Raw genomic sequence first — 288358 nt, forward strand, 5'->3', positions numbered from 1 at the left:
GTATACAGCTCTAATGCATAATCTAAGCTATAATATATACACATGTGTACCTTGATACTAACGAGTTTTAATTAGAGCTCCAAACTACAGTATATTATTTGTTTGAGCATTCCGATAGCTTCTTTTATTTACCGGTATTTCGCGTTCAGCTAACCTATCGATTCACTGCGTGCTTGTGCCTTTCATGCAGTTAGTAATTCCCCCGGTCGCCCACTCACCTCGTTGCCATTTCAGACTCTAGTTCCGATTTTTATGTCGACCCAACCAGCTTAGATGCCGGTTCGCCTTTCACCAATCCTCTCGGCGATTAGTACTCATAGAGAACGGGAGAACTGGGGTTCGTCGGGTGCCCACGGCTGATTTGGGCTTTCGTCGTTCATTTGGGAAGCTCGTCGTTTCACCGGTGCTAACGATTCTGAAGAGAGGATTCTGCTGAGGCCGTTGTAAGGCTCGGCTGGCGCTGTGAAGTCGAGCGTCGGGTGCCTCGTTGCATTTCGTGCGGGCGTGTCTGCGAGGTGCTCGTGCATTACCCTCCTCCCCGACCGGGCGCGTACCACGTGCTACGAGATCGTGCAGCACTCCTAATGCAGTGTCCGCGCTTGTCCGCAAACTCCTTACTGTCTACGGATTACCGTGTTATCGGAGCCGTAATTGCAGTAGCGTGAGGCCTGACATCATCGTTAAGGCACCCATAGATAAAAATATAATGTTTTTTCAAGGTGGAGCGATTATTTCATCCCTCATGCCATCCCCTTCATTCTCACACCCTTCCGTCACGGGCAATGCCTGACTGGCTTTGTACGGTCACGTGGAATTCCACACGTCGCCGCACTGATCACTAGCGCCCCCTAAATGTTCCAATGTGTTTCAGGCAGCGTGGTTTGCGCCAACATACCCATGGACAAGGATTTACGGTGCAGAATACAGTTTGAAAAAGAGCATCGATAGTTAATGTAGCGCAAGAAAAATGAGAAGCTTCTAGTTTTTGCGCGAAAGTTGAGGGGAGAGTCTTGAAACATATTGAGGGCGCTTGAGGGGCTCCATGCAGGAACATCATTAGGAGAGGAACGGAGGGGGCAAATGCGAAACAACGCTACCTGGACGCTTATATAGGGACCTCGCAGTAGCGAAGCTCATGGCGACACCTCGTGGACTTGCGGTGGCGGTGTCTTCTGCATTTTATTTTATAGAGTGAATTTCCTGTTTACCAAGGCTACTCTCACCTAATTGCTTCTTTGACATTGCGTTAGCTCCATTTGCTAATTCATGTTAGCGTAGCGTTCCCATTATAGGTACTTTCAAACAGTCTTCGAATCGTTATCATAGAAATGGCATAGGCAATTCAAAGGAAGTAGACGAGATAGATCAAAGGAATGACTGCCGTTACGATTCGTGATGGCAATATTCTGTTACACCGAGGTAGTCACGGATGCAGGCAGCCGGCGGCAATGATCGGTGCATTTTCGACTTCCTTAGAGAGCACCTTCGAGGAATCAAAGCTTTCTTGCACGAGAGATCACGCAGCCACTAATTAGGTCCCCTGGGACCCGCTTTGGTGGACTGGGTGTCTTACAGACCCGACAGTGAAACATTTCAACCTCAGCGCTATCTTCTGTAATAAAAGTTGCGTAAGCGCCCACGCAATAGCGTTGTCTTATCGTTACATCTATAGTTTGTTTACAAGTGATCTCTCGCTTACGTATTCGAACATTTAACCTTGTGTTCATTATACGGTTTCGACTCTCAAGTATTAGTTCTGCAAATTAAAGAAAATTTAGGCGCAATAACGTGCTCCGCTGAATTCCTTTCAGTTCATTTATTCCAAATTAAAGGGGAGTAGGAATTATACATGAGGTTTAAATATACTTCACTGAAAAAAAAAAGAGAAAGACGAGGATAGGCTGGATGCAATAGCACGCCTCTGGTATGCCACTCGTCACAGGGGAAAGGGGAGATACAGAGAAAGGGTGGTGGGCGAGGGCACCTGACAATGCAATAGAACAACGAACTATATAAATAGTTTCCACGTGACGTCACGCAACTTGTTACTTCCTGGTACGTGGTACATATTTTCACGTGTATATCGTCTGAATTTTAGATGGCGATACTTCTTTCACCGGATTATCCCTCTTATCGATTTGTAGCTCGGCTAGATGCGCGCGCCTATCATGCCGTCACATTTCTTGTTTACGCAGCTTCCGGACGTGCCAGTACCCCAAGATGGCCGCCACGATGACGTCAGCATGAACTACCTATAGCACCCACGGTGAATGAAATGTAGTAATACGCGTCGTGGTTTTACTTTTTTGTCGATGACTGCTTTACCAAACTGCCGCTGTCATCGGTTCATTGATTTCGCGAATGAAGACTTTTCTAGATCCGAATCTATACGTCAGGTCAGTCAGGTCAGGTCAGTTTATTTCCTTAAAGGCCCCTTTATCAGGGGTGTTACATAAGGGGTGGGGTACATCTTGCAACAACAATTCAACGTGAGAACAAACGAAACTTTTGAAAAGTGTTAGATACTCTGTATAAACAAATACACACTGGTCATAAATTGTCAATTAGAAGAAAAAATAAGTTATTTTGGCCGAAGAGAAGAAACAGCGGCAATGGACAATTCAGTTCAGTAACTACTGGAACATTTGAAAACAGGTAGATACATAGCATACAATCTAAAACGCATGGTAGACGATGAATTTGTACAAAAAAAGGTAATTAATTTGGCAAAATTGAAGCAACCTCAGCAATAAACACATGGTGATTATTTGTATATACAACATGGTGGGGAAGGGCATTCCAATCAGTTGCTGTTCGCGAAAAAAGAGAAGCAGAGAAGGTAGTTGTGTGTGAGCGTGGTTCTAACACTTGGAGCGGATGACGAACGCGTTGTGATATTCTTGCGGGTGGAATAATGTATGGCACACGATTAAGGGAACTGTAGAAAAACTTCTGAAAAAGACCAACGCTGGCTATCTTACGGCGCTGCGAGAGCGACTGTAATTCAGATTTCTCTTTTAAGGATGACATGCTTACGTCATATGAGCAGGATGAATGAATGTATCGTACTGCACAATTTTGGAATCACTCAACGTTATCATGAATTCGATAGTGAGAATGCTCGTTTAATCACATCGAACGTGTGACGGGAATGTCGTTGTACATTTCCCCTTTTTTTTTTTTGTGAGCACTTGAAGTTGCTTTGGGATGCAGCGTGAACGTGTATAATTTCAGGACCAACTTGGTTCCGGAGATTCGGCTAACGAATGAGCGCGCCGCTATGATTAGAGTACTGATTATATTCATGAAGACAAGTTCGTCCAATAAAGTGTTAGATTCTTAACTTTCACTTTTGGTGGTGCTTCTGTTTTTTTTTTTTATTATTTCTACAACGTGGCAACAGAGTTTGAATGCGAAGGCATTCTATGTCCCACGAGGAAGAAAATCCGGTGGGATCAAGCGATGGTACCAAAAATGGCCGACGGCGCAAAGAATAAAAATCCGTCAAGAAATGCTAATAATGACGTTACATTTCTCAGGGAGGTTCCTGTAAACAAAGTGAATTAGAGCCTTTGAAAAAATTACTTGGTAAATTTCGGTCTCCGCGGGAATCGAACCCAGGCCTCAAGGGGGCGAGAAGGGCATGCCTCCCCGACGTAAGCGTGGCTCCCTGGTTCTGGATGACCTGAGTTGTACCTAGCGCGCGCGTGATTGTGCACATCACGTCGCAGCCATCTGACTGACTAAACGTGTAGCTTAGTGCGTGCGTCGTTGGGCACGTGACGGCGCATCCAGTGGGGAAGAGGTGACGACACCAGCGTCTTGTACGACCTCAGCAGTAACATGGAAAATAGTAAACGGTATAAAAAGATTAACTACTGATAATTATGGTTAATTACTCTGAAATAAAGTGAATTAAAAGAAATTGCAGTGAATTGAAGCGAATTGCAGTGAAGTAAAGTGAATTAAAGTTAGAATACGTTAGAGTAAGGTGACTTATGGGGGACTAAAGTAAATGAAGGTGTAATAAAGTGGAATAAGGTGGAGTAGAGTGAATTAGGGTGAGGTAAAGTAAATGGAGGTGAAATAAAGTGAATTAAGGTGGATTTACATAAAGATACTTAAGTAGCTGCCCATTTTTATTTCCCGCGATAAGTTAAACGTTGACCTTATTACTTAGGGCTTTTTCTTTGTTTTGATTCTGATGTTTTATGTGCTGTATAAGAATATACGATACGTCTCCTTTTCGATGTGAGTCAGATTTTGCTCTACGTGCTATTGCAAAAATAGAAAGCACGGCAGCTTCTCCAGAAGCTCAGCGATCGTTAAATCCCGGTGGAAAATTTTAAATCGAGCATATACATGTGCAAAATAACAAGTTCCGTTGGCAACAGGGAAGCTGTCAAATACATGAAGCGAGATATACGCCACTAATGCAGCCACTCAAGCGAACACATGCCAGGGGCCAATCGTCTAATTTCGTAAATCAAAGAACTTTAGTTGCTTTTCACATCTGAAGTGATCTTGTCGTAGATGATCGTAACTTACTGATAAGTTTTTTTTTTCTCGTGGACAACGTGCTCATGCGCCTGTATCACATCGTTTGGATCACTCAGATCGTTATCGTTCACCATCCGCGTCGAGGAAACGCGGCTTCTTTATCTCTGCACAACTTTATGCAGCAAATATCTTTCTTACATAACTTCATAATCATCATCATCATCTTCAGCCTGGTTACGCCCAGAGCAGGGCAAAGGCCTCTCCCATACTTCTCCAACTGCCCCGGTCATGTACTAATTGTGGCCATGTTGACCCTCCAAACTTCCTAATCTCATCTACCCACCTAACTTTCTGTCGCCCCCTGCTACGCTTCCCTTCCCTCGGAATCCAGTCCGTAACCCTTAATGACCATCGGTTATCTTCCCTACTCAATACATGTCCTGCCCATGCCCATTTCTTTTTCTTGATTTCAACTAAGATGTCATTAACGCGCGTTTGTTCCCTCACCCAATCTGCTCTTTTCTTATCCCTTAATGTTACACCTATCATTCTTCTTTCCATAGCTCGTTGCGTCGGCCTCAATTTAAGTAGAACCCCTTTCGTAAGCCTCCAGGTTTCTGCCCCGTACGTGAGTACTGGTAAGACACAGCTGTTATAAACTTTTCTCTTGAGGGATAATGGCAACCTGCTGTTGATGATCTCAGAATGCCTGCCAAACGCACCCCAGCCCATTCTTATTCTTCTGATTATTTCACTCTCATGATCCGGATCAGCAGTCACTACCTGTCCTAAGTAGATGTATTCCCTTACCACTTCCAGTGCCTCGCTACCTATCGTAAACTGCTGTTCCCTTCCGAGACTGTTAAACATTACTCTAGTTTTCTGCAGATTAATTTTTAGACCCACCCTTCGGCTTTGCCTCTCCAGGTCAGTGAGCATGCATTGCGGTTGGTCCCCTGAGTTACTAAGCAAGGCAATATCATCAGCGAATCGCAAGTTACTAAGGTATTCTCCATTTACTCTTATCCCCAATTCTTCCCAATCCAGGTCTCTGAATACCTCCTGTAAACATGCTGTGAATAGCATTGGAGAGATCGTATCTCCCTGCCTGACGCCTTTCTTTATAGGGATTTTGTTGCTTTCTTTATAGAGGACTACAGTGGCTGTGGAGCCGCTATAGATATCTTTCAGTATTTTTACGTACGGCTCGTCTACACCCTGATTCCGCAATGCCTCCATGACTGCTGAGGTTTCGACTGAATCAAACGCTTTCTCATAATCAATGAAAGCTACATATAATGGTTGGTTATATTCCGCACATTTTTCTATCACCTGATTGATAGTGTGAATATGATCTATTGTTGAGTAGCCTTTACGGAATCCTGCCTGGTCCTTTGGTTGACGGAAGTCTAAGGTGTTCCTGATTCTATTTGCAATTACCTTAGTAAATACTTTGTAGGCAACGGACAGTAGGCTGATCGGTCTATAATTTTTCAAGTCTTTGGCGTCCCCTTTCTTATGGATTAGGATTATGTTAGCGTTCTTCCAAGATTCCGGTACGCTCGAGGTCATGAGGCATTGTGTATACAGGGTGGCCAGTTTTTCTAGAACAATCTGCCCATCGTCCTTCAACAAATCTGCTGTTACCTGATCCTCCCCAGCTGCCTTCCCCCTTTGCATAGCTCCCAAGGCTTTCCTTACTTCTTCCGGCGTTACTTGTGGGATTTCGAATTCCTCTAGACTATTCTCTCTTCCATTATCATCGTGGGTTCCACTCGTACTGTATAAATCTCTATAGAACTCCTCAGCCACTTGAACTATCTCATCCATATTAGTAATGATATTGCCGGCTTTGTCTCTTAACGCAGACATCTGATTCTTGCCAATTCCTAGTTTCTTCTTCCCTGTTTTTAGGCTTCCTCCGTTCCTGAGAGCTTGTTCAATTCTATCCATATTATACTTCCTTATGTCAGCTGTCTTACGCTTGTTGATTAACTTGGAAAGTTCTGCCAGTTCTATTCTAGCTGTAGGGTGAGAGGCTTTCATACATTGGCGTTTCTTGATCAGATCTTTCGTCTCCTGTGATAGCTTACTGGTATCCTGTCTAACAGAGTTACCGCCGACTTCTATTGCACACTCCTTAATGATGCCCACAAGATTGTCGTTCATTGCTTCAACACTAAGGTCCTCTTCCTGAGTTAAAGCCGAATACCTGTTCTGTAGCTTGATCTGGAATTCCTCTATTTTCCCTCTTACCGCTAACTCATTGATCGGCTTTTTATGTACCAGTTTCTTCCGTTCCCTCCTCAGGTCTAGGCTAATTCGAGTTCTTACCGTCCTGTGGTCACTGCAGCGCACCTTACCGAGCACGTCCACATCTTGTATGATGCCAGGGTTAGCGCAGAGTATGAGGTCTATTTCATTTCTAGTCTCGCCGTTCGGGCTTCTCCACGTCCACTTTCGGCTATCCCGCTTGCGGAAGAAGGTATTCATTATCCGCATATTATTCTGTTCTGCAAACTCTACTAATAACTCTCCCCTGCTATTCCTAGTGCCTATGCCGTATTCCCCCACTGCCTTGTCTCCAGCCTGCTTCTTGCCTACCTTGGCACTGAAATCGCCCATCAGTATAGTGTATTTTGTTTTCACTCGACCCATCGCCGATTCCACGTCTTCATAGAAGCTTTCGACTTCCTGGTCATGATGACTGGATGTAGGGGCGTAGACCTGTACAACCTTCATTTTGTACCTCTTATTAGGTTTCAGAACAAGACATGCCACCCTCTCGTTAATGCTATAGAGTTCCTGTATGTTACCAGCTATATTCTTATTAATCAGGAATCCGACTCCTAGTTCTCGTCTCTCCGCTAAGCCCCGGTAGCACAGGACGTGCCCGCTTCTGAGCGCTGTATATGCTTCTTTTGGCCTCCTGACTTCACTGAGCCCTATTATATCCCATTTACTGCCCTCTAATTCTTCCAATAGCACTGCTAGACTCGCCTCACTAGATAACGTTCTAGCGTTAAGCGTTGCCAGGTTCATATTCCAATGGCGGCCTGTCCGGAGCCAGGGATTCTTAGCACCCTCTGCAGCGTCGCAGGTCTGACCGCCGCTGTGGTCAGTTGCTTCGCAGCTGCTGGGGACTGAGGGGCCGGGGTTTGATTGTTGTGTTCATATAGGAGGTTGTGGCCAAGTACTGCACCAGGGTGGCCAATCCTGCTCTGGTGAGGGAGTGCGTTGCCGGTTCTGGTCACCGGGATCAGGCCACACTCCAGGCCTGTTTAAGCAATCTTATCAACACGCGGATTTTTTTTTTTAGTGCGGTGGAAAATTGCGCGGCACCGGGATTCGAACCACGGACCTCTTGCACGCGAGGCGGATGTTCTACCTCTACGCCACCGCTGCACATAACTTACCAGGCAACATTGCCGGTTGATAAGCGTCAGCAATAGGTTAAGCATTATCGATCATTACCGCGTGGTCAAGTCTCGTTCGCATGCGCCCAAGTGCACGATAGCACGGACGTCATATTGCTTTAATTTCTTGCTTTTAGCGTAGAAAAATGCTCCAACAAAGCACAAGACAAAGCTTGTGATACCAAAGTCAGTACTCATAAACGCTCAGGCGCATTGTTCGAGGTCAATGAAAAATAATATGATCCTCATAAATCGCGGGACATAAATCTCCCTGCACGCTCCCATTGCGGCGGAGCAATGTCACGTGATCTCTCTTTCGACGCATGAACGATTGAGCCGACCCACCGTGGTTGCTTAGTGGTTATGGTGTTGGGCTGCTAAGCACGAGGTCGCGGGATTGAATCGCGGCCATGGCAGCCGCATCCCGATGGGGGCGAAATGCGCAAACACCCGTGTAGTTAAATTTAGGTGCACGTGAAAGAACCCCGGCTGGTCTAAATTTCCGGAGTCCCCCACCACGGCTTGCCTCATAATCAGAAAGTTGTTTTGGCACGTCAAACCCCATGATCTAACGACTGCAGCGCCGGCGCTTCCAGTGGTGGCCGTCGCGACCAATAGGGAGCCAGCACTGAAATTTCAAGCGGCAGCAGCAGCAACACCGTATTACGCCGCCTGGCGAGTGGTGGAAGCAGTTTTTAGTAGGTCACTCTTTCATTTCGCGCCAGCAAGTTCGCCGCTCATGATGCGGCACACATGCCCAGCGTGTGGTCACCTGAGTGGACATCGGCATGCTAGAACGGGTGAGCGCATGCGCTTCTTCAGAAGTCAAATTGCTACGGAAAAAAAACTTGGCCAGATGGGCCGAGCGTTATCAAATGTTGATATAGGCGCGCGCCTAATGTTCACGAAATCATAGCATTTCCTTCGTGTCCCTATAGGACGGCCTCATCATTATTCAGCAGGACAATAAAACTGCCGTAGCGCCTCCTGGCGAGCGCTCGTTTCCTATTACTATGCGTCCACTTAGTACTACCCACTATGCTATTAAGCCTTCAACTACAACTGAAATAAGCGAAGGTTTTTCTTCGACTTTTCCAACGGTACCGTAGAGACGGCTGTATTAGGTTTGGTTCATGCCACGTACGTGTTAACAACTGCGATCAAGTTGATTATATATAATATTGCTGTTACTACATGTAATTATACGCAGAAAGTGTGATTGGCAGAATTTCGTCCAGTTGTAGGCATCTGACGAACAATGTAACATGACATGACAAGAACTTCATTTGAGTCCTAAGGGACTGAGATCTTGGGAAGCCAAAGCCGAAGGCTCCCGAAGATGAAGTCGGTGGCTCCGCCCCGATGGTAACGGGAGATGAAGGCCCGCCGCAATGCCGTGGGCCCTCTGGACAGCCTGGAGTTGACTGTGGAGATTGCTGCTCTTGAGATATTCCTGCCATTGTTCTTTCGTGATGGGTGGAGAGGCGTTAAGGGCTGGGTACAGCTACAGCATGTGTTCAAAAAAGCATCAGTCATGACCACATTTGGGGCACGACTGTGAGTGGTCAGGATCTATCATTTTAAGAGACCAAGGAGTGGGATACGAACGGGGTTGCAGAAGTCTGAGTGGGCTAGAGGTTTGTTCAATTTGGAGAGAAGGGGTGGAAATGTCCTCCTGCCCAGTTGATAATGGGAAACAATTTCGGGAAAAGTACATAATGGATCTTTGTGGATTTTGACCTCGTTCCAAGCCTGTCTACATGCGACAGCGCGGTACGTGAAATCGCGCTCTCTCCGGTGGGCCTGCTCGTTAGGATTACATCCAAGCGGGCGAATTGAGCTATCTAGATGGGCTGGGAACCACGAGATGTGGTATCCTCCTTCTCTGCTCTCCCTATTCCTTTGAAGTGCTTTAATCACAATACTGTTGACCTGTTCAGACACAAGGGCGGACGAGAAGGATCTAACCGTCGTGCGCGACTCCGAGAAGACGATAGCGGCAACTCTTGAGCTGTGGAAAGCCAGAGCGGTCGCCGCTTCCTCCACCACATGGTCAAACTTCGTAAAAGTGGAGGCTGCATTTACCAGGTTGCCGCCCGTGTCTCACCGAGACAGCGAACTTATCTCCACTGTCATATCTGGCAGCATCGACAAAGCTGGCATCTAGCTTTTGCTGATTAATCTTTTTAAGGATGTACTTGGCTCTCATGTCCAATGTAAGGAAATTAAAATTAAATGTAGCCGTAGCGGAGCTACTGGGCAAAGCATGTCTTTTGGCGTTCGGTCGGAGTTCGCCCAGGGCGCTTCATAGCGTCACGTCGGCACTGACCACAGCGCTAACAAGATTGAACGCATCTTTCCATCAGATGAGAGCATGAGACCAGTTCCATGGCCGAGCGTAACACACCACCGTCTTGTTCCGCATTATCGTATGCAATGTTGCCGCTTCTGTCGAATAAACGTGTATTCTGAGTGGGCGGAAGCTTTGAGACTGATGAATACCACTCTACCGGTATCCACACGGCCTTCCTGGCGATTGGATCATGAAAGTTACATTGTCTCCTGTTGTCTCCGTTCATGCGTTGATCTTCGATGCGGTAACGCAATTTATTTCAACGTTCTAGCCCAAAAAAGATTGAATGTTCAAGAATAGGAGGCTTGCTGCCTTTCTCTGTCGCTAAAAAAAATAAAGCACCAATCTAATGTGTATTGACGAAAAAAGTTGTTGAGCTTGTTCATATCAGAGATGCCAGAACTGTCGTCCTGTCGTACGTATTATTACAGATGGCAGTGACAAACTGCGCTTAACGAACCAAGGGCCTTGTGGCTTCTTCCGCTGCTGTCTCTTAAATAAATGCGCAAAAAAAAATCAAGGGCAATCATTTTTTTCTTTCCTTTCTCTATTTTTCCTTTTTCTTTCTTAGGGCGACTTCGAAGAATACTGCGGGCGAACTAGCTATAATATTGTTACAACGGTCTAGTTACAGTTTCATATGGCCCCGTAAAAACCAAAAGTATCTTACTGTTAACTTTAAGCACTCAATGAGCGTTTTTTATTGTTACTCGTTCCCAGCCAATACCGAATATGGGTTGTTTCTTTTACTTCACATTTAGTACCTTTAAAATTTATTATAATTTTTAGTTGTTAGTGATAATAGTGCGTCGCGAGTGAAAGTGGCCTAGATAAATCATTTAATCTCAGCTATGTTAACCGGACGGTTACATCATCAAAAACACTACGCAATCCCCACCTATTACTGCCTGCTGTTAAGAATGGCCATACGGGGTGGCAACGTGCCAGCTTTCAGCCCGCTGCACGCGTTCCAAGCCCACCAGTCGAAGCGCCCTTCCGAGAGCTGCGGTCGGCAGGCCGCCACGTGGCGCACGATCAACTCCGGAAATTGGTACATGGCCGCACCACCCGAGACGGAGCACGGTTCTACAAAGCCCTCGGTCGTCGACTCCGGAGCCTTTGTGTGTATGAGTTCGCACCTGTGTGTTTGCGTGTGTGTGGGCGTAAACGACACTGCGGAACGACTCCCCTAGGTCGTTGACTCCGAAGCCCTAGTGCGGGGCGGCGGCAAGTTTACCATGCTTGGACGAACCTTCCCGACCATTCCTGCTCCGTCCTCGTCCGAAAGAGGACGTCGAACTATGACGTCAAGCGGAGAGCTTATAAGCAGCGTTTGCCGGCTGCTAGGCGTGCTCGTGTCGTGATCGTTGTCGGGAGCTGAGTGCTCTGTCGTGCTCGAAATGAACTAGTGAGCTGTGTGCTCGTAAACTGTTTGCTGTATGTTAGTTTTGCGGGCTCCATATGGGAAGCGCGCCAGGCAGCCAATGTATGTCCTGTTTCTAAATGCTAAATACTGCCATTAAATCCTGCTCGCCTAGCCCTGTCGTCCCAAGTTCATCTCTATAGCTGCGTCTGCCAAATCTTACATCTGGTTGGCAGCGGAGGGATCGGCCTGCGGCTCGTAAATCGGCCTACGACTCGGAGACAGCAACGGCAGCTGACGGACGTTGGCACATGGTGACCGACCGGCACCCTGATCAAGTTGGAGGCGACTTGAGATAGACCACCTCTTGCAACTGACTGGATACGGCGGGGAAGGACTGGTGATATGGTGCTGCTTCAGTGGGTAAGCGTTTGGTTTTGGCTGTAAGATTTACCAGGCTTCAATTTCACTGTGTTTTTGGATTTGATTCGCTGGGATCTGTTACTTGTATTTTGATTTGCGTGGGTATCGCAACAAGTATTGTGTGACAGCAGAGCCAAAGCTTAAAGTAGCGACCATGGTCCTAATGTGTTTGACGAGAGCTGACCTGTTGTGGTTGTGTGAGGAGATAGAGGTAAACGTAGAGGAGGACTTGACGGAATCAGAAATTCGTAAGACAATTCTCGAAAGTGAGAATGATTTGAAATTCATAGAGCAAATGGGCAAACGAATTCTAAGTAAGAAACGAGAACAGGAAGCAATTAGGCAAGAACAGAAAGAATTTGAGCAAGAACAGGAAAAAGCTAGGCAGGAACTGAAAAGCATTACACAGGAAGAAGGCCTAACAGAAGTAACGAGGCGGTACATTGATGCATTGAACAAAGAGATTCAAGGTCTTGAGCAGTCAATCGAGCGAAGTCAACAGCGGCTTGAGAAATCTGTAAGCTGGACGCAGCGAAAGTGGCAGGAAGTAAATAGCAGATTTTGTTCAAAAGCCGAGGAAAGTAGTAGTACTTGTAAGAGTAGCAGCACGTTCACAAGTGAACTCGAAGTGCTAGCAGCTAACGAAGCCTTAGTGGCAGCAGAGGCCGTTAAAGGCCAGAGTGAGAGCGACGAGGAGCTGTGCCAACAGAGGACTGTAGAGACAGCTAGGCCAGCTGCGAACAAATTGGCACAGTTACCGCGCGTGTGCGTCGCATCTCATGGTAGCGAGGTCGTTAGCGAGGTACAGAATACTACGGACTTGACAGACGCGAGCACCCATGTCAGGTCAGATCTGCGTGCAGAAGTGAAGTGCGAGCTGGACGATGCAGTTGAGAGTAGTTCTCGGGGTGGCGAGCTCCGTAGCTCACGAGAGAACGACTGCATTGTTCAGGGATCGGTGCGGCTCTCCGCCAGTCTAGATAGCCTAGATAGGGATGATTCAGTTGTTAATCATTCGGACTGTGCGCGTGAGACAGCGATCGATACCGACGGGCTGTGTGCAGATGCACAGCGTGAGCTGGGCAATGTAGTAGAGGGCAGTTCGCAAGAGTGCGAGTTGTCTAACTCGAGTACAGCCTGCTGCATTGTTCCAGAGTCGGTTGAGCTGTCCGCCAGTCGAGGCGAAGTGAGAGTAGATTTTAATGTAAATCACTCAGACTGTGCGGGTAAGAGACCGATCCGGGCCGACGAAATGTGTACCGGCCAGCACGAGGCACGAGAAGGCGACATGAAAGCGAGTGCAAAGAGAAAGCGCCGTAAAAAGAAGCGCGGTAAAGACCGAAAGACGGTAACATATGTAGCGCCACCAAAGATGGCGAGAAACCCAAAAGGGCAGGGCGCGAGGAAAAAGGTGCGGTCGTCACTGACGATGTTGACGCATCGAAAACGTTCGAGCCACCGGTCAAAGGGGGACCGAGAAGCTTGTTCTGCACGGACGCGGACAAAGGGCACGGGGCAGTCAAATTCCTCGTCGTTCCGTCGTTCTCTTCGAAGCTCAGCGTGCAGTACAAAGAAGCGCAAGGTGGCAAGACGAGACCAGGTGGGGAGTAGCGACGCGGTCAGTCGAGGTCATGTTGAAAGCGGGGCGCGAGGACGTAAATTGGCAGGAGACCGTAACGTCTTGGGGGAGCTGATAGTGAGTCAGCCCTTTTGTTGTTCCTCCGTAGCCAGAGTAGCTTTTAAACCGCGGCCACCTCGGGTCCGACTCAAAGTATGAGTCAGACGAAAGCGTTTGGCAAGGGAGGCCAAGAGCCCTTCCCTAGAAACGTGTTGTTTTGTTTTATTTTTGAACATTTGCAAATTTTCGCGATTTGAGACTAGGATTTCTTTCAATATGTAAGGTATGAGCTCTGTTTATGTTTTGTTTGGGAAGCTCGAGATTTGAAAGACGCGTTTAAAGTAAACCTGTAGTCTCGCGAGGTGTTCATTAATAAGTATATAGGCTTTCTTTTTTTTTGTGTGTGTAAGTAACCTGTGTGTCAAGGTTATCTGTGAGAGGCCTATCGTAACGCGCGTGTGTGTTATTTAACCTTCTTTCTTTTTAAGTGTTTTTTGAATTTTCTAAGGTTAAGCGCGTGAATTTTCAGTAAGTGCGTGATTTGCACTGAGAAGAGCTCTTAGGTCCATTAGCGCGTGCCCTGTGTGGACGGAAGGAAGCAGAACGTTTATGACTGGGTTGCTCGTGTGTGTCGAAGGCAGCCGTATTCTGACTTCTCTAGTACGCGTGCGAAGAGCTAGTTATTAGAAGACACATTTGTTTAAAGGTTCCTCTGTGTTGCGTAAGTTACGCAAGTTTGGTTGTTTATTTAAGGAACGTGTCCTGTGTGGACTAAAGGAACAAATGTTAGTCAGCGTGATGAAAACTTTGTATGATGCAAGCACGTGTTCGGAATAGGGACCTCAAACTTAGCGCGTCTGTGATGACGTACCTGTGGAGTTGGCCAGACTGTTCAGTGGCAACAGTACGTGAGATAAGTACGCCACTGCGATAGGGTAAGAACAGGCTGTTCGCGAAGTTATGCTGCTGAGGTTATGTTTGAGTATTGGTGTTTGAAAGCCTTCGGTTTAATTCTGCGTAAACCTTTACTCTTGTGCAGCGCGACGGTCGGGTTTGGTCGAACTCAGGAGGAACGTGAACGCTCGCTTTGGCGGCACGAAATTTTGGGGCAAAATTTGGGATTCCCAGTTGAGTGACTTGCATGGAAATTGTGATAGGAGGCCTGGTTGGTTAGCAGCTAATTCCGGGCGTTTGAACGCTGAGCGGTATTGTGTTGCCGGGTCGACTCTTCTGTGCCAGTTGTTGTAAGATGGTTGAAGGCATTCCAAGTACGCAGGGGTTGCAGAGAGCAAAGCCATCGTCTTGCTCGCCAGCCATTCTCTTCCTGCCCAGCGGTTGCCTGCACTGGGCAGGCGAGATTTTCCGGGCCATGGAGGAGCTGTTAAGAATGGCCATACGGGGTGGCAACGTGCCAGCTTTCAGCCCGCTGCACGCGTTCCAAGCCCACCAGTCGAAGCGCCCTTCCGAGAGCTGCGGTCGGCAGGCCGCCACGTGGCGCACGATCAACTCCGGAAATTGGTACTTGGCCGCACCACCCGAGACGGAGCACGGTTCTACGAAGCCCTCGGTCGTCGACTCCGGAGCCTTTGTGTGTATGAGTTCGCACCTGTGTGTTTGCGTGTGTGTGGGCGTAAACGACACTGCGGAACGACTCCCCTAGGTCGTTGACTCCGAAGCCCTAGTGCGGGGCGGCGGCAAGTTTACCATGCTTGGACGAACCTTCCCGACCATTCCTGCTCCGTCCTCGTCCGAAAGAGGACGTCGAACTATGACGTCAAGCGGAGAGCTTATAAGCAGCGTTTGCCGGCTGCTAGGCGTGCTCGTGTCGTGATCGTTGTCGGGAGCTGAGTGCTCTGTCGTGCTCGAAATGAACTAGTGAGCTGTGTGCTCGTAAACTGTTTGCTGTATGTTAGTTTTGCGGGCTCCATATGGGAAGCGCGCCAGGCAGCCAATGTATGTCCTGTTTCTAAATGCTAAATACTGCCATTAAATCCTGCTCGCCTAGCCCTGTCGTCCCAAGTTCATCTCTATAGCTACGTCTGCCAAATCTTACACTGCTAACTTGAGAGTTTCTCAATATCCCTACAAATGGCAAATCGTGGCAGGCCAAACCGCTTTGAGATTAATGTTCAAGGGAACTAGTACATGTCTTCTTGCAGCGCTCGCGCTTGCTAATGTGCAGTGGGCTCCATTAAACCTCTTTGGCGGCGGTGTTGTTTCATCGCGCGGCCAGAACAGTACTCCTCGATTGAATACAAGGAAGCAATTCGGAAGGAAGATAATTTCATGTCTTTATTTATTATTTTTTCTGCACTTCTGTTGTTTACGGTGCATTGTTATAAAGAAATCCGTGCTTCTTCGAAGACTCAGTGGACTTACCGATTCGACCATTACAAAAAATAGTTTCCGCAGCATCACACCCTTGGTTTGTTGAAGGCGATCTACTATCGGTTCAATGGCTTCTGTGATGTCCCGTTTAGGCTGCTAGAGGATGAGCTCTTTTCTCGGGCTTTACCATGATTCGATAAGTGTTTAGCAAAAGTGTATCACGTTGCGAGGAATGTTTTCAAAGAAATGCGAGGATTTATCAGTGTGCAAGCCAGTCGTTGGCATTTCTTCGATACAGCGCTGATTAGTGAGTTCTCTGTAATTATGCAATAAAGCTTTGGAGGACGCTCAAGCTTCGCCTATAACGGCGGAACGCGATAGCTTTCAAAGATCCCTGACTGCTGCCTCTCACGCTTCCCGACAACTTCAGCTTATGCGGCCGCATTGTTTACCGCGAAACGCTGGCGGCGAACGCTATGCACGAAGGCGAGCTTTCTGGTAGAACCGTGTCCTCTTGCATGGGCCGCGATGCGGCGGAGGCAAGATTCATCTGGAGGTGTTGCAAGCAACTGGTAGGACGGCTTTATGGCGGTTGAGATATGCGTGCCTCGGAGGTCATGGCCACTCTATGAATAATAGAAACGCTTCTTTTGTTTTTTTTAGTTCCGCTTAACAGAATTGTGTTTTATCGTATATTCAAATTATATTCGACGCTATCATGTCTGTAGGTTGTGTGTGAGTCGTGCTTTGCGATATTTTTTACCTATTTTACCTTGAGAAATACAATTTCTTCAGTGATTTCGTTGCGCTACAAGGACGGCTGCGTATTTGGCTGCACGTGGTCCGTAATCTTTTTCCGAAACGACGTCCGACGCTGGACGCCGACGCCGGATTTTATGCGACACGGGGTCCTTAACGCTCTCGCGTTAATAGCAGTCGACGTTCTCATTGAATACTAGTAGTATACGGTACAGCTAGGATCCACCCTGCCTACACAATTCCTGAATGGCTGTGCTCAGTCGCATCAGCAAACGACACAATGCTACTGGCTGTCTATTTGACGTTGCGTTGGCATAGGCGGCTCGCGAGTTCCTTGACTGAGTTGACCCCCAACATAACCTTGATTAAACGATGAGGTCCAAAAAGTATGCTCTGAGCGTCGTGTAACTGCCTTTGCCTCATTATGGGTCTATGAGCAGAAAAGCCAGCTCTACAGTGAAAAACAAGGGTGCGTGTTTTCTGGACCCGTGGTACCAACTGTTTCCAATACCATCTTGGCCTCCTCCTTAAGAGGAAGCTTTATCTCGAATGCTCCTATCTAAATGCATCTAGAAGGGGAATTAGATATTCTCGGCAACCACTGCACAAAATTTGATGAGGTTTTTTGCATTTAAAAGAAAAACTTGCATTCTATTGTCTTCTGGTTTCGAATTTTTCATTTAGGTTGTAAGTTTTTTATTAAAAATTTGCACAAATCTCAAATTTTCAGAAAACGAAACTATCACGTTTAAAACTCTGTAATTCAACAATTAAAAAGAAGATCCCAATTCTGTGAATCGCATATAATAGTGCATCTACAGCGGACAAAATTGATATGTTACAAATGAATCTCAAGCAATTTAGCATTATCAAAATACGGCTTTTGCAGAACCCTTGTACACCACGCAACTAATTCACGTAAAATACAAATTGAGATACCGAATTTCACCGCTTTGACTCTTATAATAGCTGCCGTTTGAAGAACCGCGATATCTATTTTTGATGAAGAGCTTTTAGTTTGTAAACGTCGTGCTTCTATTTTCTTCGCACTTTCCAATTTTTCAAGATATTTTGAACAAAATTCAGGCCCTAAATCGAACTTCTGCTTCCAACAGATAGTAGAAGTTAACTTTCTCAAATTCAACAAATTCCATTAAAAGTGATCCGGGGGTTATCTCAGAAAAGCGTTTCTGCGTTTTACATTCATTTGAATAGGCCGCGTCGGAGTTGGGCCCGAGCAAAAGCTTTCTCTTAAACAATTTGTCGAGAGATCAAATACATAAATAACTGCATTGCCATTGCCAAAGATGCTGCAAACGAATTCTTGAACGCTGCGCTCTGTCAAAACAAGTAATATCTGTATTTTTTAATAAAAAGATATACTAGTATGTGCCAGAAATCGTACATAACTGATATCAATTCTTCGATGTTTTTGTCTATTTAACAAGTAAAGAAAATATCACACAATCCTTAGAACTGTATCAGTTCAAAACCAGCAAAGCAGTGCATGCCACTGATATGAAAAATGTAAAGGCCATGAAATGAAAAGTTGAGGACAAATATGTTAATGAAACTTTGTCATTCAATAACCTTGTTTACATTTTTGTACATATGCAACGGTCAGTGAAAAATCCCAACGACGCTGTCATTTATTCCAATGTATTACGCAGGAGCAGCTTCTCACCGGTCGTGTATCGTGAGTAATTGCACCGAAATTATTGTCCCAACAGAGAGCACCTATATAAAGCCGTTCTGCAAAATATACGAGGCCGAGTCAAATGAAAGTGAGCGAATGCCAATATATGACAAACGGGGTACTTAATTTAAAAGTAGTCTGCATGAGCAATTAGACATTTATCCCATTGACTAACGAGTCGGGTGATTCCCGTCTCATGAAACTCCTTAGGTTGCTGCTTCAACAAATCTGCAGCTGACTTTTTCCCGTCATCGTTCGAGACGAATCTGTTTCCCTTAAGCTGTCTTTTTTTTTTCATTTGCCCCAAAATGTGGAAGTCGCAAGTCGACAGGTCTTGGCTGTATGGCGGATGTTGCAGCGTTTCCCACTTGAACTTTGCCAGTTTTGTATTAACCACATCGGCGACGTGGGGACGATCACTATGGAAAAATTAAAAATTGAATTATGAGGTTTACGTGTCAAAACCACTTTCTCATTATGAGGCATGCCGCAGTGGAGGACTCCGGAAATTTCGGCCACCTGGGGTTCTCTAACATGCACCTAAATCTAAGTACACGGGTGTTTTCGCATTTCGCCCCCATCGAAATGCGACCGCCGTGGCCGGGATTCGATCCCTCGACTTCGTGCTACACAGCCCAACACCATAACCCCGTCGTGGAACAATATGACCCAATTCGTTAATTTTCCACGTCGCTTGTTCTTGATTCCTACACGCAGCCGATCCGGCGTTTCACAATATCCGAAACGATTGATAGTCTCTCCGGCTTTAAAAAATTCTATCAGTAATGGCCCCTGACGATCGAAAAAAAAATAGTAAGCAACACCTTTCCTGCGGGAATGACGGTCTTTGCTTTCATTGGGGGCGGTGAATTCAAATGTTTCCACTGTAAGCTTTGCCGTCGTGTTTCAGGCTCGTAGTAGTGGCACCATGGTTCGTCCCCGATCACAATTGCAGACAAGAAGTCGTCACCCTCATTGTGATACCGGATCAGATGAGTCAAGACAGCGCAGAACCTTCTTCTGGTGGTTGTTGAAAATCTTAGGCAGCCATTGCGCACACAAGAGCCGATGACCGAGATGTTCATGAATTATGGTGTGAACCGAACCGCGACTGATGTTCACACGCTCTGCCAGCCCATCGATGTTTATCCTCCATTCTTGTCTCATCAGCTCATCAACGTTTGCACTTGTGTTGGGGTTATTGCACGATGGCTTTGGCCCGGTCTTGGATCGTCTTTGCAACTTTCACGTCCTTTTTCAACCGTTTGCTCCAACGCTTCACAGTGGCCAATGAAATGCAATGTTCAACGTACACGGCAGCCATACGACGAATAATTTCCTTTTGTGAAACACCTTCAGCTGTCACAACATTCACTGCACCCCGCTGCTCAAGTTCTGAAGTGTTCATTACGTCAAGCAACGATGTTCAATCCAGTGTATGAGAGCATCAAAGAACATTTACTCTCACGTCGGCGTGTCACTTTTGTAAATGAAAGATGCCTGTGTGCTACGCGCATGTCTCGCAGATAATGAACCGAACCATTATTGCGCGGGGTGGGTAGGCTCACTTTCTTTTAACTCGCCCTCGTTCATTAGAAATGCGAAGATACAATGGAATATACAAATGTTTGATAACGGGCAAAAAAGTGTCACTGGAAACAAAGTTCACTGCACGTATACACAAAAGCTCGCAACAAGATGTTTAAATAAACGTATAAGTCTCCAATAAATCTACGTATCTAAGACAAAGTCACTGTATATAATGCGTCAAACAAGGCAAATAAACATGTAGCGCAATCGCAGATTCACAGAATCATAGATCTCGCCCCCATTCCATCCACTCCATCCGATGTATCGCGTGCGATGGAAGGCGGCACGCTTGCTCCCCGCTTTCGTGCTTTGCGCACGCAAGACTGAGCCACCATCGTCGGCTCACCCATTCCACCCCCCCCCCTACTCTTTCACTCACACATACAGCATGCGGCACGCGGTCACGACGTTATTGCCCTGAGACTTCATGCGAAACATGAGGGTGACGGCGATAGCAGGAATGCGCCTGGAGTCTTCATATAACTGTTATCACAATAATATAATAATTGCATCCGGCAACCGAAGCGTGCCGTGGCCGATTACTTTATGCAAAAGAAGCAACAAACTGTCACCATGCGACAATTCGCTGCGCCGCAACAATTCTTTTTTTTTGTTTTTGTGGGGCGTGGGCACCGAAATTAAAAAAGCCCAAGGGAAATATGTTGGCCATAATTGAATGCCTACTTTGCGTACCTATTGTGGCTACCGAATGAATATCGAAGAAAGCGTGAGACGCTTGGTCCACCGAGAACCATACGCATAGTGCTCGGTATTTTACATCGGCGAAACAAGGCTTTCCGGAGAGGTTGCGCTCACGCGAACACGGTGTAATCCGTCAAGTCTTCACAGTGATGGCGGCGAGCGACCATTGTTACTTTTTCTAGTCTGCTAGCCAGAAGGCGTTCAAAACTCTGCCAGGTGAAAATTCACTCGGCCAGAGAAAACCACACGCGCACCGAAGTACACCGCGCGGTGGTTTCGGGGCAATACAAGAAAAACGCATGCGCTCTGGCTGGCTCTGGCAGCCCGCAGGTAGCGTAGCGACAATTTAAAAAATTAAGAGGCTCAATGTGTCCCCACGAATAAAAGCCAAAGTAGAAAAAATAAATAAGAACGTAGTTACCCTGGCTGGCTTTAGTGTCTTGACATGGATGCGTTGGCGTAGGTGAAAAAAAATGTTGATATTTTGTATGTGACATGACGGCACAAATGAACCACCACAACGCTTCGTCTCGTCGTATCTCGCTTCGTGTTTTGTCAACCTGTCTGATATTGTGCTAATTTGGCTTGTCTTGTCGTATGTTCCGATCTAAAACTTTAGAAAAATCAATGCACCTTTGGCGTCAAATGTTTATAACAACATTAAGCCCACAAAGTTCCGGAATTAAAAATCTAGAGCACGGCTTTAGAAATATCAATGCAACTTTCGCATCAAAAGTTTCTTAGAACTTTATAGCCATAAAGTGTCAGAATTGAAATCCAAGCGCTCCCGATTCCGCGGCCTCAGCGAGATGCCATGAAGAGCCCGCTCGCCATTAAAACGCCTTGGAAGCTTTATGCTTAGATAGGCCTCCTTGCTTTATGTGACTCCCGGTGCATGGGCGTTGCCGTGAAATCCAACCCGATTTCGCAATGTTCGTGCTAAAATGTTTTTTCGAGCGTGAAAAGGACATTCCAGACAAAATTGAGCATGATTTCCGGCGCCGGGGGTTGTCTTGGCCGGCGGCGCATGGACAGCACGAAAAAATTTGAAGGGGGGGGGCTGAAGCGCCATAAGACCCCCCCCCCCCTGGCTACGCCCCTGGCTGTAGGGCTGGGTGCGGCGCTCGGTGACAATGCCCGTCCCAGCGCCTCTTGTTGCTCTGACGCCACGCGTGAAACAGGTAGGCGATGCAGGCCGTCATGAATATGAGGAGCACGCACTTGCCGATGTCTCGGATGCAGTCGCGGCTGCATAGAACCGAGAAATCTGTGACAACCGAGACAAGTTGTAAGAGCCGGAATACCGACCGGGTTCTTCTTTCCTTGCGTCTAACTACTCGTAAGAACAACAGGATTGCTTGTTGCGCCTTCTTTATGCTGCAGTTAAGTGCAGCTTCCTGATTTAACCTACTGTAGCTGGTCGTCGCGATTGGGCCACGCACTGCTTTTGAGCTCGTGTATAGCAACGACACGTGTAAAGTTCAAAGGTCAACTGTAACAAAACGTGTGTCCGCGTAAGAAGGCTATGTTGATAAAACGTGCACGCAGAGACAAAATATTACGGGTTTTGAGAGCGCGTGCAAACTTTATTCAGGCGCCCTTTAACGAAGCATGCGGCTTCTCTACAGACGGTACTGCGCGTGTTTCAAACAACCTTTAATGGTTGTTTGAAACTTCTTGCCAACGGCCACTTCTTGCCAGCGCGCTGTGCGGAATCTCGAAGATGGCAGAAAATTACGCTAGAAGAGCGGTGGTCTGTTTCGACCGCTGGGACGTGCGACAACGCACCGCACACCCCGCCGGCCTAAAAGGACAGCGCTGTCCCAGCTGTTAAGCTCAGACTCGATGGACCAGCTCAACCTGGTCAACCGAGTGAGAAGGGCAGCTAAGGCCGCTGGACTCCTGGACTGAGGAGACCATCCGCTGCAGAGCGGTCAAGCTACCTACGCTCGTGTGCTCGTTTCTATACAGTTTTCTCTCTCTCTCTCTCTCTCTCTCTTGTTATCGTCGTCATGATGGGCCTTCTTTTGTAAATGTCCACTTCCACTGGCAGGACGAAGACCTCTCCCAGGGGTCTCCAATAACCCCTGTCCTGCGCTAACTGATTCCAACTTGCGCCGGCAAATTTTCTCATTTCGTCACCCCCCCCCCCCCCTAATTTTGTGCCGTCCTAGACTGCGCTTCCCTACCGTTGGCGCCCATTCTGTAACTCTAGTGTTCCACCGCTTATCTACCGTACGCATTACATGGCCTTCCCAGCTCCCTTTCTTTTCCCTAATGTCCACTAGAACACCGGCTATCTCTGTTTGCTGTCTGACCCACACTGCCCTCTTTCCGTCTCCCATCGTTACGCGGAATGTTTTTCGTTCCGTCGCTCTTGGCGTGGTTCGCGACTTGTTCTGGAGGTTGTTTTTCAGGCTGCCAAATTCTACTCCATATGTTAGCACCGTTAGAATGCAACAATTACACACTTTTCTTTTCAGCTGGCCTGATCCTAGCGTAACCGCCTGCAATCATCGCGATTCCTAAAGCACACTGACAATAAATGGGCGTATGAGCCCTAAAGGTGCGCATGCGCAGTGTCATGTCTTCATAGAAGGCGTATGCTTCGTTAAAAGCTTTGGCTTGGTTTAAAAGGTTCAAGGGTTTGGCACGCCGCTCGTAAACACCCTGTTATTTTGTCTCCGTCTGTGCGTACAGAGTAGGCACTGCGTGAAATCTTACTTTATTGAGGCTGACGCCACTTTTTAAAAAGTGGCGTCAGCCTCAATAAATACTCCCCTAAATAGAATTTTCTGGTATGGTAATATATATATATATATATATATAGGATGCATAACGCATAGCCATATAAGGACGCATAACCCATAATGCTGAAAACAACGCGGTTTCTCGGGATGACATTCGAGGTTAGGCTGCACCCGCGTCTACCCACGGGGCACAGAAACATCTTCGAAGGCAAATTGCTCTTTACGTCTTATTCGGAAAACTCCAGACGTACGCCTCGTCTGCATATTTGCTATTTAAAGGTTCATACAAAGAATAATAGATCATTACGAGTCCTGTAACCATGCCGCGGTTCTTTGAGCAGCCTATCCTACACCCTCATAACAAATGTCGCAGTAGTAACAATTTAATTGCAGACGACGGTTAAGTTAAACGAAGTGGCAATCTGACTTCATATTGTGGTGCACAATAATAACATGTAGGTGTGTCAAAATGTCTTATTGAAAAAAGAAAGGACACTGCCCACAAATTTTCAAACGAGGCCGCGCACTCAAGAAACTTGCGTGTCTCAATCTGTTGAAATGATGAAATTTGTCATGTCTGCGAAACCAACTTTTTTTGCTTGCGAGTAGTAGTAAGCTGTTGAGTGGTTCGCCTTCCATGTTGAACGACGTGCTACAGTGAAGACATCTGCGTATATCAGGATTTTACTTCGCGCAGGCGCCCATTTTCGTAAACCGTCTTCGAACTTCTGCACAGGGCACGTAAGTGGCGTATAACTAATTTTGCGTGTTTGAATGTAGCATTGAAGTGCTCTTGAGGTGTCTCGCTTACTACAATAAATAAATAAATAAATAAATAAATAAATAAAAATTGAAGTTACATTTACAACGCCGTTCTTAAGAGTTTAGAATTATTACCTAGCCTGTGCTTGTTGCGTTCAGTGCAATCTAAATTAAGGCGTTGGAAGTATTTTTAACCATACCATGACTTCATGGTAGCGCTTATTATTGGTGTATTACAATCATGGCTCGGTGGCGTATAAAAGCCTATGGATTGTATCATTAACATGGATGAACTGCTTATCTTATGCGGAACTGCATTTGCAAGACTTCCTGCAATTCCGCAAACGTGAAGGCGTAATACAACGTCTATACACCGTACAGAGCAACGCGGGGGATCTTCATCATAAGTGCAGTTGTTTGCGAACAAACAGTTACCGCGTCAAAGGGTGCAGAAAGAAGCAAGGAATGCTCCGCCACAGTTAAGACCACAAAACAACCACCTAAGTATGCTTCCAGCGTGATGCCAAACGTAGACGGACACAAGAAACACGGGAGGGCACGGGCAGCGTTCTTACTTTCAATTGATTTTATTCGCAGAAAGAACATCTGTATAAGGACTTCGCAATGAAAGCAACAAACTAATAACAATAATAATAATAATAATAATAATAATAATAATATAATAAAGAAATGCAAATGCACAGAAGCAAGATCGTCACCTAATCACACTGCACTGAATAACATATTTGTACGTCATATCATGTGGTGTGATTCGGTGACCAACGCTGCTTCTGTATTTTTACTTTTCAGTTTGGTGCTTTCACTTGACGAGTCATATGAGACCGTTCTTTCTACAGATGTAACCAGTTGCAAGTAACGGCGCGATCTGGTTGCTCTATTGTCTCTGCCTACGTTTAGTATTGCTTAGCACGTTTATGATGAATGACGAAACTAGCCCGAACGTTTAAATTGCAAACGACAGCCTGTTGGGCGCTCACCGAGCTATGTAGGCCTCAAACTCTGTGGTGCTCATGTAGACACCCTCTTCCTCCTCCTCTCCTTCCCCTTCCTTACCCTCGCCGCCTTCCCCCTTGCCATCCTCATCCCCCTTGTTCTTCATCGGCTTCTCTTCCTCGCTACTGTTCTCGTCTTCATCGCTAGACTTTTTCGTCTTCTTCAGCTGCTTCTTCTTGGAAGCCTCTTCCTCGCTGCCGGACTCATGAGAGCCCGAGTCGGAGCCCGGTGCTTTTTTTGAAGCCGCCTTGGGAGCCGCCTTGGGAGCTGACTTCGAAGCCGCCTTCGAATCTGGCTTGGCCTTCGGGGCGGCCTTGGCGCCTGCCTTGGAGGCTTTCCCTTTGGCTACCTCGTCGGAACCGCCTTTCTTCCCTTTTCCTGTCGAGTGAGAGGCGCAAAAGATTCACCACCGGCACATTTGATTAATTCATCGCTTCACTGGTTGGATCAATCATATCACCGAATCAACATTAGGACCTTAGGTACTATTGCAAAACAAACTTGTCACGTATTTTTTAATAGATAGCTCTCCACCCTGTAATTTCGATATGGAGGTTAATTTTTTTTATGTGCAAGAAATCATAACATTACTCTTTGATATAACTAGTTAAGATGATGATTTAGCTTCAGGGCTCGTATCTAACTTTGTGGTATTGGAGAAATCGTTTGTCTCGACTAGCACTGTTTCGATTTTGACGAGATTTTTTGCACATACCAGAAAAACGTAGAGCCTAGTGACTGTAGAAATCACATTTGTACTTTTACTGTCACCTTTTAAATAGGTTTGGTGAACATGGCAAAACTACAAATATATAAAAAGAAGTAAACTCAAATATAAAATTTAGAACTTTAACTGGGCACTAACAGTTATATCACAGTTCTGGAAATTGCTGCACTTTATATGTACAAATAAGTGCAAATTCGGGTAATATACACCCGTCTGAAATGTAAAACTAATCCGCGACGAAGACGTTCCGAAACGCTCATAAATCGAACAGTTTTATTTGAAGTTGAAATTCGTGGAGAAAATTTGTACGCTTTAGATTGTCTAACCGATGCGTTTTAAAGAACTGCGACAGCTGATTTTAGTGTAGAGTTAAGCTTTTGTTGACTTCGTGCTTTAGTATTTTTGTAAAAATTTGCCAATTTTGTCAGTTTCTGTGAAAAAAAAAAAGCGAGGGCGCATATTAAATGCTTGTAGGAGTCCCCAGAAAGTAATCTTCTCTGTCAAATTGAACAAATATTATTCACATCACTTGAGTGGTTGTCTCGTAAGATCATTTCTACGTATTACGCGTATCCGAATAGGCGGCATCGGAGTTGGTTCCAACCTAAAGCTTCCTCTTAAAAACTCGCACCATGTGCAGGCCGACTTCGGACGTGACGTTTGACAACCGCTCACGTCACCGAAACCTGTTGTTGCGTTCTCGTCGTATCAGAAACCGCTGACGCGTACACGCTACATACTCTGACCATGCTTCCTCAAGGCCAAGCCCCTTCAAGGCATCGACGTGACGCTGAAGGGAGAGCGGTTTGTTCTCTGCTTAGAAGAGAAACTCACGTGCAGGAGTGCCACGTTGGCAGTTTTCGGCAACGGTGTCATTTTACGGCCTTCAGCTTGTGCCACCTGCCTTGCCTTCTTTCTAGTGATGCGAAACTACCGACGGTTGTGCCATTAACGAACTATTCATTGTAGAAACGCAAAAAACCTATCGCTTGTACTATAGCCCACTGTAGATATCGATAGTACTGTAGAGCCCACTATCAGTATTGTTGTCGATAATGTACCGTCAACTAGCTAAGACCCCGGGACGTGCCACACTTGAAAGTTGCAATTTAACGACGCTGCTGTTTCCTGGCCTGTTTCTAGCCGAGTGCTAGGCACACGGCGGACCGTCATGCCTTGGGTTCAGGCAGTTCTCGGCAGCAATACTATTGATAATACTATGAATGCGAATTTTAACAACTTTTTTAGGACGCGCCGATAGCTTCATAGCGAATTGCTCCGTAATACCATGGACAGCTCTATCATTTCATTTCATTTCATTTATTGATACTGTCAGCCCAACTTTGGGCTATTGCAGGAGTGATAGGTCACAACACAAGCAAAATATAATTACACGATAAAGAAAATAAAGTATATTTTCGGGAATGCACTGACAGTAGCACCATGGCAAATACAGCATGTATTACAATACCCAGGTGTACAGTATAACCATTAGGCCGAGTTATGGTATGCGTACACATGCGCTTTGACATTTACAAGAAAATCGCGTGAACATGACGTCCTTACTATTGAGTCTGATAATAGATGCCATTGTTTTATTGCTCTCGGAAAGAAGCTGTATTTAAAACAATCATTGCGAGTAATTGGAGGAGGGATATACATACTGTGGCGATGACGAAAATAGTTACTAGGAGAGAAGTGAAAATAGTCATCTTTATCAATTTTAACATGGTCATGAATAATAAGGAAAAGAAACTTCAAACGGTCATACTCAGTCCTATACTCTAGAGAAGGAAGTCCAGCAAGTTCACATAACTGGGTATGAGAGTGGGAACGACGATATTTGTTAAAAATAAACCGTGCAGCAAGCCGCTGAATTTTATCCAGCTTAGACTGATTAGATAAAGTGTATGGGTCCCACACAATTTTCGCATACTCCATAACCGGTCGAATCAAAGTTTTATATGGCAGGCATTTTACTTCAGGGTTAGCATTATACAGATTTCTTCTAAGCGATTACAAGGCTTTCTGGGCCTTGGTAGATACGTAATCAACGTGTTCATTCCAACTCAAATCCGAGGTAAGCTTTAAACCCAAGTATTTAAATGTTTAATTATAGTATAATCAATATTAGTATTGTTAGTAGTCTTTTTTTTACACTACTTCTGGTATTAAGAAACAAGAAGTACTATCGGCGGTCAATTTACCTACAATTTTCATCACTAGTTCCTTCACGTGGGAGCACTTGTGTATATCGGAAGAGATTTTTAGAGAGCACTTCGTTGCTTCGAGATATATTGAAGCGTCAGATTGTCCTAATGTGTGGGGGCGAATATAAAGGAGTTCGTTAAAGTCGAATGTTACCTAAAGCCGGATTTCCTTAAATCGAGGATTCACCGCAATTCCTTACCAAATATAAACAACGTATAGCGCTTTCGAAAAAAAAATTCCTATCTACACTAAATTCCTGTTTCTTCCTCAGTGCCATGGTACATGAAAGCCAATTATCGCATAACGGGACTTATATCCTCGCTTTGAAAGTACAAACCTGTTGACTTGGAACTGGACGACTTGGAGTACGAGGACTTGCTGGCGAAGAACTACTTGGGCGTCTGCTTGGCTCCCTTCTCATGACAACCTGCTCTGGAGGGCGCAACCGAGCTCGCTCTTGAGCCCATCTTGGAGGGGGCCTTGGAGAGCCTACCCGATGACTTGCGACCCATGTCTCCTTTCATTAGGCTCCTGGACGGTGAGAAGGATTACTTGGCGTCCCCGAAATTGCTTAGCGTATCCAAACAGTTGCACATTTGCGTTCCAGTATATTGGATGACAACGTCATATGTGCACAGAAAAACTCACATTGCTGGAGAAGGCATTAAATTAGCTCGCTCGCTCGCTCACTCACTCACTCACTCACTCACTCACTCTTTATTTATCTGTCAAATGATCACAAAATTGATCAAATAAACGCACAATCAAATAATCAATCGAATAATCAATCACTCAAATAATCAGTAAATCCCTTTCTCTCTACGATGCAATACAGACAGAGGGGTCTTTGAATATACGCTGACTGGGCAGCTTGTCAAGTTCCCAGCCATTTAAGTACTTCGGCATAGTGGATACAAAAAATGTTTGAAATATACACTCATCATATAGGTGTACATATTATATATGCTAACTGCGTTACCTGGCCGGTGGAGGGGAGAGACCGACAATTCAAGAAATCCTGACTCACGGTATGTTTGAAAGACGGAAGCAGTGACCGGTGAGGTCTGTGAAATGCTTGCGCAATGCTAATATTGTTCTTCCGCTTCTGGCTATGCTTTCGCTTAACGCTCGCTTTTTTTTTTTTTGTTGCACATTATTCATAAGTATCGCATCGGTCGACGCCTTAGGAAAGGAATAACAAGGATTGAAATACTTTATGAAATTGCCTGCACGATACAACTATACAAACTATACAATCTATAATTACGTCAGTGTAACTGGGCGCCCCGAAAGTCTGTACTTTATTTTGGCATATTTTTACATAATTCCTTCTGCTGGGCTGCATACGGCAACACAATTTACGACCGTATAAAAGATTATTTTCTCGTTAGTGTAGATAAATAGCAGCCTCAATGGAAAACTTCACGTTTGAAGCGCGCGTAGATGCCAAACAAAAAGATAAAAATAGATGCTTATTATATTAAAATTAAAGAAAGAAAACGGTAGTGATATAGTTGCAAATACGATAGAAATGCCTCGGTATTACGCCCCATACACAGGATGTTTCAGCTAAATTTAACCAGAGTTAAAAGATATGCCGATGCACTCTATGACGAGGTGCCCAAATGCATGTTGCTCACTTTTGTATGTGGTGCGTCATGCTACTTTTGTATTTTGTTTACTTAGATAATTAGTCAAGATTAATTAACCAACTTCTGAAGCAACGAAGCTAGAAACGAAATTCCGATTAGAAAGTTGCAGAGTGGTTTGCGAAACGTCCGATTAAGCAGTTTCTAACTTTCTGTCTATTAGGCATTAGTGTTTTCCAGCTTATTGCCCATTCCCGAAAATACAAATAATGCACCACGTGACATTCGCGCTTGCGCATCGTGATTGCACTGCTCCCAAGCGTTCTGCACACAAACAAACATAGCATTTAGCCTGGTGGGCTGCCGCTGCGTCTGCTTATCGCTATCATGGACCTCCGCGAGGGAAGCAGATTGGTGGCGTAAATCGCACGGTCAACGCCTTCGTCAGTGCCCTGTCGCCTTTTAAGCGGAAACACGCCCTGCTAGACGCTATGTTCGTTTGTACGAGAAATGTTTGGGAGCGCAGCAATCACGGGGCGCAAGCGGGTATGTCACATGGTATTTCTTTTTATTTCGCTGGCATCCGCAGTAAACTGAAAAACACTAATATTTAATAGATGGAAAGTTGGAAACTGCCTAATCGGACGTTTTGCAAAGCGCTGTACAACTTTATAATTAAAATTTTTTGCCTCACTTCCTTGCTTTAGAAGTTGATCAATCAATCATTTCTAATTATCTAATTGGGCAAATTAGAAAACGTAGTTTGACATACTACATACAAAAGTCAGCAATCGGCATATTTTTTTATAACTCTGGGTAATGTTAGCTGAAACACACTATTTGTGTGTGTGTGTATATATATATATATATATATATACATATATATCGCTAAGAAAATCACGCTGGCCCCGGTAGTAAAATGAAGAAAAAGAGTACGACATACGTTCAATAAGCACAGTATATATGACTGACGTTTCGGCTAGTCCACCAGCCGCAACGCCAGTCAAACATACCGTGCTTATTCAAGGCATGTGGTACTGTTTTTCTTCATTATATATATATATATATATATATATATATATATATATATATATATATATATATATATTCATATCATGAGAAACCAACAAACACTGACACCAAGGACAACATAGTGGAAGTGCTTAATAAATGGAATGAAAAAACGATAAATTCATGGAAATTAAAGTGGATGGGGAAACAGCGCCGCGGTAGCTCATTGGTAGAGAATCGCACGCGAAATGCGAAGGTTGTGGCTTCGGTTCCCACCTGCGGCAAGTTGTTTTTTCATCCACTTTAATTTCCATGAATTTATTGTTTCTTCATTCCATTTATTAAGCACAAGTTATTTCCACTATGTTGTCCATGGTATCAGTTTTTGTTAGCTTCTCATGATACGACTAATAAAAATCGGGCCCCTCGGTTAACCCCCTTTCTTCTCGTTTATATATATATATATATATATATATATATATATATATATATATATATATATATATATATATATATATTATTCCTAAGCTCTCCCATTCCCTCTCTACCATGTGACCGGCTTCCCAGACTTAACACACACATTTTTTTTCACTGTGACACTCCTTATGCAATCGCATTAAATACGCCCGCCATGCCAGCATATAGCGGAATTGAAGCATGACCTAGGATAATGAAAACAAGTGGGACTACAATGCTTGACTTCCGAGATTTTGGGGTCACCTGCGGTGCGCTGAAGATCTCCGAGGTCATGTGCTCCATGTAATTTCTGTTTCACCCGCTGCCCACCACGCGCAAGCGCCGTCTGCTAAGGGGCTAATTAACGGTCATTAATGCGAAAATTGAGCAACGGCCACTCGATCATATTTTCAAGATTGCTCCCACCTATAAAGTACTCGCCTATAGTAACTTTCACCAGAGGGATCTTTGTGAAGGCTTGTCTTTATGCGCTTATAGCCTTGAGTGGAAAGTGTAGTGCCAGTCGCGTTTCATAACGCTTCGATAAGTTGTGTAAATTGAAAGTGAAGAAAAGGAGAAGATAAGGCAAGTAATTGGCCTCCGGCAAAAAAGCACGAGAAAGTTAGCAGCTTGCTTTTGTGTTTCGCATTTGTCTATCATTTGATTCTAGTTCAACTGTTTCAATTGATTCTCAATCACGCAAGGTCGACTTAATTGCGTAAATAACCAACAGCGTGGCGACATTCAAGACGACGGTGACGGTCAACGCGCGCCATTTTCTCACCGAAGATGGAGAAAGTTTGCTTGTTCGTAATAGTATTAGCCTTCGCGGAATACCCGTTAACAGGAGAGGTTTGCACTAATAGCCGCGTTAGTGGCACCAACCTGTGGCGCATTCTTTAAAGCGAAAGGATTCAAAGCTAGTATTTTACAAGTATTTCACTTATTTTCCGTGTATTTCATTTATTGTTGTTTGCCATTTTGCAAACCCCAACAACTGTAACTCCACTGTGCTAAAACCCCAACTCGGGGTTGCAGTATATATAAATAAAATAAATAAATAAATAAATTATTGCAGTGACGCTTAACGCTGTTGCACAATTCCGGCGGTACACAGTCGTTGGAACGGCGTCTACTCTTTAAATTTTATTTAACGTTTGCATTACGTTGTAACTTCGACGAAGCATCGAAAGATGCCGCTACCTGCATTACCACCATCATCTACGTTTATGGACAAGCAATGCCCAGGATATTTTAGTGCGTCCGGCAACTCCTAAGCTTAAACGAATCGCCAGGTTATGGAAACCTTGGACGGAAGTAGCAAAACAGGTAGTGAACCGTTGCGATGCTTTTCCCAATTACAATAAGTTCGAAACATTTTTGTTTTGCATCAGTGTTTTCGTTGAAGATAAGTCATAAAACGATTTCATAATAAAGATCACATCGCTTAATAACCGCTTGCAACCAGTGGTTATGTAGAAAATTGTAGGTGACTGCAGTATTAGCGTTGTGTCGTATCTGGTTAAACGCGTGTCACGAGATGTCAGTACCGGCGTTGCTACTGCCGTGAACCTCTCCGACGAGGAAGTATTTAGCAAACTGTAGTGCGTTTAAAGACAAACCAAAACTACTTAATTTATAATGCCAAAAAGAAAAAAGAGCGAGAACGCACCTTTGCTTCAACTTGTGTTGCATCTTGCTTTGAGCCTTGCCGGGTGCCTTGCTGGGCGTCTTGCTGCCCGCCTTGCTGCCCGCCTTGCTAGTCGATTTGCTAGGGGTCTTGCTAGGTGTCTTGCTCGCAGCCTTGCTAGGAGTCTTGCTCAAAGCCTTAGCGGAGGCCTTGCTCGAAGCCTTGCTCGGAGCCTTAGCGAAGGCCTTGCTAGGGGCCTTGCTCGGAGCCTTGCTGGGCGATTTATTGGCAGCCTTGCCGGACACCTTGCTGGGCGCCTTGCTGGGGGCCTTGTCGGCAACCTTGCTGGGTGCCTTGCTGGGCGCATTACTGGTAGCTTTCCCAGATACCTTGCGGGGCGCTTTGCTGGGCGCCTTGTCGGAAACCTTGCTAGTTGTCTTGCTGGTAGTCTTGCTCTCTGGCGAGTTGGAAGCCGTGCTGTCGGCTTTGCTGGCGCCCTTGTTGGAAGCCTTGCTGGTCGCCTTACACTCTGTTGCGCTCGAAGGCGTGCTCCCGTCATTGCTGGACTTCTTGCTCTGCGACTTGTCCTTGCCCTTCGCCATGATTCAGGAGACTATTTGCACAGCGTATCGAATCACCAGCCTGTACTGTCGTCTTCTTCTGCCTCGAAGACAGGAGCTGGCTTGTGCCCACGTGCTGGTGAAGATGGCTGTGGAAGAGCACCCGGAACGGAGCAACAAAGAGCCTGCCGGCGTCTATAGAGAAAGCGAAAGCTGAGGCTGGATCGGGGCACAAGGTTGCGCAAACATGTGGGGCTTCGGCTCTTTATTCGCCTCCATGTTAGCGATAAATGGACGTCTCAACTTCATGTCGGGAGCACCAGTATTTTTCGTTAGATTTGTTGGCGACGCAAAGCGCGGTACCGCCCCTCCAGATACATGCCTTCACGTTGGGGGCATGGCGAACTCGGACCAGTTGCGGAAGGGTGGCGCAGTCAAAGGTGGTGTCACGTGAACTCTACCGCTATTGACGGGCCTGCTGCAATAACCGGTGCTCAACGCTCCCCTGGTCACTTCGACTACCTCTTGGCGAAAGGAGCTGAACGGTTCACTTTGCACGGCATCACGTTTGTGGCCGCGGATGGAGAGACCTTCGACAAGGAAGTAAAATTACGGGCTTTACGAGCCAAAGCCGCGACCTGATTAAGATGCACGCCGTAGTGAGGAACGCCGGCATAACTTGTACCACGTGGGGTTCTTAACGTGCGCCTAAATGAAAGTAAACGGGTGTTTTCGCATTTGGCCCCATCGAAGTGCGGTCGCCGTGGTCGGGATTCGATGACGCGACCTTGTGCTTAGTAGCCCGACGCCATAGCCACTAAGCAACCACGGCGGGTTCGACCAGGATGTGGTAACGGCGCTTGACTACAACGAGAAGATTCTGTAGCCATAGCGCAAGCCCTGTTCTGGATGCAAGAGCATCAACAGGCCGCAATCACGCATGCTCAAGCAGCTGGAAGCGCGCCGAGTAACGTCATCCTTCAAGGTTCCGCAGGCGCTCCGCGTCAGGGGGAGGAGCCGAATCATAGCTCTGACGTCATACCGAAGCTCTGTATAACAATATTCGATGGTAATCTGAGTGGATGGCATTCCTTCTGGGATACACAAGAACGCGGTCCAGCCACACAGAAAATTTTACTTGCTTACGTACTTACCCGGCAGCGCCAAAAGGGCTTTCGAGGGTATCCGGCAGGCAGAGCACAACTACTACATCGCAATCAAGACGCGCACTGATCACTTCTTCCGCCGAAGTCGTTTTGTTAATGACACCATGGATTATCTGTTAGCGCTGACACCCATGAGCAGCTCATCAGATGTTCCGAAGCTCCGCCTACTTCACGACAGCGTTTCGTGTCAGTGCCTTGGAAGGCTCAGGAGTGTCCCCGAAACGGAACACCATGCTAGTTAATCACGTTTCGATGTGATCCTCACCCAAACATTTGGTCAATACGTGCCGACATAAGGCTGAGGAAGGTGAGTGCACATGCAGCAGCGCTGATACTGCTGATGCAGCACTGAAACTGCGCTATGCAGGAGGTAATCCGGGAGGAGGGCACGCTCACAGAGCCGTAGTTTATTATCAGATGTTGAAGACATGAGCCTCATGTCAGAAAACCACGCGTATGGCGCATAACACATCCCTTCGACTTGAGCCCTAACATGATCGACCTTTCATATTGAGACCAGTTTGCCCACTGTACAGCAGGGAGAGTCGCAACATTGCAGTCTACAATGCTAACTTATCGTAGATGAAAAAGATGACAAGGCTGCAGAAGGCCAACTGCTCTTACGCTGTGGGACGCGTCACCACGTCGCCAGATTGTGTAAGAAGTCCCGCAATCTCACGTGTGGCAAACGCCAGCAACGTTACCTGTTTACTCTGTCTGTGATATATCTCCAAGCTAGCCAGTCGTGTATGCCTGCTCAATCCTTCTTTTGCATTGGTTCAGTGGTGGATCACCCCGTGCAAAAACTGCACGGCCTCAGAGAGTCAGATCGACTTTGATCCCCCTTGGAGTATGTAGAAAGCTAGTATGAAACAGTCATATTTGCGTACCCTGGAAAGTACCTAGGCACAGATGCTGAAAACATGTCTCGGTGTCCCACGTTGCACCTCAACCTACGAGACAATTGAGGAGGCTCGCGGCACCCCTTTACCTGTCTATCGACGATGCGACTGTATTCCTGCGACTGCTGTGCCGTCATGGACGCCACCCCTTATCGACACTTTCCGACATACGGCCGGGCTCCACTTTTTCAAGAGCCATTAAATGCCAAGAATCTGCCATACCAGCATACTTTGCCCCGGCTGGCCTTCGACGTATGCCCCCATGGATATTGTCCAAAATACGGGTACGTCTATCTATTTCCGGAATTTCTAAAAAATTGCGAATGCCTACCGTCGGCCACAGACTTTTAACACTTGAATATATCTCGAAAGAATATTACCTCTCGGTGAGTGTGTATATAGACGGATCAGTCTCCTCGTATGCGTCTGGTGCGGCTTTAGTCGTGCCTGCGCATCAAGTCATTCAACGGTTTCGTCTGTATAACAAGACGACTGCAACATCTACGGAACTATAGTCGGATACAACTTTAGAAAAAAGGGGAGGCCCCGCCCAGATGACCGAAGCGCGACAGCCGATTTCCTCCGTGACTGAAATAGTCCCGCTCGAAAAATCATGCTCCTAAAACGCGTAATTCTCGGTATAAATAAAGACTTTTGTATTTTGATGACTGGTTTAGTAGAGCTATCATGTGCTACAGCACATGCCGGATAGCGACAGAAAAGTAACCCCGTGCCTTCTACAACACTGCCCGTCGTCTATTCTTTAGCTTCATTGCAAGTGACAAAAGTAGAAAGAGCCGCTCTCCATGGCTTTGGTGCTTGTTTATATGTACACGGCCTATCTACTACTCGTTTTCCAAGCTTAAAATGAATCGGTTGCTATTGAAACAGTACTTATATAAAACAATGCATTTATCGCAACCATTACAAACCTGGGGCGAGAATACGGTCGAGGCAGGAAGGTACAAAAATGCTTCATTCATCGTTTTAAATAAGTACTCTTGCTTTTAAATAGCATAATATTTATATTTTTTAGCTTTGTGTTTTCACAATTTCACAGCACGCATTCTACAGCTTGCGCGTGCAGCGAGCACTAGGGGACAGCAATCAATCGACGGTGCTACACAACGCTCGAACACCGTCGCTAGACGCTCGGCTATCTCACTGCTGACAAAGATCGTTCACGCTAAGTTGACGGCGACAAATCTTTGCGTTGAAGGCTTCTTTTGCAAATATTTTCTGCTGAGACACTCGTAGGTTTGTTTCATGCGCGCACACTTTTCTGATTTCTCCTGAGAATGGTTTTGCTCCATCACTTCACCCCGTCCGACGAAAAACGCAGCGACACAGTACACGAACACACCCGCCGCTGACAGTAGGCACCAGTCTTTGGAAAACTTTTCTCGTCGTAACGTCACTCGGGAGCGAAATAAAGCAACATGGAACAAACACACAGGATGTGTGTTCGTAGCGGTCACCGCTGGATCCTGTTTTCAGGCAAAGCGTAGCGCAGCGCCAGCGATGCTCGCTGCAATGTTCCTTCGCCGGATCACGGCTTAGAACAAACGCACGCGGCACAAATGCCGCATCGTAAGCTCCCAGTAATATTTCCGGCATGATAGACCATCACAAACAATTCTGAAATTCACTCTGACGAGGGGCTGAAGCACACAGCTGACGCGACCTCGCCCAGTTCGAAGCGCGGGCGGCCATCTTCTCCGTCGGCGGGCTCACCGGCCGTCCGGCTGATGACGTTAGTCCAGAGTGCGCGCCCATTGGTGGGTGCTCGTGTGCCTCCGCCTCGCAGGAGTAAATGCCCCCTTTTTTCTAAAGTTGTATCCGACTATAGTGGCAAGCAAAGAGGTGGTGGTGGTGGTGACAACTTTATTAACAATCCGGCAAATTCGTGGCCTGGGCCTAGGCCGCCCCCGAGGAGGTCCGGAGATCCTGTCTCCTCGCCGCCTCACGGGCTTGCTGGATGGCCCATAGTTGATTTTCGAGGTTTGAGCTGCGCAACGCGGCCGTCCATCGCGCCGCAGCTTCATCTGGGGAAACTGCATTTTCTTTGCATATAATTTCACATTCCCAGAGAATGTGTCTAAGAGATGCGTGAGCCCTGCTGCATAATTTGCACTTATCATCTGAGGAGATGTCCGGATATATCCTTCTGAGATGGACGGGGTTGGGGAAGGTCTTTGTTTGTAGCTGCCTCCAGTCTACCGCTTGGGCCCTGTCTAGTTTAGGTTTAGGGGGCGGATAAACCCGCCTTGAGTTTTGATAAAATTTTGTAATATCACAGTATCTGGTCATTCTGTCCCTCTCTGTCCATGCCTCCGTTGGATTTCGAGCCGTTCAATATATTTCGCGACAGCCTCCTCAAGTATGGACAGTCTTCAGTGACGCAAAATCGGCTCTGCGACTACTTAGAGTGGTGTTGAAAGAAAGCGCTTACAGAGTGTTGGCTCTTCAAACTGCCGAGCTCTACACTTTAGCGCAAGAAAACGGTGATAACATCACATTTCAGTGGATTACCAGTCACTGTGGTATACACGGTAACGAACTGGCCGATGCCGAAGCGAAGAAAGCACTCGAAGAACCAGAGACACTGCTTTCAATTCCTTTTTCAAGAGCGGACGCCAACTGCCTCCTCTCCAGTGTCATCCGAAAATTGACAGCAAAGCACTGCGACAATCCGTATAATCGTCACGGACGACTCCAGAGATTGGACCCTACCATGAATTTAGGCTACCACCGAAAATTCAACGCAGCTGTGCCAGTCTTCTGCACAGACTAAGGCTGGGGGTAGCGTTTACGCGCGGATATGTGCACCTAATGCGACGCACCGAGTCTCCAGACTGTGAGGTGTGCAATGTGACTGAGACTATAGGTCATGTGCTTTGTGACTGCCCTAAGTACGTGGAAGAGCGTGAAAGGTTGGACAACGACCTTACGCGTCTCGACAGCCCATCGTTGTCGGAGGACGTTATTTTAGGCCCTTGGCCAGACGCTCAATCGAGTTTCAAGGCCATCCAGGTGTTACTGAACTTTTTAAAAAGTACGGGCCTGGATTGTAGGCTTTGAGCATGCCAAATTTCTTGCCATATGTTCTACATCTTCCTTCTCTCGCCATCATCACCCATCATACACCTCGTTCTTCCCTCTTTCTTTCCCTCTTCCCCTTCCCCCAACGCCGAGTAGCTGGCTAGAGGAATATACCTGAGGCCGACCTATCTGCATTTCGCATCATTAAATTTCCCTCTCTCTCTAGCCAAAACAGAACATACCTGCATTGAGGCTGGATCTGGCCATGAGTATACGAACGCGTGCAGGGCTTGGCCTCTTGACCTCCACACTGGCAATAAACGAACGTCCGTATTTCACGTACAGTGCACCAGTCATTTTGCTAGAATGGCGGCTTTCTAGGCGATGGCACGTACTCACAACGGGGTATCAGCGGCGACGGTGCGTATGGAATAGAATAGAAATGTATAAATTAAACTCAATAGGAAATGTAAGGAAGCGAAATGCAAGAAGAATCATGTAGAATTTGGGGATGATGAAAGAAGCTAAATTCGGAAGCTGCTTGAGAACTTCTGAGCAATTAAAATCTGGCAGAATCCATCTGGCAATGAATGTCAACGTCAGTGCGATTGGCACTGACGTCACGTAGCGACGCACAATATATTGCTAACGGCGAAACGGGACGCGCATGAGGCGCTTATGCAGCCGGGCTCCTCCTCTCTCGAGCTTCCCTTTGGACACGCTGCGCTCTCTAGCGGTGCCTTCACCAATTCAGCGCGTGGCACGTGGATTGATACAATTTTTTATGTATTCATATTATCAATACAACTCAGGACCATTAGAAGAGTGATAAGATGCATGGCAAGATGCTCACAATCGACGTGACAACAAAGCAAGTCGCAACAAACACAGAAACAATAACTCCTTATAAGGCGCCTACGAGTGGAATAAATAATACTCAATCAGACAATTACAATATATACGTACAAAATATAAATAAATTTACTCACAATAGACAAACAACAAATCTATGGATAACGAATATGTAAATGATGCCTACTTTCTTAGGTACTACGAAATACGATGCCTGCGAGATGGCTTGGATACATATGTCGCAACTTCGGTTTCACCCATCACCTGGAAAAACTTAAGTGGTTCTCCGGTTCATTGATGAACATCTCATGCCCTGTGACACATGGCCAGTGTGCCGAAGTTGGCCTGAAGCACGTTTTCTTCTAATATATTGCTTCATTTAGGATTCTCGTATGGTATTTGTGTTTTCATATTAATGGTCTATTCTTTATGTATCAATTACCTCTAACATCCGTATTTCGTGAATGCAAGGTGGGCGGACCGCCGACTTGCGTGTTGATGAGTGTGCGCTCGCGCACGGCACACGCCTATGTGTCCGCACGTGTGTCCGCGTCCTTTGCCACGATAACATTCACCGAGCACTCCAAGCTACACGTACGCTTTGCCGCCAAGCCGAAATGCGCGAAATGTCCTCGGGAGTCATCGATGGCGATTTTCGAGTTGTCAATTAATTTTTATCGTGTTCGATGAAATCTCTGCATGGAACTGACCAAAGCCACTGTTCTACAGCTGTCGTGGATACTATGAAATGCGGCGCATGCGGAAACGAAACTGATCGTTATTTTAGGGCGCGTTTGATCCTTCAGCAATCCACCGGTTAGAGATGTATCTTCAGCAGACAGGTACACTCATTACACCGAATAAAACAGCTGTTTGTTTGCGGATTTTGAAAGTTTACGATAAATGGACAATCTGTGAAAGGCCTATCTATTCCTGTTGTGAAAGCACGTGGTAATAATAAACATCTCATAAATGCCACAAGTCACTATGAAATCTCAGTTGTGACTTAACCACGATTGCTATTAAAGAATGCGCTCATCAACAAAATTATTGATAACTATTATTGTCCCTCCCCCCTACTGTAAGTGCCATCCCATGCTTACGAAATGCAGGAAAAATTTATTGGTTGAAGTGAGACGCCCAACAAAGGTATGGTTGCAACAGAAACTACGAAGCGTGAACAAAGAGTAAGCCTAGACAAAAAATTCACGCTGGCGTGCACGCAGGACGACGTTGAAAAGGTGAGAAAATTCTGGAAAAACTGAGGGATTTAAAAGCTTAGAGCAAACTAGACTCGCCGCGCTATCGCAGTCTTTGTTGAACTCGGTATCTCTAAACTACCGCGAACGTTTCTCTTGACACAAGGCAGTTTCTCGGAATGCAAAATAGAATAGACAAGGCAAAATAAGAAGATCAAGTACACCCGACAAGCTTTTCCTGGAAAGACGACGCGTGGGTAACTAATGTGGCGCCCCCTATGGAGATTGTTCTGAAACATAGTTCCGAAGGCGAAGTGTGGCATGCACGCTAGTTCGAGACGTCAGCTCCGTTTTCACGCTGCATTGATACGCGGATTAGGGTCTAGGCACGAGGCATAACTTGGTCCACAGTAACTTAGGTTCTGAGTCGAGCTGCACTTTCAATCCTCAACTGCTGGCGTTCTGCTTTTTTAATGACTTGTCGCTTATCGACGTTTATTTATTTTTTAATGTTTAAAGACAGGTGCAGCGATAGCCTTCTACTTCACGTAAAAGAACACCCAAATTCCGTTTCAGAGCATAGCAGATAGTAGGTGGTCATGGATATTCATAGCGTGCTATAGTACTGCTGCTGTCAGGAATTCCCTCGCAAACTAGAGGGGAAAACTCAGCTATCGTTGACGAATCAAGCAAATGCCGCGAGGAAAAGGGAAGGAGATGAAAAAATAAATATCAATAAAAAAATATGTGCGGCTCTGCTATCTCAAACACCAGAGACCAGAAGAACTGGGGAAGGCCAATAAAGTAGTGCCAAACCGCACGCAAGACAGATGAGCGCCAGCAACGCGTGTCTACGGTGTCCGCCAAAGGCGTCTACTACGGCGTCCGCGATTCCCGTGGCCAACGACGTAATAGACGCCGTGGTTGTCTCCACTCTGTACGGAACGGCAGGTGAGGAGGCCGTCGAGGCACCCTAGCAGCCGCCGGAGAAGAACGCCCCTCCTCCTTCGCGTGACTCCTCCTGCCTCGCGCGCCGCAGGAGAGGTTTGGCATCCGGGCCGCGTTCCTTGCTTGCGTGCGCGCCGCTCCTTATCCCCCGCTGGGCTCCACCCACCCTCGCCACGTCGCTATGCGACGCGACGCTATTTCTATACTATGCCTTTACTCTCCCTCAGCTCTCTCTCTCTCCCAGCTCGGTGAAGCGGTAGACGCAGTTCAAACAGCGAGGCTCAAACAGCTCCACTATAACAGAAGAAAATATATCACGCGCACTGAGTCCGTACATCATTCTGGCAACAAAATTTGCTGTCAAGTCGACGGCTCCAACGCGCGCCAGTCCTTTTGCTCAGAAAAATGTTTGTAGAATGTCGGGTGCGCATGTCTCGGGAGAAGTGCGATGTCCAACAGAGACGCCTGTGGACTGTCGTATCCTATATCCTACAGCGAAACCCCGAAAGATCTAGTGTGTGGGCTACCTGGTTAGCCGGTTGTGACACTGTATTGAAGAATAAGGCCTGGATTTAATGAAGCAGAAGAGAATACGTGCTACACCCATTTGATTTTGACACCGCAGTGCTCAGTAGAAAGTTTTTACACCTGTAAAGCGCGTTTCACTGCATAAAGAGGTTTTGTGCAGCAGAGCGATAATTACGAGTTCCGGCAAGTGTTTTACTCAGACAGACTCGGTAATCTTCCTGGACGATATCATTCTTCTCAGCTCCTCAAAGAAGGACACTTTTACGTAGGGAGTATTAACAGTTCAGAAAATCTTCTCAATGCAAAACACAGCGTTGTCTTATTATTTGTTTTGAATACATATTGACCCGTGTACTTGTCTTTATCGCGCAACCACCTTTCGCCGCCTAACAAATGTAATCGCACAGCGCGGGACACGCCTGCATGTATCCGAAGTTTCTGGAAAGTCATCGATGCTTCTACCCGGCTGTCTGTTGTCGCCGAACCTTGTGTTATCTGATTTCATCGTGTGACGCGAATGGTGTAGAACTTTGTGGAAGGCACGTGGGTCCGAACGATTAGTCTGGAACATTCGACGACTGCTGCATAAAAGCCGACGCGCTTGACCCGCTGATCAGATTTTTGACGATCGCCGACCGTGTTCGCCGCTATCGTTGTGCTATAAGTGTAGCCTGTCTTGTGGGCACAGGTTCGCCCAATAAAAGTTACTTTGTCGTTCACAGTATTGCTACTGTGTTCTTCTACGTCACCACCACGTAACATCACATATATACAATTAACAGGAAAGGGAAAGCGAGGAGCACGCTGGCAACTGCCACCGGAAGGGGCACAACCCCTGCCTACTCTTCAGAAGGGACGTGACAGCAACACAGAAATGGAAGATAGCCAGGAGGGCACGAAAGAAGAAAGGAAGAGCAACAGGGCAAATCTAAAGAATAAAGTAGAACACAGTTCAGGTCACACACAGTAGGGCCGGTCACTGAAGGTCACGCTACTACAGAATGTTGAATAGAATAGTTTCGACGCTACAAACGTGAACCTAAGCTAGCTAACTCTACAGAAGTGACTAGAGTGTGATGATCCGGATCATGCTTAAGACGCACAACCGCTGGGGTACAAACATTCGTCGAGTGTCGTACACCGCAGGCCAAGGAGATGATAGTCTCACTAGGGACGTGCGCTGCGCATTACAAAGAAGTGTGGAAATACGCAAGAGACACCTCCTACAAGACAAACAAACACTGTTAAACTTCCTGCAGCAGGTACCTCTGTCGCGGACCCTGCAGTGATATAATCAATCCTATGGCACGCTGTCGCAAGCATAAGCCGCGCTATGACGGCCTCAAACGCACATTACTTTCTTTCTCACCCATAAACACTTTCAGTAAATTTTTCTGTCCATCTATATTCACTACAACGGGAGAAAGACACCGAATGTAATCGTTTGCACCACTGCAAGTGCAGTTGGCTTCAAAAGTTTAAGGACTGCCTGGTCTGAGAAGCTGAATAATTCCGCAGCCTGGCCACGTCGGCTAATGTTCGCCATTCCCCGCCGGTGCTACCACAGGCTAACGACATAAGGCTGTACTGTTTCACAGGTTCTGGTTGAAACTTGCCAGACGTTGTCTCAAAATGCGTAGTCAACAAACGTTTGAGGTGAACTGTACCTTTCCCAACAGCGAATATTGGCCTCGAGCTCCACCACTGGAAAAGCTGGCGCCACCGTCGGCATGACGTGCTATTAGGGATCACGTGGACATAGCGGCCGCGTCGGCTACTTCGGGAGCGCCGAAGCGAGCTGAAAACGTGAGTTTAAATTCCCTCGTACGCTGCGCTCCTCATTTAGTGGCGAGATTTTCCCGCTTCGAGTGTCTACTTTACAACGCTTGAAAGTATTACAATAGGTAGTGGCTGCCTTTGAAGGCGCGGAACATGGTAGGCTACTGCTCGGTGCCGCAGTGCCGGACGTACGCAACGGAGCCTGGTGTCAGCCTTATTCACACGTAGCCGCAGTACAAGAAGCTGCGTGAAGCTTGGCTCGCGAAACATAAAACCGGCAAACAGCCATCGGCTACAACTCGGGTATGCAGCAAGCACAGACGCGAGGAAGATTTCTGCTACGGCGCCGGGTCTGCGATGTTCGGAAAACGCGCACTAAGACGCTCGCCCGAGTCCGCTACCCGATTAATGTCATGACGGTTTGGTCTATGAACTTGTCGATGCTATAGATACTGGCAAGTTCACTGGAGTGGAAAGGGAGCGGTAAGAAGCACATTAAAAAAAAAGCATGGCATTTGGTCATGTTTGTGTTATGAATTAATGCAATAGATTACAAGAAAGAAGCACCGGGGAATCGCACGCTGAGGACACCAATAAACACACAGTGCGACGCAACTCGAGAAATAATATTGAAGCGTCCAAGAATTTAGAAGAAAAAAAAGATTGAATCGTCGCGAAGGCACATCACAGTCCCCGTAGGCGTCGAAGTCTGTACGATGAAATTATTTTTGAACAGCTCTGATAGCGCCCACGCAACAATGATTGCTTGTCTACTGTCAAATGCTCATATTCTGAGGCCTAAAGCTCATGGCACTGTGCGAAAACGCGCACGCAGCGAAAGCAAAACATTGTGCGCGGACAAGCTTGCAAACGCGCAGTCGGTCGCTGCGAATCTGTGCGATCGCTGCATTGAGGCTTCATTCTATTACGCTCCATTTAGTTATACAAACACCACAAGAACATATTTCACATAGTTTGCTCTCAGCGTTTACTTACCTTTCACGCAGGAAGCCGGTTCGGGAGACTCTATCGCGGCGACCGCGCGCAGCGGCGTTCACTGTACGTATTCGGTAAAGAAATAGCGTCTGTAAACGATTCTGTGCTTTCACTTTGCCCAAGATTATCATTTAGACAGTAAAAAACTTCTCTCTTTTCGAAAGTACTTACAAAAATGTCCGGGAGAGCTCGCGTTGTGTTTTCAGTGATCGCTGACAGCAAAACCTATGAGGAGCGCACCGCGGGATCCCTCATAATACGCCAGCGAGGCGCTTCCGATAGATGGCGAGTCCGTAACTCCTCGCCGCCAATATCACACAGGAAGGTAAGGTCTTGGGCTACCCTTTATATATATATATAGCTTTAATAATTTGTATAACAGAAACGAGCTCGTGGCATCCGAATGCGAGACCGGCTACTTCTTGTCTCAGAAAAGGCAGTGTCGTACACATTTGCTCCTAAACAATAGAATCTCGGTAAACGGACAGTCTTCAAATTGGGTGTTTCTTTATTTGGACAATGTATTAATTTTTTCCAAGTGCCAAGGAAACCAAGAGGCAAGCCCTGAAGTATTATTTTTGGGTATTTTCTTCCGAAACAAGGAGATATTTTTTTGCGACACTTGTCTTCTACGCCAAAATCCATCCTTAAGTTGTGGTGGCCAAGACTCAATCACGCAAAAATTGGTAAATATTTATTACATAGCATATGTGCATACGCCCACCATGTCGGCACTGCCACTCGCCCCATAAACTATCGAAAAAATAACGACAGCAATTCCAGACGCCTTACCGAGTGCCGTTCGATAAGGTGGACTACAGCAACATGACCTTATGCTAATTCAGCCACCGAGTCAAGCAGCAACAGTGATTTTTTGGCTTTCATAAGTGGCCGGTGCCTCCTCATAAGCAAAACTAGCGAAGCCTAGTCAATACGCAAATCTCCGACCATGCTAGAACCATGGGACCAACCAGAGGATACATACACGTCCTCATGCTCAAGATTGCTAACACTGCTAACACGGTGTATTGCATACGGTGCTGCACATCGGCATTTATTTCGCATTAAACGGAACTCTTGCAAATCGGAACATATGCGTCCGGTCTATTGAGGTTCCGCTGAACCGAATTCTACCTACATACGTTTTTATATGGAACTTTTATACTCTTATGCATGTAACATATAAATAATGATATTACCTGCGTATTCTACGTGTTACGGACCTTCAGAGCAGTGATCTTAACAGATGACGCAATAAAGAAAGAGAAAGAGCACTAATTGAAGCTATGAGCTGAGGCTACTGTGTGAAATGTAGTGTCGTTTTATGGTTATTTGATTTTGCCCTACAACATATAGTTATCAAGAAGAGGAACCGATCGAGGGACTCGATTTTTGTCAGTCAATATCACATCAAGGCCGCGGATAGGTCAAGGCACCTTACACTTATACTACAGCTATTCACATATGCATATAACACGTACGTACGTATGGCACGTGCTTTGTTACTTAGGAGACTATGTAAACAACGCAAACGCTGCAACGAAACTATCGAATCATAGGTGCGAACAAACAAAAACAAAGATATCGCTTCTCATACAAGGTGGTGTTAAACAATAATCGATTTTTTTCCGTAGATCAACTCTGCTTGCAGTGCTGATTCGTCACAAACAACACACAAGTACACTTTCTGTTCGAACTTCGCATTTGCAAGGAAGCCCCATGCTGTGAACTTCAATGCAAAACGCAAGAAAACTAACACGGTAGTGGAGACTCATCAGCTATCAAAGAATTATAATTTCCCGAGAATTACGGCTATTTAGGTAAATACCTAAATAAGACTGGTGGCTATGAAAAGCACGGGTATGGAAAGAAACAGCCAACGAATTGCCTGTTCGGTCGAGGGACTACATTTATGCAGTGAAACTCTTTAAAATTGCCGAAGCACCGTAGGGGCTCGTTAAAGAACACTCGGGCAAATTGCTTATCGATTCTCTTCGCATGAAGACCAGAAAAAGAAAGATAAAAAACAACAAAGCCACGGGTCCCACTCCTACTGATGTCTGCTCACAGGAACCGTGTTTATGTAACAGCGTTATTTCTTAGTTGTGAATAAAATGAACGTTATAACAGAAGAGTACGTATGCAACGATGACGGTAAAGAGTTTAGTTTGAGACCGCTTCGTTTACGCAAAAGTAAAATTTTAAAAATAATCTTATAAAAAACGGAAACGCGAGCATGGCACTTCCCGATCAAACAGTTACAAGAGGTAAACGTACAGTATTTTAGCACAAGCAGACAGGATCGATAGGGACAATATTGACCCCACGGTGCTCTGAAATCGACATTTTAATATCTGATTTCACACACTCATATCAGCCTGCGCTATGACAGTTTCCACGTGGCAAGAGTAATTTCTTTCTCGGCAGTTTTAAGTCGTTAGTGTTCTCGGAAAAAAACACCTCGTCAAGATTGCAACAACGACGACGACAACAACAACAGCAGCAACAACGACAACAACAACAAAAGTCCTAAAGAGAAACCGTTTCGGATTTCACCGAGTAGCTGGGACTTGGATTCTACTGCAGCAACACTTCGCGATAGCAAAGTCCCTTCCATTCACTAATCAAAGTAGTAGGCGCTCGGCCTCGGCTCATATAACATTAAGAGTGCAGATTGTTGGGCACACGTTGCGGTTGTGCTCGCGACAGCGGTGGCGAAGAGGAGACAATAGACAATTTCTTGTTGTCTTGCAGGCGTTTTTCTATCGCACGATAACGACTACTCGAAATCCCGCTTCGCTCTATTGGTGTGAATTGATCATTGCCTGTGATGCTATCTTTCGGAGCCTCCATTATGGGGTTCAGTCACAGAAATGGTTGCTTGGCAATACAAAACTACCTCATTGAAACCTATCGATTTCCACGTTAGACTGAGCGTTCTCCCTCCCCACCATAGCTTTTTTTCTTTTATTTCTTGTCATTATTACCTTTTTATTATTTTTTCTACTCTTTTTTACACCCGGTCTTCTTCTCATTATATTTCTTTCTCCAAACACAAATTGTTTACTTTTAAACTCCAATGTTCAAATTGTTAACGCCTTTGTTATTATTTTTATGCACCTAATTTAACCACTCGATTTATGGCCAATCATCCACTGTGGGTAGGTGCCACGGCCACTCAGGACAACAACAACATCAAAATAATTTGTTCTTGGTTACATACATCTCTGGACATATTCCGCACATTTCTCTATCCCCTGAATGATAGTGTCAAAATGGTCTAATGTTGCGTAACCTTTTCGAAATCCAACCAAAGGATCAGGCAGGATTTTGTAAAGGCTACTCAAAAATAGGTCATATTCACACTATCATTCAGGTTCTTCTGGAATCTTTTAATCCCATTCCCCATCCCTATACAGAGTAGCATGCCAGCGGTTATATACGCGCCGGCAAAATTCTGTTTTTCTAATAAAGAGCCCTCTCTCTCTCTCTCTCTCTATCAATAAGGTGTTAGAGAAATGTGCGGAATATAACCAACCTTTATATATAGCTTTCATTGATTACGAGAAGGCGTTTGATTCAGTCGAAATTTCAGCAGTCATGGAGGCATTACGGAATCAGGGTGTAGACGAGCCGTATGTAAAAATACTTAAAGGTATCTATAGCGGCTCCACAGCCACCGTAGTCTTCCATAAAGAAAGCAAGAAAATCCCAATAAAGAAAGGCGTCAGGCAGGGAGGTACGATCTCGGCAATGCTATTCACAGGTATTCAGAGACGCGGATCGGGAAGAATTGGGGATAAGAGTTAATGGAGAATACCTTGGTAACTTGCTATTCGCTGATGATATTGCCTTGCTTAGAAATTCAGGGGACCAATTGCAATCCATGCTCACTGACCTGGACCGGCAAAGCAGAAGGCTGGGTCTAAAAGTTAATCTGAAGGAGAACTAATGTTTAACAGTCTCGGAAGAGAACAGCAGTTTACGATAGGTAGCGAGGCACTGGAAGTGGTAAGGGAATACATGTACTTAGGGCAGGTAGTGACCGTGGATCCGGATCATGAGACTGAAATAATGAGAAGAATAAGAATGGGCTGGGGTGCGTTTGGCAGGCATTCTCAGATCATGAACAGCAGGTTCCCATTATTCCTCAAGATAAAAGCGTATAACAGCCGTGTCTTACCTGTACTCACCTACGGGGCAGAAAACCGGAGGCTTACGAAAAGGGCTCTACTTAAATTGAGGACGACGTGCAAAGAGGTATGGAAAGAAGAAGTATGGGTGTAATGTTAAGGGGGGGGGGGGCATAAGAAGAGAGCAGATTAGGTGAGGTAACAAACGTGAGTGAATTGCATGGGCAGGGCATGTAATGAGGAGGAAAGATAACCGATTGTCATTAGGGGTTACCGACTGGATCCGAAGAGAAGGGAAGCGTCGCATGGGGCGGCAGAAAGTTAGGTGGGAGGATGAGATTAACAAGTTTGCAGGGACAACATGGCCACAATTAGCACAAGACCGGGGTAATTGGAGAAGTATGGGAGGGGCCTGTGGCCTGCACTGGGCGTAGCCAGGCTGATGATGATGATGATATACATCCATTCTATTTTTGATGTTTATTATTCGCCCAATTCTTATCTTATTCGTATTGTATTTCGCGATCAATTACGATGATGCCCATCGGGTGTCTTTTGGCCGTCCTGCGACGTACGAGAAGTTCATTGTATTCTTCGGAATTCTCGGCACACCACGCAACGGTGTTGGGCGACTCTCTTCCGGTATGGCTTCCAAAACAAGGTAAATGCCAATAAGACACTACTCGACGTCCAGCGGCTCCTTGCGGGCGAGATACGAATCACGCATTTGGGGCAAGACGGGTCTTGCGAGCTTCGCCAAACCCGTCCCGCCCACGTTCTGAGCGTGGCCGGCGCAGTCGGCACACTTGTAACCCTTTTTTTTTTATTTATTTATTATACAGTCCCACATTCGCTCAGACAGCATTACAGTGGGGGGGGGGGGGGAAGTAATACATATGTTAAACAGTTGTAATTATAGTTACATAAAAAAAAACATGGTGACGAATAATGCAGTGCAGGCAGCATAACTATCCCAAAACAAAAAGGAAAAATAAGAAGGAATGGACTATATGTACATATATACACACATACATGGGCATACATGAACATATGAACACATATACACTGAGAAATACATATAGTAGGCAAGCAAAGGCGAAAAATAAAAAGAAAAAAAAAGAGAGGAAAAAACATCGAAACACGCGAAATGATCACATGTCAAGCAGTTCATTGAAAAAGGCTAAATTTGATGTTTTAGAAACGGTATCCTGAGGCAGAGCATTCCGTTCATTGATGGTTTTGGGAAAAAAGCATACTTTAACAAGTTCGTTCTTGACTTCATTGGCCTTACTTTTAATAGGTGTTCACGGTGATGGGATATGTAATGCGAGTTAAGCATGTATTTTGATTTATTAATGCCAGTATTGTTGTAAAAGATCTTATCAAAAAATTTGAGGCGCAAGCAGCGCCGGCGTTCGGCTAACGTCGTAAGCGCTAGGCGCATTTTCATTTGTGTGACGCTACTAGATCTGCCATAGCTCCCAGTGATAAAGCGTGCCACTCGGTTTTGCACGCGCTCTAAGATGTACTTAAGGTTGTCCTGATAAGGGTCCCATATCGTGCACGCGTATTCAAGAATAAACCTTACGTATGTCGTGTATAATAACTTTTTGGTTGCCAGAGGACAGGGATGAAAATTTCGAGCCAAGAACATTAATGTGTTATTCCGTTTCGCGGCAATCTCTGCAATGTGATCCTGCCAAGCAAGATCGCTTGAGAAGTGAACGCCGAGGTACTTGGCCCCTGTTACGTTCGAAATGGTCGAATTATTTAGCCTGTAAGAATGGGAAACGTCAGTTTTTTTTCTAGAAAAGCACACGTAGTTGCGTTTTGATTCATTTAGTGTCTTGCACCAAGTGGTACACCAGTTCGAAATTTTATTAAGGTCCTCTTAAAGGATTTTGCTGTCATTTAGATTGTTTATCGAGCGGTAAACAACGCAGTCATCTGCGTATACAATCGTAGGTTCGACTGGATGTTCTTAGCTATATCGTTAATAAAAATAAGAAATAATAACGGCCCCAGAACAGACCCCTGCGGTACTCCGGACGTGACTGGAACAGCTGATGAGCAACATTCATTTACCCCTGTTATCTGTCTGCGATTTACGAAGTAGTTAATTAACCAGTTCATTAGGTCAGCGGGAATTTTTAAATGCTGAAGCTTGTGAATTATACAATCATGCCGTACCCGATCGAATGCTTTTTTGAAGTCTAAAAACAAACAGTCAACGCTAGTACCTTGATCTAATGCAGTTGTTATGTCGAAAGAAAATTCCGTTAACTGTGTGTCACAAGAAAATCCGACGCGAAAGCCATGTTGTTCTGTGTAAAACAAGTTTTGCGAATTGAAGTGCCTTATTAGGTTGCTGTATACGATGTGTTCCATAATTTTCGAAGCGCCGCATAGGAGAGAAATTGGGCGATATTGTTCTAAATTATTTTTCGGTCCTTTCTTATGGACAGGAACCACATGAGCAAACTTCCATTCGTCCGGCACAATTCCTTCGGATAATGACGTCATATACATTGTATGAAGAAGATTGCTAACAGAACTAGCACATTCTTTCAGCACACGATTGGGTATGCCATCAGGACGTGTCGCTTTATTTGTGTCTAGGCTGGTAAGGATTTGAAAAATACCATGAATTGATAAAGTGATATCGGGCATTTCCTGAAAAACTGAGGCGCAAGACGTTAAAAGGATATTGATCATCGCTGAATTAGCGGAAAAGGTGGACCTGAAATAATCGCTGAAAGCAGTGGCTTTTAATTCATTTGTTATCGTGCCATTGTCAGACGTGATACATTGTATACCAATTTTCTTTTTCCGGGGTTTTTTGGCAAGCTTCCATATAATGTCATTGTTTCGAATCTTTGCGTCTAAAGTACTGAAAAAATGACGCTTCGCTTCACTAATTTTCGATTTACAAATTTGCAGTACAGAAAATAATTTTTCAGAAGTAACTGCCATTTTGCTTGTTCTGAGGTTCTGAAAAAGACGGCGTGTTCTTCTAAGGAGTTGACAGATTTCGGGGGTGATCCATGGTTTATCTTTCCGACGTTTGGCAGTTAGAAATTTTGATGGTATGTGCTCCGAAATTAGTGCAACTATTTTATCTTTCAGTACGCTCCAAGCAATGTTAACATCTTTTTCTGAGCAAACCTGTGAAAAAGCTGGAAGAAAATCAGTTAATTCACTGCTCATTGCCTGGTAGTTTTCCTGATCATAACAATATGTTATGCTGCCGTGCCCACACGCTTTGCTTGAGTGGTTCTGTGATCTGTCGAATTCCTTGCGGTCCCTTTTGTTGCTGGCAGGGGACGTCGAGACTAATCCTGGGCCCGGGGATATTACGATTGAAGAGCAGCTCAAAATGATTGCAAAAGGCATCCAAGAGATGAAGAATGAAAAACTGGTGACCAATCAGAAACTTGGAGCGATAGATAAAAAGCTGGAAAAAATAGGCAAAATGGAAAAGCAGATCTTGGAATGCGTGGAGAGAGTTGACAAACTCGATCACCTGGTACTGTCCTTGACTAAGAAAGTCGACGAATTAGATAACAGAGGCCGCAGGTCTAATCTTGTCGTATACGGTGTTAAGGAAATCGAAAATGAGAGCCACCAAGATCTGCTCAATGCTGTTGATACGATAAGATACAATAGGAATAAAAACGGCTGGCATCGAAAGAATCCACCGTCTTGGGCGAAAACAAACGATTGATAATCCCAAGCACAGACCTGTCATTTTGAAGTTATTTGACTACCGGGATAAAGCTAACATACTTAGCAATTGCAGAAAGCTAAAAGGAACTGAATATTCAATTAGTGAGGATTATTCGCCTGCAGTAAGACAAATTAGAAAGAAGCTATGGGAAAGAACGAAAGTACATCGAGACCAGAAAGAGAAAGTTTTTTTGTCCTACGATAAAGTCAAAAAAAATAATCGCCTGTACACCTGGGATGATCAAGCGAAAGACATAGTGGAAGTTGCAAAAAGCGAAAGCATGTACAATGGACCAGCCACGCGAACTCGAAACCGCCGTCGACCCTAGTTGTTCTCAACGTTAATGCGCGCAGCCTTTTGAATAAAATCGAACAGCTAGAGGAGATTCTGATCGCTCTTCAACCTGACATTATCTGTGTGACTGTGACATGGCTGCACGCTGACATCGCAAACCATGAAGTAGCCCCTCCGGGCTACTCCATTGTCCGAAAAGACCGAACAACTAGAGGTGGTGGTGTTGCTTTGCTCATAGGCCAAGGCATAAATTACTCAGCGATGCCAGATGTCCCTGGTGTGGAGGCGGTCTGGTGTAGAATTCAGCTGGGCCAGACCCACGTCTATGCTGGTGCCGTCTACAGACCACCCCAAGCCGAAGTCTCGTATCTCGAGCAGCTTCTAGAGTACATGTATCAACACATGCTGGGGAATGCCATAATAATGGGAGGAGATTTTAATCTTCCAGAGATTAACTGGGACTCACTGAGCCCATGCAATGTAACAAATAATACCTTACTGAGCTTTCTGCTTACCTTCAACCTGACCCAAATAGTATCCAAGCCCACCCGTGTCCAGGGCACTTCAAGCTCCATTTTAGACCTTATTTTCATCAGCGATTTCTTTTCCAAAGAAGATAACAAAGTCGAAATTCTTGAAGGACTATCGGATCATCACATGGTTTTTTGCACGTTCACCATTCCAAACCGAATCCGCCAACGTAACACTAGAAAGCGCGTGTACGCATTTAACAAAGCAGACGATGACGCCATTATGACCTACCTTGCACACGAGTACTACGACTTTAACGAGCTAATCTCAAAGGGCTCGGCCAACATCGACGAAATTTGGTTGCTGTTCAAAGCACATGTTATGCACTGCTTAAGGCAATTTGTCCCGCAAATACAAAAAAACACCAACAAGCAAAACCCATGGATTACACGTGACGTAATTCATTTAAAACGTAGAATAAAAAGGTTGCGGAAATCTAACAAATTATGCCCAGTTCCAGACTTCTGCCAAAAAAATAAACTCGTTAAACAGACTACTAAAGGAAGCAACAAAGGTGGGAAAACAGCATTTCTGCAGTACAACGCTTAGCAATTTTATCAAAGACTCACCCCAGAAATTCTGGCGTTATGTCAGGCAAAACGACAACCGTACAAAACCGTTATCGCCGACAGAAGAAAAGAAACAAGCGGAAGCGTTTAACACATTCTTCCATTCTGTATTTACCCCCGACAATGGCATTACGCATGCTTACAGGCCAGAAAATATAAAGCACAACGAAACACTGAGCGCTCCAGTCGTAACTGAAGCAGGCGTGTTTGCACTGTTATTAAATTTAGACGATAAAAAGTGCAACGGTCCTGACGGAATCCCGAACTGTTTCCTGAAACGTTATGCCGAGCCTGTAAGCAAATACTTATGCCTTATTTACAATAAATTAATCTCCGAGCAATGTATCCCAGCAGAATTGAAAATTGCTAAAATAGTGCCCGTCTATAAATCGGGCAATATTTCTTGTCAGTCAAACTATAGGCCTATTTCTCTCACATGTACATGCTGTAAAATCTTGGAACATATCTTAAAATCCGTTACACAGTTCATTGAGGCAAACAATGTCCTCCATCCATGCCAACATGGCTTCAGGACTGGTCTGTCTACCGTTACCCAACTCGTTGAGATATTACACGATTTCGCCAAAGCAATTAACGACCAGAAACAAATAGATGTTATTTACCTAGACTTTTCAAAGGCCTTTGATCGTGTCTGCCATGCTACATTACTCCTAAAGCTTAAACATATACTAGGAGATGGGCCAATTTTTCGTTGGATTAGCAATTACTTATCTGACCGCCGCCAGTTTGTTCAGTTAGGCTCCCACGCTTCTGAAACTGTACCAGTACTTTCTGGTGTACCCCAGGGTTCCGTTTTGGCCCCTATCCTGTTTGTTCTGTTCATAAATGACATAACTAATCAGATTGAATCCAAAATTAGGTTATTTGCAGATGATTGCGTCCTGTATAGAGAAGTACTAAACCGGCAAGACCAACTTCGTCTTAACAAGGATTTTTCTTTGATAGTCCAATGGTGTGAAGACTGGCAAATGGCCATCAACTTCGATAAAACAGTTTCAATGTGAGTAACAAAAAAAGAAATCCAAGCTTACTTTTTCATACGGCTGTGATAATAATATACTTAACACTGTCACTCAGTACAAGTACTTGGGCGTTATCATATCATCAGACTTAGGATGGTCGGCTCATGTAGAGCACGTAGCAAGCAAAGCGATGCGAAAGCTTATGTTCTTAAAACGGGCCCTGCGATACTCTACCAAGGAGGCCAAGCTCTTGGCCTATGTTACAATCATACGTCCTACCTTAGAATATGCGAACGTGGCGTGATTTCCCTTTGCCCAAAATCAAATCACCACTCTTGAGGCTGTCCAGCGAAAAGCCGCGCGGTTTATCTGTAACCGATTTCGGCGCACCGACTCGCCTACTCAGATGCTATCCGAAATCGGCCTTCACACACTAAGCAGTCGTGCGATGCTGTACCGACTCCAATTTTCGTATCTCATCCTGCATAATAAGGTACATGTGGATTCTAACACCTATATTTCCTATAACACATCCAGAGAAACCCGTCACAAGCATCACCTAACACTCCAAGAATATTCTTGCACTAACAATACATTCGGCTTTTCGTTCTTCCCGCGAGCAGTTCGCGATTGGAATGCTTTAGCCCAGACGGTAGGCGCTCAGCCCACTGTTGACAAATTTGTTGAAATCGTTGGCGCAACAGTACTGTCAACCACTACTAAATGACGTTATCAACATTGTCTTTATCATTGTATTAATTACCAAATGTTTTTGGAAATGTGTGATGTGAAATGATGTATGCTGCTATCAATTGTATAACCATATGCTTATCCTTCTTCCTTTTTGTCTCTTTGCAAAACATTATATGTAATTGAAATAAACTCTTTGTGCGTTATGTTTTTGCCATACTTATTGCTGTTAACATAGCTCCATGAAACTCTACTCTTGCCAAGTGCCCTTTTGTATTCTTATGTAAATGCCTGTACTACTATGTCTACAGACCTTTCTAACCCACTTCTGTAAAAATCCGTGATGGGATTGACAGTATCACAAAATAAATAAATAAATATATATATAAGTTTAGGAGTAAGCCGAGCTCTATTTTGGTGTGGATAAGAAACGCTGGTTAAAACGACAGCGTGGTCGCTGATACCGGGAACACAGATAGGTGGAGACACCAGATCAGTTTGATTTGTGAAGAGGAGCCCGAGGGTGTTGGATGACAGAGCAGTAACTCTGGTTGGGGACTCGACGCAGTGAGCCAGGTTGAAGTTTCTTGTGAGGTCAAGCAATGCAGAATGCAACGATGCGTTTGATAAATTGGTCGGAGACCGCCGCCCCAGGACACGTCTGGTAGGTTGAGGTCACCCCCCAGTTGAACAACGTCACAAGAAACTGACGCCAGTGCTTCAGACAGGCTAGATATAGCTCTACTGTCATTTCCAGGTGGCCTGTAGAACGAAGCTATTGTAATTGTCCTACCAGTTTGTGAAGCAACTTTGCACAGGACAAGCTCACAGTCTATGTTGCAAAGATCGATCGGCCAGCCTTGCAAGTTATCTGAAACAAGTATAAATACGCCCCCTCCGTGTCTGTTCCTGTCCGAGCGATAAACCGTGTAGCCTGTTGGGAACACTTCAGCATTTCAAACTGTGTCATCCAGCCAAGATTCAGTGCCAATGATAATGTCCGGACAACGAAGTGAAATTAAGAGCACGAACTCGTCAGCTTTATTTTTTATGCTGCGACAGTTAATAATTATAAGCTGCAAACATTGTTTGTCATGCACAGAACGGTCAACTTCGTGGGTTTGCTATGTGTTGCACTGTACTACCTCTTTTGCCTCGTTATCAAAGATGTAGGTGCTGTTTCGAATATTCAAACGGTTAAACCGAAGCTTAAAGGGGTGACTTTGCTTTTTGGCGAATGAAATTAGATGCCTTTTTTCTAAGCGAACCTGCGCGGAGTAGTCCTCACTCATAGCGTAGGTTGTTTCTTTAAGCTTCCGACCTTGAAGCAAGACCTTCTGTTTAGTTTTGTAGGACGAAAAAGCAACTAAAGTTGGTCGTGGCTTTTGCGTGCTGTATCGCCCTATCCTGTGAGCGCGTTCAATATCACTGTGACTGATGCTCACACCAAGCAGATCCTTACACAAACAGATAACATTTTTTTCTGCCTCATCCCACGTTTCTCTTTCGGTATCCGTAATGCTATAGAAAACAAGGTTGCATCGCCTAGATCGGTTTTCTAAGTCGTCGTTTTTTCCTGACAAAGTTTTAACTTGTTTTGTCAGAGATTCTACAGCCGACTGAAGGTTTGTGACAGCTTTCTGTGTGCCTCTGAAGGACTCAATCTCTTCTTCTACTTTGGATAGCTTTGTTGCCAAACAATCTAGTTTCTCCGTGAATTCGCATTGATTTGACTGGATAACTGAGACCTCCTTCAAAAGTTTTTCCTGGTTTTCTTGAATTACAGGAATGACATCAACAGCTTTCATGAGCTTTGCAACCTGAGCCTCTGTCAGAGGTCCAGGATTCAGCTCAACGTCTCCGGACAAAAGTACAAGCAGATGCATCACAAAGCTCGTAATGCAAAACCACGTGAAAGGCACACTTCCAATAAAGCGAATAGCAAGGAACAAGGGCCACGGTGTCAACAGAAAACGGCGCTTCTTAGGTTTAGGAGTAGCATAATATGCGACACCAACCTGCACAAAGACGGCACGTAAGCGCATGGTAGTGCTCTCGTCGACACCGGGCTCCGTTGTGATGCCGTGAGGCTGCCGCTTTAGTACTTGATGGTCTGTTGGCGACGCCCACTGTCCGCTGACGTTTTCTGTGACGGTTGACATAGTCGAAAGATCCAGCGATGATCCCGCCATTTCCACCGGGAATCGGTAGGCGTGGCCAGGCAGCGGTGATAGCGCCGACATCAGTAGCCCAGCTGCCACGATCTGCACAAAGACGGCACGTAAGCGCATGGTAGTGCTCTCGTCGACACCGGGCCCCGTTGTCATGCCGTGAGGCTGCCGCTTTAGTACTTGATGGTCTGTTGGCGACGCCCACTGTCCGCTGACGTTTTCTGTGACGGTTGACATGGTCGAAAGATCCAGTGATGATCCCGCCATTTCCACCGGGAATCGGTAGGCGTGACCAGGTGGCGGTGATAGCGCCGACATCAGTAGCCCAGCTGCCACGATCTGCACAAAGACAGCACGTAAGCGCATGGTAGTGCTCTCGTCGACACCGGGACCCTTGTCGGCAGTCTCACTCGTGTAGCCACGGCGCGCTTGCATTTTCTTTCGTCGACGGCAGCAGCTGTCTCTTGACGTGGTGGCACGTTGCCGTTACGGATCCCCAGAAGCAACTTGCAAGACGAGGGTAGCGACATGGGCTTGTTGGTCGGTCATCATTGAAATGTTGCCGATAGCTAGCGCTTGTCTTCGTCTTCGTTTCTTCTTGTGCCCTGGTTTTGTTACGCTATACAGATACCTTGCAACTTACATGGCTGCATTAGAAAGGCTCCCCCCCCCCCTTCCATAGATATTGGGTGCCCTAACGATTAGCGTCTCTCAATAGCGCATGCACCGAACCAAAACTGTATCTTTGGGTTTGCATTTTCGCATGCCCCTTACTCCTTATTTCAGAAAAAAAAATAGCGCGGAGTTTTGCAAACGTCATAAACCTGATTGACGCCGTCTCCACATCGCCACAAACATCTCGCCAAACGCGTCAACGCCTCCTCATTGAAAATAATAAACTCTGAAATATATCTTTCAACCTTAAAAAAAGTTTACGGATTCCATTATTTCCTGTTTATTTTTTTTTCTCTGGCATTATGTATTCATTTCCTTTCCGCGTGCAGGAAGGGCGCTACAATCACGTGGTGCTAACGAAAGCTAGGGACACTATTCTAAAGTACCTTCTCCGCGGGGCAGACAGCGAACGCAATGTTGTCGCTTGTTGCGGGGAACCCGAGGCTCTGGACCCTTATTTTAAGCCTCCATATAGCCTGGCGCTCTCAGCATACCAGGCAGTGACCGGCGAAGTCGGATACATCACGCGGGCGATACCAGAATTACCGAAGGATTTGTCCCTCGGTATCCCGCTGCGCGATGAACGCGGACCGCAGTGGTGCAGCGATCACTTGTTGCTCTAGCGCATGCGTGGATGTCGGCGGCAATCGAGCGCTTTCTTTAGAGCGCTCCCGATTCCTCCAAGTAAAAATCGGAGAACGCCGGGTTCCGTAAATCTGAGTATGTCACTACCGGCGGCTGCTGCGCACGCCACGTGGGCACCCGTATCTTGAAAGCGTTCCGCGATGGGGACAAACTGCGCGGTCGAGCGGACCCCATCTTCAAAGTGATCAGCGATGTGTACAGAGTTAGCCGAGTGCTGAGGTAGCTTCGCATGCGCTGTGCTTCGTCGTGTCACGCGTGCGTCTCAACGTGCGCGTCTGCCTTTCTGGTGGAGAAGCGGTAGACGCTCCGTCCCTGCGTCTGTTATCACCCGTCTGTCAGGTTATCACGCGTCTATCAAGTCTTCTTTCGACTTTAGTTGTGAGTCGGCATCGAGATAGTATTCTCCGCCACGACTGTAAAGCCGGCGCGAACACTAGCAGACTGGGGAGAGCAGGAAAGAACGGCAGGAGAGAGCGATGAACGGTTGGATGGGCCGCATGTGGCTGGCATTGAAAAAAAAAACCGGAGGCGATGCCCCAGTAATGAGTAGTAGGCTAGAGACGCACTCTCGAAGCTGACCTCTCGTCATTTCTCTTCGTTAAAATATCATCCTCCTCCTCCCTCATTTCATTATTGCAAAAGTTAATTCAGCATCGGTTAAGCAACATATTTCTGTAAGGAGGGGGGGGGGGGGGCAAGGTAGACGCACGAAAAATTGTGCGGAAGTGGTTTAAGCTGCTTAGTTTGCGCCAGCTTTCGTCAAAGCCTACTTTAATTTCATCTAAACCGTCGTCACAAACAACGGGAAGCAACACGCCGCTCGAGATTTAAAGTACAACACACGAAAATCGAGCAACTAAATGAAATATGCCAACCTGCCACGCTGCGTGAGAAATCTGTGTTCAGACCAATAAAGCCGGCGTTTAACCGTAAAACATTCGTTGTCCACATACGCAGCTTTACTTATCGCCATGGCGCGTTAAACAAGCAAATGAGGTTTTTCACTTTCGCATAGTATGATAGTCAGTAAGCCGAATCGACATACAAATCCATTACGTCCCTGACGCGTCTCCGAGTCTCGCGTGGTTGGTTGCACTATGGTTTCGCGAACAACGTGTGCTGCAGCGTTTGAAGAGTAAGCCGACCTGATATTACGCTTAGCCGCTTCGACGCAAGGCATATCGGACGAAATGCTGAAAGCATCCACCAAGCGCTCGCGCGAAAGCAATATCACATGCAGCAGAGCACCAATATGACAAAGTGCGTCACAAACATTCCTTTACACCACAACTCGAGGTCCACGCAGCAAGGAAGATGCAATGTCACCCGCTCGGCAAAATAGCTCGCTGCTGTTTCAGCGATGCGCTTAGCATGCAGTTAACATTCGTCTGTACGTGTCTGACACAAAGGAACAATGTGTGGTTACATAGATAGAAGGAGATCTTGTTGCAAATAAACAGACATTTCTGCTAGGAAGCCCCTTATTTCTAAGTGGCTGCCGTACGTGACAGATACTGGTATAGGGAGAACACTCCTGCATGCCTCTGGCATATTGAAAAAGCGAATACTCGATGTTTATTTCAAAGTCGTTTCAAAGGCCTCCTGTTCAAGTACGTATCCTTTGAAAGATATGTTGCTTTGAAACCTTTGAATCGAACACCATGGAGACGGTGTATTTTTGGACGGGAGGCTACAACTGTGGTGTGCGATTGATTTTAAGCAAAATGTGTTCAAAGAAAGATGACGCGCTGGGTTGACAAGGACTACAAAAGAGAGAGAGAGAGAGAGATCAGTCCTTTTTGCCAGTATGCACTTCTTCCTTGTTGTTCTTGTTTCTACTGACCTGCATTGCCATTCAGTATATTTTGCCTGAGAGAACTGTTTAGTTCTGGAGCTCCTACTCTTAATATACGAAAACGGACGTTCTTTTTTTTTTTCATTGTAGTACATTGCATCGATTTCAATGAAACTTGTTGCATTTAAAGGAAGTTGTCACCTAGTAACCTTAACAAGCGATTTTAAATTTACGCAAAAGAAAAGGCCGAAGAAAGCAGATGCACTTCACGTCGGCTCCGTCTTCGTTCAATGATTTAGCAGGGAAGTCACGGAAAATCACCGAGTTTTGCAACCATCTCACGCAGCAAGTTACCGAGATTCTGCCGATACCAACTTCAAGGTGGGAATCCCATTTTTCGAACTTCTACGGCAAATTTTCGTCTGTGCCACACCGGCAGCTGCGGTGGTGGCTGCCGCGAGCCTAGCCCTATAGGCGCACCTGCGAAAAAAGAGTACACGTGGCGCGCGCCCACGCTGGCTCGCAGACGGAAGAAATGGAGGTTCTCGTGCAAGGGGAGAACATTTCTCCAGAAGAATTCGAGGCCGACACAGGCTGGAGAACCGTCGGCTCGAAAAAGCAAGCCGTGGAGAGATTCAATACGAGCAGTTTCGGTGCCTACCTCAGCACCGGCGGAAGGAAAGAGAAGCGCGAGCAGAAGCTGAATCAGTAGTTAATCAAGGCCAGCCGCAGGCCATATCTACCGAAGAGTGATTTCAAGATTATCATCCGCCCAAAGGGAGGCCTCAAGATTGGCGAATTAGGAGCGGCCCGAGTAGCCTCATGCGTCTTCCAAGCTGCTGGCATACCCGGGGAGCACAGGGAAGACGACACCGTGTGCCTCAACGTACAACAGAACATTATCGTAGTGAGTACCCCCAGTGAAGCCAACGCAGACCGATACCAAACAGTCGAGCGCCTCGTGGTCAACGGCCAGGCCTATGAGACCAACGCATACGAATCGGCACCCGACTTAACTTCCAAAGGAGTCATGAGGGGTATACCTCTCGAAGATTCACCCCGGGACATCACCGCCCAGGTCGTTACTCCCAAGAATCCTACGGCAATCGTTGCGAAACGACTCAGCAATACCACCACGGTTATTGTGCTGTTTTCTGGACTGAAAGTTCACTCCTTCGTCTGCTACGGAGGCGCACTCATCAGGTGCACGTTGTGCAGAAAACAACTCGACCTGTGCTTACAATGCGGCAGACTGGGCCACCGCATGGACGTGTGCCCCAGTCCGCAGGACCGCATCTGTAGAGGCTGCGGCACGGCCAACCCAGGTCTCGACCACCAGTGCAACCCCCTTTGCCAACTTTGCGGGGGTGAGCACTTAACGGCCGATAAGAATTGCAAGCCTCGCTTCAAGACGCCATATATAGTCGATAGATGACGTTGGGAAAGACAACGACAACAGGAAGAATTCCTAGCATCGGAGGCTACGAGGGAAACAGTTGGACACCCTTCCCGAGAGACCAGGCCCCGTTCACGCTCGAGGGCCCGCTCGAGAACCAGAAAGTCCAGATCACGGAGCCGCACACCCGGACCGGCCCGGACCAGATCCAGGAGCCGTACGCGTTCCCGTTCTCGCCGCAGCGGAGGCGGCCCGGCGGTAGGAGAGGCCACCATTAAGGTGAGCTGGGCAGACGCGGTCAAACGCTCGTCGCGCCGCGATGGAACTGAGGAGACTGCAGCTTCTAAGGAAATAGCAGAAATGAGACGGTAAAATGCGCAGTTGAGAGAATTAATCTCAAACCTCATGACAAAAATGCAGGATCTTAAGACTAGTCGAAGGGTGGAGATATCTCCCTGTCTGAGTACTTCTAGTGCAGGTGCAGCTGCGGTAACCCCTAATAATAGCATGGAGGAGGATGACAACCCTCCGCCAGCTAAGAGAAAGGCTCCAGCCGTTAGCAGCCAAACCGGATTACAACTGGCAGACCTAGGGCAGAAATTAACGGAAATGCAAAATGTACTCAAAGAACAAGCGGAAGCCATCGGCAACCTCACGCTGGCGGTCTCGACCATAATGTCGAGACTTGACAAATTCGAAAGCAACGAGGCCAACCTAAGTCTTAGGGTAGCCAAACTGCAGCCAGTTACCACCGCAGGGGCCCCCATAACTGGGATGGCATCTAAGGAATTTCACGACACCCCTGTAAACACCGCAGCAGCATCTGGGGTCGTTCAGACCTCCACCCCACGACCAGACCAAAATAGACAAGCAAGGTAGAAGAGGCGCGCTGATGATATGGCACTGGAATAGCAGGAGTTACACCGCAATAAAGCGGTCCTGCAACAACACCTTAAAAGCAAATCGAAACCATATGTAATAATGCTACAAGAGAGACACGAATTAGCAAAACTACCCGGTTACCGAGTCATCGGTCCCCCATCCGGGGAGAACCAAGTGCTAACTCCTTTGGTCAGGAAAGGCTTAGTGGTCGTTCGTCACGACATTAAGGTAGCGCAGATTGAACAAGTATTCGTAGAAATTATACCAAAAAGCAAGAGCCAATGCAGCACGTTTATCCTCAATCTATACAGCAACCCTGCGCACATACGACAGCGCTTCCTAACCCCTTTTTAGGAGGGCCACCGAAATTGCGGGTTACCATCCCCTACTAGTCGGGGGAGATTTTAACGCCACGCACGGAGCGTGGGGCTATGCCTATACAAGAGCCAAAGGCAAGGCTTTATGGCAGGATATACAGGAGACAGGCCTGACCCTCATCACCGACCGCAGCTCCCCCACCACAATGGGAACAGGGCCGACAAGAGACGCCACACCCGATCTCACATTAGTGAAGAACGCGAGAGGAGCGAGTTGGAATAACACGTTCGAAGACCTTGGTAGTGACCACAGTATTCACGAAACGAAATTATTGGAGAATTTAATGACCGAACCCAACAAAACCTTCAAAGGAACGGACTAGGACCAGTTCCGCAAGAATTGAGCCGGAATGACGCACGCGCCCATCACAGACATTCAACAATGGGCCGAAAAAGTGATGGCTGACGTCAATAAAGTGACAAAGACCGTGACACCAGATCTTCCTGTCGAGAAGCTCGACAGCCGCCTGGTGCACATGTGGGAGGCCAAGCGATCGCTTCAAGCCAGGTGGCAGAAACAAAGACACAATAGGAATTGAGGAAACACATAGCGTTACTCAACAAACAAATAGAAGGCACTGCAAAACTCTTCGTAAACAACAATGGGATGAGATCTGCAACGAGATGGACGGACGGATTGGCACCGGTCACACATGGTGCCTGCTCCGACACATGCTGGACCAAGGCAACGCATAGGGAAATCATGCGCAAGCTAATACACACACACGCCAAGGACGAGGAAGAAATCCTTTCCGAACTCTGCGACAGATACGCCCCGCATAGCCCGACTATTCAACACGGGGAATACACGGGAAAACACAATTTCTCTCTGGACAGAGACTGACGAGGTGGAAATCCGGGCCGCTTTGCAAAAGCTCAACAGCAAGTCGGCCCCGGGACAGGACGGCGTAACTAATAAGACCCTTCGTAACTTGGACAACGAGACCATCTCCGAACTGACCAAGTACATTAACGATTGCTGGACCCGAGGATGCATCCCAGACCAGTGGAAAAGAGCAAAAATGGTGCTCATCCCCAAATCAGGGAAACCCCCACATCTGGCCAACCTTCGACCAATATCCCTTACGTCGTGCGCCGGCAAGTTGATGGAGCCCGCCTTCGTCACCCAGATTAACGCACACTTCAACGCACACGCACACGTCCGACGACGTGGAAGCGTATCCGGACACCATACTCGGGTTTCCAGCTCATCTCTCCACGCAAGATGCAATGTGGCAAATCAAGCACCAGATACTCGACAACAAGACAAGAGGTACCAGGGCCATTCTAGGATTAGACCTCAAGAAAGCCTTCGATAACGCAGCTCACGCAGCCATACTACGCAGTGTTGCCGCACTCAATCTAGGAAACCGAGCGTACAGCTATTTTCAGGATTTCCTCACAAACAGGAAAGTCTCCTTAACGCTGGGCAAGCTCGCATCCTAAGACAGTAACATAGGCAGTGTCGGCACCCCGCAAGGCTCGGTCATCTCGCCGATGCTCTTTAATCTGATTATGATCAGCCTCCCCGAGCGCCTCAACGCCATCGAGTGCATCACAAAAAATACGCGGACGACATTACGATCTGGGTTTCCGAGGGAAGCGACGGAGAAATCAAACAGCGATTACAGACCGCGGTCGAGGTGGTGGAAGAGTACCTCGTCGGAACCGGTCTCGTCTGCTCGCCAGAAAAATCTGAACTCCTCCTCTACCGCCCGACGCTTAGGAGAAGACCCCCCAAGGCTTACATCCACCATACTGCATACGAATAAATGTGCATACGCACCAAAGACGGACAAGAAATACCCAGGGTGAAGCAGATTAAGGTGCTCGGACTCATTATAGAATCGAACGGCAACAACAGAGAAACGGTCAGGCATTTGGAGACTAAGATCACGAACACGATGAGGCTCATCAGAAGAATCACCAACAGGCATCAGGGTATGAGGGAGGCCTACGTCGTCAGACTCATGCACTGCTTCGTTATTAACCACATTACTTATGTGGCCGCCTACCACAACTGGTACGCGGCCGAATATGCCAAACTGAACACCCTCATTAGAAGAAAACACAAGATTGCACTGGGCCTTCCAGGCAGCACCAGCACGGAACTTCTGCTACAGCTGGGCGTCCACAACACGCTCAAAGAGGTTATTGAGGCACACCAAATCTCGCAACTCGAGAGACTAGCGAAGACACGAACGGGCAGGAGGAGCATCCTGGACAAACTTGGGATAACTTGCCACAATCAGCACGGCGACAAGACATCCCTTCCAATCGCGATCAGGAAAAAGCTGCAGGTGGCCAAGATACCCAAGAACATGAGCCCCGAATTCAATCAGGGTCGAAGAGAGAATAGAGCCAAGGCTTTACTCCAAGCCTTCATTACGGACAAGGAAGCGCTGCACGTAGACACTGCAGGATACGAGGATCGAGGTGCTTTCGCAGTGGCCGTCCTCAATACCGACAAACAATTGGTCAGTTCTTGTAGTATACGGGGCAAAAACCCCGAGGTAGCGGAAGAGGTGGCGATAGCCCTAGCCATCGTTAACCCCAGTTGTAGATACGTACTCAGTGACTCGCAGACGGCGGTCAGAAACTATGCACAAGGCAGAATTTCGCCGAAGGCTGAGGCTATACTCAAAGCCAACACGAGCTATGACACCTCCGAGGAGACGGATGAACGACACATTATATGGTTCCCGGCTCACAGGTCTCCCGACACCCCCGTACCCAACCTTAACGAGCAGGTCCACCGCATAGCTCGAGGTCTCACATTCCGCGCCCGCGTAGAAGGATCCTCTCTTGGGGTTCGAAATTCAACGGAGGCATGGACAGAGAGAGACAGAATGACCAGGTACTGTGATATAATAAAATTTTATCAAAACTATAGGCATGTTTATCCGTCCCCCAACCCGAAACTCGACAGGGCCCAAGCGGTAGAATGGAGGCAGCTACAAACAAAGACCTTCCCCAACGCCGTCAATCTCAGGAGGATATATCCCGACGTCTACTCAGACGATAACTGCAAACTATGCGGCAGGGCTCACGCATCTCTTAGACACATTCTCTGGGAATGTGAAGTTATATGCAGAAAAAATGCAGTTTCCCCTGATGAAGCTGCGGCGCGATGAACGGCTGCGTTCCACAGCTCAAACCACGAAAATCAAGTATGGGCCATCCAGCAAGCCCGTGAGGCGGCGAGGAGACAGGATCTCCGGACCTCCTCGAGGGCGGCCTAGGCCCAGGCCACGAATTTGCCGGATTGTCAATAAAGTTGTTACCACCACCACTACCACCACCATTTCTTCAGGAAAATTCTTGAACAGTGGAAGTATCAAGAAACAAGTATCAAGTTTAAAACTTCGTAGCTTACAAACAAAAAACGGCACTAGAATTTTGGGAACTTCACTTATTAGGACAGCCAAATTGAATATTATTGATGAATTGTACGCTGCTATTAAATATACCGTTAATTTATGAGCAGGACTTCCGCAGAGCCCTGACAACCATTGTAACAATTTGACGTAGGCTGTTAGTTCTTAAATAATAAGTTTTTCATATAGATGGTCCAGCACATGCAGTTTTCAAAACTCTGGTGAAGAGTTGTGCATTTGTACAATTAATTCTAATATTTTTGAAGCTTTCCAATTTTCGGCAATTTCTGCATAAATGTCAAGATATAAATAAGAATTTTAATCTGGTGGAGTAGCCATAAGTTAACGCCGCAAAGTCTAACGTATGACTTTTGAAATGCTGAATTTCATGACTAAACACTCTGAGTTAAGCGTTGAAAACCTAATGACGAGCCCATTCTAACATTCTTGATATTCTGGAAGGAGGTTGCAATTGTGGATATTTCAGCAACCCAATTACCAATTACCGGCCGTGATTTCTCAGTGGCTATGGTGTTGGGCTGCTAAGCACGAGGTCGCGGTATAGAATCCCGGCCACGGCGGCTGCATTTCGATGGGGGCGAAATGCAAAACCACCCGTGTACTTAGATTTAGCTGCATGTTAAAAACCTCAGGTGGTCCAAATTCCCGGACCCCCTTCCCCCCCCCCCCCCCCACTACGGCGTACCTCATGATCAGATCGTAGTTTTGCACGTAAAACCCCGTAATTTATTTTAAATTTAATTACCAATTAACTGATTGCACTAGAACTTATTCTTAACGAATTATTATTTCATGGTTTCCTTCGTAACAATAGACTCTCCATTGCGAGAACCAAATATCAACATCTTTTAATTTTCTCTAGTGTGAAATTGCATTCGGGCTGTGTGGCAGTAAACTTTCTCAAAGTGACCATATTTCATTCAAATCGGTCTTGTGGTTGTCTCATAAAAGTATTTCTCCGTTTTGTGTTTATTTGAATGGGCAAATTGGAGTCAGCCCAGAGCTAAAGCTGCCTGCTAATGTCAAGCGTACACAATTGCTCACAGGATGACTAAACTAGCCCAGGAAAAAGAGGCTTTATTCAACATAAGCTATACTTCCGAGACACCTGTGCGGTCAACTTCTAGGAGCATGATACTACATTACCTTAGATCGGATGTGCGTGTTCACACGCAGCGCAAGCCGCAGTAAAAGTGTCGGTGCTTGACTGCTGCGGTAAAGTGTTTCTAAATTCCTTCTCCATCCGGTAATACGAGCGAACTTGAATTGCTTGCAGTAGCACTTTTTCAGTATACCTTACTTCTTTTTAATTTGTTTGTCATGTTATAGAACATGTCGGTATGAATAATGTCTCTTGAAACGTCTGTGCTTCTAGTACACGTTTCTTTGTGTTGTTATTATTTTGCCGAATTTTCTCCGCCTGTTCGGAATATTCTGCATTATTTCGCACAAATGGCTTTCAAAGATTAAATTTTTTTTTTAAATATGCCACCCCTTGTTATATGTCACTCCAGAACTTGCAGGTCTTTTGCTATGTAGGTAAATAAATGAAATTAAAGATATATGAAGAAATAAGTAAGCGAACAGAGATATATAGATATATAGAGGGACAGACTCACAGGCAAACTCTTAGCTTTGGTGCTTCAATCGCTTACAAGTATTTTGATTTTCTACCGAAGGCGCCCTAATTACTGCTTCCTTTCAATGTGAGGAAGTTTGTAATGCACACCCAGCGTACTTACTCTACGTGTAAATTTGATGTCTAAACAAAGGACAAGCACTTGAAACCTTAAAAAGCTAAAGCTCCTCATCTGTAAGGAAGCTCCAGGTATGAGCTGTTTGTTCTCGCGATCATTTTTCAGGGGTGTTCTGGCAGGTTTCGCTTATTTATAAGAAAGTAAAACAAGGCAGCATATCCAAAAATAAGAACAATTTATTATACCGACCATGGCAACGTAGCGTGACAGGCCAGCGTGAGAAAAAGAAAGCAGTTCATACATGAGGATAAAACTTTTTCCAGCCAATCGCCCGAGCACCTGAGCTGCGCTTTGTCGGCGTGAATGGAGTAGGTTCACCATATGACACTCTCACCTGAAAAAAAGAAAGAGCTAAGAAAAAAAGGCAAAAAAGAAGAAACGGAATCGAAGGCGTATTCAGAAGCGTGGAGCGAGGATACTGCGGCCAAAGATAAAAAGGCTTTATCCACGATGATGAATGCGAAGGAAGCGTCAGCTCTGACGAAAAAGGCGTTCAATCTCGTTAGGGGCTGCCTCCTCAACAAAAGAGCAAAAGCCGAATTCACAAAACCTTTTCTTTCGTGTGGGCGCTTTGCCATTGTGTGACTGCCTTCGCTAATAATACGTCCAGCATCTGTATTGGCTGAAGCTTTCTGTTAAGAACAATTTTGAGAATTTGGGCCCAGGAGCTGAGTAACCTCACGAGACAAAAAAATGACAGGTTGGTTTGTAACTGAGTTAGCTGGCTGACAGCTGAAGCAAATTTCATCCATTCATTCATTCATTCATCATTCATTCATTATCTTCGTTCATTCAATCATACCTCAAGTGTACCGGCGAGACGTTACATGAGGGATCGGTATTCAACTGAGCTATCGGGCTCACAGCCGAAGCAAGCTCATTCATTCATTCATTCATTCATTCATTCATTCATTCATTCATTCATTCATTCATTCATTCATTCATTCATTTCATTTCATTCGTTCGTTCGTTCGTTCGTTCGTTCGTTCGTTCGTTCGTTCAATCATACATACACAGTACTGGAGGGACGTGACATAAGGATTATGAACATATTAGATGGTAACTCCTGGTGGCCGTTTTAACTTGGTACCATATGTAAGTACGGTACCAACAGGGGAGGGAAGGTCGTTACAGTCTTGCGCCATATGTAGGGAATAAGTAATTCAGGAAGGTCTTGGTATGGGTTCCTTCTGGATATAATGCATTAGGATGGCCATGGCGAGACGCCAAAGGTAGGTAAAAAAAAAACTGCAAAAGAAAGAAATACTTTAGCCTCTTCTGAGCGTCATCCGTGATGTGTGTTTGATTTTGACTTAGTTTTGTGGTTACAGGCATGAAACCATGAAGGGGCTTCCGAAGTGTGATGGTTTCCGGAATAATTTTGAAAACTGCCGAACGAAAAGAACGACAGGCGAAACGTTAGGCGACAGTATGACAGTGGTGTGAATTAAAGAGCAAATGAGCAGCCAACACACCAGTTGCAAACGACCCTGCGGTGTCCAGTGTATCGTGTACCTACACTTCTTTGATACCTCGGAGTGTAGACATTTAATACGGCAAACTTTGCCACGTTGCCTATAGTAACGTTTCGATACTCTGGAGTAAATTTTCTGTAGTGAATTGCTTGGCAAACAAGTTACTAAATAATAAATTAGTGTCCTGATTACCTTACAACTCAACCAGGACTTGTTTTTTTCTGTGCAAATGTGTTGTCCATGGCCAGAAATAAAGTTGAAACTTTTCTTGGCGTGAAAAGGTGTTTGGTCATTGCAGAGTTAAGACGGGAGAAAAAGAAAGGAGTTGGGCAGATGTACCTAACGCATACGATAATGCATCTCGGGTTAGAATTCAATAGGGTTAAGCTAAAGCTGTGCAGTTGCTATTACCATCGGAGTCTCGTCGATGGGCTTCATGAAAACACACGTTTGCGCGAGTTTGTCTGACGCTGGAAACACGATGGCTTAAGCGAGCTTTCATTTGTCTTCATTTCTGTGACTGCGTCACCTAAGGGTTGTTTGCCGTTTCCCGGATGGGATTAGGCTACAGAAATGAAATCTGTGTCATGCTTTCTTTGCTATTTTGCGATAATATTGTCGGGTTGGCTTCCTTTTGTTATCGCAGAAAATATTGGCGCTCCAGATATCTTTTTTTCTTATCGAGCTTCTTCAACTAAGAATCTGCATTTTATTCTGACTTCTTCAGTTTCTATATACCCTGTATATTCATTTCACGGCATTTATTCCCTTGTATGATCGACTACTTGCTTGCCTGTTGCTTCTTTGGTGTTATCGCATCTTTCCTTCTATAATTTGATTTATATTTTCTACTCCCCGTTACCGCTGGGTTCTGAGCACCTAACTACCGCTTTGGTTTGGGCCAGATTGTCCAGCACCAGCTGCCTCCCGTTTTTACTGGGCGTAAATCATGCATCCTTATATCGTGTTTATAACGGGAGTGGGTTAGGCCCAGAGTTACGCTTTTCTTCTTTTTGGCGACGTGGCTGCATGATAAATCCAGTGCCGAGACCGGCTGTCGTTTACTGCTTCCTTGCCACGTAGCAGCTGAGGTCCGTATCACCTTCTAAAGCAAGTACAAAAGCGAGCAGCCCAGGTGTGTGGCCATTCCTCTTCCGTAGCGGCCAGACTTGGTAGGGGCCCTTTCGAGAAGGGCAAAGAAATAGCTCACGCAATGAGAAAAAAAAACGAAGTGCGGTGATCCAGGGTGCGTGGCACGGGATGCTCCTCGTCTTCTTTCGAGAATAAAGGGCGGCGCGAGACGTGATCCCAAGGACTCTCCAAGCCTGTTGCCTTTCACCTTGCTCGAGGCCTGGTCCTTTAAATAACGACGTCCTTCAGGTTTGAAATGAAATGCGCTCTTCAAAAAGTGCACGCGTTTCTTTATAAGGCGTTGCTGTGTAATCAGCGTACAGAGCCCCGGAGCTCTATTCGTGATCAAGGCAATAAAAAACGATATAGTTATCACTGGAGCAGGGTCTGAGACATAGAAAGAAGCTGCTTAAAGCTATACTGCAGGCAATATTTTCTACCTGCTAAGGAACTAACACATCCTACGAGAACACAGAGCGGCGTGTCGGCGACCAGTACTGATAAATCGGGTCGATATCGATAAATTGAGAAACCGAAAGCGGTATGTTTAATTCCGAAACGTTCCAATCTAGGGAAGCCCGATGCCATGCTCCTTCCTCATGCTTCGAACTTCCATGACTCTCCCATGCCTCGAAGCAAGAGTTCCCTTTTGTAGCTTTGACTTACCTCATGTACTTTCGTTTATAATTCCCTCATGATATCCAATCTCGTGGGGAGACTAGCGAACGTTATGAAGCTCATATTTTGTCTTACTCTCTTCGGCCCCCGAGCGGATATGTACAGTCTTCGTGACGTCTTCCCGGGCTAAGTAGGGCGTTAACCAATACATACTGCCTAACAATTTTTAGCTTTCATAAGGTTCCGTCATGCTTTGCTCGTTTTCGTTTGAACGAAATCACAAGAAAGAAAATATGTTGATGTTGATTACAAAATTGACTTCCGCATTCGAACAGAGAAGTTTCAGGGAGCGTTATATTTTATCCGAAACATGAACTGAAACATAAGATTTGTTGACCCGTGAATTAGGGAACGTAATTTCGAGCGAACGAACGTATTACGAAAGTAAACATTCGTAATACTCCCCAGGGCTCGAGGCAATGTGTGCTTCTGTTGCCGCGACTGCCCTAACGAAAGCGCTTCACGCGACTCGACTCTGTACTTAAGCAAAAATCCAGTGGTACTGGAGCCGAAGCAATGACTAAATTCCTTCGATACGAGGCCTTCTTTGTTGCAGGCTTCTAGCGATAAGTCGAAGCCCATATGCGGCACGTAACAGGATTCCTTGTTACTACCAAGTTAAACAAGTTTGCGACAAACAAGTGAGCCATATGTTTGTGGTTCGAACACCCCGAAAACACTCGTTAGAGAAGACTTCGCTGCAGGCTACGCCTGCGCCGTATCACTGACCTCCAAAGCGCCTAGTGTCACGTACGCAAATTATATTTGGGCTTGAAATACGCCACCTTAGTTCCCAAGAGAGCTAATTGCTGTGCAATATCACGCCGAGACACGCCCGCAATTCATAATGCTAGCCAATGAGGATCTCGCGAGGAATCGCGCGTGTTGGAGGAAATACTCACTGCTTCGACAGCGCTGGAAACTTTTGGCAGAGACAGGTTCATTCTATCTGCTGGCTGTGAGCGTATAGTGCCAAGAGTTTTAAAGTGGATGCACTCTAGTGCTAGGCGATGTTGTACCTTCGGGCAAGTCGATAAGGACGGCAAAGAAGAGTCATTGCCGGGAACTGAAGGCATTATAGAAGGAACATTGACCACTCGAACGTCCCGAGCCACGCTGACGGTTATGAAATCAAAATTCCTGCGATGACGAATGCAGTGACGCGGAGGACAATCACATGTTATCAATTTCTGTGCTGCGCCGCGTTATGGAGAAAAAAAGAAGACGAAAAAAGAAAGTGTGTCCCTTTATAACCGACCAATAGACCCACACTTATCTTCTCAGCGGCATTAATTGCTCTCCCTTTGTGAAAAATCCGCAACCGTGACGACAACCGTGACGACATACACTCTACCATGGACATTAGCAGGCCAAATTTCCTAATCTAGCTTCCTACCTTCGATTTCTCGGCCTTAAGTGAGGATAGCCATTCGATCGGAAGAAATTCTTCATTTATAAACGTGCTTTTACGAAGTGCTTAAAGCACAGTGTTCGTTTTGTAAAACGCCCCAAGCATTACATTCTACGCACTAAATTCTTCTGTAATCTCTGATTGCTGCGCAAAATTTATTTCAATTTCTCGTATTTTCCTTTTTCTTCAAACTTCAGGAAAATTTTGGAACAGGATTCTGCCCCGAAAAGCAGTGCGGATCACCTTGCACGCGAGGTCAGGCGTGTAGAAATTACTCAACATTGCAAATTACCACTGTATAGAAATGTTTCAATATGGTAATATACTACACACGGTGTAAGAAAAGCTTGGGAGCATGTTCCAACTTCTCGTTGCAATGATTATGATCACATAATCATCATTGTCATCATAAATTTCGCCATCGTCGTCATTATCGTGATTGTCATCAAGCTTGTTGTTATGTTTCCACGACGTCTGCGTGTCTGCGTGTTTCCACGCAGACATTCACAACTAGGAGTACACAACACATCGAGCGGAAATCCGATCGGCAGCTGTAGCCACGGACTCTTTCTAAAAAAGTCCTTAACCCCACCGACATTTTTATTGCGATAGAAATTATATGAATACTCCAGGCGCATTTCTGCCGACGGCGTTGGCGTCACTGTCGGCGTCGCCGTGAGTTTCCGTATAAAAATCAAGGGCAATAAAATCGGCGTCGGCCGTCGTATGCCGTATGTGCGATTGAAAGCTTGCGAGGGTGAGCCGGCGAACGCGGTTCACTGTCGCGTACGCCAGCGAGTAACGCGAGCCTGAAGCCTGCCCTCTCCTGTCGCGCACGAGGCAGGGGCGCCAGGCGAGAGAGGAGGGCCGTTCTTCTCCGGCGGCTGCTAGGGTGCCTCGACATCCTCCTCGCCCACCGCTCCGTACAGAGAGGAGACAACCGCGGCGTCTACTGCGGCGTTGGACACGCGATTGGCGGATGCTGTAGTAGGCGCCTTTGGCGGACACCGTAGAAACGCCTTGCCGGCGCTCGTGGCCAAAGTGCACGTCCGCGGGAGCCTCATTGTCAAAGCGATCTGCGATGTTTTGCGTAGTGCCGGTAGCTTCGTATGCGCTGTGATTTCGACGTTTTGTTCGCGTTGAAGCGAGAGATGTGCGGTGGTCGATTCGCTTGGTGCTGCCACGATTCCTCACTCCAGCATTTTGACAGTTTCCGCGTTCGTCGAGCGAGATGTGTTCGTGTTTACCTGTGCGCGCGTGACGCTGTGCTTTTCCATTTAGTTAAAACACGTTGGTGGGCTAGTTGGTTTGAATGTGTGATAGAATGTGAAAGCGCGACTGAACAAGGACGCAGAAAGAAGCAGACACACAAAGAGAGCGCTGTCTCTGTGTCTGTGTTTCTTCATACGTCCTCGTTCAGTCACGCTTACACATTCTATCATTGTTAATTTAGTTAGTAAGCGAATGTTTACAATTGTATACGGCCTCTAAACCTACCATTTCGCACAGCCGTCCACTAATTTGCTATCGCAATCAGTACTGCGACTTTTTTTTCACGAAACAATCTGTTTTCAAACGTAGCTGAGTGAGCGATAAGCGCGAACGAACACACACATAGAAGCGAGGACAGACAGGCTTTTTGTTCTCATTTTCATATTTATCCTTCTTGGCGCCGGTCCTCTACGTAGTCTCGCAACAATTTTCCCGCACGAAACAGCAGAACACAACTTTCCTGTTGAGCCTGCATAGCGTCAAATAACGTTCCCTTATATTACTTCCGGAATGTCAATCTGAGCTTTCGTAAGGATTTGCCGAGGGTGGCCGCTCTCTTCGCCCCAACCACCGAGCCCTCCGTCTCCTCGCACCACACCCACGGAAACGCACAAAACTCCTTCGAGACGGCCAGCGAGTGCCTCGGCACTTGATTCGCCATCTCGCTCTTGCGGAAATCACGTGATTTGCCCATTTCCCGAGACCTGCCCATCGCGAGCTCGAGCATCGGCCTCAAGAACCGTCTTTCGCGTGCCTTCTTACACCGGGAAAAAGCGAAAGACGAGGCTCTTCGTGCCACCAACCATCGCCACGTTCAGCCGGGGGAAACAACCCTCTCTCCACGCTCGATTTGCGCTCACATTGAGAGAACGAGACAGCGAACGGTGTTCGCGCGCGGTCTGGGAATGTTTTTGCGCCGGCGGAACGTAGCCGCCGGCTGAGCACCGGCTGGTTGATTGCGCAAAGGCTGCAATCCGAGTTGCGTGGTCTGTGTGTGTTTGTGTAGCTGTATCTGCATTGGTGTATGCATTTGCCTGAGTCTAAAGGCCATGCGTCTCACCGATTTCTACGAGAAGCGGGGTATAACGACGTTTCCTGATTTATTTATTTTTTTTTGTCACTGCCACAGTTGCGGCTGCTTTTGTGCTGTTTCAGTTCCGTAGAAGGCTCCTAATTCCAAGCAGTGTTTCTTCACTATACTTCCTTTCCTTTTCCAACATTGCCCGTTTATGATTGCTGCCATCCTGATGTTCGACAGGAGGAGAAAGAGGAGGAGCAGATTTTAATGAAGAGAAAGGAGGAGAGGTCGGCCTGGTGAGCGTGTTTCTAGCCTGCTACTCCTCACTGGGGAAAGGGGAAGTAGGAATATAGGGAAAGGTAGGTGGCAGGTGATTATGTTACAGTACAATGAGATACTATATACAATGGTGATGTTCGACAACTTGTTAATACACCATGCACCTGCACAACGCGAGCTCATTTTCTACACACCACTGCATTTCAAAGCCGTTGCGTCCCACTCTTGAAGGGTATATTCCACAGAACGCAAGCAACGGCTTCTAGCAAACTAAAAACATTTTGTGAGTATTGATTCGGGTTAAATGAGTCAACAAGCGCACTTTATCAGAACTATATATCTGCCATCGGAGCGCATGTATGCCATCAGAAACTTCGTGGTGAACTTTTTTTTTACTCTTTCACATTGAATCTGTTAAGGAGAGTTGTGCATTACTTTTTCATACAGTGGGGTGGAACCGCGTGGGCGTCACTAAATGTAAATGTGACGCATCTTGTGTCATAGCCCCGAATTTTCTATGTAACGTAATGACCAATGACTGTTACACAAACAATTTTCTTGCGCACGTCTCACTCAAACACGAGGGACGTTCCGAAAGTAAGCTTCATCATTTATTATCACACTTAAACTTTATTGCCAAAAAAATACACCATGGCATCAGAAACTATACACCTTGCACTACTTCTACACATAGTTGCCACTGACAATGAGACATTTGTCGCAGTGGCAATCAGTTTAAAGAAACCCCCCTGGTAGAATTCGCTGCCCCCCTGCGATGAAAGGAATTGTCGCACAGCCTGCTCCACCTCAGCATTGTTTTGCAAATGAGTTCCCGAAAGTGCGCCTTCAAATGCCGTGAACAGGTGCCCATTCATGGCGGATAACAGCACGCACTTCCATTGGCGACCACGTGGTCAGCACACGTCTGTCTGCCATCGCGATTTATACTCGAATAACCTCGAGCACGCCGGTCTGCTGCTACTCTCTCTCCTTCGGCTCTCTGTGCATGCGTCATTCCTCCTCTGCTCACGCTCCTTCCGCCGTCGAACCAGCAACGGGCGTGTAATCTTATGACGATTGTTTGTTTTACCTGGTGTGCCATCTTCTGTTCAAAAAAAAAAAAAAAAGACATGACAAAACTTACTGTCGGAACGTCCCTCGTAGAAAACAACATACATGCCCGTCTATTTCATTTATATATATTTTCTTTATTTTGTTATAAATTCATAATTTTTGTTTTATCACGCAGCGCACTACCGGCTCCGTGTTCGAGGTCAGCTAGAGGTGTGTACAGCCTCGGCGTTGACAGCTGACGTCATGGTGATACGACGAAGTCTGCGCAGGAACCGTCGCCGATTATGATCGTGCTCGAACACTGCGGCAGTTGCTGGGCGCTGCGTTCGAGCGAGGCCGTGACGCGTCGAACATACCCCTGGTATCGTATTTTCCGGATTATAAGTCACACCTTTGTATAAGTTTCGCAACACCCTCCCCCGACCCCCCTCAACTACACAGCCAGTTTTCGCACGTTTCAAAAAAAAGGATGTGTATAAGTCGCACTGGTGTATCAGACCTACCTTTTTTAACTATTTGTGGCTATAAAAAAATGTTTGTCTGTGATGAGCCGCAATAATTGAATTAAACTTCGAGTTATTACAAGTCAAAACCGTGATCGGAGTGTGAAGCCTGCAGCGGCAGGGAAATCCGAATTAATTATGACCACTTGGTGCTCTTTACGTTTCACCCCATAAATGTTACACTAGCGTGTTTTTTTTTTCTTTTTTTTTTTCTTTTTTTTACAGTCCGCCTACTTCGGAATGCGGCCCCCTCGCCGAAGATCAAACTCGCCACATCCACAGAGCTGTGGCGGTGGGTGTTTCACCATATTTTATTGTTTTGTCTTTTAAGTGAGAGATATCTTCAAGTTCAGTTTCGCTACGTTATTTCAAGGAACACTCATCATAAAGTACCTATGGCGTCTCCAAGATATTTCACCCCCTCATGTATCTTGTCGTGCCCTTCATCCCAGTGACCACTTCGTTGTTCCTGAAGGTCTAAATAAATTTCACAAACGTCTCAAAAAAATTTGATACAGTCGCGGGAAAGCTCAACGTGTGTTGCTTAAATCTTTCTTTGGGTAATTTCCCAATTGTGCTCTTCTAAGCGCTTTTTTTTCCTTTCTGTGTAAGACATATGTGTGCATGAATATGAAAATAAGCGAGCGCGTAGGCACAGTGACAAGCTCACATACTAGCGTCATCGCGTGCGAATCGATGTTGAATTTAGCAGGTGAGATATGACACTTCATATAATGTGCACATAGACGAACTGCCGAAGAACAACTAGAAATTAAACCACGAAATTAGAAAAAAAAAATTCCGGATGTAGGCAAGCATTGAGACACCCGGCGCAATGGTGACCAAAATGGGTAAAGAAGTAAAAGCGATGCACACTGGAAAAAGCATGTAAAAAAGGGGGGAACTATATATAAAATCAATAGGTAAGTGAAAATGAGAACATAAAACTGCAAAACCAATAATAAAGAGGAGTCATTGAGTTATTATAAATTAGCATACTGTACTGTCCGTTAAGAAACGAATTAAAGCTTTCCGCGCTTCGTTTCCCCTTGTGCGTTATTACGACGTTCTTAGTCTTTGTACCCCAGTGGTTGTGCGTCTCCACGCGATCCGGCTCATCGCGCTCTCCTTACTTTTCTAGAAGTCACTCACTTAGGTTCACGTTTGTAGCATATTTCCGTTTTTCGAGTGGCATGACCTCGGACACTATTTCTTCTATTTTAACATTCTTTAGTAGCTCCACCTGCAGTGACCGGCCCTGTTCTGTGCGTGTCCTGTACTGTGTTCTTTGTTCTTTCAGATTTGTCATCTTCCTCTTTTCTTTCCTCTTTCCTCCCTTTCTTCCTATCTTACATTTCTACTTTTCTGTTTCCTCCTTAGCCTGCTCCTCACTTTATATTTTTTGTCAAGTGTGTATATGCTTTCAAATCAATAATAATAATAATAATAATAATAATGAACTTCAGCATATTGGCTAGCCGGGCTTCCTAAAGAATAATAATGGACATGGGAAAGAAGAATGAATATTCTAATTTCTTCTACAATCACCTGCACTGCGGACTTCTTTTAATAGCACACAAAGAAGATGAAATTCTCATGACCAGTATTCGCTTACTAATCATTCCACAGCCATTATGTGGCCGAAGTACATTTTTCTCAAACATTGTGGCGCGAGGAAATGACGTGGTCCTAGGTGGGAGCTCGCGCTCCCATGCTGGAGCTTCCTCTCAAACCCATCGTGATGCCTCTGCGGGATTTCCTGTGAACTAAGTTTCAAAGCTGTGGGAGCATAACAGCCGCACATCCATTATGCTACAACATTCACGGCTCAGCGGGACGCACCCGCGGAGTGGAGGAGAGATGCCGCAATGGCTTTGAAATTTGCATGAGAAAGTCGTTATCCGAGCGCGGAGGAAGAACTCGTCGCAGCAGTTATTTGCGCGGTGCGTTAAGCGAAACTCCTTCATTGACTGAGCAACTCGGCGCAGTCTGTCTGCATACTTTCTAACTCTTCTCTGAGCCTTACCTGTCGTAACTGCTTGATTGCGTCGGTGGCGAATGCCCGAGCAATGAACGCTCAGGTCATCTTAATAACGTCGTCGTGTCGTAGGGTTTAGTTGACTCTTCATGTTTTCTACACATGACCACCGCTAATAATTACTCTCTGAGAAGAGGCATTATCTCATACAGAAATAATCAGTATTCTGCGAGGGAAACCGTTTTCTTAGAACGAAAAAAGAGGCTGTTCTTCGGAAAACAAGATTGTACTTCAAACTCGAAGCGACTGCCACGTTCTGCAAATACACGAACGACGAACTACTAGAGTGCATTGCCTCTGAGTACGAAGCGTGTCGGGTAAGGCGGTTTAATTAAGATGCCTAATTAAAGCCTGCTAAACAAGCAAACCGGACTGGTCCCTCCTAAGCCTCGCAACGTGTCTCTCGAAGCGTGCGACACAGGCAACCGGTGAAAAATGTCGGCCCCGGTAGCAGTGTCTCGGGACATCGGCTTTACCTCTGAATAATTACGCCGGATTCCCTCTGGGAAAATTGTTCCCAAGAGGTTTAGAGTGCAAGGTTCCTTAAAGCTTGTTCGTCGCCCTCGCAAAAGTTAGCTAGAAGCGCACATTGTGCAGTTTGTTAACAGGCGTTTCAGCGTTCGCCTTTCGTAACCCGATGAACCAGCAAGGGTGGGGAGCATAACTATGCTTTTGTGGCTATGGCGAATGCGCGGTCCAAGTGTACAAGCACTGAGCAATGGCTGCGAATGTTCCTATCTATTTGTTTACAGGCTACTTTTAGTGCATTAGTGGCTTACCTTTTTCAGAGCGAAGCTTTCCATTCGAATTAGCGGCGGGGTTTGCGTAGCGCATGAAATAAGGAAAGAGACGAGTAAAAAGCGCTAACTTGCAACTTGTCTTTATTTCCTACTTTCGTGTGCTACTCCAACACCGCCGTTATCAACCATGACCAACTCTCCCAAGCCTTTATCCTAATTTCTATTGGAACCCTGCCGGATATTGTTGACCATGGATGCGTCTGCAGTCTTGCCAAATATATCACCCGCGTAGGAGAACGGCTCATATGTGTAGAAACACCTGCGCTACCCTTACATATGTGCAGGGGTCCGGCTCTCTTCTCTACGAAACTACGCAATAAAACCGCAAACGGTGCCTAGCTGTCTCTATATAGTGCGACAAATACGAGCCTACATGCGCATAATTCCGTTATTGAAGGAAAGCTTGCTATGCTCGCATTCTCTGAGTTTGGCACGTAAGGTTGGCCGGGTTCTCGCCGAAGAAGGGTGGGCCGGTCCAGGAGATAGTGCGATAGTGGACGGGGCTTACCGCGAAGATATCACGTGACGAAAAATGGACCGTAGAGGACGTGGACCAGGTAGACGTCTTCTTGATCTTCCGGACAGGCGCGCAATAGCTAAGCTGCAAGGCGCGTTTGTGATGGTGTTAACACTTTCATAGCATTTAATTATCCGCTTCACGAATGAATTGTTTCATATAGGTTGCAAAATTTACGTAGGAACTGCGTATTTTTATTTTTTCATCTGGCACCTGCTTGTGATTGTCGGTGTCTAGCAGTGGATAGTCCCGAAGTTCGTCATCTTGGCAATAATAATTTCTTCTGCCATATCTTTTGCCATGTCACGTTGTCACACTTATGCATATCAAGTGCAGTACAATTCACGTATCCAATATTCTGCATAATATTATCGGGCTATAAACGAATGCGCGTCAATACGACATTGTTGGGTCTATTGTTGTATATAGCCACAGATGAAGCTCTATGTCGTTTTTCTTGTGCGCGTAAATATGAACAGCTACCATTAGCCAAACCTGACAGCCAAATTAGCCAAACAAACGCGAAAAATATCATTTTCGGGAAAGTAGGCTTATAAATGTATATAAATTATCTACCAGGAGCAGTACCTAGAAGTACCGCCCGAAAAAAATTCGCCTTTGCTTCCAGAGTAGCATGACTAGAATAATATTGTCGCTGTGGTTGCTAGGATAAATAAGAGACCGAAAATGTTGGGCGCTGGCGCCGCACCGGAGCTGCCTGCCTACGTAGGTGACATTTGAAATCTAACAGATGAAAGGCGGGATAATGGGTTAAAAAACTGACCGCTTAGGGTACAGCACACAGATAGAAAGACCTTAAAAAGAGGGGTAGTTACAATGTTAGCAGTATATCTTATCAGTGAGAAAGGCACGAGGACCCCAGAGAAGCCTCAAAGCGTTTCTTTTTAATCCTTTTTGAAGCAAGTCAGCTGTGACGTAAGCCAATAAGGTGCACAACGTCGCAAAAGCTGCTCAAGAGTCTCAACGTCAGCAACGCAAGTTCCTTCCGACAAGGGGGCGTCTAGCAAACTCTCAATAATGAGAAAGAAATGCGCGTTAAAGTTAGCTTAGCGATATTTTTAATGCAACAGCGCTGGAAGAATTTCCTGTTTTTTAAAAAAAAAATGATGGTGAGAATGACTCACCCTATTACGTTTTCCAGAGTGGAACACCGACATGGACTGGAGGACAGAGGCCACCCTAACGCTATTGCGCAATAACTTTTTTTTACAACTTTACATTATTAGTTCCAGACATTGTTCAATTTACTGAGAGCTATCAGCTTGAGCTTCCCGCATACGACGCTTCATGCTTGAGCTGCTTCATCTTGAGTGCTATGCTTAGCTGGCGAGGGGCTGAAAAGTCTTTCTTTTAACTTCTGGTCTCCTCCCCCACGCTCTTCTTTTATTCCGATACGCTGGAAAGCCAATAACAAAGGCTTGTCGTCTGGAGTGCGCCAATCGGCCGGATTGCGATACCGCGTTGGGGCATTCAGGCTGCGGGTGCGTATGACAGTGCTGGACGGAGTGTCGTCAGGTCGATTAGCTGAGCAGACGTTGGTGAAGCCAATGTTGGCCAATTCCTGGCGCACGACGGACTGTATCAGATAGACGGTCGCCTGGCAATTGTCGGGGCCATGGGTTGGGGTTGTGACAGGAGATGCGACTTCTATTTCACGTCGGATGACATGTAGGCCGTCATCAGAGCGATCGGGCGTGGGCGGACTGCGGCGGGCGAACCTACAATCTAAACAGCGACGTACAGAGTGCTCCAAAGCAAATTACCATAGCAACTAAGCAGCCGAAGCGTTTTACTATTACGATAGCAATTTATACGGAAACTGGAGGCGCACTCACGCCGTGGATATTTTTTTTGGCGCCGTCGTGATGCCCTACAATCAAGGTGCGCATACGCAGCCCGTGCACGGGGCAGGGTTACCAGACTTCGAGCGACGCGCAGTGCGGTTTGGCCGCCAAAAGAAATGGCTGGGGTTGAACGTGGCTTTAACCTAGTTATACGAGCGAAAACAGTGTTAAGCATGGTGGGACACGGTTCTTCAGTGCGTCTTCCCGGCGAGCTGTATAGGTAGGGTGCTCAGACTCAGCCTGGGGCCTGCGGCGAAAAGATGACGCGCTCGCACGGGCGCGTCCTTCATCCATGGCGAGCCTGAGCGCGACCAAGCGCCGGCGAAGCAGCTGTTAAACCCTGGCCTAGTCACGTGGTACAGAGCGGCGAGGTTCGAGCGAGCGCAGCTGCGACGCCTCTGCGCAGCGGGTCACGTGACGTGACGTCCCACCATCACACTTTCACGTATGCTCCCAAATTTGTGTGTGAGTATTATTTTTTTTAAACACTTGCACAGTATGACTGCGTCGGGTCGAACGTAACTGCAGGATGCCGCCAATTTAAAGATAAGCATATATAATTAGCTTCCTGTCCACAGTAGCTTCAGCTGCCGCACACGTTGACCTTCGTGGAAGAGGATTATAATATAACAATACGCAGTCGTAGTGATCTGGAATGCACGCATTTGCACCGATCTTTAGAAGTAAATGGTGAATATTTAGGAGTAAATAGTCAACTCGATACATCTTTAATATTGCACCGCGTGTCGTGCATTGGTAGCGCGTTAAAAATTCCTTGGTGATAAAAATTATTCCGAAGTCCACCAATACGGCATGCCTCATAACGAAATCAAGGATTTGGCACGTAAAACCCCAGAATTTATTCATTCATTATTTATACAGCCTTAGGAGAAAAGAACAAGGCGGCACGTATGAGGTCTGGTGCGCTCTGCTGTAAATAGGAGGTTAATTTACAAGCAAATATTGACGCGAAATAAGTTTGCACGTGATGACACATGACCCTTAAGGCGAGAACGACGAAGTTCGTGGTTGCGCACGCGCTCTCCGAGGACCAGCCATCGCTAAAGGCAGACGTTTTTTTGCCAATCTGTCGGTGGTAAACTGTTTTAGTTGTAATAGCTGGGTGACATTTCTGGTGGAGGCGTGGGGTACGGTGGATGTTAAGATCTCTGGAGCATACCCCAGACCTAAGCCCGGCGAGTAGTTCAGCCGAGCTTACCCCTGTGCACGTACGTGCCAGCCGGCGTCTCCAGCGACTCCAGCCACAGCACGGCCTGCTAGCCGAACGAACTAGAATGACAAACCAACTACCTCCTGCCACTCCTGCAGCATCGCACGTTGTCGTCAATCACATCCGGACGCCGAATCTGTTCCACAGAAGTGCTTCAGAGGACGCCGACGACTGGCTTGACCATTTTGACCGGATTGCCAACCTCAACGACTGGAACCACGAGCGTAAGCTACGCTACGTGTACTTCGCTCTTGAGGATTCCGCGAAAACATGGTTTGAGAACCACGCGGTGACACTGACGTCATGGGAAGAATTTCGTAGGCAGTTCCTCAATGCCTTCGCCAGGGCGGACAGGAAGGAGAGGGCGGAGTTAGCGTTGGAGGCAAGAATTCAAGGCCCGAATCAGCGAGTGACGGCGTACGTAGAAGACATGAATCGGCTTTTCAGACGTGCGGACCCTTCTATGACTGAAGCAAAGATGGTGCGCCATCTCATGCGCGGAAGAGGAAGTCTTTGCTGGCCTCATTCGAAATCCGCCGACGACACTTGCAGAGTTCCATGACGAAGCCACAACTATGGAAAAGGCCCTTCAACAGCGGGCCAGGCAAAACAACCGCGACGCCATGATGTCAAGGGAGCTCCCTAGGTAACACAAAAGAGATACGTAACGTTTTCGTAGCGTTTATCCAAGACGATAAAAACGGGTGAAAGGAGACACGAATAAGAGAACTTCGTTGGGAAAACGTCGTATATGTCTGCTAATGTCCGGCTTAATTACTTTCTTGAGACGATCTAGAACAGGTCTGCAAAACGTATTCGAAAAGCTGGTCTAGAAATAGGATTGGGGAAGACACAAATAATCCCTTTGCCAAAACTATTCGTAACCAATTTCTAAACGTTTTTAGGACGTTATCAAAAAGCTGGTCTAGAAGTGGTCTTGAAAGGTTTACGATAATCTGAAGTGAATTTTCACGGGTGCCAGGGGCGCGATCGGACATCGTTGTTCAAAACGCGCGTTCAGTTTCGCCTCACGCGACTGGCCTATGCCGCGCCAACGTCGTCAGCCGCACCTGTCGGCACGGCCTAGGCCAATCGCGTGAGGCGAAACTGAATGGGCGTTTCCAACAACGATCTCCAATCGCGCCCCGGATGAGTAGAAGCGTCGGTGATGACTGTAAGAGCCATGGCGCAGTGCCAAGCACTGTTGCCCGCATGGCCGGCGCATCCTCTACCAAGTCACATGAAAATGACCCTGTTAGGAATAATGAATCCTTAATACCGCTTTTAGTAAGCTACGATGCTTACAACCAAAATGGGAATGACATCCTGCGAAGAACAAATGGTCACGTCTTGGCAGATGTCCTGACCAAGGCATTCATGCCAAGAGTGCATGAAATGAGAACGTTGTGACTAAGCAAAAACACTTTATTAAAATGTATTGCTTATGCAAGGTTCAAGCAAAATGTGTGAGAAATGCAAATGGAAATAAAAGTACATCAACGATAACAAAAATCGCAGAAAGGATTTGTAATGAACTCGAAAGTGAGCATTCACCACTCCATAAACAAAATTCCAAGTACACATACAAAAATGAACAGAAAAACATGGAGTGTACTAATGTTTCTCATTTATCATAGTAAAGAGCACGCGCTATTAGATGGACTAGAGTTATCCTGAAGTAGACTGAAAAATGCAAGAGCTTGAATCGGATGGTAACTGCCTCCAAGCAATGTTACCAATCAGCTAGAAGCTTGAAATGAGCACAATAAGAAATACCACCGCATACCTTCATAAAACAATCCTGTGACAGAAATCAAACAATGGGAACAATGCAAAATTGGAAATATTGGCTTTAGGATATATCAAAGAAGGTAATGGCTAGAAAAAGAACTATACAACAAAAAAGCAATGAAGTGAAACTAGTACAGAATACTTAAATGGAGGAGTCAGGTCACAAGTAAGCACTACTGTAGTACGGTGAACGATGAGGCTGAGTAATGCTGCATCTTGCCACTCCAGAACGTGAGAAATGAATATGCAAGCCTCATATTAGAAACTTACATAAACATGGAAATAAACTGGAATGCACTGGAAGCTGCATTTGTGTAACAAAGGAAGCAATGGTCATAATAAATAGTAATTTGTTTATCTAAAAAGCCCCGTACAAGTTGCAAAGAATAATTTGCAAACCAGTAAATACATTAATTAGCCCACTGACATGTCACACATTGCGCCCATCTCCAGTCTCCTAAAGTAAAAAAAGCACTCTGAATGAGAAAAAGGTTTAATACATGTAGTCCAGAGCCAATTCTTAGCGAGTTCGCCCACACTTTCACATCCAAAAATATTTGCTACAGAGCCTAGGCACAGTTCCACTGATGTTTACCAGTTCACCCCCACTTTCACGTCCAAAAATATTTGGCACACAGTCCAGGCAGAGCTTCATCAATGAACAGCTTGAGAGCACACTACTGAATATTCTGCAGTCCCGCTGGAAATAGAACAGCCGCGCATGCTGGTAGTGGTTTCAATGTAGCCACACTTGCTGCCTTGGACAGGTAAGCCCAGATATCTGCACTGGTGCTCCATTTTGTCGAAGTAGACACATTGATGCACTACGCTGGTAGCTGGAATGCTTTGAATGCACAAGCATTGGCTTCACCAGAAAGACTTGCCCACATACCACCGCTGGCATATATATGCACTTGCTCTTCATTCAGTAGCATTGAACTTAAAGTGTTCCCTATGTGTGTAATACCGGTGTCACACAACCACTCTTGATCGCGATCAAGCCCGATCCGGATCGAAATTATCGATGCGATTCCCTCACCCGCGCAGCTTGCGCAAAGGAGCCAATCACGACCGAGAAATTCGATTTGTAACGGACTAAATCGCGGTCAAAAGGGCCCCGTGTGAAACCGGTATCAAATAATGCACAGACGTACGCTAGGAAAATGTGTTGCACAAGGACAAAGAACTGCGGCATGCCCTGTGGTGCGAAGCGCACGAACAGAACACAAATAGAAAAAAAAAACGCGAGCTCTTCGCAAACTCCATGCGCACACATGGCACCCGCACGAACTCTGCAGGCGGCCGACTAAGTAACGCGTGAAGGGCGCACAGCATACAGTCCGACACGTCCCAAACTGCAAACAGTCGTACAACCTGGAGCATACGAGTTATTTTACACCAAGGGCATACCCGACTCACGCACGCAGTATCCACAAGCGAGTTATGCAGCGTACATGCTGTATCCATTCGCCAAGTAGAAAAATTGATAACAAGTACAAAGCTACAAGGGGCTCAATATATTACTGCCATATGAGGCGTCAAATAAAATTGAATTTGGCCGTTTCATATATTGGACACAGGTTCTCCGTGAGACCATGAAATACCCATCACGTGGGTAAAGGGAGCGAAAACACAATCGAGAAACTGAAGCGCAAACGATAGAAGCACGGTATATATGGCGCACGCAAAATTCTGTCAGTGCGCTGAAGCGCGAGGGAATAGGGCGGGCACTTGACCTTACCTCTTGGGATACCGTAGTAGTACTGAATGATTAAAAAAAGCCCGTTTGTGCAAGTTCTCTTGTCTGCAACACTCTTGCTAAACGGGAGACTAAAATACCACGATGACGGCTCTATTGCCGAGATCGGCAAGGTGCGCAGAGACAGAAATCTTGCCGCCTTTCTTCGCATTCTGCAAAATGCGACTTTCTTGTTAGGATCACGCATAGCGGCCGATCCCGACGCTAGGGACACACAAGCACGATTTCGTCCCTCTAACTTTCGTCCTTATACTGCCCTTAACTCCTTAATTACAGCGTTATTAAAAAGGCGCCTCACATAACATGACAATGAACTTGAAGAGCTGATTAGTGCCCTCCAGTCGGCGCCCTCCAATTGAAAACACTACTGATTTCCAAATGAAAACCACACAAACAGATCCCACAACCCAAACTAATTACAGAATGTCGTTTTCTTGATGGCAAAACACTGCAACACTTACATGACAAAGGGCAGTGGCAGCACATTCAGAACTGCCGCAAACAGACCACAGCGCCATGCGAGTGCGATAACGCAGCTATGCCTGGCTTCACGAATAACGTGGCCGCCTTGGTCCCATGCCAAATGAAAACACTACCGATTTCCAAATTAAAACCACACAAACAGATCGCACAACCAAACTAATCACAGAATGTCGTTTACTTGACAGCAAAACACTGAAACACTGACATGACAAAGGGCAGCGGCAGCACATTCAGAACAGCCGCAAACACACCAAAGCGAAATGCTAGTGCGGTGACGCAACTATGCCCGGCTCGCCCGGCCGCCCGCGGCATGCCATGGCATGCTGCTCGGCCTCCGTGCTGCCCGGCTACCCGCCTTGGTCACATGATGTGACGACGGTATCGCCACCTTGCGCAAGGTTGGATGGCGTTGATGGGTTGTTGTACAAGCCGCTAAAGAGGCTGACGCGCCGTGGTTGTTTCTTTATTCTATGGCGTGGCGCCTTGGTGTGCGCGTCTTGCGTGTCGTGCGCATTGCGCTTTTGTAGTTCTCGACCCGTGAATCATGTTGCGGAGAGCCAGACGCCGCGCGCTCTTCCATTGTTCTTTAGCCACTCCATCTGCAGCAAGAGTGGCGAGCTGGAAGTTGCCACTGGGCGTTCCGCAAGGCCTTTCAGTTTCTTCTCTCATTTCGGACGCTTTCCGCTTTCAGTGCCGCGTCATTGTGGTTACAGCATGTTAAAAAACAATCGCCGCTTCTATATAGGTGCGATCACACCACCCTCTGCGCCCAAGCGTGGCGAGCCTATAACGACGAGTTTCAGAAATATTAAAGCGAATAGCTTTCTGTCTCCTCTCTGTCGGATGTTTTCGTAGTTCAGTCGTCGGTGGTCGGTCGTCGGACTGTTGATCTGCAAGGAAAACGCTCGCGCGTTCGTTCGTTCGCTCTCACGCTAACTATATTTTGCTCTCTCTTTCGCTCGCTTTCTCTAGCGTTCTTTTGTTCGCTCGCTCGTTGGGACTAATCGCTTGCATTAACAATCATCGACGATGGTTTCTGCAAATTTTTTGATGTACATCGTGCTCACAGTATAGAATTCGTTGCCACACTTCCTACGAAGCACCGTTACCAGAAACGACTGTACCGATGTGACCCTCCGTTGGCACTAAACGTGATGTTCGCTTATTAACTCGATACTTTTATTTATGCTGCATGTGACTTGCATGATTTAGCGCTCTGGAGCCAAGCTCCAAGTTGTTCATGGGTCTCACGGGGAAGCGCGTTGTTTGATGAATAATGTACGCTTACTGTATTGCATATGCCTAAGATATCACCTAAAATTTCCGATGGTGTTAAAACACACGCATTATATATATATATATATATATATATATATACATCCGAGTGCTCGGACTGTTTACATTAAAACCGCAGTTTTTATTATTCAGACGACTGGGCACAAAATGTTACCTTCATACACACGAAAACTGTACTGCACTCGTGCCTCAGCAGTAAAAAACCTTGAGCCGTTCAGCGGTAAGGTATTCACATCACTGCACTGTGAATAAGAGTAAACACGGCAAAGCTGCCTTGTCCAGCGGGAATTTTGAAGCATTTGCATGCGACGCTGCTCATTTTCCAGGAGCTCGTTGTCACATTTAGTGATGACACCTTTGATATGCCAAACACACTGGAAGGAACCGGGTAGTCATACAGATCTTTCTTCCTGTTGAAGGCTCGGCCGACTACCATTGCCGTAAGGGGGGATTGAATGTTTCTGTACTCGCGCTCCACTTCCTCGTGGCGCAAAACACTTCCCCTTGGGATGCCACGTTCATTTGCAATCCTTCGTCTCTTCTGACGTGAGGTTAACACCACAAAAGAATTTCTTTTTCTTGCCGCACTCATTCTGATGTAGTTTGAATAGAGGAGCAATTGACACGACTAGTGCTGTTTGACAAGCGAGGAATTCTCCCGCCAAAAACGGCGCTGTCGAAAACGTACCCGGCATGCTTGATAACTAAACAGATAGAGCGAGGTATGTGAGGTCGTTTTCAAAACGTATTCACCCCTCGTTTTTAAGCTATTTGGCTTTCAACGTTTTCAAAACGTATTCACCCCTTGTTTTCAAGCTGTCTTGTTTGGAACGTCTTTGATTCGTCGATTTTGGTCAAAAATCCCTTTCAGACGTTGAATCCCTTAATACGACGTTTTCAAGACTGTGTGCTACCTGGGTCTCTGCCGTTACCCTCGGTAACGACGTTGGCACCTTGCGAGAACTCATCAGGGCTGTCGTCAAGGAGGAACTGCAGAAGATGCAGACGACCACTGCCCCTGAGGGACAACTTTCCATTGCGGACATGGTGCGCGCCGAGGTCCGACAGGCCGTCCATATTCCTGGACAGTACGAGGCACCACAGCAGGGACCGCACGCCGAAATGAGTTACGCTGAAGCAGTACGCCGTCCGCCACCCTCAAGTGCGTGCAGCATGTACACCCCACTCAACAAATGGACGTAAGCTTCAGGCCGCCTCGCACGCACATCGTCGAAGCAAGGACTAGGAAGAGCGACGTCTGGCGCACCACAGACTACAAGCCCCTTTGTTTTCATTGTGGAGAAGCCGGACACATCTACAGAATGTGTCCTTATCGCCATGTGGGGCTCCGTGGATTCTCGCCGAATGCACCTCCTCCACGACCTGGTGAGCGGCCGCCGGAAATAGAGAGTTCCGTCGCGAATCGTCGCAATGTTGATCAGCGATGGCAGGAGCCCCGTTCGTCGTCTCCTGCTCGTTACAGGTCACCATCACCAAGCCAAGCCTTTACTCGCGGCGCTCTGAGACGCCGCTCGCCTATCCCGGCGGGTCGGGAAAACTGAGTTCAGCGACCTCCGGAGGTGAGGCCGCTGACGACGACCGCACGCAAGATCCTCCACTACGACGACGACGACGAAAACAGAACGACGCAGACGTACAGACGGAGTCAAACACCTTACGAGGGGTAGTAACGTCGAACATTCCCGTCACCATAGACGACGAAGAAATAACGGCGTTAATCTACACTGGAGCAGACACCTCAGCTATGAGCATGGAACTTGCCTGCAAACGGAAGAACGTTTCTACGGAGTGGACTGGGTCGCAGATTCGCACTGCAGGAGGCCATCTGCTATTCCCGGTAGGAAGATGCACAGCGCGAGTGAGCATTCGTGGGTTTACGTACCTCGGAGATTTCGTTATCCTCCCAAGCTGTTCGAGGGACCTAAATTCTGGGAATGGACTTTCTGCAGGCTAATGGAGCTGTGATTAACTTACAAAAGTTGCGGGTAACGTTTTCGACGGCGCAGGCCTTAGCAGGGAGCAGCACTGACGACACGTATGTCAACGCCTTGAGGATTGTTGACGAGAACATCACGGTGCCGCCAAGGAGCAGCGTATTGACCCTCGTCACCTGCGACGCATTCGACGGCCATGAGGGTATTGCCGAGTCAAATATCCGTCTGCTGCTCGAAAGACACATCTACATCGCCCGGGGCCTAGTTTGAGTACAGCATAAGTGCTCGCAAGTTTTGTTGACAAACTTCAGCCATGAGTATCAGCACGTCCCTCAAGGTACAGCTATGGCATTCCGGAACCACATTGCTGACTTCACAGACATCGGCACATTACAAGTGACTTCACCGGATGAAACAACTCACGCCAACCTGAATACCCACGTCCACATTAACGCTGACTTAGCAGATGTACAGAAGGATCAGCTGCTGGGCCTACTGACAGAATTCTCCAGCTGTTTTTCCACGGAATCCAAAGTCCAGCGCACTTCCGTTACGCAACACCGGATCGTTACAGATGAGTCGGAGCGGCCTGTTCGTCAGCATCCGCATCGCGTGTCACCTATGGAAGGGGAGGCGATTAAGCGTCTTCAAGAAATGCTAAATGATGACGTCATCCAGCCGTCGACAAGTCCGTGGGCATCGCCTGTCGTACTAGTAAAAAAGAAAGACAACACACTCCGCTTCTGCGTTGACTGCGGACGGCTTAACCGAGTCACCAAACGCGACGTTCATCCCCTGCCACGGATCGATGACGCTTTGGACCGTCTGCGTCATGCTCAGTTCTTTACTTCGTTAGACCTAAAGTCAGGCTACTGGCAAATCGAAGTGGACGAGCGTGACCGTGAAAAAACCGCCTTCGTGACTCCCGATGGGCTGTACGAATTCAAAGTGCTGCCTTTCGGTCTCTGTTCCGCTCCTGTTACGTTTCAACAAATGATGGACACTGTACTCGTTGGTCTAAAATGGCAGACGTGTCTAGTGTACCTAGACGACGTTGTTGTGTTTTCCAGCACGTTCGATGAACATCTCGCCCGGCTACGAAGTGTCCTTACCGAAGTGTCCTTACCCAACCTCACCATCAAGCCTGAAAAATGTTACTTTGGCTTCCAAGAACTCAGGTTTCTAGGCCACGTGGTCAGCTCCCAAGGAGTACGACCAGACCCAGAAAAACTCGCTGCCGTTGCCGAGTTTCCTCGTCCTAAAGAAAAAAGGCTGTTCAGCGGTTCCTGGGCCTCTGCCCTTACTACCGTCGTTTCGATAAAGGCTTCGCAAGGATTGCTGAACCAATCACGAGACTGACGCGACAAGATGTGGCCTTTGCGTGGACTGAAGACCAAGAGCAGGCCTTCACCGAATTGCGTAAACGTCTTCAATCCGTTCCAGGCCTGGCACATTTTGATGACACCGCGGCGACTGAAATACACACCGACGCCCGCAACGTAGGACTCGGGGCCATTCTGGTTCAATGACAAGATGGCGCAGAACGTGTAATTGAGTATGCGAGTCGTAGTCTGACAAAAGCAGAAGCCAATTATTCAACGACCGAAAAAGAATGCTTAGCAGTCGTGTGGGCCATCAGCAAGTTCCGACCCTACTTATACGGCCGGCCATTTCGAGCGATCAGTGATCACCACTCGCTCTGCTGGCTTGCCAACCTACGAGACCGGTCAGGTCGCCTCGCTCGTTGGAGCCTCCGCCTCCAGAAATACGACATAACTGTTGTCTGCAGATCCGGCCATAAGCATAGCGACGCCGACTGCTTGTCACGTTCTCCTATTCCCTTGACATCCTCCGACTTGGAGCTAGATTTGCCGTTTCTTGGTGTCGTCGACGTGGTGCGCATGGCTGACTATCAACGTGCAGACTCTGAACTGCTTCCAGTCATACGATACCTCGACGGAGCTGACGTTGTTGTCCCACGCCCACTTTCACGAGGATTGACGTCGCACTGCCTGCGAAACGATGTCCTGTACAAGAAAAATTTCGAGAACAGCCAGGAAACGTTCCTTCTCGTCGTCCCGACGGCACTGCGCGAGGAAGTTTCACAGGCGTGTCACGACGATCCCTGTGCCGGCCACTTAGGCTTCGCGACGACATTAGCGCGCATACGGCAAAAATACTATTGGCCAAACCTATTTTCATCGGTTCAGCGCTATGTGCGAACGTGCCGTGACTGTCAGAGGCGTAAAGTTCCACCCGTCAAGCCTGCCGGCCTCCTTCAACCTTTGGATCCGCCTCCGGCGCCGTTCCAGCAAATGGGAATGGACCTTCTTGGGCCGTTCCCCACGTCATCCTTGCAAAATAAGTGGATAATTGTGGCAACTGACTATTTAACTGGCTATGCAGAGACGAAAGCTGTGCCGCGGGGAACTGCTGCTGAAGTCGCCAGCTTCTTCGTCCACAACATCGTGCTTCGCCACGGTGCACCCGCTGTACTCATTACTGACCGCGGTGCGGCGTTTACAGCGGAGTTATTGCAACAAGTCGTCACACTGACGCACACCGACCACCGAAAGACCACAGCCTATCATCCTCAAGCTAACGGCTTAACAGAGCGCCTAAACAGAACATTAGCCTACATGCTCTCCATGTACATTGATGTGGAACACAAAACATGGGATGAAATTTTGCCATACGTCACGTTTGCTTACAACACCGCTGTGCAGGAGACCACCGAGTTTACACCATTCGAGCTTGTTTACGGACGCCGCGTTAGAACCCCCTTAGACGCCATGCTCCCGGTAGACCACGGAACCACAAGGAATGACACCACTGAAGATTTCGGCGAGAAAGCCGAGGAAGCTCGCCAGCTTGCTCGGAATCGCATCCGCACCTAGCAGAATACCAACGCCTACCATTACAATCGGACCCGACGGAATGTCCAGTACTTACCAGGCGACCGCGTGTGGGTGTGGACACCTATCCGACACCGTGGGCTCTCAGAGAAATTGTTGCGCCGCTATTTCGGCCCCTATGAAGTTGTACGCCACCTCAGTGATGTGAACTACGAGGTGGTGCCTCAAAACTCTGACCCTGGTTCGAACCGACGCCGTCCTCGTGCTGAAGTCGTCCGCGTAGTACGGATGAAGCCGTACTACGCACGCGAGGGATAAACAACCCTCACAAACCGCTTCAGCATTGTGTACATTCCTGTATGTTTTTTTTTTTTTTGTCTTTTCATGTTGGCACTCTTGCCCATAGTGCGCGCCTGTTGCCCTTGAAGCGACCGGGCCGGTCGCTTTTAAAAGGGGAGGGAGCAATGACGCGAAATACGTTTGCACGTGATGACACGGGACCGTTAAGGCGAGAACGACGAAGTTCGTGGTTGCGCGCGCGCTCTCCGAGGACCAGCCATCGCTAAAGGCAGCCGTTTTTTTTTTTTTTTTTGCCAATCTGTCGGTGGTAAACTGTTTTAGTTGTAATAGCTGGGTGACAATATTTCGAATTTATTAACATGTTAGTGTATAATTATTCACGAAGTGACTGCCTTAAATGTGCGAAAAACTGCAGACTGTAGGGGGCAAAATAACATTATTTTTAGTTAATTTCAAACAGAGTTCGCGTCAGCCGACAGAGCAGCTTCGCACCTCTGTTGGTGTGTATTTGAACTTACCAGGAAATTGTGAGCAAGTAACGCCTCAGCAGTGAGCAAATGTTTCAATACACAATTCGACACGCTGAAAAGTTTGTTTAGGCCATGCTGTGGGTCTTCTTGTTCGCCGACTGATGGTATTGGACTACATTGCAAAAAAAAATTGAATTTACGCGTTTATTTACCTGAAAGCCTTCTTCAAGCAAAAGGGTCGACCGACGGCGTTGCCAGTTGAGGCATGAAAGTGCTTCCGAAACGTCACGTCAGTGGTGATTATTTCTGGACGATATGGTGCCTAGTAAGGGTACCACTGGTTTTTTTAACGTTCGCTATCCGTGGTACACGCTGTGGCACAGATTACACCTCGCGTGAGCGACATGTTTCTTCAAGGAACGCACCAGCAAGTACCTTGCGTACGTGCGTACGTACGTACGCTCAACCGCCGTGGTGCCTTAGCGGCTATGGTGTTGCGCCGCTAAGCACGATGTCGCGGGATCGAATCCCAGCCGCGTCGGCCACATTTCGATGGGGGTGACAGGCATAAACGCCTGTGCATAGGGGGCACGTTAAAGATCTCCTGGTGGTCAAAAATGATCCAGAATTCTGCACTACGGCGTGCTTCATAATTAGATCTTGGTTTTGGCACGTAAAACCCTCCTACCAACTTTCATACATGCATACATGCATACATGCATACATACATACACAAATGCACACACTCATACATTCTACAATGTATTTTGTGCCTCAAAACCTTGGTTTAGGCATGGAAATAATCTGAATGCATGGCCTGCAGCAGCGTTTGTGATACGCCAGAGCAAATTTTCATTAGTAGATAATTCAGCAAGACAAATAATCTAATTGCAATACTACTTAGGCAATCACTCAAATAACATTTTATTCCAGTTTTCGTAAAAAATGTATTCTCCATGGGCAGATATAAAAGTGAGCAAGTTGTTTTTATTTTTCTTGGTGCGCAACTCAAAGAGGAACCACATCTTTTGAGACTAACCCTCGTATTCTGAACTGCGCATGAATTTGAAGCTCGTGCTTGACTTGCTCTAAGTGAAGCCAGACGTGAACGTGCGGAAGGAAACACAATGGAAGTCTCGGGCACGTTCACTCCAGGCTTCATGAGATGAAGTCAAGCGTTGCCTTCAAGTTAAGGCGCATTCTTTACTATGAGGTACTATGAGGGTAAGCCGAAGCACGGGGGCAGCTTTCACCTATAGTAATATGAACTCGTCTCTGCAAAGAAAAAAAGAAAACGCGTAGACGCCTTGGGTGGGTCTCTGTCTAACGCATCATGTCATTAATAATTCTTAAGTTTGGAGGGGGGCAACTCTTTCTGGATGGCCTCTTCGCCTACTGGGGCATTCGTTAGTGGACGTTTAGCTCCATGAAGTGCGCATTTCCTGCACACACGTGTACCGAAAAAATGAAGCAAGTGCGGATAAGAGAGATGAGGACTTCGCAAGGCTTGGGTATGGAGCTGAGCATAGATCTCGTGTTTTTGATTCTAATTTCAATTGTACTCTGAGTTTATCTGTTTCCCAGTCGAACAGCGGTATACCTATCCTGAGAGATAAGCAGAAAGACCTAAGATAAGGAAATAAAGGAGCGTTTAGACGATAGCTCCCACAGGCAATCGCATGCTCACGAAAAGGTTAGAAGAAATGACGGCAAAGTAAAATGAGAGAGAGAAGAAAAAGAAAAGAAGCAGCTATACAGACTATTGTGGCCGTCTATCATCGTGACAAAGTATGTCAAAGCGTCGCATACTCCCGAAGAGTATAGGATTCGTATACAGATAAACAGCGTCACATGAGGCCCATGTCACGCAGTCGCATTCTGTAGCAGAATCCGGCTTCCTTGAAGCAACGCAGCAGTCCCTGAGCTGCGCGTACTTAAACGCAGTTATTTAAAGATACCTCATCTGAAAAATACGGTTGTTTTGGTGCTAGCAACCTTCATGTAGTAGGGACCACGAACCTCGGTCACCGTTATTGCAATACACTAGAGTGATTTAAATTGTCCGTAAAACGCCTTACCCTTCACGTTTTACGGGAGACAAGAAATTGAACAACCGCATTGTTTGCGCAATGTTGTGGCATAGAATTTAACCAGAGCGGATATAGAAGTACTACTACTCTGACCAATCATATTACACGTAGCTGCTGGTATGAAGATTCTGTAGCCACGTGGTCACTAAAACATTGTTTCTTCTCTTTTCTTCGACGAGAAAGCCCACGCTGCTAAAAAACTTCTCACGCGTTAAGGTTTGACAACGCATCACAATGTGTCGCTACCAGCGTTGCCAGTGCCGTCTACGGCTCCGTTAACATTATATTCCGTAAGCTTTCATACCTTTACGGGCGATCCAAAACTCTCCAATGCGAGTAGGCGTCCGCGAAGCTCCCTTCCTTATCTACTTCGCGCATCACCAAACGGCATTCCGCATCAGGAAATCTCCGTAGCTCTTCCTTGTGATATCAGTAGCTACCGCTCTAACTTCAGTATACTTCATACAGCACGTGAGCTCTGAGCTGTCAGCAGCTATCCGTCGTGGCGACGTAGGCCTTGTGGTCCCCAATGTGCACAGAGTCAACGTCTTCAAGCCCATTCAAACTGGTGTCGCTCTTGAAACTCCTGTCCGGTGGCTTCCGTCGCTTCCTCATCTGCTTCCTGCGGGCGTGCGTGCAGTAGATGCCGATCCCTGCCATCAGAGTGACAGCCAGGCTGCACGCCAACACGACGACGCTCAGGGCAAGTGTCCAGCGCCCGTCATGAGTGTTCCGCTTGATATCTGCGGGAGGGTTAAATTAGGCATTCAAAATTCGGTAGAAACGTTATTAATTTGAGTTGCTTAGATATCCCTGGTAAATCCGAGATATGATAGTGTAAAGTCAGGTTAATGTCAGGATACTGGCTCTGAGGGAGTCGTTCCGAAGATTTCGTGATCACCATAATTCAGCCTCATATCTTAAGATTGTATAGGAGCTTGGGTTAATGTGCCTGTGCCACCTTGGGTTGACCACCAACTTGCATTGTGATAGCTGTGGTGCGTTAGAAACCACGAGGAAAGGTTGTGGGAGTGTTTAGATTTAAAAAAAAAAACAGACAACTTGGTATTTCAGTACAATGAGTTATGTTCTCTAAGAACCACTACTTTTTGAAAGAATGTTAGGTCCTGTGCTTTTAAAGCAACCTTAAAATTTCTTTTGATATTCTTTCAAGACATCGTCTTCATTCGCAAGCTATAGCTTGTTTACTTCAACACCATCACCCTTGTCTTACCTTTACATAACCTGATCATATATTTTCTTATTTTGAAGGCAGGGTCTCAGCTCACTCACATGGGTTAGCATGTCTGGGTTCTGGATATCTTGTAACATTTTCACGCCTCTAAAACGCCGTCGCGTGTCGCAAGAGGTACAGAGACGAAGGTCAGGTCTTAACGAGACACAAAGTGACAAATACTCGCAGAGGACGTGAACTTATGAGTAAAGGCGCAATTAGCACCAATATATAAAAAATTAACCACAATGCACTTTACCCTTGTAAGGAGTACACCGCCGCAGTCGGCGACTTGATGCGGCAAAGCCCCCATATGACATACTTTTGGGTGAATGGAGCGAGCTCGAGTGGACTAAGCAGTGCTTGCACAAGGCAATAATTCCTAAAAGTGGCTTCAGCGGTTCTCACAAGAAGCAAGAATTAGTCATAGTGTAGGTAAAATTAACGGTACGACTGTAATTAGCGTCAGTATTGCCGTGAATTTACCAGGTGTACCAGGGTAATTTACCAATTTACCAGGCATTTATCCCTGGTAAGGGCACACCGCTGCAGTTAGAGGCATGTTGGGGCAAAGCCACCATACGGCACACTTGTTTGTATTTTTCTTTTCTTTTTCTTTTTGACACTGCTAGACCTATAGGGACGGCGCATACTGTCGCCACTCAATCTCGCCGGTGATGGACGCAAAAAAGTGTGTCGACTTCCATGTAACAGATGGCCCCGCATGATTGTGCCGCTTAGATTGACGCTAACTGCTGTGACGCCATCTGTTGACGGAAACCGACACACTCTAGGCCTAGCAGCGCCTAACAAACAACCGATCTCAGTAATAACGACAACATAGTGCTTATACTTTGTCCTCGTCGCGAGATTAGACTAAGCGATGGCTGACTTTGCCATTTATTTCTTGCTGCCACGAATGAGACCAAGTTTCACGGTTGAATAAGGATCGAAGCAGACAGTCTGGATGCTGCCATGTTGTTGAGAAAACAAGGTATATGGCCTAGCATTCCAGTAAACTTATACCAGAACGCCCTAAGCTCTGCATATGCGCAGTCTTGTCAACTGGTATACGGTAACCCTCTTGACGTGCGGCAACACTCCGCAAAAATTTACCAATATAGTCGAAAATTAAGCACATTGCACTACACCCTTATAAAGGGTGCACCGCCACAGTAATAGGCATGTTGAGGCAAAGCCGCCACACGGCACACTTCTTGTGAAACTGAAAGGGTGCGCTTGGACTAAGCAGGGTAAGCGCGAGGCAATGGTGGCGGCTTTGGCAGTGACCATAAGAAGCGAGAAGTAGCCGCACAGTTGCTAGAATGAACAGTAAGTAGCTAATAGCGATAATAAATTCCAAAATAAACCATATTTTAGCATAAACTTCCCCGTCTCCAGGAACGGCCCAACCGGGTTCTTAGTAAAAAAAAAAGGGTCGACCAAGTGACGACATAATTCCGCGTGAAATACGATACGAATAACATATGAAATGAGTGAAAAATGAATATGAAAAAAAAAGACTGAGAAAGACAGAATAGAGAGCTTTAACCAACATTTAATGATTGAATTATATGAACCGATACGTGCGTCAGCCATGTCCGCCTCAGCGTCAACCCTTGGTTGAACTTTTCTTTCTTTTGCTTTCGCCCTCCTCCTCCAAGGGTCTTTCTCTTCCCGATCTCCTCCCTTATGCAAAGTAACATGTAGGCACCTAGAGATACGAGGGCAGAATTCTCCGAATTTCAATAAAGAGCTTACTCTTTCGTTTTCCCTTTTATATTATGTGGCCCAGAAACTAGCAATGCGGAATGTAACGCAAATAATCACGTTTTAACACAGCTACCTTCACACGAAAACGCTACTTTCCGCGGCTACTCAAAAAAATAAAAATCACGGAGCCAGGAGAAAATCAGAGGCGTAAACTCTCGCCGAAGCAACTTGGAACGCTTTCGACAGACAAACAAGATTGATTTGGTGGCGTAGTCGCAGGCCGGAGATTTACGTTTTATGCGAAAGACAAGTAAAATTCTTTGCGAACTATCTTAGGACAAGTTAACCCATGCAAAAGAATACAAGCGCTCAATCACACAGTCCTGTGAGGTTCGAAGCGGAGCCGACGATGTACTTCAGTGTATTCTTTTACACGTTGTACAAAGCCTGCAGGACAAAAAAAATGAGCGTAAATTAAAGCGTCACGTGTTAGTGCAGTCTCACCTCCTTGACTAATGAGGGTCTGAGCTGGGCCCAGAGTGCGAACCCAGGTCCGGAAAGTCGCATCCGGAGGCATTCGAACCACGACCAAGTATTCGGTGGAAGAGTGGAGTCGGTTGACGAGTATCGGGCCTAGATCCGTGCTCCAGAAGCTCTGTTCAGACCGGTTGCCCCTCCTAGTGTCAAGCACTTGTACTTGGAGCCGCCGCTGCTGTCTCAGTCTCGTTGACGTCGTCGTAGTCGTGCCATTGGCAAGAGGTGTGAAACAGGTCAGCGAGAACGAACTGTCCGTGTAATTGCCGACTGTGCAATTCAGGTTGGGCGAGTCCTCTCCTGCGCACACGAGAGAGGGACGTTGTTTCTAGGTATCACTACAAATTTCATTGCTTATCAATGATATAAGTTTGATTAGTGATATTGATCAAAGACTTCGTCAAACAGCTGGAACTCTAATGTTTACCGAGGTGGAGTTAGCGAGTTCCTTTTGGGCATGTGGACGCACACCCAAAGGAGGAAGTCTCATTATCCGGGACCTCTATACAATAAAAGTTTTGTTCACTCATTTATAATTCTTTTTAACATTCGCCGTCCACGACCGGCCAGTCCTGTTAACAACGCCGATGGAGCGCCGCTCAGACCACTGACGAAAGGCGAGAAGGAAGCGATTCAGAATAGGACCATGAAATTTTTGTGGCTAGTAACAATACATTTGCTATACAAAGTGTATACATCAGCGCTATTCGTCATATTTGGTTCATTGTCCAAATTTTCCAAAACATATGGAATGATTCAAGGCTCATATCTTACTACAAAAAGATCATGGGAAAGCCGTTTCAATCTGCAGCAGTTCGAAAAATAAAGAGGGCTGGTAAAAACTAGTGGCGATTTAGCGGTAAATGCGAGAGAAATGCATTAGCATTACGTCGCCCCTATTTGACCTTCCGAGTCCATGATTCAATGAGCCAAGTACAAGTGACTGGTCCGGAGCGGAGCATCGTCAGTTGACGCACGCGGGCACACACGCGGGCACACATACACACACGCGCGCGCGCTTTTCTAAGCTTACCCATCCCTTCTGCACCTTTAGCATGTGACCACCTTCCCACATTCCACATAGCAGTTCGAGCGCTTCTTCACTACCTGAAGGCAACAGACTTGAGTGCCGGACTATAATCCTACACCTGAGTTAGTGCATGTGAAAGTGCGGTGTAGACTCATGTTTTTTCTCTCTCTCTCTTTGCCCATTCCCCTCCCCACATGTAGGGTAGCAAACTGGACTCAGTCTGGCCAACCTTCCTGCCTTTTCTTCTTCTCTTCTCTCTCTCTCTCCCCCACACTCCACTGACATACACTTCTTGCCACTTTAACACTCCTAATTCAAGCCCATTGAAATCATTTCAATCTCGGGAAAAGGGTCTCGAACGACTAATTACGTACGTACCCTTGTATACGAACTTGAATCGGCAGCGCTTCCTCTGGGTTCCCACGGCGTTCTCTGCCCAGCATGCGAGAGCCGCATCGAAGAGCGAAGCGTTGGCGATGATCTCCAGGCGCTTCGACGCCGTCACGAGCGGCCAATCCGCTTGCGTGGGTCGAACGGGATGGCTTGTCCTCACGGTTTCCGTGGCTTCCACGGCGCTTTCCGCGAGCCAGAAATAGCGTAGGCCTGCGCTAGGATCGGCTCGCACGTCGCAGGTCACGTTTACGGCAGCGCCTTTCTCAACACGCACGATGCTATCTTCCTCGGAATCACACCTGGGAGGGTCTGCATGAAAGTGACAACGCCAGGTGGCTAGAGCAGAACATCACATTCTCTCCACATGATATTTTTTTTTCACGTTAGTGGCCTGCGCTTCGAATATGGGAAATCATGTCCATCGTATCAAGTAAAATAGCCGAATACTTTTGACGTATAATTATTGGTTAAAGGTGGCTAGAGGTGGTTAAAGGTGGTTAAAGCTGATAACTAAACTTTGTTTAGTTAGCAGTTTGGTTTCTAATATTATGGGCACCTCAAAAACGAGAAAACGTTTCAATCCTATCGTTATATGACCAAGTAGCCTCATATAGTCTTCTTAATGAAACAAGAACATTGTCAGCGAAGCATTAGTCTTGCATAAATCTTTGAAAAGAAAACCCGTACATGTGCGTATCACAGAAAGAATGCTTCCAAGTTGAAGAAAAATTCATCCCGCGCGGGGGGGATTGAACCCGGGACCAGTGTTTCTCTGGAGCGATCGCTACACTGTCTCAGCTAAGCAGGAAGGGATCTCATGGCAGTGCGAGATTGAAGTAATTTACTACTTAAGCGCCTAAAAATTGGGTACGAAAATCAATTTTGTGGATACAGGAGCAAGGTGGCGGTAGGGAACTTGAACAGGATGCGCATGTGCGTTTATAGCTATCGGACCATATTCCATAGAGTAGTTATGGCCGGACCGATAGGTTCATAAAACACCACGTCCGTGAAAGGCGACGCGCATTCGTGCACTCAGCAGAGTTGTTTTATTTGCGCTTGTCCGGCCTTCTTCGATGAAAGAGCGGTCCTGCGAAACCTTCTCGGCTAACGTATAAGCTGACAAGTGAAGCAGTTTGATTAAAACTTCTTTCTGGGCGAGTTGGTGCATACTTGACATGAAAACTGTTTACAGCGCAAACACATGCAACCACAAAGTATAAGGGACAGGACACAAGCGCTTGTGTCCTGTCCCTTATACTTTGTGGTTACATGTGTTTGCGCTGTAAACAGTTTTCATGTCAAGAAGCAGTTTGAGTTTAGATCTACACAATGATGAAATCCGGTTCGCAAATAAAGCCAGTGCGCTGCTGCAGCAAAAGATGATGTTTGATTGATTGATTGATTGATTGATTGATTGATTGATTGATTGATTGATTGATTGATTGATTGATTGATTGATTGATTGATTGATTGATTGATTGATTGATTGATTGCGTTTATCGCGCCAGAGTAACACTGGTTCCGTGAAACACACCCTGGTGGAGGGTTCCGGATTAAGTTTGGAAATATGGGATTCAGCAACAAGAACATAAATCTAAGCGCATCAGCATTTGTGCACTTCCCTCTCATCAGAATGCGGCCACCGGGGCCGACGCTCAAACCCGCCACCTCATGCTCAGCAGCCGAACGCCATAGTCAATGAAGCACCGCAGTGGGCAACCGGCTGCTTACATCTGACGCGGATGAGAAGCGGCGTGCTCTCGACCGTGTCGCCGTGGGTGCTAGTCACTCGGCACGTGTAGCTTCCGGCGTGGCCGGGAGTCACCCCTCGGATCACCAAGTAGCGAGAAGTCATCACAATGCCCTCGGCCAGGTCCGCGTCGAGCTCTTGGCCGTCGCGACTCCATTTAACGTCGGTGATTCTTGAAGTGCCGACGACGGAGCACTCCATGTACACGTCCACTCCCTCAGTGATGCGGCTGGCGTTGAGACCCGTACCCAGCTTGATGCTCACTTCTGGCTTGCCTACGCAAAGGAAAGAAAAATAAAGGTTTTATCCGAAGTCAGGAAGGCGTCTGACCGATGAAAACATACTGCGGGATAAAAAAGGGATGAACGGTGGTAAGCCGCCTATGAGAAAGTGGTCAGCGTTCCGATAGGTAGACCTACATAGGTCCATCTACCGAAGTGTTGGCTAGCCTGTCAGTGGCACGTTACCTCTGCTCCTCCAGCTTATATTAGTGTCGTGTGGCGCAGTTAGGCCTCATTCCCTCAGCCGTTATGCACCCCGTCCCGTTACCAACGCTACACCGCGTTGCGCCATGGGTGAGTGCTTCCTCGCCACTTTCTCCTAAACAATTGGTACGCCGGCGACCTTAGAGCATTTTTGAAGAGAAAGCAACGAAAAAAAGAACGCTCTCTCTCGTAACGTGACAGTGACGGGATAGGGTGGACAATGGCCGCGTGAATCAGTTTTTACATTGAAGCAATAGTCATGAGATTCCTTCAGCGCTCGCTTGTCTCTAATGTATTCAACACGAATGTGCAACATCAATCGACACTGATTGAGCATTCGAGCGACTTTTCTGTGATCACGTGTTTAGAGGTCCGGTACCACTCTTTCCTTGCTTCTTTCGTCCGACATTACAAAGCCATGCGATAAAGCTCGCTACGGCAGCTGAACGTGTTCGCACAGTGCGGTGCTTGAAAGAAACATGTTACATTTACATTTAACGTTATTAGTTGAGGGTCGACCAAATTTGTAAATAGCAGCTTATTGTAACTAGTCAGTAACTTGCTGACAATTTAAAATAGACAGCGAGTTACTTACCGGTAACCCCATACAGATAACCGATTCTGGATACTGACTGGTGCGTCTCTGTCTAATGAATTTTAATTCGCCTTTAACTGCATTTACTGTTATCCGGGTAAGCGCTTTAGCTCGAAACTTATAAACACTCACAATATACCTATAGACACAGTCTGCCTTCTCTCCTTCCTTTTCTACATGCCGCCCCCCTTCCAAGAAAAAAAGGTGTAAAGGCAGTCTTTAAACAGGTTTTAAAAGCGTTTTCTTCGTGACGTATGGTTGTGTAGTATTACAAACGTGTCGCGAATAACAAATGCGCGATGTCACCCTTAAAACGCTGCCACATATCTTTTCACTTACTTGACCCATTCAGAGCCAAATAGCGACTGAGCACTCCTCGATGTTCCCGCAAATTGTCGTTGCTGGCCCGGCACTCAAGGAGCTTTCCCGCGTAAACCTGAGATGGCAGGAGAAGCACGCTTGCCGTTACGTTGCCTCCGGTACGAGTGTGACTCGAGCGCACATCCAACGGCATTCCGTCCAGGAACCATGAGATGTTTGCTGGCGGACGGCTTCCGGTTGACTCGCACTCGAAGCTGCGCGGAGTGTAGAAATCAGCAGCCGAATCCGCATCTACATTTGGTGGCCGAGATGCTCCTTGGGAGAGGTGCGAAATACCCGCCTTAGGCTCAAGAACGGATGTCGAAGCCCTAGCCGAAGATGTAGTTCCAGTTGCCGAGGGGGCGACCATGACCCATCTGGAGGCATCGACATCGTCATGATGCCAGCTCCAGAGGGAGACTTCGGCAGGCGGCACTAAGAAAAGTATTTATGGAAGTACTATATTAATGCAAAAAACATTCATTGTATGTCAGACCAGTTTTATGTCCGGCTATCTACCTATGCCATAAAAATTATGGGCCTATCTCGGAGATTGTGCAGTCTAAAAATGTGAGCCGCTCCCACATGTAGTACATGGTATGGGTCAGCAAAAGCAACGAGGACAGAGAAAGCGAGACGACAAACGCAGCACCGAATTAGTAACTGAAAGTTTATTCTGGAAACGGGAAATCTATTTATACACTGAGTGCATCAACGTTAATCACAATGTAAAGTAAACGGCAAGAATGGACAAAAATTGGGCAAATTGAACGAATAAGTGATTTAGAAAGGAACGAATCAAGGAAGGAAGGAAGAAAGCAAAGCGCGAGCCTCAGTAATTTGGCCAATCATTATTTGACGCATAAAAACACAGGAGCAATGTGAGAAGTTTCACTATAGTTGACGGGTTTACGAACACTGTATTTCCAAGTAGCCGAATCAGACAAACACTACAAAGGCCCCAGGTACAAGTAATATGACAGCGCATGTGTACACAGGACAATATCCCCAGGAACTAGATACGGAAAAAGTGTCAGGCCTTACTAATATTGTGCTTACCTTCTAGCTTAACACAGAAAAGAGCAAGTCAAAGCAAATTTTGCGCACGAAGAGCACAGCTTCAGGAAATGTAAATACGCACATCAGAAATTAAAGCACCCACGCCAACATACCAGTAAAGCACAACAATGAATAAAATTGACTAAATTTGATGTTGTTCAGGTTACCACAGAGAAACGCCTACCTTATACATTACAATACGATGGGGAGCCTAAGCATCTGGAAGCCATATTTGGTGCATCTGAAACGCGCAGCTTGTACGCGATGTGCCGATGCGAAACTCTGACCGACTAAAGAAAAAGATTTGGGTTCTCAGCGCAGCATCGAAAAATAAGACGTCACGCGTTAGCTGATGTCTGTAACGGTACATCGCATGTTGTGAGAACGTAACTTTGAAGAGATGCGCCATCCGCGTTCTGGTAAGACGATTCAGGCATTCCACTTGTGCAGTTTGTACGTACTTACGGAACATGTCGATAAGCACCGAGCTTTCCGCAGGCAGAGTGATATCACTGGTTGCCACGCAGCTGACGTTTGCGAACAAGTCCTCGCGGAATAAAGGGCCGAGCTCGAGATGATTCTCCCAACTACCGCTAGGCGTCGTCACAGTAGCTGACAGTGGTCCCACCGGTTGGCCGTTCCGCCTCCAGGTGAGGGTGAGTTTGTGGCCGGCTGCGCAACAGAAAAGGCAAAATAGTATGGACGAAGGAAATGAAATATGAGAGAGAATTGCATCACGCGTCTTGCCTTGGCCAGCGAACTCTCCATGAAGCCAATCCCGGCGAGTTTCTCCTCGCAGTATCGGTCCAACGTGCGACCTCTGAGACTCGGCGCACTGGTACAGAATATTTGGTTCACGGTGCGCAAGTGTGCACCGTGAACCGATGCGCACTTGCGCTGCTGACCTGTCATGGCTCTTCCTGCAGAGCGGGAGCACTAAACCTACTGCGCGCTCTCATGTGACGATCGCGTGTTGGGCCGATACGTCTGGCTTTAATCGTGTGGCATAATACTCTGGTGGTAATTCTTTCCTTCCTCCGCTGAAAATATTGCGCAGTGTTTATGTCCTAAGCTAGCACGGCTGTTGTGGGGCTGGTTTTGTTGTTCTGGGAATGGGAGGAGGAGGAACGTAGGACGGAGTCGTGGGGTGAAGCAAGCACGTGTTATATTGCCGTTTTTATTTTTCACACGCTGTGCACCGAGATACCCTACATGCCGCTCTGAGATTAGAATTTCGCAGGTTTGCCTTGCACACTGTTTACAAAATAATTGGGTGCTGACAGGTATGAGAGAAGGAGCGCTACAGTACTCTCCAAAGACAGCTAGAATTTGCGACCAACTGTGACCGCGAAGTAAATGCTAATGCAAGTGCGTTTTTGCGTTTACAATGTTTCCCTTCCACTTCCTGTCCCTTTTCATCCTTCCCCGATCATAGGGTAACCGAGCGGGCGTGTTATTGATTGGCTGCGCTGCCATTTCTTGTTTCTTTGTTCTCTTCCTGCCTCGCCCACGGAACTTTCTAGTATTACTATACACACTGATTACGACAGACGGCGGTTCCGACTAAAAAAATGCCTTCTGCATCTCTTTCCCGCTTTTCAAATCACCGGTACATTAGCTGTGGTAGAGTACACATGACGTACTCAAGTGATAACCTTATAATCTGGAATAAGACCTCAAAGGATAAAGATTCCATAACATGTGCTCTCCAAGCATATTCAGGAATGATGCTCACATCTGGAGGAACATCTCTCGAGGGTCATCATATCCTTTCTGTTCTGAAAAGAACTTGAAGGCCACGGTTCTCGTGCTTACCTCTGAGTCTGTGCCACGACCCTCAATGAAAAAAAATGTTGAGAGAGAGAAACGGAGAAGGAAAGGCAGGCAGGTAAACCAAGGGCGTACTCATCTCGCTACGCTGCACATTGAAAAAGGGAAAGTAGGAAATCAAACAAGAAGATGAAAAGATAAGAAAAACAATAAATAGGCAGTCATTGTGAACACTCTTACAGAGGAACATTCGCCAACAGCAACAAGCGTTCATAGAGTGCAGTCAGCTTCAGGAAGTGCAATTTAGCTTTTGTAACGTTGTGCATACAAGACTGCTTAGGTAAAGCTCCCACTATCTTTCCTTCTGAGATAAGTATGTCATACAAGCGACTGAGTCTAGCTCACAGAGAACATCGTTGAGCATCTAAGGATGGGGAGTGGCAAAGAAGGTGCCCGATTCTCATGTCATATCTGGCAAAACGCACGCCACACTGTTGGCCGTTTCTATTGGGAACGAACAGGCATTCGCAAGTGCGGTGTCCTACCACATGCAACGCGCAATACAGTTGTTTCATGGTTGCATGGTCCGGATGGCTGGCGAAGTAGCACGTAAGGGTCGATAGGAGCGGGAGTTGAGGAAACCCGCTAAATTCAAGTCTATAAGTGCGATGTTGCGAGCTAGACATCGCGGAAGTAAATAGTCTTGTAGACACAGAAACGAGCAAACGCTTGCACATTGAGGGATTGCAGAGCGCAAGGGCAAGGTTAAAGTAAGTTTTCATACCAGCTGGCACAGAGCAAGTCAGCATCACGGTGTCGCCCGCAGCGTAAGGCCCTGCTATGGCACGCAGTTGGTTGCCTTGGGAGTCCTTAATAACAGGTGGCTGCTGATGAACTGCGCAAGGAGAAGAACGACAAAAAAACAAATTATTCTTAACTTATAATACGTACAAATGACAACGAGTCTTGTAAACAGAAGGATGCAGGCCTTACAGGTATACTGCAACAACATTTTGGACCGTGTCAAAAGGCTAGCTTCAGATACTATACATACAACAGCTTCAGTGCAAAATGTTTTTGTTTGGGATAGGAATAGACGAGTCACGAAATCTCGCAAAGAACGGGCACTTCTGATACCGAAGCAAAAATAAAGATAAAATGCAGTCACTACCGCTCGCTGGAAATGATGCAGAACCCAGAATATTTAGAACTCACATTATGTTGAAGGCTTTAGAGGTCATGTTCTGGGATTAGTGCCATATCTGATAAGCAGTACATGCTATCGTCGTCTCCTACTGGGCTTTTGAAAGGCAGTTAAAAACTAGCAGTCTAGCAGCCCTGTACATTGGCCAATGCTAGGGAGTATGATTTTATATAGTGCTTATTTATAACCAAGTTAAGTAAACGGAAATTTATTTGCAGCTAGTCTTTAATGGTAAGCTTTTGCTCGGTAAATCGACAACTGTCGACTGCAAGAAATAAAGTGATTGCTAAAACGCTGAGACGAAACTTCGTTCTAGCGGTTCAAGACACATGCGGGTTGAGAGAGGGCGGCAGAACAGGTGTTATATAATTGCTGGTTTGTTTTGCACGTAGTTAGCGTACCACCAGGGACGCAATCGCAAATATGAGTGCCAAACGCTTGGTAAGAGAGGAGCGACATGACGACTAAAGGGCAGAGGCGTGCGCCGGCCTCAACACTTCGTGACGTCGAGACATGGACAGCCACTAAACAGCAGCGCTCTTTGATGAACATATATCTCTTTTTTTTTAGATCGCAGCTCTTAGGCGCCCGCTCCTGCGGCGAGCGTCGGCGTTGTCCCTCGTAACCGATGAACCAGCACGGCAAAATATCAAAGCGAACGTGTAGCACAGCGGCAGAAGAAAGATAGCGATTATAAAGAGAGCGCGAGGAGGGAAGCGAAGGAGGAGGGTGCAGCGGAACCATGAGGCGTAAAGCGAAGGAGGAGGGTATGGCGAAAGCGTGAAAAGGAAAGCGTAGTGCCGCGAAATGCGGGCTTTGCAGTGACGATGGTTTTGAGATGGCTCCAGAGAAGCCTACGACGGCTGTATGGAAACAAAGCGCCGCATCAGCGGAGGTCTCTGTGCGTCGGCTGCTGTGAATGGCGCCCACGCGTCTCTCGCGATACACTTCGCTCCGTCTGCAGCGTGCCGCATGAGACAGATTCTCCGCGACAGCCAAAATATCGCGAAATAAGAAAACACGTATACAACTGCGCCCAAATTTCGCCTTAGGGAAGCGTAATCGACGGCGAATTTTTTTTAGAGAAACAGACACATTTAAGAAAGTGAAGGAAGTCTCTCTGCGGCGACTTTGATCTGGTCGGCCTTTGCACAATGCGTTACCTGGGTCAGGGGTCCAGCACCCGAAGGTCACGTGAAGTGCCCAAGGTGCCCTGGAACCCCGCGTCTGCACGGGATGCTCGCAATGTGCTGTGACTATGCCCAGCAGGAAAAGTCACAAGAGGGAAAATGCTTAGAGGTGCCGTTATACGGACAAACCATCCCTCATGCTTCGGACGGTTATTTTCCGCAGGTAAACAATGCAGCTTCTTCGGGGAGAAGTATTACGCGCATTTATTTAACCATTATATGCCGCATGGTTCAAAAAGAAAAGAGAGAGAGTGAACTATCACTATAAGCAAGCGCAGTGTGCGCACCATGTGGGCGGCCTCATTATTCCAGGTAGCCGTGGTCCATGGCCATCTCCGGCACCCGTTCGATCAGGCTGGCGTGTTTCTTCGGGTCCGGGTCTGTTAGCTTTGCCTCGCACTGCTCCTCAGTTAGTGTTTGGATGTTCTACTGTGCTATGGTTTCTTACACATCCCCATACCATATGACATAGGGTGTCTGAGACATCACAGTGCTTGCAGATGTACGAGTGCTCAGTGGTTGAGATTCGGTGCAACAAGATACCGAGGACGCACGAATTGATTTGCAATTTCCTGAGGACTACTGCCGCTTCCCCAGTTAGGCAGGGGTGAGGTGGCGGGTAAGCTATCCTTTCTAGCTTGTGGATTTGGAAAATATCAATGTACATATTGAGGACTTCATTGTTCCTCCTTGGGACGTCCTGTGAGAAAGCCCGGTGATCACGAGCTTGCGCCGAGGCGTCAGCCGCCTCAGTCCCCACAGCATGGACACGTGGCCCTGAGTCCGAACGATGTATTTATCTGGCAGGTGCTTCTTTGCCATTGCTGTGAGGATCTTTAGGACCTGGAAGGAGATTCTTCCTTTCTGAAAATTTCGGCAAGCGACTTGTGAATCAGTGAGTATTAGAAAAGGGGACGCTGCTGCCAAGAGGTTCAGCCCAAGCTGAGTGGGCAAAGTTGAATTGGTGGTGGGGTGAATCAGCCTGGAGGACGAAATGTAATTTTTTAGTGTAGTAGTAGCAGTAGTACATATCTTTTTGTTTCTCGCATACATACTGAAGGATAGGGACAGATGCAAAAAAATGCTTCGTGTTTGCATGACAAAGACTTCTTGGTGCATTGTTTGGAATTTTCGCCCATTTCTTCTACTAAATCACATTCGGCGCATCGTTGAAAGACTCATGAAAAATAAAGTGCTACGAAGGACACACAGAGGACAGCTAAATAATATATAGGTGCCATTAAATAGTAAAGGCAAAACGAACACGCGACTCACCCTTCTGCATGAGAATTACAGTGTTATGGCACATATATTTTCTAGCCAATACGGGTTGGTGTCCCCAGTTCATTTGTTTCTGCAACAAAATTTCCCATTTCAATTTGTTCTTTCCCGCGCGGTCAATAATTAGTGCAAAAATAATACCTGACTATGGCAAATAAAGTATGCAACCTTGAGAGAACTCTATAACAATTGTAAGTTTACTTTTCCTTTGCGTGTGACCCCCCTCGATTATTGGAAATCAACCGTGAAGTGAGCGACCATCTTTGCTTACACAAAATGTGCGTTTGTCGTATGTCCATAATTACTACAGCACAATTGCGAATCAATAGAAACTAGGCAAATTTACCGTTCTCGTATATCCAATTCAACGACGCGTAGGGACGTAATTTTGTAGGATGTGACGCAACGAATCGATTGTTCTAGCTCTAGGACGCTATTTCTTTTTTCAGGGAACCCATAATTAATAACAAAAGAACGCTATAATTATCCTTCCTGTGGGCACTATAGTTTACCAGTTCTCTTGGGTACTTTCTTTGGGCGTATCGAGAAGCTGGCTGTCAATCTGCAATTTCAGTTTCCTTCTCGTGTAAAAGCTTCCCTCAGTACAAAGAGTCCCAGTTTCACCCGAAAGGCGAAGCATCGATTGCGATAGCCAATTACTATACAGCTATGCGAAGTAAGGATAGTAGCTTTATCGGCCGTATAAAGTCGGAAACATTCGCTTGAATTAACATGCATAGTGTCAACGCACACAAGCAAGCATGAACACACCACGTTCGATGAGCGCGGACACTCGCTGTCAGAACGCCGGTGTGAGCAAGCACGGCAGCAGCAGCGAGCGAAGCGACCTTCGTGCAGTCTATCTCTTCAACGCAAGAGCGGCGAGAACACGGCGCAAACAAAGGTATGAGCCGTCTGCGCATCCCTTTCAACATACGGCGCGTGCGACCGCGCGCGACCGTGCAAAGTACGAACTCATTAAAGCAGTCAAAGCTGCTCCCGCAGAAAAGATGGAGGGGGGGGGGGGGGCATCCTTCCTGCGCTGCCTCCCCGCTTTTCTCCATGTATGGCACGCGAGATTGAGCCGCGATCGTCAGTTCCCCTTGCGGCCGGTTGTGAAATGCGCAGCTGCTGCCGGAGCACAACGTCGCCCCCCTCTCTCTCTCTTTCTCCCATCACCCCACGGCCTTTCGTGCACGGGAAGACGGCGCATTTGCTCTCCGCTTCCTTCGCACGCGTCAGATAGAGATGCGTTCGTTGGCTTCCGTCGCGTGCTTTCGCTCGCACACACAACATACGACGCGCTGTGACGGTATTACCGCGCTTGGATTTTATGCGCAACATCACGGTGACGGCGACGGCAAAAATGCGGCAGGAGTGTCCTTATAGTAGCTTTCGCAATAAAAAGGCAATGAGGCGACATAATTGAAACAATCTGTGCCAAGGGCTTCCGTAGGGCAAGACTAATATGCTTCTGGAATGCTAGATGCGCTGTCACCACTGTTACGAACAGTAAGCGAAAGGACTTCCCTCAGAGTTCATAGTGGCCAGCATACGATTGTACGGTTCAAGTGCTTGAGGCCGCGCCGCGGTAGCTTAGTGAGCATGGCGGTGTGCTCAAATGCGCGAGGTCGTGGGTTCAACCTTAGCCGCGGTGGCCGCACTGTCACGGGTGCGTGATACAAAAACGCTGTTGAACCGCACTTTGGGTTCACTTTAAAGAACCCCCTATAGTTCAAATTAATCCGGAGCCCCCCACTACAGCGCGCCTTGTAATGAGAGCGTGGTTTTTTTGCCCGTAAGAAAGCATTCGTTATTTCCATATTGTAAATGTGTGTGAGTGCTCCATGGAGCACGGCGGCTACTTCTGTGCTTGGCAACGATATCCTCGATATGACAAACGAGGTCTCACCATTCCTGCAGCAACAGGCTAATGCATAATTTATGGCATGCCCCCCCCCCCCCCATAAAAAAAAATAAAGAACAGCTCTGTCGAAGCTGATATTCTAGTTTCGGGACAGCATTGATAATTACACCAGATGCCATATTTTGCAACAATCCATCTGTCTTTTTTTCTTTTGCTCAGTATTTCAGTTTCTTTCTGTTGTTCTCTCCACTCCTACGACATCACTATCACAGGGTGCTCGAAGCGATGGATGAATAAAAAAATATATGCGTTACAAAACAAAAAGGAGCGTTATACAATACGGTGCCAAGCATCGATTAATTATTCCTGGAAGCACGTGGCAACACAAGCATTTTACACGGCTGCTTCGGCCGAGGGCGCGCCGAGAAACATGCGCACTCGAGCGAAAAAAGGAAACCGAGCAAGTTTAACGCCAGAACTGATAGCGCGGGCTCGATTTATGACCTTCCCACACCTTCTGCGCGTCGGCGCTACGTTGAAACCACGTGGGCGCCGGTGTAAGGGCGTTGTTCTCGCGTGCTCATCTTTTTTTGCGCGGAGTGTTGTAAGAAATGGTCGTTCACCTACCCTTGGCACAGCAGTTCCACGCGATTAGCGTTCAAGCGGGCTCCTCAAGGACGCTCTGATTATCGTATGCTTCGTAAGTTCCCCCTCAGTAAGCGAAATATATTTACAAGGAAATGTTCGTCTTACTAAGTGCCTCCGTAGAACAACTGTCTTTGAGTGTTGGCCTTTACTTCGGTCGAGCTTCAAATAAATCGGAATAGCAACCACCGCTACAGAAATAACAATTGGCGGACATTTAAGCTTCGCCTTCAAGAGTGGAACGCAATAGCGTTCGAAGATCCCTGACGGCTTCTCACGCTTCCCGGCAGTTACAGCTTATGCCCTGTCCTTAATTCAACCTCAGTGAGATGGTCATATTTAAAAGCAAGGTGCTTCCGGGTATTAGGTAACTTTTATGCGAAGCATATTACTAGAGCTCAACCCAGCTCCTCAGGCGCGGCGGTGTCGCCTTCAATACCACGTGACACCGTGACCTCACGACAGAGGAGAAACGGGGCTCCAACTCGCGCCGTCGCTCGCGGCGTCGCGGCGGTATATAAGCAGCTGCGCTTGTTTCTAGGTGGCTTTGGCTCAACTCTTGCAAGATGGGCTAGGTGGGAATCGAACCAGGGCCTCCGGAGTGTGAGACGGAGACGCTACCACTGAGCCACGAGTACGATGCTTCGAAGCGGTACAAAAGCGCCTCTAGTGAATGCGGTGTTGCCTTAGAAACGAGCTGTTTCTAAGGCTCAGGCGTGCGTCGCTTGCTCAGGCGCACATTTCGTTGCCGCGCCGAACGCTGCGTTGCTCGACGCTCACCGCGTCCAATGCGGGGCGCGTAGTCGCTGCGCCGTAGCCCATTGTCTTACACCCCTTGGCGGGTCGACGGGAACGCTGTCGCGTTCCACTCTTGAAGGCGAAGCAGAGTAACGCATGAGTTGTTTCTTCTACTAGCCGAACCAAATATAGCCAAGCAACAGCAGTTCACCAGGCTAAACAGTGGTTCAACAACTAAAATAAAGGCTAGTATGCTTCGCATCCTGGGCTTAACCTTAGCTAAGCCACAGCCATTTTTTTTTCTCCAGAAATAATTAAATATGTAGTGTATCGCCTTGGTGCACAGCGTTCGCTGCCAGCGAATGGCAGCGAACGCTGTGCACGCAGGCGAACTTTCTTGTAGAAATGCAGCCTCTTGTGCGGGCTGCGGATACGCGGATCCGAGCGCCATCTGGATGATGTTACAAGGAACCAGGCGCGCCGCTTTATGAATGATTGAAACGCTGGAAAATGGAGTTGGCATTTCAGCTTCCGCGTAACAGAATTATCCTTTCTCGTATATTAAAACTACATTGCGACGCTACCATATCTGTGGGTTGTGTGCAAGTCATACTTTAGGATTTTTCTGACGCATATAACTTTGAGAAATTACATTATTTCAGTAACGTCTCTGCGCTACATGGAAAAAAATTAAATTATTGGGTTTTATGTGCCAAAACCACTTTCTGATTATGAGGCATGCCGTAGTGGGAGACTCCGGAAATTTCGACCACCTGGGGTTCTTCAACGGGCACCTAAATCTAAGTACAGCCTTGGCTTAGAGGTAGAACATCCACCTCGCGTGCAAGAAGATCATGGTTCGAATCCCGGTGCAGCGCAATTGTCCACTGGAATAAAAAAAAAATCGCGTGTTGATAAAATTGCATAAACAGGCCTGGAGTGTGGCCTGATCCGGGTGACCAGAACCGCTAACGCACTGCCTCACCAGAGTCTGGGATCCAAGCATTAACAATTTGGTTGCGTCACTTGAGATGGTGCATTATCGCTCTACTCGCTACATCTGTTCCTGTTATACCCGCACTGCTAGTATAACTTCTATGAAATGTGATGCATCTCTTCCGTCTTTAGCGTTCCGCCGAAAAAATTTTCGCTTGAACTTTTTCCATCGGCTTTACTATCCCCCTAACCTCCGTGACGAATTCATTCTTCAGCCACATTATATATCTAACCGTGTTGACCATCGCTTTAAGGTTGGCATCGTGCCATCTCATACCAAAACCTTTCTTTACTCTTTTTTACCTCTAACTTCACAAGATTGGAATCACCTTTCTTCCGACATTGTTTCCATTATTGATAATACACGATTTAAATATGCCTTAGCTAACATTGTATAATTACGATTTACCATACCTTGCCATGTTTTGTGATATTATGTTTATTATGTTCATTATTACTTTCTTATTATTATGTTACTATGCACTGTGTTTATTCTCTACCCACTCCCCTCTGTAATGTTTCGGCCCTGAGGGTAAATAAATAAATAAATAAATAAATAAATAGACCTTATGCTCTGCGCTAACCCCGGCATCATACAAGTTGTGGAAGTGCTCGGCGAGATGCGCAGCAGTGACCATAGCATGGTAAGAACTCGAATTAGCCTAGGCTCGAGGCGGGGACGAAAGAAACTGGTAGATAAGAAGCCGATCAATGAGTTAGCGGTAAGAGGGAAAATAGAGGAATTCAGGATCAAGCTACCGGAAGCTATTTCGCCTTAACTCAGGAAGAGGACCTTAGGGTTGAAGATATGAACAATCTTATGGGCATCATTAAGGAATTTGCAACAGAAGTCGGTGGTAACTCCGTTAGACAGGATGCCAGTAAGCTATCGCAGGAGACAAAAGATCTGATCAAGAAACGCCAATGTATAAAAGCCTCTAACCCTAGACCTAGTATAGAACTGGCAGAACTTTCCAAGTTAATCAACAAGCGTAAGACGGCTGACATAAGGGAGCATAATATGGATAGAATTGAACATGCTCTCAGGAACGGAGGAAGCCTAAAAGCAGTGAAGAAGAAACAAGGAATAGGCAAGAATCATATGTATGCATTAATAGACAAAGCCGGCAATAGCATTACAAATATGGATGAGATATTTCAAGTGGCTGAGGAGTTCTATAGAGATTTATACAGTACCAGTAGCACCCACGGCGATAATGTGAGAGACAATAGTCTAGAGGAATTTGAAATCCCACAAGTAACGCTGGAAGAAGTAAAGAACACCTTAGGAGCTATGCAAAGGGGGAAGGCAGCTGGGGAGGATTCAGGGAACAGCAGATTTGTTGAAGGATGGTGGGCAGATTGTTCTAGAAAAACTAGCCACCCTGTATATGAAACGCCTCATCACTTCGAGCTTACCGGAATCTTGGAAGAACGCTAACATAATCCTGATCCATAAGAAAGGGGACGCCAAAGACTTGAAAAAATATAGACCGATCAGCTTACTGTCCGTTGCCTACAAATTATTTACTAAGGTAATTGCAAATAGAATCAGGAACACCTTAGACTTCCGTCAACCGAAGGACCAGGCAGGATTCCGTAAAGGCTACTCAACAATATACATATTCACACCATCAATCAGGTGATAGAGAAATGTGCGAAATATAACCAACCCTTATATATAGCTTTCATTGATTATGAGAAAGCGTTTGATTCAGTCGAAACCTCAGCAGTCATGGAGGCATTACGGAATCAGGGTGTAGACGAGCCGTATGAAAAAATACTGAAAGATATCTATAGCAGCTCCACAGCCACCGTAGTCCTCCATAAAGAAAGCAACAAAATCTCAATAAAGAAAGGTGTCCGGCAGGGAGATACAATTTCGCCAATGCTATTCACAGCGTGTTTACAGGAGGTATTCAGAGACCTGGATTGGGAAGAATTGGGGACAAGAGTTAATGGAGAATACCTTAGTAACTTGCGATTCGCTGATGATATTGCCTTGCTTAGTAACACAGGGGACCAACTGCAATGCATGCTCACTGACTTGGAGAGGCAAAGAAAAAGGGTGGGTCTAAAAAGTATTCTGCAGAAAACTAAAGTAATGTTTAACAGTCTCGGAAGATAACAGCAGTTTCCGATAGGTAGCGAGGCACTGGAAGTGGTAAGGGAATACATCTACTTAGGACAGGTAGTAACTGCGGATCTGGATCATTGAAATAATCAGAATAATATTAATGGGCAGGGGTGCCCTTGGCAGTCATTCTCAGATCATGAACAGCAGGTTGCCATTATCCCTCAAGAGAAAAGTGTATAACAGCTGTGTCTTACCAGTACTCACGTACGGGGCAGAAACCTGGAGGCTTACAAAAAGGGTTCTACTTAAATTGAGGACGACGCAACAAGCTATGGAACGAAGAATGATAGGTGTAACGTTAAGGGATAAGAAAAGGGCAGATTGGTTGAGGGAACAAACGCGAGTTAATGACATCTTAGTTGAAATCAAGAAAAATAAATTGACATGGGCAGGACATGTAATGAGGAGGGAAGATAACCGATGGTCATTAAGGGTTACGGACTAGATTCCAAGGGAAGGGAAGCGTAACAGGGGGCGGCAGAATGTTAGGTAAGCGGATGAGATTAAGAAGTTTGCAGAGACAACAAGGCCACAATTAGTACATGACCGGGGTAGTTGGAGAAGTATGGGAGAGGCCTTTGCCCTGCAGTGGGCGTAACCAGGCTGATGACGATGATGATGAAATCTAAGTACGCGGGTGTTTGCGCATTGCGCCCTCATCGAAATGCGGCCGCCGTGGGCGGGATTCGATCCCGCGACCTCGTGCTCAGCAGCCCGGCGCGCGCATTTACATTCGCTCGCCTGTGCAGCCGGTCGACTGCAGCGCCGCCCCCGCGGCACCAACGGGAACTATATATCTAGGTAACTTTTCGCCCTAGGTGAGCATAGGTCCCCAGTTGTCGTGTAAAAAACGCGCCTAGCTCCTGAAACGCCCTAGCCCCTATGCGCGCGCGCGTGGGGCCCATAGAAATATACCATAGCGCAGGGTTTAACCCGCTGGAGCAACAGGGTGCGGTTCATTGCGCTTGCACGCAAGCAACACGACCACGAACGAAGCGATACAAGGTGGAACAGCGCGTTTTACGGCAATCGAAGTTGTGTGTGTGTGACGCGCTTGGTGTGCAAAGAGCAGTTTAGTTGCGTGTGTGACGAAGGTGTATGCGCAAAATAGCACGACCACGAACGAAGGTGGAACATCGCGTTTTGGCGTTTGGTGTGTGCAGAGCAATCGAGTTGCGTGTGTGACGCGTTAGTTCGCGCAAACAGCACGACCACGAACGAAGCGATACAAGGTGGAACAGCGCGTGTTGCACAATCGAGTTGTGTGTGTGCGTGTGTGTGACGCGTTTGTTATGCGCAAAGAGCACGACGACGATCGTCTTCTAACTGCGCCAGAGCAAACCGATTGTTGAGTACTACATACGTATTGCGCGGGCGTTAAAACTAGAGAAACACGGGATTGAGACGCGACCAGCCGCAGTGTATAGGACTGTACGTACGTAAGTTTACAGCACCGACTTTTAATTCGGAGTGAATAAGGGACACACCACGAGTGATTTGTATGCGGAGGTTAACACATGTGCATTAATTAGCGGTGGTATAGAAAAAGAAAGGGGGGGGGGAAGCGGAGTGCGGCGGGGATTGCTGAGACAGGTGCTCGAAAGCATTTCCGCGCAAGTTTTGTCGGTGTACTCGATGAACTAAATGCCGCATTAAAGAAATTGTGACGAAATGTTGGCATGTGCGTAGTGGCGCAGTTTAAAATGTGTCCGAGAGTAAATCCGAAAAGAACCGAAGCGTACCATGTGTAAAAAATGTGTGAAAACTACAGCTGCAAGCTTATGTTATGCAGCATTGTCCAATGTCGAGATATTGTTCTTATGAATGTAGCACCCATCGCCCTTGTACACATATGTTCTGGCTTCGTTGCACTATCATCGAGGCATTGATCGAGGTTAATAAAACTGTACCCACAACGAGTGCGTCGCCCTGGTTTCGGTTTCGGTTTTCGCTGCCATTCGTGATAATAAACCGTTTGTAAATCGTACTTTTTGTTGGCAATTCTTTGGACAGAGAACGAAAACGAAAACTGGCAATTAAAATAAGCAATACGTAAAATGTTTTAAACGAAAAACTGTTTCAACATTCTTTAAAGTAACTCTAACATTCTAGGGCTCTAAGCGCCATCTGTTTCCGGTAGTCAAAATGTGTCATGGCGGCTTCCTGTCAATTGGATGTGAGCGTGGACGTGAGCGTAACATGGGAGCTTCGATGGTACATCTAAGCTTTCTTGGTTATCCCAAGCTGTTCCTTATCCTTCCGCGTAATAACTCTTTCTTGTACCCAATAGAATACCGAATAGAGATCGTATAGAAGCTCAGAGGCTGCACCTGTCATTCACATAGACAGGTAAGGTAGCTGTTTGCGACCACTTTCAACTCATCTGGGGCGCACATAATTTTTTTTTGTGTTATTTATGCATGAATAGGCATCATTTTTCACGCCGCCTGAAGTCCTCGCTAAAAGTACGCTTTAAATGCTCTGCACGCCTTAAATTGACACCCATCTGTAACGTGTTTGAGCCGTTATTTATAGCCCATATCTTGCGGACTACGATTTTAACCTTATGCGCACTACCGCCCCTTTGTTCTGTTGCGCGCGCGATATCAGTGTTTTTAGATCCAGAAGGCTGCTTCCGCATGCAAAAAGAGACTCGCCGTGTTAGATTGTACACATGGAGAGCGAACGCTGTGACACGCTCTTTAAATTGGCCGACTGTTGCAAGCGCTGGCATCATTGCCGTCGCCGAAGTATATATACAGGCACACTATAATAGAGACATACGTATTTACAGTGCCAAATGAAGAATTTTCGTCCCTTGGCGCTCTTCTGCTTGGCCTGACAGGCAGAGGTCACGCAGCGCGTTGCAGTGAAAGCGCATGAGCATACAGCGAAATCTACGCGAACGTTTTTATAGACAAATGCTCGAAGATTTCTATCACCAGTTGCCACTTGAAAGTGCGTTTAGCTAGCAAGCCAGCACTAGTGTCTGCGCTTTCAAGCATACACTTGATAATACGAAGATAATGCGACAAAGTGTACACATATGAATGACAGATTCAATATTTCTTGACACTCGTAAATCCTCAAACCTGCCAGTTCTTGGTTAGTGCGTGAAAAAGTGGAATTTTGTGTTGTTTGAAAGCAGACATTGGTTCATCCAAACGTGGCTTTGCGTAGGCCGTCGCATTGTATGAATGAATTATCAAATGCTTGGGCATTGGAGCAATGAGGCGATGTAGCTCCAAAAATGCACCTTTGTTCTCTTTTCACTTTGCCTCATGCTATTCTGTCTCAAGTTTAGCCAATGTCAAAGCAGCAATTTCGACTGGCACAGCAACGCTCATTTGAATGGCATCTGTCAATGTCGTAAGTTGTCATTGCTCCTTTCAGCACATATGTTACAGGGCCTTTGACATCTTCATCATCATCATCAGCCTGGTTACGCCCACTGCAGGACAAAGGCCTCTCCCATACTTCTCCAACAACCCCGGTCATGTACTAATTGTGGCCATGCCGTCCCTGCAAACTTCTTAATCTCATCCGCCCACCTAACTTTCTGCCGCCCCCTGCTACGCTTCCCTTCCTTTGGAATCCAGTCTGTAACCCTTGATGACCATCGGTTATCTTCCCTTTTCATCACATGTCCTGCCCATGCCCATTTCATTTTCTTGATTTCATCTAAGATGTCATTAACTCGCATTTGTTCCCTCACCCAATCTGCTCTTTTCTTATCCCTTAACATTATACCCATCATTCTTCTTTCCATAGCTCGTTGCGTCGTCCTCAATTTAAGTAGAACCCTTTTCGTAAGCCTCCAGGTTTCTGCCCCCTACATCAGTACTGGTAAGACACAGCTGTTATACACTTTTCTCTTGAGGGATAATGGCAAACTGCTGTTCATGATCTGAGAATGTCTGCCAAACGCACCCCAGCCCATTCTTATTCTTCTGATTATTTCAGTCTCATGATCCGGATCCGCGATCACTACCTGCCCTAAGTAGATGTATTCCCTTACCACTTCCAGTACCTCGCAACCTATCGTAAACTGCTGTTCTCTACCGAGACTGTTAAACAGTTTTCAGCAGATTAATTTTTAGACCCACCCTTCTGCTTTGCCTCTCCAGATCAGTGAGCATGCATTGCAATTGGTCCCCTGAGCTACTAAGCAAGGCAATATCATCAGCGAATCGCAAGTTACTAAAGCATTCTCCATTAACTCTTATCCCCGATTCTTCCCAATCCAGGTCTTTGTATACCTCCTGTAAGCACGCTGTGAATAGCATTGGAGCGATCATATCTCCCTGCCTGAATCCTTTCTTTACTGGGATTTTGTTGCTTTCTTTATGAAGGACCATGGTTGATGTGAAGCATTATATCTTTCAGTATTTTTACATACGGCTCGTGTACACCCTGATTCCGTAATGCCTCCGTGACTGCTGAGGTTTCGATTGAATCAAACGCTTTCTCGTAATCAGTGAAAGCTATATATAATGGTTGGTTATATTCCGCACATTTCTCTATCACCTGATTGATAGTGTGAATGTGGTCTATTGTTGAGTAGCCTTTACGGAATCCTGCCTGGTCCTTTGGTTGACAGAAGTCTAAGGTGTTCCAGATTCTATTTGCGATTACCTTAGTAAATACTTTGTAGGCAACGGACAGTAAGCTTATCGGTCTAGAATTTTTAAAGTCTTTGGCGTCCCATTTCTTATGGGTTAGGATTATGTTAGCGTTCTTCCAAGATTCCGGTACGCTCGAGGTCATGAGGCGTTGCGTATACAGGGTGGCCAGTTTTTCTAGAACAATCTGCCCACCATCCTTCAACAAATCTGCTGTTACGTAATCCACCCCAGCTGCCTTCCCCCTTTGCATAGCTCCCAAAGCATTACTTCTTCCGGCGTTACTTGTGGGATTTCAAATTTCTCTAGACTATTCTCTCTTCCATTATCGTTGTGGGTGCCACTAGTACTGTATAAATCTCTATAGAACTCCTCTGCCACTTGAACTATCTCATCCATATTAGTAATGATATTACTGGCTTTGTCTCTTAACGCATACATCTGATTCTTGCCTGTTCCTAGTTTCTTCACTGCTTTTAGGCTTCCTCCATTCCTGAGAGCATGTTCAATCCTATCCATATTATACTTCCTTATGTCAGCTGTCTTACGCTTGTTGATTAACTTCGAAAGTTCTGCCAGTCCTATTCTAGCTGTAGGGTGAGAGGCTTTCATACATTGACGTGTCTTGATCAGATCTTTCGTCTCCTGCGGTAGCTTACTGGTATCCTGTCTAACGGAGTTACCACCGACTTCTATTGCACACTTTTTAATGATGCCCACAAGATTGTCGTTCATTGCTTCAACACTAAGGTCCTCTTCCTGAGTCAAAGCCGAATGCCTGTTCTGTAGCTTGATCCGGAATTCCTCGATTTTCCCTCTTATCGCTAACTCATTGATCGGCTTCTTATGTACCAGCTTCTTCCATTTCCTCCTCAAGTCTAGGCTAATTCGAGTTCTTACCATCCTATGGTCACTGCAGCGCACCTTGCCGAGCACGTCCACATCTTGTATGATGCCAGGGTTTGCGCAGAGTATAAAGTCTATTTCATTTCTAGTCTCATCATTCTGGCTTCTCCACGTGCACTTTCGGCTGTCCTGCTTGCAGAAGAAGGTATTAATTATCCGCATATTATTCTGTTCTGCAAAGTCTACTAGTAACTCTCCCCTGCTATATTTAGTGTCTATGCCATATTCCCTCACTGACTTGTCTCCAGCCTGCTTCTTGCCTACCTTGGCACTGAAGTCGCCCATCAGTATAGTGTATTTTGTTTTGCCTTTACCCATCGCCGATTCTATGTCTTCATAGAAGCTTTCGACTTCCTGGTCATCATGACTGGATGTAGGGGCGTAGACCTGTACGACCTTCAATTTGTACCTCTTATTAAGTGTCGCAACGAGACCTGCCACCCTCTCGTTAATGCTATAGAAGTCCTCTACGTTACCAGCTGTATTCTTATTAATCAGGAATCCGAAAACATCTTCAGTACGACCTAAATGTGTTTCACAGCTGTGATTGCCTCAGTGCGTATAGAAGCAACGAAGTGATGCCAAATACTTTTGCAGAATAACTGAAATGTGGGCAAGTTCATTCGGATTCATGATTATGGCAGATTTGAACCCAACACTGTGTAACACTACTACACAGACTGGCGTTTCGGGTAGTCGAGACAAAATTCTTATTAAAACCTCTTCGAGATTTGGCAAACTGTTAGCTAGGTGGGATAAAGTAATTGTGATTCAGAATAGTAGCCTCAACATTGAGCACAAAGCAAGAGGTGAGTTTTTTATTGTGATCATTTTCTACAAGCATGCACATTAGCCTTCCTTACAGTAGTACGAGCATCTTTGTAGCACATCTTTCCCTGTATAAAAAGGGTCATGTTGCTTACTGCTTAGTTGGTGTTATGCATTGTCCACTTCTATGGTGTTGATGCCGAGGATCTCTACAAAACGGAACCTCTTTGGTACAGTCTTGTGGCTGCTTGTGTTCTCCCTTAGCCAGAGACGTGAAGGGGGGTTCACGGTCACTGACCAAGTCTGATATATAACCCGACGTTTTGGAACTGCATACGGGCTCCTTGTTCACTGAGTTTGACAGGAAATCGTCGTCACTTATGTAGCCAGCACGTGACGTAACAAACATGCGTAAATGGCAGGCATAGTCCCTGGTGTCTGGTTCATCGTAGCTGGCGTTGATTGAATGATTAGCGATTCTAGCAGCCGCCGGGATGACATGTTCTTTTCTTTGGCAACAACAGTGGCATTGTCCCAGTCAATCTTGTGACTATGTTCCTGCGCATGTTCGGCAAATAATAGTCGTGTGACTATTATTTCTTAGATCACATTTTCTTTTTTTTTTCCCCGTTTCCATGCCTGATCAGACGAACTTTCGTCGAACCCTTGATTATGTAGCCAGAGGCAGTGGCACTGGTTGTGTCCTGTTTGAGATGAATGGTCCTTTTGTCCGTCTCTATCCACTATGACCTGGGCTTATCTCCTGGCTGCTGAAGTGTGCCTGCATTTTCCAGGTCAACTACTCGGACATTAATGTCTGGATACAAATTGGGTAGATCTTGCATGCCATGCCCAACATCAGAGTAAGTTTTCTGTTTCTGCCAGCACTTTTGCTCATGCACTTTCATTTTCCTCCGGTCCGGGAGTTGTGGAAAGAAGCTGTCTGCAGTAGCTTGAAGTGTAGTCCTAAGGCTTCGGCTCGTAAGCATTTGCACTAACGAGGAGCTATATTTCAGAAGGCTCAGTCTATAATCGTGTCTTGTAGGCACCACCTGACGTCTCAAGGGAGTTCTTGGATAAGTTTACAGTGGCTTCTGTGCGATCACTGCGGTGTCGGTAGTGTGGACTGCATGCCATTTGTTGGAATTCTTATGAATTCTGCGAACAGCGAGCTGCGCCCTTTTCCAAGCTACAGTTTGTTGTGGTTCACGGTCACTACACTATTGCACGCCGTGTGAAAACAATGAGGCATTGAGTCACAACCACAGGTCCTGTCAAACTAGCCAGTACTAGCTCAGGATACCCTTACTAGTATTTTGTTATGATGAGCCACCGCACCCCTCCAATAGAAAATATGTCCATGGTGAACTTCTGTAACAGCTTTTCTCAGAATCCCAGTTGCAGGAGTGTCACCCTTCTCTTAGCCCTGTGGTGCTAGCATGCATGACATGACTTGAAGACATTTGCTGTTTGTATGCATTTATGATGCAGTACTTTGTCGTCTTGCTAGGCATTTATTGATTCCAAAGTGGCCTTCAAGTGAGAAGTGCTGGGTGGGTAAGCTCCTGTAGCTTCTTGGGCGCGATGGTTTTGTTGCCACAATGTCAACATGTCTTGGACTACATCGTCCTTGTGAAGCCAGAATTCTTTCAGACTTTGCAACACCTTGGCCAGCTCTTTCAAGTGAAGATGCGAAGTTGGCAGCAGCATTAATCTAGTACTTGTTCTTTCTTCAGTTCTTGTAAAGAAGGTGGGGAGAGGCAGCATGCATAGCCTTCAATCTTGGTAGGCCCTTCTGGTGCCTGTTATTCTCCTTCACATGAGAACTTGACAGTGTATCAGCTGCGGGAAAGTCTTTGCCTAAGATGTACATTATGCCTCATAATGTATCAATCATGTGTGCATTTTATGATTTGGGAAACAGATTGTTGCCCCATTTATAGAATTTATCTCAAGCTTGCAAGAAAGAAAGCACTTCTTTCTATATCTAGGCATAGCCAGGCATTCTGTCTCTGCAAAATATCTTGAGGCGTATCTAGTAACATGTTGCCCATCGTCTTGCTTTTGGCTGAGCACTGCAACTAGACCACAGCACAAAGCATCAGCTGTGATTAGCAGCTGGTCTCATTTTGAGGAGCGCCAGCCAAGCACTGGATCTGAAGAAAGTATTTCTTTCCATTTTGAGAATTCTTGAACCTGTGTGGGTTCCAGATAAACCATGCTTTGAAAACAGCATGCTGGGCAATGGGTGTAGTGTTTGTCATGTTAGGAGCGAATAAACCTAGATAGGTGGTCATGCCCATTAGCAGCTGTAGTTCTGGAGGATGGTCTTGGCATGTCTGTGACAGCTTTGAGCTTGTTTTCGTTCATGATATGCCCCAAGTAGGATATTATTGTGATGCCAAACTTACATTTCTCTTTGTTGATGGCAGCTCTTGCCCAGTGGGTGCCCTCAAATGTACTGCAGAGTTTGTTGTGTTGCTGTTTAGTTGAGCATCAACTGATAACCTCGACCATATGACAAGCAACACATGTAAGTTCTGGATGAATATCATTCATATACCATTGTATTTGATCTGGGGCACGCCAGATACCAAATCGCATGAGCAGTTAAAGTGAAACCAATGGAATGGTGCTGTAAAGGTGGTCAAGAACTTTCCGTCATTTCTCAGGGATTTGCCAAAACCCTGAATTTGGGCATCAATTTTTCATACACCAAGCTGTGACTCGTAGTATCTGAAGGGTATGCTCTACTGCAGGAATTGGATATGATGCTCATAGAACTTGCTTGTTCAGTTTTTGTATAATCCATAAAAGTGTAGAGTGCTCCTGATGGCTTCGTCACCACTACCATAAGCGTGCACCAAGGAGTTGGCTCTGTCATAGCTGTCGTAAAACCAATCTTAAACCTGGAGAAGTTTGGCTTTTGTCTTCTGTAAAAGTAGCCATACAAAACAGTGAAATATTAGTCCAAAGGACGCAGGCTTGAGTTTCAACATTGTCATGCAAGCTGCGCAGAGTATTTGAGGATGCGGCTTTGAATCTCCTTAACCATTAACATTCTCAATCTGTAAGCGCTCGACTTCACCTTCACAATCACCTCTGTGACCTATTTAGCAAATTTATTTGGAAATAGCAGCATTCTGCCTGATGTACGAGATGGAACTTGATGTTGTGCTAGTCGCCTTACACAGTGACCACAGTAACTTGGAGATCACCACCTTCTTGAAATGTCACGAACCACATTGTTTTCAGGTTGATACAAGAAATCGTGTCTAATAATCATCTCTGACAAAAAGAAATAACTGATGCCCGTGGCAAGGTGCCATTCAAGTGGTTGAGTTCCTCCGGGAGGTAGGGGGTGATACGAGTGAGAACCCTCAAAAGCCGATTATGGCCTTAGCCAAGCAGCCCTAGGTGACATAGTAAAGCTTTTTCGGCACGATGTCATTAGGCACCACCCTATGTAATTTATTTGCTTCCACAACCCCTGCATGGCTCACGAGTGTCTGGTGGTAAATTTCTGAAGCCACATCAACCTCAATGTAGCATTCCTAGTTCCGAACACTTCAATCTGCATGCCACTATGTATGGCAGGTGTTACTGGGAAGGAGACTGACGAAAAGCTACACATAGATAAAAACTCTCTAAAGGCTGTTATTGCGAAAACACTGCCCAACATCAACACACGCTATATGATACAAGAATGTTGCTACTATGAAAGATTAATTCAGTCAGTAATTGAAGATGAAGATGGTTTTACTCAATAGCCTTATAAAAAATGGTAAAAGAAAGCTAATAAATTTGGAACTCATGTTTCAGATCTTGTCTGGAAAAAAAATCATTATGTCTTCAAATATCTCACGCAGCCACTAATCCTGTTCTACTTCATCACCTTCAGGTATGCTAGAGAAGTCTTTCTCGTCATTGGGCTCCAAAATGTAGTTGAGCAAAAGGAGTAGACCTAGGTGGCTGACAGGATGGCTCTTCTTTAAGTGTGGTGCATAGAAGAAAAAAGCATGCAAACATCTTCAACACTGTAATGAGCATTAACTGTTAGGGATGAAACATGAAAAACCCCAGGGAAAACATTTAGGTTTGGTGGAAATGTACAAAATACACAGAGACTAAAGACAGTGAAGGAAAATGAAAAATGCTTGTGTAAGCTTCTTCAGCAGTGCGTTTGTTGCCTGTAGACAACACCAGGTAGAACTTGGAAAGCGACCTTCACCCTGAGTTGACGTCAATTCTGCGTGCAATTGGTGCATATTGACACAAAGATGTGGGGCTCCCGCACCGCAGAACGGCGCGCGCAAAGGTCGGCGCTATGAAACACGAAGTGCGTAAGCTACACGCTCTTGTTCTGGCCCCCTATTAAAGAGAAGCGTATATTTTGCAAGACTCCGTCTCCAATCTGCGTTACATTTTTCTGGTGGAGGTGCGGGGTACGTGCTACCACTCCCAGATCGAACACCGCCTACAAACCCAGTACGAAGTCCGGTCAAGCTGACTACTGTGCAAGTACGGACAAGCTGCCGACTTCAAGGACTGCCGCCTGAGCATGAGCCTCTACGCAGTCAAGTAAGAAGGACGAATACATCGGTTCCATCTTCCTCGACCGCGCCGACCGAGGTCGTCCTCAACCAGCCACGAATCCCCACGTCCTTTCATGGGGACACCTTTGAGGATGTAGAGGACTGGCTCGATCACTTTGAGCGTGTTGCAGAATTCAACGGCTGGACTCCAGAGCGCAAGCTACGGAACGGCTACTTTGCCCTCAAGGACTATGTGTGGACATGGTTTGAGAATCGTGAAGCGGGGCCCTATCGACATGAGACGAATTCTGACAACAGCTAATCGGCACATACGCCAGCTTCGATCACAAGGAGCGAGCTGAATCTGCAATTCAGGCGAGAGTACAGAGGCCGCATGAAAGCGTCGCAATGTTTCTCGAAGATATATGCCGACTTTTCCGACGCGCGGATCTATCCATGCCGGAAGAAAAAAAGCTCAGGAACTTGATGCGCAGTGTCAAGCAAGAGTTATTCGGTGCCCTAATATGCAACCCACCAAAGACTGTTGCAGAGTTTCTCGCGGAAGCCGTATCAATGGAAAAGGCACTGCAGCAGCGAACAAGGCAGAACCGCGACGTGTCGACCCTATCGCATGACTCTCTCGCTATACCCCTGGACAATACCGACGCCTTGCGGGAGCTCATTAGGTTTATCGTTCGAGAGTAGCTTCAAAATCTTCAGGTGGCTCCAGCATCGGTACAGCGGCTCGATCTGGCTGAGGTCGTCCGGGAGGAAATCAGGCAGTCAGTCGAAGTCCCAGAGTGAAGCGAGACACCACAGCACGAGGTACGGCAGCCACAACCTTGCATGTCGTAGGCGGAAGCAACGTGGAGTTCGTATTTTTCGCGATGTGAGCGACGTCCCGGACTTTCATGGTGTGCACGCCGTTGAACAAGCAACTGGCGACTTCAGGCCTCGCCGCACGCCATTCATGGCTGAAACACGACCACCCCGCAAGAGCGACGTATGGCGCACCGCAGACCGGAGGCCCTTGTATTTTTATTGCGATGAAGCTGATCACCTCTACAGGGCGTGTCCTTACCGTCGAGCTGGGCTCCTTGGATTTTCACTGAATGCACCGTGCCCGTGCAATGGTGAACGCCCCCTGGAGTTTGAAGCATACCTCCCAGAGGCCAGGACCTTGTTTGCTCCACGATTCCTTAAACCCCGGTCACCGTCACCCGCCCGAAACTGGTCTTCCAGCCCCCTCCTCACATCGAGAGCAACGAGGCGTCGCTCACCCAGCCCTGCCTCCCAGGAAAACTAAGTCCAGCGACCTGCGCAGGTGAGGTTGCTGACGTTGCGAACGCTGAAGATCCTCCACTACGACAACCGCGATATGACGTAATTGTGATGCAGAGAAAGCAGTGTAGTTCCGTGTCAGTATCCTGCGACGTACGAGTTACCATAGATGACCACGAAGTCACGGCGTTAATCGACATGGGTGCAGACACGTCTGTCATGAGCCAGAATCTCGCGTGTATGCTGAACAAAGTTTCGACGCAATGGACCGGAACTCGGATTCGTACTGCAGGAGGGCATCTCATAACTCCAATGGGTCGGTGCACGGCACGAGTCAACATGCAGGGCTTCACGTACATCGGCGACTTCGTCATTCTTCCTGAATGTTCAAAGGACCTTATACTCGGCATGGATTTCCTTGAGGCGAACAGTGCCATCATCGACCTGCAAGAGTCTAGAGTCAGCTTCACGACTACGCAAGCCATGGCGAACAGTAATGACAACGACCGTGACATCGCGCTTTGCGTAACTGACGATCACATCACGTTGCCACCCAAGAGTAGCGTGCTTACCCTTGTCCGATGCGACATGGAGGACGCCGCCGAAGGAATTGCTGAGGCAAACATGCCCCTGCTTCTTGAGCGCCACATTTGTATAGCCAGAGGGCTTCTTCGGGTGCAAAACAAATGTTCAGTCATTTTGCTAACAAACTTTAGCAACAAGTATCGGCATGTACCGCGACGAACGAAATGGCTGAACTGAGCTCATTTCCTCGCGAAATCACTAACGTTACTGACATTGCCACATTGGAAACCGCATCGTCTCAGCAATCTGGGTTACCCAGCCTAAAAGAACGGATTCACTTTAACGCCGCTCTGCCAGACCATCAGAAAGACCGTCTACTGAGTCTTGTGAATGAATTTGTGGACTGTTTTTCAACGTCATCCAAAGTGCGGCGCACGTCCATCACAAAGCACCACATTATTACGGACGAGTCTGCACGTCCTGTGTCAGCATCCTTACAGAGGGTCTCCAGTGGAAAGGGAAGCGATCAAGCATCAGGTGAAAGAGATGCTCCAAGACGACGTGATCCAGCCATCCACCAGCACGTGGGCATCCCCTGCAGTGTTAGTTAGAAAGAAAGACAACACACTACGCTTCTGTGTAGATTACAGAAAGTTGAACCGTGTCACCAAGCGTGATGTTTATTCATTGCCACACATCAACGACGCAATGGATCGTCTACAACATGCCAAGTTTTTTTCTTTGTTGGATCTTAAATCAGGATATTGGCAAATCGAAGTTGATGAACAGGATCGTGAAAAAACAGCATTTGTGACACCTGATGGGCTTTATGAGTTCAGAGTTCTCCCCTTCGGTCTCTGTTCCTCACCTGCCACCTTTAATACCACCAGCATACCGTGCTTGCTGAACTCAAACGGCAAACCTGCCTCGTATACTTGGACGATGTCGTCGTGTTCTCGAGCACGTTTGACGAACATCTCACATGACCCGAGAGTGTCCTCACTGCGATCCATACTGCCGGCCTCACCATCAAGCCTGAGAAATGGTACTTCAGGTTCCAAGAGCTCAAATTTTTTCGCCATGTCGTTGGTCCTCAAGGCGTCCGACCAGACCCCGACAAGTTAGCTGCCGTCGCTGAGTTTTCACCACCCACAGACAAGAAGGCTGTCCAACGCTTCCTTAGTTTGTGCGCATATTATGGGCGCTTCGTCAAGGGCTTCTCGAGAATTGCTGAGCCTCTGACAGGGCTTACATGCGACGATGCGCCTTTCATTTGGGCGGATGAGCAGCAGCAGTCTTTCAATGAATTGGCGTTTGCAAGAGGCCCCGATACTTGCTCATTTCGACGAAGACGCTGACACTGAAATCCATACTGACTCCAGCAATGCGAGTCTCGGCACTTGTGCAGTGGCAAGCTGGTGCGGAACGCACCGTTGCTTATGCAAGCCGCAGTCTCACCAAGGCTGAGAAAAACTACTCAACTACTGAAAAGGAATGCTTAGCGGTTGTGTGGGCAATTGGCAAATTCTGACCCTACTTGTACGGTAAACCCTTTAACGCTGTCAGCGATCAACCACGCCCTGTGCTGGCTTGCCAACCTCAATAGATCCTTCAGGCAGACTAGCCCATTGGAGCCTGCGCTTACAAGAGTATGATATTACAGTTGTCTACTGATCTGGCAGGAAGCACAGTGACGCTGACTGTTTGTCACGTGCACCACTCTCTACGACCTCATCGGACCCTGACCATGACTTGCCATTTGTCGGCGTTATCGACGCCATAAAGATGGCTGAGCACCAGCGCGCTGACGCTGAGCTGCTGCCGCGGATCGAACACCTCCAAGGAGTTGAAGGTGTTTTACCCCGCTCGCTCGTGCGCGGCTTATCATCATACTACTTGTACAACAACGTCCTTTACAGGAAAAACTGCGGAAGCGGCCCCAATACGTACCTCCTTGTCGTGCCATCGGCACTACGCCACGACATTTTGCGAGCCTGCCATGATGAGCCATGTGCGGGACACCTGGGATTTGCCAAGACTTTAGGCAAGGATACGACAGAAGTATTACTGGCCCCGGCTTTATTCCTCTGTGCAACTGTACATGAAGACCTGCCGCGACTGTCAGCGCCGCAAGAAAGCACCAGTTAAACCGACTGGCTTTCTCCATCCTGTGGACCTTCCTCAAGCACCGTTCCAACAAATAGAATGGATCTACTTGGACCGTTCCCAGTGACCTCTTCGCGCAACAGATGGATAGTCGTCGCTACCGACTACTTAACCCGGTACGCCGAAACTGAAGCTATTCCGCAAGCAAATTCATATGAAGTGGCCAAGTTCTTTGTACGCGACATCGTCCTACGACATGGTGCACCGTCTGTTCTCATCACTGACCGCGGTACAGCATTTACAGTGGAACTTATGCAGGATGTTCTCCAGCTGACGCATAGCTCTCACCACAAGAGCACTGCATATCACCCTCAAACCAATGGATTAACGGAACGTCTGAACAGAACGCTGGCTGATTTGTTCTCCGTGTATGTCGACATAGAGCACAAGACGTGGGACGCGATCTTACCCTATGTGACTTTCGTGTATAACACTGCTGTACAGGAGACTACACAGTTTACGCCGTTCAAACTTGTATACGGGCGCCACGTCAGGTCAACACTTGACGCCATGCTACCACTGGCTGATAATAGCCCTGACACCCTTCGATACAACTAGGGTCGACGCGACATCCATTACAATACCGGCGGCTGCGTGTGGGTCTGGATGCCTGTCCGCCGCCGTGGACTCTCAAAAAAGTTGATCCGCCGGTATTTTGGTCCTTACAAGGTTACACGCCGCCTCTGTGACATGACCTACGAAGTGGTCCCCTACAGTTCTGACCCCAGTTCACTCTGTCGTCGTCCTCCCGCTGAAGTTGTTCACGTAGTGCGCATGAAACCATACTATGCGCATACGTGAATGCCGAGATGCACCTGAGGAGCTCCATTTCTTATGTCACTGAAATAACTTTTTGACGCGACCGAGACGGTCGCTTTTCTCATGGGAGGCAATTGACACAAAGATGTGGGGCTCCTGCACCGCAGGACGGCGCGCGCAAAGGTCGGTGCCACTAAAGACGATGAAGTGCGTAAGCTGCACGCTCTTGTTCTGGCCCGCCATTAAAGAGAAGCATATATTCTGCAAGACTCAGTCTCCAATCTACGTTACCATATAGTCCTTGTCGGGTGTACAATTAAACTTTATATTGCATGTTTTACATATTACTCATCTGATGTCTTAGCAGCATAGGTTTTTCCTCTGCCTTTCCTGTAAAAAAATGTTTGGGAAGTGCGCAAGTGCATCTACTTTGATTTTTTTTGTGCATGGCACATGTGCTGTTGGCTTGGAACTGATTCACAATATTAACAGCCGTAGCGTTCAGGGCCCCATGTCGCTGAAAATCCAGCAGTGGTGTTGGCGACCTTTTTCATGAGAAAATTAATCCCAAACCATGCATCCCGATTCATGCAGGCCCTCCACGTGGCATATAGGCGTTACTGAACGAATTAAAATTCTCAAAGTAGAATGTGTGAAAAATTCATAAAGTATGACTTGCACACAACCTCGAGACATGATAGCGTTGGATTGTAATTTGAATATGCGAGAAAACATAATTCTGTTGTGCAGAAACTCAAACACAAACCCCTTTTCCAGCTGCCATTTCAGGTCTGTCTTAGGAGTGGCACACCCCAGAAAGCTCGCCTTCGTGCATAGCGTTTGCCACCAGCATTTCCAGGAAAACATTACAGAAGCATAAGCTGCAGCTGCCCGGAAGCGTGAGAAGCAGCCAGGGATCTTTTAATGCTATCGTGTTCCACTCTTAAAGGCGCAGCTTAAGTGTCCTCCAACCTTTCTTTTTTTTTGCTGTTTGGGGACTGCCTTCTTGAAGGTGTTGCTTCGTTTCCTTTCTGCTGTAGGGCGAATGTAATATCTGCTTTGAACAACGGCAAAGCCACATTTTGATTGCACTTGATGCTGGCTGTACTAGTGCGGCATCTCTCCTGAACACTATCCAACAGTTCACTATGATGTTATCCCTGAAATAGAATACACAAGACACCTTCGTGTACCACTTCATCTACCTCGAAGTAATATGCCATAGCTCTATGATCATATCCTTAACATCCACTACTTTCTTGGATTCATTTCAGATAGCTGGAATGTACAGACTAAAAAAGCTCGGAAGCGCTTGCGCTCTTTGGAGAATTTTGTATGAGCATTTTCAGGCTGTTCTGGTGACACTAAAAAATACTGGCTCTCCTGTAATCGAGAGTGGATGTAAGCATGAAATGGCTGCCAACAAAGCAGATTGATTGTAGATGATACTAGCCACAATCTTAAAATGGGTGTAGCGTATATTCCCAACGGCACACCCCACCCCACCGCACCACGCAACTGTACATTGGTCCATATGGAAGCAAGTTTCCTGTCAAAGACAGAACCCCATTGCAAGTCTCGTCTCGGTCCACCAGATGCGCCGTGGACCTCGCGGACTGCTGGCATTGAAAAGAGCACAAGCAACTGTGTCTCAGTGCCAAAAAATGACAATCAAGTGTACAGTGCCTTGTATCTGCCTCTGAACGTCGCTATTAGAAGTGACCAATAAAACTTCAGCGTACTAGAAGTTACAGCTTGAGTGATATTGTGAGCAAATATTTAGAACTCAGAAGCAATATTTTTTGTAACATGTTTGGGAAGTAACTAGCATATGTATTGCAGTCTTGACTGTTTGCCCGGATGAGCTGGTTTGAGTGACAGGATAATGACTCTGGCTTTTGGTTCATTGAAGGTGGCTGACAACAGGAGCTAAAAGCATTTCATGCTTAAAATGTCTGCAGCAGCGGCACTGTTCGGTTAGTCAAGGACCTCATTTCATGGCCCTCATTGGCCCTCATGGCCTTCGAACACTGTTTCTGCCTTTGTAACGCTTCCTAGAATTTATCCTTCAAATTCTTATGTGAAAGAACCATGCATCAATTTTGGCGTATTTCTCAAACTGTACGAGCAGAATTGCTGCTGATTTCATAAATACAACCTATAAATCAATACAGCAGAATTGTTAGTTGAAATATGTCATCCAAATCAAGGAGCCATTCTCAAGACGATGTTCCCGCTGGCACTGATGCGTGGCATTCCTGGCGTTGGTGAAACCTTTATTCTACATGATAAAGCATGAAACATTCACACGTGCTCTTCTTTCCTTCTTTTTTGAGCTTTGCTGTTTCAAGGAGCTTTGCCCTTTGAGTGGCAGCAGCTTGATTGACATAGCTTCTGACTCACATATTTAACATTTTTGCACAGATTGGTCAAGGAGTAGCCAGATTTTGAGAAGTACATCTTTAGCAGAGTCTATAGGTGCTGGCTTTTGGTGTGGAGAGACAAGCAGCTTCATAGCTTCCCTCCTGTCTCTTGTCATTGTGTCAGCAAACTGAAATGAAAACTCTCGAAACAGTATATTTGCTAATGAGGAATCTTTGCAAGGCACATTGTGAAGCGCATGCCGATGAATTGCTTCAACCTCTTACATTAAACAAATTATGCCATGTGCTGTCGAGAGGCAAATAAAGCTGTTCGCTTTAAAAATTAACAATAATATCCGCAGTTTGTGAAGTGATTGAGATATTGTTACGCAGTACCTTCAACAAAGATGTTATGGGAAACAGTGCAAGGAACTAGCATACTTACACTAATTGCAGGTATTTGGCGGAGTTGTATGGGAGACAAGATAGCCAACCAATTTTCCTCTAATGCATGTGAGCTTTGTCATCCTCATGGTGTAATGTAATCGTTTCAGGTAGCGGATAAAGAATGTGTGGCAACATGAAATGGCCTTTGACGACACAGGCGAGTAGTGGATGCCACACTTCAGTTCTAATTAAAGTTACATCAGCACAGAGCATGTATGCTACGACCAAGTTGGGTCCATACTTTGGATTACTGTGTACAGTGTCACTCTCTTCTGCATTGCAGAAGATGGAAGCCAGTGTTTCTTTGCTGTTGCCATTTCAATTTAGTATATTTTCATGTTTTCATGCTCTGCAAAATACAGCCAGAGGTTGCACGGTCTTGAAATGAAGACTACTTTTTGTGTTTTCAAGATAAGTTTTAGCTATAATAAACGGAATTTCCAAAAAACAAATTTTATGTTTGGCCTGCCTTCTTTTGGGTGATCAGACATGGGAGCCATTGAGGCATCATGGCTCATACGTGCTCCATTTATGCTTGAGAGGTGTGTGCACAATGCTCCTTGCATGTTGAAAAAAAAATAAAAAATGGAGACCACCCATAATTGGTGTTGGTTTGCTTTCTTAGCCACAAGTGTTATCTGAAAATATAGCTGGTTTTTGTTACTCTTTCTGGCGGTGCGTTTTAGATGCATAAAAATTATGATGGATGTGCATGTTCAGTGTGATTGCAGGAACGAGAAACTTTACTAGAAGATCCTTTGCAAGAGATGCAAGTGCTTGCCCATTTCATGAAAAAAAAAGGCTTTGTTTTCATTGTATACAGTAAGCTAAGGGTCAGGCGGACTTGATCACAAAAGCAAAGAGAGAAATTGGTTGACAGAGAAATGCAAAGCCTGCTGACCACATCGTAACTGTCTAGCGCATAGACAACACCTGCACGTTGGCCAACAGCATGGGAAAGGAGAAGGGATGGAAAGATGAAAGAGATTGCCATGAAGCACATGTGGTGAAAAGGAGAATGAAGCAAGAATTGGTAGCATTCAGAAAAAGCTAGATATTCTTGAGAAAACTGAAACATTGGACAAATAATAGCAACCTTTATCAAGTCTTACTGCCGTATTCAGCAATACATATTGAAGCTCATGCTTGACTTGATATAAATGACGTATGGTGTGAATGTGCCCAAGATGCTCATTGCATTGCTTATGGTGTGTTCACGACAGGCGTCATTTAAATCGAGTCAAGCATGGGCTTCAAGTTAAGATGCATTTCTGAACACGGGGGTTAGTGTTATGGCATGGTGAGGCTCTCTGGAATGAAGACTTCATGAACTAGAGAATAGATGTGCCCGTGAGAACCTACTTTTACGTATTATCGCAGACATCTGAATCACAGGAGCAGTCTGAAGCATGTGGTAGGTTTGTGAAGAATTTTCGAGAAACCTGCATGGGTTTTCTCTGTAACAGTTTGCTACAATCGGGTGTATGACTCATTTTACATTTCCTGATCACCTTGCATATTTCCGCACAATGCTTTCGTCATTACTGTTCAGATTCATTACTGTTCAGTGGTTCTTGTTTAAGAAAATGGAGTCATGAGAAAAGAAGGAAAAAGGGAATTTTTAGGCACTGAAAAGGCAATACAGGCATGAATGTCAAAAGAGGCACTTGTAGACAGGATAAATGCAAGATTACCTAGTTTACATGGCCATAGTTTGTGCTTACAAAGAAGGCAGAAGAAGGAGGCGAGGAAAAAATAAGCATTTCGTCTGAGGTTCCTCTCATTATGAAGCTGTTTACAATGATGAGAGCTAAATACAAAAAGTGTGGTCCTAATGAACGGACACGTTCTCCCAGTTGCAATTCATAGTTTAAGTAAGATTTTGAGGGACTTCAATCGCACCTCAAAAAGAAGTCCATGATCAATAAACAGTGCAGAAAGCCAGTATAACAGTTTTCATTGACAGTGAGTTGGCCCTAGGATATGATCCAGTTTGCATCTTCAATAAAATGGCTATTGATTGGCTACTATTGATCTGTACAATAAGCGCAGCACGCATACAGAACAGCACACAGTCCCATTTATGCCTTGGGCCTCACTTATACCATGTTAAAATTGTGGAAATACAACAGATTCATAAAACCAGCTCTCTTTATCACCTTATCTTAGGGAGGGACTTGTCGATGTTACAGTGCAGAGCACGAACATTTCCTTAGGAGAAGGCTTCCAGTTATTTATGTATATGGCAGAGGTTCATTACCTCTTGAAAACTGTTCTGCATAACACTCGTGCTTCTTCACACATCTGTCACGATCCATCAAATACGGGATAAGTTGGGTGCTGCAGATAAATAGTTCCTGCAGAGCCTAAAGCTACAGCATCAATAGGTAGCTAAATTTTCATTCTTGATGTTTGGTCCAGTTCTCTGAAACATACACATAGAACTGAAACTGTTCAATCTGAATACCAATACTAAATGTGTTATTTTGGGGCTTCAATGATTTGCTGAAGTTGATGGAAAGTGAGGGACTGTATAGAAAAAATGGCTGTAAGGTCAACTATCATCTGCGCATAACCTTTCAGATACTGCACTAAATATAATCTAAAACACATGAAAAGTTTTTATAGAACAAAGTACAGCCACACTGGATCACGCTGGCATCATTATCATATGTCACTGGTGTGGCACTTCACAATGTGGGAACCACCATGGCTCGTACAATGCTCCGAAGGATACATTGCAATAGCGCAACTATGCTCAATGGCATTTGAACTGTTCCTTGCAATTTACAACTTCTAGCCATGCACTTATTCATTTATGACTTGGATGGTCGTGAAGCCTAAGTGCTTTTCTACCTAGCAATACTGCAAGCTTGTCTGCTGACACTAGCTGCACAAAAGAGCAACAGTAGCTTGTGCTCCAGCAGAACTTGAGGGCGGATTACAAGTTCTTGCCACACTATAGATGAGAAATATGAACATACTCCTAAGCTTCAATATCTTAGCTGGTGTAAAGCTGCAATACAGGTACTGCACTCCCTTAATTGCACTGCTTACAGCTGTAAAACTATACCTCTGGTGCTATGCACATTTTGGGGATGGCAAGAAGTTCCACTAGACAAGGTATCAACCACACAGGCATCTAAAACATTGAGTTAAGGGTGTTTAAGACTGACTAAACACAATTTGCCACTTGGCTTGGATCTCGATTCCTTTCCCCTCTAGTGTCATTGACTGAAGAACCACAACACTGAGGAGTAAAGTAGCAATGCTTTGTTGTTTTGCCAGTTTACTAATAGCAAGAAACTACGCTCTAGCACTGTAGCATAATGAAAGAACAAAAGGTCAAGTATATTGAGCAAGCTTGATCAACCAGCTCTCCAGTAGTCTGGGCCCCACGTCAGAGGGTATCGTCGTATGGTGTCATGACTACAAAAGTGCATGAAACCTACTAGAAGCTGCAGTTTCAGTAGAAGGTAGGGGATAACCCCTAATTAAGGGTAAGCCTTTGCTTTTGACAATGATTGGCCAAATTTAATCACGATTTCCCACTTCTCCGCCGGTGCAGAAATGCCATCGTCCTTTTAAGATTGGCCACATTAAAAAACGTACGTACGTACAGTCCTATACACTGCGGCTGGTCGCGTCGCAATCCCGTGTTTCTCTAGTTTTAACGCCCGCGCAATACGTATGTAGTACTCAACAATCGGTTTGCTCTGGCGCAGTTAGAAGACGATCGTCGTCGTGCTCTTTGCGCATAACAAACGCGTCACACACGCACACACACAACTCGATTGTGCAACACGCGCTGTTCCACCTTGTATCGCTTCGTTCGTGGTCGTGCTGTTTGCGCGAACAAACGCGTCACACACGCAACTCGATTGCTCTGCGCACACTAAACGCCAAAACGCGATGTTCCACCTTCGTTCGTGGTCGTGCTATTTTGCGCATACACCTTCGTCACACACACACAGCTTCGATTGCCGTAAAACGCGCTGTTCCACCTTGTATCGCTTCGTTCGTGGTCGTGCTGCTTGCGTGCACCCTGTCGCTCCGGCGAGTTGGCACAAACCCTCCGCTAGCGCATACTTCTATGGGCCTCGCGCGCGCGCGCATGGGGACTAGGGCGTTTCAGGAGCTAGGCGCGTTTTTTGCACGACAACTAGGGACCTAGGCTCCCCTAGGGCGAAAAGTTACCTAGATACATAGTTCCCTTTGGTGCCGCGGGGGCGGCACTGCAGTCGACCGGCTGCACAGGCGAGCGAATGTAAATGCGCGCCCGGCGCCATAGTCACTGAGCAACCATGGCGGGTGCGCTACATGGAAGGCCTGCATGGTTGGGTATGCGTGGTTCGGAACGATTTATCTCTCACAATACTGTGGACGCGGGACGTCAACGCCAGATTGTCTGCTCCACGGGGCCCTTAATGCTATCGCCTTAAATGGAGGAGCTGCAGTGAGCCTTCAATAGCTCCGTCACATAAAGAGCTATCTTGTGGGCATTCGCAGGAAGTGGTGCGCTGAATTATATGTGATATATCTATCAATGGTATGTAATTTCAAAGTGTCTGGGTTAATGCGGCGCATGTTCATACGTTCACAGAAGTAAACACACACACACACGCACAAACACACACACACACACACGCACACACACACACACACACACGCGCGCGCGCGCGCACTCACGCACGCACGCATGCACGCACATAGTGAGTCTGGCTAACACTCCCAGACCAGTAAACCTAGAGAGAGAGAAAAGAATACATAGAAAGGCAGGGAGGCTAACCAGAGGTAGTTCCGTTTGGCTACCCTGCACGTGGGGAAGGGTTAAGGGGGATAAAAAGAGAAAGAAAGTAGAAGGGGGGCATCGAGAGAAAGAGAAACGAGCACGAACAAAGCGCACACGCTATCTAGCGGTAGGGGGCGGCGTTCTTAAAGCCTATCGTGAAGCCCCGTAGACCGCAGGAATCTTAATAACACGAGTAAGGCCTTCAGCCTAAATACACAAGTTAGTGGACAGATTCACATCCGTCGCCGTAGCGCAATTCGTAGTGGAACTCACGCGTAATGTGGATGTCATGGGCTCGGAGGCAAATGATCTTGTCATCCACTTTGATTTCCCTTTTATTTGTTGCTTTCTACATCGCAACTTGAACCGCCGCTAATTTAATCAATGGTTTCCTTGACTACATGGTCTGTTGCCTTTATGTGGTTGCGAAAACTAGGCCCCTCGGCTCCTCCATACGCACACACGGACGCACACGCACACACAGACGCGCGCGTACGCACACACATACACATATACACATATATGTATGTGTGTGCGTCCGCGCGCGTCTGTGTGCGTGCGTATGTGTGTGTGGGGGGGGCAGGGGGGTAGTTGGGTCCCATGCTCCAACGAAATTACAAGTATGGAATTTTTGTTCGTTCAGTATTAAGCACGTAAGTTACAGTTCGGGCGGCCAAGGCAACACGCGGAAATACACGTATAATGCACCAGAAAGCATTAGCCTAACCGTACGCACATTATAACTTAAGGAATGCGGGAACACCATAGAAAGAAACGGGCGCAGAGCAGGCGGCACCGTTCTGGGTCACCGAAGTTAAGCAGAACGCACGTAACTATAACTGTGACGACTATGTTACCTGTGCCCTGGCTGAAAAAGTGTCAGCAACAGTAATAATTAGCGTATAGTAAATTTACCCGTTTTATTTTTCTTTTATGCTTGGATGATTGCGACAAAAGCGAGCCGCGGTAGAGTAGCGGCTATGGTGTTGTACTGCTCAGCACGAGGTCGCGGGAGCAAACCCCGGCCGCGGCGGCAGCCCGTCGATGGGGGCGAAATGTAAAAAACGCATGCGTCCCGTGCATTGGGGGCACGCTAACGGTGCCCTGGTGGGGAAAATTAATCGGAGTACCCCATTACGGCGTGCCTCAGAATCAAATTGTGTGCTCTCGCTCCTGCTGTGGGTTGCGGGTAACCGCACACATTTGCACCACATGATCATTGCTGCGCAGACGTGAATGATGTCCTTCTGCTTGCTTTACCTTATATTGGTGGAACTGCCATCGTCGTTCTGGAAGAAATATGGTGACATCCAAGTACTTGACCCAATGAGTGCAAACCTTTATGTATCACTAGTTTGTTACTAAAGGAAACCAATAAATCAGAAAGCAGTTGAAACTAAAGACTATATATATAAGCCAGAACACCGATCCACCCAAATACAGCAAGAAGTGTAGTTAAAGGATAGTTCGCGATTCCAGAGAGTCGGTCATAAGCATATGTAGGTGAGAAATAATGAAACCAAGGAAAGCACAGGGGAAATGAATGGCTTTATTCGTGGTGCAAAAGAAAATGATGAGGTAAAGGGGAGTGAAAAGTAGACGTGAAAGATTACTTGACGCTTGTAGGAGCTGAGACCACAGAGTACGCATTCCGCGTGCGTTGCCTCACCAGTTTCGCTACGGCGACGGCTCCTCCCACGTAGACATATTTACGTATTTGTGTATGCCCTGAGGATTAGTCACTTGGAGTTTTAGCCAGCGCATCTCGGACCACTTGTGGCGCTTGGAGAGAGCAGCTTGGCGGGGTCAGAATGGACAAGTCACGCAGACATCCGGCACGCTAACTGTAAGACGCGTATGCGATACTGATGTGCAGGAAGAGAATTAGCATTAACCCTGTTCTAACGCACACTTTCCAATGTCTTTCTCAAACGTTATCGAACGTAAAAGAGCTACGTCGCCACCACACGGCAAAACCGATGGCCAGTGAGACGTTTCAGTGACCGGACACCATCCCCATGGGGGGCGATTGTCGCCAGCGATATCCTGCATCCAAGAGAGGGAAGAGGCAGGAAATCTAACCTGCATTTCCTTGAAATAAAAGCAAAATAAAAACAAACAGATTTAATGATCCTCGAATGGGTGAATTAAGGTGACGCTGGTGACTGCGCGTACAAAGTAACCCATGCAGAATTGCGTAGGTATGCCTGCGCAAGGCCACTGACGGTATATTTCTTTGAGCTAAACGGTCTCTGTGAGCTGTTCTTAAAGTTGTATCTGCCTCGCACTTTTAAATGCCAAACATCCCTTTGCTCAGTCACAGCTAGGGTCAAACGTGAGGTCGATCAAGGTCAGAGAGTTTGTCACTGTCACAGTAATAAATAAATAAATAAATAATAAATATTATTAAAATTGTTTGACTGCAGGATTAGAACAAAGGACCTCTAGGACAGAAGACCAATGTTCAAACCAATATGCCAAGAACGTATGAACGTTCGAGATCACTGCCATAAGAGGCAATTATGCGCGTTCGCAGAAACTTACAACCTTTAGTATTAAAAATATTGATTGCCTTGAAATTTAGCCCAATGGGGACAGAGAGATCGTAATGAACGACGTCACAGGACAGCCCGAAGCCACAAGCATGAAGATGAGACGAATCTGTGTAATAACCATCATTCCCATCGTGAATTAGCGATCGCAGCGCTACAGTTCCCTCTAGTGGTTATTGTAGAAAACTATATGGCACGTACAGTTGATAGCATGTCCCAACTTAATGTTTTCTGCTTTTTGAACTCGTTATCAGAGCTGATTGCCGAGGTTCTATGGTTTAGTCACGACCATATAAACAGAGGTGTTCTCCACGGCTCGCACCGTCGGAGAGTAAGAACTGAGGAGGAAACACACGCGAGGCTTCGCCAAATCATTCACGAACCTATCCCGATTCCTGCCCGTTCTGCGGAACACGTGTATTTCATTACAAGAGAACAAACGAACGCATTGTCGCTAGTAGCTCCAGCGGCTCGGACATGCGTCCGACGAAAGCCGCAACTGGGGAAGTTTCGTTTACGTTCAGTCCTACAACAAACAAAGGTCCCCCGAGCAGAAGGCCCCTAAGCGTGCGACCGAGTGCTAAGTCGGGAAACCACGCCTCGCATCGCAATGAACTGGCCTCATTGCATACAAATTGGCTGTAGGAAGTCCGGGCCAAGATCAGTCAGGCACTAAGTGTCCGTAGATACAACGGTGCAAACCGAATAAGCCCAATAATACACTCTTGTGTATTATTGTATTGTATTGTATCGACAGTGAGGACATGTCTTTGTGCTCCGAAACGCAGTCAACACCAGGTCGGCACCGCGGTCGCTAGTTTGCGTGCTCGTTCAGAAGAAGAGGAGCAACGGAAAAGCAGGCTCTATAGGGGACGTGCTTAGTCTCTTAGCTAACATGCGATGTACACGTTGAACGTGCAATAATTTTTATCTTTAGTGATTGTTCTGCCCCAAAATGTTTCAGCATTGTGCTCTTGTCGTCCGGCAACGGACCACTGTGGCTGTAGGTGGGAGTTTTATGCTGGCCTGTCATGTTACCTTCGTATACTGGTTTAAATCGTCTCTGCCAGCTTCGAGCGGTGAGGTACGCGACGGTGTTTCGTTCTTGCTGAGCTCTGTTCGAAATTGTTTGCAACCTTTTTTGCGGCTCACCTTGATCCCAGCGAGGGCTGTAGGTTTCAGGCGAATGTATTAGAGGCGCCAGTGGCGAATTATTTCTCGGATGGCATTGCGTTCGCCCAAGTTGCCACTTACCTCCAGGTGGCGTTACATTATTTTGCCCAGTTGTTTCACATATCGTTATAAAAGCAATGCACAGTACAACAACGTACGCGAAGTTACGCTGTATTTTAAGATTCATTAGTATTGGAGGCTTATCGGAATGGCGGCGAGGTGCTCGGTTAGTAAAATATGTAACTTGAGCAGTCAAGACGTATATGCAAACAACGGTACGTACTTATCCACGGTCGAAGAGGCCCGGTTCTCGCTGTACTATAACTAGTAAGCAGTGTACGCATGAAACCGCAATCACTGCCACATCCTTATGAACAAAATGTCAGAGAATCAACAGGGCACTGGATTGCCAGGATAAATAAGCCCATTAGTTGCTGCAAAACAAAAGAACGTGAAGAAAAATTTACGACATCTTGAACGGACTTGTCAGATTTTGCGTAGAGCGAAGCATTTTCTTGAGTCGTTTAATGTAAGTGCTATGCAAACAGACGTGTGGTGCGCGAAATTTCGTTTATTCTAGCGGTGTTCCAGTATTAAAATTTGGGAATTGAAGCCAACAAGCACAATGTGCGTATATCAAATATACACACATTGTGCGCCCCATTGTTTGGTATAAGAGAAAAGCATTCTTGGTGTGACTGGATCATGAAACATGCGTGTGGGTACATGAAGTGTGTTTTTTCGAGGTATAAATATTAGCATTAAAGAGCAGCATGTCCTACGAAGAAATTATTTGTTTTTCGGCGACTTATATACAGGCTGACGCATATTTACACGCAGTAGATCATAATAGCTACATCACATTAAAAAAAATTGCCTGTGTCAGGAATGTAATAAAGGAAAAGACAGGCAGGTTAGCCAGTTCTCAGACCAGCTGGCTTCCCTGTGCTGGGCAAAACCAGGTAATTCTAGCCATTGAACTCGTTGAGGCGGCCATAACTGGTACGATGAGAAATGTACATTTAAATAATTAACATACTACATTAATTACAATTTTAACTAAATACCCTAAGGCACATATTACAATCTACGAATTACAGCCAATTAGTTTGTAAGGTGTATCCACTTGGAACGAATTCTCAGGGTTGCACCAGTTTCGAGATATTAATTTTCCAATTGTCCGAAGAAATGCATTGGTGTTCCAGTTACCTTGTTTTAAGGAAAAGTATTTATATGGATTAGAGCACGAAAGTAGCACAAAAGTAACAGATACTCCAAATTTCAAAGCTCTTCAAGCTATTCCTGTAGTGGTTTGTGTCATCCGCTTAAAAGGAAACGCAGGTACACGTGGCCTAAATGGTATTCGACGTGTATGCAATGACGACTTGCAGGCTAACGCGAAGTTTTCCCGAGATGTGAAGAAGCCATTGCGATAAATGTACGAAAAAAATTCGCAGTTCCACCCGAAAGGCGAAGCACTGATTGCGATAGCAAACTAGTAGATAGCTGTAGGAAATAGGGATGGTAGTTTCATCGGCCGTATAAGCTTGTAAATGTTCGCCTACTAACTAAATTAACGATGATAGGATATGTAAGCGTGAGTCAACGAGGATGTAGAAAGAAACAAGCAAAGACAGCACTGTATTTGTGTGCCTGCTTCTTTCTACGTCCTTGTTCAGTCGCGCTTACGCATTCTATTATAGATTCAAACCAACTAGCCCTATAGCGTGTTTCAACTAAATTAACCAGCATGGTGGCATGCACGCACAGGTAAACATCCACATATCTCGCTAGCGGGGAAACTCGCTGTCAGAATTCAGGAGTGAGGAATCGCGGCAGCAGCAGGCGAATTGACTTTCATGCATCTCTCGCTTCAACGCGAACGAAACGTCTAAAGCACAGCGCATACGAAGCTACCGGCACTAAGCGCGCTCTGCAATCATCGCAGCTCGCTTTGAAGATGAGGCCCGCGCGGGCGCCCACTTTGGCCACGTGGCAGATCGCTTTCAAGACACACGAGCGCCGGCAACGCGTCCCTACGGCGTCCGCCAAAGGCGTCTACTACGGCGTCCCCGATTCGCGTGGCCAGGGACGCAGGAGGAGCCGACGCGTTCGGGCGCATCTCTGCTCGCTCCGTCTTTTTCGAATGACTGCGATTGGAGGATTTGCTTCAATCCTCAAGACTTTTGCACCATTCGACAGATTTTGTCGAGAGGATTCTACCGAGCCCGTTTTCGACCCGGTAGGCTCATTTTCGTCATCTTTTTGGGACTTAGAAGTTTCCTCCCGCCGACTCCCTCGCTAACCCTAGATTTGGAGTACGGCTGGGCGCCTGGCCGCGCAGTAGGAACGGCATCATGCCGGAGGTGTAGATGGTTGGAGTGGAAGCTCTTTCGCGCGAAGAAGCTGACGCGCCTGAATGGCGGACCGCTTTAAGCAAGAATGAGCGTTCTCTCCGGTAGCAAGAGAGTGTTTCTACTCAAATTGTCATCACAGCTAGCTGCCGCAAGGCCAACGCGCAAGGCGTCTTTCGGCGCCTTGCGACCGCGTCGAGGCCCCCCTCCCCTTGCCGCGGAACCATATTCGAGTCATTGTGCGACCCAAGGGAGGCCTGGATCTCAAGAAGGTTAGCCAGATACGCTTGGCCCAAGCCCTGGCGATGGCGGCGAGACTATCTGTGGAGGAAACAAAGGAGGATATCGTCTGCCCGAAATTAACTCAGAATATTCTTGTGGTCTCTACCCCAGAATCCAAGAACGCGGGCGCCGACGCTGCGTCTCATCAAGCTCGACTCGCCCGAGTATCAAGTTTCTGCCGACACCGCGGCCACCGACGATACCTGCAAAGGTGTCATCCGAGGCGTCGACGTGGACATTGGCGCGCAGCAGTTGGCGACCATGATCGTCAACCAGCGTAACCCTCAAGCCATGGAGGTACGTCGCATCAAGGAGACGACTACGGTCGTCGCTCTCTTCAGTGGTCTAAAGGTACTCAACTATGTTATGTGCGGTACGAGCATGATAAGGTGTACCTTGTACAAGAGACAGGCTGACGTTTGTTATGGGCGTGGGGCTCTCGGTCATCGTGCCGATGTTGGCCCCACGCCGATGAAGAAAGTGTGCCGCGGGTGCGGTGTCAATGTCCCTACGGAGGACCACCAATGCCAGCCGAGATGTGCCTTGTCCGGGAGGGGGGGGAGGGGGCACATCAAACGGCAGACAGGTGCTGCAAGCATCGTTTCCAACTCCCCTTTGTGGTGAGACAAAGGAGACGGCGTAGAAAGCGCACCAAGAAGCACCTGCAAGCCCAGCAGGTCCTGACATCAGGCAATTCCAGCGTGGCATCACCTGCGAGAACGCGCTCTCCCTCGCTAGCTCTTGAGAGGCGCCGCAGCCGCTCCAAGAGCCGCTCTCACTCCCGCAGGCGTTCGCGCTCCAGGATGCACTCCCGCTACAGGGTGCGAATCCAAGAGGCTTACACCACCTGGGCGGATCGAGCCAAGCCAAGGCCGGCGCAGCAGCCAGCACAGGTAACGCGCGCGGCACTGCCAAAACAAAAGGAAGACCCTAGGGTCGTCTTTCTAAATCAGGAGAACTCTGCCTTCAAAGCTCAGCTTCAGCAGATGAGGATCGAGTTCGAAGTTCCCAGGAATTAAGCACAGCCCCTGGCGCGGTCTCCATCGGCGGAGCCGCGGCCGGCTAAGCGGAAGATAGGTCCGGAGGAAGAGGTTACGGCGGCGTCCGACTCTGCCGTCCTTGGAGCAATCAGGGATTTGTAAAAGTCGGTAGCGCGGCAAGCGGAATGCTTTGACCTCGTGGCACGTAAGGTCGCAATGATCGGAAGCAGGCTTGGTCTCGGCGAGAACTCTCTTGTCCTCCCGGTGACGCCCGTCTCACTGGTTCCCCAGGCGGACCCCGGTATGCCAATGGCTCAGGCCACCGTAAATAAGGACGTGCCGATAAGTCGGGAAAACAGGGGTAGCAATCATGGCTTCCAACGCAAATGAGTTTGTCATTTGGCAGCGGAAGTGCGCGGGGTTTCGAAAGCGCAAGGTCTCCCTCCAGCAGTACATTCCCCCATTGGCGGTTAGGCCGCGTGTGATTGCTTTACAGGAAACCATTAACACGGCAGTCTCCTTGCCCGGCTATCGTTCTGTATCGGATAGGGGGCAGGGGCAACGCGGTCTGGCTATCTTGGTTGCGAGGAAATATGCGTTTGTAGAACACAAGCTTGATCTAGGCCACTCTACTTTGGAGGCCCAGCTTGTCAAAATCATCCCGAATAATTGGCTTAAGTGAAGCATCTTCATACTGAATGTCTACAGTACCCCTCGTAATCACAGACAAGCGTTTTCCTCGGTGATCGCAAAGGCGGCTGCCCTAGCGCGCAAGTCGCCGCTCGTAGCTGTCGGGGACTTCAATGCACACCACCCGACCTGCGGATATCCAAAGGCCACTGTTAAGGGGAGAAACCTGGTTCAAAATATGACGAAATATTCATTGGAGCTGGTCAAGGACCCCAGTTCCCAACTAGGGTGGGCACCTCCGTTACAAGAGACACCACTCCGGATCTAGCATTTGCCAGAAACGCTGTGAGCGCACATTGGGCAAACCTGCAGGAAAGCCTGGGAAGCGATCACTTTATCTTCTCGCTCACCCTGGAAACCAGGACAGCTTCTCCTAGGGAGTTCAGGGTGACTAACTGGGACGAGTTTAGAAAGCGCCGCAAGGCTGATTACGACCAAATATGCCACGTTGGAGGACCTCTTCTCGCGAATAGCGGAGGATGCGCTCCTCGCAACCAAGACGGTCCAGACTGACTTACAAGTGGATGCAATGGACTCACGTCTTGCGCATTTGTTGGAGGCTAAAAAGTCACTAGTTGACAGATGGCGCACGCAGAAGCTCAACACGAGGCTGCGTAGCGCACAGTGCTCCTGAATTAAGAAATCGAGGAATATTGTGAGGAGCTATCTAGGTTGCAGTGGAATGAAGTTTGCTTGAAAGTAGACGGGCAGATGCGCACCGCAGGCAAATGGAATCTCTTGAAGGTGCTGCTCGATGAAACTAACTCCAAAGGTAATCAGACGTTGGCAATCGACCGATTGCTCCAAGCAGAGACAAGGAATGGGGCCGATGACGCGACTCTACTTAAGGAATTGCCGGAGCAATACTTTCCTGTTGGCCCTGTCGGGGACTGGGATTACCCAGAAAACCGGGGAGGGCCACTGGAGGAAATCGACTCGCCCTTTACGAAACTTGAGATCGAAGAGGTGCTTCATGAGCTTCACAGTCGCTCAGCCCCGGGTCCTGACGGAATCACGAATAGGCTTCTGCGTAATCTTGATGATAAGTCCATCGCTAAGTTAATCGAGGAGGTCAATCTCTTCTGGACAGAAGGCCGCGTATCGGAGGCTTGGAGGACCGCCTCGGTGGTACTCATTCCCAAGCCGGGCAGGGCACTCGCTAAGGAGAACTTACGTCCCATCTCCCTCACCTCTTGTGTGGGGAAGGTGATGGAGCATGCGGTTCATAGCAGGGTTACTAGGCAGATCAAGGATAACGAGCTCTTTCAACATGACATGGTAGGCTTCCGGCCGGGTCTCTCTACCCAGGATGTGATGCTCCTGATTTATAGGCAAATTATCGACCGAGAATCCCGAGATGTTCGAGGAATATTGGCCCTTGACCTCGCCAAGGCCTTTGATACCATTTCACATAAGGGGCTGGGACTAAAGTTCCACGCCTATGTTCGCGCCTTCCTCCGGGACCGCAAAGCAACCATAAAGATCGGGCAATTACAATCGAGGAACTTTACCCTGGGTGCGAGGGGCACCCCGCAGGGAGCGGTAATTTCGCCTCTCTTGTTCAACATAGCCATGAAAGGCCTTCCGGAGCGTCTTTCCACTTTCCTTCTTCCTTAAAATTAATCCTCTATAAAACTCTAATACGACCTAAACTTGAGTATGCTGCTTCAATCTGGGATCCAGGTCAAGTAAACCTAATGCACTCACTGAAAATGGTTCAGAATAACTCTACTCGTTTCATTCTTTCTAACTATAATAGAACCACGAGTATCAGTGCCATGAAATCTAGCCTTAACCTACCGTCCTTGTCATCACGTTGAAAAATGTTCCGTTTGTGCCTTTTTCATAAATTATTTCATCACCCGCTGCTACGCAACAAACTTATTTCACCGCCTCCGTATGTATCGCCCAGACTAGATCACATTCATAAGGTCAGCATTTCATTTTGCAGATGCAACGCTTTTTTGCAGTCATTTGTACCACGCACTTCCAATGAGTGGAATCGCCTCCCCGCCTCGATGGCCACTATCGCAGATCACGAATTATTCAAGAATGCCATAGCTAGCACTGTATAACTAGGAACCTTTTTTTTTACATTGTTCAACCTGTACTCAGAAACGCCGTAGCTAACATTGTATATCTAGGTGCCATTTGTTAAATAGTTTTGTATATACATATATATATATATATATATATATATATATATATATATATATATATATATATATATATATATATATAATTTTCTGCACTAGTAACTTTTGTTTGTTGAATTTACCCGTTTTGCTTGTAACCACTCCCCTCTATAATGTCGTAATGGCCCTGAGGGTGTGATAAATAAATAAATAAATAAATAAATAAATAGCCAATACTAAACACGCCCTATATGCGGACGACATTACGTCTGGTGCATGGGAGGTTCGGATGCTGAGGTGGAGGAAGCGCTCCAGTCGGCATTGTCTATAACCGGAAGTTTTCTGGAGGGTACGGGGCTTCGACTCTCCGCCTCCAAATCGGAGTTGCTTCTCTACAGACCGGTTCAGCCCGCGAAGAGGCCCACCTCGCCGCTTGATCAGGTACAGATTACGCTAACCACAACGGACGGGCTGTCGATCCCCAGAGTCAACTGTATTAGGATGCTTGGCTTGCTTCTTGAGTCCAGCGGCAGGAACTCGCAGGTTTTGGCGCGCATCACCTCCAAAACCGAAAACATGCTCAGGCTGATTTTAAGGGTCTCAAACTGCAGGGGAGGGCTGAGGGAGAGCAACCTCCTTCGGCTCTACCACGCGTTCCTCATGAGCCATAATAATTACGTCGCATCGGCACTGCATTGGTCTAAACGCAAAGAAGATAAACTCGACACTTTAATGCGGAAAAGTATCAGAAGGATGCTGGGACTCCCCATGAGCACCGGCACGGACAGGCTCATGAGCCTGGGCATGCACAACACCCTATCGGAGGTGATTGAGGCAGAGAAACTAGTTCAGGTCGCGCGGCTCTCCTCCACCAAGGCTGGGCAGCGTCTCCTACAGTCGCTGCGATACCATCATACGGGCAGTCCGGAACAGAAGGTCTTTTTTACAAAGAAAATGAAGGATACCTGCGAGGTGAAACCCTTCCCGCGTAACATCCATCTGCAGTACAATGTTGGCCGGCGAAAGGCACGCGCCAGCTCTCTGCTTGACTTCGCAGCTAGATCCCCGGGAAAAGTGGCTTTCGTTGATGCGGCACAGTATGGCCATTCCGATAGCTTTGCGGCCGTAGTCATTGATCATCTGGGGCGCGTGTTCAACTCAGCTTCCGTTAAGAAGGTGTCTGCCTCCGTAGCGGAGCAGGTAGCGATAGCTTTAACGAAGGACCCTTTGCATCCTCATATATTCACTGACTCCAGGGCTGCCGCACGGTCCTTCGCCCCGGCGGTGGTCTCCAAGGAGGCTGCCGCTATCCTCCGCTCTGGGGGCACAATAGGCTTTTACACAATTAGCTGGTTTCCGACCCACATGGGCTTAGGGGCTCATCCGTCAGTTTCCAACGTCAACGAACTTGCCCATAACCATGCGCGAGAAATCACGTGCCGCGGTGGTCCGGGCGGGTCCGCAGGCGGGTTCGCGGAGAGCTTCAGGGATCTACTTAGCACCTTCCACGAGGTTACGTCTCATTATCAACTGTCAAGACGGAGGTACCCCTTTCCGCATTCCAAGCTCACTAGACTGCTGTCATTGGCTCTCGGGATGCCGCAGGCAGGTTCGTCCCCGTCTCGTAGCATGTTCAGTCACTTTGCTGAAGGCATAGATCCAGGATGCTCTAGCTGCGGGGCGGATAAGTGCACACTCGCTCACATGCTCTGGCAGTGCCCGGCGTTACGTAGACCAAGTTCAGCACAGAGCAGGACTGGGAGAGGGCCCTTAAAAGCGGCGAACTCTCAGTCCAGCTGTCGGCAGTCCAGGAGGCCTGCGAACGGGAGGAGGGCCCCGGTCTTCCAGTACCGGCGTGGGCGCGGCCAGCAACCGCGCGGACCCCCCTTCGGCGGGTGTCTGATCGGGGCTCTCCAGGACCAAATAAAGATAATTTCCCCTCATTCGCGTGGCCAACGCAGTAGTAGAAACCGCGGCGGGCAAGGAGGACATCGAGGCACCGTAGCAGCCACCGGAGAAGTATGTCCCTCCGCCCTCGCCTCACACCACCCACTCTCCCCCTGCCTCGCACTCCACAGGAGAGGGCACGCGTCCGGGCCGCATTCTTCGATCGCCCAAGCGAGACTGAACCGCGTTTGCCGGCTCACCCTCACACGCTTTCACTCACACGGAAGCTCACTGCGACGGCAGAAATGCGCCTGGAATGGCCATATAGTTGGCATCGAAATAAAAAATAGTGATGGATATTTACCGCTACAACGACTCGCTTAGGCAAGGAATTATCATCTTTTTCGGCAAGGCGTCAACAGGATGGAATGGTGGTTCACTTCCTCTTGAGGCACCCAACTGATGCACGTCTTCACGGCCGCGTGGTTAAGCATTTTGCTATAACGCTGCGCATAAGTTCGGTAGAGGCGGGGCACATAATCGATGGCCAAAATCGGCAAAGTTCTTTAAAGCTATAACAACCGCCAGCGCCCTCCAAAAGTGAGGAGGAGGAATGAACGTTTATTGTAAGAAACAGCGAGAAAGTGTCCTTTCTTCGCTCTAGGTGGGCGGCTCTCTCAGTCCAGAAAGCCGTTGGCTAATGCTGCAGCCCGGGCCCGGTCCACCAGACTTTGCTGATCTTCCAGGCTCTGTGCCTTTAACATTGCCTCCCACGTTTCCTCGATCGCTTGTAGCGGTTCTGAGGCATCATCTTCACTGTTTTTCTCGCGGTGCGGGCACACCAACACCATGTGTGGGAGCGTGTCTGGTACGTCACAATACCGGCATAGGTATGAGAATTTGGTGGGGTGCATTCGGTGCATGATAATTCCATGTACATACGTATTTGTTTGTAGTCTGCGGAGGGCGGTAGCTTCTTCCTTGCTTAATTTTGGATGAGGTGGAGGATATTGTCTTCTTTCCAGTCGGTAATGTTGCAATATTACGGCGTAGTTGATGGGAATGTCCTCCACCCTCGTCGCTTTCCGGAGACCGTGCGGCAGGAAATCCCGGCTGGTATGCTCTCGGGCGACAGCATGTGCTGCATCGTTTCCTGCCAGGTGTTCGTGGCCTGGGGTCCATGCGACGTAGGTGTCGGGTAGTTCTTGGCGTCTTGTTATTTCTTTGAGAATCTTCACTGCTGCGGCAGAAATTCGGCCTTTTCGTAAGTTTCTACATGCCGTTTGCGAGTCGCTCAAGATGATTGCTGTGTCTGTGCATGTGGCGATGCCGAGGACGATGGCCACTTCCTCCGCCGTTTCTGGATTTCTGGCCGGTATGGTGGCAGCGATTAGCTCCTTCCCTTGGTTGTTGGTCACGGTAATTGCGTATGCTCTTCTACCTGGGTATTTTGCCGCATCTGTATATCTCGTGTTGGGGTTCTTTGAGTATTTCTTGCTAAGCGCTCTAACTCTTGCTTGTCTTCTGTCTTTGTGGTATGTTGCATGCATGTTGCGAGGTATTGGAGCGACTGAGATAGAGTCACGAAGAAGTGGCGGCAATCGGGCTTTCGCGTCTGAGTCTGCTATGAAGCTTTCGCAGTATGCGAGCTTGCGAAGTACTGCTCTGCCTGTTTGAGTCAGCTTAAGGCGTTCCAGCTGGCTGGCTCTGTGCGCTTCGCTCATTTCTTCCCAGGTGTTATGGAGGCCAAGTTTGAGGAGTGTCGTGGTTGAGGTCATACTGGGGAGTCCTAGTGCGCTCTTGATTGCTTTTCTGATGATGATGTTGAGTTTTTCAATTTCAGCTTTCTTGAGGAGTAGATACGGGGTGCCATATGTGATCCGGCTTATAAGGAGTGCTTGGATTAATTGGACGGTTTCTTGCTCTTTCAGTCCTCTTCTTTGGGTGGTTATACGCCGAATGAGATGGGTTACTTGTGTTAGGGTCTTCTGAAGCTTCGGAAGTGTAGCTGCCCCAGAACCGTCTTTATGTATTGTGAGGCCAAGGACGCGGAGGGAGCCAACTTGAGGGATATCGATTCCATTGAGTCTGACGTTGGGATCTGGAGCGACGTAGGCTGGTGGTCTTCCCCGGGTCCTTGCCTTGAGTATAAGTAGCTCTGATTTTTCGGGGGCGCACTGGAGACCGCATTTTGAGAGGTACTGTTCTATTTGATTGATTGCCTCTTGGAGAGTAGTTTGCTGTTGGCCGGTTGTGGACGCTTTTGTCCATAACGTTATATCGTCGGCGTATATTGCATGGCTTAAATCTTCGATGCCATCGAGTCGTTGTGGGAGCTTAATCATTGCGAGATTGAACAGCAAAGGTGAAATGACTGACCCTTGTGGAGTTCCTTTGTTGGGCATTTCGAACTTGTCGCTTCGTATGTTGCCTATACCCACCGTAGCCGTGCGATCTTTGAGAAAGTCGTGTACGTATTGGTAGGTCCGGATTCCGCAGTTTGTATCTTGGAGATTTTGGAGGATTGCTTCATGCTTCACATTATCGAAGGCTCCTTTTACATCTATTGTTAAAATAGAGAACTTTTTGTGGCGTTCTAGGTGGTCCAAGAGGTCTTCCTTGAGCTGTAGTAGTATATCTTGTGCTGAGAGGAGCTGTCGGAAGCCAAACATTGTGTCGGGCATGAGTCCTGAGTCTTCGAGGTATATGGTGAGGCGATCGTGAACCATGTGTTCGAGCAGCTTTCCAGCGCAGGAAGTAAGGGAGATTGGCCGTAAGTTGCTGATTTGTAGTGGCTTGTTGTGTTTTGGGATCATAATTACTTTTGCGTGCTTCCATTCTGCTGGGAGCACACCTTTTTCCCAGCAGTTATTCATGTACTCGAGGAGTCCATTTAGGGCCTTGTCTGGGAGGTTTCGTAGGATCTTGTTGGTCACCTTGTCATTTCCTGGCGATGTGTTACGGGTCAATTTGGCAAGGGCGGCATGGAGTTCAGGAAGCGTGAAAGGGCTATCGAGGGTGAGATTTGGTTCGCCTTTGTACGGTCGGGGATCGGTAACCGTGGGGGCATTGTCTCCGACAAGTTTACGCTTGATTTCTTCCAGAATTTGTTTGTCTGTTCCTGGATGGGAGTTAATGATTTTCTTGAGGTCATGTCTTTGCTGGGTCTTGGTTCTGGTGGTAGCTAGAAGGGCTCGCAGTATATGCCAGGTCTTCTTCGTGCTGAGTGTGCCTTGAAGTTGGTCGCACAGTTTATGCCAATTCTGCCTGCTGAGCTGATCTCCGTATTCTTCTGCTTGCTTTGTTATGTGAGCAATCCGTCTCTGCAGTTTGCGGTTAAGTTTCATCTTTTTCCACCGCCTCAGTAGTCCTCTTCTGGCATCCCAAAGATGTAGGAGGTGAGAGTCTACGGCTGGCGTGTCCATCGTGAGTTGGATGACTTTAGTGTGCTTCTCCGCCGTCTTGACCACTTCGGTGAGCCACTCTTCAATGTTTTCGATGTTTTCTTTTATGTCATGTTCTCGGAAGGCCTTCCAATCCGTCAGCTTTGCCGTTCCTGTTCTACTCGGCTTCTTATGGTGCAGGATTTCAAGCTGAAGGATGTGGTGGTCGCTGCCGAGATTTTCTTCCAGTCGGGTCCATTCCGCCTTGGATATTCCTACTGTAAAGGTGAGGTCGGGATTTGTATCCCTGGACACACTGTTGCCTATTCGGGTCGGTAGTTTAGGATCATTCCAGAGGGTGAGGTGATTTTGTTGCGCCGAATCGTGCACTCGCGCTCCTTTCTTGGTCGTGTGCTGGTAACCCCATGCTGTGTGGGGGGCATTAAAATCCCCCATTATTACGAGTTTATGTCCTTTAGATAGTTTTCTGGCTTGCGTGATGAAGTTTACAAAGTCGGATAGTCGGATCCAAAAGTGAGATTCGAGATTTTCGCTGAGTAAAACTTTATTACGAGACTGCAGAAAACGGTACTGTCTCGCAATGAAGTAAAGCTGCGCCCGAAGACGCCGTCAAATATTGAATTTTCACATTTGAATTCTGATTAAGCACATTTAGTGCATTTAGTACTGCTCTCAGCGAAGGCGTGCTGTGTTTGCGTTCACTTCCATGTGAATTTCCTACATTAAGCATATCAAGTTGGTCACGCGTTTCACACGAACTTACATATAAATGCACAATTGAATTTCAAAAAACACATTTTTTCCCATCGGCTTTCATGGAAGTCATTGTATCGTTCCATTCGGTTAGCACATACGGTGCTCAGCGTAGGGCCATACCTTCCCGATAGCCCTTGGTACGCTATATATTGAACATTGACTTCAGTCCTTTTCCAAATAACATAGAAAGCAAGTATGCGACATATTCGTCCCAGATGATTTTTCCCCCGAAATGCCGTCACAGATGTGCCATCATTCCCGGGATTTGACGCGACTACTCGGTTGTCTTCTGGTAGAGTAAGGCGTACCAATCCCGGAGTCAGCGCAATAGTAAACTGAGCTGATTCCGGAGATGACGTGATAAAAAAGTGGGCGAATCCCGGAGGCAGTGCATCGTAGTCACGTGGGGTCAGGTGTATCGTTTGGGTGACGTGGTGGCGGGGGGTTTACAAGTCTTGTTTTGTTTGTCCGGCAGGCACATAATCGCTGTGCTGCAAAACGCGTTGACGGAAACGGTTTTAAATCATTTTATTTACGCGTTTCACGAAAGCCTCCCTTCACATATCAGATTCCAATATTCGAATTGGTTCTGAAATTTTATTCTTTCGTTGCAGTGAAAATATTCAAGTACCGTTAGTTGTTCCAAAGCGTAATTCCGTAAAAGAACAGTCGGCCATCAGTACATTTGTTATGGTTGGTAAAGACGGGGTTAGGTATAAGCTGATTCGTTAAGTTAGTGCTGTCCTGATGAACCACTCGGTAAGAGAACAGGAGCGGCGGCGGCAGTTATGGCCAGCAGCATCCACCTAGAAATCTTCGCTCTAAAGGTATTACAATCTCGCCTGAAAACCGATTTGTTGATTGCGACACCAAATGCATTAGAACATCACACGAAGAAAGGCTCGTTTTTCTAAGGGTGGCGACACATCCTCAATCTATGGGACAATGTGCGTTCGCGTCCTGCTCTCGAACTGCGGGGTCCCGTCGGGTCGTTTCGTCTTTGCGTCCGTCTTATGTTTCCGCATTGCCGCAGTCTTGGCACCTCCGGGTGTCGAGCTACAGGTTTTGATGGAACTGACCGCTCGCATTCCGCCACATCAAATGCATGCTCTCTGGCGAGTTGCGATAATCCCTGTCGTGGACAGTATGGGGCATGCGCCTTGCGTCCGGGCGAGCTCTTGATCGGCCATGGCTCGGTACTCAAGTGCGCCGCAACGCGACGCCGGTTTCGGGTGACGGGAAATGGATTGGGAGCCTGACTTCACGGTTCTGATGTCTATCTTCCCGGCTGGGCGCACTGTCTGGTGACGTAAAAGGGAGAGGTTAAAACGACACGCAAGAAAAATATACAGACAAGGTAATGAAGTTATACGTGACCTCCGGAAGTATTTTGTTCACTTTAGGACTTGTGTCTGATGCACGTGATTCAAAGGAGAAGACATTTGAGGGAAGCGAACCGGACACTGAGGCAAATTTACGCAGAATTTTTCTATACAGCTCACTTCCCGCGTAAACATGTGCGGTTAAGACACATGCGCTTCGTTTTTTTTTCTTTAACATGCACCCGCTTCCAAAATCCCATTTCATTTTCAGCCGCAGCTATTGATGACTCATTTCAACCGCATCATTTATCTCTGCTTCCTCCAGACCAAAAGACCACGCGATAACACCGGCATCTCTCTTTGTTTTACGCCTTTAAGCAGTGCCCGTCTAGCCAGGATGTTTCCAACGCCAGACGCCGTCGCAGCCTTAACAGCGAACTCCATCATCTCTCTTTTATCCGCCATCGTTCACCGCCAAAGAATCCCTATCTTTATACGGGCATGACGCTGACCCCGCAAGTGTGGCCGAAGTGTCGGCATGATTGCTATAGCAACGAAATGCTTTCTTTTCGCATTCGTAACGTACCGGTTGGTAACGGGAACCGACTTGAAAACTTTTTGTGCCCAGGGAGTGTGTTTGGCCTAAAGGGACATGGCTAATTAGAACGCCCCACAGAAGGCCAGAGAAGGTATACGAACAGTGCACTTTAATGCATCATGGCGTTGAATATAAAATGGGATCGAGAAATGCGGGAGAAACCAAGGAGGCAAGGGGGCGACGCAAGTACAAGATTACTTCTGAAGTGGGCAAGTATATACGGTAGCAGCTGACGTCAAGTCGAGTTGCGGATGACGCCGAAAAGATAGAGCGTTACTGAACCCGCAAGTGCGGTGAGCTGTAAAGAGATTCCAGTCTCTGCACCGAGCTCGGGAACCAGGTCACGCGTCTACGCTCCCCAGGGATCTAATTGTCCGCTGAACTTCGGAGGCTGCATTTAGCGAAGATCAACGCATCGTCAAAGACTACCGGAAATCACAGCGTACATGAGCGGCTTAAAAAACGCGCTTGATTTCGTAAGTACATTACGCGAAGCCGACCATCGACTGCTCCTTTCTAAATGCCAGACGCACCTCTACTGCGGGTACACATCATACGTATATTATACGTACATATAAGAGAAAAAAAATATTCCGTGACAGGGTGTTACTCAAGAGCGAGGGACTGCTACCCTCCGTCCAGCAATGCATATTGGTGTATATTCGAAAGGCATATTCGGTGTCAGGTACATCAATAAAGAAGGGTGTATTAAAGAGATAAGAAGATATCGTAGGCATTATTCTAGATAAGAAGACCAGCAGCAGTCTCCGATCTCGAGGACCTGAAATAGCCCATAGCACCTTAACTTGGCGGTTATATTATCTGTTATTTCTTGCCCAGTGCCCCTGAGTGATGACGATGAAGTAATTTCCCGGAAGAAGCGTTTAAGGAAGAACAAACGAAGACGACGATGATTATGATGATGTTGATGATAACGACGATGATAACGATATCTTAGGCCTTCAGCGGATCTGGCAAGTGGATACATTGACTGAAAGTCGTTTTTATGACTACATCGATTGTCTGCCTGCCTGCCTTTCTAGACAGAGTCCGCCATGAGAACAGCAGTCTGCTGGACAAATTAAGCACGTCCTTCGGCCGCTTCCGCGAATATGACGAGGTCCATCCTTGTCGGGCAGTTAAGTTGCCTGCTAGTATAAATGTAAATCTTCTTCTTGGACAAGTGGGTTAACACGCACAGAATCCGTGTTTGCTTGTGTTTCTTCGCGCTACGATGGCTTCAACAGTGTAACTGTGTATATAGTTAGTAAAAATACGTGTATATATTAGACTTCCTGATGCCCACCCTCACGTAGTAGCCCACAGTGGGTCTTAAATGAAATAATAAAGAAATATAAATATGATGATGATAATGATTAGTAGCTAACGTTCTGTTTGCTTCTGTCTTAGCTGAGTGCGACATTGCAAGTTGAATGCCACTTTTGTGGTTAAACTTGTAAGTTTTGCTGTACGTTTAGGATTTATGCCAAATATACATGACTTCACCTACTCCTCGAGGTCAATTTCGAAATAACACCACCTGCGCTAATGCTACCAGTTGAAAAAGGTAATTGACGTAGCGTTGTCAATTGGCGGAATCATTCCAAAAGTATTTCGACGACAACTTTTAGTGCGTAAGAATTCTTGGGCGTGTAGACCAGCAGAATCTAGCCATCCCGTGACGCCTTATATCTGCAATACAAAACGTATAATTGCTAAAGTTAACACATGCAACCGTTATCACAGTGCAGTAACACTGGTAGTGTTAGAGAAAATAAATAAATAAAAAAATCACCGCCCAAGCGCTCCGTACAGATGGTTAGCCAGCGAAGCTGAATCTAGCGGCCCCGGTGTCTATCACTGGGTTAAAGGGAAGCTGAAAGGTTTTCCAGAAAAAATGAGTGAACATTTGTACATAATGGTTTACAACCCTCCGAATTCGAATATCGTATCGAAATTGAGCGAAAGAAAGCGCAAATATATTTTATTTCGACGAAAAGTGTAGCAGCGGACACGCCTAGCTCGCGCGTCTCGTTTCCGCCTGTGATTGGTCGGGCGCCTCGTGACGTCAACACTAGTAACCGACCACTGCCGCTACACATGAAGCGCGGTGCCAGGTAGTTTGGTGCTGTTTTTCTGAGACGGTAATGGAAAATTTAGAGAGACTGCGTTTTTCTGAGGAGTTCGGCGTTACTCCCTACATGTACGAGCCGATTGCGAAGAGCCGGCCTCTCGAAGAAGCAAACGATGCTGGTGCGAGCAGTGCTTTCGACGCGAACGAAAGCAAAGTCTTGGAATCTCTTCGTGTTGGAAATGCTCTTTGGTGAGTATGTTTTTTGCAAAGCGATCTAGTGATCTCGCCGATCTTTCGCCGATCTAGTGAGCTCGTTTCCGGTCAAACAACTGTAGTGTTGTGTTCCTGCATGCCTCCTCGTGGAACGTAAGCGGGGATGCGATCGTCGGCATTTGTGCGCTATCCAAAGCTGTCGGCAATCTACAAAGACGGTTTAAACGCGTGAAAAGCTTCCCGGTTCATGCAGTATGTGAAGTGACCTTCATCTGTTGACTACCACGTTGACTACCACTCACGTTGATTACCACTCACGTTGACTACCACGCACGTTGACTACCACTCTACATACACGCAGACGCACCAACAAAGCAATGCAGGGTCGATCGAAGCAGATTACGATGGCACGCACGCAGAAACAAGCGCGGTCAGGCACGGTCGCGGACGCTGCGAAGGAACGAAACACTACAGTTGACGTCACAACACCGCGGTTTCCGGTCTCCGCTCGCATCGTCAGCGTCAGCAGCAGCGCGCGGCATTCGACGGGAGGCGCAGCTACAGCGCAATTTCAACCGACGATTACGTCGCTCGTAATTTAAAAAAAACCCCAAATTTTACCTACATGATTTATAAGGTTCCCGCATCCGTGTATGAGCGTCTTATTGAATTCGACAGACTCTTCAGCTTCCCTTTAATCCCGACGGTTCATCCCGTCGGCTTGGCGGACCCTTGGTACGCAGTTGCTGCCTGCGCTCGGATGCACGAGCCTATTCTTCTGCCCGGGCTGCAGCATAAGCACGGCGTAGCCGAGCTCGTTCCCGGTTCTGCTCGCGGCGTTGCTAATCGAAAGCTGCCTGCTCCTCAGGAGTACGTATTTTTGAGCTGGGGAGGAAGTGCTGCGCGTACGCTCGGCTGCGATGGAGAAGCTTTAGGCGTACAGGCGACAGACGGACTGACGAATCGGCTTGCCATATACAGCTTCGCTGTAAAATAAGAAGCCGGTTACGCTGTTGTCGCCGCAGCAAGATCGTAACAGAAAGTAAAATAAAGAAGTTCACACATGTAATTGCTATAATAGTGCAATAGCAGATGACTGGTAGCGCTCGAAAAAAAAGAACTGGTTACGTCGCCGTCGTCGCGTCAAGGTCGTAACAAAAAAGGAAAAATAAAAAATAAAGAAAACTGTGGTGTGGGAAAGAAAGGCCAGTTGTGACTGCGTTTGGGCTCGTTCGATACGTCTGCGAAATCATTGCATAATTGGCTAAGTCAACGCATGTAATCGTTATGGTAGTGTAATAGTATATGATTGGTCGCGATGGGTAATCATGTACGACCTAGCTAAATAATAAAGGCGAAGTAGCGGCTGAGTCAAAGAATGCTCACGTATTAGTAGAGAATTCGCAGAATTTCTGTAGCGTTTTTTATTATGGTTCCACATTAGAAAGATATCTTGTGTGAAGAGAACCTGATGGCAGCATTTCCTGCTCCCGAACACATTCTTAGTGACTTATATGGGAAGATATGCCAGAAACGCAGCTTGAGAGAATGCTACAGAAAGTTTGAAATGCAGCAACATTTTTAATGTCGAGCGGAAGTATACGGCCTTTGAGAGTTTTTTTTTTTTCTCTAGATGCAGTAGCTAACGTCACAGAAAGTTAGGAAGTACGTATTGACAAAGAAAAAGTGTACATAGAGAAAACCCAGCCAGATCAACTAACCACACAAAAACAGGAGCTACTGCATTATGCTTGTAAATTTAGACTTTGCGATCTGTGCTTTCCTACATTCAATGACCCTAGCCATTCGTTTATCTTTATTCTTTCTCCCGACGAGCTCCCTCTGGGTCGTTTACAGAGGGGCCCTTGCGATTCTCAGCCCCAGTCGTAAGCCAAAGTTCTAATGAGCTTCTAGCACGTCAGCTACTTACTATGGACAAAGTTGGCTTTGCCCTTACCGTAATGATCTGCATCAGCGCACTTGAAGATTTGTCTGCTTTATAATAGTACCTATCATCGCACGTTCTTGAGACTGTAAGTTGGCTCTACTTTCGCAACGATGCTAACTTCCACTCCTGTTTTACGACCTAACTACGCAACAATATTTTACAAATCCCGTTTTGGTTTCAAGCTAACATGATTTGCGAAAAATGTTTCTGGCAATTATCTCAAGTCTACTGCTTGGGCAGCATGTATTACTTGTAGAGGCTCACATTACTTCAGGAAATAAAAAAATGCATTAATCAGTAAAATAATTAAAGAAAGTTCACTGATCAACTTTTAACTAGCTACGTTAGTGCACAAAGTGCGATTTACTAATAAAAGCCCGTTATTTAACGTGGCGCTTCCAGTTGAAAGCAATTTTGAAACTGGCAGCTGCTTCAAGATAAGCGCTGTAAAAATTGCGGTAAAAATGGTCTGCTGTTCTACTAAATTTTTTAACAAACGCATTTTTGTCTAGTGAAGCTCAAAAATAACCTGTACACCAAGGCATTTCATTGCATACTTCGGCAGGCATAGCTCTAAACCGCTATTGTCCACAGATTTCCCTCTAACTGAATATGACTTGTGAACTCGTCGGCTACAATTCGTAAATTGCAGTATGTGCCGCACCAATTAATTATTCCCGTGCTATTTAGCGATATTCTGGTATTAAGCCGATCCCGCCTTTTGGTTTCTGGTGTAAGGTACCTTTTCTACACAATAATACAGCTCAAAGGGTATCATAATAAGAGGCCAACAAACAAGGACACCGAGGACAACACAGGGGAACTTACAAATTGAAATAAAGAAATTATAAATTAATGCAATTGAAAGTGGATGAAAAAACAGCATGCCGCAGGTGGGGAACGACCCCATATCCTTTGGATCGCTTCCCACTTGTGGCAAGCTTCTTATCCACTTTCAATTTCTTTATTTCAATTAGTAAGTACAAGTAAGTTCACCTGTGTTGTCGTCGGTGTCTTTGTTTGTTGGCCTCTTAGGATATGATTCATATAAATCGGGCCCCTCGGTTAACCCCCTTTCTTCTCGTTCAGCTCAAAGAGTAGAAATGTGTTTCAAGCTAGGGACGATTTTTTATAGTTTTGTCAGCGATAAAAAAATCTTACATTTGTTGCTTATTGACCGAACAAGGGATGCCTTAGTTTCGAGGAAGACGTGAAAGAAAACAGGACCGGTCGTAGAAAACTTGGCTTGAGACTGAGACTTCCATTGATTTGAACTTGGCGGCCATCTTGTTGCGCTGTTGAGTTCGAGGTTGTGCGTTCGAGCCTGGCCGCTGCGACAGCATACCGATGCGAGTGGAGTTTAGATTTAGAGTAGAGTTTAGTTTAGAGTCGAGCTTAGATTTTGGAGCACGCCAAAGAACCGGTCAAATTTATTTCGCAGTCCTCCACTTAGATTATAAATCGAAATTTCGTACCCTTTCATCTTCTGCGCGTGCAAATGTACGTATGTGCGTACTTTGCTAGACCTTGTTCGTGCAGCGGCAGGACAAATGAAGGCCAGTTATTCCCAGTTGATACTTTTTGAGACAAATGCCTGTTAGTTTCTCTGACTCGAAGCACCGCATCACTCACAAATACTTGTATGTGCGTGTATGCATGTACATATGTGCGTACGTTGCTAGATCAAGGGTAGGCCTGTTTTTCCCAGTCATCACTTTTCGAGAGACAGAAACCCGCTAGTTGTCATTACTCGACGCACCGCGTCACTGACAAATATTTCTCAGCAGGAAGATACCTTATACCAAGCTGAGCTAAATAGACGCGGGAAATCGGAAAGACATCATTGGGTACCCGTGTTCGTGCGCGTGTGAGTTCGCATGTGCTTATGTATACATACGCACATGTGCACGCACACACGCACGTGTGTGCGCATGTGCGTGTGCGTGCGCATCTGAGTACGTATGTGCATGTGCGTATGCGCATATGTACGTGCGTATGCATGTGCGTATGTGCGTGCGCATGTGAGTACGTATGCGCATGTGCGTGCGCATGTGGATATGTATGTGCGATGCATGTGCGCATGTGAGTACGTGTGCGCATGTGCGTGTGTGCGTGCGCATGTGCATATGTATGTGCGTGTGCATGTGCGCATGTGCGTATGTGCGTGCGCTTGTGCGTACGTATATACGTATGCATGTGCGTATGTGCGCAGGTACGTGCTTCTGTATGTGCGCATGTGCGTGTGCGCGTGCGCGTGCTTATATGCGTATGTATGTGCGCAAGCACGTGTGCGTACGTACGTGCGAATGTATGTACGCCTGTATGTGTGTGCTTTCGTATGTGCGTAGGCATGTGCATATGCGTGTGTGTGCGCGCATGTGCGTGTGTGTACCTACGTGCGTATGTATCTACGCATGTGCGTGTGTGCATGCGCATCTACATATGTGCGTACTTTGGTAGACCAAGGGTAGGAAGAATAGCGGCCTGTTCCCAGTCCGCACTTTTGGGGATACAGAAACCCGCTAGTTGTTGTTACTCGACGCACCACGTCACTGGCAAATACTTCTCAGCAGGAAGATACCTTATACCGAGCCGAGCTAAATAGACGTGATAAAACGGAAATACATAATTCGGTACCCGTGTGTGTGCGCGTGTGAGTGCGCATGTGCTTATGTAGGTGCGCATGTGCGTGTGCATGTGCGTACGTATGTGCGCATGTGCGTGTGTGTGCGCTTGTGCATACGTATATGCGTATGTGCGCATGTGCGTGTGTGCGTACGCATGTGCGTACGTATATGCGTATGTATGTGCACATGTGCGTGTTTGCGTGCTCATACGTATATGCGTATGTATGTGCGCATGTGCGTGTTTGCGTACGTATGAGCGTATGCACGTGCGCAGGTGTGTGTTTGCGTGTGCGTGCGCATATGTGTGTGAACCTCTGTGCGTATGTACGTGCGCGTGTGTACAGCGCATGTACAGAAGTGCATGTTGCTGGGCCAGTCGGTTCATATTGCTGAGTAGACCATAAATATAATTGTTTTGGCGCAATCAAGGACGGACGGAAGGGAACAAGGGAGCGCCAACTTTCGACTGTTTATTCTCTATTGTCTACCATGCAATATCTACACGTCGACGAATGTGCGACATACAACAACATGTTCAATCGCGCAACACCCTAATCACACCAGGCTATCAAAAAACCTTCGTTCTGCATGGAAAAGTAAAACTGATGCGTCGCTCATACAAGACGAACCTCGCTCTTTATTATGAAACGCCTCTAACAATTCATGTGCCATGGTGTCCCTGCTTCTCCCAAGCATCCGTATCTTGTCCAGTCGTGGCTCATACTGATGTGAATTGCAGTGCTTAGGCAAATGTGCTCCGTCTTTAACTTTCAGTGACAGGTCATGTTCTCGCGCACGCTCATATACGCATCGCCCAGTCTTGCTGACATACTGAGACATATGCCTTACCACAAGACAGCGGAAACTCATACACGACTCCCGTAGCACATTTTGTGTACCGCTTGGCGTGTATTTTAAAACAACCACATTTGTTGCTCCTAGCAGAGAGAATGCGAGGACACAGCTGGGCGAGCTTGCGTGGCACAGAGAATACGACTGCCACCACATGTCTCTCTGCAAACTTCTTTAAGTTGTGGGTTGCACGGTTCTTATGAGGTAAGACCTCTGGCCTCACCGTTCTCTGCGCTTGCTCAGCTCTTCTCCTGTGTTTGTCACTCTTGAATTTCCGAAGGAGCGACTGGGCAATGGCAGTAATGAGCGCGCGGAGAAACCCAGCGGAACACAGTCGAACCAATTGATTCGCAAAGTTTGCCTGCATTGCGTGAGGGCACGACCATACAAGAGCGGATTCAAAGCATTGTTTAACAATGGCTCTCAATTGTCTTGGAATTTTCCGACTCACATGGCTGTAATTCGTTTGTTGTCCGAGGCGAATAAAACCAGGTGTGAACCGTCTCCAAGGTGTTGTTAAGATCTAAAAATTGTAAGAAATTGAAGGAAGGTACCTCGTTAGTAAATACAAATCCCTTTCGGAGACGGCAAAATGCCGCTATAAGTTTGTGAACAATGGGCTTATATTAGGCAATGGATCGTTGCTTTAAAACAATAAAAAAATCGTCAACATACCTAAAAACCTTCAAAACCTCTCCCCCCCCCCCCCCCCCATTATAATTCTGGTGCAAGGCACGGTCAATAGTAGATAAAAACAACGAGCAGCACACGAGCTAATACCAATGTCTTGTCTTTGTATATAAAATTCGTCATGAAATTTGGTGAAGGTGACGTTGCGATAAAAGTTGAGAAGAGATAAAAAGCGTCAGCAGACACACCTGCAGCATTTTGGAAGGCAACACCGCTCTCGTCAGTGTAACTTCTGACACAGAAAAACAATTCATTGTGCGGGACAGAATCAAACAAATCCTCAACGTCTAGGGAAAACACCCTATCCATGGATGCGTCCGCAGAAAGTGTGTGACACATGAATTCTCTGTCGCACGCCAAGTCGAACATAAAATGTGCTACTGGGGTCGCGTATGAGTTTCCGCTGTCTTGCGGTAAGATATATGTTGGCCAGTCAGGGCGATGCATAAATGAGTGTGCGCGGCAACATACGATGTCACTGAAACGTACAGACCGAGCACATTTGTCTAAGCACTGCAGTTCAGGTCAGGGCGATGTACGACTGGAAAAGATACGGATTCTTGGAAGAAGCAGGGACACCACGGCACGTGAATTGTTAAAGCCGTTTCATATAAAAGAGCGAGGTTCGTCTTGTATTAGCGACAGACGAGTGCAATTTTTGCATCCAGAAGGAAGGTTTTTTGATAGCCGGCTGTGATTAGGGTATTGCGCGATTGAAGCTGTTTTTGTATGTTGCACATTCGCCTGCGTGCACATATTGCATGTTATACAATAGAGAATAAACCGTCGAAAGTTGACGCTTCCCTTGTTCTTTTCCGTCCTTCCTTGTTTACGCCAAAGCGATCATGTTTATTGTCTACTCAGCAATGTGCGCACATTGCTAGACCGATGGGAGGAAAAATAGAGGCCTGTTTTTCCCTGTCAGCACCTTTCGAGAAACGGAAACCCATTAGTTCTCATTACTCGAAGCACCGCGTCAGTGACAAATACTTCTTAGCAGGAAGATACTCTGGCCTAATGGTTCCTGGTTCCCTGGTTCGCAGGTGCTCTGGAACCTGGAAATCCCTGGTTCCGGACAGGCCACCATTGGAATCTGAACCTGGCAACGTTTAACGCTAGAACGTTATCTAGTGAGGCGAGTCTAGCAGTGCTACTGGTGGAATTAGAGCGCAGTAAATGGGATATAATAGGGCTCAGTGAAGCTAGGACGACAAAAGAAATATATACAGTGCTAAAAAGCGGGCACATCCTGTGCTACCAGGGCTTAGCGTAGAGGCGAGAACTAGCAGTTGGATTTCTGATTCATAAAGATATAGCTGGTAACATACAGGAATTCTATAGCATTAACAACAGGGTGGCAGGTTTTGTTGTGAAACTTAATAAGAGATATAAATTGAAGGTCGTACAGGTCTACGCCCCTACATCCAGTCATGATGACCAGGAAGTCGACAGCTTTATGAAGACGTGGAATCGGCGATGGGTAAAGTAAAAACAAAATACACTATACTGATGGGCGACTTCAATGCCAGGGTAAACAATAAGCAGGCTGGAGACAAGTCAGTGGGGGAGTACGGCATAGGCTCTAGCAATAGCAGGGGAGAGTTATTAGTAGAGTTTGCAGAACATAATAATATGCGGATAATGAATACCTTCTTCCGCAAGCGGGATAGCCGAAAGTGGACGTGGAGCAGCCCGAATGGCGAGACTAGAAATTAAATAGCCCTTATACTCTGCACTAACCCTGGCATCATACAAGATGTGGACGTGCTCGGCAAAGTGCGCTGCAGTGACCATAGGATGGTGAGAACTCGAATTAGCCTAGATTTGAGCAGGGAACGGACGAAACTGGTACATAAGAAGCCGATCAATGATTAGCGGTAAGAGGGAAAATACAGGGTCAAGCTATAGAAGAGGTGTAAGGCTTTAACTCAGGAAGAGGACCTTAGTGTTGCAGATATGAACGACAATCTTATGGGCATCATTAAGGAGTGTGCAATAGAAATTGGTGGTAATTCTGTTAGACAGGATGCCAGTAAGCTATCGTTGGAGACGAAAGATCTGATCAAGAAACGCCAATGTATGAAATGCTCTAATCCTACAGCTAGAATAGAACTGGCAGAACATTCCAAGTTAATCAACACGAGTAAGACAGTTGACATAAGGAAGTATAATATGGATAGAATCGAACATGCTCTCAGGAACGGAGGAAGCCTAAAAGCAGTGAAGAAGAAACTAGGAATAGGCAAGAATCAGATGTATGCGTTAAGAGACAAAGACGGCAATATCATTACTAATATGGATGAGATCGTTCAAGTGGCTGAGGAGTTCTATAGATATTTATACAGTACCAGTGGTACCCACGACGATAATGGAAGAGAAAATAGTCTAGAGGAATTCGAAATCCCACAAGTAACGCCGGAAGAAGTAAAGAAAGCCTTTGGAGCTATGCAAAGGGGAAGGCAGCTGGGGAGGATCAGGTAACAGAAGATTTGTTTAAGGACAGTGGGCAGATTGTTGTAGAAAAACTGGCCACCCTGTATACGCAATGCCTCATGACTTCGAGCGTACCGGAATCTTGGAAGAACGCTAATATAATCCTAATCCATAAGAAAGGAGACGCCAAAGACTTGACAAATTATACACCGATCAGCTTACAGTCCGTTGCCTACAAAGTATTTACTAAGTTAATCGCAAATTGAATCAAGAGCAGCTTAGACTTCTGTCAACCAATGGACTAGGCAGGATTCCGTAAAGGCTACTCAACGATAGACCATATTCACACTATCAATCAGGTGATAGAGAAATGTGCGGAATATAACCAACTCTTATATATAGCTTTCATTGATTACAAGAAAGCGTTCGATTCCGCCGAAACCTCAGCACTCATGGAGGCATTACGGAATCAGGGTGCAGACGAGCCGTATGTCAAAATACTGAAAGATATCTATAGCGGCTCCACAGCCACCGTAGTCCTCCATAAAGAAAGCAACAAAATTCCAATAATGAAGTCAGGCAGGGAGATACGATCTCTCCAATGCTATTCAGAGCCTGTTTACAGGAGGTATTGAGAGACCTGGATTGGGAAGAATTGGGGATAAAAGTTAATGGATAATACCTTAGTAACTTGCGATTGCCTGATGATTTTGCCTTGCTTAGTAACTCAGGGCACCACTTGCAATGCATGCTCACTGACCTGGAGAGGCAAAGCAGTAGGGTGGGTCTAAAAATTAATCTGCAGAAAACTAAAGTAATCTTTAACAGTCTCGGAAGAGAACAGCAGTTTAAGATAGGCAGCGAGGCACTGGAAGTCGTAAGGGAATACATCTACTTAGGGCAGGTAGTGACGGCGGATCCGGATCATGAGACGGAAATAATCAGAAGAATAAGAATGGGCTGGGGTGCGTTTGGCAGGCATTCTCAGATCATGAACAGCAGGTTGCCATTATCCCTCAGGAGAAAAGTGTATAATAGCTGTGTCTTACCAGTAGTCACCTACGGGGCCGAAACCTGGAGGCTTACGAAAAGGGTTCTACTTAAATTTAGGACGACGCAACGAGCTATGGAAAGAAGAATGATGGGTGTAACGTTAAGGGATAAGAAAAGAGCAGATTGGGTGAGGGAACAAACGCGAGTTAATGACATCTTAGTTGAAATCAAGAAAAAGAGATGGGCACGGGCAGGACATGTAATGAGGAGGGAAGATAACCGATGGTCATTAAGGGTTACGGACTGGATCCCAAGGGAAGGGAAGCGTAGCAGGAGGCGGCAGAAAGTTAGGTGGGCGGATGAGATTAAGAAGTTTGCAGGGACGGCATGGCCGCAATTAGTACATGACCGGGGTAGTTGGAGAAGTATGGGAGAGGCCTTTGCCCTGCAGTGGGCGTAACCAGGCTGACGATGATCATGATGATGATGTATATGTGTACTTACGTACGCATATATGTGGACATATGCGTGCACATGTAAATATGCGCGTACTTTGCTAGACCAAGAGGAGGAACAATAGAGGCCTGTTTTTCTCAGTCGATACTTTTTGAGAGACAGAAGCCCGTTAGCGCCCTGACTCGAAGCACCGCGTCACTGACAAATACTTCTCAGCAGGAAGATACCTCATACCAAGCTGAGATAAACAGGCGCGGCAAAGCGGAAGGACATCACTGGATACCCGTGTGCGTGCGCGTGTGAGTGCGCATGCGCGTACGTATATGTGTATGTATGTGCGCATGTGCGTCCGCATGTGCTTATGTGTGTTTATGGTGTGCGCATATACACACGTGCGTATATGTGTTTGTACGTGCATGGTACGTGTGCGTACATATGTGCGTATGCATGTGCGCATATAGGTACCTACGTGCGCATGTATGTGCGCATGTGCGTGTGCGCATGTACATGTATGCCTTCTTTGCTAGACCAAGGGAAGGTACAAGAGGCCTGTTTTTCCCGGTCGATACTTTGAGACAGTAGCTCGTTAGTTCTCATTACTCGACGCACTGCGTCACTGACAGATGCTTCTTACGATACCTCGTACCAAGTTGAGCTAAATAGACGCTGGAAAAGGGAAAGAAATCATTGGGTACCCGTGTGCGTGCGTTTGCGCGTACATACGTACATGCACATGTGCGTTCTCATGTATTTATTTGTTTATTCACTCGTCTATTAAATTATTTATTCGCTTAATTTCTCGCATATGATTGTCGTGATGCTGTCCACAAAAGGTGATGTCACCGCTCACCTGACAAAGAGTGTACAATGACAACGCAACGGGAATGGCGAAAAATAGGTGGAGGAAAATGCAAATCAGTTCTTAAACCACTTTAGCAGGATTTTATATTTTTTAGAAGAAATAACAAAGTAAAATAGTTTGAAGGACGCTTAAGCTTCGCCTTTATGAGTGGAACGCGATAGCATTCACATATCCCGGACTGCTTCTCACGCTTCCCGGCAACTGCAGCGTCTGTAACCGCAATGTTCACCGGGAAACGCAGGCGGCGAACGCTATGCACGCAGGCGGGCTTCCTGGTCGAAATGCGGCCTCTTCCATGGGCCGAGATGCGGTGGAGACGAGCACCATCTGGAAGTGTTTGAAGGAAGAAGGCGCGCCGCTCCGTCAATTCAGATATCTATTTATGCGCCGGCGTGCGCAAATGGCGGACGCCGCCTCCGGTTTGTGCATTATAGAAACCCTGGAAAAGGGGTTTATTTGAGTTCTCGTGTAACAGAGTTGTGTTTTCTCGTCCATTCAAATTACAGTCCGAGAGCTATCATGTCTGTAGGTTGTGTGCGAGTTGTAGTTTACGATATTTCCAGGTATTTTAGCGTGGGAAATTCAATTAGTTCAGTGTATTCCTTGCGTCCCTCGACAGGCCTGGGTATGTGTGGTTCGCGGGACGCCGATGCCAGATTTTCTGCGACACGGGCTCCTTAACGCTATCGCGTTGTAACGTTGAGTACGCCAAACATCACAGCACTGAGCTTTATATGTCGAATGTATTAAACTAGGCCATCGTCTAGCGTTATGTGCCATGACAATGACCATGGTCGGCAAAATACGCAACAACAAGAACAGCGGTGAGGCATCTATATGCTGCTCGATAACCCTTCAGGGGTGTCGTGGTTGCAAAGTTTGAGCCACGTTTTACTCGCACTCATCATTCTCCAGCGAAGTATTCTCCTATTTGGAACCTAAACCGTAAAAGATGAATAGAAATCATCGAGTGCGAACAACTCCAAACTGAAACGGAGCAAGAAGGTAGGCATTGTCGTCCAAGGGGAGGAAAAATAAAAAGTTGCATTTCTCCCAGTCTGCACTTTGCGAGAAAAATAACCCCACTGGTTCTCATGACTCGAAGGACCGCGTCACTGACAAATACTTCCCAGCAGGGAAACGCCTCATCCCAAGCTGAGCTTAATAGACGCGGGAAAACGGACAGACATCATTTGGCCCATAGGCGCGGTAGACACGCTTCCGCCTAAAACAGGACAGGGCTTTTCGAAAATCCTTCAGGACATGAAAGAAGTGAGTGCATTATACCGTTGTAGGTAACTGACAGCTCCCAGATTTGAACGCCGACTGACTGTGTAGCACGATGCTCGTAGTTCAAGGAGCGTCATTGTGTGGAGAAGAGCAAAGACAATAGAGTTTATTCACTGGCTTTTTTTTAATTTCTTCCTCTGTAGGTGGCTTCGGCAAAGGCTGGTGCCGCCTTAGCTTTGTAGAATGAGTTTTCTCTCGATGAGTTCGACAATACATTCTCGCCGCTGCAAAAGACGCGAAGCACTTTTTACAGCGGTCAACTTGGCGGGAATGCTTTGTACCTCTAAATCTAATATAGGCATCTTAGGAAAAATTGTACTGAAAGTGGCCGCTAAGACGACTGTATTATTACGTCGAGTTTAATTTACTTGTCGCAATTACTTTTTTCACAGTGAAGTTGTAAACGTTACAGAAATCCAGCCTGCTGTGAATAACCGTGGGCAACTATGGAGGGAGTATGGTTACTGAAAACGGCTGTAACTCTTGCTTTATTGAAACTATCTTGAAACAAATTATGTGTAAATTAGCCGCTAAAGCGACTCTAACATTACGCCGAGCTTTGCTTAGTTTTCGCAATTGCGTAGTTCACAGTTAATTGTTAATACTGTGGCATTCCGCTCTGTTCTCAATACGTGAGCTTCTACGGGAGGGAAACGCGCAGTCTCATGCTTGTGCGCTAGAATAAAGATCTAGGGCTTCCAAGTTTCAGTCAGCTAATTAACTAGGAATTATGATCAATCGCAAATCACAAACAAACGTGTTTTATTTGGCGCACTTCTTTAGACTGGGCCCCGGTCAACGCATATTGTCGCTCGCGTCGAGGCTCGGTTTAACGGCCACCTGCGTCTAAACGGCGCTCCGCCGCAACTGCGTCGAGAACACTTGCGTCTTTAGAGCGACGTCGTAAAAGCCCTTCGGCTGCAGCTCTGCGTATCTATGACGTAAGGCGTGACGTAGTCATCTTTTGCGTGACCAGATGAACATAAAAGAAAGAGATAAAGAGACAACAAATGGTTGTGTGTTTTTTTGCAGTTCGCATAAATGCCGTATACGTAATTATATGTATGGTTACATAACAACAAAACTATACCAGCATAATTTATACCGCCATAACAGGGTCACTGGTGAACCACCTTCACAGGGTGGAATGGCTGAATTGTTCTTTTTTTTTCATTTTAGTTTCACTTCTGGCTGTTATATTTGACGAGTTGAACGTATCTTTTGTGGCTACCAAGGGTGGAGGCTTGGGCTAATAGGTTATCCATAACTAAAACCATGCACCACTATCATGAGCAATATTAACGGGAACTCAGAAGCGCGTATCAGATAGACTCGAACCTTGTTATAGGCGATACGCGGCGACCACCGTCCGAAACACAGTGGAAACGAGGATGCTGTTCTAATAACCATTGGCATTCCCACCGTGCGTCTCTTTATACAAAGTGCGGAACTTCCCATCACCAGCGCTCTTGATAGCGCTCTTTAATATTGCGGTTACTGGGAACTTCGTGCACCTAAGCGTGACCAACATTATATATCACTGTCTGGATATTTAAACATTCTAGAGCTACTTTCCTGGGAAATCTGATCCGTCTGCCTGTAACGCGCGACAGGATGCGTTCCATAAGGTATGCCCGAGGTCCACATTGGGGTGTATGTATGAAAGCACCTTAAGCTAAACGCAGCAACCGGCGCCTAAGAGCTGCGCTCGAAGATACAAAAAGCATGAAAGAAAAAATTTCTCGCTGTAAGCCACTGCGACACATAATCATCTTATCGGCTGTCGACGGCCAATGAAATGCCGTCAGCTGCCGAAAAAAAAAAGCAGGCGCAGTGGGAGTGCCAACAGTTAGCTGAAGAGCGCCCCTCTTTCTCCTGTGTTTTTGACAGCGCCATCCGTGTGTCGCTCTAAAGGTACGTCCTCAATTGCGGAAATAAGCACGCGCAAGGCAGCGCGCTTAAAAACGCGGGCCCCGAAAGGCGCCTTCGCGGCAAGAATCCTTTAGAATAGCAGCTTGGGCTTGTTGGTTTTCGGTCCTGGTTTTAACAGCGCAAAACGCAGACGGGACACGAGACAAGACCATACCACAAGCGCTGCCGAAATAAGCGCGCCATTTTGCACGCGCTTATTTCCCCAGGTGAGGACGCACCTGAACTCGACTTCGTTTGCTCACGATAGTACACTGCGAAGGAGGAGAGCAAAGAGAGGCGTGGTGTGTGCCGTCTCTCTTAATCGTCGTCCTTCGCGGTGCACGTGGTTTTAAGTAATCTGGTGCTAGCTGCTCCGAAAATAAAGAAATATGAATAAGCAAACTGACATGCTCACGACTTATGAAACGTTGGAGATGAATTATTGCTAGGATTTCAATGAACTATAATCAATATATACCTCGTCACCAGATAGTAAACGGCTATCGTTAAATAGTTTGCGCCTACTTAATGAAGGCGTTCGTAATTTTTAGCTTTAAATGTCTTTAATAGTGCAGACATTCTTGCCCGTGTTAATATAATCGATAACAGACGTGTAAAAAATGCACGTAAATATTAATTAAAATTAAAAACGTAGTTTACATAAACGCACGAGAAGAAATACTGCATATATTACAGGTCTGTAGTGAACTGATGATAAGGTATAAGCGTACTATTTTTAAAATATATCTTAATTATAGGTTTAATTTGTTTAAACATATGTCGTGGAACTGTTAAAGCGATTACAGCATCGAGGGATCTACTGCCATCCTGCCTTCAAAGCCCCCATACGCCTAGGTCACGTGGGTTTACGGATCAGGGTGACTCGGTGACTGGAGCATTCGTGACAACGAGACCATCATCCGAATATCGCGCGTTTAAAATCCGGCCAACTTGATGAAAGTGTAATGGGAAACACAGATAACGCTCTGTTTGGCTGGAAAGGAGTGCTGAGGAATCTCAGAAAGTCACTGCTAATAAGGAGCCTTCCAAATGCACTGAAGCTCCCGAGTGACTATGTATCCATAGAGGGTGAAACGGTATTATTAACGTAAATTTCTTGGCTGGCTTAGACGCGTGGATTCAGTATGCGTAACAGAACCAAAATGAAAAAATAACGAGAAAAAATATTGTCCTTACCTTCGTTTCCGGTAGACTCCAACAAAGAGCAACACTTTCTACATTAGGGAGGTTTAGTAAACGCCTTCCGCTTCGGCCATCTGGCGTTGTTGGAGCCACATCACTGATGCACCTAACTCGCTTTCCGCAGGCACAAAGCTGCCGTAGACAGCAGTAGTTGTTGAAGAGCCAGTAGCAGTACGCGAAAACTCTCTATGAATTAAAGACGTAACAGAGGAAACAATATATTATAGTTAGTTCATGTCACTTAATTATGAACGTAGATTCCTTAGCTGGCTTAGACGCGTCGATTCAGTATGTGTAACAGGACCAAAATGAAGAAATAATGAGAAAAAATCTTGTCCCTACCTTCGATTCCGGCAGACTCCAACAAAGAGCAACACTTTTTACATTAGGGAGCTTTAGCAAACCGCTTCCGCTTCGGCCATCTGGCGCCGCTGGAGCCACATCACGTGGCTCGCTTTTCGCAGGCACAAAGCTGTCGGAGACAGCAGTGGTTATTGAGGAGCCAGTAGCAGTACGCTAAAGCTCGCTATGAATTGAAGACGTACCAGAGAAAACAATATTTTGTAGTTATGTTCATGTAAATTTTTAAGCACCTCGCGAATCCTTGACCAAAGCAATACTCTGTTGAGCGGGACAGCACACGAATTTCCGAAATCAATTTCCGTAAGTGAAGGCAGTCCATGGCTACTATAAAGTAAGGCTGCAGAACTGCTGACTCGGGAAGTGTACACTCATTGGTAAAGCACTAGAAATATTGCTACGTAGCATTAGTGAACGTAGTAAGTGGCCGCTGGACTGAGGACGACGAAGCGCTTTTGTACCTACGTGCTGGCCTCTACATGTTGGTATAGTTTTCTACCTTCTGGATTTCGAAGTAACAATGCTTACGCTATCCCTATACTGAAACCGAATGTCCCTCGTAATGAGAAGAATAATTTGGCTACCTTATGGCATATCTTGATGACTGACGTGCGCGTCGTGGTCTTATACAACGAACAGGTACGTGTCGTTTCAGATCTTCCCATTACAACAGTCTCTTACTCACTTTTGAATGATAGGATAACATACTTCTTTAGTCTGAGTTATAAAACGACTAGAAACGAAATTTAGGAAGACTGGCTTAACAGGTGCCCCAGTAGAAATCGCGTTAAGATGCAGCTTCTCTATATCGACGTGAAAGGTTTTTCATTTTGGTCAGCAAAATAATGTAATAAAATGTAACGAATACGTGCAACCCTAACATCACTTATATCTCTGCGGCCGTACTACCCACGCGCCTCATTTTATATCGTTCTGCAGACGAAAGAATCTATTGCTATATCATTCGTGTGCCGCCTGCACAGATGACGTTGTTCTCGCGGCACGCATCACGCAATCGGAGCTAAATTTAGTCTCTTACTCTCCATTCAGACAGGCGTAGCTCTGCGGCACGTCTGTCGATACGAGCGGGAGTGGCCGTGTTTGAAAGCTCAGTCTGCCATAGATGACATAATTAGGCGAATTCAAACTTCACAATTCATAATACTTACAAGCGTGCAATACGTTGCAGCAACTCCACGGTTGTTCAACTATGGCGTCTCCGAGGTCTATATGCAGCCTCCAGAAATGGCGTGAAGATGTTTGCGCAGCAAAACAGAGATATCCGCGCCCACTACACATAAGAAATGATCGCGACTGCGAGATTAGAGAGTAGGACTTCCACTAGCTGTACAAGTTAAAGATGTACGCATTGAAAGACCTGAATAAATGTCACTTGTGTATTTGGCTACGTCATTTCTGTAGCCTCGTACCCATACAGCCTCATCAATGCACACTGCTGTGCCTTCATCGCGAATTTTCGTTTTCTTTTTGGCGAAGCCGCGAATGTAAATCTTGCTCTCTCTGTCTTCGTCACAACTCCCCTTAAGTTCGTAACATAGTTAAGCCATTCGTAATCCATCCCACTACTTTCAAGTTACCTCAACGGGATAGCGTGAGCCCGAACTATGAAACAGCACAGATCGCTGTCAAGAACTAGTAAATGGCGAATAAACTAATCGACTTTTAAACAATACCGATGCGTTCTTGATACGTCAGACTGGTTATAGACAAGCTGCAGAGGGTGATATCACAAAGGTGAGGCGGCAGTTCTTTCGCATCTTGTGTGGCCTGAGAAAATAATCCGCCGACCATATATATATATATATATATATATATATATATATATATATATATATATATATATATATATATATATATATATATATATATATATATATATATATATATAATAATCAGGCACGAAATTTAACAGAAGGTCAAATAAATGCGTGACACCGAGTTGTCATTACGTTTATTGCCAAAGAGTATTGTTGAGAGCAGCGAATACGAGAAGGGGGCACGTAGCTGCTGTTTATTTTTTGCCCATTGTATACCCGTCTTCTTTAGAAACATAAAGATTGCTTATTCACACATTTGAAATCCAGTGAACTGACAAAGTTACTCACCTGCTATAAACAGATGCACGATGGCCTCCGTTATGGTCACACCCGCGTCGGTTACGTTGTCACCTTTGTACGAAACGTTGCACACGTAACTTCCAGTGTCGGAGCGATCCAGCCGATTCAGAAGCAAAGCGGGTGGATCACTGAGCAGTGAAAAGAACGCCCTGCCGATCCACGGTGGTTGCTTCCAGTGAGCACCGTCCACTAGTCCAACGGTCGCTCCCAGCACTTTGGTCGGCGAAGGCTCGGGAGCAACCAAAGCGTAAACTTTCTTCGGTTCCCGATGAGTGTCCATGCTTTGAGGTAAGCCACTATACAAGTTCAGCCTGACGTCTGCCACGTGGAACCAGACGACAGAGACGGGTTCTTTCGGGGCCATGTTGATGGGGCAAGGAAGTGATGTCTGTTCGGATTCCAGACGGCTTATCCTTAGCATCGATGGAAAGTATGGCGTCGATCCTGCACTGGAAACAAGCGAAAACCTCCTTTGATACCTCCAGAAGAACTTCACTTTGTCCTAGTTGGTATTTACTGCATATCATATTGACCGCAAATAAATACGGGGACAGAGGGAGAAAACACATGAACAGCACGGGCGGTAACCGCCCGTGCTGTTTATGTGTTTTCTCCCTCTGTCCCCGTCTTTATTTGCGGTCAATATGATATGCTCCTTTGATACCGCTGTGCCTCGAAGTGCATGCAGAGGCCGGCTTCTTCACGTTTAAATTATCTTAGCGCCGGCTACTGAATTTGCACGAGATGAAAACGCCCTGAACTGCCATTCAACCGTGAATATTGTAACAACCATCGTCTTTACATCTAAATGTTGTTACAAGAGAATCTGTAAGATGACTGTTTAAACATTACAGCGGAGAAGAAATCTCGACTGTTATGCGAGCGCGTTAGGCGTTCTGCAAAATGATGTTCGTGCAGGCGAACATTCTAAATTTGTCAATTTTTTTATTTCTTTTAACATACAACATCCAGCCACAGGGTTGTAGCAGGAGCGGGTAATGAACAAAGCATCAGAATAAAAAAATTCACAGCAGTTAGAATTTTAAAGACAGCTGAAAACGCATCAAGTGGCACAGGCCAATACTTACGGAAAGGGAACAAAGACACGGGGGGAAATTTTGTTGAAATATGTCTGTACCAGCACGAAATGACATAATATCCAAGTGGTTATAGTTTGTAGTTAATAAACGTTTTTAAAAGTTTCGCACACTTTATTGAGAGGCAGAATTGCGAGCTTACAAAGATGTGCAGAAACGTGACGCATTCTGTAGGGCTGCGCTCGTAAAAAAATATAATGAAATAAATGATTGGAAGATTAAACGGTGCTGAGGAGCAGATTAAATGACATTGTATTGAATGACATCGTGACTTCGTTCTTTTTTTCCTAATTGTGAATTCAAAACAATGGAAGCATTATCTAGAAGACCCTTTACACTGCAAACAAGAGCCCTGTGTAGGGGAGGGGCTTGGAATTTTAGGTGCAGTACGTAATAAACGTTCACTGTAAGCAACCAGCACGCCTAAGTGCTTTATTGTGTCTGACGTGTCGGAGAAAAGCATTCTTCAAAAACTAAAAGCTATACTGGCTCTTGGCAAAAATAAACCAAGGTTCTGGTACATGAAGCAGGAAGGGCATTCGCGTTTCGATAATAGATATGGACAGCCTTATTGAATTCAATGTTTATTTCGTCTTTGCTAGAGCAAATGCAAGACCTTAAAACCATTGCTGGGATTTAATTATAAACGAGAGCTATAGTAACTTGATATACCGAGCAGTAGTCCAGAATTTAAGTACAAATTTTAACTATGCAACAAAACACAGACTTCGTTACTCGTTCTTCAAGAGAATAACCAGCTAGCGATAACAACAGTAAGCTCGCACTACAGTTACTACCACACTCGTGCAATTGCTTCGTGCAATTATTGCAGATGCTTCAAGGCTGGATTAATTACTTCCCTGGCATGTCGGTAGAGAAAAACGGGTGCCTGACTTGCGGATTCATTCGAAGAATGATTATTTTCTCTGTACTGACTAATGTGCGAAAGAAAGAGAGTGCCCTATTACTAAGCATACATGTTCGGAGGGTCCAAGGACAGTCGTCATGAACGTCGCTAATGTAACGAGGTAAATTAATTATCCTTAAACGGCAGCATTCTCATACTTATTCCTAGCAGCGAAAGCGGGTAACTTTAGTACGACGCGATAAGAGCAGCAGCGAAGCGTAAGCGTAGCTCATTTGTGTTTGTTCTGTTGTCGGCACTGGGTATGATTTCTTTGGCCTGCGAAATGCCTCGCAGGTGCAACTTTCAGCGACTGGGTTAAACTGGGCTGGTGGGAGTGCTAACGGAGGTTCTGTTCAGTACACTGCCAAATTCACGTTTCTGAATTAATCAGATAGGGCGTAGCAGTTCTCAGAGCCGCCAAGGAGGCGAATTTGACAATATGGTTGAATTTGAAAACAATATCCATAATACTACCCCTGGTGAGTGGTGCAGACTAAGGAGAGAGGACTGGAGTCTTACTTGAGAAAAAAAGTAGAGAAGAAATGAGCCCGTCATTGGCATAGGTAATTTTTCAGAAATAAAACGGAGTGGGCGAGAACGTTTGACTGCAATGGGTACACTAAAACCTAATTGGCTCACGCGACTACACGACTATTAGTGATTACCCTGATCAAAAGGTGGCGCCTTTAATAATGAGCTTCATGATCCCAATCTTCACATTTATAGTCATTTTTATTATCATGGACATTGAAAAGCTTGGAGGTCACGGTATTGCTTTACAATGTTCTTCCCATTACTTGGCGGCACTCCTAAACCACAAGCACAGTGTATTTTGCTGATTCGAGTGTGGCGTTCTGGTCTACCTTCAAGCACAAAGGAAATGATTTGACGTTGAATGACGTTAAGATTATTCTTCCGCGTTCAAAGCATTTTGTTAGCGAGAATATGGAGGTTACAGCGCAGCGTTTCTTGCATTAGGATAAAGATGCGGTTGTCGAGTTATTGTGAAGCGACCGTTTCCACAACCTGGACTTCTTGGTTCGAATGCAAATAATGACGAGAATTGCATCACCTCGAACATGATTTTGCCAAAATAGCCGTATTTTCAGTTCGTAACTAGTTGGCCAAGTAAAATCACTGTCTACAGTGCTCCTACACAACCATATCCGAGAGAGAAATTGCAGCACCAACAGTGCAGTAATGGCTTAAACAACATTCACAGGGCTGCGTGGGAGTTAAGTAGTTGTTTCATGTTGCTCGCTTGCACTTTTCTCTTTGCCATTACTGCTAGTGTTACTCTAGGATAATTTTGTACCAGAGTCATTTTGTGCATTCTGGACGAAAAGGACTTTCGTCTATGACAGTGCGCTATGAGAACCAGAACAATTCAGTTCAGTCCCGAGACGCGTCTTTCAAAACTCTGCCAAAATTTGTTTCTCGGCAACACAAGCACGCTACGATTGAAAGACATTTTGTTTCGTCGACCGAAATGCAATCTCCTTTTCGAAATATTCCTCGAAAGCCAGCCTAAGGACGCATAGCTAAAGCGATCACTTGAGGCAGGCGAAGGAGAAGCGTGCTTATAATCCCATTAGTGCGTTTCCATGCGAGGAATAAGCGGCTGTCAAAGTGAACTCGGTGTGTGGGAAGCCTCAAGCTGAAGTTCATTTGTGCCCCCACTTCACGTGCTTCTTCGTTGGCCGTTTGGATTGCGATGTTATAGCTTTCGGGGAAGGGGCAAATCGCGTAAGCGAATACCTTGTTTATATTGTCGCAGAAAAACCAATTCTTATCAAAAAGCACGCAAGTCTGTGTCTGAGAAACGCTGAAATACGAAAATGTTCTGTACCTGGGTATTTCAGTGAAATTTCCCGGAGGAATTCCGCTTCGTGAAAAACATACGCCGCTGGCGCTTGCGGCTATCAATCGCGAACAGCATATGACCCAAGAATCTGCGATGATATATAGAAGGAAAGTGTCGCTGCAGAAATTTTGTTCTAGCATTGCTTATCAAAGTGAATAGTACAAGATATCACATTTACTGCGAGATGTGTAGCGATGCGGCCAGGAAATGGTTTGCAGATATGCGTTAAAAGAAGTTTTACTTCGGGGCCAATTCCAACTTTTCCATTCGAACAATTGCTAACGCAGGAATTCTCACACTACTCTGCCACTGGAGGAAATACGACCATTTAAGTTGAGCGCCTCAGTTCTCTTAACAAAGACTACTGAAAATCTGTACCTTAAGAAAACCTAAAGCACTGAGTTTATAGACGTTCGCAACTCATCGCTCAAAACAGATATCTCAGTTCTCTAAACTACAACTGCTACAACACCTGCAGTAGATAAACGTATTAGAAAATTGAGAACTTAGGTGAAGTCGTTGTATTGGCTTCCAACTGTTCTGCGCAAGTGGTGCTCACGTATTAGAAATATATTATAGAGGGGTGAACAATACGTCTGTATAAATAACGGCAGTTAACCGGATTGCAGTATCTTTTCCATTGCTGGTTTGCAAGGTTGCATACTTGAACTAAAACAACTGCATGTCACGAAAGCATCATACATGCAAGGTTCCAGGCCACCAACATCTCTCAGACACCTCCATGGACTCGAGACTCGGCCACTCCTAGTCAGGCTTTAAATACCCGGAATTACGAAGAAATCTCAGCCTTCTTCCATTGGATTGAAACAGCTCACCCAGTCCCATATATTTACATTATATAGTGGGACTGTACAAGTTTATACCGAAGGTTCGCTCACACCATCTGCTATAATGGCAGCATTTGTTATCACACAGCTTGGAATTACTCGGCGGTTTCCACTAGACCACAAATCATCTACGGTTGCGGAACTTGCGGCATTACGGGAAGCTGTCCGTTTTATGAGAACGCAGACACCTTATAAATGGACGGTGTTCTGCGATGCCAAATCAGTGCTACGAGCGCTTTTTAAAGAAAAGACGATATTACCTGCTCGTGCTGGAAATCACCGAACTTCGTCACAGTGCCGAGTTATGTGGCCACGTGGTCACACTTCAATGGGTACCCAGTCATTGTGGTGTGATTATCAATGAATTCGCAGACAGTGAGGCAAGATTGGCATTCTCTTCCTCTGATGAAGTACAGATTGCCTACTCGCGACCTCACACTATTGTCACGTGGTGGTGACGTTGAAGAACACAGTAGCAATACTGTTAAAGACAAAACTAACTTTTATTGGGCGAACCTGTGCCCACAAAAACAGGCTACACTTATAGCACAGCGACAGCGGTGAACACGGTCGGCGATCGTCGAAAATCTGATCAGCGGGTCAAGCCAAAGCCACCTAGAAAAAAATGCAAGGCCTCTGCACGCCGGTGTGACGTCACGCTAGTCGGATGGGCCGGACAGTCGACGCCATGGGCGTCTCCGCACCTAGGTTCGTTGCGCTTCCAGGGCGTCTCTTTGCGCGTCGCGGATACTATGGCATGGGAAAATTAGTGCTGTCCTTAAAGTGACAGCAACCTATAAATGCATATGCTTCGGTTCCAAAGCAAGACACGTATAGCTGACGCAAAAAATAAGGGGGAGCACTTGGTTCACTGCAGTCAACACCACCATAGGAAGCAACATTATTTCATACCTTCCTTAGATTACTTGACTGGCGACATTTTTTTTTTTTACGTGTATCGCAACACGACCGGCCTTATTGTGCTTGTGATGTTTGATCGAGACTAAAACAAGAAAAGTGCATGCTGCTTAGTCACTTAACCTTAGACGGAAACAAAGAAAGAGGCAAACTGATTATTGAAGACACAGAATATACTTTATTCACAAATGATAAGAACTGCATTCAGAAACAAACATTTTATATCTTCCATATACAATTATCATTTTCATTCTTGCATTGCGTAACACAGTCCTCGCTGGACACACGAATATCGAGGTTCATTTTATTGTGAAAATTGTATTATTATAGGGTCACGCACAACTAATTGTCAAATAGAATAAGCTTCCGTCTTTGTCGTACCATTTCTTGTGGTTCTTTTATTTCCACCCGCCTTGTTTGCAGGCCTTTTTGGTCTTCATAAAATGCTGAGATAATGGTGAAAAAGTAAGTCAGAAACGAGAGGCCTACTCTCAGTCCTGAAGGAAAACATGCAATTCATGGACTGCGGTAGCACGGGGAGTTCGAATCATAAACAGGTAGCACAATAAACTCAAACGCTAACATTTGAATTCGCCAAAATGCAGGGTTTAAATTTTGATAATGTAGGCAAATAAGTCCTAGCTACGCCACAGGTTTCTTTTTACAAGGGTTTTGTCAACACAAATATACGTAGATGTTCAACAAAACAGAGCTTCATGAATAAAAAATAAATAATGAGAAACATCTCAGGCCTTCAAAGTCTGCAATTTTCGGTCGTTCTTGGCGTTGCGTAATTTGTCGTTTTCTGTGCGGCACAAGTTGTTCAGCAGTGTATTCGCTGCAGCACTTACAACATGCCCCATTACCTCCTGTGCAGGATGACCGAAATCACACACATCGACATCCTCAAAGTCATGAAGGGTAGCGAACACAAGGCCGACAAGAGTATCTTTCTGCCTAGGAAGGCTGAAAAATCGTAGGGCATATTCTGGTGTCCTGAGCTTGTCCAATATAATTTCAGTAAAGAATACAGCATTAACTACAACTGCTCGTGGAAACTTGAGGCCACCCCTCGTCATCTTCGTGATTAATGCATTCTCAGGGTCATCTAGATCGACGTCTTTCACTGCAAGATGCGCATGTCAACTTTTTAGAGCTGCATGGGCACAATAGCCGGCAACATATGTTAGTGCCGGTAGCCTTGACGTTTTTTCCTCAATGTCAGAGTCAGTCACAGTGACGTGAAACTGACCGTTTCCTGAATGTACACTTGTCTCCAACGTGCTCGCGCTCGGTGGTAGTAGCATGTCCAAATCTGGCAGGTACAGAACCTTCTGCAAACGCAATTTGTTTTCAGATTCATATATCTGCCTTATAGACACGTGGTAATTGGCACCAGACAATTGCCGATACTTCCCAAAGCGATCCTCCAAGCTATCAGTTTGAAATTTGCCCAAAAGAACATACTCGAAATGAAGCTCTTCGGGACAGTATATGGCAAGTTCGTGCAAAGCGTGGGTAGTGTGGCTGAAAGCTCTGTGCGTTTCACGTGTCAGGCGGCCATTGTCATGTTTCAGGCTTCCCCAGTGATCAAGCCATTGAACTATTCTCTCTAAGAATTCTAGTTGAGGACATGACGATGAAACTATTGGACCTTGCAACTGATCTCGCAACCGCTGTCCTTTTCTTGGCGTCTTGACGTTAATAATGTTCCACCAAGTCAAAATGGTGTCGATATATTGATATGTTTCCTATGCATGCTGGAACGTTGCGACACGGAGAGCAGCAACAGTAGATGAGTTAAAAATCTTTAAGGCCGGTTTAACGTTCTGCCGTTCTATGTTCGAGGGGTTCAGTGCCTTCAAAGTGAGCGTTGGCGCTAGCTTCATGAGCTCATGCTTGTCAGCTTCGTACAACTGGCATAATACCTTGAAAGATGCTGTAAGTATCTTTGGTTCAGCCTCATCACTCTTCGGTTCAGGAAAGTACATGCATTTGTCAATGTTTCTTTGATTCAGCCAGTTATTTCTTATAAACTTTAGTATGTGAACTGGGTCCACCACGAAAAACAGGGGTCGTGATGGGTCAGCAGGATGCTGGTAAACAATGCTGACACTTGCCGTCTTAGCAAAGTAGGACATGGCTTTCCTGTTTATAGAGTTATTGTCCGAGATCACTGCAATTATTCTAAAACCAGATGCCTCTAGATCAAGAATAATCTTCCGAAGGAAGTCGTGCAGCGCCTTAGCATCGATTTGTGCCACAGGAAGAATGTGTACAACATCCTTGTTTGAAGAAAGCAGGCTTTGTATCATAAATACGTGGGCAGTTTGTCCTGCAGTCGATGAATTTACCACAGCACCAGTAACAAAGCCAGACTTGTAATCAAAAAATGATTCAAGGTGAATCTCATCAATCATTAACGTTACAGTCTTTTCATGCTCTTTATATGTGCTTACAATACGCTATGCATAGGAAAGAAAGCTACATCCTTGCTGCTCCGCTTCAGGGCGTACATCGCACGATGAACACAGTCTTCTGATCGTATCAGGATGCGGCATCTTAAGCTTCATCGAACTTCTCAGGAATCTGTATGTATGAGGTGAAATTGTGAACAAAAGGCTAGCAAAAACCAATAAATCGGGGGGATATCGGCCAGCATTATTCAAAACAAGATCAACTTGACTCTTCAAGAATTTAAGCACTTCCAAATGCTATTGTTGCAACTCGCGTGCAAAATGTTTTCCACTTACTTCCTCTAGCAATGTCGAAACCAGTGCCAGTAGATGACGGGCCTTTTCAGAACGCTCAGTGCTGATATCCTTATGTGTCTGTTCGATCATGCGTAACACACTTTTCAAATCTCTGAAGTCGCACAGCTTTTCAGGAACTAACACATCACCACACTTCCTCACACGCGTTTCACCAAAAAATACTTCGACGCGCAGGTCTGTGGACACGATCACCGAAGTACGGACTGCAGGAGCAAATTTAAGTGACAAGTCCAAATAGAAAACCTTGGAGCCCTTGTTCAAAACTGTCCAGAAATCCGAGCACGGAAAGCTTGGCAAGGCCTTGAGCTAGTCCGCAAAGCTACCAACCACATTTTTGGCGTCCTCTTCTGCTTGGGTTTGCTGAAAAAGCATTATTGCTTTTTGCAAATATGTGGCTTCCAAGCGCGCTCTTTTCGCACCCGGCGCTTCTCGAACGCACGCTTGCGGACGCGATAAATAGGCAGGGCAATTGGGAAACAAGCTCGGAACTGCAGTTTTCTTCAGACGGATGTTTGTCATGGCAACTTCGACCACTTTTCCTGTCTTGACGTCCGTGTAAGATGTCGTCTTCAAGTAATCCGTTGGCAAGAAATGCTTTTCACAGAGCTGAAATAAAAAGAACAAGCCATTACAGGTATGAAGCTCGACGAAAACGTTGAATTTACAAGCGCGTCGACAGGTGCAAAGACCCATCTATTGTGCACGCGTGCACGAATACATTGGGCACTATGCTGACGAAACCCATTCGTATGGAAACCCAGAATAACCACAGAGAGAAGAAATACTTACCACTGTGTACTTCGTTGGCGAGAAGTCCTTCCGAGGAACTGCTCTCGTCCATGCTTCCCGAGTGGCTCGGTCAGATGGGAACATATGCACTCGGACACTTGGTCCTCCGTAATAATTGGACTTGCAGTTTGGTGCGCAACAACAGCCAGGCATCGTTGCGCTTCCGTGTACGACGAACCACGCACAATCGAATAAAAACAATCGCGTTTACGGTGCAGCCAGCCCCACCAAAGCCACCAAGAAAATGCTCCACGTGTTGCCGCTCTAGCGTTGCAGCCACGGAGAAAATTTGTTTTCAGAACGCGCGCCGCGTTGTAAAAACGCTGCGCTCCCCCATCCACCGCTACCATCCGACTCTTGTGACGTATTGACTAGGAGAGGAGGTGATGCGGCGGCCTTACATTTTTTTCTAGGTGGCTTTGGTCAAGCGCGTCGGCTTTTATACATCAGTCGTCGAACGTTCCAGAGTAATCGCTGGGACCCACGTGCCTTCCACAAAATTCTACATCATTCGCGTCGCGCACACATGCAATCAGATTGCACAAGGTTCGGTCACAGACAGCGGATGGAAGCGTCGATAACATTCCAGAAAATTGCGATACATGCAGGCGCGTCCTGCGCTGTACGATAACATTTGTTAGGCGGTGAGACGTGTCGCCCGATAAAGACAAACAAGTACACGTGTCACTATGATCAAGGAACTCATGCAGGAGCTTACAAAGGCATGCAGAGCCCACGATGAGAACATCCCCAGACGCCCATATATAATCGCCCCCAGACGGTAAATTCTGTTTGCCCCGAAGGTTACGCGGAGCAAAATGTCATTGCTACACAGGATTCCGCTGGGCGTTGCTTTCACCCGTCGCTAAGCGCACCTCATCGGCCAATCGAACAGCCCTGATTGTGAACACTGTCAGACGCCTGAAACGCTGGAACACACATTATGCGATGGCCCAGGATATATGCTGGAGCGAAAGACGTTGAAAAGTCCACTAGCCAGGGTTGGCAGGCAACCCCTGACTGTCGGAGGACGCTATCCTCGACCCATGGCCTGACCCTGCAACTTCAATGCGGGCAACTAAAGCGATGTTGAAGTGTGCAGGACACCAAGCTATACGGGCGGCTATAGTAGGCCGCTGTCTGATATACATAAGCACTCACCACTTCTCTTATCATCATCACCCATCCCAGTACTTTCACTCCCCTTCCTTCTTCCCCAGTGCAGAGTAGCAGACTAGAGCGCACTAGCTCAGGTCAACATCTCTGTCTTTCCTGTCAATAAATTCTAGTCTTCTGAACTTAAAAATATAAAACCTTTGTTGAAAGTTAAAAATGTTGGGAAAAAATGATGGCCTACTTGGAAACATACTCATTGCCGTCGGTAGGTTTTAATGTATTTAAATGCAACCAACTCAAGCAAATTCAGTGCAGTGTATGGCGAAAAAAATACGAGTTCAAGTAACAGTGCGAGCTCTCAAAAGTTTCGTCTTAATCCGACCTAGCGCTGCATTTCGCTTAATATATGTATTAAGCTGTACCGTTTAATGATTCGCTGTGTTTCACATTGACGTAACCGCTGTACAGGAAATATCTAATCTTCGTTCGATCGGCGTGTCTTCAGACCGGCGTTGTAATGGATGACATCCTGTCACATGTATATGGTGCACAAACGCTTAATCAACGCGGCCTTTCCGTGTTTTTTTTTTTTACATTTACTTCAGTGCACGCATAAACGAAAGAACCAAGCACGCGTATCGAGGCTTCCGAGCATCTGAGGTGACGTTACGCAAAATTTCTACCCGGTTCACCAGTCTTCTGCATACGGACCTATGTTAGTTCAATAACTAAAGCGATGCATCTAGGAGAAACATGCACACAATTGTATTCACTAAATGTGACACTAATTTTTTGGACGCTTAAAGAGTTATTAAAAACAACAAATGGAGTTGTGGCTTCCACTGACAGCTCGATTAGCGTGCGATCAAAAGTTATGTTATATGAACCCCAGAAGAAGCTCTACCAATCGTGATTCTCGAATACCGAAGCATTAGTTTTTTTTAGTTCGGTATTCCGTCACGTGGATATTCAGTTTCATTGGACATTCCGTCTCAGTTGAACATTCTTTTTCGGTTAGACATTGCGTGCCACCGGTCATGTGACCCGAATGGGCATTCCGTCTCGTTGGACATTCAGACTCTGAATCGGCTGTATCGGGGACGCAGCCACAGTGGGGCATTTGAAACGCCCTGTGCGGGCTGGTGAGCCTGTATTCGAACTAGGGTACCGAAATCAAGTAACCTAATTTAATAGCGCATTATAAAGCTCACACGCATAACATATGATACAGCTATTGGAGGGTCCTAGGGTCTAATCTTGCAATCGTGCTCGATCCCTTTCTGTAGTGGGTCCATCGTGGTCAAAGGGGGCATACGCGAATTCGTGGCTCCTTGTCTTGCTGGTCGAGTCTCCCTATGCCATTTCTAGACCTTACGTGTCCAACGCCTGGGGGGGGGTACCATATCTGGGCAGGCGTGAAATTTCTGAAGCAAATTGCGCACTTGTAAACCCTAAAGCTGCTGATCAGCGCAGCTTCGAGTTTGATGGATAATAGCTACCTTGGCTGAGTGAGCTCTCTCGAACCCTCCCCCGCCCCCCGCTCGGGTCGACAAACGTACTACCGAGCTATGCCTCTCTGAACTCCGTGAGGCAGGCTCAATTTAGCACCTATTGCGTCGTGCATGGCGAGACCAGTGCACGTGATCCGTACAATGGTATCAAAGTGAGGGGCGTCGGTAGTACGGTTACAGTGATATAAGCGATAATATTATGTTTTCCTTGCATTCGCTTTTGAGAAGTGATCCCCTGTGCTAACCGAACTTAAACACATTTCATGTCCAAAAGCTTCATCATCATCATCATCAGCCTGGTTACGCCCGCTGCAGGGCAAAGGCCTCTCCCATACTTCTCCAACTATCCCGGTCATGTACTAATTGTGGGCTTGTTGTCCCTGCAAACTTCTTAATCTCATCCGCCCACCTAACTTCCTGCCGCCCCCTGCTACGCTTCCCTTCCCTTAGAATCCAGTCCATAACCCTTAATGACCATCGGTTATCTTCCCTCCTCATTACATGTCCTGCCCATGCCCATTTCTTTTTCTTGATTTCAACTAAGATGTCATTAACTCGCGTTTGTTCCCTCACCCAATCTGCTCTTTTCTTTTCCCTTAGCGTTACACCCATCATTCTGCTTTCCATAGCTCGTAGCGTCGTTCTCAATTTAAGAAACCCTGTTCGCAAGCCTCCAGGTTTTGGCCCTGTATATGAGCACTGGTAAGTCACAGCTGTTATACACTTTTCTCTTGGGGGATAATGACAACCTGCTGTTCATGATCTGAGAATGCCTGCCAAACGCACCCCAGCCCATTCTTATTCTTCTGATTATTTCAGTCTCATGATCCGGATCCGCGGTCACTACCTGCCCTAAGTAGATGTATTCCCTTACCACTTCCAGTGCCTCGCTACCTATCATAAACTGCTGTTCTCTTCTGAGACTGTTAAACATTACTTTAGTTTTTTTGCAGATTAATTTTTTGACCCACCCTTCTGATTTGCCTCTCCAGGTCAGTGAGCATGCATTGCAATTGGTCCCCTGAATTACAAAGCAAGGCAATATCAACAGCGAATCGCAAGTTACTAAGGTATTCTCCAATAACTCTTATCCCCAATTCTTCCCAATCCAGGTCTCTGAATACCTCCTGTAAACACGCTGTGAATAGCATTGGAGAGATCGTATCTCCCTGCCTGACGCCTTTCTTTATTGGGATTTTGTTGCTTTCTTTATGGAGGACTACGGTGCCTGTGGAGCAGCTATAGATATCTTTCAGTATTTTTACATACGGCTCGTCTACACCCTGATTCCGTAATGTCTCCATGACTGCTGAGGTTTCGACAGAATCAAACACTTTCTCGTAATCAATGAAAGATATATGTAAGGGCTGGTTATATTCCACACATTTCTCTATCACCTGATTTGATAGTGTGAATATGGCCTATTGTTGAGTAGCCCTTACGGAATCCAGCCTGGTACTTTGGTTGACAGAAGTCTAAGGTGTTCATGATTCTATTTGCGATTACCTTAGTAAATACTTTGTAGGCAACGGACAGTAGGCTGATCGGTCTATAATTTTTCAAGTCTTTGGCGTCCCCTTTCTTAAGGATCAGGATTATGTTGGCGTTCTTCCAAGATTCCGGTACGGTCGAGGTCATGAAGCATTGCTTATACAGGGTGGTCAGTTTTTCTAGAACAATCTGCCCACCATCCAGCTGCCTTCCCCCTTTGCATAGCTACCAAGGATTTCCTTACTTCTTCCTGGCGTTACTTCCGGCGTTGCTCGAAACGCCTATGCTTGACCAAATGCAGAAAGTGGTTATGCTAAATATTACAAAAATTGAAAACAGTGTAAGGAGGTTTATTGGACGAGTCCAACAAACAGGCGGTAGCTCGGAACAGTACGTCGGGAAAACAAGATGCTGATGTTCGAGCGCCGATCTCGTGCCCTCCACCCTTGATGATGATCGGGATGTCATTCTCTTCCTTGCTTCATTACAATTGCCCCCGTCGAGAAAGGTGGAGCCATCCTGGCGATCTAACACGTGGGGACAAGAGGGTCGAAGTACGGCTTGAGGCGGTCTACGTGAACAACATCACGTCCACGTTGACGATGGTCGCCGTGCAGCGTAAGAGGTTCAATGCCGTAGTTTACGGGCGAAGTACGTTCGATGACGCGGTAGGGACCATGATAATTTAGGAGTAGCTTGGACGACAAGCCAGGGGCGCAAGGTGGTACAAGCAGCCACACAAGTGCTCCAGGAGCGAATGTTGCGGCAGGAGAGTGGTCATCACCGCGGGCGTTTTTCTGGCGTTGTTGGTCGGCTGTAGTAAAGCGCTTGGCTAGTTGTCGGCAATCTTCAGCGTAAGGGGTGGCTTCCGACACGGGCGTGCACTCTGAGGCATCTCGTGCGTATGGCAGCAACGTGTCGATAGTGTGCGTCGGCTGGCGACCGTACAGAAAGAAGAAGGGGGAAAACCCGGTTGTGACTTGCGTAGCGGTGTTATACGCGTATGTCGCAAATGGAAGAACCAGGCCCCAGTTTGACTGATCAGATGCAACATGTGTCGCAAGCATGTCGCCCAGTGTCCGATTAAACCGCTCAGTGAGACCGTTCGTCTGAGGGTGGTAGGCAGTACACGTCCGATGTACAATGTTGCACTGGTGGAGAAGTGCTTGAATTACATCGGAGAGAAATACGCGGCCACGGTCGCTGAGTAGTTCGCGAGGAGGACCGTGTCGAAGCAGAAAAGGCTTGAGGATGAAAGAGGCGACGTCCTGTGCTGTCGCCGTGGGAAGAGCAGCGGTTTCAGCGTATCGTGTAAGGTGGTCGACAGCAATGATAGCCCGTCGGTTTTCCGCCGTGGTCAAAGGTAAAGGCCCATAAAGGTAAATTCCAACGCGGTCGAATGGGCGGTCTGGGCACGGAAGGGGCTGTAATGAACCTGCGGCAGGATGCGGTGGTTTTTTTCGTCGCTGACACTCGTGGCAGCCAAGAATGAACTTGCGGACAAAGTGAAACATTCTGCGCCAGTAGTACCTTTTTCGTAAGCGTTCATAGGCCTTGAAGACACCGCCGTGAGCACACTGCGGGTCAGAGTGAAAGGACGCACAGATTGTAGAGCGCAGCGTTCTGGGGATAACTAGGAGCCACTTCCTACCATCTGGCGAGTAGGTGTGCCGGTACAAGAGGCCATCACGGATACTGAAGTGCGAAGCTTGACGTCGCAGTGTTCGAGTGGTCGAAAGGGTGGGTGCTTCGGATAAAACGTCAAGAAGCGAAGCGATCCAGCGATCGTGGCTCTGTGCAGAGGAGATGGTGGCGACGTCAAGAGCTGACAATGGGTGTTCTATACAAGATATGGACGCAGTTTCGGTGGATAGTGGTGACCGCGACAGTGCATCAGCATCGGCATGCTTGCGTCCGGAACGATATATAACGCGGATGTCAAACACTTGAAGTCGCAGAGCCCAGCAGGCAAGGCGACCTGACGGATCCTTCAACGAAGGCAACCAACACAATGCATGATGGTCCGTAACTACATCAAACGTGTGGCCATATAAGTAAGGCCGGAACTTGGTAAGCGCCCAGACTATTGCCAAGCATTCTTTCTCGGTGACGCTATAGTTTGACTCAGCCTTGGTGAGCTTTCTGCTGGCGTATGCGACGAAATAGTCTGCGAACCCAGGCTTTCGTTGTGCGAGAACAGCACCGAGGCCGGCACCGCTGGCGTCTGTGTGCACCTCAGTTGCGGCCGTAGGGTCGTAGTGGCGCAGTATATGTGGTGACGTTAGGAGACGGCCAAGGGTAGAGAAGGCTTGGTCACGCTCAGAAGACCATGACGAGAGATTGGAGGGGCTGCTTAAAGGTTCGGTCAAAGGCGCAATTATAGAGGCGAAGTTGCGCACAAACCGACGAAAGTAGGAGCATAAGCCTATGAAGCTTCGTAACTGCTTTAGACTCGTCGGTTTGGGGAAGTCGTTCACGGTACGTAGTTTAGTCCTTTAATGCGACGTGACCAAGAATTGTAAGTTTTCGCGCAGCAAAGCGGCACTCCTTGAGATTTAGTTGCAGCTGAGCGGTCTTCAGACACATCAGGACATGGTTAAGGCGTTCGAGATGGGTTGCGAAATCTGGCGCAAAGACAACAATGTCGTCGAGGTAGCAGAGACACATGTGCCACTTCAAACCCCGCAGAACCGAGTCCATCATGCGCTCGAAGGTGGAAGGCGAATTGCAGAGGCCGAAGGGCATGACATTGAATTCATATAGACCGTCAGGCGTGAAGAAGGCTGTCTTTGAACGGTCGGCCTCTGCTAAAGGCACCTGCCAATACCCGGAACGCATATTTAACGACAAAAAAAACTCTGCATCTTGTAGGCAATCAAGGGCATCGTCAATTCTGGGTAACGGGTACACGTCTTTTCGAGTGGCCTTGTTTAGGCGCCGGTAATGCACGCAGACGCGAATCGATCCATCCTTTTTTTAACGAGAACCACAAGGTGATGCCCACGGACTTTGTGAAGGGCGGATATTATCGTCAACCTGGTCGGTAATAACTTGACGTTCCGCGTTGGAGACACGGTAAGGGCGTTGTCGCACTGGCGAGTTCGAGCCGGTGTCGATGTAGTGACCATTGGTAGAACTTCGGCCAAGGGCACGTTGGGCAACATCGAAAGAGTCACAGAACTGGTAGAGCAGCTGGAGAAGAACAGAGCATTCAAATGGTGACAGTCCGTCTACGATCGACGAATCGAATAGGTCGGCAGCTGGTACATCAGAAGGATTAAGAGCAATGACGACGTCGAGGTCGCATCGAGCTGAATCTTGCTGCACGGCAAAAATTTGGCCGATATCAACGGGTTGCACGCATCCAAGGGATTCACCTTTGAGCAGTTTGATGGGATACGAAAGAAGATTTGTGAGGCAGAGAGCGCTTGGTCCATTCGAAATAGAGAGGGTCGAATAAGGCAGAAGAAGTGGCTTCCGACTTAGAAGGACGCGTGATGGTTCAAAGAATGCAGCTTCATCACATATGCTGTTGCAGAACACGGGGAGCAAAACAGCTGCTGTCGGCGGAATTTCTGTGTGTTCTGTTACGACTAGTTTGTGTGCGGCTTGATAAGCGGGGTTGCAGGACTGGTCACACAACGGGAAGAGCTCAAGTTCAGATCTGGCACAATCAATAACGGCGTGGTTATGCAATAGAAAGTCCCAGCCAAGTATGATGTCGTCCGAGCAGGATGAAAGGACGATAAACTCAACAATGTAGTGCTCTTTAGCGATAATAAGTCGAGCAGTGCAGGCCGAACAGGGTCTCCATTCGCTGTACGTAAGGGCATCATCTCAAGAGGCGTGGTCACCTTCCGAAGCTTGCGGCAATGTGTGGCGACTATAACAGAAACGGCAGCACCGGTATCGACAAGAGCATATGCACGGGTGCCTTCTACAAAAACTTCGACAATATTCGACGGCAAAGCTCGAGGACTTGAGCATTTCGACAGCGCAGTTCTTGCCTCACGAACTGCGGGGGCTCGTTTCCCTCATTTTCAGGGGCTGGTCGACGACGCATGGGCGACAAGGAGCGGCGACGGGGTGAAGGTGAGCGACGAGACGTGGGTTGCGGATAGTCACGTGAATACGTGCTTGTTTGGGGACCCGGACTTTCATAACGAGAGCGGGGTCGATCCATGTAGTTCGGTGAACGGGTGTCTGAGTATCCTGGCGCGCGACGGCGGCAGAATCGGGCGATATGACCAGGGCCACCGCACGCAAAACAGATCGGCCGGTTGCCGCGCGTTTGCCAGGGATTTGCAGTGATGGGAGCAGCCCATGTCACGGACGGCTGAATCGGGGCTGCGGCATACGACACACCATGGAACGGTAAGGACTCTTGAAGCTGCTGCCGCTTTACTAGCTCAGCGTAACTAAGAGGCGCGGCGACAGGTTGCTGCTGAATGGGCACCAGCATGGCCTCGGAAATCTGTTCCTGGATGACGTGTCGAAGCCCAGGAGCAAACAGCATTGGTCGCTGCAGTTGCTGCAGCTGTGGGAGCTCCTGACGCTGAGCAAACGGCAGGGCAGACAGCTGACGGGCCACCTCCCCACGCACAAATTCTTTCATTTGTGCGAGAAGGTATGACTGGTCAGGCACGATGTCCAGTGCAGCGAGTAGTTGATTGTACGTGTGAGATGAACGTCGGGTGAGAGCCCGCTGCCGTCTCAATTCGTCATAGCTGTGGCACAGAGTTACCACTTCAGACACAGTGCCAGGAGACTTCGCAAGAAGCATTTAAAAGGCATCGCCGTCGACACCCTTCATAATATGCTGTATTTTGGCACTTTCGCTCATTGAGGCATCGGCGCGCCTGCAGAGATCGATTATGTCCTCAACATATGTGGTAAAAGTTTCATTTGGTTCCTGTACCCGCGTGCGCAGCCGTTGCTCGGTGCGTAAGTTCCCCACGGCAGGGCGACCGAAAACGGCAGATATTGTCTCCTTAAAAGCGGACCTGTTCTCAAATTCTGATTCATGGTTCGTATACCACAGCTTCGCCACGCCAGCCAGGTAAAAGTTCGCGGTACTCAGCTTAGCAGCGTCATCCCACTTGTTGGGTCTACTAACTTTTTCGTAGGCCGACAGTCAGTGCTCGACGTCCTGGTCTTCCGTACCCGAAAATACCGGGGGGTCTCACTGGCGAACCGGGCCGGGGCAAACGGTAGCCGGGAGAGATGACGGCGGTTGGGCAGCGTCAGCTTGCATGGTCGAGTGCAACGTGCGGGATCGAAGTTCCAGGGTGCCGGCGATGTGCGTACCCAGCACCTCCACCAAGTGTGAGGAGGTTTATTGGACGAGTCTGAGAGGTTTATTGGACGACAGGCGGTAGGTCGGAACAGTACGTCGGGAAAACAAGATTTTGATGTTCGAGCGCCGATCTCGTGCCCTCCGCTCTTTATGATGATCGGGATGTCATTCTCTTCCTTCCTTCATTACAACAGTAAAAAAGTGCCTTAGAAAAGCCGGTTCACAGCAGATGATACATCTTCATATGACTACAGGCCAAATCTATAATGAATACACTTTCGAACACAAAAATGAACTGCCAGAGGAAGTGGTAGAAGTTTATTATTTGAGACTTGGCCGCATTCTTCCTTCATTTAAATACTTCACGTTTCCTGATTTGCGTCTGCTAGCCATGCTAGAATACCCTATTTGTGCCGTAACGTAGAGCTTAGCTGTCCTAATTCTGCAAACAGGCAGTACGTTTTATTGTCATCTTTTTTTTTGTAAATTGCGAACAAGAAACATCAGTTAAAAACTGCATTTTTTTCCATCGATGAAACCAATTCATCGACTTTGGATGTCATTGCTACCTAATGCTATATTCGGATTGAAACGAAAACGCTATGAAAATCCGAACCTTTCCACATCTAAGCTTTTCACTCCATCAATTGTCTCTATCAATTCCACTTTTCAAATTCAAGCATGCTTACCTGAAGACGTGCTTTGTTAACTGGTTAGAGGAAATATGATGCTCATATAACGTTCATAGTATACTTCGAACTAGACGCATGCTAACATATACGAACTCGTACCTCTAGTAACTGGTACAGCGTGCTACTAAGCAAGCGCTGTGACAGGACAGGCATTGTAACCTGAACAATTCATTGTGTAACATTACCTGAAAATTACCAGTTGTACTTTGGCATGTAGCGTTTATATTAGAAGTGCACAATAAATCACAAATGTACATCTTGAACTTAGATTACCATATTAAGACTGTCTCGTCTTCTAATGTTTATACATTCCGTCGAATTCACCTCGGAGAAAAGGGGAGGCAAACTTCCTGACAGTGTTCCTACTAACTACGAGCTATCATGGCCATTTTCAAGCTTCTTCTCCCTGACGTAGCAAGATGTTGCGACACAGGAAGCCCGCAAATATCAGCACGGTCCTTCAGAAGTGACAAAAATGTTGCGGCCTAAAGGTCGAATGAAGGAGGGTAAATAGCGTATTTATTTTTCTTTTCAGTAAAGCAGTCCGGCTGTCCCGGCGAACAGATAGGCCAAGTCGACGATTCCAATCACTGTGCCTCGTCGTTGAAGAGTCTTCGCACGTCGAGGAGGCCTCTCCTCGTTTAGCTCAAGGACAGTGGACTCTACAGGCTTTCAGTTTGCAAATACCAAGAATGCACCAAGAATCTTGGGATAGAATGTTTGTATTGTTTTCTTTTCTGCTGTTCAAGGCAAAGACCAGAGATCATCAGAAAAATGGGACAAGAAAAAAGAAATAAAATCGGGAACCTTGCAGTTCGGGATGGAAGAAAGTAAACAGGAACAAATCCTAGAGGTGAAACTGCGGGCCAGTGTATGACAGAAAAGAAAGGAAAGAAAGAAAAGCGTGGTTTCCAATTTCTCGCTTAACAGGAAAATTTTTGAGAACAGCATCTAAGCTTCACATGCTCCGGACCGCCAAAAAATACACAGTAGAGGAAAATTAAAGTTTTGAACTTCGGGACCCTTTGAAGACCAGAGTACTTGGAAAAAACGCTAACATTCGATGCCTATGCCCTAAGGATAAGCAAGGTCTTCGGTAGTGAGCGTTTTAATTCCTCCACGGCAGTGCAACACAAACATGCAATTGAAGCGTTGTTGACTTCAAAGGGAAAGAAGATTCTGCAACATTGAGAGCATCTTCTTAAACACACTAAGGAGGCTGCAGCAAGGCCTTTCTGTGTTTTAAATTATGATGATGACACAGTTTCGCGAGCGCTTCGGGGGAGAAGAACATAACGAAAATCGTTGATAGATTAGAAGAACGAAAGCTGAACGCCAGAAGACGTAGCGCCTAGAATTGGTGGCATATTTAAAATGAAGAAAGCAGTCAAAATTTAACGACGGCAATTAGGTAGACGTTCCAAAAAGGGCAACTCAGCCAGCTCCCCCTCCACCAAAAAGAAAGAAAGAACACAGCTCTCATTATGAACCCTCCGAGGTGAACAGAGGAGAACAAACAGGAACCAGCGAACACTACATAAGGAAGAGTTCCGAAAAGTGAAGAATCAAGCCGATGACAAAAATTTTTATGTTGTCAAACGCCAGTTGATGCTTACAAGCCAACAGAATTTGCATAATTCATAGTATAAGAAAACATGGGCACATGTTTTCTTTGTCAGAAAAGTGCGCGCAATATTTTCTCGTTGTTTCAACCAGCTTCATTATTTATGTGAGGCCGTGCCTTCTCCAGCTTAATATTGGTGTTTTAAAACATGCTTATTGTATTTAATGTGAAGGGCAATTTTCGAGCGGCTAAATAGAAAAATTATATATTTACCTGACAGATAACGACTTAAGTATAAGAGGCATAGATGAGTTAGTTTGTTGCTGGTTTGATGGAACATGGTTATAACGGATATGAAGAGCGTAGAATGTGGAATAGCGTGGGTAGAAATGTGTCTTTAATCTTACGCTGATCAAGACTTTCAGTAGTGAAGTGAGACAGGATGAACTGATTTCGAGCTGGGAAAGTGCGCTGTGGCAATATTGTCTCTAATGTTTCTGCGCAGCACCTGCTGCTCGTGTAATTTTTACGCAGTAAAGCTCAGTTGAACTTCAGCGACTGTCCTGTGTGCATTCTTTCCGTGTCCTGTCCTCAAATCGCACCAACTGTGTTCCATCAATAACTATAACACCTTGTTCTCGTCATACGCCAAGAGAACAGCTACCCGTGATAACACCCCCGGATATAGCCTAGACGTAACCAAAAAAAATGAAATTTCACCTGCCAAAGTTTGAAAGAGAACCGCATGTTATAAGTGCTATTTTTCTTTATCTTTCTCTAGAACGCGCCAAAAAAAATGACACCAAATTCAGAATGGAGGAACAGGCATGATATCCACCACGCCACTAGAAATCTATTGCATATCGTGGAACGTACGCAAGAAGAAAGTGGCATTTTATGTAAAGATCACATTCCTCATTTCCCAGGCTTTCCCTACGCTTCAAGAACATTGTGTACTGCTTTTCGTCTGGATATCATGCGGTATGACAAACGCACTCCTTTCGATTGCATCAACAATTCGCAATAACAAGACACCGCCGGCGTCTTGTTGTTTGGACACACGATGCTCGTCGATGCAAGTGCAATAAAAGGGAACAAATGACGCATGTCCAATGAGCACCTGCCTTAAATGAAACATGTCCAATCCGAATCCATTGAATGCAGGCTTGATATACCATGCTCTGCAACACTAAAGCATGTACTCTCAACTCATGTTTGTAATGTTTTTTTTTTCTGCTGCTGCATGCAGGGAACCAGAAATCGTAAAAAGAACATGAATAAAAAAAAAGAGAAGACGCGAACTTTGGAGACCCTGCAGGAAGGAACCCAAGATTGAGTGAACCCTGAATAAGAGAAAGCTGCGGGGTCTGTTCATAGCATACACACGCAAAAAAAAAGCGTGGCTAACCATTTACCATTAGAGAGCCAGCTTACAAGCGCATCGTACAAGTTTCCACAACGTGCTTCTGCTCCGAGACATGCCCCAGCGACTCATGCCTGATAATGACACTCGGCACGATTAAGACGTGCGCTCGATTGGCTGTGAGATTAAGGCTGTGCTTTGGCAAACTGCATGCGCCGGAAATGACTGCGTAGTCGTCAACACGTCACGAACACCATCTTTTAGACACCACTTATTCTTGCACTCGGCACGTGCATCTGTCGAGGTCTGACCTAATTTAGGAGTCCAGTGGAATGGAACATGACATTTTTAGATTTGGAACCCGTGTTAAGATACCAAGAAGTCCAGTGAAAGGAAACAAGTACAGAACTTGGCTTACATTAGTATCGTGTATTTCGCGAGAGGATCACCCCAGTTTTATCACGTGAAGAAGCGACCTCGGTTTCAAACATGGCTCTTCGTATGCATGTGAATCGTGTGCACTCAAAAGCGAATCTTGTACTATTTTCAATGCGTTTATGCTGCTTTCTGCGGCTGAATCAACGTGTCGCATCATCGCGCGTTGAATGAATGAACGTCCACAATAACGCCTGCGAGAACTATAAGTCCGAAGTGTGCGCCCACATATTTACACAATAAAAATGCGATAAATGAACTTCACTTAGTAGCAATTTCATCTTTGGCGGAATGACCTAACGCTGAAATTCGGTGACTTGTACGGCAGCAAATATATTTATTCATTCATTCATTCATTCATTATATTTGAGGCTTGGTTCTTGAAGCTTTTGTTTTTGTGATTTTGTGTTTTTGTGATTGTTGAGGTTGCTGGCTTTGTTATTACGATTATTATGTTTGTTAGTATTATCGTAGTTTCAAAACGCGTATGAAATCCATGATGGGTAGTGTCCCGATTGCTTCGTTTCATATTTTTCTCGTTTCTTCCTCTTCTCCGGTGGTGCACATCCATCATAAGGCTTTCATTTCCCCTTAACAGCCTCTCAGTTCGCGTTGAGAAAAAGAAGCGGTTCAATAGAAGCTGTCACCAGCAGAATGATGTCTTGTCTGAGGCTATGCGTAGAAGTTTTATCGTTTTCTTTATTTCTAGCTTCTCCGTACGCTCACAACCTAGCCGTGCTTGTACAATGTACGCCAAAGGTTTGCTGACCGCTAAGAGAATATTTCTCCGACTGTGTTATTCGTTATAAATACAGCGCAGCTGCGACCAGAGGACAGCAACAAGGAAAGAAAGTACACATTTGAAGTCAGCGCGGAATTCCAATTGAGGGTAAAAAAAGGCATACTCGAACACGTGATGGTATTAGAACTGTCCCTGTGCGAAGTTGCTAACAGGGCTGAAACGATAAATAAATTTTTTGTTTGTTCATTCCTTCTTTCTGTTCTTGTCCTCTGTCCGCTGTACTTATTGACTACCAACCAGCCCGGTCCCACACATCGTGTTATTCCCACGTATCACAACTCATGAACGCGTGACACCCATTAAGACTCATTAAAACAGTCGAGGTTTCGACTGTAACGAAAGTGCGTCCGCAACTCCTCATCGACGAAGCACTTCTGAAGATCGATGCCTCGTTAGCTGGCGCTAGTTATAGTTTCCACAACACCATGGGGTATCCTTACCAGTCCTTTTTCGGCGTTGCAGGCCACGCTTATGAGCCAGAAGCAATCGTGATTTTAACGACTTCTCGGTTTTTGACGGGCAAGCCGTGTCCTCTTATTCTCCTGCTCGCAATGTCCGTTAACCCAGTAGACACCGCAAGCAGTGGAAGAACAATCAAGTCCTGCAAAGTCATCAGCTTGACGAGGGTCTTCTGTATATCTTCGCAGCGATACACCACACGGCGCCGGGCCCCTAGAGATAACCACCACTTATAGTACTACATCGTTCCGCGCCGGCGGTACTACGTTGGCAAATGGCAGTGCTAATCGACGAATATTCACTTGAGATTGGGCACCGTGGCTGGGTGTACAAGTTGGTCGGCAAGTATAGCAAGGCACTCTGAATCATTGGCTATGCCAGACTGTTGCAGAGAGAGAGGTTGCGGGCTCGAGACATAGGTTCCGGCTGCCTAGTTGGGAACAGAACACAAACAAACAAAAAGTTAAGGTTAGCTGTTTCGATGCTCGTTAAGAAAGCGCAGAAGATGTAAATTTATCAGGAGTTTCCTTGCAACGGATGTCTCACGCAAACCCCCAGTTGCTATGTGACACGGAACGCCAGAATAAAATTTAAATGTGCAAAATAATATGTTCTAGCGTGTCAAATTCCATGCTTATCTTACCCTTTGCATTCGATACAGTGAATATGAATGTTTATTATTCTGCAGAAGCATAATTAACTCGAGTTCTATCTACATACGTAGGAGCATAGAAATTCTTTTGTTATCAATCAGTGAAATTGAATTGATATGGTTTCTTCGCATTTGAGCAAGATAAAGTCAGAACCTAGCGACTGTTCAAGGGAGATTTCATTTTGGCTGCCATTCAGCTTTTGATAGTTTGATACCGTGGCGTCTGGTTTGAATGGACGTGTCGGAAGATTGAGTTGCCTGGCCATACAGCCCATCACGTCTTCTCCCGTTTCCCTTCTTTTTTACCATTGCGGCACTATTTCCCCCTTTTACTAGCACGTCATTAGTTTTCGCTTTTGTGTTCATTTGTTGTCTTTGATTCGTGACATAGCACCTACTCGGTGACGTTTTTTGCTGTCACCTGATAATTCTTTCGAATTTCATATTTTGTGCGTATCTTGAAATCATGTGTCTGCAAACGCCATCTGTTACGATATTTCTCAACTGTTTGTCAGAACGATTGACACGCATTCTGTTCGCGCATTTCCTTCGGGTTTTATGTAAACAAGCTGTACCTACGCCATGCATTGTATTCTGATTTATATTCTATTCTATTTCTATTTCTATTCTATTTATTTCGGACAACAATATTACATGGTGTCCGCGGGGAGAGGCTAAACGAGACTAAGATGCCTTCTGACGAGGCCTGACACCCGCATTACACGCCGGTGCAGATGGTGTGGAGTAACATATCAGTGAGAACAGTGGTGCATCAAACACAGCGAAAAAGGAATTCAACATAAGCACTGGTCAGGCAGAAAATAATACTGAAGAAGTCATCTACAATGAGCGATAGTAAGTGGTGTAGGAAGGGGAAAAAACACATTCGCACGGAGCAGTAGGAATAACAATGAAATGCAGCAGGTATGCTAACAAAATTTCAGACGGGGGTGTTCGAAAATGGCTCATTTTCTTCTTGAATTGATGAATGTCCACACACTCCTGGGCAAAAGCAATTAATGTTGGATATGTGTTGCATAAAATTGTTATTTGGTGATCTGTAGTCTGGGTGCCGTATTTAGTGCGAGGCCAAGAAACAATCAAAGAAATTGTGCGCAAGTTATGTGTGATTTCTCTATTCAAATAAGAACGAGAAAAAAGATGCAGTCATGTTTTATTTTTTGGTAGATTAGGAGGGCTAAGTAGTGTTTGTAGCATAGGAAAACGGTAACACCTTACAAGAGTTAAACATGTCATTAGTACTAACAGGATATCTACCCAAAACGCGCAAGGCTCTTTTTTGTAGAGAGAACAACCTATCCGAGTCAGTTTTATTACATGTTCCCCACACTAAGAGACTATACACAATATGAGAATGAATAAGAGAACAAATATAACTGTTTTTTTTACATGGAATGGAAGATAACGAAGTCGTTGAATTATCCCAATTGATCTTCATATTCGTATCCTCAGACTGTTGACGTGGTCGGTCCAGCCCAAGTCACTGGGGAAACGAACTCCTAGGAACTTATGAGAATTCACCCGCTCAGTTTCTGTGTTATTAAAATATAGTCGGATATTGTGATCAAGAGGCTTATTTTTAGCGCGGAAAAGCGCATATTTAGCTTTCTTTATGTTTAGTTCAAGCTTATTGGCATCAAGCCATGTGCGCAGTTCATTGAGCCAGGTATTCGATCGATATTCAAGTAAGCTAAGGTTGGGACCGCAAAAGAAGACATTGCTGTCATCAGCGTAGAGGACCATATTTGAAGTTGAGTGTATATTTACTATATCATTAATATATAAAATTAAAAGTAGAGGGCCGAGGATAGAGCCTTGTGGTACACCGAATTTTATTATAACTGTGTCGGATTTAAGCTCCTGTAGCCATGCAGACTGCCTCCGTCCTGTAAGATAGGTTTCCAACAATTTGTGTGCAATACCGCGAATCCCATATTTTTGTAGCTTTAGTAATAAGATATCGTGTTTACCTGAATCAAAAGCTTTGCGAAAGTCTAGAAATATTCCGATGGTGAAAAGCTTTTGTTCGAAGTTAGAAAGAAGACGATCTTTTATGTCCAGTAGAGCAGTCTGCGTAGATTTACCAGCCTGGAATCCATACTGCTCGTTACATATGATTTTTTTTTATCTAGGAAGTTTTGTAATCTTTTATATACCACACGTTCTGCGATTTTAGAAAACAGTGGCAATATCGAGATAGGACGATAATTCTTCATGTCATTTTGTCACCTCCCTTGTAGATTACTGTAACTCGAGCTGATTTCATCTTATCAGGGAAGATACCAGTCAGGAGCATTCTGCGGCATATATGCGTTAAAGGTGGACTAATGCTTCTGATAGCGGCTTTTACTGGTACCGTACTTATATCGTCATTACCTGGTGAACATTTATTATTAAGGGAATTAACGATAGCTACGGACTTCTTCAGCCGCGGGGGTCAGAAATAGAGACTCACAGCAACTAGCTTTCATATAGAGCTCTATAAGTGATGGGCGACACGCGCCTGCTGTGATATGACAAGCGCCTGCATTAAGAAAGTGTTCATTAAATGTATTAGCGAGTGTTGCACCAGAGCAGGAAGTTACATCAATCAGTAGCTCGGAAGGTAGACGAGGTTTCCCATTGGATATCATGCCATTTACAACGTTCCAAACTCGATTAGGTTTGTCCACTATTGAAGCATATTCGTTTTCATAATAGGCAGTTTTCACCTTCTTTAATGATGAGAGCGACCGGCTGCAGAGTGTGAGAGTGCCTGATGCAGTGGTAGATGCTGTGGGATAGATCTGTTTGTTCTCCATAACGCATGACCCAAGCACGCACTGGAGGGGGGAGGGGAGGCTTATTCTGGCGTTAGTCAGCGTATTTCTGTTTGTTTTCTCTTCTTCGCGTGAGAAGAGTATTAAAACTGATCTTTATTTCTGTATCGTCTATTATTATTTTTTTCAGACTTGTTCATCCCGGTCTCTACGACGCACTCACCCCCTTTTACGGAAATAGTGTCCTCACTTTAGGGATTGATCGCGTAGCACGTGTCTTTTTTTCATATATATTTGTGTCCTCCTGAGAATAAAGCCAGTTGATGTCTAGCATTCAGTGTGTCTTTTTCATGTTCCTGTCGATGTCCTTTTTTACGCGCTAGTACGATGTCCCCTCATACGAATAACCACCAACTAGCCCAGCTTTCCGCCTTAAATGCCTTAAGTGCCCTCACAAATAGTCGTCGGGTGCTTCTTTAGTAATCCCCTTTACATAATATGCCTTACAGGGCACAAAGGCAAGGCCGAAGCGGAAAGCCTATACGTATCAAGCTGGCTTACCAACCGCAACGCCCGTTGTGTTGAGCAAAGTCATCGGCCTCATTCAGAGGACCAACGAAGAGAAAGTATCGCGATGTCAAGCCTACTACACTTGAAGTGCGTTAGGATGATGCCGGCGACTGGGGCAAATGTTTTATAACGATTGGCACTTAGACATTTTGGGGTGGCATTGGGTTGGCCGAACACAAGCACTCTTCTGTTTTGGTGCCCACACCAAGAGATCGAAAGTGAGAAGATCTTCCAATTCACGATCGCAATACACATACGCCAGTTCTCTTCGTCAAGTTAAAAATTGATATACATCCAATATAGTTCCGAACAAATGCACACACCGCGGCCGATCATGGGCCTCGCATTTCTGCGCAGCCACGAAAAGCTTCCGCGTACTGTAGCTACTTCTGCACCTAAAGAATACACAGTGGTTGTTCGCAGCATCGCATGAACTGACATCACTTGCATCTCACGGAGAACGAGCTAACACATCTCCAAGTCGTTTCGCAGCACGCGACAGCAACGCATTCAAGCAACGGTGCTCTGGCTCACACAAGCCAGAGAGGAGGAAAGGCTGGTCGTTTCCTCCTCGCCCAATGAAAGCGTCTATTGCAAGTTAACCCAACTGCTAACTGCCATTAACGCGCAATTAATGAGAAATTGCATGCGACTCGGAACTCACGAACAAAGGCAACAAGTACAAAAGCCGCTTGGGGGCACTTGCTCGAAAGGAGAGGAAGCAAACTCCTCCAGTATGCGATGTCACGAAACTTTCGCTAAGGGAGAAAGCTTTTACTGAATTCGAAGGGACTTGCGATTCGACAGAAATTTTCTTGGTGCTTATTTCGCCATATCTACGGCGTAGGAGGAACAGCATTATGGCACATTAATTGATAATGTGTCTAAGCCAGTCTCAAGCCAAGCTTTTGTACGCTCTTCTACGGGACGTTTTTTTCACGATTTATAATGCACTGAATGATGCAATTGAGAAAAAAAAATAATTTGCAAGCGTATTCAAAGCGTCAGTGATGCATGAAGCAAACATGATTGCTCTGGTATCTATGTGTAACTCTCTCTCTCTCTGTCTCTCTCTCATACACGCACACACGAGCACTGGCAAATATATGAATATTGGAGCAAATCCCCTTTGAAGAACACAAGTTATTTCGATGTTTCCTTGCCGAAACGTCGAAGTAAGCTTGTGTTCTTCAAAGCGGATTTGTTCATATATACATATATATGTATAGTTTTCTTTTTCAAGGTCTTACAAAAATGCAGCACAGTAGCACAATGTAGCATTGAAGTTTGACGCACGCAATGCCGGAAGCGGTCACTTCTGCTACGCCGTTTCTAAAAGATGTACCTATAGACTTGTATGGAACTTGTTTTTCTCAAGGAGAACAACAACTAGCCAGTCGTATCAAAAGCACTCAAAATTATATCTTTGGCACGCTGCTCCTCCATTTCTACAACAGCACGAACTTTCTTCTAAGACTGAAACCCCTGCGCAAAAAGTAAGAAAGAAAGGGAGGGGGGGGGCAACGAAACAATGCAAGCGCAAAGCGCAGTTGTTTCACTGAGCTGATATCACAAAAAGAATAAAAAAACTTAAACAACACCGGCATTTACTCGGCACGAACGATACGCCAGCAAATTCAGCAACGCTAACTGCCTAGATCTAGAGCGGGGGAGAGGGGTTCGTCACGCATCAAAGCACCCGCTGCCTTTTATCACAAAAAACCGTTTTTTGTCTCTTTCGCTCGCGTGCCTTCACTATGCCATCACCGCGGGCCCGTAATCGGCTCAAAATTTGCGCACAGCATCGTGAAAGAATACTTCGACATCAAAGCCAAATTTATTATTGTCATGATCCTTCGTACAGAAACCCAGCTTCGCTTCCTTAATTAAACTCCTTCTTTCGTTAAAGTCCAAAGCTTGACGATAACATTTTTGTGTACTTTTCTATCCCGAGTACGTTACCTGGCACACCTACGCAGAAAAACAAAACCGTCCTCTTACGTTGATAGGCAGAGTGGCTGCATCAGACGAAGTTATGCGGAAGGGATGGGAAAACTGGTAAAATTAAAGGGAGAAGGAGCAAAGTTAAAAGCGACTCCCAGAAAACAAAGCAAGATATAAAGCAAGAAAGAAAGACAGCGAAAATAGGTGGGCACCATCTCGTAGAACATCACGAAGTAAAAAATATCCCTAAGTGGGAAGTTGTGAACATGAGAAACCTCGTTCATTCCCATATATGCTCTTTGATAAGAACTTTAATGTAAGCGATAAAACTTCAAAGTGAAGCTAAGCCTCAATTTCGGATACACAATAGACGAGAATTCAGTTCCCTCAGAGCCTGCGTACGTTAGGCCTATAATGAGTCCGCACAGAGTGAATTCGACCATTTTGCGTCCTGGTTCTTTCCTTTACCAAAATCTTTTTTTTTTTTTCATTGCGCAGCGCATAATCTTTGTTTGGAGGCAATAAAAAAAAATTCACACGAAATCGTTTTGCTTACTCTTGGTTCTCTACTTTCGCGCTTGAAATAAAATACGTATTCGTCAGGCAGCGCGGACAATGCTCATATATTACGCATAATGCACGTACACAGCCTGAGTTCCACTTACGCACCGTTTTTTTTTTCTCTCTTTCGGAAACAATACATGAACCGTAATGCTTATTATTCTTTTGAAGTTTTATCACAGCTTTCTAGTATTTTCCCTATAAAATTCCGCTTACTGCTTTCTCCTCGATTTCGACATCGGTAAAGAAATGTACTGGGCAACATTTACGAACCAGCCGTAATTATTTTTCAGCCAACTCAAATGAAATCACCCTTCATGGGGCTTTTATTGTGGCTCTGATCAAAAGCGCGACATGCTTATCTCGTCGAAAAGGTGGCACTCGAGTTAAAAGTAATAGCTAAATATTTGTACAGCAATCAGCGAGTAAATAAATAAGCGTTGTGGTAATGTTGGCACGTCATGACGATGCCGTTCATCTGCCTAAGCTGTCTTGTGATGCAAAACACACATCGTCCACCTAAGTTACGGGCAGTCAATTCACGCTCTGTCGTACGACGGCGAGATAAGTAATAAATGATAGGGCCAGCGCGCACAGCGTAAGTATATGGCGGCTCTTGGAATGCAATTTAATAACGTCGGAAACTTCTCCCTTATCTATCAAATATTTGTTCTTTGTCCTTAGAAACTTAGGTTGACGCGCTTTGACGTCGAGACATGACTCAAGCAAAGCCCTCAAACTTGTAATGGACTTTTTGTGTTGTGTTTACAGGCGACATATTCCTAATCTACAAGGAAAGTAGAGCAAAAAGTAACAGAAGAAGAAAAAAAAATCGGATCTCTGTAGCGTAAAAGGCAAAACTTCTATACTTTGAATCATCTTCAAGATCCGCCTTATTCATACACTATTTATACTTAAAACGAAGAGGTCTGAACACCGACCAATTTTTTTTCATTGTGAACAAGGCTCCTGCGGGGGAGCCAAAACGTAAATAACTATTTTAAACAATTTTGGTCGGTGTTCAGACCTCTTCCTTTTAAGTATGTATCATTCCGACCAGACGGGCTTCCGTCGTACTCTCAACTTCATACACTATGTAAAAATTATATGACCCCATTTAGGGCTCTTCCAACATTACGTAGAACACAGCTATTGTAACTTACCCAAATTTAGCAGTAGTAAAAGAAACTGCCAAAGCCAGAACAACCGCAAAGCACTAAAGTAAGAGGAACCGATATTAAATGTGCAATTAGGCGTATCGCAGAAACGTTCCTAAGTACAGGTGGTCAACAATCGCGGAAGACTCTCCACGGAAAGCCCATAAAATTTTCAGTTACCGTTTGAGTGAAGCTTTTTTGTGAATAAGAAATACTCCTTAGTCTTGACGTTAAACCGTACGTGGCATGGACTAGCTAGATGCCGAGGTTATGTCGCCTCCTACCGGCGCAGCAAAGAATTTCTCAAGAATGAGGAAAGCGTGTTGCTCGTAATGCTCCTGTAGAATAAACTGTAGTTTGTAGCTGCAAGGTATGCAGTTTTTTTAGTCTACCTACGTGCACTTTTTCTTCTTTTTATTTCTTGTTCTTGCCATGTTAGCAGTATAGTAATGATACGACGAGCTATAAATGTTCAGTTTCGGCTCTTGCTGAATGAGTGTGCGTAGAGATAACTCAGCGATTCGTTCGCTTGAGAAGTTTCCGAGGCAAGTGGTCGCAGATTGTGAAAACGAGATTAAACGGTGGCGATCAACAAGTCGCAAGTAATTCTTAAAAACAAGTAGTCGCGCGAGATTGGGTTCCAGGTCTTTACTATCAGTACTTCAGTACTACTCAGTACTTCAAACAAGTGTAACTTTATTTTCTAACATATAAATTGATTTTCTGAAACACGCTTAACGGAAAGCGCAAAATATGATAACCACGAATATGCCAAGCCCGTCAGTGTATAATTAGGTTAACTTCTCGTTACTGCATACCTAGTTATACAACGCATGATTTGTTCTTTAACGTAATAGTTATGCGCAAGCCCGCAAGGTGGAGAGAAGTAATCAACAAAGGGGAAATGAGACATCCACCTAAACGTAGCTAAGTGCTACAAAGGAAAACCACACGGGTTCCTCGAAAGGAAAGCTTCGCAGTTGAAGAAAAATTGAAGAAAAATTCCCGGACCAGTACGAATTTTTCTTCATCTGCGAAGCTTTCCTTTCGAGGAACCCGCGTGGGTTTCCTTTGTAGCACTTAGCTACGTCTAGATGGATGTCTCATTTTCCCTTTATTGCTTTCTTCTTTAGTACTGCAAAACACTGCTCAACTCGTTCGACAGCAATACTCGAATGTTTAGTAAACTTGAAATTTTCACACAGGGCAAGGATGAATGCTTCGATGTTCTGAGATAGTTGCGAAACGTCACACTACACATGATTAGACACTACACAGATTACACATGCTCACAGCACACATGCATTATAATAAACAAAATTGGAAATGAATCAGTCGTTATATTATTGTTAAGCAATCAGGCGACAACGTAGCCCTTATATTTTGTATAATATTGCCTATCTACTTTGCTCCCAATTCGATTACGACTGAAAGGTTTGCCTTCATCGACAATCGGCGGTGTAGCAAACCAAGGAAACGAAACCAGAATGTCTAAGAGCTGTCTATCTATAACACACTACCTACCATCTCAACTCTTCGGCCACGAAACGAAGATCATGCTAACAAAGCAGAACAAACGCATAGCGTCAATAGAAAACAGTGGTAAACCTAACTGCTTCATAACTTCTTAACTATGATGATGACAAAAAGAGTTATTTCAAAACAGATCAAAGGCACTGTTGCCAAGGAAACACCCTAGAACATAACAACGAATGCCTGTTTTCAAAGCTATAGGGTTACTACAGGAAGCTTTTTATCATGTCCAATTGAACATATGGCAGTGATATAAAGCAATACGCAAGTGAAACAACCACAGCGCGTCTTCTCTGCTAGGCTGAACACAAGAAAATTTGATATAGTATCTGATGCAGTGCGACACGAAGATTTGGTATCAAAAGGTATCAAACGCATGGGAGCACATGAAACATTCATAAATCTAACAGCCACTGCATAACCCCCTACCCTCCCACTACAGATCAAGACTACTAGAAGTTTTCTATCATATTCGACAACATATCAGTAGTGCAAATAAAGCTCATAAATTGAACGGCAACCGCATATCACAACTAAAGTGTCGGCAACTTTTGCTAGAATCGCTGGCAAAATGCGTGCCATCCTAAACAAAGCCGTGTGCTGAACTAACCGCTCAAAAACTAAAGAAATAAAACTAGCATATTCTTAATATCAACATCCACTTACCATTTCGCCTGTTCCCAGTCCACCCCGAAGTGAATGATGTTGCAAGTAAGAGAAAAACTTGAGTCAGAAGTGACTCCAATTGGCAAGTTTGGAACTTCATTGCTTCTGATAACCGCAAGCAATTTCTTGCTTGAGTGCGCGGCAAGTAACTTGATGCTTCAAATTACTTTATAAACTAAAAACTCGCAAACGCGGTAAGCGAAGCCCGAAGCGCAAATTTCAGCGAAAGCGCCCAGGGCGAGCCGCTGAGGGTTTAAGGGTATCCGAAGGCCTCAGTGCCTGATCAGCGAGTGCGAAGCCGTTCACGGAAAGCGCGCGCTTTCGAGCAGAAACCGGAAGAAGGCGGGAGTGCACGATGCGATGACAGCGCCATCTGTAGAGGCAGTCGAGAAACCTAACATGTCCGGATGGCGTTGTCGATCCTCCAAAGGCACATTCGACTGGTTCTGTGCACGCACTCGTACGAGGCTCAGGAGCTCGTTTATCGACGCTCCATTGTGACAGCAGTCACGCTCTATAATGCGAAGAAAGTTTCAACAGCGCTACTAAATTTTTTTAACACCGCTTCGTTGTAGGAAATGGACATCAGAATAAATTGACGACGCTGCGAAATGACTGGGCGAACATGCCATAAATTGCACCGTCACTAACCACCTGATGTGATAAGAGCGTTCGTTGTAATACTGGAACACCTGTGGAGATGCATTTGTGCTGAAATTACACGAATCGACAAACTTCAGGGTTCGAGGCTGTCTCTAATAGCAAACGCGGCTCTTTCCCATTCCAGAATTGTTATACAACCTTAGATTAAGCAGTGCTTGCGCGAGCCCCATGATAAGTTAGGTTAGCCCGATGAAACAGTTGCGGTCGCCCGACCATCCACCAAATGTGTGCCAGCTCTGCGTGAGTGGCTGTCGGACTTGCGTAGAAATTTTGCTCTTCTTGCTTGAGCGTCACAAAATGCGAACTTCTGGCTAAACTCATAATTTTCAAAATATGGTGTTGTTTCATATCGCGTATTTTGCCACTGACTGTCTCTGATGATTGAGAGCACGCAATTCGCGACGAAATGACAATTTTTCAATTACCAAGCGCATTTAACAAGGCAACACACAAACACATGAACGCAGCAAAACGGGCTTCCGGATAAAAATGCGAGAAATTCCTTTGCAGGATGACGTGTTACGTTTTCTTTTTTTTTTCGTATGCAGAATCACCAACACAATAGCTATTCTGCCCAATGTTACTTATCTCATTCAGCTTTCTATGTCATTTGTTCCCACTTTGTTATAGCCCCTTTGCTTACTATATTGTCTGTATAGGCGAAATAGGCACATAAAGAAACAACTATACACACTGGATTCATACATGCAAAACGTTTTATCTTACGTTTTTCTTCAAACATCTGCATACTTCCTGCAGCCTACAAGAAGCAATGCAGCATGTATATGCAAAACAACACATCCATGCATTAATTATGCCAAAACTACTCTGAAAACACGGAAACTCAGATAGAGAGAGGGGGGTAGATGCAAGCACGGATGGAAGGAATAAAAAAGTAAGGAAAAATAAGATGGAAGGAGGAAAGAATGACTCTGAAATAAAGCTAGAGAAGTTTGCATGGTGCCACAACTACTTTGCTACTGTAGATGAAAATGATAAGTGAAAGAAATACGTGCCGGGCCCCGCACTGGTGCACATCATGCACAAAGCACAGCAGAACACCCACTAAGCCCTTAAAACTATTTAAAGTACACCATTGAGATTACTGACAACATGAGCTTTCCATGCACTAGTAATGCAAGAGTAGTCTGCGCATACAGTGATAAGCTGCACTGTACAACCACAGAAGCCGAGCATTGTGCAGTGACGCGGCCGCGATGTCGCACTCCCTGAGCCTCACTAAACTGAGGCCATCTGCAGGAAGTGGGAGTCCAAACATACCGTCAGCGACTTGATGTGTGGTCGGGGTGAACTATATAGAGCACAAACTGGTGATGATAATAAAAGCTCCTAAGAAACGCTGAATGCGCTAACGCTGTCGCAGGCTTGCTCGAAAACTCAACCCGCGTAATGGGATTCTTCGGAACGCTGGTCTCGCCGAAGTTCATTGCGGGACTGCGGCATAGGTACCACCGAGAAACTGGTTAACGGGGGACAGCCGAAGGAAGTAGATGGAATTCTATCCTGAAAGGCCCTTCCAACACCGCAAGTCAATATACCTTAGCAGTTAGGTATACAACTGTGAAGGCTTGTAAAGCGAAGGAATTCATTGCACATCTATCAATGCGGTAGGTTTGTCACACGTCCTTTTCGGTCTTGCCTGTTTATATTTTTCAAGCAAAGACTGATCTCGAGCCGTCATTTCTTTTCTTTTCTTTTTTTTTTTGTGGTGAATAGGCCAGCGAAATGGCGCTTCCAACTCTTGACTCTACAAGCATGTTTTTCGGATGTCTTCGACCAAACCGCACCGCATAATCGACTGAGGGTTCTCCAGATCCCTATTTCCAAACTCGAAATCTTGGCCTTTAGACGCACTTAAGACTTAGACGCATTCGTGTTACACAAATGGTGCTCAGAGAAGAGATGCGCAGTTTGAGAACAGCAGAGAATTAGGTTTTGTGATGAAATTTGGAAATCTGGAGGCATAACATGGGGGTACGGCTGATCTGGCGCAAGACAGGGGTAACTGGAGACATCTGCGGCAGAGGCCTTTGTCCTGAAGTGGATATATATAGGATGATGATAGTGATGGTATCTACAGAACTGGTGCCAAAAGATGGGAAACGCGGTTGATGACGATATACGAATGGATGGAGGGATGACAGCTGGAGAATAAGTGCGAACAACATGGTCTAGACGGCGTTCGTTATTTAAAAACAAATGTAGGCCATGGCCTGTCCCCTCACGCATCATCTGGCGTGCTAGTGCATCAGCAGGTGTTCCCTTTCGCCCGCTTGGCCACCAGTGCACTTCGATCTATAACGTCATGCTACTTTGCCCGACTGCCGTAGAATCTAATCGGGATGCTCCCAAGTAAGTCACAGTGATTTTGACGTCACCGCTTTCGTCACGCCGGTGTTGACAGCGGAAATTTTGGTCCAAGTAGCACGACGTCAAAAAGCAGAGTGCAAAGGCCTGCTATCTAGGAGGTGTTGGAGGTGCTTCGTTAAGGGGCGCTTGTGCCGAGGGCGAGGGTGACGTGGCGTCGCGGCGATGCCTCCATCCCTCACGCTACACCTGGTGCGCTCTAGTGGCAGCAGGTGCTCCCTTCCGCCCGCTCTGCTCCGTAGGGGAGCGCTCGTGACGTGGCGTCGCAGGCAATGGCAGTGTGAGTTTAGCTGTAGTTTCACTGCTACAGACAATAGAAGCCGGATTTTTCGCTGATTCGGCCATTCGACGCTTTCGCATTAATAAAGAAAAACACTCGCAAATCTCTGCGCACTGTGCGCGCAATTTGGAACTACACAGGATTATTTTAATAAAACGTAGCTTCAAGATAGCTGGACAAGTATAATTATCATAGATGCGATCCTACCTATTGAACGCAGTAGGAAATATAAATTGGGTGCTCCACTTGTCATATTCTGTAGAAGGACTTGTTGGGCTAGTTGGGGTTTGCTTACAGACATAATGTAGCGCGAAGGCACAATTACAAAGCAGAGACACGAAAGAGAGAGAGAGAGAAATTTATTTACAGAAAGGCAGAGAGGTCGGCCTGAGCTATCCCTTGATCTGGTCTGATACTCTACACTGGGGAAAAGGGACGGGGAGGGAAAGGGCTGATGAATGATGATGGTATAAGGAAGAAATGCGTATATACAAATTCACACAGTTGTGGCATCTCTAAAGCCGTGCGTCCAGCCCAGTGGCTTGGAGAAAAGCTATAGCGGCTCTTGTTACCAGGGCTGCGCTGGTTGCATTAGGCCAAGGACCTAAAAGAAACTCGTCCGATAGCGGTCTCTAATGGATCTTCGCAATGGAAGAGACAAGTTGCTGTCGTTCTTCCGCGTACGCGGGACGCACGCAAAATATATGTTCAAGTGTTTCTGGCACCTCACAGCATTCACAGTTTGGGTTATTATCACTCGCACCTATCATATGTCTATATAACGGTTGGTGAATGCGACACCAAGGCGAATCCGGTGCACCATGCTCGTGTGGCTTCTTTTGAACTTGTGAGGCATACGAAATTTCATTTCTAGGTCCCATTTGTGTAATCGCTTGTGTCATCGATCTGGTTGGGTCCAGTGTTCCAACGTAGAGTTGCGGTTTACGCGACGAAGTTGGGCGTTTGTGTCTGTTCGTGAGAACGGAATCCGTACTTCACAAGCATTATCTAAAGCAGTTTTCGCTTCACCGTCTGCCTGTTCGTTCCCGATCAGGCCACAGTGTGAGAGTATCCACTGAAAGGTGACATTGTGGCCATTTCTAGTTGCGTGATCGAGACTTTCTGTAATTTCTGTAGCCATAGAATAATACGGGCCCCCTCTGAGGACACAGTCAATCGCTTGAAGAGCTGGCTTGCAATCGCAGAATATCGCGCATGCGTGAAGAGGCTCCTCGGAGAGAAATCGAAATGCCTCCCGGATAGCAACAAGTTCTGCGGCAGTTGATGTTGAGCTATGGTCTAGTTTAAACCGCCGAGCGATGATCATATGTGGAATGACAAAGGCTGCAGTGGAGGCATATGGTGTGACAGAGCCATCGGTATACACGTGTACAGTATCTCCGTACTCTGCAGAAATGTGCAACAGGGTGAGTTGCCTGAGGCCAATAGATGCAACGGATGACTTTTAGTAATTCCAGGGATCTGCAATGTAACGACAGGTTTAGGCAGAACCCATGGGGGTATTCTCGGAATACAGGCGGGAGAAAATCTGGACGGCAAAACACTCTGATGGCGCGATATAGTCCTTGAAAAGCTGGAACCTGGGTGGGTGGTAGGGAGCGATGACAGAGGATGGTGCCTGTGTCGGGTAAACACGCGAAGGTACATCGAAGAGGCTCGCAGAGCAAGTATACCTCAATAGGACAAGCGCGAGCTTCCGCTATTGTTCTATTGGTTGACGTGCATCGTGGGAGGCCCAAACATGTGCGCAATGCTTGAGCTTGAATGCTCTCCAGCGCGCATACACAGGTAAGTCCCATGCATGAGAGCGCCGGCATGCTGTTCCGTATATAGACCAGAACACGCTAGCCTCGCACCCAGGCTAACCGAACGCATACTCTCGCACCCGGATTGCCCGGTCGACCAGCGCCATTTTGTTCTGGGCTGCCAAAGCGTGTTCGCCGGCGACCAGCAGACATGGCTAGCGCTAGCTCTAGGACTCCAAAGTGCGGAAATGTGCCCGTTCACGCGAATCCAAAGTACAAGAAGTCATCTGGGCATCGTTGCGTCGTGTTTGGATGCCAAAATAACCAGCGGAAAAGGAGCAGGTTGCTTAGCGCTGTTTGCGAAGAGCACAATACACGTAGGGAATCGTGCCGGTGCGGTGTTTTCAGCCTGCACCGATTTCCATCCGCAACGAAGAATGACAAGCTGCGCCACCGGTGGATAGCTGCAGTGAATAGGAAGAACTACCAACCCAGTGAAAATGCACGAGTGAGTATTCGATCTGTGTATATTTTGGTGCCACGTTCAACTTTGCGCCCTACGAACGTAATATGTGTAACACGCAGGTTTGCTCCGAGCACTTTCTGGACAAGCCCACAGAGCAGAATCCCGCGCCGGTGCTTCGCCTTGGCTATAACAAGAAGGCAAGCCTTTTCGTGTTTTCATTCAGGCAGAGCTCCCGACGGTTAAGCGGAACAGTTGAGTTTGCGGTTAGCGATACTTGCAGCTGCTGCACGGCATGACCATTAAGCGTGAACGACAAGTTGTAAACGATAGTATGTTGCCCTGCTGGTGAGCGTTATTGCTAATGAAAGTAAAACGAAGTCTGCTCGTCACGTAGCATGCGTCGACAAAAACGTAAACAACGACTGCGCGTCGCCGAAGGCGTTCTTGCAGCGCGCCTGTCTTTACGAGCTGGTGTTGCAGGTGTCATTCGTAACGAATTCATTTGAGCATCCTGAGCTCTAAACTGCGTGCGGGCTGTTATGCAGGGCAAAGCGCAAAATTTTTCCGTTCATAAGGCGAGGAAAATAAGGTGCTTAATTATTGTTGTATTTTGTAACAAAATTTTGCTCGTTCTCACCAGTTTCTTTTACTGTTTTCTAAGGGAGCGCTAACAATCCGATATGGCCTCGCACAAGCGAAACAGGTCTGATACCAGGTAGCTGCAGTTGGTGGGGCTAATTTTTTGGAATGCAGGTGCGGCTGTTGTCTTGTACCAAAGGCTTCCCTGATGATGCAGCTTTAAGTAGGGATGGTAATTTTATGTGCCCTGTCATGGTTTGTGCAACTGTACAAAACCTGCATCCGTCATGCTCGCCCTGTTATATGGGCTTTGACTGCACATGTAGTTGAACATTATAAGTACTGTAGTTCCTCATTTTCCAATGAGTGCAGGTTTAGCATCACATGCTGCTTGTTCGATTACTGTAGGCTTGTGTTCTTAATGTTGTACTCTTAAGGGGTTGCACGATACAATTGGCCTGGTGCATTTTCTATTTCATTTTGAGAGGACTTTATGTCTTCGCAACAGTGATGGCATGGGAAAGAACTACAGCCCTTCTTACTATAACATATATATTGTTTTCAATGTGCAGGTGGTGAAGGGCAGGCGTCTGCTAATCAGGCAGTCAAACGACCTCGCCAGTTGGTTGCCAAACGCGGCCAACCCAGTAGTGACCATGACAAACAAGACCAAACTGAAAGTGCAGAGGACAATGTTCTGCGTGCTTTAATAAAATGTGGCACCAACACAGTGCTGTAAAATCCTTCACAGGTTACGTGCTTACGTGGTTACCCGATGTATTCGCTTCTGCAGTCTGCACATCACTCAGTGTGGCCATTGCGGACTTGCATGAGGTCTTGAAGTTTGATTGAATCGAGACAGCTAAAATGACAGGCTAGAAAAAACGCCAAACACGCCTTCCGCCCAGCTAAAAAGCCCAAGTTTCGCTTTCGCGCCGGGTCGCATCTCCCGGCGTGGCAGCCCAGGCCTGCTACTTCGCGGCGCTTGGGATAGATGGCGCGACCGGCGCTCATCAATATGGCGGCGCGCTTTGAATTCACGGTGTTCTGGTGTATACCCTACGAATAGTGCTTGGTACAATTGGAGTAATGACGACTCCGAGGGGCCCCATCTTGTTCCTGCAACGACGCGAAGGACGTAAACAAAACTTTTCAGCTTTGACTTCAGTGCGGCGACGTGTCTTGACCACGATAATCCCCGGTCTATGACTAAGCCAAGGAATCTGTGGTGTGTAACAGTAGGTATCGCTACTCCATTAACAATTATCGGATACCTGGTCATTCGCTTTCGCGTGAATGTAATCACGGAACATTTTTCTGTTGAGAGTTGGAGGCCTTGACGGCGAAGATACTCAGCTGTGATTGTCACTGCACGTTGAAGCCTAGCACGCATTTGGGGACGGGTGGCTCCAGATGCCCATATGCATATGTCGTCCGCATATGTGCTAATCTTCACCGTGCTAGGAAGTTCTGATGCAAGGCCAATCAATGCAACATTGAAAAGAGTTGGACTGAGAACTCCCCCTTGTGGAACACCTCGATGTATATGGTACTGTCCGGTGTCGCCATCACTTGTCGACATATACACCGTGCGGCCACTGAGGTAGCTAACAATCCATGCATATAGCCGGCCACCGACATCTAAATCTTCCAGTGCATCAAAGATTGCATAATGGAGTAAATTGTCGTATGCACCCCTAATATCCAGAAAAACAGCTCCAACTAACCGACGGCGACTTCTTTTCTGTTCAACAGTGGAGACCAAGTCGATAACTCCGTCAATAGAAGAACGGCCTCTTCTAAATCCGTGCATAAAATCAGGAAAGCAATTATTTCTCTCTAGAAACCATTCCAGTCTTGACAAGACCATTCTTTCCATTACTTTGCCGACATAACTGGCTAAGGTGATTGGTCTGTAGGAGGAAAGCTCGTTAGGGCATTTTCCCGGTTTAAGCAGCGCTACAACGCGACTGCATTTCCGAAAATCTGGAACATTTCCTGTCTCCCACGTCGTATTATAAAAAGATAGAAGAAGACGTCATGATTCGGTGCCAAGATGGCAGAGTGCAACGTACGTGATTCCATCTGGTCCTGGTGCCGATGAGCGCCGACAAATCGAAATCGCAGCGTCAACCTCTTGCGTCGTAAACGGTACTTCGAGTCGCTCATCAGGTGACAGGGGCGCGATGGTGACAAGGGATGAAGTCTGCATTGGATGCGTCCACAATGAGTTTAAGTAGTCCTCTGCTACCTCCAATTCGGTCCGGCATTGATGTAGAGCCACCGCACGGAATGGGTGTCCTTGTTGTGGAGTTACCTGGAGACTTCGTATGACCCGCCAGATCTTAGATAGAGGCTGTCTAGGATCTAGGGATCCACAGAAAGCCCTCCAACGCTGCCTGTCAAGCTTCTCCATATGTCGAAGAACATGTCGTTGAGCTCGGCGACTGCTCGAAAGATCTGACGGTGACTTTGTTCTTCTGTATCGCCGTTCCGCGCGGCGACGGATCGCACGAAGGGCCTCATATTGTATGTCGACCGATGATCTGTGCCTCGGTATGCTGACTTCTCTGGTTTAGTACCGCAGGGTAGAGGCAATGATGTCCTCTATTTCGGATGGAGATGTCATACTCTGACAGGTGGTGTCGACAGAGGCCTTAAATAAAATCCAGTCTGTTTTACGAATGCAACGTGAGGCTGAACGGCGAAACCAGCTAAAGTGAACGTAAGTGGGGAGGTGGTCACTACCGTGAGTCTCTAGATACGTCGACCAGGATGCTGAAGACAGAAGGCTCCTTGATACAAACGTTAGGTCAAGACAACTGCTGTAGGACATGCCACGAATAAATGTAGGAGACCTGTCATTGAGCACATTTAGCTCCCGACTACACATGAAGTCGGCCAAATATTTGCCACGAGAATTCATCGAAGTGTTACCCTACAGGGGACGGTGCGCGTTAAACTCACCGATCACACTATGATGACCTTGCGATGCTTGCAGCAGAGCCATCAGGTGCGAGCAATCGATCCTCGCTCTTGGGTGGATATATCCTCGAATCACTGTAACCGTGCGACATCTGCGTTTTATGGTGAGGCATACGTAATCATTAGTAGTATGCGATGGGACGTCATGTCTGAAATACATCAGATCGTGACGTATACAAACTAATACTTTGCTCGAGGTTTGGTCGTTACGAGACCACATCTGGACATATGCAGAAATGCGGAAAGAAGAATCCATATTAGGTTCACAGATAAGAATAACTGGAAATTGGTATTTAAATACCCGCTGTTGGAAATCCGACAAACGACCACGCAGGCCTCGAGCATTCCATTGCATAACAAGCGATTGATGCATCCGTTCTTCAAACATCATCGCCATACTTGCTTCGTGAAGAACCACTAGCAGTGGTTCCAAGACTTAAAGTAGCTGCACGGCAGCCTTGGCAGCCGGGGTATTTAGGCCGGAAAGAATCCTGCGCATGGAGCCCATCAAATTTTTCAACATACTCGTGACGTCAATGTCATTCATCTTATCATTTTCTTCAGTGCGTGTAGGAGCGGTGCATAAGGGCTCTCCCGCAGGCCTTGATGGTAACGAGGGCCACTGAGTCTCCGATGTGTTTGGGGCCGATGATGAGTCGCCTTGTACTTTCGCAGCATACAAAGGTTTTGAGGCACGTGCTTCTTCATTCCTGAGACGAGGAGGGGGTGGATGCTGCAATTGAGCTGTCGTTCCTCCAACGCGAAGAGGGCTGCGGTCCCGTTGATGTCGGTGTCGTGAACGGCTTCTGCGGTGGCGGATAGTCCTTGCCGCTTCCCTGCGCGTGGAATGATCTCTACACATCTTCTTCAGAATACCCATTTCCTTCCTGATCTTTGGGCACCCTTTTGACGTTGCGTCGTGAGCACCAGAACAATTTGGACACTTCGCAGCAACGTTGCAATTGCTGTCTCCGTGAGGTCCACCACATCGTTTGCATGTTAGTGCACCCTTGCAAACTGCACTGACATGCCCAAGTTTCATACACCTGTGACATTGCAAAAGCCTCGGCACGTAAGGACGTACCGGATGCCTCACATATCCAACCTTGACCTATGTTGGTAAAGTTTCCGACTGGAACACTAATTTCACAATCGGGAACGTCCAAAACGGTGAAAGCTGAGCACAGGAGCCGACGATGATAGTAGTTTCGCCAGGTCAGTGTCTGTATTATCAATGTCCACGTCGTAGATGACGCCTGTCGTCGCTTCCTTGCCGTATGTGGGAAATGCGCGAACAGGGATGCTTCCCAACTGAGTGACGTTTTTCAGTGTCTCCAGCATTGTCGGTGTATTGACTTCCACTGAGAGGATGTTCTTTCGAGCGTTTATATGTATTTGTTCTATTTGACCATGGGCAGTTCGTTCAAAATATTCCGACAGTCTCTGCCTGTTCAGTGAGTTGAGGTTGTCTGTTGTCGTTGTTGGTACGTATGCAATAGTGTATTACTGCTTGCCACTTGCCTTTTTCATCGCCTGGCGACTGGTCGGTTATGTTCTTCGTATCTTTCTCTTCAGATGTCGGCTTGACACCACGGTAAAATCGCTGTCCGAGCCCATATAATCAGTAGAGGAGCCATCATATGGCTCAATTGGGACCATGCTGGGGTCGAAGCGGTCACTCACGGCACCAGCATAACGAACTGGCCGTTCAGGACCCAACTGCTGGGCGGGGTTTGGGTCCCCCATTGCAGAGGACGACGTCCCCCAGTTTTCTTGTCACTGATTGCAGAGATCACAGAAATAAAATAAAAAATGCAGAGAGCTCGAAGCTGAAGCTGCTCGCTACGATCACTTCTTCTTCCTCCTCCAGAAGAGGCACAGCGCCTGCAATGTGTTATGTGTCTCTTCTGTGTAACTGTGCTTTAGCGCAACATTATGTCGGTAAGTGTCCCCTTGCCATAGTTTTTCCTGCATGAAAATCTAACGATTCCTTTGTCACAGCATAATCGGGCATGTTCTGCGTACTAAAGGTGGAGTGGTGTTGCGCACTGCACACGGACCTAGCCTTGCATAAGTTGGGGGTAATTTGTCCACGTGAACTCCAACTATAAAACGCGATACGGTCTGAAACACTTCGCAGTCCAGATAACAACATCGGGTATCGAAACGCAGGTTGACATGGAGCCCAATTTGTTGCGCGTTTTGAAACCACGCGGACCTCGTACACGTCTCGGCATTCACTTTCCGACTCTATATGAGGGATGACATTTAGGAGGCGCCGAAGCACCTCTTATTTAAACATTCAATGGCCTCGCAGGAACAGCACATCGTTTGCAATTGCTTGGATTACTTGGATGAAATAAAGAGCTTGAGTTTATCTATAACATCTTACGTTCTGCTAAAGCCTAACTCATTGATGCATTTTTAGGGTGGCTGTGTTTCTTTAACGTTCCATGGCCTGCCGTTCAAAGAATACCTGAACAACCACCTAATTGTCATGCGCTGAATAAGGTATTCTGTTATGTTTTCTTTATGTTACTCTCGACGTTATCTCGAGGTCTGAAAGTCAGTCATTTCCACCAATTAGGTCACAGACTACAGACGTGTTGCAGACAAAGGCAGTCGTGCCCGGGCGTGGCAAAGTGATTGTTTTCCAGAAAACATCGACAATGACTCTAAGTCTACTAAAAGTAGTGTCCTAAGCTATCTACGTGCAGCTGGGACAGTTTCTGGAGGTCCCGGAAGTAAGCATCATCCGGAATCTTCTTTAGTTCATTATTACATTTTGAGAAAAGGGCTAGGACATAGGTAAGGATGTACATCGGTATGTCTTCGAGGCTAGGTATGTAAATTCCGGGCAAAAATGGACCGTTTCTTTCAGGTGATTGAGACATAACCGAAAAAAAGGGCGTCAAATAGAATCCTATGACCACCCACCACCAACTAATTGCAAAAGAATAATTGGGAGCATCGCTAAGTAAGCTCCTATTAGTTGCGTCTGTTCTTAGTGTGAGACTTGACTGTACCGAGAAGTCCAGCTAATTAAAAGCGGGTACTTCGCAGTCATGTTCACGGGACTTCCTTAATCTGGGTATCGCTGAAACAAACCCGCTTGCCGGAGTTATTAGCAGCGATGAAAGCTGAGCTCCTCAAGCGCGCTTTGGAGAAAAGCAGCCGCGCTCCGCACACGTGTCCTCCCTCTTTTCCGTGATCTTCCGCGACTATCATTCATCGAGGGATTCGAAAGATTGCTACCTTAGACAGAGTGAATGGCTCAGCGAGGAGATCATCGAGTGAGCCAGAGATTCCCAAAAGCACTCGCGAGGTCGGCGGCCGATCCAATGAATGAATCGGCGAAATTCTCATTTAAAGGCTTTTCAGGAGCTAGGCCTTCGAATAATTTTTCAAAAGGTGGCTGTGTCAAAGTTCACTTTTTCAAAATTCAAACTTATTAATTTTCAAACTGTGACTAGGTGTCTGCCACAGAATACCTGGATGTTGAAGACGACATTTTCTATTGGCAACCTCTTTGAAACATGGCGGTGACAAAGACAGTGACGGGCATTTAACAAGGCGTGGTGGCTTGGCATGTTGGCGCTACGTTCTATATTTCCGTGTTATAATGTGGCCTTCGGAACGCACTTTCACAGGTGCTTCTCGCTGCGTATGACGATACAACGGTTGGCCTCAAATTAGTGGCCACTGCCACGAGAGCTAATGGCAAGGATTTCGCTGAACCACTCCCGTACAGATCTGTATGGCATCTGGCCTTACGTACTAGATAAATATGTTACGCACTCGCTTCCAAGGTAATCTTAAGAAGGATGAAACGCAGCGTGACTGTGTCAAGGTGTCAGGAGGATGTAACCACTAGTGCGTTGGTTGTTGTGCGGCCGTTTCTGGGGCACTCGATGACTGAGTAAAAAGTGCGACGCTAAATGTGCGTTTCATATGCCCTGCTTGACGCTAGTGACGGGGAAAACATGCTATAGTCACAAGACGTTGTAAATGAGAATAAATTATTTATTGTCGGCTTGATTGTTACTATAATTATAGTTAATATTTTATTGTGATAGTTTATTGTTATTATTATTATTATTCATTGTATTAATATTATCAACAATCAATCTTTTGTTTTTACGGTATACAGTGGCGCGCCCCAAGGTGCCGTGCTTGCAGTCCGACCTAACCTCACTCTCTGAATGGTGCCCGTTTAAAGGGGCTCGCACGAAATTAATCGAAAACCAGAATTCTGTCACATTCGCGTAAAACCCACAATATCGTTTTCCCTTATTGGCCTCATGGTGCAGCGTTGACGAGAACTTGTTGAAATAAGCGGCCTCAGTGTTTTTTCGTTGTACGTTAAGTTTCTCCGTCCACTAAGCGCGTAGCCTCGCGAGGCCTACGCACGCTCGGTTCCGTCTGCAGAGTTACAAGATATTTCCGTACCGAGTTCTCTTCCTCAAATTGTTTGCATCAGTAAGTCTCCCATTACTTGAATGCGCCTCAGTGGTGTGGGTTGGCAAACGCAATTTAACTACCGTTTTAAATTGAGCGTGTGCAGCAAAATTTTGAGTATTTATTAAGCACCGTTTTCTGACCTTGCGTACCAACAACTTTTCAAGTCTGAATAATCATCCTACCCTTCCGTTACTTAGATGCAGGCGTAGTTGTACCGACGCGCTCTTTTTATAGAAAAATCATTCACGAATTGTCACATGTTCAGGTCGACTAGCTTCTGTTTCACAGCTGGTTCCGCTGAAGGCTACCAGAGAACGTTAGCTCTTCCATGTTCTGGTTCTTTATTCGAACACTAGCATTTACACAGAATGGAAACTCTTTACGACTGTCACTTTCTCAATCTTGATAACTTCGCACTTTCTTTCGAGCCTTCGTTCTGGCTGCGATCGTCTCCTGACTTTGCGTAGTTACGCTCTTCTCCCTTAGGTGTTCTCCGCATCGCAATTGTGCGTTCATGCTGTATTTCTTTAATTATCTAGCTGTTTATCCAGTTGTTCTTTTCTCATTCAATTTGTTTATCCTGCCACTGAGTCACAGTTTAACATTTTCTGTGCACCAACGCCCACACCCCAGTGTTCTTGCTCGCCAGAAAAATAAACTATTGATTAATATTATCATTATCATTAAGCTGCCCTTCTACTTCTTATTCTGTTGTAGTCAATTTGCGCCTTATTGTATGTACACTCTTGTTTTCAAAATTGTTGTTTTCATTGGTTGTTTTACTACGCGCAAGCGTACACGCTCCGCCTGTGAAAACGGCGAGATTATGTGTGTCACCACGAGGGAAGGGAGCGCCAGAGGAGGAAGGCGCTTGAAGGTGGAGAAGGTAATCTTGCGCGCCGAGCGCGCGGCAAACAACGCCACCCAGAGGAAAGTCTAGGTGGCGTTGAGCGGAGCGCAAAAGGAGAAAGGAGGCGAAGCGTTGCGGAGGAGGAAGGTAAGCGGAGGCGCGCTGGGTTGACCTCCTCTGGCAGTCGCTACGGGTTTTGTGTGCGCTATGGATTTACCGGGTTCGTCTCGTGATCGAAAGGCCGAGAGCCGAGAAAGAAGGACAGAGCAGCAACGCAAGCGGCGGTAGGCTGAGCGATTGTGGACCAAAACGGAAGTCGCCGCCAAGTGCCGGGCACGAGCTGAACGCGTCCGGGAAAAGTCGCGGGCATGGCATGCCCACGAGACTCCATAAGAGGAAAAAAGGAGAAGTAGGAGCAAATGAATGTGACTATAACATTACCAAATTGCTTGAAATAATAAATACTGTGCATTTCCTTACAGTGTCTTACCATCTTTCATAATGCCACTTTACACTTTATAAGAATCGAAAAACGGACATAATACGCACAAAATAAAAATAAGCCTTAAAAAACAACCACACTTACACACAATCAAGGCATTTTGAAAACATTCTACGCGCAATGCCCAAAAACGGCATAGCACCCATAGGCATGCGCGTAACTTGCGTTCGGGAACTGAAACGCCACTGGAAACTTTTTAAATGCGTGAGCATTTTTATACCTACCCAACGAGAAATTTGTCTGTCACGTAAGACATTTAAAGGCTCGTACTCCCGTAAGCAAGCAAAACACTCAGTGGCCTTTTCCCACGTAAGGCAGAGGCTACAAGCGCTCAGCAAAGTGAAGCGAACCGTGCATACATTCATTATTATTATTTGTTTTGAACACATATATACAGTTAACAGGAAAGGGAAAGCGAGGAGCAGGCTGGCAACTGCCACCGGAAGAAGCACAACGCCTGCCTACTCTTCAGAAGGGAGGTGACGGCAACACAGAAATGGAAAATAGGAAGGAGGGGAGGAAAGAGAAAAGGAAGAGCAACAAGATAAATCTAAAGAATAAAGTAGAACACAGTACAGATCACACATAGTAGGGCCGATCACTGAAGGTCACGCTACTACAGAATGTTGAATACAATAATTTCGACGCTACAAACGTGAACCTAAGTTAGTTAACTCTAGAAAAGTAAGTATAGCGCGATGAGCCTGATCACATTTAGACGCACAACCACTGAGGTACGAACATTCGTCCAGTGTTGTACACCGCAGGCCAAGGAGATGATAACCTGTCACTAGCGACATGCGCTGCGTACTGAAACACTCAAATATAAGATGCTGAAGTGTCTCGCAGCAGCCACAAGACGTACACGATGGACTTGCCACACGTCCTTGTCTGTATAAGCGTTCGTGCACGTTCACGCAGCCAACCCTCAGCTTGAGTAGTTGTGCTCTAGCGCGACGAGGCAAGCCTCGACCGCAAACACGGCGCCTGAACGTACCATTTACGACGCACTGGTCTGGATGCTGCTTGAGTACGTGGCGACAAATCAGGAGACGAGCGTCATCAAGCTTGCACAAAATTTCGGGACAGTCATAGTTGTTATGGGCGCAAGTTGAAGCGAACCGATCAGCCTCTTCATTTCCGGTGATTGCTACGTGGGAAGGTATCCATTGAGCAACGAGAGATAACCCACGTGATGAATTCTTCTCGCAGAGTCAGTACTGCTGCGCACAAGTGGACAATCAATCTCCCTGCGTTGTAACCTGCTAAGGGCAGCGCGGGAGTCCGTAAAGATGGCAATCTTCGATGTAGTTAGCTCCTCTTGCACGTATTTCACTGCAGCAATAATCGCTGCTAGCTCGGCAGTTGTTGACGAAGTCGGATGAGGTATTTGAAAGGTACGCCACACTTGAGTAGAAGGGAGGGAAAAAGCTGCACAGGCACTTTGACCGTCGCTGTGTACAGACGCATCTGAATACTTGAAGATATTCTGGAAACTTTTCGAACACGTGAGACTGAGCCAACTGGAATATTGCCGAAACAGACATATCATACTTTTTGTGCATATCAGGGATTGTGAGCTAAATGGGGAATATAATTTTCATGATATCTTTTGGAGGCGGAGGCGTAACTGAAGCAGCATGTTCAGAAATGTCAGTGATATTCATAAATAATGCCGCCAATTTTCCCATGCGAGATAACGGGCGGTGAATGAGACGATGAAGGAGCGAATGACTGTTCGATTCGCGGTTCAGACGCTAAAAATGATACAGAGCTCTCTGGTCTGCTTGCAGCCTCAGGGGTACCTGATGCGCTTCAGTGAGTAATGCAGCAGATTTCGCCTCACGAGGTAACCCAAGAATCAGTCGAAGGGCAACGCGATCATCTCGTTCCAGTTGGGCCATCAAACTAGGTGGGTATATGTTCAGGACTGGTAACGCGTACATCATGCCTGATAGTACAGATGACTGGTGCACCTGGAGAGCTGTTGTTTGGTCGCAGCCAGCACCTCTAGCAGTCAAGGCAGCCACATACTTAAGGACGGAGTGCGATTTGCGTCGTACAGATTTCACGGCAGGACGCCAAGAGGTGCGATCATTCATAATTAACCCCAAATAACGGTGTTGTCGCACCCAGTATATAGGCGTTTCGACAAGGTACAGTTGGCTCATTGTTCGACGAGCGCGTTGTTTAGGGTGATTGCAGCCGACTTAGCAGCTGATATGAGCAGGCCGATTTCACCCAAGTGCTCCGAAGTAGCGTGTAGAGGTCTTTGCAGGCTTGCACGAAGCAGTGGACAAAGGTGTGAAGGACCGCTTATCCACAGAGCAATTTCATCTGCGTAGACAGCTATGTTCACAGGGAAGTCACTGTCCCGAAGCAAACGACTTGGAAGCGTGGCGAATACGGTGTTAAACAAAAGCGACGATAATACGCTGCCCTGTGGGACACCGCACTTCGCATTTCGGTATTCACTAGTTACTCCTCCCACCCGCATTTTCATCCAGCGCTCTGATAGAAAATTATGCGCAAAGCGGAGCAGACGACCCGAAATTCCCGTGGTTGCAAGAGCGAAAATAATCGTCTTATGCGGAACTGAATCGAAAGCTCGCTGTATGTCTAGGAAAAGAGTGTAGGCGGAATGCTTGTTTCCTTTAGCAAATTCGAGCGCGGAGGCAAGGTCTGATATGCTGTGCAGAGCTGCACGGCGGCGACGAAAGCCACACATGACATTAGGGGAAAAAATGCAGCTCCTCTAGCCTGACATCTAAGCGAAACAAGGCCATTCGCTCCATTAACTTGATGACATTTGAAGTTAGGGATATTGGCCGGTAGGACTTGAGGTGTCTTGCAGGGCGCCCGGGCTTTAAAATTGGTATCACCACGGATGATTTCCATTCAGCAGGGATTAGGTTCTCCATACTTCATTATACTCACCCAATATACGGTCATGAAAACTCTTATCAACATTTCGCAATGCTTGATACGTCACACCATCTTCACCTGGAGCCGTGCGGCGTTTGGAGAGGCTGAGCGCGTGTCGCAGCTCCTCAAGAGTGAAATCTGCCTCGTCCATATGGCAGGCTGGACCGTAGGAAGCGGTTATGGTGCTGTGACCTTTCAAAGAAGGAAGGTCGCCATTTGTGGTGCCACTGGATGCAGGAGAAACGAAAGTATCTGCAAATGCCTGCGCTATAACTTTTGGTGACTGGCCAGTTGATAGGCTCAATGCAGCCGTAGGATTCTTGCCGATTTCAGGAGTGCGGAGAGCCTTCAGTATGCGCCATACATTTCCGAAAGCATTTTCAGTATGCAATGAACTACACAAAGTTTCCCAGCTCTTGCGACGAAGCTTTTTTGTCTACCACCGATGGCTGCATCAATGCGATTATATATAGTCCAGTCGGTGCGTCGTTTATAGCGCTGTGCCCGCCTATAAGCGGGCCGTCGACATGCGCGGAGCTGCAAGAGCTCTAGATCGGGGTATGGTTTGCCGATACCCCCTCGTCGTTGTACTGTAGCTGCTCGTAAGCACTCACTCATCAGTTTAAACAGGCTGTCTTCAGATGGTTCCTCTGAGATCAGCTGACGGAACTTGTCCCAGTTAGTCACTGTAATCACGACAGCCTGGCGACCCGCAGTATGTGTTGGCGTTAAACAAGTGGGTAGGTGATCTCAGCCCCACGGGTCAGGTTCACATGACCGGGCTAAGCACACATCTCTCGTTGACATCGCAAGGTCTATAGTGGAATGCTCCTTTCCTCTACCTATAAATGTAGGTGAACCGCCATTCTGTATTTGCAGATCTTCTTAATAATGATCTCGTTAATCTGCCCCACGATTGTCTAGGGGACGTCTAAACCATCGCGAATGGTGGGCATTAAAATCTCCGCATAACACAAAGGATGCTCCACCCCGAGACACTAAACACTCAAGTAGTGATGTATCGGGAGAACGTGCAGGCCTGTTGTATATGCTTGCCACCGTCGTAGACACAGCTCTAAGGCTCACAGTAACAGCTGCACACTAAAACTAATCGTCACAGATGCCGTTTGTATCCAGAACCGCGAAATCCAAGTCAGCACGCACGTACACTGATGATTTTGAAGTATTGCGCGTATGCGCCGCGTCCACACTGGAAAGAGCCACAAGCTGGTTCCGCGCATCGAGTGTTACTATGAACACCCACGAAGCCTGGCAATTGATATTCATCTTTCCTTACGATAGTCTCCTGAAGCGCTGTAACATCTGGTGGAGTCTTCACAGCGAAGAGTCGAAGAACTAGATCAGCGTGCTGCGGTTGCATCGACCTGACATTCCATTGCAGCACAAAGGGGCAAGGCTGCTAACATCTGTTAAAATTGTTTCCGGTAAAACGTCTAGTGAAGGCTGTCGAGGACTGGAACGAGGGCCTCCAAAAGTTGCTCTGCTGCTGACGCTGCTGGTGTCTGACGATCGGCGATTAGAGATTTCATGACGTTGAAAAGCATCTTCAGAAGGTTGACAAGTTGCACATCGCCGTTGGCTGAGACCGGTTTAGGTACTGTGTTTTCAATGCTTTCCACTATGGTCGAAGTCTTTGTAGACACTTGTTCCGACGATTTCAATGGCAGTGCTGGCCACGATGTGTCTGAGAGGCAGAAAGTCCGCCCCCCCCCCCCCCCCCCCTACTTTCCGACGCGTTGTATCTTTGTCATTCTTTGAACGCGCTGCTTTTTCAGTCGCTGGGGCAGTACTATGGCGACGGGATCTTTCATCTCCTGCTGCCTTTTTTTTTGGCTTTCTCTTTTAGTGCCTTTAGTTCATTCTTCACTCAGGGACATCCTTTATCCGTTGTCAAATGTTCAGCATTACAATTAGGGCACCGATATGCCTAACTTTCATAGGAATCTACATGGTGATTCCCACCGCATTTGGCACAGATCAGATCTATGGTGCAAAAGCCCTGAACATAACCAATCTTAAAACACTTATGAAATTGCAAAGGCCGTGGTACGAAAAGTAGAACAGTATAGCGAAAGGTCGAACATGTCGTCCAGCCTTTATATGACTAGGCTGCTTTCCAGAGGCACAAAGTATCTTCATACACTTTGACGAGCCCAGCCTTCGAACGCTAATTACTTTGCATGGTGATGTGTAAACGTTCACGTTCTTAAAAACGTCGTCTTTGAGATCCAAGTCGACATCAGCTACGACACCAGCTGCTATATTTGTACCCTGTGGTATGTAAGCACCCGTGTGGACCCCACAGATTTCAGACAAACCAAGTAAAGTTTGCAACATCTTATCAGTTGTGTCATTGGCAATTACATTTTTCCAGGGGTTCACTCGAACCTCTTGGATTAGTCCAGGGGCAAGTTTGAAGGAGAAATCATAAAATTTCTGTCAGGAGATAGCATTCAGGCTTAACATCGCGTCGACGTGCATGAAAGCTACTGTCGTAGTCTTGATGATGCTGTATATGACAGTCGCTTCACTTGAGGACGACGCCGGAGACGTCCGTCTTGGACGGCGGTGATGATTCGAAAGCGTGTGGAAAAACTTGAGATCAAGGTAAAAGAGCAAGAAATCGACAAACTTAGGAAGGACTTGAATGCCATCGATCAGTACGGCAGACGCCTGAATTTGGAAGTGCATGGTCTGCCGCATCATGTCAAAGAAAACTTGCTTGAAAAGTTGAACTGTTTAGCAAATGATCTCGAGCTTCCACAACTTTCGAAACAGGACATTGAAGCCGTCCACCGCATTCCGTTGAAAGTCAGGGCTGACTCAGTTGACTTTGAAAATGAAACAATCGGTACAGAAAAGTCAGAAAAAGTCCCACCTATCCTGGTTCGCTTCACTTCTCGCGCGACCAGAGATGCTTGGCTCGGGAAAAAAACGCAACTGTGAAAATCAAAATCAAAAATTTACCTGAATGAAAATCTCAGCACAGAACAAAAAGCTTTTCTGGCATATGAAGACGCGGGCGGCTGAAAAAGAGTACAAGTTCGCCTGGCACAAGAATGGAAAATTCTACGTGCGTCGTGGTCCTCGTGATCGAGTCATCAGGGTTATCACAATGGATGACCTTGACAGAATAAGATAATCAGGAAGTATGGTTTTGTATGCGCGTCCTTCAAGATGACAATCCCTTTTCAGCAAAGCAAGTACTACGACAAGCTTTCCTTCAGACAGCGCAGAGAGTTACGGGATAAAAATCAGATGTCTTTGTTTCATTTGAATGCACTAAGATTAAAAAGCAAACACGAATCTGTCTGCATGCTTCTACATGAATTACAGCATGAATTTGATATTTTAGCGTTCTCTGAGACTTGGTTCCGCGACGAGTACGATGCTGTACACTTCTCAGGCTATAAGTGTTCTTCACTGTCCGGAAAACATAAGAAAGGGGGTGGTGTAGCTACTTATGTAAAACACGATCTATGATTTGATGTAATTTCTGAGTTTTCTGTAATGCACGAGCACTATGAATCCCTCATGATCAAGTGTGCGAATACTATGTTTGTGGTTATTTACAGGCCTCCATCCGGTGTTGTATCCATGTTATTAGATTTCATTGAATGTATGTTGGATTTTTGTACACAGCTCAATTGGCACTCCCCTCATTCGAACGGGCGATTTTAATATTAACCTGCTTTTAATAGACCGATCCAAATAAGCGTTTCTGGATGTTTTCTTCTCGTTTGGCTACGAAAATATTATTAATGTTCCAACCAGCGTGACGACCAATTCTGAAAGCCTACTTGACTTGTGTTTTACAACGCGATTAATTGGATTAGTGTCGGGTGTCCTCGTCTCTGACGTAAGTGATCACATGCCTATTTTCCTGTTTTTTTACACGCGAGACGAAAGTGTGCCGACAGCGCAAAAGTGACACGTGCTCAAAGTACAGATCGATAACCAAGAACACGATTTCTGATTTTCGAGCGTCAGTCAGCAAGGCGGAATGGTCCGAAATATACGCATTGACGGATCCTGTCAAGGCATTCACTCGCTTTCTCAGCATAATCAAAGACCTTTATCACAAAGCTTTCCCTCTAATAGAAGCTACAAGAAGCAAGAAATGCAGGAAACCGTGGGTTGACACCACGCTTATAAAACGCATAAAGGAACGCGATTGACTATTCGCTACTTTTATCAACACAAGGCAACCAGAGTACTTAATGAAATACAAAAAGGTTCAGGAATAAATTGGGCCGTGATATAAAGCTGGCAAGGGAGAGGTATTATGAGAATAAGTTCACTCATATTCTTAATGATCCAAAAAAAGTTTGGAAAACATTGAATGATCTTTTTCCGAACAGTGACCGTAATCCTGTTTTTGAAGTTATGGATAAAGGCGTATCTTTCACAGGGACAGCACTGGCCGATAAGTTTAATCAGCACTTCTCACAATGTGGCGCGTCTGATGCGTTTGGTGCTGACAGCCCAACAGGTCTTCTATTCCATGTAGTATGAGCAGATAGCTATTTCTTGCACCAACAGTTGAGGCTGAAATAAGGAGCTTATTTCGAAAGTTACAGAATTCAACAGCATGTGGTGTGGATGGCATAAAGGCAGAAGCAATAAAAGCTGTGGCGCTGCATATTTGTAAAGTAATGTCACAGATATGCAATTTAATTTTGTGCACTGGCGCATTTCCCGATGAATTAAAGATTGCACGGGTACCGGTAGTTTTTAAAGGGGGAGACAGGAATGACGTGAACAACTACAGACCGATTTCAGTTCTCTCAATCTTTCCCAAAGTAGTAGAGCAGGTCATTAACGAAAGAATTTTAAATTTCTGTACTCAAGATAATATTATAATAGAAAAGCAATACGGTTTCCAAAAACACCAATGTACTGAAATGGCGTTCCTAAAGATCAAAGAAAAAATAATAAGTAACTTCGAGGACAAGCTGTACAAAATATGAATATTTCTTGACTTGAAAAAGGCATTCGATTCCATTAAATACGATATCTTGTTACAAAAGTTAAATGAGTACGGCATTAGGGGAACAGCTGATAACCTAATTAAAAATTATTTAACCAACCGACTACAGTACACATACATTTGTCATTTCAAATCAGCAATGGGTGTAATCAAATACGGTGTTCCGCAGGGGTCCATCCTAGGGCCACTCCTTTTTTTATTGTACATTAATGACATCACAAACGTGCCTCTAACCCCTGACATAATCATACATGCTGATGACACTAATATCTTCTTTTCTGGTGGAAACTTGCATACTCTCGAGCTAGAAGTAAATATTTGGCTCAGTAATCTTTCAGACTGGGTTAGAGCAAATAAGTTGGAATTAAACACTAAAAAGACAAAATACATTATTTTTCGGCCTCGTAACAAGGGTATTGATGATAGCTTAGTATTGCAATTCCGCGATGAACTCATTATACGTTCTACGTCGCAGAGGTTCCTTGGTGTTACGTTTGAAGAAAACTTAAACTGGTCCAGTCATGTCGGCAACATTAAAACCAGCGTTTCAAGATCCATCGGTGTTATTAATAAATTACCTTTATTACCTATTATCTATTACCTTCTAGAATAAAAAAAAAAACAATTATACTATAGCCTAGTGCATTCGCGCCTCCAATATTGTTTATCTGTCTGGTGTGCCACGACGAAAACCGACATCCATAGTTTACTAACCTTGCAGAAACGCATGATTCGGGTAATTGAAAATGCGCCCTATAGAAGCCACTCCGCTCCACTTTTCAAGAAGAATTGTATTTTAATATTAGAAAACCTTATTAACAAAAAAACCTCCATTGCAATATTTAAAGAGGTAAGACTCAATGAAAGCGCCTTTTTTAAAGCATACCTCCTGAATGAACATAAATACAACACAAGGCAATTAACTTACAACAAGGGCAAGATCCGTACAAATTACGGCATGCAAAAGCAGGCATTCTTAGTTGCAGATTTTCTGAATCATCCACCCTGGCTTACTCACTCTAATAAATGAATCACCTTCCCTAAGCACTTCCAAAAAATAAGTGAACATGTATTTGCTGTCGCTTCAGGTATGTCTCTTCATTCTTTTGTACACAAATCGCATTCAGTATTTCTGCTACATATTTCATGTACTTTTCATTTTTTTTGTGTATGTATACACTTTGTGTACCATGCTTGCCCTGTGTTCTTGAGTGTTTTGTGCACTGGGAACGGGTCGGGAAAGGGGACTGACACTTAGCCAGGCATTCGTGTCTTTTTGTCAGCCTCCTTGACAGAGATTCTCTGCATTTTTTTCTGTCAAATAAAACCATCATCCGCACTATCAATAAAGCATTGCACACTCCCCTCAGCAAATGTAGAGGTATGTTTTGCAAGAGCACCACTAAGTAAATCCTAATTCACTTCGATTCACACTAAAGGTCGTGGGTTCAGTTTCCATCAATGGTCGAAGGTTTGATGCCTGAAATAACTCTTGTAAATAACTGTTGCTAATTCACTTACCTTAATTAACAACTATGGTCGCGGATTCGAGTGTCATAATGAAATCTATATTATTTAAACCTCCTTTATACTCGCCATTGAATACGATAAGCTAACGACCGTTGAGGGTTTATACCGGTCGTATCAAGTTTCATAACATTGATGATGACACCGGGCTGCGTGGAGATGAGCCAGTGGCGCAATGCTTACGCATACCGTGATAACTACCAAAGGGGTTTCTGCGTAAATGTTTTGCTTATAGTCCGCTGCAGTTCTAATTTTTTTAGTGTATGTTTGTGCCAAGACTGAGGCCTTATGGTTGTTCCTGGATACAGTAAACGCCATCAACGTTATCATCATCATCATCATCATCATCATCATCATCATCATCATCATTATTATTATTATTATTATTATTATTATTATTATTATTATTATTATTATTATTATTATTATTATAAAAATGACATTCTTTAATTCCAAGTAACGGAATGCTGTAGCATCTTTATCAATATTCGAGCCTTTGAGATATGTCCATTTTGAACACTTAGAACAAGTATATGGATAACGTGAAATAATAAACGATTTCTTGCGTTGAAATAATGACATTGGGCAACAAAGACCGACCGACTCGAGTGTGCGGAGACGTATTCAAGTTGTTGAATGCAGACGAGCTTCGCAACCAAGTTTGAGACGGCGCTGGGACGTTCACCCCAACTAATGTAACATGGTCGTTTGAAAATGCTACCACCGTTTCATAAGGCAGGAATAAAGCCCTCGAATACAAAAAATAAGGAGTGATTATTAAGCCGCGTGCTGAAGTTGGAATAATTCTTTTTTTTTCTAGGTAGGCGCACGTGGAAGTTGTGATAGGTGTGTCGTAATGATACCCCTTGTTACAGATGGTGAGTAGCCTAAAAAAATAAAAAAATAATCGAGATCGCCGTACTGAAGGGAGATCGATCATAAAACGCAATGTCATGGTCACTCAACAAGACCATAAACGAGGCCTGCATCCTTGACAGCAGGACGAACTGATGAGAGTAATTATATACTGCTTCATTTACAAGGTGTCCCAGCTACCTTTAGTCAGACCTTAAAAACATGCATATGCCACGTAGCTGGACAGAGCAAAGGTAATGTTGTTTGTCGTCGCTCGGATATACTCAAACTATTTTTTTTTCATTCCACCTAATTAGATAATTAGTCTTATTTATTCAATGAACTTCTCTAATATTATTATTAGATGAAAAGTGTCAAAGAGAAAATTGTAGAGACATGAAAATCTCCCGATACAGCTTGCTGTTGCTCGACACGTGTTACATAAGTGTTTTTTTTTTTTTTTTGAGTATGAAAGAATAAGTAGAATATATTTATCAGCAAATTATTCAAACGCAATGTAGAATGAGAACCTTATCAGAACAAGATATCTGAGGATAGCGAGCACAAGGAGTTTGCTGAGGTAAAGGTTGCATTTTGCGAGCTTGCCAGATATATTCCGTATTAGGGATGACCCTTCCCCCCATCCCCCGTCTGATTTGTGCGCCAGATTCACGCTGCCTTATTTCTCTCAACCCATTGCTGTCTACATCGCCCTACCCCTTGTAGGGTAGCAAACCGGAAGGCCTTCTGTTAGCCCTTTGTATTTATCTAGGTCTTTCGAACTATTTTTAAAAAGCATATGCGTGATCTATTTTCCTTCTCTATTTCTATTTATCAGCAATATCTCCGATCGGTTATACAGCGTGTGCGCCTTTGTTTTTTTTAGGACTATATAGATTTTCATAAAAATGCTAATAAGTGGTTCTTAAAAAAATTAAATTATGGTGTTTTACGTGCCAAAACCACTTTCTGATTATGAGGTACGCCGTAGTGGGGGACTCCGGAAATTTCGACCACCTGGGGTTCTTTAACGTGCACCTAAATCTAAGTACACAGGTGTTTTCGCATTTCGCCCCCATCGAAATGCGGCCTCCGTGGCCGGGATTCGATCCCACGACCTCGTGCTTAGCAGCCCAATACCCTAGCCACTAAATAAGTTGTTCTGCGAAGCGGACATACTTTGCCGCTAATAACGTTAGTATAACAAGAATTATTCCCAAAAAATCTAATTAACTTGTTTATTTGAACCTTGGGGGCAGGTCTCTAAATGAAAAATTTGGTGGCAGCCGCCTTTACAAGGCAGCTAAGCTTTTTTTTTTTTTAAACTTCAGAATCGCATCTATAGCTCAAGAAATTCATCATCCAATGATAACACTCAATCCAGTTAATATTTAAAAACCGAGAGCGCCTTGAGTGCCAAAAAGGCGGCCCGGCTAATAAATGTAATAAAACGCCCAGTGCCGACAAGCACGACGAAGGTTGAAATTTAAAGCCGCGACCAGCTGCGGCCGATGTCAAGCATTTCCCGCGACGTGCGGCATTAGTATTTGCTGCAAGGTTCCATCAATCAAACTTCTTCACGGGGCGCTTCCGTAGGACGTATAGCTGTGGCACCCGTGCACGATATCGCTATTGCTCGAATTGAGCAATAAAATTGCTGGATTGAGCAATAAAGCGCGAAATTCGATTATGAACATATCGAATTAGGCGACCTCTTAAATAAATGAGAAAAAGAAATAAGTTAGGGGCGCATTAAAATGTGGCTACGTCGAAGTCTCCCCTATAAACGGCTGCTTCCAGGCTCTTAAAAAAAAGTTGTTTTACATTTTTTTTTTTACTATTCTTCTCATATCTATGTTATTAGCGGCAAAGTATGTTTGCCTCACCGAGGCACTTCCCTACTAAAACACCACGTCCGCTACGCTCAGTTTTCTTGATTAAAAAAGAAATCGTGTAGTCTTAAAAAGCGCCCTGTTTAAAATGCATGCGCGTGAACTGTAAACTTATAGACCAAAAGCGCTTCACAAACCATACCGCTGGTGTTTGTACTACAAGGTTTAGGCAGAGTTTGCGTTCCGTCAACTCCCGAGTTGTTGGGCTGAATTCTTGCCTTTAGGTAAATTGGTTGTCTGTTTGCTATAACCACTATAATTCGGAAAATGAGTTGCTATGTTGTCAAGGAAGATCACAGTCCAACCGGAATGGCAAACTCTTGAAATACATGTTAAATTTGGAGTTTTATTACCTGCCTTTTTTAGACTTGTATAACGTTCGTCGCGTTTGATCCTCATCAGGAAGGTTTACTGAATTGGCTATGCCGGGGGAAGAAGAAGAAGTGACGGTAGAGAACGTCTGTGTTTTCGGCTGCTCCACTTTTCTGTAGCTTTTTAATTTTGTGTGTGCACAGTGATCGCGTCGTCCTTCGGGATGGCGGGCACACGTCCCGTGCAGCTTCCTGTCGACGCAGTTGACCCAGCTGCTGCTCGGACGGTTGGTGCCCTCTGTGCTACGGCCGTCACCGACGTGGAGCTTCCAGATTCGGCAGATGACTCCACGGTGACTGAGATGGATTCCGACAGTAGCAGCTTCACGCCTGTTGAATCGCGCCGCCTGAAAAGGAAGTTGCGCCGGACATCAACAGCTGGTGAGTCGACTACAAAGACTGTTGACAAACTTAGCGCGTTACGCCGGACATCAGCAGCGAGGGAGTTGCCTACAGATAATGTTGACGCACCTGACTGGTTCTCTGTGGCTTTCGTAGCCACAACGGAGACGGCTAATTTAAATACCATCAACAGACAGCGGCTGTCCCAATTTTTCGACCAGCTGATTCCGGGACAAGTCCAAGAGGTCAGAATCAACGCTTGGAAGAATGTCCTTACGGTAGATGTGAAATCTCGGGCGTCCGTGGACAAACTGAAAGAAATTGGAGTGTTAGGCGGTATGCCGGTCCGACCCTATCTCTCTCACGGAAAACGGACTTCCGCTGGAGTTATTACAGACGTAGACCCTGAAATAACGGACAGCGACCTGCGGACCCTCATCAAATCTACGGCCAAGATAGTCGACATTCATCGTTTCGGCAGATCACGGTGTGTTAAAGTAGTTTTTGAAGCCGACTCTATCCCATCCCACGTCAAGGTGGGCTATGTGCGGCATCCTGTCCGTCTGTATGTTCCCAAGCCTGTTCAATGCCACAAATGCAACAGGATTGGCCATGTGAGTGCTGTTTGCAGAAACGAAATATCCTGCCGTCGATGCGGCGGATCACACCAGCATGACACTTGCAAGACGGAGACAGTCAAGTGCACCAACTGCTTCGGCGCTCATGAGGCGACGGCTAAAGACTGTCCTAGGATGAAGAACGAGAGGCTTATCCTGAAGAAGATGGTAAAAGAGAACTCAAGTCACCAAGAAGCGGCCGCGTCTATTCGTCGCCGCAAACGTCGTTCCCGACACCGACGCCCAGAGTCACACGTCACTAGTCTGTCTCAGCCGCCGTCACAGCAACTCTCAGCTCCGTTGCCTCAACGTCTTGAGCCGCAGAATGATAAGACGGCGCCTGCTGTAGCGCCCCATATAACCACGGTGGTTCAGAAAGATGCGGGTACATTATCCACCTCCTCTGATGTGAAATGGCCTGCTCTGTCATCCAAAGTCGTCGAACCAACGCGTCCATCATTCCGTGCCGTTCCAGCGGACAATAAGGACAAGCCGGAAGGCCAGCAGGTGAACGCTCTTCTGAACCAACTTTTACATTCCATGCGCACGCTGCTTTCAGGCCTCAATACGCCAACAGCAAGGGTTGTTGTTCAGTTTTTGGATGCAATTGAGCCGCTCTTGGCGGCACTGCAGTAATTCATTATGGCGCTACCACACAACCCCTCCTCTGTGTCGATGCACATACGTCGTAGTGTAGTGATGCAGTGGAATGCCCGAGGCCTGCGTGGTCGCCTAAGTGACTTCCGACAGCGCGTCCAGAAATACCACTTCCCCGTGATTGTTATATGTGAGCCCAACATGCCTTCTGCTTTCCGCCTTTCTGGATATGTATTGCTGTGGTCTCGAGAAGCTGATGAAACCAGCAAGGTATTAGTGTGCATACGCCGAGATATTCCACACTACCGCCTTGTCCTCCAGCCCCATAACACGAACCACTACATTTGCTTGACGTTAACGCTTAAAGGGCGGGTCTTCTCGATACTCGGCGGCTACATTCCACCCAGAGATCACATTGATTTCTCGTACCTGTCCTCAGCAATCCAGAGTTGCACAGCTCCCCATATTATTGTGGGCGACTTCAATGCTCATCACCCCCAATGGGGAAGTACATTAATGAATAACCGAGGCAAAGCATTGTCCGACTTTATGCACTCACAGGATTTCGTCAATATTAACGATGGCTCTCCTACGTTTCTGCGTGGCACGTCCTATAGTAGCTGCTTGGACCTGACGTTTGTTTCCTCACGACTACAGTCTTCTATTAGCTGGTTCAGTGATGTGGAAACACATGGCAGTGACCACATATACCAACGTATATCTGCGTAAAGTGGTTCGCACCTACCACTTCGTCTCATGTGCGGTGCACTGACTGGCCCACTTTTAAGACATTCGTGGAGAATTCCTGTGCGAATCTCGAGTCACCAACACAAATAGAAGACTTGATCACGTCCGCCCTCGGTGAGGCCACGCGGAACATATGTGCACCTACACCGGGGTCTCCTATCGCCGTGGAATTCGAGAGGTTGCGCGCAGTCCGACGGCGCGCTGAAAGGAAATATAGAAGGACGAAATCCACGTACGATCTCGCCCTTTGTCGCCGAGCTCAACGACAAATAAAGCGCCATCTCGAGAAATTAGGAAGGAAGCGGTGGAGAAAGTTCTGCTCGTCACTGGATCCTCACAAGCCGCTGTCACGTATTTGGCATGTAGTCAGAAGCCTACGTTTTCCCCCACAAGAAAAGTACCCTTTCAGTGCTCTGGCCCTTTACCAACGCCGCAATGATGTAGAGGTAGCGGACGACTTCTGCAAAATGGTTGTGGGCACAACTCAACCAGCCTCAATCCAAGTCGAAGTTTTTGCGCCACCTTCCTCGAGTGACCACTACGACTTGCTCTTTACGATGCCCGAATTAGAGGCTGCTCTTGCGTCGTGTCGGCATTCATCTGCTCCTGGCCCTGACGGGATCTCGTACTCGTCTCTGTCTCACCTTGGCAGGGCTGGTCGCACTGCACTGCTCAATTATTACAACGACACATGGGTCTCCGGTATTGTTCCGCAGCAGTGGAAGATCAGCCGCCTGGTTGCTCTCTTGAAGCCTGGAAAGACTCCTTATGAGCTTACCTCATACCGCCCAGTTGCATTAGCCAGCTGTGTTGGAAAAGTTATGGAACGAATGGTCCTGGCGAGGCTCGAATGGTTTCTGGAAAGAAATGATCTTTATCCGAACATGATGACCGGTTTTCGGCGGGGTCGTTCTTCAATTGACAGCGTCATTGACCTCGTTACGACAGTGGAACATGAAAAACGTCAACGCCGACTCGTCGCTGCTGTTTTCTTAGATATCAAAGGGGCCTACGACAACATCCTTCATGAAGCCATTCTCGATGCCCTAGATGACTTGGGTATTGGCGGCCGGCTCTACCTGTGGATTGTGAGCTACCTCAGCGGCCGTTTCGTTTACATGTCCACGCCTGACGGAGACACTAACCGTCATCAGGTATGCCGTGGAGTTCCGCAGGGAGGAGTTCTCAGCCCAACATTATTTAATGTGGCACTGATTGGCCTGATGAGCGAGCTTCCACCTCACATCCACATCAGTGCATATGCAGATGACATCTGCATCTGGGCTTCTGGTACAACACGCCCACAACTACGTGCGAAATTACAACGGGCTGTGTCATCTACTTCACGATACATACGGCGTCAGGGTTTGCGCTTAGCTGCCGAAAAATGTGCTGTGGTTGCATTCACGCGCAAATCCGTCTGCCGCTACCCGATCTCCATTAACGGTGTCATAATACCTTATGTCTCCCACCACAGATTCTTGGGCATTATCATCGACCGCGGTTTGTCATGGACGAGGCATGTTAATATGTTGAAGCAAAAACTTAATCTGTTTTGCCATGTTCTTCGCTTCGTAACAGGCATGAAATGGGGCCCCACGGAAGGCTCATTACTAAGACTTTATCAATCTCTTTTCGTAGGCTACATTCGATACAGCCTTCCGATACTCTCAAACTTGAGCATTTCCTGCTTACGGACATTAGAGAGCGTCCAAGCGCAGGCACTCAAAATATGCCTCGGGTTGCCACGGCGTGCCTCCAACAAAGGCACAATTGAGGAAGCCCACGTATGTCCATTACCGATATACCTGTCCCACGAACCACTTCGTGTGTATCTACGCTTACTGACACGACACCATTGCCATCCATTGACGTCGGTTCTACATGAGCGGCCGGACAGCAGTTTCTCAAGTGCACTCCGCTGCCATCTACCCCACATAACATCAGGCTATGCCCTTCCATATCACCCCGTCATACCACCGTGGGTGATGGTTCAACCTTCCGTATGCGTACATGTCCCCGGCATACTAAAGAAATCTTTGGTTCCCGTCAGTGGATTACAACAACTTGCTCTCGCATACATCTGGTCAGAATACCAGACATATGTTCATGTGTACACAGACGGCTCCGCGTCACCTAGGGCATCGACAGCAGCTGTGGTGATACCAGCCCAACAGATGACTCGAGGTTTCATACTAGACCATAATTCAACATCAACCGCTGCAGAGCTTGTGGCTATTCGGGAAGCGATTCGCCACATCTGCGGGGAAAGACCTCAAGAGTGGTGCATTTTCACGGACTCAAAACCCGCGCTGCAAATTTTGGGATGCTTCCTGCGCCACACCGCATATCAGGTTCTGGCCCTGCAGATCACCGAGCTACTTTCATACGCTCAAGAAAAACACCACCGCATCGTGTTCCAATGGATCCCGGGACACTGTGGGCTCAACGGTATTGAGATGGCCGATGCTGCAGCAAGGCGCGCCCTCAGCAATGGCCTGCGAACTGTAGTGCCATTCTCCAGACCGGACATCACATGCCTCCTGTCGGAATTAATGAGGAGTGCGACGAGAAGATACTGGGCCCAGCCAGACGCTCGTCACGTCCGCCTTAAATGGCTGGATCCCGATATGAAATTTCCGATTCTGCGTGGAATTCCACGCCCTCATACATGCCTGATACACAGACTGCGATTAGGCGTCGCCTTCACGCGCAAATATTTGCACATTATTGGACGGACAGACTCCCCGGACTGTTCAGTGTGTGGCGCTGTAGAGAATATAGAACATGTGCTCGTGGTGTGCCCTGAGTATGCGCGCGAAAGACTGACATTGGCAGATACATTGAGACACTTACACAATGGACCACTGTCGGAGGACCTCTTGCTAGGCGCGTGGCCACAGAGTTGGCAGACGACAGAGACAATGCGTGCACTTTCACGTTTCCTAGGTGACACGGGCCTGGACTCACGCCTGTGATACCAGTTGTGTAATGTGTCATTCACCACGTTCCTCCCATTATCATCCCCCATTGTGACACTTTTTCTCCCCCTCTTCCCCTTCCCTTACGTAGAGTAGCAGGCCAGATGCTCCATTATCCGGCCGACCTCTCTACATTTTCCAATCATTAAAATACTTCTTCTTCTATGCCGGTGTTTGTTGTCTCTCGCCGCGCAAGAATTTCCGCAAGACGACCACGACTACGATGGAAAAGGCTCGAAGAAATTAGATTCCAGAAGCGAGAAGATAAACTTGTATCACAGCTAGCGCCTTACCGTGACGTCCTATGTGCAAAATGAAACAAAACAAAATGCCTCACGCCCGTATCGCAGCACAGCGCGTCGTGAAAAAAAACAACAACAATATTTTGCTATGGAGTGGAATCTCGGAAGAGGATGTTTCAATATTTGCGTGCAAATAGGTTTTCCAGGTCGCGGCGTTGCATTGGAAAAACTCTGAAGTCGCTTTCCTAGGTCAAACTTTTAAAATGATGAGGGCCGATTCCCGTGAAAGAAAAGAAGGTGCAAGGCCAACGGAAGGCGCATTTTATTTTCTCTAACTTGAAGATATTTGGTGTCTGCGCGTATTATGTGATATTGCGTTTCACAAGTTCCTGTTTTCAGTTTTGATTATATTTATATTGCTTAAAATTAGGATTACATTTTAGGCCTTTGCATCGCCCGATTCATGACCGATCCTCCCTTCTCCTCCCTCCACCCCCCCCCCCCCCGAATGGGTAGGGCCCATGCACTAAGAAACAACCTGCCAACCAATCACTTAATTTTTTTAGCGTTGCTACCGCGTTAATACTTTTTTTCGTCTTTCTCCGGTACCTTAACCTGAGCCCGTATCAGCGATGGCGTGATTTTTGTGCGCTTCCACTCAATATTGATAATAAAGAACACCGTACTTTTAGTTTTCCTTATTTGGACATACCGTAGGTACGTGTGTGATGCCTATGCAGGACGAATTATAGAAATCTTATATAACTGCTACTGAGCCCATAACAGGGCAAGTTAGCTTCCTTGCACGGTAACCAGCAGAATAAAATACATAAACACGCAGTTGCGACGCCATAACAAAGAATGATTTGTGGAAGGGGTCGCCTAATGCTTGCTAAAAGGCATGTAAAAGATGCTAATTAAATTAGTAGATAAGTTATGAGTGCGAAACTTTTACCGAATACTTTTACAAGCAAACCCAGAAAAAAGTAAAATTATTTTAGATAGTGGCAGCAATAAATATACCTAGATTTCGTTTTATTTTCTTTCCAAGACAATGTAGTGCAAGTAGTCGTCTCGCCTTGATATCGCAACGAAATTATTCTTTTTATTTTCTGGATTCATGTTTCCTGAAACATATTAATTAAGAAAAAAGAATAAAGCGCGCGAATCAGCATAGTTTTATTGGATGGGTGAGGGGGGGGGGGGGGGGAGGACAATGCTGAAGCAGTAAATGCTTTGTGGAAAAATACAGTTTCGGAATATGCTTGGATGGAAACAACTTCATTTTAAATCCGGCAAAGTTTAACTACCCGGACTCAGGTCTCCCATGAGGGGACGTCTAGGCCTTGCCTCATCGCCGCCTCTCGGGCCTGCTGGACTTCCCACTCTTGCGTCTTGAAGTTGGAGCTGCGCAGAGCAGCGTAAGTCCACGTAAACGGTTCCTCTGTCTTACGTTGATGTCAGACTATCGATAATATCACCAAAAGCCTATCAAACGCGCACCGAGGCACCCGCGAATGTTCGATCATCACCAACCTTCGAGATGTACTTTCCACAGCAAGAGCCCATTTCGCACGCCCACCCACTTCATGGCAACTTGTAAACAACCTGTTTCACGCCGAGATTACTACACCAAGTGATGATATGCTACTCCGAGAAGCACACGCAACCTACATGATAATTCGTGCCCAATGTGTCGTCCACGTGCCATACTCTCGAACAAGAGGTAGTCTAAAACACAGACGATGGTGGTAAATCGACTGCGCTGTATTTGCTACATCAGGCGCACGTTTGCTCAAGGCGCTTTACGTAACGTGGCTATGACGAAATACCGCAATCCAAAGAAGCATAGGTCTCGCTATGAAAATGCCAGGGCCCTGTAACGCCGCAATTCCGTCGACCACCACCACCGCCGCCAACACGCCCACCCGTCGCCCAGCGCAGCTACCCGAGGAAGACAGATGTTTGGTGTGCTCCTGACCACTGCGGAGAAGGAGGTCACGTCTACCGACGATGCCCATACCGGGAGATGGGGCTGCGAGGTTTCGCCGTCAACGCTACGCGCCCGCAGCAAGGTGAACGCCCTCGCTATATCGCCGACTACCTCGCCGCTATTCAGTGGAGCTCTCGTCGACCGTAGCGTTCGCCATCACCAGGCCGCTACCTGTCGCCGCAGCGCCAAACATACACTGGTCCAGCCCGGGGCCGGTCAGCGAGCCCATATCCGGCAAACTAAAAGCAACAACCGATGGAGGTGCGGTTGCTGTTCGTCGAACTGACGAAGATCCACCGCTGCCGACGAAGACACCGAAGAAACTACCTCTACAACATAACGACACGCCGTCGTCCCGACGAAGTCTGGAAGCACAGAATACGACGACAAAAGACAACCTGACGACGCAACGTTCCAGCTTCAGCTCAACACGACGCAGCCGTGATCAGACGCCAAGACCCAACTGCAACGCCAGACAAAGAACCACCGACCTCAACGTGCTTCTCGACGGCCACGCAGTTACCGCCTTAGTGGACACAGGACCCGATTACTCTATAATGAGTGGACACATCGCCGCCCAGTTGAAGAAAGTTAAAACTGCATGGGAAGGCCCTCAAATTCGAACCGCTGGAGGACACCTAATTACGCCGACTGGAATCTGCACGGCAAGAATTACTGTTCATGACCGGACTTACCCTGCCACCTTCGTTTTCCTCCAACAGTGTTCAGGAGACATCATTCTCGGCATGGACTTCCTGAACCAACACGGCGCAATCACAGACCTGAAGTCGAAATCGATAACGCTATCGGAAGATCAAGCGATACCGTTGGAGAGCTCTCGTATTCACCACGCCTTGAGTGTGCTCGAAGATCAAGTGAGCATCCCGCCTCGCTCGAGCATTGTTATTTCGGTCGGCACCGAAACACCCGCGGACGTAGAAGGCGTCATCGAAGGCGACCAACATCTACTGCTCGACCGTGAAATTTGCGTCGCTAGAGGAATCGCTCGACTCCACGGAGGGAAAGCGGAAATGCAGAGTAAATGCAAGTTTGCTATCAAAAATGACACCCAGAAATTTATGTTCACTTTTGACTGTCACTTGGTGTTCATTTCATTCAATGGATGGATTAGGGCACAGGCCTTTCTTGTATACAGTGCGCATGTTGTTCTTTCCGTATTAAACTGGAAACCATTCTCATTTGCCCATTTCGTCAGTCTATATACACTTAGGTGAACTTGACGCTCACATATGGATAAACTGCAAGATTTAAAGCTCACTTGAAGATCATCTCTGGCTCCTTCAGGCACTATCACTTGCGACGTATCAGGTGGTTGAACACACCCATTTGTTCCATCCAGATTCCGCCCTCAATAATTTGATAAGCTACACCGCACAAGTCATCCTGAAGTTCATGCCAACCAGCACCTAATTACTTCCCACTTCGTGTGGCCGAGTGTGAACTCTGACATGTGGCGCTGGGCTCGTGAATGCCTCGCTCTCAACACTTCAAGATAACACGACACATGAAGCCGCTAATTCACTTCTTTCGTCCACCTGAAGCCCATTGTAATCACATTGACATCGACATCATTGGCCCGCTGCCACCATCCCGAGGTGCTCGCTGCATACTCACTTGTGTAGAGCATTATACCTGCTTGCCAGAAGCATTTCCTCTCATTGACATACCGCCACTCACAGTGGCTTCCGCATTTGCCATTGGCTGGATCTCGGGCTTCGCATGATGCAGCGTTGTTACAACTTATCGAAGGCGACGGTTCAAATGTGATCTCTTAAGCGAACTCATGCAACTGCTTGGCGTGTGCCATATTTGTACTACCGTGCATCACCCATCAGCAAATGAAATGGCTGAACGCCTTCACCGTCAACTTAAAGCTGCCTTGATGGCCCGCCAGGCTCACTCTTCTTGGGCTGAAGGCCTTCCTCTTGTCCTGCTAGGCGTGCATTCCTCTTTCTCAGAAGACCTTGGCTGCACAGCTGCGGTCTAGTCTATGGCGCAACAGTGCGGTTGCCGGGTGAATTTTTCGCACCAGCTACTGCTGCCACCCGACCCAAACAGCTATGTTCACCAGCTCTGCTTCCAGATCACATGCTTGCGTCCTTGCCCTAGCAGAGTTGCATCCTCTAGTAATTTTTTTGTCAGCAAAGACATGTCTAAAGCGAGCCACATTTTCGTACAGCGTGAAGGCATGTGATAATTTTTTATGCCTCCCTATGACGGCCCTTTTAAGATACCAAGCAGGCAGAAAAAACTGTTACCACCGACCTCAACGGACGTGAAGAAGTCATGGCGATAGACAGGGTCAAGCCAGCCCAACCTAACCATCATTGTTCATTTTCAACGACTTTACAACTGCTGAAATGACGAATCTACCCGATCATCTGGCATCAAAGGCTGTTTCTTGGCCACCACTGCTCTTTTCCTAAAATGAGGGGAGCCTTCTACAGCAGTCATCATCTTCCTCGGCTGCCTTCTATATATGGCATGCTCCGGCATGTGTCTCGTACCTCGTGCTGCGAGCTTAGAAGAAAAAGGGAATAATAAAAGAGAGCTGCTTCTGCTCCTGCTATCGGTTTAAACGGTTCTCGGGTCTTTCACTCACCAACTCACTCGTTGTGGACCTAACCTCAGTCCCTATAAGTGCATATATGTGTTGTTGCATTATCCAAACTACTTTGGCCTCTTTCTGGTTATCAGTAATGTATAAATAAACAAGTAAATCTTTAGCCATTTCTTTCCTAGTGGGTCACATTTCTCTGAACCACCAAAGTGAATCTGACCTCCGCCAAACGCAGATTTAGTGACGAGAACATTGTCTACATACAACCCTACTCGTACCTGCCGTGTGGTGCTTGTCCCCAGAACAGCATTGGGATGCGATTTGCCCCGCAAGCCCTCAAGATGTGCCTGCTCCATGTTGTTCACAGTGTGGAACTAATGCGAACAGAGAAAACAAAGGTCAGTGCACCATTGCACTGGTGTAGGGAGCAGAGTTTCCCATAAAGCTGGTGCGACTGCTTGCACTTATCCCAGCAGTAAGCGCATAGCCCTCTTAAATTAAGCTTGAACTTTGTATACAGGCAAATCAACTTATAACTAATGCAATAATTGCAGAAAATGTTATATGAGTAGTTTGCTGTTATATCTGGGCTTAGCGTGCCATCTCAAATTCTCACTACAACTCATACATGACCCTCATAATTGAAAGATTGTTATAACTAGTCATATTGTTATTCAGAGTCATAAGCAGTTAGCCTGTGTATTAAGCACTCAGAATAATGCTGCCCTGCCTCAATAGAGAGTGATGCGATGCTCTGCTACTAGAGGGCACTTCTTGGAAAAGAGGCAACTGACAGCCCAGAGTAATCAGAAAAAAAGTGAGAGAAACAGGTCAGTTTGATGCAAAGGATAGAAATAGAGACCGTGGCGATTCACAAATACCATCTAAACTCTTGTAAGGGCCGCACCCCCAACTTGGCAGCCCAAGATTTTGGGTGAAAAATTTCTAATGGAGAAGCAATCATGTTCGATGCTCCGATGCCGCATGCGTGCAGTGGCAAATTTTCATGCACTGCGTACATACCGTGCCGCTACTAGATGGCTAAAGCCACGGTGTGCACAAGCCATCATCTGTGCCGGCACCATTTTGACTAAGAGGTTCGGACCTGTGCAAGGGCCACATCTCATCAAAATAGTGGAAAAAAAGTGCAGCCCTTACACGAGTCTATATGGTATGGCAAGAAATAAAGCGGATCAGGCATGTGTCAGCTGCAACAAAAGTTGGGAAACAACTCAGCGCATCATAATGGAATGCCAAGATACTTATCCAGCAAGACCAGTAAGGAATGTCAACGTACTAGTGTATGCTTGAGTGCGAGGCTAGAGTGTGCTTGACCACGTGACCTCGAACATTGGGCATGCAGGAAGACTGTATGCATCGAGCCACCATCCTTTGTGGCTCACCCTCGCATTCACAGCATATGCTGATGGGATCTTGCCTCACTTTTCACTTTATACAAGATATCACGGGGACTGCGTCAACAGTGACAAAAATTTGCCTGGAAAATTCACATTTCTACCAAAGCACCTGGGTGGAAGTGGCTATAATTTTATAGCTGCATGCTTTTTCTTTGGTCGCAGGTCCCATTGAAGATGGTCATGAGCTTTGCTCTGCTGACCGATGAAGACATCATCATTGGCATGAGGAAGAGAAAAAGCCTGTGAACTCAACATCCTTATGTGCTCCAGATGCACAGCAGGAGTGGTGACGCCGCCTTGGGCTGTGTTTTCAAACATTCTGTTTCATTTTTTATTCTTTTCACCCTTTGTCATCACATGGATTGACACGCCGCTGTCATCGCACGGATCGGCCATTCGGCATGCTGCATCATAAGAAAAGGACACAGTAAATGAGCACAAAAAACAGATACAACACAAAAGAAATGGACTGAGAACAAGCGTCGAAGTACACATTGGCACTGCAAGTTCTTATAATGTCATTTTCTGTTCCTGCATTTTCATTTTGCTGTGCGTTACTGTCATAGATAAGTTCCAACTCACCAATTTGCCATCTTTGGGCAGTTCATCGCTAGTTCCTCATGCTATTTTACATGTGCTGATATTATGAAAGAATGGAAAATGAAATGTTATACAGGCCCTGATAACATGTAAAACCTGTGCTTCCTTCAACAAAAAATTTCGGCTTTAGTGACACTAACTCGGGCTTCTTTTGTTTTCTGTGTGAAACATTCCGAGTGATATGTCATAATAAAAATTAACGTTTTAAAAGTGCTTTTATGATTTCTAGCTTCATGGGCTCTGCCACCAAGCACTACTGGCATACTATATTGCAGAAGCCAGCCTGCATTTGTATGTATCATCATTTAAAGTCGTGGGAAAACTTGTAAAATAAAAAAAAAAGTGTACACATCTTTGATCCTTCTTTCTGTGTATAGTTGTAGTCATGCTTGGGTCCTGATCCCAGATCTACAGCGGAATCAGGCCCCTAGCCAGGGGTGGGGGTGGAGGGCTTTCCAGCATCAACCTTGCCACCTCACTACACCAAGAAACATGTTAACAGGCTTACCATATGCACGACTATGCAGACATGGAAGTGATCTTGCCATGTCCATGTCCTTTGCTTCCAATAACCTTCATAACAATGTGCATGTTGGTAACAATGTGCACGAGGTCATGGGATTGAATCCCGGCCACGGCGGCCACATTTCGATGGGGGCGAAATGTGAGAACACCCGTGTACTTAGATTTAAGTGCATGTTAAAGAACCCCAGGTGGTCGAAATTTCCGGAGTCCTCCACTACGGCGTGCCTCATAACCAGGAAGTGGTTTTGGCATGTAAAACCCCATAACTTTTTTTTTAAGAGATAGCTTCTGCAAAAGTAAATCAGGAGACGCACTTCGAAGTTCTTGTGTAATCATTACTTTTCGTTTAGATATGAACCGTGGAATAAGAAAAGCTTCAGCTCGTGAGCGGCTTGCCAAATGGTGCCATGTGCTACCTACAAACCACAATAAAACCATCTTTTTTTATTCTTAGTTTCAACTTTGAGTGACGGAGTTTTATATTTTTATCAAATACGAAACCAATCGGCCTTATAAAAAGCCAAAAAAGGCCACAGAATCTAATTACGCCACTTTTTACCAAAAATAATTACTGAAAATTCAATACTCTACTATAATAGTTGTGGCTTGTTAACCGGCTTAATTAGCCATTTCAATCGCTTTCACCAGAGTATTAAATTTACTGCTCACCACTCTCCTATTCAGATCAACTTCCTCGAGTCTACATAGAAAATAAAAAACTGAGAATGACACTTTAACTGAATGCCCATGGATAGCAAGCAATATTTAGACTACAACAGTCATCACACACGACACTGCAAGCAAGGAATTATTGTTGGACAAGCGAAATGAATAAGAAGAATCTGCAGTGAAGACCACGATTACATCCACCACCTAAATGACCTTAAAGCAATGCTAGCAGAAGGAAACTATCCACAAGTTGCTCTGGATAGAGCTTATGATGTAGTGTCAAAATTGGAGAAACAGTCGGAAGTAGCGAAGAAACAGTCTACACCAGAATCTGACAGACCGTCAGCCTTTATAACAAAATGTTCTAATGCACTCCCAAATATAAACAACATTCTACGAAAATACCACCCAATATTATCAAGTAACGAGCGTCTGAGAAAAGCAATCCCGGATGTGCCAAGGGTTACCTATCGCCGCAACAGGAACTTCAAAGACATGTTGGTGCATGCAAAAGTCAGCCAACATCATTTTCCCGTAATAAAAGCATGTTGCTGTCCCAGTTGCAAAACCTGCAGGCACCTTAAGAGTGACATTAAAATTAACAGCACCGCAAATAGTTATACACACAAAGTCAAATCTAGCTTTACTTGTACAAGTCCGGATGTGATCTATATGCTTGAATGCTCCTTCCGTAAGAGCAATATATCGAGGAAATGGGACAATCAATGAACGTCAGATAAAACGGACATCACACAGACACAGCTAAAAACGCTTTCTAAAGCCGGCACTAAGCATTTCAGCCAACCATGTCATAACTATGATGAACTCTACACCTTACAGTGAAATTTCCATTCTAAACGAGAAAGAAAATATAGAGAATCATACCTTATCCATAAGTTCAAGACATTGCAACCAATAAGCATAAACGTTTCAAAGAAAGCTTTAGAATCTATTGGCTATGCTAAATTTCAAGCTATAGGCAACAACACTTAGTTTGGTTTCCTAGTGTTTTTTTCCTTCCGTGTTTTCTTTTCTTTATTTATTTATTCAATTTCAGTATTTTCTTCTAATTTTTTTTTTCAAGAGCACCGGTTTCTGCCGCTCCTGTTATCTCTTTCAGAGACATGATAGCCCATGACCACCAGCGAAACAGGTAATAGAGAGGTGCTGTGCACGCTTTTGACACGCTGGCTGACACACGGCCGATGACACGTGATTGACAGGTGGCCGTGTCACTGTCCTCGTGCACAGCATTCCTTTATCCTCAACTCTACACCCTCGCTCGTTGCCACACCCACTCGCCTTACGCCCTCTCCCCTTTAGAAGAACCCCACCTATATAAACTGTGGCGAGAAAAGCATATGTCGCCTTGAAGAAGACAAGTCCACTTGTCGAAACGTTGGCTCCTGCTTTCACCTTGTACTTGTTTTGCTCATCACTTAAAGCGGTCAATAGGATTGAGGAGACGTTGCACGAATTTGTTGCAGCTCCTCGCGTACAATACTGCGCACGAGCTCCCTTAGGGTTGTCAAATCAGGCGTGGCCATGGACGAGGAGAGAGAGATATGAAGTTGCTTGGGCGCTCGTACTGCGACGACTGCTACCGTAGCATACGCTCCATCATTGTTGCGTCGTTGAAGAGTTCAGCTAGGGTACCTGGTGGGTTGCACACTAGACCTGCAAACAACTGCTCTTTCATGCCATGCATCAACAAGCATGCTTTCTTTTTTTCTGTCATTCCAGGATCAGTGCGCCGAAACAGCCGTGACATGTCCTCAATGAACATGGCGACACTCTCATTTGGTCTTTGATTCCTGGAATTGAGAGTATGTTCTGCTTGCTCCTTCCGGTCAGCACTTCCATAGGTATTGTGCAGCTGGCCACAGAATTCTTGCCAGGTCGCCAAAATCGGTTCGTGGTTTTCGAACCAGATGCGCACCGAATCCTCGTGGGCGTAGTAGATATACCGGAGCTTCCAGTGGTCGTCCTATTCATTGACGTTGGCAACGCGGCTGTAGTGGTCCAGCCAGTCCTCAACATCCTCGAACACGTCACCCTGAAGTGACCTTGGGGTTCACAGTGTGTTAAAAATCCACGGAGCAGGCAAAGTGGTGGTCTTTCCAGTCTGACTACTCTAACTGGTTGTCATGGTTGTACATTTTACTGAGAGAGGGCCCAGTTCCGGTGGTAGTCCTAGTTGTCGCTGGCTTCGCCAAAGGTCCGCTTCGAAGGTGTCGCGATCGAAGTTGGGAGCTTCCTATTGTTCGCAGTGCATGAAACAGTTTACCCCGCACCTCCACCAGTCACGCTACTATATATATATATATATATATATATATATATATATATATATATATATATATATATATATATATATATATATATGACAAAAACTATTAGTTCAGGACAACATTCATTTGGGCTAGATGGTGCATACTTGAATTAGGAAGGAACAGCGCCAACTAAGACGATCACAAGTGGGGAGAACGACACAGGTGGCGCTTGTCCTGTGTCGTTCTCCCCACTTGTGATCGTCTTAGTTGGCGCTGTTCCTTCCTAATTCAAAAACTATTAGGCTTAATCTAATAGAAGCAGGCAGTTCCCGTCTGACACCTTAACAGAGAATGCGTCTTCGTCGTTGGCCTCAGCCTCTGGAGATGCGAAAAACCCACCACACAGCTAACTGTTATGCTCGTGGCAATATGTTCTATATGTTATGATTATTATTATGAACCATGGCACGCACACACACTGCAATCTTGGTGAAGTTCCCAAAGAATGCTAATCGCAATGAAATACTGGCAAACACCAGAGTGTCCCGAGTAATTTACCACTATAACATTTCTTTCTTCGAACCAGTTTTGGTGTACCCAGGAGGTGGATTCACAGGCTCACACTGTTGCCATGATGGCCGTGGCTGCCAGATGTGAGCGCACCTTAAAAAAATCGCACGCGGCACTCATTTATTTTTTATGCCATTAGTATTCTTTTCTTTGGGAGCTTCACCCAATTTGCAGTATGCATATCACCTCTTTCATATAGGCTAACCAGTGACCCAAGTTGTCTACTGTAGCATATCCTGCGCCATTACGTATGTGCTGTCTTGCCGAGAAGACGATATGTGCCACTGTATGTGTGTACAAATAGGCAACTTACTGTAAAAACCAGCATATAATACAAGGTTTTTTCCTATTATTAGCGTCACAAATTTTCGCCTCGTACCATATGCGGATTTGAATGAAAATTTCAGTCAGAAATTTGGGCTAGAAGTTTTGGTTTCGTTATTGCTGCGTGGCTACGGTTTGTATTTGTTATTGCTGTGCGACTACAGCATCGTTTCTTTATTGTTGAGTGCTCACCTTGGCAGCACACGTGCAAACCATGCCACGTGAAGTGCATCTTTTTTAATCCGCATTGAAGGACCAAGATGTCTGGACCACAAAAACAGTACTCGGCTGCTTTCAAGAAAAAGGTTATTTTAGCCGCACAGGACATCGGCAACAGTGCGGCCGGGAGGCAGTTTGGCATCAACGAGGGAAGCATTCGTGGACGGCGTCAACAGAAGGAAGGCCTTTTCGCGTGCAGTGGAACGCGAAGAAGCTTTCGCAGCCCGAAAAGTGGGACATTCCCGGAAATTGAACTCGCCCTGACGGCGTTCGTACACCAACAGCAAGCCGCGCATCTAGGTGTGAGTGTGGAGCTTATACAGACAAAACCTAAGGAGCTTGCAAGAGAAAAAGGCTACTGAGCACTGCCTTCAAAGCGAGCAAGCACTGGATTTATCGCTACATGTGCCGTGCTAGTTTTTCCTTACGCCGCCGAACTTTGAATTCGCAAAAGCTGCCTGAATCATTCGAAGAGCTGCTTGTGGCTTTCCAGCGCCACATTATTTCGCTGTGCAAGTCCAAGAACTTCCAGCTAGGGCAAATCAGCAATGCTGACCAAATGACGGTTTACCTGGACATGCCATCGCCCCTCACCATGCATGAAAAGGGCTCTAAGCAAGTTTATGTCCGGTCCACTGGCAACGAGAAAATCTGAGTTACCATCATGTTGTCGTGCACGGCAGACAGAGGCAAGCTTCTGCCCTATGTCATCTTCGAGCACAAGACAGTGCCTAAAGGTGAGGAGCTGCCAAAAAAATGTGGTCATGAGATGCCATGAGAAAGGCTGGATGAACGAGAATCTTGTACTCAACTGGATAAAGTCCGTCTGGTGTAGGCGGCCCGGAGCACTGTTGTCGTTCCCATCCATCCTCGTGCTGGACACATTTCGTTGCCATTTGGCCGACTCAGTGAAGAGGCTGCTGCGTGAATCCAGCACTGAACTCGTCGTTATCCTGGGTGGGATGACATCTCAGCTGCAGCCTTTAGATGTTTGCGTGAACAAGTTGTTCAAGGACGTGGTCAAGCGGTGTTACGCAGATTGGATGCGCTCAGGTGAGCCTGGAGGTACGCCGACCATGCGGCTGAAGCGGGCTTCGCCAACCGTGCTATGTAAGTGGATTGTGGACGCATGGGCCAGCATACCAGAGGACCTTGTGCGTCGCGCATTCAAGAAGTGCGGCATCTCAAATGCGCTCAATGGCACAGAGGGCGAGTACCTCTGGGAAAATGTCTGACAAAGAACTATCCAAAGAGCGCAGCTGAGCAAGACAGTGATTGTAGTGCGGAGTGCAATTTAAATAAATGTTTTCCTCGAGTTTTCCCAACTCGTATTATACGCGAATAAAACTTTTTTTTCAATTTCGCGTCCCAGAAATTTCAATTGATACAATATGCGGCTTCGTATTATATGCGGGTTTTTACGGTAATTGCTGCTGACTTCCGTCTCGCCTATTAGACAACTTGAGACATAGGGTATGTTCTCAGACAGGCGACACTGCCATTGCTTATGCGATGCTGGTATGTGCACATTCGTGGCCAATACCCCAGAATGGATGTGCCAAGCTGACAAAAGGGGCACCAGTATTCCTTCAAACTTAATTATGTTCATGAGAAGGCCAGCAGATTAATTGCTGAGTGTGAAAACAAAGTCGGTTTGGAGAAAATAAAGGCTGGACACGGCCGAGTTATTTGAATTCGAGTTTGGCTCCTAGTTCTTATTCCTGTAGCTTTGGGTCCAAGGGTATATCTAGAAATGATGATAAACGACTCTTTTGCTGGCTAGAGAAACAAAACGGTACACATCAGTGCATACTGGCATGTAAAACACCAGAAGAACTTTGCCGTTACAGCAAACAAGCAAGCAGACTGACCTTCAACTGCCACTGCGAGCAACATACACGTCCAACAAACTGCATTTTTAATTCTCCTGCGCTGCCCTCTGCCTCACGCTGCATGAAAATGTTTTGGAAGGGTGCGGGGCTTTCGCCAGCTGATTTGTGAACTTGCGCCCATGTTGTGTGCTCATCAGTTGTGCGTTTCATCGATTGCAAAAATTTATTAATGGCTTCTCCAGGGCATCATGTCATTCGTGGAAGTCATGTAGCCATAGGCCAAAAGCTTTCATTTTTCCGTGGGGGGGGGGGCCTGACCGGCTTTCTCAACTCCACGCACCCACTCACACACATGTACATACATATGTATATACAGTAAACTCTCAGTTGTACGAACGTCGGTTTATCGAATATTTGAGAATAACGACCTTTTTAAAAATCCCCGGCAGTTTTCTTATAGATTCTAAGCAAAGGTGTTTCACTTAAACGAATTTTGGAACAGTCAATATTTCAGTTTAACGAACTCGCTCAGAGGACCAAGGCTTGCACTGCACTGCACTGCAGGTGAAACCGATGCCCGCCCTCATCAAACCGCCACTCCAGCGGCAATCTAACGTCGCTGGTGCTACAGCGCCCGTGGCAGCGCGGAAAACGAACGGCAACAAGGCATGGCCTCCAAGATCGCCCGCACAAAACGAGCAAGCATGCAATCTTGGAGGCCATGAACAAAATAACATTGCTGGCGCTTACAACGCCGCCAGAGCAAAGCGGCGATCTGTCACACCACAAACCACGTGGTGTGTGTTTTTTTCCGACCAGTTAGTCGTGGCATGGTCGTCGTCTTTTTTCTTTCCAGTCTCGTCGGTTCCGTGTGTGCACACAAACGACCCACGTGGTGTGTTTTTCATTGATATGTACAAATTCCATTTCACACATTTCTAACACTATGGATGCAATGTATTTTGCTCCATGAATTGCACTTCAAACTTTTGACTCTGTATGCCATGTCTTATGTTGGTCTAGTGAATATTCAATTTAGTGAACTTTCAGTTAAGTGAACTATTTCCTTCAGGCTCTTGAAGTTCACTCAAGTGAGAGTTCACCGTATATATATATATATATATATATGGTAATGCGGCGAGAAAGCTTTCGATAAAGTATGTCACAGGAAACTTCTCCTTAAACTTTGCACCCATCTTACTGGCTCCTATGCTGACAAGTTACTTGGCTGGATTACAGATTATTTGTGCCTTAGGACTCAGTTTCTTAACTACAATCTCCAGCAGTCATCACCGGTTCATATTTCCTCGGGTGTCCCACAAGGTTCTGCATTGGGACCCCTCTTATTAGTTATCTATATCAATCATGTCGTTCAAATTGTTACTAACACTCCACTTAAGCTTTGTCTATACGTTGATGACTGCTTTTTGTATTCTAATGTCTGTAGTGTCACTGATCAGGTTTTACTAAATGATGTGTTTTCTTCTTTTTATGACTGGAGCAGAACTTGGCAAATGGAGATTAACTTCAAGAAAATAGTGATAATGAAATTCACTAAGCAACGACCCTTGCAATTCAAGTATGGCAATGCGGAACACATACTAGAAAGAGTTCAGGAATTTATGTACCTTGATGTTGAATCCTCTTCTAACTTAGGGGGGGGACGCGGGTTTTACATCGCGAAAAATGGCCAAAAAATCGATTTTTTAGAAAATCATATTTTCAGTTTCTCTAACTATTTTTCTGTCTGATTTCGAAATATCATCCATATAAACCACGTAGAAGTACTCTAAAAAATTGTTTTATCAGCCAAGGTGGCGAAAAATTTCGCGGAAATCAAGAAAGAACCGCGTTTTTCAAGCCACAATATCTCAGGATGGATGGATGGATGTTATGAGCGTCCCCTTTAGAACGGGGCGGTGGGTTGCGCCACCAAGCTCTTGCTACTATGCTGCCTAATATCCTACCTAGGTTAACCAATGAAAAAAGAAAAAAAAATCACTATGAACTACTACGTCCAAACTTTCAGGCATAAAAGGCGCAACCTGGAACGGCACAACCGAGCGCCGCCATCTTGGTCTCGTTGCAAAGCGCATTTCTCCGTCTTCAAATTTGCCTCTTCAGCTATCTCCTCCGTACAGAAACAAGCACACAAAAAGCAAATGACTGAAGGTAGTGCCGGAGTCTGCGATTGGCCGCGCCCGCCACGTGACTCCAGCGCGGTTCGCCATTGGTCCGGCGCTCGCGTCGTCTGCTTGGCTCTTTCACGGCTCTTTGCACCTCGCGAGCCTGAAAGTCTCCACTCGCCGTAATCTCGACGTGTCAAAACGGGTGCTACGCGGACATTGCGGTAGCGTGGCCGATCTCTACGTTTGTGGAAGTCTCAGACCCACGGCGAAGTATTCCGATCATCGGCGACGCGGAGTTCGCGACCAAAGTTCGTGCGCGGAATCCTCGGACATGCGGCTAGGCCTTTCAGCACACAGTGTTTCCGAATTCGTGACCAAGCACATCGCGCGTGCAATCCTCGTACCGCGGCTAAGCATTTCGCGCATAGGAGTCTCTGACTCGTCGATCAAGCACATCGCGCGCGGATATTTCGGGCCCTCACCTAAGCATGTTATGCATCGGCGCCTCCGACTGCGCGACTACGTACTTCGAGCGCCGACTCCTCGAGCCCGCGTCTAGGGATTTCGCGCGTCGGCACCTCGGACTGCGCGAATAAGAGCATCGAGTGTCGACTCCTCGAGCCCGCGGCTGGGAATTTCGCGCGTCGGCACCTCGGAGCGCGCGAACAAAAGCATCGAGTGTCGACTCCTCGAGCCCACGTCTCGGCATTTCGCGGAATAAGAGCATCGAGTGTCGACTCATCGCGCCCGCGAACCCTATCATACCCCCCCTCCCCCCTCCCCTCATAAAGAGACCCGCAACATGAGCTCTGTTCACTAGGCCCCTTGTGCTAGCACATCTGGCTGCAGAAGTGATCGAGGCAACATACAAAAGTACAATTCTGGAAAGCACCTAGCAGCTGCATATCTATCACTGGCTCTCTGATCCTAAGTTCCACAGCCATTGTCAGGTGAAGATGACTTGGAAGGCTACTTACACTCAGAGCCTTCATTCAGTAACATGGCGAGTTCTACCAAATGAAAAAATGCCTCACTGATTGTAATGGAGACTATCAATCCGGCAGCCTGCAGGTACAACACTGGAACTATATTCATGCCCACACAGAGTTCTGCACCTCGGTTTGAAACCCAGGCACCATGCTCTTTGTACAGCATGGTGCCTAATAAAGTTTCTTGTGCTAGTTCAGTGGCCAGTGTGCTATTATTTCGAGAGTGTGCAGTCACACATTTAGTATGACCATTCTTACAAAATATAGAGCTTCAAAGCGGTGCCATTTTTATTGCTGTAGATTCACTTCAGCAAAAGCTACATTTGTTTGAAACTTCAATGCGTTTATTTCAGTTCGATGTTTTTGCACACTGTGCTCCGCCTTACGGGTGTTTTTGGCCAAGAATGACAAGGGTGATATCATTTTATTCATATTGAAATGATCTGGGGGGTGATGCTATTTTTATTACTCTTGCACAGTCATGAAAATTACATTCAGGTATAGTAATCGCTGCTAATTAGAAAAAATTTTCATAATAAATGCAAGATTGTTTTCTTGTCCGCAAAATGCTTCCAAATGAATAAAAATAGCATCACCCCCTACAGTAGGTCTTTAGCAATGGTGTCATGCATTTAGTTTTTGGTTTAGCAAGACGGAATCATCAAAAAGCCCCGTAACGCAGAAGTCCTGGTCTTCTGCGCCTTGCCTTTACCTACTTGGGCACTTTAAAAGGCAAGACTAAAGAATACAAGCTAACAGCCTATGAATCGCTGGTTAGTCCTCTTCTTGAATGTGCGTCAATTGTGTGGTCACCTCATCTTGTACATGACAAAGATAAACTCGAGTCTGTCCAGCAGAAAGCCATCAGATTCATTTTTAACTGTTAAAACTGCAACTTTTCCCCTTCAGAGCATTACCACATCTTATCAGTGAATTGCTTAGAACATCAACGAACGTACTATCAGTTTATCATGTTACATAATGTTGTGCATAAATCTGTTTGCATTGCTGCCCCTATTTCTTTCACTGGTCATTCTACACCTGTGACCCACCTGTCCAATCCTTTGAACATTGTGCCATTCCGGTCTTTTCTTGATTGTCATAAATGTTCTTTTCTTCCGTGCACAGTTGACGCTTGGAATAACCTTGATAGTTCTTTACGACAACTTCCACATGCACGTTTTGTAAAGCAAGTGTCTAATTCTGTGTTTTGATGTTTCCTTTTTTTTTATGTAACCACTCCTGCAATGTCTCAAACCTGAGACAGCAGTATCTGTAAATAAATAATAATAAATAAAAGCGATCGGTGTTAGCATGAAGGCAGTCGCTCCTATTAAGTTACCACAAAGTCATATTCTTGAAATCGTAAAGCTCATCATTCAAGACAAGACGGATCTTGAAGACTTACTAGCCAACATAAAGAATGGTGGTCGGTGATGATCTTGAATGGGCAACCGTAAATATAACAGCGAAATTTCTGAACAGCAAAAAAAGCCGCGAGGCATTCTTGCTCCGTGACAGTGTAATTTCACTCAGAATTGCTGAGACGACCAGCATAAGCAACAACGTGATGATGATGATTGAAGTTTATTGGTGCAAGGGGATCTAAGGCCAAAGAGAGCCAGGACATGTGTTTTGGTTTAGTAAAATTCTGAGTTTAGGACTATGACTTAAAATAAAAGCTGTATAGAGGCCTACATGTAAGATAGATCTATAAATACTAGTGCATCAATTCTAAAATAATTGCTAAGATAAATATAGGGCCTTAAATGCACTTGCTACAGGCACGCATGTGAAATTGTTGATTGTCCAAGTCCCTTGCTGTACAATTCTTGCTTACAAAAGAAGTGCGAGAGCTCAGACATACTTTTGTGCATCAGATTGTACCTCACCTGTGAGGCACAATCTGAACGTTAGGATGGTATGAGACGATGTCGAGAAAGTTAACTTGTGCAAGATAATTATGCACTCTTTTAAAGTTGAAAAGTGCATCCTCTGATAAGAACATCGAGGGATGGGGGGGTATATGGTGTGAGTAGAGTTCCCTAAAATGAGTCAATCGGTCTCAGTGAAGTTTAGGACATTGAATGAGGACATGTGTAGGACGGTTAGGTTCTCACTGCAGCATGTGCACGTCGGTGGGTCAGTTGCAGTCAAGAAGTATTTGTGTGTGCCATAAGCGAGTCCTATTCTGAGTCGTGCCAGGATGACTTCGGTGTGTCTCTCAAGCTTCAGTGGGAAAGATTTTTTAACTGCAGTTTAAGCAGGTGCAGCTTATTTTCAACTTCCTTGTCCCACTCAGCTTGCCAATGATTACGGAGCGCCTACGGTACCGCAGGTTTCATAACTACACTAGGTACCCAGCTTACATCAATTCTATCTCGATGAGCCGCTTGTCTGGCATTTTTGTCCGACATTTCATTGCCTGCGATCCCAGAGTGGCCTGGCACCCAGCACACAACAAGAACAAGGATTTGTTTATACGCTACGTGAATGTGTTTAAGGAGCTCGTTTAATACATGGCTGTGACAACGCTTAAGGAATCTGTGTATATTATAGACTTTTGTATCTTGTGCTGTAGTATGTACTCAACAGTGACCATAATACTGTACACTTCCGCTGTAAAGATGCTGCTATGGTTATGCAAGGTTTTAGAGTTGGAGAAGTGTGGGCCATGGGCTGTACATGATACCGAAGTTGCAGACTTTGAAGCATCAGTGAAAAATGCCATAGATCTATACTTGTCTTCAAGGGCCAAAAAATGTTGCTGGGTGAGGGCACTTGGACAAATCTTTTTGTTAGGCTCTGTAAAGGACAAGTCACAGGTGACTGTACATTGCTCCCAAGGTGGGATGGGTTCAGCGTAGTCGCTTTCCTGCAGGTCTGTGAAAACTACTCCGAGTTTTTCGGCAACAGATTTTACTGTTAACGGGAATAGCGGAGTGTGTGAAGGCCTGTTTAAATACAACTGATTTGTGGACTGATCACTTATGAGTGCTTTGCATGGATGTTGTTTTAGCGACATGGTTCTTATTGCATAGGTGACTCCAAGATATGTACGCTGATAATCCAGTGGCCACTGATCCGACTCTGCATAGAGACTTTGGACAGGGCTCGTACAAAAGGCACCAAGTGCTAGGCGGATACATAAGTGATAGACAGGATCGAGTAGCTTAAGTGTTGTCTTTGAAGCTGACTGGTAAACAATACATCTATAGTCTATGCGTGACAACACAAGGCTTTTAAAAAGAGATAGGAGGCAACAGCTACCTGTTCCCCACGACTGGTGAGATAAAATCTTTAAATTAAGACATTTCAGCTTCAACTGTTTTATATGCTGCATGAAGGTTAGCTTACTATCGAAGATTACACCCAGAAATTTTTGTTCTTTTCCATTTACCAGGCTTCTCCCATTCATCGTAACGCAAGGGTCAGGACATACCCCTCTTCATCTAGAATACAGCACACAGGTAGTCTTTTCTGCACTTAATCTAAACCCGTTTTCGTCGGCCCATTACGCGAGCCGATGAACACTCAACTGTATCTGGCGTTCACATATGGACAGGTTGCAAGATTTAAAGCTGATTTGGATGTCGTCCACACAGACAGAATAAGATACTGTGGATGGTATAACAGAGCGGAGAGAGTTCCTTTTAATTATAAAAAGTGTACAACTTAGCACTCCTCCCTGTGGTACACCATTTTCTTGAACAAAAGTGCGCGATAGTACACTGCCAATTCTTACTTGGAAGTTCCTTTCAGATAGGTAATATTGCAAGATGTTCAGCATATTACCACAAATTCCATAAGACAAATCTTGCAGAATACCGTATCGCCAGGCAGTATTAGAAGCCTTCTCAACATCAAAGAACACAAATAGACAGTATTGACTGTGTACAAATGCATCGTGTATATAAGACTCAAGGAGAATTAGATCATCGGTTGTAGACCTCGCCCTTTGGAAGCCAGATCGGTGAGGGTCCAATACTATACCATTATATTCAAAAAAGTAAACAAGGCGACGGTTAATCATTTTTTTCAAATACCTTGAGTAAACAACTAGTGAGTGCAATTGGCCTGTAACTGTTAACTAAGGAAGGGTCTTTGGCGTGTTTGAGTATTGGCAGGATTATTGCCTCCTTCCAACATGAGGGTATATGACCAGTTGCGAAAATCTTATTGTAAAGACCAAGGCAGATTCACACAAGTCTCACAAGGCAGATTCTTGATTATTTCATATGTTATTGTGTCAGAACCTGGAGCCGAGCTACAAGAGCCTAGGGCAAGCTTGAGTTCATGAAATGTTGATGGTCTGTTGTACCCTTCTGATGACTTGTTTGGACGCAGAGTAATATTTTCAGCTATTCTTTTATGCTGTAAGAACTTTTCGGAAGAATTTTCCGAACTTGATACTCTCAAAGTGCTCGCCAAGAGTGTTTGTTTGATCTTCTATTGAATCACAAGAGCCAGTGATGAGAGAAAAAGTATTTGGTTTACGTACCGTTATATACTTTGCTAACATCCGTGTATGAGTTTATTGAGGATATGTAGCGTGCCCAGCTTTCTCTTTTGGATATTCGGCGGATACGGCGGCCATTTGCTTTGCACCACTTAAAATTTATTAGATTTTCTGTTGTTCGGTAGCGTGAAAATCTGCTCCATGCTTTGTTCTGGTGTTTCTTTGCAATTTCACAGTCTTTGTTCCACCACAATTTTGGATTGACTTTATCTGTACAGGACTGAGGTATGCAGTTTCGAGCAGAATAGAGGATGTGTTCAGTGATGTAGCTGGCCAGTTCCTCTACACCTAAGTGGTCAACATCTTCCAGGCACAGTTTGCATATGTTTCTAAATTTCGACCAGTCTGCACTATGGGGTCTCCATTTTTTGGGGTAAGCTGGTCTATCGTGCCACTTTGTTGTTTCTAGGAGTGTTGGAAAGTGATCGCTCCCGTGTGGATTACTAATAACTCTCCATTCCAGGCATGGAAGAAGTGATGCTGACCCTATGGCTAAATCTATACATGAATATGTGTTGTGTGTAGAACTGTAAAAAGTTGGCTCTGTCTTGTTAAATAGACAGGTTCCAAATGAAAGAAGGAACTTTTCTATTGCCCGTCCTCTCGTATCACATCTTGAGTCACCCCAGAATGGGCTGTGACCATTAAAATCTCCAATTACTATATAGGGTTCAGGAAGCTGGTCAATCAGCTTTTCAAATTCTGCATTGTCAAACCGTTCATCAGGTGATATATATATGAAGCAAATAGTTATAAGTTGATTGAACAATATAGCCCGAACAGCCACTGCTTCAAATGAACTCTGGAGTGATACATGCTGGCATGCTACTGACTTCTGGGCTGTGACTGCCACACCACCTAAAGAAGAATTACCATTATTTCTACCTTTACAGAAAACTATGTACTGTTTTAAGTTCTTGTGTGTCAACTTTAAATGTGTTTCGTGAACACAGAACAGTCATGGCTAGTATTCCTCTAGTAGATCTTTGACATCATCCAGATTGCGAAATAGGCCCCTGGAATTCCACTGTATTATTTGTGCAGCCATATTGAGGAAGATTTTTGTTGTCTGTGTTCAAGAGCACGTGGTAAAGATAGATAGATATGTGTACAAGGGCGGTAACTGTTTAGGTTACTGGTCCCTTTTTCAGAGCAGTTGCAGGAATTTTATCCCTCCTAGCGTGCTCCTGAGAGCGCTGATCTTTCAGCGTCAATGACGCCGGGGTTCTTTGATCAACCTCCATGACCTTCTCTGAGGTGCTGGAGGATCGTGAACTAGGCGCTGAAAGTTGCGTCCCAGGTCGTGGACTTCGGTTTAGCTTTCGGACCTGCGGAACTGAGGTATGCAGGCCCACCTTCGATAATGATGGAGCAGCACTTGCTGCTGCCACCAGGGGACAGGAGGAGTGATTACCGGACCACTATCAGTGACCGCGGTAGACTCCCCAGGGATTTGTGATGCTGCCCCTTGTCCCGCCACCTCGGAAAAGCTTGTGTGATTTAAGTATGACAGACGTTTCCTTGCTTCATGAAATGTTATATTTTCTTTGACCTTTAGTACAATGATTTCTTTTTCTTTCTTCCATTTAGGGCATGTCCTGGAGTAGGCTGGGTGGCTTCCATCACATTTCACACAATGTGGAGATGAGTCGCAAATGTCTGATGGATGATCACTCGAGTTGCATTTCGCGCAAGTCTGCCTTCCTCGGCATGTCTGGGATCCACGCCTATACCTCTGGCACTTACAGCAACGTCAAGGATTTGGGATGTACAGCCTAACACGTACTTTGATATAGCCTGCATCCAATGTACTAGGCAGAACACTGGTACCAAAGGTTAATACAATGTGCTTTATTCGAAGTTGTTTGTTATTCCTGCGGATTAGGATTCTTTCTACCTTGATAACATTTTGATCCTGAAAACCTTCCAGCAGCTCTTCGTTACTAAGGTCCATGAAGTCGTCTTCAGAGAGTACTCCACGGCTCATATTCATGGTTCGATGTGCCGACACAGTGACTGCTACATTGCCAATGCATTTCAAGTCATTCATTTTATCATATTGGGTTTTATCCTTCAATTCAAGGAGCAGGTCTCCACTGGACATCTTTGTGGCTTTGTAGCCAGGTCCTATCATGTTTGCGAGGCATTTCACCACCAAGGAGAGAATTTGTGCATGCTCGTGTTGCCTTCAATGTGGACTACATGGTATGTAGGGAAGTGTTCTTCAATGTTCTTCAAAAAGAATTGAAATGTTGCATCGGTGCGCCCTTTCTTTAGAGGGCGATCAAGGGAGATCAGTTTACTAGAAGCCACAATATACGGATATTTAGTTCGGCAGCAGTGCCAACCACCGCCCACCACCTAGTCCAACATGGGGATGGAGCAAATCTTACGAGTAAGGCAAGCCCTCGCCAGTTGTACGGAGCTACTATAACCCAATCTGGAGTACCTAGGGCTGGCCACCCACACAAGGTTAACCCTTGCTGCCAGGAAAATCGGAAGTAAATAGAAGAGAGGAAAAGACAGGAAAAATTGCAAGGAAGAGAGAAAGAGGCAGTGTGGAGAGGGGGACAGGAAAAGGCAACTACCGATTTCCCTTGAGTGGGTCAGTCCGGGGGTGCCGTCTACGTGAAGCCGAGGCCAAAGAGGTGTGTTGCCTCCGCCGAGGGGCCGTAAAGGTCCAAACACCCGGCATCGGCTCAACCCTCAGGATCCCCTTTTCCCCAGACACGGCTAATCCGCGCACGACTACACACGGGAGGGGCCAACCCTCATGTGCTCAGGTACGTGGTGATAAGCAACAACGTGTTCTGTGTCATTTTATTGTTGCACAAGCACTGCTCTGATGCCTATCTCGATGGCGTCAGTATGGATTTCGGTGGGTGAGAAAGGGTTGAAGTGATGTAGTATAAGGTCCAACGTAAGTAGGAACTGATCTGACCGAGTGTCGACTCACACTGCGGCGTCCAATTGAAAGGTACATCTTTCTGCAACAGGCACGTGCATGGATGCACAATGTCAGTGAATCTCAGAACAAAGCGGCAGAAATAAGAGCACAATCCAAGGAAACTATGGAGCTATTGTGCAGACTGCGCTGGCTTGAAGGCACTGACTGCCTCTGTCTTCCGTGGGTCAAGTCGGACCCCATCCTTGCTCACAAGGTGGCCAAGAACCAATGTCTAACGCTCATCAACCTGGCACTTTCCGGAGTTGAGAATCAAACCAGCTTTCTCCACGCAATCCAAAACCAAGCTAAGGCGGGTTTTCTGCCCTTCAAATGCATAGCCATAAATGATAACTTCATCCAGGTAACACAGACATATGTCCCACTTTAATCCATGAAAAATTGCGTCCATGAACCTGTTAAAAGTGGTGGGCGTGTTACGAACCCCGAACGGCATAATGTTAAATTCGAACGAAATGTCCGGTGCCACAAATGCGGTCTTCTCTCTGTTGGTGGGATCTGTAAATATCTGCCAGTAACCTGACTTTAAATCAAGCGACGAAAATAAATTACGTCATAGATTCGTGGGAGCAGCTACACATCTTTCTTTCTGACCACATCTAGCCACTTGTAATTAATGCGACACCTCCAAGAGCCATCTTTTTCTTCGCCAAGATAACTGGCGCTGCCTATGGGCTCGAGGGCTCTTGGATGACCTTTTTCTTTAAAATGTTATGCACTTGCTGAGGAATAATCTTCCGTTCCGATGAAGACACTCGATAAGACTTCGGCCGGATAGGGTGAGTTGAGCCGGTGTCAAACCGACGACGAGCGCACGAAGGTGGCAGAGTGGTACGGTTTTCGCCTTGGAAGAAATCAAACACGGAAGCACATTAAGGTAGCACTTGTAACAGGTTCAGAAGGGTTTGGGTGCCAGCTAGTTGGTACGGGTCATTCATATTTAAAACAGCGCCAAAAAAACACGGACCAGGGAGGACACAGGACGAGCGCTGACTGCCAACAACACCTTTATTGGAGCCTGCGCAAATATATACAATTCGCAACGGGCATAAAGAGAGTGAAAAAAGAAGGGGAAGGCGAGTCATCATCGGTCAACTCCTGCTGCGCATGCGTCAATAACATTAAACAATATAAAAGTAACCATAACATGGTGGACACAGGCCAAACTGATTAACTTCTAAGGAACTTAAGTTCTTTATCACAATATGCTATGGAAGGGGAACTAACACAGGTGGCTCCTAACTGACACATTGAAAATGCCTCAAAGATTTCTCTGGCCATCTGATTGCTGTACTTTTTCAACACCTGTTACCTTGTAACAGGTGTCTGTGGCCGCGTAAACACAGACACTTGTTGACCATGCTCCGAATTTTTGGCTCAAGGGGGCAGATAGGTTGTTCATTTGGGCAATTGGTCTTGTCGCTGACGACCGTAATGGAACTGCATGTGTTGTCATTGAAGACAGTGAGCTTCATGTGTTTAGGAAGTAGTACGGGCACGGGAGAACAGTTTAGTGCCCACAACGATGTGGTTCTATTGGTCACGGATGCAACACTATTAGGCACCACTATGTCCTTCTTAGCACAGAAATCAGTGAGTGGTTGAAACATGGGTTGAACAAATGCTAGCGACCATGGAGGCAGCGTCACCTCATCAGCAACAACAAATCGACTGTAATCATGGTTGCAGTAGAAAAAACTGTGACTTCGAAGAATTGTTCACTGAAGTGGCGGTCTTATATGGGTATTTACAGGACCTCATAGTAGGAGACAGTTCAATTGACCTCTCCCTGTTTGCAAACAGCGTGACGTCACTGCAAGTGCCCCTCCCATCTGCTGCACCTCCAACAAATGTTTATGCAACCTCTTCTCTCTGCATAAGAGTATATCAATCACCACGATCATGATTTGGGTATATTGCTATTTTCTGAAGTAATGGCATTTACGAACTGTGCTTAGGAAGTATGATCACCCAAGTTTTACTGGCACAGCAACGTAGCGTTATTGCCAAGTGCATGGTTCCCTAAAGTCGGCATGTAGTGATTTCTCAAGTGTGTGCATCTTCAGTAGCTCAAACAGCCACAAAAATTCATTACTCTTCAAAAGCGAACAATTTATCACAGATGATGCACATTTTCACGATGCCAAAATGATACTTAGCTTATATATGACCGGTCTTCGAACAAAAATTTGGAATGCATTGTCGTGAAAGTACTCATTTGTGCCCCATTTACACTGTAGTTTTAAAAGATATACACAATGAACTTCATCTACGACTATCAGCAATACCCATCACAGCGGCTTAGTGGAGCCGTACCAAGTGGCGGTGCCAAAATTCAGATGAAGGAGGAATGCAGAAACACTTGTTACCCTGCTTTAAAAGAATGGTACCCCAGGTGTTTAAAATTAGTGTGGAGTCATTCCTTACCGTCTCCCCCATAAGCCACTGTTCACATTAGGGATGCTAAACACCATAATTTAATTTTAATTATTAGCCATAATCATGTGCATGTACAAAGCACAATTGTACATAAGTAGATAATTCATTGCGCGGTAGCTTAACTGTGTTTGCTGCATCCCTCTGCTGCTCTCAACTTTACACAACCCAACCTTTGCATGTTAATGTGCATCGTCACAGCATGAAATCCGTGCTATAAAGGTGAGTATAACAATAAAGAAAAAGAAGACAGTTCTGTTGTACTTAAGTCCCATGAGATCTGCATTAAAACGCAATTATTTCAGTGGTTTGCCATATCGTCATTCCCAGTTATGAAATGTATACATTCAGCTTCGGCAGTGGTCTAAACGTGCTAGGAGCTCATTTATAGCTTTATCATTCAGTCGATAGATTATTTTTCAATGTTTTCTTTCTTTTTTCTGCCCACAGTGCAGATGGCACCGATATACATGCGCTCACTAATCATCACGTCTCATTCATTCTCACCGGATCAATAGTTACGGGTCCTGAAGCTCTATAGGCGCCATACACGCACACGCACTGTGGTACGTTTCTCTACGCAAAGATGAGCCGATATCATCACTGTTTTTCACCACATGCTTTACCACAGCATAACAAATGTGGCACATCGCCATAGAAAAGCAGACACTCTTCATTGCACAATCCATCACAGACCACCATGTGGTTCAAATTCGCAAGTAAAAAGGCCAGCATCGCCAGATTTTCATCACACAGTTTACGACACGCTGATGTTCTCTGACCCACAATACTGCTAATCCAGCTGGCGAAAGAATCGTGGAGGTTCGCATAAAAACAGAAAAGATAAACGCATGTCCACGTGGCGCCCACCTACACCAAGCACTGTGCAACTGCACCACACAGAAAGCCGCCAGCAGCTGTGTTTTGCCAACCAGAGTCGCTGCACATGTGCCGGTGACGCCACACTGTGATGTCACTGGTGCGGTGTGACCTACGCCAGGAGAGGTCTGTTTCACAACCTGAAGCCCCTCGCATCATTAAGAGACTGGCGTCTCTCGGTGGTGTAACCTTCCTTCGTGTAATTGTCTTATACTAAGCTATCACTAATACTGCTTGGCCTTTCCAGCAAAACTGCAGCCTCTTTTTTGTCTCTAATTTTCTTTTACTGCGAGTACGAGTATAAGCACTGCTGCACATGACTGCTATTGATTCTAATTTCGGGTGGATCTGGCTTGGCCTCATTTCAGTTAGTAGGAGAATTAGACATATTTATAACATCCGCATGCAAGTGCCGATGTTTCCATCCCTAATAATTGTTGTGAATTATTAGGTTTCTGTTTTTTCATGAGCCGTTAGCATTGCCTACTGGAAACACAAGCAATACTGAGACACATATCATTCACGTGAGCTTCCCATGCTGTTGAGAAGACTCTTCCGAAGGGGTCACTAGAATCTGCAGGTTTTGTTTTTCATGGTCAACAAAGCATGCAAGGCAATTTGAAGCTAGGTTACCATACAGCAAACTATTTAACATATTAATAAATATTAATATTAATTCGCTAGACATAGGCTATCCATACCATTAGAAATAGTTAGTTGGCTAGTTCATTCTCTTTGAAAAATATAATAAACTTTGTCCTGTTTATATTTACATATATTGTGTCTGTGCATGGCGTCCACAGTGAAAATGGAAAAGGTTGAAGTGAAAAAAATTCACATGAAGTAGCCACTTCTGGTGCTTTATTGTGCTAATCCTCCTATTGTCAGGATTTGCAGAAATAAAGAAAAAATGTGCATTAAAAGCCATGCATGTTCGTGCCACCAATGATGTGGTAAGCTTCTAGTCACAATAAAATTTTAAATGAGAAGGTTGACGCAACTAAAAAAAATCTCAAATGGTGTGGGCAACAGAACTCTGGTAATGCCATTTTAGGAGGAAAGGGGGGAGGAGGGGGCTTGGAGAGGGCCCGTAGTCGGTGCCTATACATGTAGCACTCACCGACTACTACGTGAGGAGGTCTGAGTGCGGCCTCCTCACACAGTGCATTTTGTTAACACTGGCTGATAAAGGCACGCCAACTTTAGTCTGCCGATGCGGCTGCCTTGGAGTTTGTTGTTGCGGTTTTCTGCATTTGCGCGTCACTTTTTGTATTCTTTTTACACATTCTTTCGACATATTGCATATTCAAGAAGTCTTCGAGCGCAGCCTTTTGTGTCGGATCTACCAAAGGGGTGCACTTGCCCACATAGATATCTACAGCCACACATCGTTGTTAGCATCAAATAGTAAGGAGAAGGTGCATCGCAAATATGAAATAATGTCAAAATGTAGCAAACCATACATATCTGTGCATATGAGACGCATTGTTCCAGCCTGAGACGAGTCAATATGAGTAGCCGAGCCACTTAAACAACGGCAACTGTGATCCAGATACATATTGTTATGCGCGAAAAAGACCATTTATAACCCTTACAGATGAAGGGGACCGTTTACTTTAGGTCGCGAAGGTGAGCGCAAGAGCGGCCAGCTGGTTGATCAACTGAGCGTCGTCCTCTCCTTCCTTTCCCCACTCAAGACCGGAAGCACGTTCACTGGTCTTCGTTTTCTTCATGCGTAACATTCCTCTCATCGCAGACGAAGCCCGCCGGGCGAGTCAATCCATTTGTCTCGACGTGAACAATTTCAAGCGGGCGACATGGACCACTTGTGTCTTGGCAGCTCTTCTACCACTCGCCGTGAGGCGAGCTATGTTATATGTGACTTCCGTGAGTCTGTTAATAATAACAAACGGTCCATCGTAGGTGGCCAAAAGCTTTTGGCATAACCCGCGTTTCCGTACTGGAGTCCACAGCCAGACTAAATCACCAGGGCGATAGGTTACCGGGTGGTGGCGAATGTCGTAGCGTGCTTTAGATCTGTCCTGCGATGCCAAAGTGCGCAAATGAGCAATACGACGAGCTTCTTCGACGAGGCAGAAAGTCTCGGCGACAGTGGGATTTTCGTGACTACAGAAGGGGAAAACAGTGTCGATTGTCTACCGGGGTGGCCGTGCATACAGCAGGAAAAAAGGGCTATAGCCGGTAGTCTCGTGCTTGGCAGTGTTGAACGCGTACGTGATAAAAGGCAGTACGTCATCCCAGTTCTTGTGGTCGGATGAAACATACATAGAGAGCATGTTTACAATTGTTCGGCTGGTGCGCTCCGTAAGCCCATTCGTTTGTGGATGGTATGGTGTCGAGTGACGCAAGTTGGATTCACTCAAACGAAGCAGCTCTACAACGTCCACTGTGAATTGTCATCCACGGTCGCTGATGATCACGCGAGGCGGACCATGTCACAGGATCACATATTGCAGCAGGAATGTTGAAACGTCAGTGGCAGTTGCGGAGGGCACGGCCGCCGTCTTGCAGTAGCGTGTGAGGTAGTCGATGCAAACAACTATCCAACGGTTTCCCTTGGCTGATTTTGGAAATGGGCCTACGAAGTCAATGCCCACTTGTTGGAAAGGCGTGCTTGGAGGCAGGATCGGCTGCAGGAGACCAGCTGGAGCAGTAGATGGCCGTTTGTGGCGCTGACACTGCATGCACCTGGCCACATACGTCTCAACAGACTGTCGCAATCTAGGCCAATAAAAGCGCTCCTGAATCCGGTAGAGCGTCCTCGCCAAACCTAAATGGCCAGAGGTAGGGTCATCGTGCATAGCACTCAGAATCACTGTGCGAAGGCTCTCCGGTACCACTAGGAGGAAACGTGCGCCAGTGCTGGAAAAGTTCTTCTTATACAGGAGTCCATCACGTACACAGAAATGGCTTGCTGTCATCGAGGCGGTCGCAGCCGCGAAGAGCGGTGTTAATTTATCGTCTTTTCGCTGTTCGGCTTTGAAGCAGTCGAAGTCTGGAAAACGCGGCGAGGAAGAAGCCACGAGGTGATCAAAGTCGTCGGCGTCACAGTACGTAGTGCTATGTGGCATACGCGAGAGGCAGTCCGCATCAGCGTTTCGTCGACCGCTCTTATAAGAGACGGTGAAGCTGTATTCTTGCAGTCGGAGTGCCCAGCGCGCAAGGCGGCCACAAGGGTCACGAAGATTCACAAGCCAACACAACGAGTGGTGGTCGGTGACCACTGTAAAGGGGCGTCCATACAGGTAAGAAGAAAACTGCTGAACCACAAATATTACCGCGAGGCATTCTTGTTCCGTGACAGTGTAATTCTGCTCGGGCCTACTTAATGAGCGGCTTGCATATGCAATCACATGTTCGCGGTCACCGTAGCGTTGAACTAGGACGGCACCAATACCTATGCCACTGGCATCCGTATGGAGTTCCGTCGGAGCTGAAGGACTGAAGTGTTGGAGAACCGATCGTGACGTCAGCAGGAACTTCAACTGACGAAAAGAAGAGTCGCACTCCGGAGTCCACTCAAAGGGGGTGTCCTTTCGTAGCAGGCATGTCAGCGGATACACGACGTCGGCGAATTTAGGAATAAATAGGCGGAAATAGGAACAAAGCCCAAGAAAACTACGGAGCTCCTTGACAGAGCGCGGTGCACTGAACACTTCAACGGCTGCTGTTTTCTGGGGATCAGGGCGGATGCCATCCTTGTCGACGAGGTGCCCAAGCACAAGGGTTTGGCGGTCTCCGAAGTGGCATTTCTTAGAGTTTAAAACTAGACCAGCGTTTCTGATGCAGTTCAGGACAATATCCAGACGCGAGTTGTGTTCGCTGAAGGTGCGGCCAAAGATTACGACGTTGTCGAGGTAGCACATGCAGATGTTCCACTTCAAGCTGTGCAGAACAGTGTCCATAAATCTCTTGAAAGTTGCCGGAGCGTTGCACAATCCAAATGGCATCACATTAAATTCGAAGAGCCCGTCAGGGGTTACAAAGGCAGTTTTCTCCTCGTCGTCAGGATGCATCGAAATTTGCCAATAGCCGGATCATAAGTCTACTGAGGAAAAGTAAGAGGCGGAATGAAGGCAGTCTATTGCGTCATCAATATGTGGGAGTAGGTACAAGTCCTTTTTTGTTACAGCATTCAAACGGCGATAGTCGACGCAAAATCTCCAAGATCCATCTTCTTTTTAGCAAGAATCACTGGAGCTGCCCACGGACTCGCTGACACTTGTATGACTCCCTTTTTCATCATTTCGTGCACTTGTTCGTTGATAATCTGGTGCTCTGATGGTGAAACACGATATGGCTTTTGTCTAATCGGATTTGCCGAACCCGTGTTGATGGTATGGCACGTTTGAGACGCAGGGATTGCAGGTATTTTGTCCTTTTGAGCAAAGTCGAAAACCGAAAAGCACACCCACTAACGTTCGGCGTTCACTCGTGCTGAGCAACTTGTTTACCATCGACAAAAAGGCCGTTTCCGAACTGTGGTTATCAGGTTCTTCCGGCACATCTGTAAGTTCAGCCACTGATAAGGATGCGTGTTCCCTGGCGAAGGCTAATTTCATGCCATCTGGTAGTATAGCAGGCTCCTTAGAACAGCTTACGGTCCATAAGCCAGTGCATCCGCCTTTGATCGACACCACACAATGTGGCACCAAGACATTCTTCTTCACAGTTAAAGTGTATTGGTTCTACGGTAGCTTCGAAGCTGTCGGAATCAGCGATGCAACAGACAACGGGAACGCAAACGGTAGATGATGCAGGTATGACCGTATCACCACAAACACACAGTGTAGCTTCGCGATCTACAGGGTTCTCCAGGAGTCCTGATGGAATCCTACCACTTATAAATACCATCCCTGTGCGGCAGTTGACAGTAGCACCACACTCCCGCAAGATGTCCATGCCGAGAATAACATCATGGGTCGACCGAGGAATAATTACAAACTCTGTCGTAATAACATGGCCTCCCAAAAACACGTCAGCACTACACACACCAATAGGTCGCAACGGCTCGCCACTCACTCCACAGAAATTTGAATCTTCGTTCCATTTAAACAAAACCTTTCGCCCTAACACGTGTTTAAAAGAGACACTCATGACCGAAATTGTTGCGCCTGTGTCCACCAGAGCCATCACAGGGACATTATCTACAAGAACGCGCACTTTGTTTTTCAGCATCAACACAGGAAGTATTTCTGTCAGTAGCACGTCTCCAGCGACCTCACCTTCATCGGCCGCGCTAGCTAGTTTTCCGGTGACGAAGGGGACGTGGTGCGACACAGCGGTGAGGGAGAATGGGGAGCACGACGTTGCGGTGGGGGTGTCAAACTCCTGTCAGTTGCCAGGGAACGATTCCGGGAACTTCTCGGCCAATACTCGTCGCCAGATGATACGTGTGCTGGCCACGGGGCACCGTGTGGCCGTTCGGAGGGCCGAGAAAACTCTGAGGGCTGGCCATACCACGTGATCATACGCTGGTTACAAAACCGCGATATATAACCTGGGACACCGCAGGAATAACACACCGGGAGAGGTCGAAACCTTGGTTGTTCGTCGATGAAGCGGATATTATCATTTTCCCGCGTGTAGTGGGTTGGTTCGTCGCGTGTGTCACGACGATACATCGGGCATCGAGAAGGCGTGCGCTGAGCACGTTGGTCATAGCGCGGAGTCAGAGGGCGTGTAGTCATCTTCGACTGTGGGGCTGCGCTGTACTCTACGGCCGCTGCGGTAACCATCGGTTGCCAAGGGGCTGAATGTGGTGCCATCATAGCCTCACGTGACGTGTACACACCATGGTGGTCAGCAGTTGAATGCAATAACTCTTCGCGATGGGAAAGTTCCTCGCGGACAATCTGTCGGATCATCGAAGGAAGGTCGAGGCAAGGACTCGTGTCCACACTGGCAACCGTCGTAACGTTTGCCAACCGACCAAACTTTAGCGCAATCCGACGCATCTTGAGCGTTTCAAAAGTTCTGCAGTGCCGGATGATGTCGGACACAGAACTGACGCTCTCCTTTGCAATTAGAAAATTGTACACATCCTCAAAGTTGGACATTTGCTGAAAGGAGTGGCTGAGGATGTGTACAATTTCAGCAAATGTCCAACTTTATCTTCTTCCGACATGCGAGCAGTGACCACCTTGCACAGCTTTAACACTTCTTCGATATATGTTGTGCATGTCTCACCTGGTAGCTGCGCCCGTTGCAATAGTGTCTGCTCCGCACGCTACTTTTTGGCGACTGAGTCCCCAAAACACGCCTTTAACTCGTCAACAAAATGTTCCCACGTCGTAAGTGCGTCCTCATGGTTCTCGTACCACACGAGGGTGGTATCGGTCAGGGAGAATACCACATTGGCAAGCTGAACGGTTGCATCCCACCCGTTGGACTTGCTCACTCGTTTGTAGTGGACGAGCCACTCGTCAGCATCTTCCCCCGCTTTGCCTCCGAAGGTGGGTGGAACTCAGTAGTATGGCAGTGGACTGCTAGGCGCTGCCCTCGGAGTGGCTACTTCTTCTGGCATCTCGAATACGGTCACGGCTGATGGCGGGAGGCCAGCAAGTCGATGGCTTCGACGAAGCTGCGGCAGTGACGGTTCCGTTGTTGTGAGCGGTACCCCGCACCTCCACCACTTTGTTACGTGCGAAGGAGACTATTTATAACCCTTACAGATGAAGGGGACCGCTTACTTTAGGTCGCGAAAGTGAGCGCAAGAGTGGCCAGCTGGTTGATCAACTGAGCGTCGTCCTCTTCTTCCTTTCCCCACTCGGGACCGCAAGCACATTACTGGTCTTCGTTTTCTTCATGCATAACAATATATTACAGGCTGTTTATTCTCGCTTTTCTTGAACTTCATCATACATGCAGTTTGCACATGCCATAAAGCATTATTAGAGAAAACTGTGCTTGCATGAGTGCTCATAGATAGGCCATGTTGTTCTCTCGCGAAAAATGCAGATGCCATCGCTGACACACCATCAGTATAACTGAGCGAGGCAGTTGTTTGTGCTGCTGTACCGAATGCACTGTCTCTTGTTTCGTTTCGTTCTTGCAGAGGTAAACAGTGCATCTCTAGAACTAAGAAATGTGTCAGCATGACAGCACATACAGACACACCCATCTACGTAGCGAATGAGACCTACAGCTATGCAGAAACAGTGACGTACAGATATTGGCACTGCGCTGTGTCGCCGCTTACAGTGTACGCCCCTTGCCAAGTGAAGACTAGTTGATATCAAATTGCTGTAGGGCCGCAATTGAACTAATAGAGCAGTTTCCTTCATCCTAACCACTTACTTTTCAGTTCAGGTCTGCCGGTAGCAGGTGCACAAACTCAACGGCGCCAGGCCTAACCTTCGCCGAACAAGATCAACATAGGCTCAAACCTCATGTGCAAAGCTTGAGTGGGTTGAAGCATTTGCATTACAACTTCATAAGCATGCTTTGACTCAGTTTGAGTGTGATTAATTATACATACAAGCGAACGTGCTGTGGCTGTCACATTGTCGGTTCAACGGCCAACCACGCAGGGTTCAGTCAAAAGAAGGTCAGCACGCTGATTTTATTGGTGCCGACGACATGAAAGCCTGTCGCCGTACGACAACTTGCGCTCGTCAGTTGCATCACTATCAGCCTGGTGTGATAAATAAAGCCCCTTAATAATTTGAATGTAGTGACACTCTCCTCCCCACGGCACTTTCCTTCTCGATTCTCCTAGCGCGCCAGCTGCCCACAGCACGCTTTTTCTCCTTGGCTCCCCCAGATGGGCCGCAGCATTAAATGGAGGCGCGTGATTGTAAGCCAGTTGCAGGCCCCAATGGCGTAGAAAATTTTTTTAAGTGGTGGTAACAGCATCGAGAATGCTGAAGGTAACATTTATGAGGAGATTGTTTTTTTCTTAAAGCCATGTGAATGGGACTCGCTGATGCAATAGGAGCTTTGAGGCGACCGGACAGCATTGCGGTACTTAACGCCCCTTTCTGCCCGATTGTGGCGGAATGCTGTGCGGCATCGAAGTGGGCCCCCTATTTTTTTTTTTTTTTACACTGTCATCAGGAAAACTATGCAACGCCCTATTCTCACTTCATGGCAATTGTTTAAAAACTTTAGAAAGAATTCGATTCGTTTTGAATAACTTTGAACATTCACTATTTGATTCGTTTACAGAATCGAATACGAGAATATTCGATTCAATATTTGCACACCCTTACAAAAAAGGTCTGGTGATAGCAGGGACTGCTTTGAGGATCACTGTGCCATTGGCTACCACAACATAATGAATAAAAGGTACCATTTACCATTGCTCAAAACCGGCTCATGGGAAGCAACATGTAGGTCATCGCAGTCTTGAGATGGTGCTAATGGAAGAATGAAATTATTGCATGAGCAAACGGCCTCTCACTGACTTCGTTAAGACATAAAGAAACAATAGCTTACAGCAAGTTTCACTTGGAGAAGCGACGGGCCCTATTGCTGACGCATTGCTGCTTTCGGGAAACCATGCAGTGGCCGCAGGTGCTGTGTAAAAGAGCATTATGCCATAGGATGCAACAGAATGAATAAAAGGTACCATCTAGCATTGATCAAAACTGGTTCGTGGCACATACCAGGTAAGTCACAGCAGTCCTGAGATGGTGCTGATGGAGGAATGAAGTTATTGCATGAGTGAACGGCCCCACACTAAATTCGTGTATGAAAAGAGACACTGACTTACAGCAGGGTTCACTTGGAGAAGTGGCAGGCATTATTGCAGACGTATCACAGTTTGCAGGCAAACACGTCACGGTGACAGGGTCTGCATAAAGGATCATAGTGTCGTTGACTGCGTCGCTAAGCCACCGAGAACATTATTGCTGAAATTATTAGAGGCAGGACAAGCAGCAAGCAGCAGGATTCACTTACCACTGTCAGTTCGAGGTTTATGTCTCTGTCGAGGGGGCTTCCTGTGCTTCACGACAGGTTGGCGGCAGAAAATTGTTGGAACTGCGTTGGGCTTCAGCTTTTTCTTGCCAAGTTCTCGCAATATGAGTGGCTCAAATTGGTCTTCAGTGAAATGTATCTAGAACATTTATCAGAGTTAATCACTCAGGCAGGATGAATAAAACGTCTCTTATACAACTACAAATGGCTAATACATTGCAATGCTAAACATTATTGCCTACAGAATGTTCCCTGCATTACTACATCATAACCGCAACCATTATTGAGTGCTCAACCTTCGTAATCAAAGTGCATTGATGCAATCGGCTCGTACATCAATGGGAAAAGTTTTCCCACAGTACAACATCACAGAAAGGTGGCTCTAAGAAGTCGGTATCAACTGCAAGCGTGCATGATCATGTAAACACCCCCTGCTCATTACCTTTGTCCATGATAAAACCAAATAATAATCATCATCCACTCATGCATGTGTGGCAGCCCTATTCAAAGCAAATTCAAGAACTGAAAAATGGCAATGTGGACTAGCTAGTGCTTATCACCCACAATGCCACGAATATACTTGCCATTAATTTTTCCCGGGCCTCCATTCATTGTATCTAAGTGGGTGACGCACACATCTAAGTAATGGAAAGAATGGCTCCTCTACACGCCACTATTTCTATTTTCAGTGAAACAGGCAATGGATACCAACAATCACGAAAAGTGCGATCGAGAGGCTGTACCTTCGCACACAATTGCTCACAACGGAAAGCAGAATCTACAGTGCTGCATTTCCGAACCGATCTTGCGCGCGAAACTGGCGTGGCGCGTGCTTTATTAATTTAAGTTGTTGTGTTTTACTGTAAGGAGCAGCGTAAAATATTTCTGAAGGTCTTGCAGTAGGTTCTTATCCAAGCTTGCACGTGTTTTCTCGTTCCGTGCGAAAATCGGTAGTACTTGACTGATGTACGCCCTTACAATTTTTCAACATCACGCGAGTGTCGACCGCACGGCATGTCAGCGGCCTTGTAGCGGCGAGGGACGGCGCGATTGGCAACTTTCTGTGCCGTCGTGCAAGGCGAATTCTAGTTCGAATGTATTCGGCGGCGCTGTTCGCTTAGGGACGCATTTCACCTCTACACGGCCACTGACTTGCCGTGCGGTCGACGTTCGCGCGAAATTGGAAGGGTGTACATCCTGTTTCGGCTTCGCGCTATTGGCTAGCCGCTCGATCATGGCACTTCCGGGAGACGAGCGACAAATTCTAGATTTCTAGAACCGAGCGATCGTGCGACAAAAACGAGCGGGTAACGCGCGACTTCTTCCAAGGCCCGATGGCCCGTTTCGTCGTTCGTCGCCGACGCGCACAAAAGGGCTCTCGTGGAGTTTGGGCTAAACTAAACATTCGGCTAAACTGGCGCAGCAATAAAGCTGATGAGCAGGCCGGAACAATTAAAGAAATGCAGCATTCGGGGTTGCTTTAATACAAGCAATAAGGAAGACGTCTTACCTCGCAAAGAACACTGTTCCTTGTCGGAACAAAGTCCTTTCGGCCAATGTTGAGCAGCCACTGCTTCCTGCGCAAACCATCACGCTTTCCTGTGGGTATCATAAAAACTGCACAACCATCTTCAGGCTTGTTGCTGCAGTTATATGCGCAACAGCACGGCATAGCGATAGCACACAGTGCAGGAACCACAGCCACAGCGTCCACAACGCCGACCTAGCCAAGCTAAGGAGAAAAATGGCGCTCACTAAAAAGAAAAACACAAGGAAAACACTCAAAATACTCTCCAACCACAACCTCCTTATTAGGAGGTTATGTCCAGACGAGTACAGACCATAGAGTTTTGTATTAGTATAACTAGAGGGAAATCTGGCGCTGCGACCGTTCAACCATTATGAAAATGATGGAAAGTAGAGGCTACGGATTGGCATTCTCTTGACTGGCAACAAGTCTACAAGTATTTTTTAGCAGTTTTGGTTTCGCTTCAAGCGCAATTGCTACAATCTGCAGTGGGACAGTGCAACGCAAAGCTCTCTGCCTTTGTTCTGTTGCTCGAAGTGGCGATAGCGCGCTGAGCCAGCGGCTGGGACGATGTTTGTGTCGCGGGGTGGTGTCGAAGCCCTGACGAGAAAGCGAAGGCATCGTATACGTTGAATGAACATGTTTTGACCGTTCGGATCTTGGTTTGTTATGTGTCAGGTTGGCGCTGTAGCGTTATGTGCTTTATGAAACTTCAGAATAGGAAAAAGAAGGCACTGCTGATACAAGACATAGATAGTTGCACTTCTAGTGACTTGACAATCACATTTTATTGAGCGCTTCGTTATGCATTGCTCGTTTATGTGCTCATTGAAATGCGTGTTTTAGGACCTTAAGAACACAAACTTACTTGTGGCAGGAAAGGTTGCTGCTTTGTGGCTGTAGTCTGGTGTCGCAAAATGGGTAAGTGCAAAGCCACGCCGTAACGCTTCTGAAGCGGTACGTCAGCATAAAATAAAATGAAGCATAGTCGTAGGAGGCCTCAGGCATCCCTGCTAACAGTGCAGCAGATGTATATACATATACTTAAAAGTACTTGAAGACGTTCGATCAGCAATCGTGACAGCCGACGCAGCCTTTCGAAAGAGCGATACAGTTCACAATTAAGTGCGTGTCGTTTGGAAAGTGCTGGATTACAATTAGATCTGGATATTACATTATTTTTAAGTCGTTAAATACAAAAGGCTCGTGTACAGGCGCCGACAAAAGTGGTATACTCCACGCTGCGGGAGCCGGAACAGCGGCACACTAGAGTTACTGTATATGCTACCTACCTGCGGTAGCACATACAGTAACTCTAGTTTGCCGTAAAGTCCCTTGATGATTTGAAAGTAGCGACACTCTTTGAACTCTGCCGCCGCCGCGCGACCTCCTCGCCCCTTTCGCGTTCCCCCGTTTTGCCCCCGTTTTTCTGCACGACGATTGGTCTCCCTGCCGTTGCCCTTGGAAACGCGCGGATCTTGAGTTTTGCTTGTGTTTTTCTTTTTCGTTCGCGCCATTTTACTCGGCACGGCTGGCTCGGCGCTTTAGCTCGGCGTAGCGAACGTTGTACGCTGTGTTTCCTGCTCTATGTGCTAGCTCTATGCCGGCCTGTTGCGCATATAACAGCAGCAAGAAGCCTGAAGATGGTTACGCCGCTTTTGTGATACCACAAGGAAAGCGTGACGGCTTGCCCAGGAAGCAGTGGCTGCATGACGTTGGCCGAAAGAACTTTGTTCCGACAAAGAACAGCGTTGTTTGCGAGCTGAGGCATCTTTAAATTATGGGGTTTAACGTGCCAAAACCACTTTCTGATTATGAGGCACGCCGTAGTGGAGGACTCCGGAAATTTCGACCACCTGGGGATCTTTAACGTGCACCTCTGAGGAATCTTTCAAATAGCTCGTAGCAAAGCATCCCGTAATGCTGCATTTCTTTTTTTCATTCTTCCGGCCTGCTAACCAGCGTTTTTGTTGCGGTTGTCCTCAGTATGCTTAATATTCCGGGGCGGCTCCATCACCTCGCACGTCGCTAACTGTTGTTATTTAGTCGGAAGTGCAGTATTATAGATTCTGCTTTGCGCCCTGAAAAAATCAGTGGCAAGTATACCCGTGGTATTGCAGGTGATAAGCGTAAGCCAGTCAACATTGAGTTTTTTTTTTTTTCAAGTTTTAAGGCAAAAGTCTTTAGATCCCTGTTTCAAAGTCGCGTTGTAAACTGGAAGTATCACGTGACCCAAGGAGGCCAGAGGTGACCCAAAGCATGTCCACCCCTGTATAAGGGAATGATTACCCAAGTTCATTAATGAATCATTAGTGATTGACCTAAGGTGGATTAGGGAGGATTAAGGTTGATTAGAGTGTATTAAAGAAGATTAAGGTGGATTAAGATGCATGAATAAAGATTAAGATGGGTGGAGGAAAATTAAGGCGGATTATGCTGGATTAAGGCAGAGGGTTGATGAAAGGGTATGAAGACCGATTAAGGTGGATTAGGGTGCATGAACACGGATTAGGGGGGATTAAGGTGGACAGAGTATTAAGACCGATTGGGGTGGATTAGGGTGCGTGAACAAGGATTAGGCAGGATTAAGGTTGATATAGAAAGATTAAGGTCGATTAATGTGGATTAAGGTGAATTAGGGTTGATAAAGAATTAAGACCGATTAGGGTAGATTAAGGTGGATTCGGGGCCATGGAGCCGGATTATGTTTGATAGATGTGGATTAGGGTGTATTAAGGTAGATTGGGACTATTAGGATTAAGGTGCATGAGTAGGGATTAAGGTGGATTATGATATATTAGGGTTGATAAAGGAGGATTAAGGCCGTATAGGGTAGGATAAGGTGCATTACGGGCGATGTAGGTTGATTAGATTGTATTAAGGTGGAGTGGGAGTATTAAGGTGGATGAATGAGCATTAAGGTGGATTAGGGGGACTAAGGTGAATTAGGGTTCATTGAGTATTAAGACCGATTAGTCTACCATAATCCTCCTAATGCACATTAATCCACCGAATCCACATTCATCGACCTTAATCCTCGTTCATTCAGTTTAATCCACCATAATCCACGAACGTCCTCCTTAATGCACTCTAATCCAGGTTCATTGACCTTAATCTACTCTAACCCTCCTTAATGCACTTTAATCCTTCTTAATCAACCCTAACGCGTCCTCACTCACTTTAATCCACCCTAATTGTTCTTAATTCACCTTAATCCACCCGAATCCACATTCATCTACGTTAGTCCACCCTAATCCTCCTTCATTCACTTTAATACACCCTAGCCCACCATAATCCTCCTTAATCCACCCTTATCCTTCTTCGCACACTTTCATCCACCCTAATCCACTATAATCGTCCTTAATGCACCTCAACGCACCTTCATCCACCCTCCCTTATTATGCACCTTAATCCACCTTCATCACCCTAATGCACCTTTATTGGTTTTAATCCTCCTTAATACACCCAAATTCATCTTAATCCAATCACTAATCAATCATTACTTTGCTAATCATTAATCATCTCTTATACGCGGCTGCACATGCTTTGGTTCGCTTCCCGCCTTCCTTCCGTCACGTGATATATTCTGTAGCTCACAACGGGACCTTGAAACAGAGGTCTAAGGCTTTCGCTTAATAAGCCACACACAAAGGGATGTGTCACAAGCAATACTAGATCAGACGCACGAAGTAAAGCATCTGATCATGTGGCAGAAAAATTGTCTGGAGTAAAGAACTCGCCTCAAAGCTCCCTTTACATCGGTATACCCCGTTCATATGGCTTTAAGAAAAACCAATCTCCTCATGAACGTTGCCTCCAGCATTATCGATGCTGTTATTAGCATTTCTCCAAATTTTCAACCCCACTGGGGCGCGCAACTGGCCCAAAATAACACGCCTCCATAGAATCCTGCGGCCCGTCCGCGGGAGCCCAGGATGAATAGCGCGCCGTGCGCAGCCGGCGGGCGAGGAGAATCGAGGAGGAAAGCGCCGTGAGGAGGAGAGTGTCGCTACTTTCAAATTATCAAGGGGCTTTAGTTTGCCGTAGAGTCACTGGAAAAAAATTTTTCCAGTGACTCTAGTTTGCCGTTGCTCCGGCTCCCGCCGCGTGGAGTATACCACTTTTGTCGGCACCTGTACAGTTTGCATAAAATCAGTAACTAGGCTAGCTCTGCACCGGAAGAGGTGGCTAAAAAAGGCAACTTCACACAACCGGCCTACTCCACACTTTTCAAACATGACAAACCAATAAAATCAATTTTTCTTTCTCTTCAAACAGCAGATGACACACCTGACGACAGTGTATTCACGAAAAGTTTTTGAAATATACCCGAAGTTTGGCTTAACATTCAGCCAATCAACAGTCGACGAGCAAGGGACGTCTCCACGTGGGAACTGTCTTTGTCATGGCCCTCACAAATATGTTTGATGGTTGAAACGTTGGCTACAACTTGAGGCTTCCCTTGCTCACCTCTGTTACTCATATGAAGTGTTCGTCTCCTTGCAACCTCTTTGACTTGTTCGAAGACACAAACTGAGACGTTTTTTCAACATGAAACCGTAAATTGCATTTTCCAAGGATCTGTGAGCATTAATTGGGTATACTTAGATGTTTA

General features: G+C 46.3%; 2 protein-coding genes and 2 long non-coding RNA genes across 7 annotated transcripts; 2 read left to right on the forward strand and 2 right to left on the reverse strand.

Moving 5' to 3' along the window:
- Positions 1–96004: 96004 nt before the first annotated feature.
- Positions 96005–213580, reverse strand: LOC126529572 (hemicentin-1-like). Its single transcript, XM_055069915.2, has 9 exons — positions 213305–213580; positions 179504–179959; positions 108895–109005; positions 106806–107012; positions 105261–105716; positions 103823–104116; positions 102074–102397; positions 100636–100965; positions 96005–97927 (listed from the first exon to the last, which is right to left on the reverse strand). The coding sequence occupies exons 1-9, from the start codon at positions 213402–213404 to the stop codon at positions 97671–97673; spliced, it is 2535 nt and encodes an 844-aa protein (XP_054925890.1). The 5' UTR covers positions 213405–213580; the 3' UTR covers positions 96005–97670.
- A 4948-nt stretch (positions 213581–218528) lies between these two features.
- Positions 218529–220192, forward strand: LOC129384429 (uncharacterized). The gene is made up of 2 exons (XR_011890212.1): positions 218529–219064; positions 220019–220192. It is a non-coding gene; the product is annotated as an uncharacterized lncRNA (long non-coding RNA).
- Positions 220193–247563: 27371 nt separating this feature from the next.
- LOC140213126 (uncharacterized) lies at positions 247564–253307 on the forward strand. The gene is made up of 2 exons (XR_011890089.1): positions 247564–247772; positions 252506–253307. It is a non-coding gene; the product is annotated as an uncharacterized lncRNA (long non-coding RNA).
- On the reverse strand, positions 252647–284138 carry LOC126529644 (uncharacterized). 4 transcript variants are annotated; one of them, XM_072284288.1, is made up of 7 exons: positions 283726–284137; positions 282198–282354; positions 282010–282090; positions 281903–281932; positions 281733–281813; positions 281594–281653; positions 252647–253421 (listed from the first exon to the last, which is right to left on the reverse strand). In XM_072284288.1, the coding sequence occupies exons 1-7, from the start codon at positions 283885–283887 to the stop codon at positions 253405–253407; spliced, it is 588 nt and encodes a 195-aa protein (XP_072140389.1). In that variant the 5' UTR covers positions 283888–284137; the 3' UTR covers positions 252647–253404. The 4 variants fall into 4 exon arrangements, with proteins under 4 accessions (XP_072140389.1, XP_050033118.1, XP_054925891.1 ...); XM_050177161.3 differs by having other exon boundaries at positions 252647–252747; positions 283726–284136; XM_055069916.2 differs by lacking the exon at positions 281903–281932 and having other exon boundaries at positions 252647–252747; positions 283726–284138.
- Positions 284139–288358: the final 4220 nt, after the last annotated feature.

This window comes from Dermacentor andersoni, chromosome 9 (genome assembly GCF_023375885.2).
Source record: "Dermacentor andersoni chromosome 9, qqDerAnde1_hic_scaffold, whole genome shotgun sequence".
Taxonomy (NCBI): domain Eukaryota; kingdom Metazoa; phylum Arthropoda; class Arachnida; order Ixodida; family Ixodidae; genus Dermacentor; species Dermacentor andersoni.

Excerpts from the sequence above, each read along its gene's own strand:
- LOC126529572 (XM_055069915.2), bottom strand. The coding sequence starts at position 213,404 with ATGAAGTTCCAAACTTGCCAATTGGAGTCACTTCTGACTCAAGTTTTT. Across the intron at positions 107,013-108,894 it reads GACTTGCTCTGTGCCAGCTG|CCGGCCACAAACTCACCCTC; the intron begins GTATGAAAACTT and ends TCTGTTGCGCAG. Across the intron at positions 97,928-100,635 it reads GACCCTCATTAGTCAAGGAG|ATATCAAGCGGAACACTCAT; the intron begins GTGAGACTGCAC and ends ACCCTCCCGCAG.
- LOC126529644 (XM_050177161.3), bottom strand. The coding sequence starts at position 283,887 with ATGCCGTGCTGTTGCGCATATAACTGCAGCAACAAGCCTGAAGATGGT. Across the intron at positions 281,933-282,009 it reads TTCTCCAAGTGAACCCTGCT|CACCATCTCAGGACTGCTGT; the intron begins GTAAGTCAGTGT and ends TTCCTCCATCAG. Across the intron at positions 281,814-281,902 it reads GGACTGCTGTGACTTACCTG|CACCTGCGGCCACTGCATGG; the intron begins GTATGTGCCACG and ends TCTTTTACACAG.